Source organism: Spermophilus citellus, assembly GCF_964194105.1.
Source record: "Spermophilus citellus genome assembly, chromosome: 16".
Classification (NCBI taxonomy): domain Eukaryota; kingdom Metazoa; phylum Chordata; class Mammalia; order Rodentia; family Sciuridae; genus Spermophilus; species Spermophilus citellus.
Window position 1 is genome coordinate 78,609,503 of NC_138196.1, and position 281,423 is coordinate 78,890,925.

The following is a 281,423-nucleotide window of genomic DNA, read 5'->3' on the forward strand; positions in this document are numbered from 1 at the left end:
TATTTAATAGTAACCATCAGAAGAGTAGAAAGTGTATATCAGTATCAATTTAATAGGGAATCCAAGTAAAATTTAAATATTAAATCTTTAATTACATGTATTAGAAAAAAAAGAGACATCTCAGATTGGACATAAGGATATAACTCTAACAGTCAGACATGATAATAAAGAAATACAAAGGCTGGACACAGAACTAAAAAAAAAAAAATGCAACACAAATAAGCAGCTTGTGTAGCTATACTTTTCTCAGGCAAAAAGAAAAAAACGGTCTTCAAAGTAACATAGAACAAAGGTATAAAAACTGTTACTAGATAGAGAAAAGTGTGTGTATGAGAAAGGAGGACACATTTTTAAAAATGAGTGATGCAAGCCACCTGGGTGACACAGGCCTGTCTTCCCAGAAGTTCAGGAGGCTGAGGCAGGAGGATAACAGGTTCATAGCCACCACGGCAACTTAGTGAGTCCCCAAGCAACTCAGTGAGACCCTGTCTTTAGATATAATTTTTTAAACATTTGATACCAGGAATTGAACCCAGAGGTACTTAACCGCTGGGCCACATCCCCAGCCTACACAAACCACAGTAGAGCTCAATCTCTTAGCCAGAGTTGGCTATTATACTACTTTCCTGAGAAAGAAGGAAACAAAATGTTGGTCTCAGGTTGCTGCATCTACAAGGGAATGGACAGGAGTAATAGTTACCTGGCCCTTTGGGCCTTGCCTATGGACACAGGCAGGTCGGCCTGTGTCCTGCTTTACAGAAGAGTGCCTTCACATTCACTCTGGAGTTCAATGTCACCTGGTTTTCTTCTGAGCACCTACGGTGAGCACGGCCTATGAGAAACACCAACATGACAACTCAGATTCACGGGGGATAACAGGAGGCTTGCCATGACACAGGAATTGAGGCCCAGTGAGTGATTCCCCCACAGGCCCTTCCCCGCTGTTCTGTAACCGCTCCAGCCACACATTCTTTACACACGTTTATACTGCACATAACACCTTCAAGAAAATGAACAGTTTCTTCAGATTAGTGAAGCAAATTGGTTCTTAATTTTAATTCCTTCCCCGCCCCCCAGATACATTCAGTTCATGAAGGACAATGGTAACAGCCGTGGCTGAAGTTTTCTAGAGAGATGATAGCTATAGACAGTCAGATCCAGCATGGAGTCCCATTCTGTCAGGATAGTTTACTGCATGCTGTGGCTGAATTGTGACACCTCCCCTCCAAAAAAATCCATCTGTTGAAGACCTGACCCCTAGCCCCTCATGATGTGACCCTACTTGGAGAGAGAGGTTGTTAAATTAAAATGAGTTCATTAAAGTGGGTTCGAGTCCAACATAACTGGTGCCCCTGAGAGAAGAGGGAATGTGCACACTGACCTGAGTGCAGGCACAAGACTCCATGTGCAGAGCAAGCACAGAGGCCTGGATGGGTCTTTCCCTCGCGGCCTTCAAAAGGAAACCACCCTCCCCACACTCTGATTGCAGGCTTCAGTTGTTTAAAACAAAACATAAAATGCCCAATTTAATAACTGATGGAGATCAAATGATTAGCAACACAAAATAATAATGAACTGTACAGTAGTGTCACCTCTTATACCAGAGTTGATTCTAGATCATGTAAATGCATAGATGAGAGTAAAATAATAAGAATTTGGACGAAAATATAGGATATACATTTTAGGACCTTCTAATATAAGGGAACAATTGAACAATGAAAAAAGGCAGACATTCTTAAGTAAAAGATTGAGGAATACCTAGATTTAAATAAAAATAATAATGACCATAAACAAAGTGAAAAATATTCCAAACTCATATTTTTCAGTCCACTTACTGCACATAAGAGTTTCCAGAACAGATCAAGAACTTTTACAAATCAATAAGAAAAAAAAACCCAACAAAATGGAAATATGTATAAAGCTATGAATGGCAAGAAAGTGTTAAACCTGACGGGGTAGCAAACATCAAATGTAATCAAAAAATTGAGAAATTTTATTTGGCAGAGAATTGCCAAATGGAGTAAGACACTATTTTACATCCATCACTGGCCAAAATTAAATCTAAGAAAACAAAATGTGATTAGAAGATATAAATAAAAAGGTAGTCTTATTTTCTGCTTTTGAATATGTAAATTGGCACAACAAATTTGAAGGTTGTTTTTTAAATTATGAGTGAAGTTGTAAAAACATTTTTTTAAACAAAAGAAGTTCATTCATAAGTAACATATATCTGGCAATTATACACATATTGCAGTATTGCTTAAAATAAATAGAACTACATATCCAATAAGAAGATAGATGAATAAACTGTGGTATATTCAGAAAATGAAGTTTTATGCCATAGAGAAATAAATGACAAAAGTTCAGGTTCTAAGGGTGATGGTGAGGGCAGGCAATATTTGCTATAGTGCTTATTACGTCTGAGGCAGTGTTTCATGCAACAGATAAAATATATAACTTGTAGGATAAAATTCAAGTAAAGGTAAAATTTTTGCAAAACCAACCACTATTTAGACAAACATCCATAACTAATACAGTTATGAAAATAGGCATGAGAATAATAAACATGAAATTTGGGAGGCTGGTTATCTGGGGTGTAAAAAAGAAAATATAATCTACTGAGTAGGCTTATCCTTATTTTCAAAGACTTGCATTTTTTTATTTTTCAGTGTTATCATTAATGACATGATATTTTATATACTTTTCTTTGAATCTTATATGCCTAAAATACATGACTGAAAATAATAAGAGTGGCTTATAAAGAAGTTAAAATTCCCTTTAAAAGATATATAAAGTTGAAATATTGGAAGCTTCCCTCTAGAGATCAAGAAGGAAGGAAGCCCATTGTCACTTTTTCTATTTATCATTGTCTTGGAAGCACTAACCATTGCAAGAAGGGAAGAAAACAATAAAAATAGGCATAATTGGAGGGGAAAAGAATGCCATCATATTTGCAGACAAAATGGTGATATATGAAATAAAATCTAAATCTAGAAAAAAATTGGAAATAATACATGACTTAGTAAATTTTTTGGAGACATGATTGAAATTGAAATACAGAAACAAGTAGTATTTCTATTCCAGCAATCAAAAAAATATAAAACATAATTCTTAATAAGATTTAATTTATACCACATAAAAATCTAAATGCAAATCTTACATAGGTCAGCAAAACCTCATTGAAGACAATAAAACAAGAGAAAATAAAGACTTTAATAACTGGAGATGTATTACATGCTTGTTCATTGAAAGGTTCAATAATGAAGATGTCTGCAAATTGGCAGAGAATTAATTGTCCCTTCATTGGATACCATTTCTTAATCCTCTTATTTATAAAATAGATTCAGTTAGCATTCAAACAATGAACAAATTTTATAAAATTTCTTACTATTATATATTACATGTTATTAATTAATTCTTGGCTCTACTATATATAAATTTTCTATTAAATAATTTAGGCATATCCTATCCATTTTAAAGATGGTTTTACAGTGGCCTCAATATTAAGCTAACACAATTATAGGACTAAACAAAATCTACTCTCAGGGCTGGGGGTGTGGCTTAGTGATAGAGCACTTGCCTAGCATGTGTGAGGCACTGGATTTGATCATAAAAAGCACCACAAAAAAAAAAAATAAGTAAAATAAAGGCATTGTGTCCATCTACAACTAAAAAAAATTTAAATATATATATTCTATAAAATCCACTGTTTTGTTATGAGTCTGTTATTGGATAAATTGAAAATTCATGAATAAGAAATTATACCAATCATATTCTATTATCCAAGCTAAAATTTTATCAAACCAAATTCTAGATTTTAATTTTGATTGCATTAATGTGTTTTTGATTGTCATTAATGTAAAAATGTTAGTTTTTCTTTCTAACCTCTTTTCCCTCATTTTCTTTGCTTTTCAAATGTACTCTCCTACCAGGTGGCCTACAACATTACAATTGAGGGGAAAACATATACTATGAACCTAACGCAAAAGTAGGTGATGGTGTTACCAACTGTCTTTGTTCTATTTATAATTATTGTTTGTAAATACCCAGAATGCCATTATTTTGCATTTGGAAATGTTACTGAGTGTTCCTTTTTCTCTTATGTTGTTCTTTTAAAAAATACCTTAAGTCTCTGTATCAAATACCTGGGTTGGAATCCACAGTGCTGTTCCTATCTTCCCCGTAGTGATGCTTCCTGGTAGCATCCAATTTGGTTTGGGCTACCCATGGGGTTTCATGGAGGACAAATTTTGATTATTTCCTGAAAACATAAATATGGTTTGTTTTCTAGTTCCTTTATACAACTTAAAGTTGAAGGATCATAGCAGATTCTTGGATGTTGTGAATCATGACAATTTTTTTTAATTAGCATATATACCCTATCACACTGTATTAAGCACTTACAATTGTAATTACCCAAACTCAATCTCATGTCAGTTAATACATTTGGGAAAAATGAAGCATAACATGCTGAGCAAAAAAGAAAAATCAAAATTGATATGATCCTTGTTTCAATAAGAATGAGTTTACCAAAAATAATGAAAGGAAGAAAAAGAACTAGTTTGAAGGAAGACACAAAAAGCTGACTCAAAATTACTTCTTCCTAAGGAAAAAAACTGAGTGTTTTTGCAATAAATGTGCAGGGAAACCCCAGACAGAATCTCCCCAACAGTGATGGGCCTGCAAATGAGCCAGTGGTGAGAGCTAAACCATCCTGTGGATAACTTTCCACATCACAGTACAATACATACAAGTGTTCAATAGAGACGGAAGTAGGTGAAGTACAGTGGGTTAGAAATGTAAGAAGATCTAAATTAAAATGCAGTCTTTGTTGGGCTGGGGATGTGGCTCAAGCGGTAGTGCGCTCGCCTGGCATGCGTGCGGCCTGGGTTCGATCCTCAGCACCACATACAAACAAAGGTGTTGTGTCCGCCAAAAACTAAAAAATAAATATTAAAAAATTCTCTCTCCCTCTCTCTCTTTCCCTCTCTCTTTAAAAAAAATGCAGTCTTTAAGCCAATAATGGTGGTGCATACCTATAATCCCAAGGCTTGGGAGGCAGAAAGATTGGGAGTTCAAAGCCAGCCTCAGCAAAAGTGAGGCACTAAGCAACTCATTGAGACCCTGTCTCTAAATAAAACACAAAATAAGGCTGGAGATGTGGTTCAGTGGTTGAATGCACTTGAGTTCAGTCCCTGGTATACCCGCCCCCTGCAAAAATGCAGTCTTTGCAGATTTATGTTTTGGATTGGAAAAAGGATATAGAATATACGATACAATTAATGGTGATATCATGATGAATTTGTAAATGACCCTTTACTATTCAACTTGCAAAAAATGTATTTCTTTTCTTGTACACAAGCAATCAAAAGGCATTTAATAACCACCTTGTCAATGAGTAAAATTAGAATATAGTTACAAATACTTAATGCTTAATCAAAGAAGCACCAGCTATTTGCAAATTTGGTAGTAATTGTCAAAATAACTCTTGGATTAAAAAAATTATTCAAAGCATTATGGCAAAAATGTCAATAATATGACAACAGATAGAATGTTATAAATCAAACAGTCTAAATGTGAATTACCAGATCTATAATCAAAATACAGTGCAGAGCTTTTGCTGTTTTTTCATTTTACATGCAGCAGATGAGACTCAAGTGTGCAGGACTGGAGAAGGGATTGCGGGGGGGGGGGGGGCAATGAGTATAGTTGGGTCACCCCAGGTGGAGTGATGAGGTCTTCAGTGGCCATTGGCCTTGGTCTGAGACCAGTCCTGCCAGCCCTGACCAGGATACCTTGGTAGTTAATCCTTTTGAGGGTTGGCCAACAGCTTCTGTGTAAACAGGTGGATGTAAAAGTTGCTCACCACATACTGACACCTGAGCTATGTGCAGAACTGGCACCGCCCTGCACCTGTCACAGCTACGCCCCGATCTTTGAGGGCTTTAAAGCAGGTAATAATCAATCACCTTGCTCAAGGCAATCCTGACAAACGTGGGGAGTGCATGGTTACAGCATCTTAAAAGATATCCGAGGTATTCATTAGCATTATTATTAACTCTAGTCACAATGCTGTATAAGTGGTGTTCCGAACCTATTTATCCTCACTGAAACTCACCCCTGGCCCCTAGCAGCCACCATTTTCCTGCCTGCTTTTATGAGTTTGACTCTTTTACATCCCACATATATGTGAGATCATGCAATATCTTTCTTTCCGTGCCTGGCTTATTTCACTTAACATAATATATTTCAGGTTGATCCATGTCTTCCAAAGAACAAGATTTCTTTCTTTCTTTTTAAAGGCTTAATTGTTTTCCAGTGTGTGCTTGATTATTGCTGCAATCAACATGCAGGTGTCTTTTCAACTTACGATTTCACCTCACTTGGATATACACCCAGCAGCGGGATTTCCAGAATAGATGACAGTTCTACTCTTAATTTTTGAGGAACCCCTGTACTCTTTTCCATATCCACGATCCTAACTTGCTTCCCACCTACCTTGTACAAGGGTTCTTCCTTCATCTCATCCCACCAACATTCATCATCTCTTTTCTCCTTGATAACAGCCATTCTAACAGGTGTAAGGTGTTGCATCCTGATGGTTCCATTTGCATTTCTTTGAGGGCTAATGATAGCAAGCATTTTCTTAAATACATGTTGACCATTTGTACATATTGTTTTGAGAAATATTTATTTCTGCCCTCTCCCATTTTTAAAATTGAGTTATTTGTTTTATTGCTGTTCTTCATGTATTTTAAATATTAAGTATTAACCCCTTACCAGTTGTAGGGTTTGCAAGTGTCTGCGTCCATTCTGCAGGTTGTCTCCTCCCTCTGCTGACTGACTGTCCTGCTGGGCAGAAGCCTTCTAGCCTGGTGCTGTCCCCTAGTTTTAGTTTTCGCTTTTGTTGCCTAGGCTTTTTTGGTCATATCCAAAAAGACTTTGCCCAGACCAACGTCACAAAGCTTTCCCATGTTTTCTTCTAGTAACTTCTGGTTTCAGGTCTTACATTGTTGTCTTCAGTTCACTTCTAGTGTTGTGAGACGAGGATCCACTTCCATTCTTCTGTAGGTGGACGTTATTTTCCATATGTGATTTTTTTGGAAGAGACTGTTCTCTTCCCACTGTGGGTTCCTGGTGATGTTGCCAAAAATCAATTAACTGTAAATAAGTGGATTGATTTCTCTGGTATCTCTTCTGTTCCACTGGTCTCCATGCTGTTTGGATTATTACAGCTTTGCAGTATATTTTGAAATCAGGTCATCTGACGCCTCCAAGTACCTCCTTTTTGCTCTGGCTATTTGGGAAAACTTAACAAGGAGGTGGAAAATCCACACGCTGAAAACTCTTTTTCGGCCAACCTCTCTACTTACAATAAATATAGTAAGTATCTTTTTAAAAATGAAAGTTTAGGAAACAAAATTTCCACTAAGTACCCTTTTATCTTTATTTTTACAGAGTATTTTTACCTCATAATTTTAAAGTTTATGGTTATGATGGTACAGGAATCATGAAGCCTCTTGATAAAGATTTTCAGGTACGATTTTCATTATCTGTTGTACCTTTGCGATACGAATTTCTCTGATCATGTTATTTAGGGTCCACATAGAGTACAAAGGGTGGAGGTCATGTTTTGTTTTGATGGGAACCCATTCATTTCATTCTGACAGTGTGTCCTCAGCTCTATTAAACAGAAGGTTACTAAGTCAAATATCATTGTCATGTTTCTAAATCATTTGTTTCATGTGTGTGCTCATGTGTTTGTGGCAATAGGGGTTGAATATATTGTGAAATGCCTGGAGTGAAGACCAGAGTTTGAATCAGGGGAAGCTAAATCTGGAACAAAAGGAGAATCTAAAGTGTCCTCTGAAGAATGTTCAGGGACTAAATATTTTCTAAAATACATGTGGACCATTTGTACATATTGTTTTGAGAAATATTTATTTCTGTCCTCCCCCATTTTGAAAATTGAGTATTTGTTTTCTTGCTGTTCTTCATATATTTTAAATATTAAATATTAACCCCTCACCAGCTGTAGCCTTTGCAAATGTCTCCGTCCATTCTGCAGCAACAAAGACAGGGAAGCTGCCCGGATCCCAGCAGGCAGGATTGGGACACCTACTTAAATAAGAAATAAGCAAACAATGTAAAAAGGGAAAACGAACTTAACGCATTCGGATTAATGGGATAAGCAGCTGTCTCAGTTCTCCTTGGGCCTTACAGAAGTGGTGACAGTGTGTGGAAAAAAGCCAAGTGACACACACATGCAGATTTAGCCAGAGAACCTGTCACCTTCAGCTTCCTTGGTATCCACCCCCCAGGGCAAAGTTTGATCAGTGGTTATTCTCAGCGTGACAAAGTCCTCTGTTTTTAAGGACACATAAAATTTCATGCATATTTGGAACTAGATAGAATTTTCATGTATTTGGAATACTCAGGGCTTCATTTAATGATGTCTATAATTTTTTTGGTGAAAGTAATTGAAAAATAATGGGTAGAATTTGTAGGGTTTGTTCATGCGTAAAGGAGCCTGAAATGCTCTTTTTGTTTTGCTTTTGGTCTGCTCTACCTATTGTTGTCCTCATCTTTGTGGTTGTTTTCCATTTTCATTCGAGATTTCTACACAGTGAGTCCATCATTTAGAGAGGCTAAGATTTTAACAGAAGAAATTATAGACTTAGCCCTTGCTTTGAATTTCATTTTTAAATTTGCCATCAGAGAAGGCAAATACAAGTGAGTCAATGTAAATAAAGAAATAATATGTACTGTTATATGCAAACAAATACTTATATGTGCAGGGGTGTGTATGTGTTTGTGTGTATGTGTGCAAGAGTGCGTGTGTGAGTGTGTGTGTGTGTGTGTAAGAGAAAAATCATCAAAGAGCTACACAGGGCCACAATATCCCACATTTGAATTTTATAGTATTCTGCCAAACCCAATTCCACTGCATACCTTAAGAGGTATGAAAGAAAGATATGCATGCAGTTTAAAAAAGACTAAAAAAGAATGCCTTAATAATAACCAAAATGTGGTAAGTTCTTGAATGTTGGTCTCGAATGTCATGAATATATGTTGTTGTATTGATATGTTATGCTATAAGCCTATTTCTACACTAAAGAAAACCAAGTAAAGTTCATTAAATTAGATTTAAAACAGATGATTTTATTGAATTTTTTCATAAATTTTGCAAGTGGCATTCATCCCTAAAAGCACATCGTTTTGAAAAATAAAGACATATACAGAAGAGCCAATTGGTCAGTTATTGGCATCAGACATTGGTCAGGCATCAGACATTCCAAAGGGACTCTCTTCTGATACCTACATGTAGGGGTCAGGATTTTAACAGATTAATTTTGGGCAGGCACACACACTCAGTGTGTAGCACACTGGGAGTTTCTGTTATCTGCTTTTTTTTTTTTTTCAATTATAGGTCATACTTTCCTGTTTCCTTGCAAGGCTTATGATTTTTCGTTGGAAATGGGACATTTTAGATGATTTATCGTAGGCAATCTGAATACTGCTCTGTCCCCTGGGGCCTATAATTGTTTCTTGCTTGATTATCTGTTTGGCAACTGGCTGTATAATTTTAGGGGGATCCAGCTTAGGGTACACCCAACTGTCAGGGTGGGATGAAGTGGAATGGCAAAGCTCTCTTCGGCCCTCGCCCTGGCCACATTAGCATATTAAATTCTCCTAACTGTTGGCGGGTTGCTCTGTTGTCCAGTTAAACTTGGACTGTCCAGAAGGGACGGACAGTTCTGTAGATCAGTGACCCCTCCCAGCCATTTGCTGCCCATCCATCTCTCTCAGACCAGCCAGTCCTGTGGAGGCTGTCGAGGTAACTAACCCACATCAACTTTGGAACATTCCCTTGGGCTTCTCTGTGCTCTGTTGTGAGTGAACTCAGCGCATCTGGGAAGAAGTTAGGTTCTGTTTTATAACCTGCTTCTCCTACCAGGAAAGCCCTGTGGCCTGAGCTGGGGAGCTGAGTGCTTTACATTCCATTCTCCTGGAGCCAGGCCTGCCTGTTGCAGGAGTGTGCTGACGGATGTGGGGGTCTCCCTTCCAGTCCCTCTCTCATCCTGGTCTTTGCTTCCAGAGGCATTTCCTTAGTTCACTGCTTCGTCTTGGCTCAAGGCTGCTGTGCTGAAGGCCTTCCTGCAGCAGGAGTTGGGACAGTTCCTTGGGCTGATTTGACCCACATGTGATGGGGTGGTTTGGCCGAGCCCTCTTTGGACTTCCTTGTAGGTGCGGAGGGAGGGTCCGTGGGTTCTTCCTTTGCTGATGGCATCTGGACACTGCAACTGGAACTTTCCCCTCCAGCCCTGGAATAGACAGCCTTGACCTTCACAGGTCTCCTTCAGGTCCTCTGGCAGCTCCAGCCTGCTGGCTCTTTTGGTCCCTCCTGTCCATCATTTCCCCCACTGGCACCTCCTCTGCAGCCATACCCTCTGTGACATTCTTAAAGCTTCCTTTCTCTCACATTTCTTCAGATTTGGGATTTGGCAACTTTTATAGTTCTAATTTTTATTTTTATTTTTTTTTTTACACTTTTTGAAACCTTCTCAGTGTATTTCATTTAAACTATGTTTTGTTCGAGTTGTATTTTTGGGGGGAGGGGTGTGTACTAGAGAGTGAACTCAGGGACACTCAACCACTGAGCCACATCTCCAGCCCTATTTTGTGTGTTATTTAGAAACAAGGTCTGGCTGAGTTGCTTAGCACCTCATTTGGTGAGGCTGGCTTTGAACTCCCAATCCTCCTGTCTCAGCTTCCCAAGCCACTGGGATACAGGCATGTGCCACCATGCTTGGCCATCAAGTTAGATTTTTATACTCTCTCTCTATTTCTCTGAATTTCCTGATCCCCCTTTGTGTCCAATTTTTCTTTAATGTTCTCCATCACATTTTTAATATCTGTTTTAAAGTCTTTTTTTTTTTAATTCCTATTCTTGGGTTATTTTAGTGTCAATTGTCTTTCTGATTTTCCTCTTGACTCTGTACTACATTTTCCCTTTTATCTGAATATCTAGCACCTTTTAAAATCATATACTGGCCACATTCAATGGCACACTTAACCCTTGTGCCTTTTTTTCTAAAGGGTTTCCAAGTTTGTTCTAGTAGGCGAATATCCTGGCGGGAACCAGATCCTGACTATTCCACTGCACTTGCAGATAGACAAACCCTTTTCTCTGTTCTTCGGCTTTCCTGGTCTTGGCTCCTTCTAGACTCTCTGGAGCCTCTTTCCCGAATCCTCGGTCTGGATGTAAGTAGAGATTGCACCCGAGGAGGTAACGGTGCGCACTGGGGTCCTGGCTCTGCGCCTCCTCCCTCCTCTCTTGGACACAGCCCCTGGGTTCCGCACTCTGAGACTATGGCTTCAGCCTGAGGCTAAAGGTCTGGGTTTGCTGTTGAGGTGTCAGGCTTTCTGCAGCTCTGCCTGGGGGTGGGGGTGCTTTCTGGAGGAAACCCACCAAATGAGAATTCAGCAAACGCAGTTGCCTTCTTTCTGGTATCAATTGTACTCTCTTTTTCTATCTGCTTTTGTAGCTGAAGTTTTAAAAATATATACATACATTTTTTTCAGTATTTATAATTGATATCTGTGAGAGGGTCACACCTCTATGAGCTATTCTGCCATTGCACTCTAAATAGTTGTTTAAAAATAGGGCTTGGGGATATGGCTCGGTTGGTAGAGTGCTTGTCTGGCATGCACAAGGCCCTGGGTTCAATGCCACACACACACACACACACACACACACACACACACACACACCTTGAATAAGAAACCATCAAAATAGTTGTGTAAAAAGACTTTCTTTTTTGGATTCATATTGTTTTTTTTCTACCAGGCAGAATTATGCCAGAATAATTTGGGGGTGGTGGGTAGTTAGGTTTTGATTATTTTCACTTTGTCCTAGTGATCAAGAAAATCGAATTTAGTTTTCAGAATATGAAAGAGTGTGAAAATTAACACATTCTTTATGAACCCGTGGGAAAAAGTTTTGGGAAATTCTTACATTCATCTAATAATCTTATAAATCCCTTGTGCAAATATTGAGTATTTGATATACACACACAATATCTGAAAACTCTATCTCCTAATAAATCTGTATGTATTTTATCTTTCAGAATTTCTGCTACTACCAAGGATTTGTTGAAGGTTATCCAAATTCTATGGTGATGGTTAGCGCATGTACTGGATTAAGGTTGTAATATATAATTGTATGAATCGCAAAATGGATTCCTTACTTGAAAATTATTTTTAACAATGGCTCCTACCCTTATAATGAATTAAGATTATTCTCATACTTAGAGATCGTGAAATATAGTTAGGCAAATACCAATCACATTACTGTTCTGTAACTCTTAGTAAGTTTGCAAATACTCAGTAACTTCCTACTGTACCCACTAAGGATGATAATAATATGCATACCACAAAAAGAACTATGTAGCTCTTAGCTAACTTTTTTAAAGTGCAGCATTTTATTTATATACTTTTCTTGGAATTTATAGGGGCTTACTGCAGTTTGAAAATGCTACTTATGGAATTGAACCCCTGGAATCTTCAGTGGGCTTCGAACATGTAATTTACCAAGTGAAATATAAGAATGAAACTGTTTCTTTATATACTGAGAAGGATATTGAAATAAAAAATCTGCCCTATAAAATACAAAGCATAGAGGTAGGTGATCAATTGAGTAAACTGTATAGTTGTTACTCTACAGCAATATGAACACTTCAGTTTTTCAGAGAAACTACTCATTTGTACACACCCACACAGACACACATATGGATTCATGTACCAGAAACTGTATAGCTTATAAGCCTAAAAACTAGTTTTATAACTTAACTGATAGCTCTTTAAATTTCTGCAATATTAGCTATGATGATCCCCTCATTCATTTCTGAAATATTTCCAATATTTTTGTGTTCAGAGAAGCCAAGTATATTTCAATTAAAGCATGCATGGCTTGTTCAAACAATTTGTTGTTTTAAAATTTTAAATCACATCCAATTTTTCTTTAAAACACATCATTTGTTGCATTTGCTTTTAATGCAAATACATATGTCTTGGATTAAATCTACTAGTTTTTTTTGTCTTATATCTTTCTTCTTCCTTTACATCATTGTTATTAATCAAGTGTTTTTAATGGTTTTAGTTTTTTCCTCTAAGGAGTATTTAATTGGTGCATTGTTCAATGTATTTTGTATGATGTATTACCTAATTATAAGTACAAAACATATTTACAGTAAAATGATGTTAATGGTCACTCTGCTCAGGAGCTGACAAACTCCAATCCTCAGGCCAAATCTGGCCCACAGTCTGTCTATGTAAATGACGGTTTATGGGAACACATCCGTTGTATACATAACTTTTATGTACATTGCTGTGTCAGCCCACTGCCCACCTGCCCAACAGACACCTTTCCTGGCATTCTGCATCCCTTTATTACCTGTCTCCTGGATGAAGTGGACTTCTTATTTTTCTTCAAATGAGATTATTTTTCAGGAAATTAATGAATGAGTTATGAAACTACCACCAGTTCCAGTCTCAGAAATGAAAATGAGCAGGATGACTTTTGGGATGTGAGCCAGCTAACACTTGTGTTGGTCAGAACCAATCCATAGTTTTGAATCCCAGTCCATTAATCCAGCATTTCAGGAATTGAAAGCCAGTAGCCTACTCTTGTTTAGGGACTTTAATGACTTGTAGTCTTCCAAGCAAAGGATTTCAACTTTCTCAGTAAGGCCGTGAAATATTTTGGTGCTTAATATTGCATGGAAACAATAGGAAATCAGACTACAAGGGAATCTTGTTCACCTTTTAAATTTAAAACCCTTGATTTGGACCAGAAGAGAGAATTTTAAATGATAAAATGAGTAACCAATATGCCCTGAATTTGTCTTACTGACTTTACTCAACTTTTTCCTCCTTGAAGTTACTATAACCATTGTTTTTCTGATCTCTACTCAAATCCCAGGTTTGCTATTTATGCTCTCTTCAATGCTCTCTTCATATGTTTAGGAACACATTTTAACTAAAATGAGATTGCCTTGAATGTTCAAGGGATTAAATGCCAATGTGAAATAAATATAATAAAAATTTCTTCAGCTTCTGAGTTTGGATTTTCTACTCTACATGTAAATACTTGTCTCCTGCCTGTGGGTGGTGTTACTGTAGTGACTGAATATTATGAATTCACTACCCTGTTGGGTCGGAATGTTTGCGAAGCCTGTCTGTCTGTCTGTCCCCAGTGCATTTCTTATAGGTTGTCGTCATGTAATAATTAGAGTGAAAAAAGACAACATTTCTATGAATCATCATGACAACCATTACTTCTTTTCCATTTTCAGCACAGCCTGACATTGACAAGCCACAGTTCAAAGCCCCACACACATCTCTAATTTAACCATGATCATCTGTCTGGCATCCCACCCCAACCACTTTATCTTGAGATACCTGTGGTCTAGCTTAAGAAAACCCATGATTTGACTCTCTGTTTCTCATCTTTTTCTGAGGCAGCTTATATGGAATTAATTGTATCCTTTACATGAAATGCAAACCCCTACACATAAAGATCTCTTATTACTCTTTTAGGATCAAGTGCAAAATCATACCACAGAGTAATGCAGTAACATAAAGCTGATAGAACTGCTTGTAGGGCCAATAAGAACATGAAGGAAGAAAGGTGGACAAAAGTTATTTTCTGAGTTCATTAAAAGGTTGATTAAGTGCAGAGAAGTGACAGCAGAATTAAATGAAAAATATTCTGTGACATTTAGTTTTGCTTGCTATCTGGTTCTATTTCTCTATGTAAAATCATATTTTCAGCATTGTGTTCATTAATAGAGTTCATTAGTGATAGACACTGTAAATATTTAAGTAATTCTTCAATTTTGATGGAAGGTTTGTGGATTTTTATTTTTCAGCCACAAGAGATGGCTCAGTATTTAGAAATGCATATTATAGTTGAAAAAGATTTGGTAAGTATATTTTTGATTGATTTGTCTCATGTCACTTTATGTTAGCAATGAAGTGTTATAAAAATAATTTGGAAAAATATATAATTTGGAAAGATTTATGACAGAGGAGAATTAGTGACAATTCTGCATTAGCCAAATTCTAAACCATTTATATCAGTAGGAAATTGGGAGTCAAATTTCTATAAAAAGTTTAATCTTGGGGTGGGGATGTGGCTCAAGCGGTAGCGCGCTCGCCTGGCATGCGTGCGGCCCGGGTTCGATCCTCAGCACCACATACAAACAAAGATGTTGTGTCCGCCGAAAACTAAAAAATAAATATTAAAATTCTCTCTCTCTCTCTCTCTAAAAAAAGTTTAATCTTAATTTTAAAAATAATAATGAAAATAAAGTAAATGGTAACTTCATGTAATTTAAAGAATTTAGAATCATAGAAATGTATTGCATGTACTCTTAACACTTTCTTAAACTTTGAAAATAATGGTTTATATTATAGATAGGAGATGGTATTATCATTCCTGAAGGTTATTTCTTGTAGAATTTCCTTAATGAAATGGAATTACAATGATTTGAAATTTGAGAATACTTAAATAATTTCATTATCTTATTTTTCCATCTATTTTCTCTATTTTGTGGAAAAGTTCCAAACTTTATCATAAAAAAAATGACAAATTTATTTTAATGTACTTTAGGATTTCCCCAAGGAAATGCCACGTGCCTTTGTTGATAATCAGCTAGCCATCAATAGGAAGCTTTATTTCTGAACTCTGACTTTGTTGCTATGTCCTGCTATGAATTTCTATCTGACCATTATTCTAGCTGAATACCACAAGTTTTGTTATTTTGATAATATAGTATTTTCTAAGTCCCCTGTGATTTCTTCTTTGGCCATTGGCTACTTATAATTGGTTTTGCATATTTCAAACTTCTTGGATTTCTCTTTATTTTTAAAAATTTCATCCTATTCTATTCAGACAACATATTTTGCATTTTTAAAAATTGTTTTAATTGGATTAAATCCTAACAGCTTACATATGCTGTATTTCTGGATCATGTTCCAAGGGCACATGTGCTGTCTTGCAGTGAAATGTTCTTACAGATACTTATTAACTTATAATTTAGTTTTAATCTTTAATGTCTCTGTTGACTTTTTTGCCTAGTTATTCTGGTTTGTGAAGATGATTATATATTCATATGCAGTTGGAAGACTACATAGAAGTTCTGTCCATTCTTTAAACAATACCCTCTACAGCATGTTACAGTTAGGATATTGTAACCAATTCAGTATAGATAATTCCATCACAGCCAGGATCTGCTGCATTCTTTTTATAGTCTCGCCCACCTCCCCTGCCCCCTGGAATCCATGACTGTAATCTCCATGTCTATGTAGTTTTTTTTTTAATTTCCGAAAGGTTATATGGATGAAATCATTCAATAGATAACCTTTTGGGAGTTTTTTGCATACCTACTCTAAAGGTTTTCCCAGCTTTAACTACTTCTTACACAAAATGAACTAGGTCGATGCATCTGCTCTTAGGCCGAGCTCTCTTGTTTGCAGAGATCCCAGCACAACCCCTCTGCACATTCTAGGGATTCAGGGGAACGCTATTGCTCTATTGGTTTTTGGTTCACATTTTTTATGTACCTGTGATCATTTTCTACTCATCTCGTTTTCAGTCTTCAATTCTTGTCATTGCTTTTTAGTTTTTTCTTCTCTATACATTTTTGTTCTTGTGAGTCTTTTATCTATTGTATTTTTATCATTGCTTTATTGAAATGTCAGGCAAACATGGTTTTGAATGGGTATAGTCGATCTACAATCTTTCAGATTTAGATGTTTACTGCAAAATAGGTAATATTTTCAGTCAGAAGTGCTAACATTCATTTGATAAAGGAATTATCTCTTGTGTTAATCTCCTTTTCATTTTTTAGATTTTTCATTTTTACACTAAATATCATATGGTTTGTATAATAGTAAAATAAGTTGCCTAGCATAGTGGTCCATGCCTGTAATCTCAGGTACTGGGGAGAATGAGGTAGGATAGAGGGTTGGTACCAACCTGGACAACTTATCAGGCTCATATCTCAAAATTAATTAATTAATTAAGAGAGGACTGGGAACGTGGCTCAGTGGCACAGCACTTGCCTAGCATGCACAAGACATTGGGTTTAGTCCCCAGCACTTCAAAAAAATGTTTTTAAAGAAAAACTTAAATGTTTTTAATACAAACTGATATGTGTTTAAAGGTCTAACAATGTACATGTGGATCTAAAAGATAATTGTATTTTACAGTACGATCATATGGGTTCAGATACTACTGTTGTCACGCAAAAAATTTTCCAGTTGATTGGACTGACGAATGCTGTAAGTGTTGGCTTTTCTAATACTTCTGCACTTGTTTGTTAACTAAAACAATTCCTATATCTTCTTTTATGAGTATACATGTTATGTGATGATAGAGAAAATCATTTCATTTTAAGTTTCTGTTTTCCCACCTATAAAATAGGAATAATGATAATTGTATACTCCTTTTTAAAATTTTTTTTATTTTATGCCATTACACATTTACTGTATACTCCTAATTAGGTTATTGTTAAGAATTAAGCTAAATAAAACACTCATATTCAGTATCATTACTAATAGCATTTATTATCTACTAACACACTTTAAAGGGTACATTTCAGAATTAGAGTTCAGCTGTTCAGCATGTTTCATAAGTTCATTTTCATAGACAGATCACAAAATCCATTTCAACCGTGCCGTATGAATCCGTCTTCTGTATGTGTTCTGTTGTAGATTTTCACCTCCTTTAACCTTACCATAATTCTGTCTTCACTGGAGCTTTGGGTAGACGAAAACAAAATGTCAACTGCTGGAGATGCTAATGAGTTATTACATAGATTTCTACGATGGAAAAGATCTTACCTTGTTTTGCGTCCGCACGATGTGGCGTTTTTACTTGTGTGAGCATATTTTGGAATTACTAAAGCTTAGACAAAGAAAACATACTAGTTTGGCCCTGTTTCTGATCATTGACAGGCCTCTAGGGGGAAAAAAAAGCCTCCCATTAACTTTTTCTGTCATATAGTAAAGTCAAAGTTATTTTTTTTCTACACCACACCTATGACGGAATTGTTTGTACCCATAACTCTAACCAACTGGATTGTAGTTAAAGCTCACCCCTTGGATCTTGGGACCCCACAACTTCTTACCTTAGAGTGAGCACCACATCATTAAATGTCCCTGACTATACTCCAAATTTTTTTGAAGGGATTGAACTCAGGGGCACTAGACCACTGAGCCACATCCCCAGCCCTATTTTGTATTTTGTATTTTTTTTCCTAGAGACAGGGTCTCACTGAGTTGTTCAGCATTTCACCTTTGCTGAGGCTGGATTTGAACTCACAATCCTCCTGTCTCAGCCTCCTGAGCTGCTGGGATTATAGGCATGTACCACCACGCCTAGCTTCCAAATAATAATAATATTTCTTCTAAGAGACATGTCTGAATTTGAGTATTAGAATTTAGCCTTCTTTACTTCATTGTCATTAAAGGAAAAAAAAAAGAAATGGAAATACTACTTTGTATTCCAATATAACACAGACATAATGTAGTCACATTGTGCTATTAATTTTTTAGTATATAAGTCTCTCCTGTTTAATAAGCTCTTTGTTTTTAGGAATATATATCCATACAGTAAAATTATATACACAGTTTTTTAAATGTTAGCACTTCTCATCTTTTGTCCCATGCCTCTGGCAGGCTAGCTGTGGCTGATTAAGAGGAGACTTCAATTTAATCCCTGAGGTGACTGGCTACCCATTGGCCAGCCGTTTTACCTTTGCTTTCCCATCTTAGTGAATTTCGTTTATTCTTGTATTTATTTGGGGGCACGTATTCATTTCCATCTAAAAAGACACTACATAAAGTGGGTCCTGCTTATGTCTCAGAAAACCTAAGGAAAGCCCTCTTTCTAATACCTGTTTCCTAAGTCTGTTTTGTTGTTTTCAAAGGGCACAGAAACGCTGAGTCACATTCAAAGTGGTGATACTCTGTTAAGTGGAAATATTTATTAATTTTAGTATCAATGTGCAAAACTAAAATTTGTCTTAGGAAAATTGAGAATGAATTGTGCTTACTTTTACAAAACCAGAGGATTGTGATCTGATTTTAAATTTAAGTTTTTGAATTTAAGTTACAGAGAAAGAACAGATTTTGTTGGTGCCACCTTTCAAGGGAAGATGTGTGAGAGGGACTACGGAGGAGGAGTGGCCATGGTATGGTATGGCTTAATTTGCTTGGCTAAAATGTGTCAGCAGAATGCTGTAGAGAAGAGTATAGAATTAAAGGTCCCCTCACTTTATGATTTCCATGTGTATTGAAACTTGCATTCACCTAGTGGTCTTTGTCCCTACTGCTGGTAGCAATGCTCAAATTACAGGAAGTCTTCTCAGAACTCACTACATTCAAAAATTTGCAGTGCTCATTTCCTGATTCCACATATCCTTTTTAGAAAGTTGTTCAGGTCGTGATCTCTTTGAGTCTTACCATACGATATCATTAATAATCAATATCATAAATCTTAATATTTAATCATGCATCTATTTTCATTTAAAGCTTAGATTCGTACTTTGCTTAATAATTAATTATCTAGCTAACACAATTATGAACCAGATTAAAATAAAACATTTGAAACCATCCATTACCTTAAAATGCTTCGTAAGTCACAGGTGAAGAACGAGAGGACCAAAAGCCCTAATTGACATTATGTATCTCGGTAGAAAATCTGAGAGTATCTGAAACTGGCTTGTTTTTGCCAGTCTTTCCTGCAGCTGTGGTTGTGGGACTTGCCACTCTTGGCTTTCCTGTCTGTGTGTCGGCATGATGCCTGCTGGAGCTTCTGAGAGGCAACGCGTGACCTCTGGTTCCCGTCCATAGTGAAGGTGAAGCTGAGAAAAGAGATCAAGAGATGCATCAACCAAAGGGAGACAGGATTCCTCTTCAAAATCCACAAATCCTAGTTTGGAAAAATGCAAGTTTTATTTATGGGCAAGTGATTGACCTAGTCTCAAAAGCTAGAACCTGGCCAACTTCCTCAAACAATCCCATATGACACTTTAAAAAAAAAAATCAAGGACTTATGTAAATGAGAAGCAAACGCTGACCTGGTTAACAAACAGAAGCAGAGCTGTCCTGCCTGACATCCAGTGTGCTGCAGGGAGGGCCGTGCCGCACACATGGCTGGTGGACAGAGGACAATGGTCCCTACATTGAAAGGAGCAATTTCAGGAAAGCTTTTTTAATATTCTTTCTCATTCCCCACTTTTCTTTGGAATAATTATGGCCTGATCTTTTGCTGGAAAAATCAGAAAGTAGCCAAGGTCCACAGAAGTGAGATGTTGAAGAAAATAATTAAAGCTTTGCCTGCCAGATATTCACCACCTTTCTCCCTCCCTAATCCCCCAGGGCTATGGTGTGCAATAAAGGGATTATATCTTTCATGGGCTGCTGCTTCTTCAAAATTATACATGAAACCACAACCCAAGTAGTTCTTGGTTGAGTAATAGCAAGTGAAAATAATCAGCATTTTTTTTCCAGTGTTAGGGATGGAAGCCAGGGCTTTGTGCATGCTAGGCACAAATTCTGCCTCTGAGACACATTCCCAGCCCAGTGTATGACTTTATAAAAATTTAAAATATTTAATTCATAAATAAAACGTGTGCATAGTCAAGGCATATGACTTAATGATTATCCATAATATATTTATAGTGTGTAATGGTTACCACAATGAAATTAATCACTAATCACCAAACATAATGACTGTAGTTATTACAGTGCACATTAGATTTCTAGAATTTATCTTGTAACTGAAGAGTGTGCCATTAGACTAACCTGTCCCCTTTCCCCAGCCTCTGGCCACCCTAGTTCTGCGCTATACATGTATGAGTTTGATTGTTTCAGATTTCACAAATAAGTGCCACCATGTGACATTTGTCCTTCTCTGTCTGGTGTATTTAATTTACTCAGCAGATAATTTTTGATGTCTGTGACTCTTTACCCTGAGGCTTATCCACTCAAGGATTCATAATCTTAGAAGCCTCAAGTTAAAGAAACTCAAGGCTGTTATGTTTCACATAGTATTGAACAGAGTGTCTGTTGACCTTAGTAATAAAAACATTCATGAACCAAACTATTTAGACCCTGGGTATTTCTATGCCTAGCTCCAAGTGCTTGTTCAATTAGTTTTAACATCTTACTGGTTCCCTCATAATTCTGGGTTGAATAAACTTTGAGCCATGTTGATTGAAGGAAAAAAATTGCATATATGGAATCTTGATTTCTAAAACTATAGACTGGAAGTTTTTTCAAAGCTTACATGAAGACACATTTATAGATTGTAATCATGCATTAGGCAAGCAAAGAATTCTCAATAAATACCTAGTCATTTACCATTTCCTGACCTGGTGATTTGAACATAAGAAGCCTTAATAAATACTATCTTCTGTTATTCTTATATGAAAATATTGTCCTAGGCAGGTGTTATTTACCAAAAAGAACTCATCTGGTTTGTTGTAATATTTTTGCCCTAAAATATTTTTTAAAATTCAATACTGAATATAGTTTTGCATTTTTAAATTTTTTTTTCAAAACTGAAGTAAGAATTGGCAATGCCCTGTAGAAAAGTCTCACTCTCCAGTTCCCATCTTTTTTCAAGTTTTTCCTACTAGTCTGTTGTGGATTGAATCATGTTCCTCACAATTCATGTGTTAAAACTCCACCCGCTTTTTTGAAGAAATGATCTATACAGAGGTAGTTAAAGTTAAATGAGGGGACTGGTGTCCATCTAAGAAGAAGAGACACCTGGGACAGCCCTCTCCACGTGCACACAGAGGAAAGGTCATTAGAGGACCCAGCAAGAAGGCTGGTTCCTCCAAGCCAAGAAGAAAGCCCCAAACCAGAAATCAACCCTCCTGGAACCTGGATCTTGGACTTCTAGAACTGAGAGATTCTCCAGAACTGTGAGAAAATACATTTCTATCGTGTAAACCATTCAGTGTTTGATATTTTGTTATGGGAGGCCAATCCAACTAATAGAAATCCCAAGTGAGATTTTCACAAAGAGAATTATAAAGAAATGTTACTTCAAGGAAAGATGGAAATACACACATCAGTAAGAAGACAGGAGCAAAGGAGCAAAGGAGCGATTGTTCATGAACGGAAAAACACCTGCTTCTCTACAGATGCCTAAAGAGAAATTTTTACTGGTTACTTTCATTTTACTGAGCTATAAGAAGAAAGAAAGAGAGAGAGAGAGAGAGAGAGAGAGAGAGAGAGAGAGAGAGAGAGAGAGGAAGGAAGGAAGGAAGGAAGGAAGGAAGGAAGGGAGGGAGGGAGGGAAAGAAGGAAAGAAAGAAAGTGAAAGAAGGAAAGAGAGAGAGAAAGAAAGAAAGAAAGAAAGAAAGAAAGAAAGGACTTTCCTACAATACCTTGAAAATAAGATCATTTATAACTAAATCAGTATTAATATGTTCTATTTAAACTCTTGAAATGCAGTAGAATTCTTCATTTTCTTCCCCATGAATTATGCAATCTCTCTCCTTCCTCTTCTTCAATTTCTTCTCCTTCTACCTGTTCCTCCTCCTCCTCCCCTCCCCTCCTCCTCCTCCCCTCCCCTCCTCCTCCTCCTCCTCCTCCTCCTCCTCCTCCTTCTTCTTCTTCTCTCTCTCTCTCTCTCTCTCTCTCTCTCTCTCTCTCTCTCTCTCTCTCTCCCTCTCCCTCTCCAATCAAATGGTACATTCAAATGTGGAAATTTGATAAATGGGACATTTATCAATGTGTACGCAACGTCCCTCTGTCCTGGTGATAAGTGAGTCACCAGGCTGAGAGGGGAGCAGCATCATTTGATCAGGACCATGTGGAAAGCAGACCCCCAGTGCAAGGTTCTGGGACTCACAGCCACCTAGCATGGATGGTGGTAAACACCTCAGTCTCACCCTCCTTCTCATTAGACGGCATGGAAGTAAAACTAGAGGACAAAGGGCCCTCTGATAGGACCCATTTGTTCCATCCTCTTGGTCTAGAAAGCAGGGTGGAAAACAATGGGAAGAAAAAACTAAAACATATGCCTAGAAACCTACCTGAAGTCTGCTCATCAAAATGTTCATTAGGTATATTTGAAGGCATGCCAAGACTTGTGGGTCTCCTTCAAAATTTATGTCTTAATAGTATTAGAATATGCTATCATCTTATTATCTTTATAGAACAATATAAGTATTTTAGTTTTGAACATAAAGAGTAAATAACTGAAAACAACATTTTTATTTTCAGTCATTATTACCATAATATCAATTATTATTTCAACAAGTGATTTTATAAGTTTAAAAAACACCTATGGAACAGTCACACAAGATATCTTCAACTTTGAAGAATTAAATAGTAAATAAACACAATTGATCCATAATTTGAGATACACTTGTCTTATGTGTTTGTCTTGAAAGATTTCGTTTGTGAGTACGACACTATTGTTATATATAGTTAACAAGCTACTGGGTCACTTAATTCCTTGGCCTGATGCCACCAAATGAGTCTTTCATTTACATTTTAGTACAATTTCAGATTTGATTTTTCATATTTTCCTAATATTTATGATAATACCTGCAATATATAAAGTTAAGTCAACAATGATGGCACTTCTGTGGATAACAATATTAGATGCCTCTACTCCTTTTTTATTATATGACTATTTTGAATAATGACATTGTTCTGCAAGTCAATAAAATGCCTATAACAATATGTACATGTAAATTTGTGGGTTTTTGTTTTTTTTCCCAGCACCCCAATGCCATAGGTCTGGAATCACTTGCCATTATTTTAGCTCAGTTAGTGAGCTTGAATATGGGGATATCATACGATGACGTCAAGAAATGCCATTGCCCAGGAACTATCTGTATAATGAACCCAGAAGCAATGTAAGAGACTTAACCTTTATACTTCATACATATATGTACATATATATATATATATATATATATACATATATATAATTTATATTAAGATATTTTTGTGTATGTAATTTAAGAAAATTTAAGCTGTTAGAATAAATATTAATGATTGAATATCAATTGTGACCCAAGACTGCAGACATATTCCAGAGCCCATACTGCATATCTGTCTCAATCTTTTATATAAATCAAATGCCACATATGCTTTCTCATAGGTGAGCAAACTCTACATCTATTACTCTTTACTTGTGTGATTTTTATAACTTAGGTTTGCAATGACAACACAAGAAGTTTTTGTTAGTGTGACCGTCTGCAGGTGGCTCCTTTATCTGCTCTGGCTCCACCTGAAGTCTTAGCTTCTACTGACTCCAGAGATGCTGCATCCAGCTGTGTCATAGAGAACACCTTGTGCAGTCACCTTGTGGTGCTTCAAGACCTAGGGAATGTGTTTGCTTTTATCATCATTCTTCTTAGAGTTAGTTCATAAGGAAATTTATAGAAGTAGGACCAGAGAGCGATGGGATTAAAGGGGAGCCTCCTTGAGGCCAGCCTATGCAACTTAGTGAGACTGTCTCAAAAAAATAAATTACTTAATTGAAAGGGTTAGGGGTATAGCTAAGTGGGTTCAATATCCAGTACTGGGGAGTGGGGGCAGGGACAATGAAACTAAAGCTGTTCCTTGTACATTCAGTATCATGGAGTCTCTGTCAAGTATCAGCCATTTGCAAGGCAGATCTATAATTGTGTTACAGCTCCTGGTGGGCTACCAGGTTTTTATAGAGTGAAGCATGCACCCAGGAGATGACAGGTGACTATGCCACTGAAGTTAAACATTTTCACCATCAATTGGTATTCTCAGATACAAGATTATAAGACCAAGGGCACGTGGTATATCTGGAAGCAAGGTAGAGACGGTCCAAATGGCACAAAGAAATAACATGAATGAGGGCCCCAGGTCCTCATGTCACCTACATTTATTGCACCAATATTTGTTCGTCACTTTATACCGATAGACTCAGAGGAGCTCTCTAAAATTGGTTGATGAAGAGCGAAACACCTCTGTCTTCTTTCAGTATACCAGTTGTGGAATTTTAAAATTCATTTTTACATATTATAGTCCAGTTAGGGTTAGGCCTAAAGACAGTGGGAGACGGTAAAGGGCCCAGGGAGCACATTTGCAAACAATGTATTTGCTTTCCACCTTGTGGAAGAGAAGCAATGGAGACTGGGATTGGGAGAGATTCCTCTGCCGTGGTCAATGACTTGGATGTTTGGTCAAGGATCCGTATACTCTAAAACTGTACAAGTGGGGAAAGGAGCATGAACTGTATTCAGAGTGGGCACAAAGTACACATGGCCCTCTGTGTGCCACACTCAACCAACCACGGATCAAAGACATTTGAAAAAATATCTGAGCATGTGCAGACGACTTTTTTCTTGTCGCTATTCCCTAAACAATGCAATGTAACAATTTACCTAGCATTGACATTGCCTGAGGTATTATAAGTCATCTAGAGATGAATTAAGGAATATGGGAGCATGAGATAGGTGATATGTAAATATCAGGACATGCTGCACAAGAACCTTGAGCATTTGAGGATTTGGGTATCTGTCAGGGATTCTGGCACGAACACCCCCTCTGGAGACCAAGGGGCTGCTGTACGCAGATGTTTAGATCTAATTTTCAATTCCCAAGTATTTATTTTAGAAGTAGCTCTCCATCAATGAACGTCAACCAGCTTTTACCCCCATCACCTATAAAACAAGTCCTAAAATGAAAGGCATGTACTCCCTCCTCGGGGCTACCTCCAGTGGCTTCAGGGGACACTGACGTGCCAGGTCAATAACACACCCTGGCATGGAATCTTCTGTCTTTCTTCATCCTTGATCCACTATTTCTTCTTGCTAGGATCAACTCTCAAATACATTGTTGTTGCTGTTTTTCTAGTTAATCTAAACAGACAACATCTTACATCATTTGTGTGCATAATGTCAAGCAATACTCATTTCATTTTTATCTGCCATTGTCCAAATTGTCATTTCATGCAATGGCAGTGGTGATGCATAGCTTGTGATGCTGTTGCAATGATCCTAATAGTTAGGGTGGTGAAGAAATGATAGAAAGGATCAGGAGATCTTAAATGCAGGTACTCCTTTGGATCCCCCACACCCTCCTGAATATCGTCAAGGTGTCTTTTTTATTGTTGTTCTTTTTAGTTCTACAGGACAATAGAATGTATTTTGAAATATTACACATACATGGAGTATAACTTCCCATTCTTGAGGTTGTACATGAGGTAGAGTGACACTGGTCGTGTATTCCTATATGAACATAGGAAAGTGATGTCGGATTCATTCTACTGTCTTTCTCATTCTCATCTCTCCTTCCCTTCCTCCCCATCCAATCTGGTGAACCTCCACTCCTCCCCACAACCCCCACCTATTGTGATTCAGCATCTGCATATCAGAAAGATCATTCAGCCTTTGGTTTTGGGGGATTGGTTTATTTCACTTAGTATGCTGCCAGTTCCATTCATTTACCAGCAAATGCTATGATTTCATTCTTCTTTATAGATGACTAATATTCCATTGTGTATATATACCACATTTTCTTTAGGTTGGTTAGATAGTTTTAGCTACTGTGAATTTAGCTGCTATGAACATTGATATGGCCACATCACTATAGTATGCTGATTTTAAGTTCTTTGGGTATATGCCAAGGAGTGGGATAAATGGGTCAAATGGTGATTCCATTCCTAGTTTTTTGAGGAATCTCCATACTGCTTTCCTGAGTGGTTGCACCAATTTGCAGTCCCACCAGCAATGCATGAGTGTACCTTTTCCCCCATTCCTCACCAATATTTATTGTTACTTGTATTCTTGATAACTGCAATTCTGACTAGAGTGAGATGAAATCTCAGTATAGTATTAATTTGCATTTCTCTCATTGCTAGAGATGTTGAACATTTTTTCATATATTTTTTGACCAGTTGTCTGTTTAGTTCCTTAGCCCATTTATTGATTGGGCAATTTGGTTTTGGGGGGTTAGGCTTTTTGAGTTCTTTTTATATCCTGGAGATTAATGCTTTATCTGGGTGCAGATGGCAAAGATTTTTCTCCTGTTCTGTAAGCTGTTTCTTTATGCTCTTGATTGTTTGCTTTTCTGTGAGGAAGTTTGGGGTTTGATACCATCCCATTTGTTGATTTTTCAATTTAGTCCTGTGCTATAGGAGTCTGGTTGATCACAATCTTTTTAAATAATATTAACATTCTGAAAATTAAAAAAATCATAAAGTACTCAGGATCTATTATTTACAACAGATAGTTCCAATCTTGCACACATTTGTTTTTTAAAAAATAATTGTGGAGTTTTACTCTGTGCTAGTAAATGAAACAATTAGAGCTCCTGAAGCTGAAACCCGGTCTGAGAAGTCAATCAAGGTCCTTAGAAATATCTCTGTGTAAATTTTGAAAAGATATCTGAAATAGATGAGGAGGAACCATGCATACATATTGAGAAAGTTTCCAAGGCAGAAGAAATCGTTAAATATTTGGCAGAGGGGACAGTCAAGAAGGTCACTTAGCTGAGCAAAGGAGATGAGGGATGAGAAGCATGACCTTGGAGAAGGGGTTGGTGATTAGGTCACATAGGTCGTGCTCTGAATGACTGAGGTGGGTTTAAACAGAGAAGAGATGTGACATTATCAGTGTTTTAGGGAGAATGCTTGATTCGGATTTTGAGAGAAAAATACAAAGGACAAAGCCTGAAGTGCTTGTTCAGCAAGGGGGCTATTTATTGCATGAACTCGTACTGAGATGGTGGAGGCTGGGCAGAGGTGGCCAGACATAGTTAGTGGATAGATTTGACAATATTGGGTTGGTGAGAAATAGAAGGACCTCGAGATTTTGTCCTGGGGATTTTTTCTTTTTTTGAGTTTGGAAATATTAACAGTAGAACCAATGGGCAGACACGGTCTTAGTACTTTACAGGTACTGGAATCTCACAAGTCTATGACACAAATGAACCTTGATCTCCATATTGCAAAGAGGAAACTGGAAAAAAATATGCATATAATTTAAAGACCTTTCCCAAGGACATACAACCTGTAAGTGGCAGAACCAAGATTTTAATCCACACGGTTGGATTGGGCACAGTTTACATGTTCCAAAGCACCATGCCGTCCTTTGTAAGCAGTATGTTTTTTACGCAAGAAGCATTTAGAATTTAGGTCATTTAAACTTAAGGTGCCTGTGAGCTAGACTCAAGAAGAAACGCCAAGTAAAGAGTCAGATATTGGCCTCTGGGATTTAGGTGGTAAGTTTGTGTCAGAGGAACAAGATCTGAGCTGTCAGATGTAGGTTTTATTTGACACTGTGGAGCTGAACAAAATATTGGAAGACAAAGTATAGATGAAAAGAACACGTTTGTTACTGTTGTTAGTACAGGGCTATTTCAACACTTAAACGTCACGAGAGGGACGGGAACAAGCAAAAGGGAGCTGGGGCCGTTTGTAAGGTAGAAGATAAAAGGATGTAACAGATAAGTATAATAGAAGAATCCATCACTTTTTACTGATCCCTTATTCCTACTAGAAGATCTCTAAGTTCTTGCACAGTTGACTTCCCAAAGTCTTTGCTTTCTTTGAGCATTGAGTCTGTCGTGGAATGCTAATTAAGTGCCTTTATTCTGAGGGTAGGCAGTTTATGAAAACTGCTCGCACCAACATTTGAAGTTCCATGTGTTCTCAGTCATTCCAGTGGTGTGAAGATCTTCAGTAACTGCAGTCTGGAAGATTTCGCACATTTTATTTCAAACCAAAAGTCCGAGTGTCTTCAGAATCATCCACGCTTAGAGCCGTCTTACAAGCAGGCGGCGGTGTGTGGGAATAAGGTTGTGGAGCAAGGAGAAGCCTGTGACTGTGGAACTGAACAGGTCAGGACTAACGTGGAGAGCTACATTCCAGAATTGCCTCAGAAACTGTGAATTAATTTTTATAATGCTGTACTGTCATTTCCTTCCATGGACCACCCTCCTCCTCCTCCATGAGTGAAACTACATATTGCTTTATAGGTCCATTGATTTGTAGACTATCCATAAAGTGATCTAACTTTTTAAATTCTAGCTCTATTGAGGCATAGTTGATAATGAAGCAATTGTAAATATTTGGTGTACACAAATCCTGATGATTTGATGTGTGTACACATTTTGTGATATTTACCTCTATCAAATTATATTAGTAATTATATTATATGCTGTATTATTAATATATTAATATATTTTATATCTACATATATTAATTTCTCTGTCTCTGTATCTCTAGAGGTCTGTCTCTGTCTCTCTGTCTGTCTCTCTCTCTCTCTCTCCATCTTAGATAAAACTGCCAGAGTTAGAGGGAAGTTGGAAGGGTAGAGATAAAGTCAGGATACAGTGAAGTAAATGAGATGAAAACTTGAAGTGAAACTCAAGAGTGAGCTTTGGCAACACTCCCAGTAGGTGGTAATGAACAAGGGGGAATCAGGAAGCTGTGAATTTTTTCTGTTTGCCAACATATTAAGCATCTATTATTAAAATGTCCACCCAATCAATAAAAATCGGAAGATGCCCGAGAGCATGTGATCTGCCTTTCAGGAGTGTGGGGCAAACAAGCCTGTATGCTGCGAACACAGCACATGTGCTCTCACCGCTGGTTCAGAATGTGCCTCGGGACCCTGCTGTAGTGAGTGTAAAGTAAGAATTTTTTTTAAAAGTTTTCTATGTGACTTAGATAATGACAATCATTATTCTGTATCATGCTTGTATATTCACATTCTGATCTATTCAATATAACTTACTTCACCCCCTCAGTTTTCCAAAAAAGGACACGTCTGCCGGTCTGCCGCCAATGAATGTGATCTCACTGAATACTGCAATGGCTCATCTCAAGTATGTCAAGAAAATGTCTTTATCATAGATGGGCATCCCTGTAGCGAAAATAAGTGGATCTGCATCGGGGGAGTGTGTAGAAGTGGGGATAAACAATGTGAAGATCTATTTGGCCAAGGTATTTATAATAATTTTCTTTTCCATATATGTGTTTTTCTGGACACTAAAAAACAAAGTAGCTGTCTGTGGTGGTGTACACCTATAGTCCTCGTGACTCAGGAGCCTGAGGCAGGAGGATTGCAAGTTTGAGGGCAGCCTCAGCAACTTAATGAAGCCCTCAGCAACTCAGAGAGAGACCCTGTCACAAAATTTTTAAAAATAAAGACTGGGGGATGTAGCTCAATGGTAAAGTAACCCTGGGTTCGATTCCCAGTACTGCATCCCCCTCCAAAAAAGGAAAGAAAAAGAAGTAGATGTTAAGCTTTACTTGTAATCAAAATTGAATAGATTGAATAAGAATAAAAATTAAATGCACTAATTGCAACCTAGCAAATATCACACTATTTTCATTAACAAAACAGGTATGTATTGAGTAATGCAACATTGAGAGAAACACTTATGAAATGTATATGCTGTGGAAATACCATCTAAGTGAATATTTTTTAAAAAATACACATGTGAGAAAATTGTGCCAAAGTTTAAGAATTTGGGTTGCCTTCCACAGTAGAGACCATGGATATAAGCAAATGGGAAAAGGGGAAGAAAATTTTAAAGTGGATCTTCAGAAGATTAGTCTGCCAAAAACTGAAAAATTGTGATTAAATATCTATGAACTGTAGAGAACTATGGCAGTATCTTAGTAAGACTATTTTTTAAACAGACATCATCAAAACAAAAGAAAAGGTAGCAGACCTCTGTCTCTACAATGGTTGATAAGTTTGAGTTAGACAAAGCATCCTGAAGTAAGAACAACTATCAAAATGGAAAAAGAAACTTAAAATTTTATTTGGAAGAGTTGCCTAGCTACCAAGGCCAGGAGACGGGTGCCCGGAGAGGTGAGGTCAGCCCTTGAAGCATTGCTACTGTGAAACTGATGGCTGAGAGAAGAAGTAGGTGAGGAAACCCTCAGCCCTTGGAAGCTGGGCAGCTGGCAACCTGGACAGAGCTTCCCGCAGTCTCAGGGAGCCGGGAGGAGCAACGTTCCAGTTTAGCCTGTGGCAAGGGACACGAGCTCTTGTGGATGCCCTGTGTTTTCCATGGGGACCCACTGAGGACTTGACCTTGGCAAAATGTGGCTGGGAAGTGGTCAGCCGCAGGAAGACGGAAGCCCACCTTTGTGCTAACACCCTTCTCATTGGATCCACTTGTATCCTGAATACTGGCTGGAAGCAAAGCGCAGACCCTAGCTGGAGATACGTCACCCTTGATGTCCCCAAATCACTGCATGTCAAAATAGGAACTACAGAAGAGGGTGACACGACAGACAACAGAAGGGGCGCGAGGGTGTGAGAATGGGGAGACCTGTGCAAGAAAATACAGGCAAAAAAAAGAATGAAAAGTTGGGTGTGATCCAGAGAGGTGTGATTGCTGCGAAGCGTAGCATATGGGAATTTTTTGAAAAAACGAAAATATGATGAAGTACAAATATCTAGAACTGAAATTAAGAGCTCAGCTAGATCTGATGGCTCCACAATGTCTATCTATGTCCAAAGATCTTGTCGTACACAGAAAACACATGCAATTTTATCTGCCAGTGTGGAAAATTAAGTAAATATTCAAAAATAAAAGTAGGAACATGATGAGTTCTCTTGCAGATTAATCGTACTGGAGTGGCATAACTGAAGAGTAAATTATAAGTCTGAAGAAAATCTGCACATCGTGGCTCACAGAAAACAAGGAAGGGCAAACCCAGAAAAGTTCCTGAAAGGCCCGGAGGTGCGAGGGCCTGGTGGAGCACTTGTGCAGCATGTGTCAGACTCTGGGAGGGACTCACAGCAGAGCCAGAAAACAGGTTGTGAAAACCTGATGACAAAGAGACGAGCACACGTGTTATGGAGACCCAGATGGAGAAAGGTAAGAGAATGGGCCATCCCTACAACCCATTCAAGAAAAGCTCGAGACGGAAAAGGAAAAAGAATGACTTGAAAAGTGCCTGAATCAAATGACGTTTAACCTTACAAATAGGAAAAAAAATAAAAATAAAGACTGGCTTTAGGATAGAAATGATCAGTGGCCAAAGTGTTGGGTAGAGTTGGATTGACATGAGTAAATACCCATGTCACAACCTGAACCTAGCATAAGGCAGGAGACTAAGCACCACAAAAACATCTGATGCACCCAAAAGAGGGCTAGAACTAGATTAGGAAAAAACAAAGACGGAGGAGGTTCATTTACATTTAAATATTTCACAATCATATTAATTCTAAAACTTGTGTTAAGACTTAGTCTTAGGGAAAAGATGTGGCATATAGGGAGAGATGCAACCAGGAGAAGATAACTAGGTAGAAAATGCAGGCGCCATTGAACTGGTGGGAGTCGTAAAGGTATTGGCACCCCAGGGAGCCCGTGACAACCAATGGATCCGATTTCCACCGAAGAGTAACCTCACGAGTAAGAGGTCACAATAGCCAACCATTTATCTTCCTAGGAACATTGGAAGATTCTGGAAATTGAAGATTGGGCCAAACTAAGACAGAGATCCTCTAATGGGGGCGAGGGTGGGGGCGGATAGAAGAGTTTTAGCAGCAGGAATTGCAGGGGGACTCTAAAGACCATGGATTATGTTTTCCACAGAGCACGGGTGGAGTTCTGAAGCAGCTCAGAAACTGAAACATTAAAAAGGCGTTTAAAATTTCCCTACAGTCTCCAGAGGATGGACAAAGGCTAAAAGGGAGAGAAATCTTGCCTCTCATAAATCCTAGTCTTTCTCTAAAATCTTGTGTTGTATTTAGAAGGGTCTCTGTCAGTAGGCTAGGAAGCTATTCATTATTTTTTCTTTTTTATTTATAAGACATTACAGTTATATATATAGTGGTGGGGGTTCATTGTGACATAATCATACATGCATGGAACATAACTCGCTCCATTTCGGTCCCCAGCACTTCCTCTTGTCCTCACCCGTTCCTTCCCCCTATTTCCCTTCTTGTACTCTACTGGTCTTCTTGTATTTATTTATTTTTTTAATTGGTGTTTCATAGATAGGCATAAAGATGGAATTCACTGTGGGACACTTATACGTGCACAGCATAATTTTGTCAACTTCATTCCACCATCCTCCCTTTTCTGCCCCTCCTCCCTCCCCTTCAATCCCCTTCCTCTACTCCGCCGATCTCCCCTCTCTTTTTATTTGAACTGCCTACCCCCCCTTATGTTGCTCTAGCTTCTGCCTATGAGAGAAACCATTTAACCCTCAACTTTCCGAGCCTGACTTATTCCAGTTAGCATTCTAGTCTCCATCTCCATTTACCAGAAATGCCCTAATTTCATTCTTCTTTATGGCTGAGTAAAACTCCATTGCATGTGAATGCCACACTCATTTGTTGACAGGCACCGGGGCTGGTTCCGTAACTTTGGCTTTGGTGAATGGGGCTCCTGTAACCATTGATGTACCTGTATCACTTTAGTGTGCTGAGTTTAGTTTTTGCATACACACTAAGAAGTGGGATAGCTGGGTTATAGGGTGGTTCTATTCTTAGTGATTTGATGAATCTTCATACAGCTGTCCAGATGGGTTGCACTAATTTGCAGTCTCACCAATAATGTATGAGTTTATGTTATCTCCTACATCCTCACCAGCATTTATCATCATTTGCTTTCTTGCTAATTGTCATTCTAACTGGAGTGAGATGAAAGCTCAATGTAGTTTTGATTTACGTTTCCCTAATTGCTAGAGATGTTGAGCATCTTTTCATCTATTTGTTGGCAATTTGCATTTCTTAATGTGTATTTATTTATTTATTATTTTTTTATTTTTAAGAAATGACCCATTTGCCCTTTTGTTGATAGGGTTATTTGCTTTTTGGTACTCGTTTTTGGAGTTCTTTACATATTCTGGATATTAATGCCCTGTTGGAGGAGTAGCTGGCAAAGATCTGCTCCTATTCTGTTTGCTGTCTATTTATGTTCTTCTTACCTCTGCTGTGCAGAAGCTTTTTAATTCGATGCCATTCCATTGAATTCTTGGTGTTGTTTCCTGAACTTTAGGAGTTCTATCGAGGGAGTCATTGCCTGCACTTGTATTTGGAGTGTTGACCCTATGTTTTCCTCTAGCAATTGCAAAGTTTCTGATTGAATTCCTAGGCCTCTGAACCACTTGGAGTTGACGTTTGTGCAGGGTGAGAGAAAGGGATCTGGTTTCGTTCTTCTATATTTGGATTTTCAATTGTTCAGCACCATTTGTTTAAACGGCTTTTGACACCTTTGTCAAGATGTCTGTGTGGGCTTGTCTCTGTGCCTTCTGTTCTGCTCTGTTCCATTGGTCCGCATGTCTGTCTTTATGTCAGTACCTTGCAGTGTTTGTTACTACCACCTCTGTAGTATAATTTGAACTAGGTATTGTGGGGCTTCCGGCATTGTTGTTTTTACTCAGAATTGCTTTGACTGTTCTGGATCTCTTATTCTTCCATTAAATTTTAGGAATGTTTTTCTAGTTCTTTGAAGAATGTCATTGGTATTTCCATGGAAATTGCATTAAATCTGTAGATTGCTTTTGGTAATAGGATCATTTTAGTGATATTCATTCTACCTATCCAAGGACCTGGGAGATCTTTCTGTCTTCTAACATCTTCCTCAATTTCTGTCTTCAGTGTTCTATAATTTTCATTGTAGAGGTCTTTAGCCTCCTTGATTAGATTTATTTCTATATTTATTGTTGTGGCGGGGTTAGGGGTAGATGAGTGTGTGTCTTTTGAGGCTATTGTGCATGAAATTATTTTACTGATTTCATTTTCAGGGCGTTTGTTGTGTGTAGAAGAAAAATATTCATTTTTATATATTGCTTTTGTATCCTGTTGCTTTGTGAATATTTTTTTATCAGCTCTGGATCTCTCTTCCAGTGGAGCTTTTAGTATATTTTAAATATAGGGCTAAATCATCTGCAATCGGTGATAATTCTTCTTTGTATCCCTTTTATATCCTCGTTTTAATATAAGGTGTCCCCCCAAATCTCCTGTGTTACTGAAGGAATATTCAGAGGTAAAATGGTTGAATTATGAGAGCTGTAAGCTAATTGGCCTGTCCTTATTTGAATGAATTGGTGGTCATTGAAGGCAGGTGAAGCATGACTGGAGGAGGTGCATCACTGGAGCCATATCCTAAAAGGGTTCACCTTCCTTGTGGCCTGGCCCCACCCTGACCCCACCTTTGTCTCTCTCTCTCTCTCTCTCTCTCTCTCTCTCTCTCTCTCTCTCTCTCTCCTTTCTGAGCCCACCAGGAGCTGAGCAGCTCTCCTCTGCGGGGTGCTTTTCCCCATGATGCCTGCCTCACCTTGGGCCCAGAGTAATGATTGGACTGAAACCTCAGAAACTGTGAGCCCCAAATAAACTTTTCCTCTTGAGTTGTTCTTGTCAGGTATTTTGATCATGGCAATGCTAAAAATGCAACTTAAACAATTATCTTGCCTAATAGCTCAAACTAAAATTTCAGGTACTATTCTGAATAGGAGTGGTGAGAGTAGACATCTTGACTCATTCCCAGTTTTAGAGGAAATGCTCTCAATTTTCCACCATTTGCTAGAATGTTGGCTTTGGGTTTATCATAAATAGCCTCAATGATGGGGAGATAAATTTCGTGGTTTCTTCTGTGTTTTTATTGTGAATGGATGCTGAATTTTGTCAAAAAACCTTTTTTTTTTTCCTTCTGTTGAGATGATCTTGTGATTTTTGTCCTTAATTCTATTTGTATGTTGAATGACATTTATTGATTTATGTATACGGACTCATCTTTGCATCCCTGGAATGAAACAAACTTAAGCATGACGTATGGTCTTCTTCATATGTTTTTTAATACAATTTGCTAATATTTTATTAAGGATTTTTTTCATCTATGTTCAATAGAGATATTGGTCCGTGGTTTTCTTTACTTGACATATCCTTATCTGGTTTTGGTATCAAGTTGATACTGACTTTGAGGAATGAATTTAGAAGTGTTCTACCCTTTTATATTTCATGGAGTGATTTGGGGATCATTGGTTATTAGTCTTTAAAGATCTGGTAGAATTCAGCTGAAAATCCATCTGGTCTTGGTGTTTCCTTTGTTGGAAGGATTGTATTACTGCTTCAATCTCGTGGCTTGTTGTTGGTCTGTTCAGGTTTTCTATATCCTCTTGGTTCAATGTTGGTATGTCTTATGTGTTTAGAAATGGAACCATTTCTTCTGGATTTTCCAATTTATTGGAATATATGTTTTCAAAATAGTCCCTAATGATCTTTCTGCATTTTTTTTTTTTTTTGGTTAGCTTAGCTAATGGTTTACCAATATTTTTTATCTTTTCAAAGAACCAACTCTTTGTAACATTGATTCTTTGTTTTGTTTTTTTTATTCTCTGTTTTGTTAATTTCAGCTTTTATCTTAATAACGTCCTTCTTTGTACTTATTTTGTTTTGTTTTTGTTTTTCTAGAACCTTGAGATGCATAATTAGGTTGTTTGGGGTCTTTCTGATTTTTTTTTAATGTAGGCACTCATAACTATAAAATTTCCTCTTAGAGCCCTCTTCATAATGACACCAAGATTCTGATATGTTCTATTTCTTGTTTTAGTCAGCTTTTTCATTGCTTTTACCTGATAAGAACAATTTTAGAGAAGGGAAATTTTATTTAGAGCTCAGTTTCTGAGATCTCTCCATAGATGACCAACTCCATTTGTCTGTGCCCGGTGGAAGGGTGTGGCAGAGGAAAAGAGCTCAAAATATGACAAAATAGAGAAAGAGACTAAGTTTGACTCACGAGGAACAAAATATAAACCCCAAAGACATGCCTCTAGCCATGTCCTATCTGTCTAAAAGTACCAACCAACCAATCCATTCAAATTGATTAGATTAAGGCTCTCGTAACCCAATCATTTCACCTCTAAAATTTCTTGCATTACTTTTAAATTTTTAAATTCTGTGATTTCTTCTATAATCCATTCATCATTTAAAGTATATTGTTCGATCTCCATGTGTTTACATAGCTTCAGTATGTTTTCTTTTTCTTTTTTTTAAGAGAGAGAGAGAGAGAGGGAGGGAGAGAGAGAATTTTTTAAATATTTATTTTTTAGTTCTCGGCAGACACAACATCTTTGTAGGTGGTGCTGAGGATCGAACGAGGGCCACACGCATGCCAGGCGAGCACACTACTGCTTGAGCCACATCCCCAGCCCCAGTATGTTTTCTTGCTGTTTCTAATTTCATTACGATATGATAAGATGCAAGAAATCATTTTGATTTTTTTTATTTGCTAAGACTTGCTTATGACATAAAATGTGTTCTCTTTTGGAGAATGTTCCATGAACATCTGAGGGATAAAAATGAATTCAACTATTGTTGAGTGAAATAGCCTAGAGATGTCTGCTATGCCCATTTCATTTATAATAAACTTTAGATCTGAAGTGTCTTTACTGATTTTATATCTGATTGGCCTACTTATTGTTGATCAAGGTATATTGAAATCAGTTGGTATTGTTGTATTGGCATCTAGCATTTGTTTTATATAATCAGGTGCACCCATGGTGGGGCAGAAATATTTATTACTATTATATATATATATATATATATATATATATATATATATATATATATTATATTCTGGTTGGATTGTTCCTTTTACCATATGAAGTGATCGTCTTTGTCTCTTGTAATTAATTTTGGCTTGGAGTCTGCTTTGTTGAACATAAGTATGGCTACTCTTGGTTTTCTTTTAGGCTCCATTTGCATGGAATATTTTTTCCACCCTTCACTTTCAGCCTCTGGATGTCTTTGCTAAGAGGTAAGTCTCTTGCAGACAACATATAGTTGGGTCTTTTTAAAAATCCACTCTGCCAGTCCATGTCTTTTAGTTGGAGAATTTAGACCATTTACACTCATTATTATAGGGAGATGTTTACATTATTTCCTGCCTTTTTTTTTTAAGAAATCAGATGTTATTCTGATTTTTTTACTTTCCTCTAAATGTTACATTTCCCCCTGAGGCTTTTAAAATTCCATCCTTATCCCATATATTTGGCATTTTAATTATAATGTCACACAGAGGTTCTTTTTTGCATACTGTATGTAGATGTCCATATCATCCCTTATATTTATTTCACTGAAATGGCTCTCAGTGTCATTAGCCTGTATCTCAGTTACGGCCTCAATTCCAATAATTCTTATGTTGGGTCTCTTAATGTTGTCCAAGAGACTTTTAACTGAATTTTTAATCTGATTTACTGTGTCTTTCATGCTGGGGTTTCTATTTGTTTCATTTTCAGAACCCATCTCTCTCTATTGACATTCTCTTTCAAATCCTGTGTTTTCTCTCTTAGTTCATTGATCACCTTAGCAATAAGCTTGTTTTAATTCCTTGGGATTTCATCTACTTTATTATTTGTGGATTCAGCCAGTGGGGGGTTATAAACTTTTGAAGGCATCTTCTTGGCGTGTTTTCTAATGTTTTCTGAGGTCCTATATTTGTGCATGTGTTGAGGTGGATCTCTCTTCCTCTTTAATGTTAAAGTCCTTCAGTGAATAGTTATCTCTTCATGAGAAGCACTTGACTTTGGGTGTGTCTTAGCTTCTACACATTTGATCAGCATAATCAAGTGATAAGTCCAACCACCACTAGCAATTTGAGAAGACAGTAACTTCAAGTAACAGTGGTAATTTAAAAACAAGCCATATGTCAACATATGCAATAAGAATTATTACCAAAAATCTCTGCAACTCCATTAACCAAAGAGAAAAGTGGGTTAGAAATAATATAGACTATGTGAAGAGATCAAGCATTTGTTACAGTATGCCAAGTTGAATTAGAAGAAAGATTAAAAGGGATACAGAAGTAAAATGAGAGAAAAATGGATAAAGGAGTGGAAGAGGACGGACATGGACGAAAAAGGAGAAGAGGTATCAAAAAGGATTCAAATAATGACAAAATACATCAAATTAGAACTCTGGTAAAATGCAAATTGTGGGAAGACATTGGGGAGCAGTTTACATGAAGCAGTTAATGTAATAACTGTCTTACAGATACTCAATTTTCTTCTTGCTGGGGTTTCTGAACTGGAGATCTTTCTTGGATTTCGATTTGAGAATCTCCCAACTATGAAGAAGTCTGTCTGACACAAATATATTGCTGTTTGTTTACAGCTCTTACCCAGACTGGCCAAATTTGCTAGGGAGTCTAGATGTTCAGCTCCATCCCCTCCTTATCTGGCAGCCCCTGTTGGTAGAGCATTGTTTGATTCCGTGCAGACTTCACAATTGAAATGGCTTTGCTATTGTGAAGGTGAGAAGTGTTATGGTCTGGAAAATGTTCCTATGATTCCAGGATGTTAAAATTTGTTAAGGTTTATTTTATGTCTCAAATATGGTCTACCTTAATGTTTTATATATTTTTGAACAAGATGTGTATTCTGTGATTGTAACTTTTAGTGTTTAATAAAATGAAGGTCTATTAGGTCAAGTTAGGTGATATTAGTTTTCAAGCATTTTATACCTCTGCCTTCTTGTTTATACAAATTACTGAAAGAGAAACATTGAAGTCTTCAGTTATAACTGTGGACTTTTCTCTTTTCAAATTATCACTTTTTGCTTCAAGTATTCGAAGATCTGCTATTGATATGTAAGTGCATATACACTCGGGAATATTATGCTACTTAAAAATTAATTATGTAACGTCACTTTGTAATGTCCCTGAAATATCCCTTGCTAGTTATACTTTGTTTATATTATATATTGTTTAATATAAATGTAGGAAGTCCAGCTTTTTAACACAATATTAGAGTTAAAAAACATACTTAGAATAAATTCACTCTTTTTCAGGATCAATATTTGCTTCTGAAGACTGTTACAACGAACTTAACTCTAAGACTGACATTTCTGGGAACTGTGGTATAACTGATAATGGATACAAAGCATGTGAAGCTAAGTACGCTTTAGGAAACCCTGACAGAGAACCTCTATAGCCTTGTATTTGAAAATGTCACCAATTAAGTTTATATATAAACAAAGTATCATCTACCCATGAAGTAAGACCATGTTTCATGAAATGATACATGTCATAGATGCAGAAATACACAACATTTCTCTTTCTCATCCAAATCATCCCTGTTGTTTTTATCATCAAGGTTTTTGTTTATACAAAGGTACATTAATTGCTCATCAGTAATTATTTTTTTTTGTTTCGCATGCCATCTCCTTAATTTTACAAGGGATGATGATCCTGATAGGGTTGAAATGAAAATACATGAATTTTTTACTATCTAGAAAGCATAGTGCTGAAGAACAGACGTACGTACATTCTATCACCAGACTTCTTGACTTTACATCCTAATTTCATTGTTGACCTCTTTGGGTGACCTCAGGCACCAACAGCACAAAAAAATCCCATATTCCCCTTTGATGAGATTTATCAGTAGTTAACATTTTACGAATTTGTTTTATCTTCCTGTTTTTATAAGTCTTCTCTGTCCATAATTTGTATGTCCCACTTGAGTGGAAGTTGGAGATTGTGCTTCATGACCCCTAAATCAATCAGCCTGTCTTTCCTGTGAATAAATTCTATTGTAGTTATAAAAGATAAATCATATTAAAATTTCATTCGTTTTTTAAACCTTTTCCTTAGAACTATTTTCCTTTGCTCAGGAATTAATGCAAAGTCAGGTATTTGCATCTATTCAGAATGTACTTTCAGGCTTCATTAATCCAGAACATTTCTTCTCCTTTCATTTGTTTCTTCTCCTTAGGTGTTTGCTTTTCTTAAACACTACAGGCCATTTCTTTTGTAGAATTTTTCTCCTAATTTGAATTTGTTTGATATTTTCTGTTAGTTTTCAAAATTAGATTTGTTTGCATTTTGATCTTTTTGCAACACAAGTAATGCTGTACTCTCGAATGTACATAAATTTTTTTTACAAGTGCATACAATTTTCTTTCAAAATTGGAAATTGCATGTTAAATTGTTTGGTTGAGTTTTTTTTTAAGTCTCCCAATTGTGATGTTCTAATTTTTCCCATTGTAGTTAACATATAATTTGAGAGTGAGTCATGTTGAGACTGTGGGCATATTCTTTGATCCACCTGTTTTCAAATTCTTTGATGAATTTTTAACTCAATTTTTTTATTTTGCTTTGTACAGGTACAAATGTACTGCAGGAAAAATCAGTCCACTTCTCTGTTTAAATTTGTGCCTTTCCTTATCTATGTACTCATTAATATCCATTCTGAATCGGTAATTATTATTTATTCAATGGAATACATTACCATTCAAAAATGTTTTCAATATTTTTGTACCAATAGTAATGTATTTTGAAATTATTTTCTTGAATCATCTCAGTTTGACTCATGAGAACCTCTTTCAGTTGATCACTGTACCAAAAGTCTACATGATTCTTTTAGAACTTCCAAATTTTTCTAGCACACACAAGAACAGATGCTGGGGCTTCTGTTCCTCCTCTCTTCCCAGGCTCTGCATACAGCTGTTTGTCCAAGGAACCCAAGTTCCTTTTAATAGAGGACAGCACCTGTGCACATCTTCTAATTCTGTCCCCTGATATTCAAGTTAAGAAAATTGAATGTGCTTGCATGAATTTTTTAAAAAGTCTTATCTACAAAATACCATGTTACACAGTTCCTGTCTTAAGGCTCAAATTTCATGCAATCCTTTCCTTTCTAGTCATGTGCCAGTGTGCTCAAAGTGTGTGTGTCGGAGCATGTGTGAACATGCACATGCTGTATGTTGCAAACAATTCCACCTTATTGCAATGCCTTCCAGCCAAAGGCCACCAGGAGCACAGCTGGAGTTAAATTGCATCCATCACACACTGTAGCACAGACACACATGATGGGAAACTGTGAGCACCTTGGCTTCAGAGTTTTATAGACTCACACTGTCAGATTGGTGCTTATGTCGGGTGGTTTATAGGAGGGTGTCAGGAAGTGGATCTTTGCTCTAAAATGGATGTTTCCAAGAAGTGGAGGTAATTCCATGATCGTATGCCTCTTGTTTGCGTCTCCTCTCTGTGTGTTCAGACATGACCTGTGGAGGATGCTTGTCTTTCTTGATTTTCCATGGTCACAGGGTGACTTTGCTTAACATTGGTGTTCTCTGGGACCACCTGTGTTCAGCAGGGGACACCAGGAGTGCAGGACAGCTTTTGTGTGCTCTAAGGTCCTGCTGATAACATCTGGCCTTTGCCTGAAAACTAGGGGCTGCTTTGATCATTGTCCCTTCCCTCCATGGGCCAAAGACAAAAAAAATCAGGTCACAGCAAATTGCTCTGAGATATCCGGGTTTCCAGGATGGCTGAACTGCTGCTGATTAGGAGGTCATCTTATCTATATTTCTTTACTTATTCATTCATTTATTTTTGTGGTGCTGGGGATTGAGCCCAGGGACTCATGTAACCTAGTCAAGCACTCCACCACTGAGCTACTTCCCCAGCCCAGATTAGGGGATCATTAAGACAACTTGGGGACTGGGGCTGCGGCTCAGTGGTAGAGCGCTTGCCTGGCATGTCTGAGGCTCTGGGTTTGATTCTCAGCACCACATTAAGTAAGTAAATAACTAAAATAAAGATATTGTGTCCAACTGTAACTAAAAATGTGTTTAAAAAAAAAAAGACAACCTGGGTGGCTTGATGCCAAACAGAATACATGGGCCAAACCAAAATGAAATGGCATAGCATGTACTCCAAGCAGGTGCTCACATTAATCCCTAGAACATAATACCCTAACTGATACATATCATTTATATATACATATATAGACATCCCTAGTATGTCAAAAGATATTTTAATTCCTTAATGTAACTTTAATCCTCAAAATTTTCATTTTCTTTTCTTTTTTTTTATTGTTGGTCGTTCAAAACATTACATAGTTCTTAATATATCATATTTCACAGTTTGATTCAAGTGGGTTATGAACTCCCATTTTTACCCCGTATACAGATTGCTGTATCACATCAGTTACATTTCCATTGATTTACATATTGCCATTCTAGTGTCTGATGTATTCTGCTGTCTATCCTATTCTCTACTATCCCGCTTCCCCTCCCCTCCCCTCCCCTCCCCTTTTCTCTCTCTACCCCCTCTACTGTAAATCATTTCTTCCACTTGTATTATTTTTCTCTTACCCCTCCTTTCCTCTTATATGTAATTTTGTATAACCCTGAGGATCACCTTCCATTTCCATACGATTTCCCTTCTCACTCCCTTTCCCTCCCACCTCGCATCCCTGTTTAATGTTAATCTTCTTCTCAAGCTCTTCGTCCCTACCCTGCCCTTGGTTACTCCCCTTATATCAAAGCAGTCATTTGGCATTTGTTTTTTAAGGATTGGCTAGCTTCACTTAGCATAATCTGCTCTAATGCCATCCATTTCCCTCCAAATTCTATGATTTTGTCATTTTTTAAAGCAGAGTAATACTCCATTGTGTATAAATGCCACATTTTTTTATCCATTCATCTATTGAAGGGCATCTAGATTGGTTCCACAATCTTGCTATCGTGAATTGTGCTGCTATGAACATCGATGTAGCAGTGTCCCTGTAGCATGCTCTCATTAGGTCTTTAGGGAATAGACCGAGAAGGGGAATAGCTGGGTCAAATGGTGGTTCCATTCCCAACTTTCCAAGAAATCTCCATACTGCTTTCCAAATTGGCTGCACCAATTTGCAGTCCCACCAACAATGAAAAAGTGTACCCTTTTCCCGGCATCCTCTCCAGCACTTGTTGTTGTTGGACTTCATAACGGCTGCCAATCTTACTGGAGTGAGATGGTATCTTAGGGTGGTTTTGATTTGCATTTCTCTGACTGCTAGCGATGGTGAGCATTTTTTCATGTACTTATTGATTGATTGTATGTCCTCCTCTGAGAAGTGTCTGTTCAGGTCCTTGGCCCATTTGTTGATTGGGTTATTTGTTATCTTATTGTCTAATTTTTTGAGTTCTTTGTATACTCTGGATATTAGGGCTCTATCTGAAGTGTGTGGAGTAAAGATTTGTTCCCAGAATGTAGGCTCCCTGCTTATCTCTCTTATTGTTTCTTTTGCTGAGAAAAAACTTTTTAGTTTGAGTAAGTCCCATTTGTTGATTCTAGTTGTTAACTCTTGCGCTATGGATGTCCTATTGAGGAATTTGGAGCCCGACCCCACAGTATGTAGATCATAGCCAACTTTTTTCTTCTATCAGACGCCATGTCTCTGATTTAATATCAAGCTCCTTGATCCATTTTGAGTTAAGTTTTGTGCATGGTGAGAGAAAGGGATTCAGTTTCATTTTGATGCAAATGGATTTCCAGTTTTCCCAACACCATTTGTTGAAGATGCTATCCTTCCTCCATTGCATGCTTTTAGCCCCTTTATCAAATATAAGATAGTTGTAGTTTTGTGGATTGGTTACTGTGTCCTCTATTCTGTACCATTGGTCCACCCGCCTGTTTTGGTACCAGTACCATGCTGTTTTTGTTACTATTGCTCTGTAGTATAGTTTGAAGTCTGGTATCGCTATACCGCCTGATTCACACTTCCTGCTTAGCATTGTTTTTGCTATTCTGGGTCTTTTATTATTCCATATGAATTTCATGATTGTTTTATCTATTTCTACAAGAAATGCTGTTGGGATTTTGATTGGCATAGCATTGAACTTATAGAGAACTTTTGGTAATATCGCCATTTTGATGATGTTAGTTCTGCCTATCCATGAACAGGGTATATTTTTCCATCCTCTGAGGTCTTCTTCTATATCTCTCTTTAGGGTTCTGTAGTTTTCATTGTATAGGTCTTTCACCCCTTTTGTTAGGTTGATTCCCAAGTATTTTATTTTTTGGGGGGATATTGTGAATGGAGTAGTTGTCCTCATTTCCGTTTCAGAGGATTTGTCGCTGATATACAGGAATGCATTTGATTTATGCGTGTTGATTTTATATCCTGCCACTTTGCTGAATTCATTTATTAGCTCTAATAGTTTCTTTGTAGACCCTTTTGGGTCTGTTAGGTATAGAATCATATCATCTGCAAATAGTGATAATTTAAGTTCTTCTTTTCCTATTTTTATGCCTTTAATTTCTTTCGTCTGTCTAATGGCTCTGGCCAGTGTTTCGAGGACTATGTTGAACAGAAGTGGTGAGAGAGGGCATCCCTGTCTTGTACCAGATCTTAGAGGGAATGCCTTCAATTTTTCTCCATTCAGAATGATGCTGGCCTGTGGCTTATCATAGATTGCTTTTACAATGTTGAGGTATGATCCTGTTATCCCTAATTTTTCTAGTGTTTTGAACATAAAGGGATGCTGTACTTTGTCGAATGCTTTTTCTGCATCTATCGAGATGATCATATGGTTCTTATTTTTAAGTCTATTGATGTGGTGAATAACATTTATTGATTTCCGTATATTGAACCAGCCTTGCATCCCAGGGATGAATCCTACTTGATCATGGTGTATAATTTTTTTGATATGTTTTTGAATCTGATTCGCCAGAATTTTATTGAGGATTTTTGCATCTAGGTTCATTAGAGATATTGGTCTGTAGTTTTCTTTCTTTGAAGTGTCTCTGTCTGGTTTAGGCATCAGGGTGATGTTGGCCTCGTAGAATGTATTTGGAAGTTCTCCCTCTTTTTCTATTTCCTGAAATAGCTTGAAAAGTATTGGTGTTAGTTCCTCTTTAAAGGTTTTGTAAAACTCTGCTGTATACCCATCCGGTCCTGGGCTTTTCTTTGTTGGTAGTCTTTTGATGGTTTCTTCTATTTCCTCTATTGTTATTGGTCTGTTTATGTTGTCTATATCTTCCTGACTCAATCTGGGCAGATCATATGACTTAAGAAATTTATCTATGCCTTCACTATCTTCTATTTTATTGGAGTATAAGGATTCAAAATAATTTCTGATTATCTTCTGTATTTCTGAAGTGTCTGTTGTGATATTGCCTTTTTCATCCCGTATGCTAGTAATTTGGTTTCTCTCTCCTCTTCTCTTCGTTAGCATGGCTAAGGGTCTGTCGATTTTATTTATTTTTTCAAAGAACCAACTTTTAGTTTTGTCAATTTTTTCAATAGTTTCTTTTGTTTCGATTTCATTAATTTCAGCTCTGATTTTAATTATTTCTTGCCTTCTACTTCTTTTGCTGTTGTTTTGCTCTTCTTTTTCTAGGATTTTGAGATGAAGTATGAGATCATTTATTTGTTGTTTTTTTCTTTTTTTAAGGAATGAGCTCCAAGCAATGAATTTTCCTCTTAGAACTGCTTTCAATGTGTCCCATAGATTCCGATATGTTGTGTCAGTGTTTTCATTTAACTCTAAGAAGTTTTTAATTTCCTCCTTGATGTCTTCTATAACCCATTGATCATTCAGTAACCTATTGTTCATTCTCCAAGTGATGCATGATTTTTCCTTCCTTCTTTTATTGTTGATTTTCAGTTTCATTCCATTATGATCAGATAAGATGCATGGTATTATCTCTACTCCTTTATATTGTCTAAGAGTTGCCCTGTGACATAATATATGATCTATTTTTGAGAAGGATCCATGTGCTGCTGAGAAAAAAGTGTAACTACTTGATGTTGGGTGGTATATTCTATATATGTCAATTAAGTCTAGGTTGTTAATTGTGTTATTGAGTTTTATAGTTTCCTTATTTGACTTTTGTTTGGAAGATCTGTCCAGTGGTGAGAGAGGTGTGTTGAAGTCTCCCATGATTATTGTATGGTGGTCTATTAGACTCTTGAACTTGAGAAGAGTTTGCTTGATGAACATAGCTGCACCGTTGTTTGGGGCATATATATTTATGATTGTTATGTCTTGTTGGTGTATGGTTCCCTTGAGCAGTATGCAGTGTCCCTCTTTATCCCTTTTGATTAACTTTGGCTTGAAATCTATTTTATTTGATATGAGTATGGACACTCCTGCTTGTTTCCGCAGTCCATATGAGTGGAATGATTTTTCCCAACCTTTCACCTTCAGTCTATGTATATCTTTTCCTATCAAATGCATCTCCTGTAGGCAGCATATTGTTGGGTCTTGTTTTGTGATCTATTCAACTAGCCTGTGTCTCTTAATTGGTGAGTTTAAGCCATTAACATTTAGGGTTATTATTGAGATATGGTTTGTTCCTCCAGCCATATTTGTTTATTAATGTTACTAAACCTGATTTGTTTTCCTCTTTGATTACTTTCCCCCCTTTACTGTCCTACCTCCCACTGTTGGTTTTCAATGTTATTTTCCATTTCCTCTTCCTGTAATGTTTTGCCAAGGATTTTTTGAAGAGATGGTTTTCTAGCTGCGAATTCTTTTAACTTTTGTTTATCATGGAAGGTTTTAATTTCATCTTCCATCCTGAAGCTTAATTTTGCCGGATACACGATTCTTGGTTGGAACCCATTTTCTTTCAGTGTTTGAAATATGTTATTCCAGGATCTTCTAGCTTTCAGAGTCTGTGTTGAGAGATCAGCTGTTATCCTGATTGGTTTACCCCTAAATGTAATCTGCTTCTTTTCTCTTGTAGCTTTTAAAATTCTCTCCTTATTCTGTATGTTGGGCATCTTCATTATAATGTGTCTAGGTGTGGCTCTCTTATGATTTTGCACATTCGGCGTCCTGTAGGCTTCTAGGATTTGGGATTCTGTTTCATTCTTCAGGTCTGGGAAGTTTTCTCGTATTATTTCATTGAATAGATTGTTTATTCCTTTGGTTTGGAGCTCTGTGCCTTCCTGTATCCCAATGACTCTTAAGTTTGGTCTTTTAATGTTATCCCATGTTTCTTGGATGTTCTGCTCATGGTTTCTTAGCAGACTTGCTGAGCTGTCTGTGTTCTTTTCAAGTTGAAATACTTTGTCTTCATTGTCTGATGTTCTATCTTCTAAGTGATCTACTCTGCTGGTAGTATTCTCAATTGAGTTTTTAAGTTGGTTTATTGCTTCCTGCATTTCTAGGATTTCTATTTGTTTGTTTTTTATTACCTCTACCTCCCTGTGAAATTGATCTTTTGCTTCCTGGATTTGTTTATGTAGTTCCTTGTCAAAGTGATCTTTCATTGTCTGATTTTGCTGTCTAATGTCTTCCTTGAGACTCCAGATCATCTGAAGTATATCCTGAATTCTTTATCTGACATTCCATCTGATGCAGCTATTACCTCTTCTAAAGTTGAGTTAACCTGCATTGCTTGTGGTCCTTTCTTTCCTTGTCTTTTCATACTGCTCGCGTTTCTTTCTGCTTGGTGAAACTGTTGTGTTTTTGAAATTTTCCACCTATTTATTTATATTGCTCTTGTATATTTGGGAGATCTCCCTTGCAGGGTGGGTAGTGGCTGTGCTCCTCCTCTAATTAGGGTGATCTGTCTACCACGCTGGTCGGTCGCAGGTCTGCCCACCCTGCGGGCGCGGGTGGCGGCTCTGCTCTGCCCCCACTCCAATTGTGGTGACGTAACTACCACGCCCTCGGGTCGTTGGTCCTGATCTGGATGTGGGCGGCAGCTCTGCTCCGCCCCTACTCCAATTGGTGTGATGTGTCTACCACGCTGGTCGGCCTCTAAGCCTGTTCCACCGGTGGGTCGCAGTTCTGCCTACCTTGCAGGCTCGGGCGGCAGTTCTGCTCAGCCCCCACTCCCAGTGGGGGTACCTGACTGCCTCTCCAACGGGTCGCTGGGCCTTTTCCGGACACGGGCGGTGGCTCTGCTCCACCCCCACTCCAACCAGTGTGACGTGACTGCCTCGGTGTTACTTGTCCACCACACTGGCAGGCTGCCGGGCCTGTCCTGCCAGTGGGTCGCAGGTCTGCCTACCTTGCAGGCTCAGACGGCGGCTCTGCACAGCCCCCACTCCAAATGGGGTGATTTGGCTACCGCGCCGTTGGGTTGCTGGTCCTGTTCCAGGCGAAGGCGGCTACTCTCCTCGGCCCCAGCTGCAGTTGGGGTGTCGTGATACCACACCGGCGGGTCACTTGGCCTGCTCTGGGCACAGGCGGCAGCTCCACTCTGCCCCCGAGGCCCCCACAGCCCCCAGCAGGACCCGGACCGAGAAGCAGTCCCCGCAGGTTCCCCAGCCTTGGGCCAAAGCAGCTTCGGGAGCCAGAACCTGGCCTCTCCGATCCCGGCCACGCTCTGCTAGGAGCAGGCTCCACAGAGCGACCCCCGCGGGTTCCCCAGCCCCAAGCCAAAGCAGCCCTGGGAGCCCGAGCCCGGCCGCTCCAAACTCTCCCAGCTCGGTGCACGCTCCGCTAGGAGCAGGCCCAAAGACGCAGTCCCCACGGGCTCCCCAGCCCCGGGCCAAAACTGTTCCGGGAGTCAGAGCCCAGCCACCCCTCAGCGCACGTTCCACTTGGAGCTGGCCTCAGCACGCAGTCCCCGCAGGTTCCCCCGTCCTGGGCCAAAGCAGCCCAGGGAACCAGAATCCGGACGCTCAAAGCCCGGCGCACGCCTTGCCAGGAGTGAGCCCCGAGGAGTATTCTCCTCAGGTTCTCCAGCCCCGAGCCTGAGCGATCTGTCTGCGAGACACAGGCAAATACCAGCCTGAAATCACCTGTTCCGTAGCTGAATGAGCTGAGATCAGTAGAAAACAGGGATGATTCCATCAGCTCTCCAAGATGGCGGCTGCTGTCCTCCTCCGTGGTCCGACCGGTGTCAAGAACTGAACTGGACCCCTCCTCTCCTCTGTCTCAAAGCCGGAACTCAGCACTAAGCACGGCCATTGCACCGCTGGCAGGAGCCCCCAGAATCCGCATCGCTGTACTCCCGCCCCGGTACCTTGCCACTACCCAGCGCGCGCCGCAGACTCCATCCGCAGGGCGGTCCGCCGACCAGGCTCTGCTACCCTCCGTGCGGAGAAATCGCCCGCGACCGAGCCCCCGCAGCCAAACCCCGCGCGATGTAAATCCGTCCTCTAGATTCTGGAGCACCTCAATTTCACTGGAAATTCCCAACAAGGTAGTCTTCAGCCGTTTCACCTCGTCTTTCTCCCGCACGGTGACACAGCGCACTGGGGTGATGCACTCCCATCGCCGCCATCTTCCCTTCTTCCCAAAATTTTCATTTTAAAATAACTCTTTTGAAACATATGCTATTCGCAATGCTTAGCAAATTTTTGGCAGCTGAAATAAATTCAACTGATGTATTTAAAGAGAGCCATTGCTTCCCATTTTTAATTGTGTAAAGTCTAGCTAAAAATGTACACACGTCTAGATTCCATCCTGCAACATATTATCTATGTGCCTCACAAAAGAAAACTTTGAACCCTACCTTTTTTGTCCCTAACTGCACTGGGACTGATAATATTGTTCCTTCCCTTCTTTACATGACTCTTTAAAGAATCTGATTTTCCTGTTGAGCACATGCACACCACTAAGTGTTTTATCCTCATGAAGTTGGTATCACAGGTTTGGACTTCATGCCATTACTTTGCATCTTTCTGTCCTTAAGTAACTGTAGGTTCACAGTTGTGGAAATCACGGCAGGGGTGATGGAGAGGATCCCTGTAACTTTCAGCTCGCTTCCACAAGGCAACATCTGCCGTGACGTAAAAATCTGCAGTACAAGATCAAAATCAGGAAATTGAACATTGGCAAATTCATGCCCTTTATTCAGGTTTCATCTGTTTTACAGAAATTCATAGTGAGGGATGAGGAAAGGTCCATGAGTCATCATCTTAGGACTGTTGAATTTTCCCAGTAATGAATTTAGAATGTCTCTTAATTTATTTTAGTCTTTGATTTTTTTTTCTTTCTGCTAGTTTACTAGAATCTGTGTGCAAGGGGCCTCTTCCTTTTGCTAAATACATCCCTAAATACTGTGTTTTCAAGGCTATCATGAACACAATAGTTTTCTAAATTTAATTTTCACATTGTTGCTGATCTGTAATTATCAAAACAAAATTATAAATGAGGGTTTTTATTACTTTTTAACTTTTTTATTTGTTCTTTTTAGATATACACTAGAGTATATTTTGACATCTTATACATACATGGAGTATAACTTATTCTAATTAGGATCCCATTCTTGCAATTGTACGTGATGTGGAGTTGCACTCGTCGTGTATTCATATATGAACATAGGAAAGTGATGTCCCATTTATTCTACTGTCTTTCCCATTTCCCTCCCCCATACCTCCCCTCCATTCCCCTTTGTCTAATCCAATGAAGAACTTCTGTACTTCCCCTCCCTTGTTATGGTTTAGCATCCACATATCAGAGAGAATATTCAGTCTTTGGTTTTGGGGGGACTGGTTTATTTCACTTAGCATGACAGTCTCCAGTTCCATCCATTTACCAACAAATGCCATAATTTTATTCTTCTTTATGGCTAATATTATATTGTGTATATATTCCCCATTTTCTTTATCCATTCATCTGTTGAAGGGCACCTAGATTGGTTCCATAGTTTAGCTATTGTGAATTAAGCTGCTATGAACATTGAAGTGGCCACGTCACTGTAGTAGGCTGATTTTAAGTCCTTTGGGTATACACCAAGGAGTGAGATAACTGGGTCAATGATGGCTCCATTCCTAGTCTTCTGAGGAACCTCCACACTGCTTTCCAGAGTGGTTGCACCAATTTTCAGTCCCACCAGCAATGTATAAGTGTGTCTTTTCCCCCACATCCTTGCCAACATTTATTGTTACTTGTATTCTTGATAATTGCCATTCTGAGTGGAGTGAAATGGAATCTCAGTATAGTTATAATTTGCCTTTCTCTCATTGCTAGAGATGTTCAACATCTTTTCCTATATTTGTTGACCATTTGTATTTCTTCTTCTGTGAGTACCCATTCTGTCCCTTTACCCAACAAATGATGTTTTATATTGATCTTTTTTATTAGAGCTTTATGATTATATATAGTATTGGAGTTCATCACCACAAACTCACCCAGGCATGGAAATTGATTTCAGTTCAAGATCCCCCCTTTTCCCTCCTCCTTTTCCCCTCCCCCTGCTCCCACCTTTTCCCTCCGGTTTCCCCCTCCCTTCCTCCATCTCCTTTCCCCTTTTCCTTCCACTCTACTAGACTTTCTTTGGCTCCTTTATATTAATCTTGATCTTTGGCATTGTGTGACCTTCCTGAACTTTTTTCTTCTGTGTGTGAGTTTCTTAGTCTTTATGTCTAGTATCATGTCATATGCAAGTCAGTTTCTAAGTACATGTTATTTTCCAATAGGTATGCCTTCAGTTTCTTTCTAACTTGATTGCACTTCTGGATCTCCATTAAAATGTTCACTTTTAAGTGGATAAAGAGAATATGCTTACTCCTTCCTGATTTTATGCAGAAATATTCAGCCTTTCACTCTTAAGTTTATCGTTAGCTACAGAGATTTTACAGATACTCTTCCTTCATTCCTTATTCGGTTGAGGAAGTTTCCTTCTGGTCCTGGCTTATTGAGAGCTTTCAGTTTTGCATGGAGGTTTTGTTTTTTCAAATGCTTCTTATTCCGTATTATTAAAATGAATTCATGTTTTTAGTGGGTTTTTTTTGGGGTGGGCTTTTGAAATTAATTGTTGCCTGCATCCTTTTGCAGATCTTGAATTTTTATTTACATCTATTCACTTTGGAAATGACATTCAAATATTTCTCTATTAAAATTAATGTTTTTCATTTGTGGATAAATTCTAGGGATCGGAAATGTGGAAAATTAATATGTAAATATGGAGGTAGTCATATCCTTCAATTGAAAGATGCCACTGCCATTTATGCCAACATAACTGGAGACATCTGTGTTTCTTTGGAATATAACAAGGGTCATGCAGAAATAAAGAACATGTGGGTAAAAGATGGAACTGTTTGTGCTGCAAACAAGGTTGGTGTTCTTTTCTTCCTAACTTCCTAATATTTTTTATTACATGATAAACTTAGTATTTTTCCTCAGAATTTAAGTGTGCAATCAAAATAGAAATTTAGAAAATAAGAAAAAAATACTGCAATCAGTCACCATGCATAGATGATATTACTATAATATTTCACCAATGATTTTATACTTTTCTTACCGATGCTGCACATATGCACTGAATTAAGAATCACACTGTTCATTCACTGTATTAAATTATCTCATGTTTTTAAAAATTTTTAGTTGTAGATGGACACAATACTTTTATTTAGTTTTTTTTTTTTTTTAATGTGGTGCTAAGGATCGAACCCAGTACCTCACACAAGCGAGGCAAGTGCTCTACCACTGAGCCACAACCCCAGCCCCAAATTATCTCATATTATACAGAGTACTTCAAATGTCACAAACTATCTTGTGATATCATTGATTTTAAATAGTTGTTTAAATAATATATGTCCATTAAGATAATGAAAATAAAGAATTCATAAAGCAAACAAGTTACATATCTGAAATACAATCATGCTTTGCATTTTCATGAGCCTTCCTCCATTTCCACATACATATATAGAGCTATAGACTATTTCTCTAGTATATCTTTATATTTTCATAAAATATTCCATTGTTTTATCTGCTTTTGATATTTTGTCACTCAACATTATCAGACACATGAGCTCTGTGTCAACATTTCTTGTCTTCCAAGATTTTCCCATTTTGTGAAATATTGAATACCTGTATGCATACACATAGGTACAGAAGATGGTTCAAGTTCAAATTAGTCTCATGTGCAAACTTGAAATCATAAAGCCAGAATATAGTAAACCACTTGTTGAAGAAAAGAGGGAAAGCCAAAATATACTTGGGAGCTGAAAGATATTTTTTGTGAGTAAACAGTAAGAAAAAGAAAACGACTTTCCACATTTTGGTTGTCAGCAAGTATAAGTGAAATCTAAGAATTTTGTCACATATTAATTGTCATTATGAATGTATACATATTTAAAATAGATCTTTTTTCATTTAGTTAAGGAAATATATTCCATACAAATAGTTCTATTACAACCTAACTTTGCTAAATATTTGCTCAGAAAATTGGAAAGGAGAAAAAGTATACAAAAGAAAAAATTGTAACACCAAGTGCTTGCACAAAAACTAGATCATCTTTAAGACTTTGTACTACCTTTGCTTTCATGGAATTTACTTTGCAAAAACACTTACCAAATTAAAACCCAAGACTATCTTTAGTTGTAAATTATTTCTAGGCTACATGAGTGAGGAAGAGCAAAAATGTCATGTATCTGCTATTCGTTAGTGGATGATGATCAAGCCAGCTACTCTTTGAGTACTTTGACAATTTTTATGTGTTCATTGTTTTTGGAATAGCTCATATGTGAATGTTCATTTGGATTTGAATGAATACATTATCATGAGAAATTTTTAAATTCCTCTTGTCAGCAAAGAAAGGGTAAGAGATTTGGGTACTAGTGAATAAGTGTAAAAATTTTGAACATTACCTCTTCCTTTATAGCTATCCCTGAAAGGAATGTAACCAAGAGATGTGTAGTTAAAGGATCTGAAACTTCACAAACAAAGTATCAGCCCAAACAGCGATAGGAAAACAGGGGAAAGAAGAAGGGAAGGGCCAGAGATCTTAAGGACACAGGGAAGATCTGTAGAGAAGGAGTAGAGAGAGAGAGAAGGAAGGACGGGAAAGAGGGAGGATATGAGGAATCCATTTTTAAAAATTATGCTTTGTGCATATGTCGCTATACCACGGGGAATTTCACCTTTATATGCACGTGGAAAGCACCAATCAAAAATCAACAAATAGACGGGTGAAAGAAGGACCAGCGGAGGAAGGAGAATGGGAGGAGGGAGGAGGGCAGGGAAAAAAGGGGCAATGCGAACTGGGACGTGAAATCAGATGCCACGCGTGTTCGACTTTGTCAGGATCCACCCGACGACTCTGCTTATCTATAAGGCTCTAATAAACATATTTCTTGAGGCAGACCAGGGTGGGAAATATCCATACATGAATCAAAGAGGGCAAATGAAGAAGTCAGAGAGGAATAGAATGGAAACAAGAAAGCCCCCACACTTGCTGTCTTATGACATGGCACCCCACTCTGGCTGACTGACCCCACCAGGGACCCCATGAGGAACATGGCATTGCCTCTGACAAGTTAATGACAAGGAAGACCACCTCAACACTCTGGGATTTTTTTTTTACCCACCCTCAACTTAGAAATTTAACAGCTGAAGAATGTGAAAATATCTTTAAAATTGGGGGCAACATGATTTTTTATTTGCCTCTAAAAATTATCATCAAGGTGGGGAAACATGGGGATGTAGCTGAGTTCAGTGGCAGAGCACTTGCCTAGATGCGCACGGGCCTGGGTTCAGTCCTCAGCCCCAGAAAGAGTGACTGGTTTCAAATTCCTAAAGGGAAAGCATTTGTGCACTCATATAAAAGAACAAAGCCAGAAGACGTAGGCAAGTGGCATGTCACACTGCTGCCAGGAGCTGAGCAGGTGGAAGTGCACTGGCTGCACCTGCAACACCACACCCACCCTGTCATAGTGAGCCCCAGCTGGAATCCATGTTAAAGGTCAAAAGTGTAGGGTGTTTATCACTGTGTCCCCAGAGACTATCCCATTAGTTGTATTTTGCAAATCATAGATCTCTAATTGAAAATGTATTCTGTGACATTTATGTGTTTTGTAAAAAAAAAAAGTCTCTTATTGTGAAAAATAAATTTCATATTATTATGAATACTATTTTATATTATGATGAAATAGTTTTATATATATATTTCATATGTCATGAAATAATGGCTATCTTGGCTGATTCATTCTGTGTTTTATGCATAGTTAATCCCTTTTTAAATTTCTAACTTTTATTGAAAAATTTTGTCATAGATATTTAAGGTGTACAACATGACAGGTGATATACATGTACATAGTGAAATGATTACTAGAAATAAACTGATTAACCTGTCCACCACTTTCTCAGCTACCTGTATGTGCGAGTCTGTGTGTTAGTTATGAGCACCTGAAGTCTGGTCTTTTAGCAAGTTTTAGTGTATAATATTAGAACAACAATCCTTGTACTGTCCATGAGAGCTCTAGACTTATCCTATATAACTGTGAGTTTGTACCTCCATCTCCTCCTCCTCACCCCTGGTAACCTCCCTCTTGCCCTCCATTTCCAGGTATTTGAGTTTTTCTTTTTTATTCCCACACATAAGTGACATCTTGCAGTATCTGTCTTTCCGTGTCTGCCTTATTTCACTCAGCATAATGCTCTGTACGTTCATTCAGCAGTTCCTTTTCAAGGCTGAAAAATATCCCATTTTGTAGATAGATGGAAGGTAGATAAATACCACAATTTTGTTTTCCAAAAGAAACACATCAAGTGCTGTCCATCAAAGCAGTGTGTTATGAACCTTAAATAAAGATTTAAAAAGTTAAAATGATTAACTATGAATGAAACACAAGATGAATAAATGAATCCAGACAGATTTGATACATTTAAAATCTGTTGATAGGCTCTCAGGTTGCTTGGCTGTTGTGACTCATGGGTAATGAACACGGAAGTGCTGATTTCGTTCCCTTGGGTATGTGCTCTGGAGTGGGTTTGCTGATTCATACAGTAGTTCCAGTTTTGGTGTTTTGAAGGATTTCCATATAGTTTTCCATAGTGTCTGTTGTTAACTCACACTCGCACCAACAGGGAATAAGGTCCCCCTTTGTCCTCATCCTTGCCAACGTATTTCTCTCAATGTTGAGCATCCTAATAAGTGAGTTGATATGCTATGGTGGCTTTGTTTTGCATCTCCCTGATGATTAGACCAAGAACTATATACCTGTTGGCCACTTTTATATCTTCTTTGAGAAATGTTTATTTGTCCCTTTGCCCATTTCAATCAGATTACTATAAATATGTATTTTTGCCACTGTGTTGTATGAATTCCTTACATATTTTAGATATTAACCTTTTATAAGATATACAGCTTGCAAATTTTTTCTCTCAAGCCTCAGGTTGCCTTTCCATTTCGTTAATTGTATCTTTTGCTTTGCAGAAACTCTTTAGTTTCTCTTGTTGATTTTTGCTATTGTTGCTGTATTGTGAATGTAATATTCAAAAGCTAATTACCAGGCCAATACCAAGGAACTTTCCCTATGTTTTCTTCTGGAAGTTTTATGGTTTCATTTTGAGCTTGCTTTTGTGTATGGTGTAAGAAAGGGGTCCAGTCGGATTCTTCTGCATGTGGATATAGTTTTCCTAGCACCACTTACTGAAGACACCATTCTTTCCTCATTGTGTCTTCTTCATGGCTTTGTCCAAAATCCATTGAGCATGCATGCTTAGGTTTATTTCTGGGCTCTCTATTCTGCTAACCCCTTTATTGTATGTATTCTGTAAGTGTTCTGCTTCACCTCCTACCCTCTCAGTCATGGAAACACTGTGTCCAGAATGCACTATCTTCATCTGCTGAGTAATTGAATAGGTTACACTTAGAGACATTCTTGGCTGATGGGGGTGGTAATATGTATTATTCTCATACCTTGAGTTTAGCGATTTCACCACTTCATCTACAAAGCTGAACATGGCCTGCCAACTATTTCTGTGGTAAAATATGGATAGCATAAACTTTGTCACTGCAATCCTGTTTGAGTTTAGAGTTCAGGAACATCAGTGCATGCTCCATTGCTAGAGACTTCTCATCATCCTATGCAATTCATTAAACCCCAGTAACCTCTCTTCAGAGACGCTGCTCACCACTATTACACTTTCTTACTCTCTGAATTTAAATATTCTAGGTACCTCCTGCAAGTAGAACCATACAAGATACGTATGGTCTGGCTTATTTCACCTGCATAACACTTTCCAGGTTCACGTGTGTTTGTAGCATGTATCAGAATTTCATTGCTTTTTTTTTTAACAAAAGGCAAATTTAATCTAATAAATAGTAAATTAAATTATCATGGGTGAGATCCTTTACCTTTTCTTTTTTAAATTTTATTATTATTTTTTAAATACACGACAACAGTGAAATGCATTACAATTCTTATTACACATATAGAGCACAATTTTTTCATATCTCTGTATATAAAGTATGTTCACACTAATTTATGCCATTATACATGTACTTTTTTACATTACAATTCTTAATGCACATATATACCACAATTTTTCATATCTCTGTAAATAGGGTATGTTGACACCCAAACACCCAATTCAAGTCTTCATACATGTACTTTGTAAGGGTGAACAGCATTCCATTTTCTTTTTTTTTTAATACCACATTTTCTTTATTGATTCGTTAAGTTTTCCTGATAAACTGACCTTTGTCCATATAGATTGTCCTTCTCTATCTCTTGTAATAGTACTTGATTTAAGTACTTCTTTTTATTTTAAAGAGAGAGTGAGAGAGGGAATTTTTAACATTTATTTTTTAGTTTTCAGGGGTCACAACATGTTTGTATGTGGTGCTGAGGATGGAACCCTGGCCGCATGCATGCCAGGCAAGCACGCTACCACTTGAGCCACATCCCCAGCCCTTAAGTACTTCTTTGATATTCTGCCCATGCCTGTTCTCTTTCGATTACTATTTGCCTGGAATATCTTTTTCATTTCCCACCTGTTCGTGTCTTAGAGATCCAGTTAGTCTCTTGCAGATGGCCCTCAGCATGGCCATGATTTATGCGTTCTGCCAATCCATGCCATTAGATTGGAGAATTTAATCCATTAACATTAATGTAGTCACTGTCAGAGAATGTGTTTGTGCCACTTTCGTTGATGTTTTCTGTTTTCTGTTACTTTTTGTCTCTCATTTCTTCTAGTAGTGCCTTCTTTTGTGTTAATTGATGTTTTGTAACAGGACATTTTGATTTCCTTCTTTTTTCCTTTGATACGGTTTCCATATTTTCTTTGTGATTTAAAAGATATAAAACAATATCTCCCAAATTATAACAATCTATTTTGGATTGTCAACAAAGTAACATCTGTCACATACAAAATCTCCACTCCTTTACATTTTCACCCTCTGCTCATTTTTCATGTCAAAATATCCCATCCTACTGTGTGTACCTGTTAACAGATTTATAATTATTTTTATACATTTGTTTTTCCTACCTCATAGAAAATAAAAAGTGGAGTTGCAAATAACAATTACAATAATGCTTGTTTTTTATACTTGCTTGTTTTTTAAATATGTATATGCTTATGTAATGATCAAATCAGAGTAATTAACACATTTATCACATTAAACTTTTATCATTAAAGAATATTCAAAATCTTCTAACTATTTGAAGTATAGAATGAGCTGTTGTTAGCAGTAAGTGCTAGAACTTTTTCCTCCTTTCTAACCATAACGTTGCACCTGTTGACCAATCTCTCTCCATCTCACCTTCCCCCATATTATCTCCAGCCGCTGGTATTCTATTCTTAACTTTTATTTAACCTTTTCAGATTCATGTGTGATTGCGGTCTTTCTCCTTCTGAAGCTGCCTTACTTCACCTAATCTAATCTTTTCCAGGCTTATCCATGTGCTCACCAAAATAAGGTTTTGGTTTCATATTTCTATGTTCATCTGTTGAGGGGCATTTAAGTTGACTCCCTTGGCTGTTGTGAGTAGTGCTACAGTAGGCAGGAAAGCACAGCTGTCTCTTCAATGTATTGATATCATTTCCTTTGGACAAGTACCCAGGAGTAGAATTGTTGGATACTACGGTAGTTCTAATTTGTTTGTTTGTTTGTTTGTTTTTCTTCTCTTCCTCCTCCTCCTTCTCCTCCATATTGCTTTTCATAATGGCCACACTACTTTACATCACCAGTAATGTGTAGGAGTTCCCTTTTCTTCACATTCTTGCCAGTATTTGTTACTTTTTATCTTTTCAAACTGGGTGGGGTGATATTTTGTGGAAGTCTCTAATCTCAGTATAGTGGAGTGCTTTAGATTAAATGGTAAATCCAGGTGGCATATCACCTGTTTGACTTTCCACTTTAGGTGTGCAAGGAGAAGGAATGTGTAGACAATTCATACCTGAATTATGACTGCACACCACAAACGTGCAACAATCAAGGTGTAAGTACCAGTACCAATGCTATGAGGTAAGACTAGAAATCATTTATACTATCCCAAGAAAGCAAATGCTCCTCCACACACACATACACACACACACACACACACACACACACACACACACACACTCAGATACCCATAAGCCAACAGGAAAATCAGCCTGAGATGACCTTTTATGAACCTAGTTGAACACATATAAAAATCTAGCTGCTTTTCTTATTAGGTAATATTTTCCTGCTTTCAGGTATGCAATAACAAAAGAAACTGTCACTGTAATGCCGATTTTGTACCTCCTCAATGCCAAGAAGAAAGGGAAGGCTCAGGAGGGGGGAGCATTGACAGTGGCAATCATGAAAATACTGCTGCTGCCACTGGTGAGTATGAATGAGAAATTGCAAACATAATTCAAGTGTCGTTTTAATTCATGAAGTTTAATTAAGTGAACAGCCATCTTTGGTACACCAGTTTATATCTAGGTTGTGAGTGGACATCAAACAATAAAACACATATGTCTTTTATATTTTACTTCTGAGGGTGTCAGAGGAGTCACTGTGGTTTTTCCAGTGGAGGGACTTTAACTTGAGGCCTAAGGTAACACAATGGCAAAGATGAAGAGCTGACCCAGAGAAGGGTGGAGCCACCCAGGTGTCAACACCACCAGAGAGCCACGCCCACTCCTTGGGGCAGGAAGGACAGTCAATGGGAATGAAATTGCCAGAAGCAGCCTCGAAGCTGCAGCAGGCCTGTGCTGTCAGGGCTGGATGGGAGGACGGGGCCTTCAGAGGTTACAGGAGACACAGGGAGGAAGGAGGAGAAATACCATGGTTGCCTCATTCTCTTTTGATCCTGTAAATCATCCAGTGATCCCCACTGGACAGTCCTAACTAGAAGACAGCAGGTCAGGGGGCTTGGGAAATGCAGTCCTCTGCAGTGTTGATCAAAGCAGAGGCACTACCAGGATGGATTTTAGAGAAGGCCAGCAGAGACCAACATATCCAATAGCACCAAGGGTCAGGAGACTTGATTTACTTTATATAAACACTTAAATTTCCAGATAATTAGACCTGATTCTTCCTGACTTTTCTACATTTCATTCCGCATAGGAATAGGCTGACAAATTGGAAACATGAAGCTTTTTCCATCTTAGTAACAATTAGTTGCAATTACTGGCTTCTGCTTATGAGCACACAAGCCATTTACCCAATATGCAGTGAAGATTACTTTCCTAGAATCCAGGGTGGTGTTCGTGGCATTACTCATCAATCCAGTCCGCAGAACAGACATTCTGGGTCTCCCATGGTCTTCCTGCAGATTCTGAATTTTTAAAAATATTCAGTCTTGGAACTCTCATTCCTGACACACTTATTCTTTTGAAAATCATCTGCACTGTATGAACTTTAACGGCACTGAGACACAAAAATACAACCACTCAACTAAGCACCCCCTAAATTAATAACCCACAAAATTGTGAGAAAAATTAAATGGCTGCTATAAGTAATCAAGCTTCGAGGTAGTTTCTTATACAGCAATATCTAGCAGAAAGAATTAATACCCGGTGTAGTATATTTCTGTCACAAGAACCCAACACACATGGCCTTAGTTAGAAGTTGGAAGAAGTGACACATGATTATAAAGTGATGAATTATGTGTCATTACTGCTGCTTGTGCTGATGGAGAAAATAGAATTCAGCCTTCCTATTGATGAGAAGTGAAATGCAGGGCAAATATTAAGAATCTGGATTTTTTAAGGGAATGGGATTAAAAATAAAATTAATTTTCATTCCAGTTCTTTTCAATCAAAAACTTTTTAAAGAAATAAATGGCTAGGACTGGGGCTGTAGCTCATTGGTACAGCGCCTGCCTTGCACGTGTGAGGCACTGGGTTTGATCCTCAGCACCACATAAAAATAAATAAAGATATTATGTCCAACTACAACTAAAAAATATATTTAAAAAAAGAAATGGCTAAAGGCCAAATTTGAGATTTTTGCAAAATGAAATTTTATCTCAGATTAAAAAAAAATGTCAAGCATTTGACTATACTCCTCTCTGTTAAAACTTCAGAAAAACTTATGTTGACATCTGGTACAAGTCCCTTTACCTAAACAAAAGGCCTTCTAAGTGTTTTCTGGGAATGACTCACATTTATCATTCACCATATCAAAACAATAAAAAAATACAATTGTCTAGTTTGGTGCAAAAAAAAATCATTGACAAGATTGAATCTTTTGGGGCTGGGGTTGTGGCTCAGTGGTAGAACACTTGCCTAGCATGTGTGAGGCACTGGGTTTGATCCTTGGCACCACATAAAAAATAAAAACAAATAAATAACAGTATTGTGTCCATATATAACTAAAAATATATTTTTAAAAAAATATTGAATCTTTTAAAAAGCATCAAATTAGCTCTATCTCCAGTGCACAAAAAAAAGTATCCCCTCAAAAGAGAGCAAACCAACAGAAGACAACCTCTTCAATCTGATAAAAGAACATCAACAACAAAAAAACTTGCATTCTGCAGTTTTCCCATAAAATTGGGAGCAAAGCAGTAAAGTTAGCATTTACTATGTCTACTCAATATTTTACCTTAGGTCCTAGCCTATAAGCAAGAAGGAACAGAAAGATTAGGAAAGATGAATTCATTTATGTGCAGATTTATGTGTAGATGATTCTAGAAGGAGGTATGAGAATTCCTTCAAAATCAAAATAAATGATAATTTCCTATATAAGACATGAAAATATATATCAGTGTAATAAAAGACAATTTAACTTAATCCAAATGTTATATGTGCAGTATTTTTTGTTAGAAATAAAATCCCAAGAAAAAATTCAACTCTTCTAGGGACCACACTTTAATTCTTTTATCTATGGTATTAGAGACTACCAGGAATCGAAGGTTCTCAATTAAAAAAGCAAGAAACAGGACTATTATGTGAGCATCAAAAGAGCTTCTACTTATATTGTTAGGTTACTTACTCCATATAAAAAATGCTAATTGTAATTATTAAATAGTTTAAATTTTTATTCTAGTAGTCATAGTAAAATACAGAAGTACTCTTACTCTATTTCTGGCGATTGCCTTCTAACTGTGCTCTTCTCTCCTAGAAAGGCGCTTCATTGAGCGTACTTATTACGAGTCTAAAACTTCAAGATGGCCATTTTTCTTAGTTATTCCTTTTTTCGTGATTCTCTGTGTACTGATTGGTATGCTGGTAAAAGTTCATTTCCAAAGGAAAAAATGGAAATCTGAAGACTATACAAGTGATGAGTATGTTATTTCATATTTGCTTTGTAACTTAGATTATTCATTAGCATAATATCTTATTAATCACATCATGATAGATGGATTAGTAATAATTAAGGTTTAACTTGTCTTTACATGGAAGGATAGTACTTAATCTATTCATGATTAATGTAATAAAGAATCAACAATGATTTTAAAAAGGCCGGCAATTTTAATCTTACAAAAGCTTGAACTCTTTTAGGGGCAAAATTAAAAGGAAATGATTTCTAATTAGTTTATCTACCTCCTTTTATCATTTTGATCTTAATTATTAAATATATAGTAAACAGCAATACTTTACTTTTTAGTATTTGTATATTTCAAAGAATTTTTATATTTTATTTTGATAAATGGTAATAAGGAAGACCAGGACAGTCCCTGTTTGCACTTTTAGCTTTTTTTGTACATAAATTGAGATGTAGTTAAATTTATCCGAATTGAATTTCATAAACAATTTAATTAAATTAATACAATGAAATAAATAGAATATACTTCATGGAAATATGTTGACATTGCAGAAAGAACATGTAGCTAGTTATAATGCAGTTATCTAAATATATCAAAGATATTTTTACTTGGGGTAACTATTGTGAAAATATTAATGTCAAATAACTGAAGAAATTATAAGCTAATAAATTTGATAGAAATAAATAGGGCTAAGGATGCATGGTGAAAAAAATAAAGCTTACTAATATTTAGCTAATAATAATATGAATATTAAAAATCTTGAGTTTATTTATCAAATAACCTTATATCACTGATCCTTTTCTTTTATGTGGGTGGGGAGAGAGTTTCATTGCTAGTTTCATTGATTACCAGGTGAGGAGTGTTGGAAACCCAGCCAGCAGGTAGGAATTCAAAACTGTTTCAAGATAGAGTTTTGAAGAAAATAAAATAAAATAAAATTTTAAGGGATTTTTGTTTTCCTTTTTAAATACATAGGCAGCTTGAAAGCGAGACTGAATCCAAAGAGTAGTGTGGACAACAAGGATATCATGATATCACAGTAAGTTTCAGATACTTCAAGGGAGAGAGAGAGAGAAATGTATTAGATAAATATGTTTAATAAAATATATATTAAATAGCAATAGTTGTATAACCACATGCAATATAACTAAACTGAAGAATAGTTTTTGATACTTTAAATTACATCATTGATATGATAATGTTATAAATGATATTTGAAAGTTATTTAAAATTTCTTGCAGAATTATATTTTTAATTACTTTTTAAATTAGGTTATTCCTTTAGCTTCTGTGGATTGCAAATGTTGATTAAAGGGTATGTTTGAAGTCTACTTCCTGATAAGAGTACTCTTCTGCTCTTAGCTACATCCGGCATCATTAATTTCCTTGGCCAAACAAGTGACTTTTTATTCTTTACTCTTCTTTCAGAGCAATTATCTTCATTGAACAAGGGGAGGGAAATGAAAAAGAAAAAAACAGGCATCACCTGATTTCTTCAAACTCAAAACCTGCATATTATGATTTTCATCTGAACAGAAGCGTTTTCACATTGACTGTAAATATGTACAATTCCACAGACAATTCATTTGCAAGAAATGAATGATTATGGATTTTATATTATTTTCCTAATTATAAGTTATCTCACATTACTTTCTGTTAGCCAAAAGGTATGTTATAGGAAAGGTTATAACATAATAAATGTGATGCCATTATTAAAGACCACTTCTATGTTATAAATCGCACTGAGTGTGTTGTTATATTATACTCTGCCAATTTATAACCAATACAAAAAGGCAATGATCCTAAGATTTGGAAAAAAATTCTCATCTTTATACTGCCTACAAAAGACACATTTTCAGATACATAAAGGTTCAAAGTAAAGGATGGTAGAATTTATACCATAGGAACTTTATACAAAAGAAAGTTGATAGACTTTGATAGCATTCACAGTGATATAAGGAGAATGTATCCTAATGCAAAAGGTCAATCTGAGAGGAAGGCGTAATAATAAAAATTATGATAATTTAATACTTTTTAAAAAGCAGTGCCAGGTTTGAGACCAGGGCCTAATTCCACCCTGAACTACATCCCCAGCCTCTATGACTTTCATATAACTTCAACATATGTGAAATGAGGATTGACAAGACCAAAAGAAAAAGAAAATAAATTATCCAATTTAGTGAGGGATTTAAACATAATTAAACAGAAATGGTCTGCTTGATACATAGAAGACCGGGCTTGGCCACAACTGCAAAATATATACAATACACATATGAATCATTTATTGGTGTGCTGGGAAATAAAACAAGTCTTAATTTCTCAGGACTGAAATATTTCAGATTATGTTCTCTAAATGTAAGATAAACATATTATAAAATGCAATAATCTTCAAGTATTTGAAATAAGCAATATATTTCTAAATAATCCATAGGTCAACAAGTACATTCAATGGAACTTTAAACATACTTTGAACCGTATTCTATAAAAATGTTATAGAAAAAAGAAATTCGCTGTTTAGCTAGCTAGCTAGCTAGGCCTTGCTTAGAGGAAATCTAAGCCACTTGAAGATGTTAATGGAAAAGCATATTAGATTTTAAAAAGTGATTGAAATTAGAAAATAATTGAGAAACAAAAATTAGTAGATATCTACAATATTGAGAATAAAGAAGTTCAATCTTATTTATTTGGGAAAACCAATCAAATTCAAAAACCTCTTTAGAACATGTTCAAGGTGGAGAAAAATTTTGAAGACAGATAGTAGCAGTATCTGGAATGAAATGACACACAGAGTCACTACAAATAAGAATGTTAAATTTTTAGATGAAATAGAAATGTTTTTGTAGAAAGACCCTTTTTCAAAACTGACTTAAGAAGAACTTACTATCTGACTTAATATCTACATAGAATTGCAGCTTCTTAAAAAGAAATCATAATCATAATTAAAAGTAACTTTGTTTTTTTTAAAAAAAAAAAAAAGAGTTCCAGGTCTTGGATAGCTTCCTCAATAAAATCTAGCAAACGCTGAAGAAGATGTAACATCAATCCTACATATTGCATGAGGCCAGCAAACACATGGCAAAACATGCATGGTAAGGAAAGAAATCCTTCCAGATGCTGCAGCCCGGGCAACCTGAAGACGCTGATGAAATAGGTAGGATACAAGAGGACAAATACTGTGTCCGAGGTGTCTGCAGTCTGGATCACACCATCTGATTAAATTCAACACAGGTGACTGATTTACAAAACATACGTACAGAAAACACAAATAGAATAGGAATCGATTTGTAATTTCTTAAACTAATGAAAAGAAAACATGTCCAACATTCACCATAATTAATAGAATTACTATGGTCTGCCCTCTGATATTGTGAACAAGCTAAAGATACTTGATGTTTTAGTCAGCTGGGAGCCACTGTGACCAAAAAACCCTGACTAGAGGAGGATGGTGAGGTGTTCCTGCCCCTGATGTCTGACCAGGTCACCGTGGGGGGTGTTGTGGCAGGGCTGACACATCTGGAAACCAAAACCAAGGGGTGCCATGGCTGCCCTGATCCTGGGAATATTAATGTGGTTAACAGGAAGCATGTCAATCCAAACTAAAAACAGAGGTTGTTACAATGTACGGGAACTTTCCCAGAATGAGACCAAGAACATGACAAAAAAAAATGTCCTGAGATTCGTTTTAAGACTAACATTACCAAGAATACAAGTAAACACAAATACATAGTTCCAGACCAGGATTTGTGGGAAAGGCTTAGATTACAGAACTCTTTGCTCCACAGTTGACATTTTCTGCTAGGTCTCCTCATCCAAAAGCGCAACCTGTATGTAAGCCTAATCACAGGGAAAGAATTGTTGTGCCCACAGTGCGAGGCCCGCCATTTATAGCTTATTTAATTAAAGGAAGACTGTGGTCCCCTCCTAGGGGCAGGGAAGCTAATAAGAATGCGTTCTCCTGACCGACAGACCCTCCCTCGCCATTTACGGGGATCTATGAAGAAAATGGAAGACTTGTAGTTAATGTAAATGGAGAACGGACTGAGCACAGAATCGGCCCTTTATTCAGAGGTTACAAAGGTTCAAGAATTGGTGTACCTTGACCAAGGAACAAAGAATCAGCTCAAAGTTAATCACAGCTTAGTAAAAGATCAAAAGGAAAAGCAAAAGTAGAAGCGTGGTCTATGTTCCATGTAAAAGTAGAAGGCATGCTAAAAGGTTGTGTAACTCCCAAGGAAAATATGTAAGTCGGGAAAATCAGGCCCTAAGGCCACTTGTGACCATCTGAAAAAGTGTATTTAAGAATAAAAGGCTCTGCAGGGAGCAGCAGATCTTTCTGAAGACTGCCTGAAGTTGCAACCACCACGGGGTTTCGTCTTGCTGCTTTTGCCGACACCACTCTTCCTTCAGGATTCCCTGGATGTTGCTGGGGCAGGACCCTGGCAGGAGGAAAAGTTAATTTGGGCTCTTGGCTTTCAAGGTTCTGTCCTTGGCCAACTCCACTGCTCCGGGCCTGAGATGAGGCGGAACAGCATGGCGTAAAGGCGTGGTGGAGGAAAGCAGCTCAGAACAGGGCAAACAGGAAGAGAGAGAGCTCTGCTCAACAGAAGCAAAATATAAACCCCAAAGGCACCCCCCCACCCCCCACCCCACCCCCTTACCTACTTCCTCCAGCCACACCCTACATACTACAGTTACCACCCTGTTAACCCATATCAATGGATTAATCCACAACTCTCATAATCATTTCTTGCATTGTCTCACACATGGTTTAGACAGGGTACACCTTATATCTAAAGCATGATACTTGCTATTAACATTTTTAAATGTTTTTGTGTTAAATATGGTAATGGAAATACAGAAAATAAACTTTAGGAAAGATCTTTATCTAAAGATAACTTTATTGTATGCAGTAGGCCTCCATCTCTTATCTGCAAAAGAATATTTTCAAGACATCTTTTAAATTCTGTCATTTGTCACTAAACACAATGATCTTCATTTCCATCCATGCTGTCACAATGACAGGATAACATTCTTTTAAAGACTGCTTAGTATTCCATTGTGCATAATTACCACATTTTCTTTATCCACTCATTCACCGATGGACATGTAGATTGATTCCCATGTTGGCTTGGCAGGTATCTCCTTCACATTGATTTCATTTCTTTTGGATATATATACCTGGTAGGGACATTGCTGGATCATTGAGGTGCCTTCATACTGCATTCTGTAATGGTTATACTGATTTACATTCCTAACAACAGTGTTTTATTGTTCCTTTTTCTCAACATGTTTTTTAACTTATTACTTTCGGATAATAACCATTCTATTTGGAATGGGGTAGTATCACATTTACCACTTGGATTGCATTTCCCCAATGACTAGTAATGTTGAGCATTTACTGTATGGCTTCTTTTGAGAAATGTCTGTTGAGGTGATTGGACCATTTTAAATTTGGGTTATTTGTTTCCTTGCTATTGAGTTGATTGTCTTATTATTTTGGATATTAACCTCTTACCAGATATAAAGTTTTAAAACATACTCTCCCATTCGGTAGGTTTCTTCCCTTTTTTGATTATTTCCTTTGCATTTTAGTTTGACCTAACCCCATTTGTCCATTTTTGCTTTTGTTGCTTGCACTTTTGAGGTCTTATCCAAAATAAGTTTTCTAATAATAGTAGTTTCAAAGTTTCAGGTCTGATATCTAGATTTTAATATATTTTAGTTTATTTTAGTATATGGTAGAAGATAAATGTCTAATTCATACTTCTGCATGTTGTTATTCAGTATTCCCATGAGCCTTTATCAAAGAGTGGATCCTTTCTCTATTTAGTGTTCTTGGCATCTTTCTAGAAAACAAGGTGACGGTAAATGTGTAGATATATTTTGGGGATTTCTATTCTCTTCCATTGATCTATGTATCCATTTTTATGCCAGTACCATGCTGTTCAGTTGTTGTAGCTTTTTAATATATTTTGAAGTCAGGTCATATAATGCCTACAAAGAATAACTTTGTTCTCTTTGCTCAGAATTGCTTTTGCTATTCAGGGTTTTTGTGGATTTTGAAAATTTTAGAACTTTTATGTTTCTGTAAAGAATGTATTTTGGCCTTTTGTGGGGCAAGAGCGGGTACCAGGGATTGAACTCAGGGGGCACTCTACCATTGAGCCACATCCCTAGCCTTTTTGTGGTATTTTCATTTATTTTGTCTTTTTCAAGTTATTAACATCTTGCAGTTCTCAGCATACAGATATTTTATCTCCTTAGTTAAACATTTATATTTTGTATCTACTGTAAATGGAATTGTTTTCTTGACTTCTTTTTCAGATATTTCAAAATTGGTGTACAGAAATGACACAGGATTTTGTGTACTAATTTTGTATCCTGCTATTTGCTTGACTAATTATGTCTAACAGTTTTCCGGGGAAGTCTTTAGGATTTTCTAAATGTAAGATCATGACATCTTCAAACAGGGATAATTTTAGTTTTTCCTTTCCAACTCAGAATTTTTTCTCTGGCTTAGTTTATTTATCTAGGACATCTAGAACAAACACACTTCAAAAATATTACGGGTTTGATTCCAAACCACAGCAATAAAATAAACATCACAATGAGTCACATGAGTCTTTTGGTTTCCTAGTACATATAAAAATGATGTTTGCATGCTATTATGGTACAATAATAACATGATGCCTAAAACAATGTGCATACCTTATTTTAAAATATTCTACCATGTATGTATAATATGTTAAAATATATTATACTATCTTGTATATCTAAAATGAACAAAAAATAAAAATATTCTATTCTGAAAGAATTGCTAATTAGCATCTCTGCTGTTGAGAAAATGGTGTCAATAGACTTGCTTAAGGCAAGATTGTCACAAAGCTTTAATTTGTAAAGGATGTACTATCTGTGATGTGCAATAAAACAGAGAATACCAGTATAATGTTGAGTAGAAGTGTTGGGAGTGGACATCCTTGCCTTGTTCCAGATCTTAGGGGTAAGCTTTTCACTTCCTCTTTTCCATATGATGTTAAAAGTTTATCAAAAATGACCTTTGTTATTTGGAGATACATTCCTTCTATCCATGATTTGTTGAGAGTTTTTTATCATGAAGGGATGTTGAATTTTGTAGAATACTTTTTCTACATCTATAGAAGTGCTCTAAGGGTTTTGTCCTTCGTTCTGTTAACGTGATGCATCATATTTATTGATTTGTATTGATTGGTCATGGTGGGTTGATGTCTTTTTGCCATGGTATTGAATTTGGTTTGACAGTATTTTCAGGATTTTTGAATCTATGTTCATCAGGGATTTGGGTCTGTAGATTTTTTTTCCCCCTGCATCTTTTGTCTGGTTTTCATAGCAGGGTAATGGTCAGTCTCACTTTCTGGGATAAATTGAGAAGAAGTGGTATTAATTCCTTAAATGTTTGGTAGAGTTCGGCAGTGAAGCCATCAAATCTTTGGTGGGGCACTTTTTATTACTGATTAGATGTTTTTGTTTTTTATTGACTTATTTGGATTTTCTAGTTCTTTACAAGGCAGTCGTGGTTGATTGCATTTTTCTAGAAACTTATCCATTTCTTCTAGGTTATCCGGTTTGTTTGTGTATAATTCTTGGGTAATTATGGTCTCATGATCCTTTCTGTGTCTGTGGTATCAGTTGTCATGTCTCCTTTTTTAATCTCTGATTTTACTTATTTGATTCTTCTTTCTTAGTTATTCTACCTAAAGATTGGTGAATTTTATCTTTTTTCAAAAAAAAAAATCAACCCTCCTTTTCATTTATCTTTTGAATGTTTTTTCCCCTCTAATTCTTTCCACACTGATCTTTCTTACTTTCTTACTTTACCAATTTTGACTTGTTAGTTTTGTTATTCTATTCCCTCAAGGGGAAGTGGTGTTAGGTTATTTATTTGCGATATTTCTTCTTTTTTCAATATAGGAATTTATTTCTATAAAGTTCCCTCTTGGGATAGCTATGATTTGGGTATGTCCCATAGACTTTATGGTATAATGTGTTTTCATTTTCATTTGTCTTGAGTAATTTTTTTAGTTGTAAATGCACATATGTCTTTATTTTTATTTTATTTATTTTTATGTGGTGCTGAGGATCAAATCCAGGGCCTCATGTGTGCGAGGTAAGCGCTCTGCCACTGAGCTACAACCCCAGCCCTGTCTTGAATAATTTTTTAACTTCCCTCTTAATTTTTTCATTGACTCATTTGTTATTTAGAAGCCCGTCATTTAACCTTCATGTCTTCATAAAATTACCAAATTTTCCTCCTCTTGTTAATTTCTTCTTTTATACCACTTGGTTAGAAAAGGTATGATTTCAGTCTTTCTGAATGTGTTAAGATTTGCTTTGTGGTTTCACATCTGATCTGTGCCAGAGAATGTTCCACAAGCAGTTGAAAAGAATGTGCATGTAACAGCTGTTCATTGAAATGTTTTGCAATGTATGTCTATTGTAGGGACAAAGGAGGCAGGGCACCGAAGATAGCCGGAAACAGTTTTATTTGGCTGCAGCCAGGTTCAGAGGGCACAGCTTTTGCTGTAATCCATCAATCCCCTGAATCCCGAGTTCAGGGAGTTTCAGAGTTTTATACCCAGCATGTAAGGGGAGGGGCTCAGAAGTTCACAGTCTGCAGAAGTTCACATAAAAGCAGCTTTTTCTTTCACTGTTCTGGGCAAGTTAACCCTTCAAGGACAGCACCTGAGAAGGGGAGAGCTTCTTCTCTTCTTTCTATCCTCCCCCTGCCAGCTGTTACCATGGAGCCCAATTGTAACTTATCTTAAAAATGTAGACATCTCTGTGAAGCCCAGCTCAAGGCCAGAGGCCTTGTTTGCACATTTCTTCAAAGTACTATACTGGATATGTTTGTGAAAACTAGTAAGGGGGTGTCCAGCACCTGGAGTGCTGGTATCTTCTCGGCCAGTGGCCAAGTAAACAGGGTGACACGAAAATAGGAAGTTTATCTACATTGAACTCTTTTGCAGAGACTCTTTTGGTGACAGTCCTAAAATCAGCCATGGTGAAGATGGCTTTTCTGTGGAGAAAGGGTGTGCCACTTCATGTCAAGTCTATTTGGTCTAGAATGCATTTTAATGCCACTGTATCTTTGCTGGTTTTATGTCTCGATGACCTATCTGTTGCTGTCAGCAGGGTTTTGAAATTCTCTACTATCATCATGTTGGAGCCTATCTCTCCCTTTAGATCATTTGCTTTAATACTTAGGTATTCCAGTGTTGGGTGTATATATCTTTATAATGTTATATCTTCTTGCTGACTCCTTTGATTATATCATGACCTTCATTGTATCTTTTTACCGTTTTTTTACTGAAGTCTATTTTATCCAATGTGAGTCTAGCTCCTCCGGATCTCCTCAGTTTCCATTGTGTGGAATCTCTTTCTTCATCCCTTAACGTGCTCTAACAGGTGAAGTGGGCTATCGTAGGCTCTGTGTTAATGAGTCTTTACCCCCCTTGATCCATTCAGCCTTCTATGTCTTTTAATTGGCAAATATAATCCATTTACATTCAAGGTGATTATTGAAGTCAAAACTTCCTACTGCCCCAGTAGGAAGCTGGGCGATAGCTGGGTCAAATGATGGTTCCATTCCCAGCTTTCCAAGGAATCTCCATACTGCTTTCCAAATTGGCTGCCCCAGTTTGCAGTCTTTTTTCTCTTTGCTGCTCTGTTAATTATTTTTCTTTTCTTTTCCTTTCTTTCTCTACTGCTATCTGCTATTGTGATGAAGTGATTTTCTCTAATAGTATGCTTGGATGACTTTTATTTTACTTTGGGTTTATCTATTATAGGTTTTTGCTTTATGATTACCATGAGTCTTAGAGAAAACATCTTCTAGTAAAAACGGATAATTTTCAGGGTGATGCCAACCCAACTTTAATTTACAGAAAATAACAAGAAGACCCACTACACTTGAACCCCACATTGTACACACAATTTGAATTTTTGATGTTGCACTTACTTTTCTGTGTTGATTATTCTTTTAAAAGTATCATTTATCCCTTTTAAATTTCATAGATCCTAACTCTGACCCCAATGTTTGTCATTTACCCTTCACACTGAAGATACAATGCAATTTACAAAGCATGGTTAGAGGATTCGAAGTTTGATTAATTGCTTTACTGGATCAACAGGATACTTAATGGGTAGTTTCTTTCTTCAGCACTTTGAATATATCATCCCATTCTTTCCTAGCCTGAAATATTTCTACTAAAAAATCTACTTCTAGTTACACTGAGGCTTTTGAATTGAGGTCTCTTGTCTCTTGCTGCTTTTAGTGATCTTTCTTTATCTTTTATCTTTAGTGATTTGATCATAATGTGTCTTGGGAAATACCTCTTTGGTTTGAATTTGATTGGTAACCTCTGAGCTTCCTAACTCTGACCTCAGTGTTTTCGTAGATTTGGGGAATTTCAGCCACGTGTTTTCTAGACTTTCTTTCTCATCTCTTTCAGATACTTCTAATGTGCATAGGTAGCTTGCTTGATGGTGTCCCATAATTACTGTAGACCTTCTTTATTCTTTTTTCTTTTCTTTTTTTTATGGTGATCATCTATAATCACACTTTTAACCATAATTGGTTACTTTCTTTTTTTTTAAATTTGTTTTACTTAGTTACACATGACAGTACAATGTCCTTGACATATCATATACATTTGAATCAGATGGGATATAATTTCTCATTTTTCTGAGTATTCAGATTGCAGAGTCACACTGGTCATACAGTCACGTGTATACCCACAGTAATAATGATGTCTGTTTCATTCTACTATCTTTCCTATGTCCCCAACCCCTCCCTCCACTTCTCTCTACCTAATCTAGGGTAACGCTATTCTTTTTTTTTTCCTCACATCTTCATACAAGTGTTTTGTATAACAGTGAGGGTCTCCTTCCACTATCCATGCAATTCCTTTTCTCCCTCCCTTTCCCTCCCACCCCTCTTCCCTATGTAGAGGTAACCTTCTTCCCATGCTCTTCCTCTCTTCCCCATTTTGAGTCACCCCCCTTATATCAGAGAAGACAGTTGGGATTTGTTTTTTAGGGATTGGCTAACTTCACTTAGCATAATCTGCTCTAATGCCATCCATTTCCCTGCAAATGCCATGATCTTGTTATTTTTTAGTGAGTAATAATATTCCATTGTGTATATATGCCACATTCTTTTTTATCCTTTCATCCACTGAAGGGCATCTAGGTTGGCTCCACAGTCTAGCTATTGTGAATTGTGCTGCTATAAACATTGATGTGGCTGTGTCTCTGTAGTATGCCGTTTTTAGGTCTTTTGGGTATAGTCCGAGAAGGGCGATAGCTGGGTCAAATGATGGTTCTATTCCCAGCTTTCCAAGGAATCTCCATACTACTTTCCAAATTGGCTGCCCCAGTTTGCAGTCTTTTTTCTCTTTGCTGCTCTGTTTGGATCATTTCTTTCCTGTGTCCTGTCTTCAAGCTCACTGACTGTTTTGTCTGTTGATCAAATATGTTGTTGAAGTTAGTTCTGAGTTTTTCTATTGGGTTATTATGATTTTTATTTATGGGATTTCCATTCATTTTTTTTCTTCTAGTTCTTTGTCAGAATTCTCATTTTATTCATGGATTGTTTTCCAATTTTATTTAAATGTTCCTACATATTTTCCTATAATACCAGGAACTTCTCTTAAAGTATTATTCTGAATTCTTCATTAGTCATTTCATAGATCTTGTTTCTTCTCGGTCCACAACTGGAGCTTTGTTGGCTTCCTTTGTTATAATATTTTCTTAATTCTTGTATCTTTACATTGATGCCTGAACATTTAAAGGCATTGACTGTCTCCTGAGTTGACAAGTTTTCTTTATTGAAGCGATTCTCAAGCTTTGTGGTCCCAGGTATTCTTGACACTCTTAAAAATTTATTGAGGTCCTCAGAAAACTCAAGTTAATATGTTGTATGTCTGTCGATGTTTACTAGAGACTGAAATTTTTAAATATACTTATTAATTCATTTAAAAGCAATAATAATGTGCCCATGTTAACATAAATAACATACTTTTTTAAAAATATGCTTTCCTTTTTAAAAAAAAATTAGAAGAGTGTCTTTATTTTACATTTTGCAAGCCCCTTTCACACCTATCTAATAATAAAGATGCTGGGTTCTGAAACTTGCTTCTGTGTTCAAGCTATTGTGCTATCCTGGGTTATGTAGACTTTGGAAAACTCTCCTGTACCTGTATGAGAGCATGAGAGTAGAAAACATAAATGCAAAAAATGGATGTGTTCTAGATCCCCTGAAAGTGTCCCAGGGCTTCCTAAGGGTTCCCCAACCACATTTAGAATATTTATCAACAATATTTAACTCATTTACAAATGTTTTAAATTATGGTAAAATGTACATAACATAAAATTTATCATCGTCTTAGTTAGTTTGATGTAACTATTAAAGTATTCCTGAAACTGCATACTTTATAACAAAAAGAGGTTTGTTTAGCTTTCACCTCCAGAGGCTCGTCAGGTCTTCAATCTGTTGCTAGGTTTGTGCCACACCATGACATGGTTGATGAGGGAGAGAGAAGGGGCGAGGTGTCACAGTGTTACAGGGGCTTCCTGGGAAACTGAGACAGCATGGAGACTACCCCCCTGCAAACCCCAATTCTTGCAATCAGGTCAGAAAGATTCCGGACAGGTCACTCAAAGTAACAGGCATGAGTTAGAAGGGATAGGGAAAGGGAAAGGGACTCTCTCAGGGGACAGAGCGGGTCTTCTCAGAGAGGAGAAGGGTGGTGTGCCCCTCCTGCCTTCAGTCTCATTGCGGTCCCAGGGATGTTTCCGGAGAGTTCTGCCCAGGTCCACCCCTGACTGCTGACTAACAGCTAACAGTTGGCTGAGGAATGTAATCTATCCTTTCCACTTAAGCCAGGCAGGGATGCAAGTAAATTGCTTTTTTAAAATGAAAGCATGTGGGGGTCGACACAGTTGGCCCATTTTATAGAATTACCCCCTCAACCTCCTATTCCACCACTGTCGGTCCCCTATGCACAGGGTGGAAGGGCAGCAAAGACTGGAGGAGCCGGGCTCTTTTCCCAGCCTCCTGCCCTCACGGGATCTAATCCATCCTGTGGGAGGCCAGGGTTGATCCACTCACAAGGGCAGACACCCAGCCCCTTGGGGAGGGGTGTGGAGAGGCTGGGGCCCTGCTGGGTCAAATTGGTAGGAAAAAAAGGTTTTCTTCAAAGCCAGCTTGGAAGGAAGAGAGAAACTTTTTGTTTTAAAAATTCCATCTTCAGAGGCTCTGAGGACAAGAAAAGCTTTAAAAGGGAAGAGGCAGGTGGCAGATTGAGATTAAAGACTGGAAATAGACACTTGCCCACAGCTGGTTTGGGCCAGGGGTGGGCGGGGGGGGGGATCTCCTTTTTCAGTGTCCTTGGGGGGAGAGGGGCAAGACTCAGCCTTTTCTATCAGCTTGAGGAAGCTGCTCGGGATTTTACAAGGGCCCCCAACTTCAGTCAGCTTCACAATCACTTCCCACCAGTCCCCCACCTCTGAAAGTTCCCCCACGGCTCAAAATGGTGCTTCAAGAACACGCATCTTTGAGGGACAAAACATACCCAAACCACAGCACCATATTAACCATTTTTAAGTGAGCAGTTCTGTAGCTCTGAGTGCCTTATTGTGTGCATCCATCACCTGGCTGTAGAATGCGTTCATCTTCCCAAAGTGCACCCATGAAACACTACCTTCCTGTCCTTCCTGCCCCTGCTTCTCATAACCACCAGTCCACATTCTGTCTTTATGATTTTGGCTGTTCTAGGTACCTCACATAAACTGAATCATAGAGGGTCACAGAATGTCTCCAAGGTCATCTGGAACGTGGAACGTGACAACTGAGCAATGCTCCTTTCTTTGTGTAGAGCAGATTTTGTTTTCCTTCCATCCACTGACGGACACTTGGGTTGCACCTTTCTATTTGGGGAGTGGGGGGTGCTTTATGCCAATAGTTCTCATCTTCACAACACCCCTCTAGGATTTTCTCTTCAGCTAAACTCTAAGAAAAGGCTCTCAGTGGTATGTGACCAAGACCAAACCACATGATCGAGGCAGGACGTCAATGTGGGCTTCTTTGACTCCAAAGCCCACATGCCTCCCTCCAAGCCATGATGTGAGGGAACATGGACTTTATTCTGGGCATTGTGGGGACGACAGCAGGATAAGCTCAAAGTCCACTTGAAAAAGTGACCTTGGGGAGAGATGCTTATTCATTACAGCCCTAGGAAGGACCAAGGGTCTGTTTCAAAGGTCATTATAGTCTTGGTAGAAAGGTCAGTTCCTCTAGTGTTCTACTGCAGCAGCTGGGTTATATCTGCAGCAAGAGTTTGGGGGACAGTTTTGTTCCTAGCACAAAGCCCCTTGGCAGGGAAATGTTAGATGTTCAAATTAGTGACCTGGCCACAGAAAGGCACCCAGATTGCTATTCATCCAGGAGCTGGGGCCATTTATGCTAGGCACAGAGCTGGGCTGAGGGCATCATGACAGGGCGTGCTGCCCATGTGACTGACACCTACTCCCTGAAGAACCAACTGGTAAAGTCGCTGTTGTTTGTATGGGGCAGGGGATACAGGGGACCGAACCCAGGACCTCACACATGCCAGGCAAGCTACACCCTCAGCCCTTTTTATTTTACTTGGAGACATGGTCTCACTAAATTGCCCACACTACCCTTGAACTTGTGATCCTCTTGCTTCAGCCTCCCCAACACAGGCATGTGCCACCACACCTAGATCACTTCTTATCTCTGGCCCTCCATTTCCTCTTCTGCAAAAAGATCACTCTCCTTGGATTGGTTTTCAAATAGGTGATAGCTGCAATCGCAAGCAATCAGGTCACTAAGGAAAACTGGTAATATGTAGAGCAGCTCTGATTCAGGGGTGCATGCTGAGAGCCCCTCCTTTCTGTCTCCCTCCTCCCAGCCAGGTCCCCCTGGACAAGAGCTGTCTGTGGGTACCTCCTGCTTTTCCTAGGAGACCTGAGGCTGTTCCAAACTCATCCTCCAAAGGAAGGCTCCCTCTGCCTGGGGTGCACCCACCACCACTCCTACCTCGCACTGGTATCTGCTAGGCACTAACAGAGCGAGGCTGAGGTAAAATCCAGGTTGAAAACCAGTCGCAGATCTCTGTGAACCCTTAGCCAATGTGTTTATTTCTGAAATATGTGAAATCATGCTGCTTTTCCATGGAATACATTTTGGACAGATCCTCCTATCAGGATACCTAGATTTAGCTTTTTCTTTTTAATGGCTTCCCAGTTTTTCATAATAAAGATGGACCACAATTTATTCAGCCCACATTCTGTTGAACCCTTTTGGTTGTGTTTCACAGCTGAAGAACACATTTAAAAAGAAAGTGCCACTGTGTGTCGCCTCCCTCCCCCTCACTAGACCTATCATCATTTTTCCCCCTTCGTGTAAGAAACCCTTTTCCTAAATTGGCAGTGTTGTGTTGTAGTGAAAAGAACCCAAAGCTGCAGGGTTTGGAATCTGGCAGTCTCACGTCCAGCCTCGCCATTTATAACCCACCTGACCTTGAACTTGAAAGCCTTCATCTGTTAGATGGCCTGCCCACTTCAGTGCAGCCCTGAAGAGCAAGACCTAGCACCCTCAGAAGGTAGTAGGTGGCACCAGAGTGCTCTGGGTCCTTTCAGAGCCTTTCTGAAAGTCTGAGAGTCTTGACTCTCTGGCTCTCTCTTGTCTGAGTGGCAGAAAAATAGAGTCAAGAATACAGTTTGATTTTTTTATCCAGATTTTAGATGCCTCTGTCCACTGGCATCTTTGACCTCAGAAGAAACCAGCCCCAATTGTGTCTTCTGGCCTGTTTCAGAGAACTCTACCCTGGAATTGCAGAGGAATTTGCATAATTGTCCAGGTGGAGAGAGAACAGGAGGCAGGGTTGCTGGCCCCACTGTACCAGTGAGCAGAAACCTCCCATCTTCCTCCAGATTCATTGTGAAGTGGGGACTAGGCCGGACAGACTCAAGCTTTGTGGGAGGGTAAGGCTGGATTTAACAGCTGTCTCCATTGTCTTAACAAAAGACAATACATGCAATTAAGTGCCTCCAGTCAGGCAGGCTTGTGCCACATCTTGGAAAGAGAAAGAGGAGACATAAAACGTCCAACGGTGCTGGGATGGAGAAGAGAGAGGACATCCCTGTGAGGATCCAGATGGGGGCCAGTCCTGCACTGTGGGGCTCTAAGGGAAAGAGTGTCCCATACCTCTCCCAGCCCACAATCCTGGGCGTTCCTGGGTGTGAAGCCGCCTCACTCCTGTCTCTGAGTCTGTCCTCTCTGTCTGCCTGCATCAAATCTCCTCTTTTCTCTGAAAAGAACATTGATCACTGTATTTAGGGTCCACCCTAAGTCAAGGATGATCTCATATCAAGACCCTTAATTACATCTGCAAGATCTTATTTCCAAATAGGACACATTCCCAGAAACCGGAGGTGAGGACTCGGACATATCTCTTGGGAGGGCACATATTCATTCAAAACACTACAATGGGGTGTGATGAAGTTAAAAACCACATTTCATTAAAACTCGTATTTACCCTGATTGTTTCTTAAAGTCAGTTTTAATCCTCACATTGATTGTGACAAGGAACTACATGGATGTGTTTATCTGACGGTTGGGGTGAAGCTAGAGATCCTGGTCCGGAAGCCACTGAAACCAAAGGATGTAAGAACTAGAAGTTGTTTTTTTGTTTGTTTGTTTGTTTTCAAGTTTAAAGAAGGGGCAAGTGGGCATGATGGTGCACACCTGTAATCCCAGTGACTTGGGAGGCCATGATTGGAAGACCAAGTTTGAGGCCAGCCTGGGAAACTGGGAGTTCTGTCTCGAAATAAATAAATACATATATATATAAAGGGGGGGTGGGATGTAGCTCCATGGTACAGTGCCCAGGTTCCAGGAAGGAGAAGAGGTGGTCGGGAGGCCACCCAGCACCCTAGCTCTCAGGGGGTCTTCTTCAAGCCATCCCCAGTGTGGCTCCTCAGAGGTCCTTGTCATGAGCATCTCAGAGAGCACAAGGCTCCAGCGGTCCTGGAATCCCAGGGGCTTGGTCCGAGCAGCTTATTGGAGAACCTAGAGCTATCTTCTAACGGCCACCCCAGCTCTCGCAGGCCTGTTCACTTGGCCCTGTGCTGGGGGGCTGCTCGGCTTCCAGAGGTGGCACACCCTATGAATACGAGCACTCAGTGACGGGCAGAGAGGTAAGAGCCCAGGCCATGTGGCCATTCGGAAGGCATAGCCTTGTCTCCCCTTCCTTCCTCTTTCTTTCCTTCCCATCCACCTTTGTCAGGTCCCTAGTCTTGCCTTGCTTTGGCAGTCGGGATAAAAATATGAATGTGGTGCAGCGTGAGTCCATGAGAACGTGTGAGGAGGGTGAGGGGACCAGACCATCACGGTACAATCCGAGATAAGGATGATCATGATAATTACCACATACTGGCCTGTCTCCTGTGTGTAAGAAACCACACTATCTCATTTAATTCTTACAAGACCCCCGTCTTTGGGGCTGTAGCTCAGTGGTAGGGCACTTGCCTAGCATGCATGAGGCCCTGGGTTCAATTTTCAGCACCATCAAAAATAAACAAGTAGAATAAAAACATTCTGTCTATCTACAACCACACACACAAAAAAAATTAAAGACTCCCATCTTACAGATGAGGAAACCGAGGCTCTGGGGAGGAGCTTCCCAGCTCATCAGTGCCAGTTCTGGGGCTTGAAACTATGTGTGTTGGAGTCTAAAGTCCATCCCTTAACTCCAGTCTCAGGAGCACAGGAGGAGGAGCCCCTGTCCAATTGGGCAGACAAGACAATTGTCATTGGTCTGTGGGACTTAAACATCAGCCTTGGCTTTTGTAAATGAGTGTCAGTATCAGCTGGGCACACAGCCAGAGAACAAACGCTCTTATCTGCTCCTCTTTCTGGCCTTCACCTCTACCCCACTCTCCCTGTCGGCCTGGTGGACTTTGATGAGCACAGGTTATTTGCCTCTGAGCTCTTTGATTCCTTCCTGGCCCTTTGGAGCTACCCAGGCCCCTGTGAGGACAAAGCCCTGCCCATGCCCTGTGGGTCCCTCCAAGCCCTGAGATGCGTCCCCCAGCTCAGGAAGAGCAGCTGCTCTGGGCTGGGGACTGCCCTCCATAAATAAGAGTCGTGGCCGAGGGTGACACAGGCTGGCCAGGGCTGCATGGATCACCTCGAACCAGTCCTGGTCAGCTGCCCCTCTCCCTGGCATTCAGCACGCTGCAGAAGGCCGCGATTGATCTCCACCGTAATTGAATCTCACAAATGGGCGGCGGCGTAATTAAGGGGCCCACGGGGCTTCATCAGAAATCTCCAAGGGCAGAGCAGCGCTGCCGCTTGATGAATGGCCACCCTCCTGCCCTGCTCCCAAGGCACAGATCTGGAGTTCTCGAGGGCAGCCAGTACAGAACAAAACAAGGTGACCCCTCAGAGTGTGCGAGGAGAAGGGTCAGTGGAGCACTTTGTAGGCATTTACCATACTTTGTACTTAAATGTCCCCCCAGGTCCCACGCATTAAGGGCTTGGTGGTCAGCACTGTTGGGGGTGGAATTTAAGGGTGGGGCCCAGTGGGAGTTGCTCTGGTCGTTGGAGGTGTGCCCCCCAAAGGGAGAGTGGGGCCCCAGCCCCTTCCTTTGCCTCTCTTCAGTTTCCTGGCTTGAAGTGACTGGTTCATTTCCCCAAGATGTGCTGCCTCTCCCTAGTCCCCAAAGCGATGGGACCAATTGGTCAGGCACTGAAACCTCCAAAACTGTGAGCCCAAACAAACCCCTCCCCTTTCTAGTTTTGATTACCTCCGATATATGTCACAATGACAGGAGGCAGAGCAAGACGACTTTGGCGTCCTCCTCTCTGGGAACATGGGTCCAGGCCCTGCTCTACCCCAGGACCTCGGTTGATGATTATTTTTCTCACCCACCATCAGCATTGGACAAAACCCTGTAGGACAGGTTAAGAAGAGAAAAGAATAACAGACTTAGGGAGTTTTATGTGACACAGAAGCCCTTTGGAAATGGAGAAGGGTTCTAGCTTCTGTGACTGGCTTGGGGAAAGGAATTCTGGTTTCCACAGTTGGGAAAGAAAGGGCTGGACACAAGAGGACAGGAGAAGGACAAGGAGAGATCTTGCTTCTGATCCTTCCAACAACCCTGAATTCAAAGTCTCAGCCCACCAAGGTGCCGTATTTTGGTGTATTGTGTTCCGAGCCCCCACAGTTACAAACCCACCTTCTAATCAAACACTCAACAAAGTTCCTAGGTGAGGACCTAACTTCTTGTTCTGAAGGAGTCCATCTCCCACCACTTTTCACCATGTTAATGCCTAAGTGGAAAGACAGACACATCCACACTGCAGAGACTGGGACTATCGGAGCTTGTGTCCGAATTTCAAGGACAGAAACGATTCTTCATTTGCAACCTGAAGAAAGAACTTTTGAGGAAAAAGCCCAAATATTATTGTTGAACACTTTGGGGGTGTGGATGTCTGTTCATCATCTCCACCAACTGTCCTGGAGGTGGGCAGAAGCCAACTCTGAATGGCACGGGATGAGGTCGTAGAGAGCTGGGCCTAGGCAGCCAGGGCAAGGTGGCAAGGGAGGGGTCAGGGGCACAGCCAGACCAAAGGAGCATGAAGAGGGTCTTCCAATGAGGTTAACTTCCCAACTGACAAAAGTGCTCGTGAACACAAGCAGGGGACCCGATCAAACACTTGCCCAAAAAACTTGCCCCTAAGCAGAGATTAAATAGAAAAACTAAAACAGATGCATGGACACAGGGGTGCCAATGAATAATGGTGAGAGCTCATGAAAAGAGGAAGAGACAAGGAGAGGAGGAAATTCCAAGGACCATAAAAAGAAGAGGCCAAAACTCCTCCACCGGACTCCCAGCTCCTTCAGAGGAGTCTGTCTCTGTCACTCTTGCCAACAGCCTGCTGCTTGCGATCTCTGCACCCTGTTCAATTCTTCGCTGAGTGGAGACAAGGAACCCAACACCCCCAGATGGTAACCACAGGGCACTTCATCCTGCTTGTCATGAATGCTGAATGACCCGAAGCCCTTCATCGTATTTTAAAGAGAATGAGCTGACAGCAGGAGATGAGGAAGTGATAGCTACATATGAGAAATCGTTAAATGGTCTACAAAATGTTCACAGCAAGATCACGGAGTCCCAAAAGAAACGTGCTGAGTTATGGGGCACAAGTGGCGTGTCAAGTCATCATTCTCATTGACTAACAAGTCTGGTGGAGAAAAGAAATTTTTTAAATGTGCTCTTTGGCGACCACGGAAATGGCAACATCAATTTCCTTGTCAATGACTGGAATAATTAAGACTCAGCAAAATTGAACAGGCTGAGTCCTTCAGACCAGAAGAAATAAACAAATCCTCGACCTCAATCATGGGTGATGACAACGCAGATTGAATTAACGGATACCCACCATTTTTGCTGATTTTCATTTCTTCTCATATGATTTTTTTTTCCAATAAAGGCAATTTATATAATGGATGTGCTTGGCCCAGGGTGAGGTGGAAGCCTTCCATTCTAGAACAATAGTCAGAAATCCTCTTGGCTCTGGCAACCTCAGCAGGAGGTCAGGGGGCCTGTGTCCCTGCCCAGGCTATGGAACCGCCCAGGCCCGGCCCAGGCCCGAGGTTCCCAAAGTTCTGTCATGTGTTAGTCACAGCCTCTGGGCCCCTTCCAGGGTTTAGGACAGTGAAGGTGAAGGGACAGTGGCCAGTCTGTTAGGTGCTTTCCCCACTCCCCAGCCCCAGAGCCCCACTCCCTGTCCCCAAGACCTGCCTTCCCAACAGGGAGTCTGGTGTCCTCTGGGGCTCTCTCCCCTCCAGCCATGGAGTTGGGAGTCCCGGACTGGCAGACACGGTGCTGTAGCCTGCGAGGGCTACCATAGCAAAGTCCTGCAGGGCGGGTGACTTGAAGGTGCACACCCCCCCTCCATCCTGGAGCCTGAAGGTTTGAGGTCCGGTGTTGGCAGGGCTGGCTCCTCCTGAGCCTCTCTCCTGGGCTTTCAGGTGGCAGCCTTCCCTAGGTGTGTCTGCATCCCAATCTCTCCTTAGGAGGACACCAGTTCTACCAGGTCAGGATCATCCTAATGAATTTTCTTACCTTATCACCTCTTGAAAGGTGCTATGTCCAAATACAGTTGCATCCTGAGGTCTCAGGGGGTTGGGCTTCCAAACACATGAATTTTGGTTCCCGCTCTTCCCCCACCCACGTTGCCTCCACAGCTCCTCACCTGTCTCTGGGCCCTCCTCTGTGACCAAACTGCTCTGAAAGCTCATGAACAACACTTCTCCCCGTAGGTCACCCGTGGGAGCACGCAGCTCCACTCCCACCTCACTGCACAGTTCATACAGGCTTTGTTTGCACACGCACATGCACACATGCATGCAACTCAAGGGAAACACTGGCTTGGGGACACAGGTGTGCCTCTGACAGCCCCGGGATCTTGTTCTGTCTCCTTAATAGCTGTGGATGACCAGCGTCCAGGTTTACTCATCCCCCAGGTCTGAGGAATGAACTCACACACCACTGCCTAAGCCCATGGGCCCTCCTCCAGGCCAGGGCACCAAGGCAGCCCCCCATAAAGTCCCCACAAGCCCCCCACATCACAGCCTCCCTGATCTGTGGTGTAAAGGACCCAGTTTTTGTTTGGGATTTGTTTGCTTATTTTTCAGTGCTGGGTCAAACCCAGGGCAGCTAGGTAAGTGTTCTGAGCTACACCCCCAACCCAGTGACCCAGTTTTGAGACTGGGTCCAGAATCCCTAGTGTTAGTGTTGGGGTCGGAGCTTGGCCTGCTTCCAGAGCCTCTACCTAAACCCTGCCCTGCCTCCTTTCTGCCTGAGAGGGGCTCCCAGGAGGGGGCAGGGCCCAGCTGCTGTTTGTACTGGTGACCTAACTCCTGCTGGGGGTGGAGCCCGTCCCACACACTCCCTGCCTTCACCAAAGCCCCTTGGTGTGCAGCAGTAGGGACCCAGCCTGAGCTGCCCCAGCACCGAGGCTGCTGCACCTCCTGCCCAGGGCTTTGTTCTTGAAGAAGGTCGGAGACAGCTGAGGCCTCTGACCACCGCAGCCATGGTAGGTGCTCATGGTGTGGACAGTCAGTCCATCTGTGCTGTGTCCAGACTAGAACTATGACCCAAGTGTGGGAGGGCAAAATTATGCCACATTTGGGGCCAGGGGAGGCCCTATGGACCCTCCTGACATAAACTTGAGGCTCTGGGGAGGCGTTGGGGTGCAGGGAGAGGTGCAGGGGAGGAAGGCTGAGCTGGACTCAGCACCTTCACTAGGTTGCTGGGAAAGTCACCTCACCTCCAGGGCCTCAATTTTGGCTGCTGAAAACAGGAGTAAGATCACCTAGTCCATGTCACTAATAAGTCAGGAGCTGTGGTGCACACCTGTAATCCCAGCAGCTCAGGAGGCTGGGGCAGAAGGATTGAGAGTTGAAAGCCAGCCTCGGCATCAGTGTGGCTCTACGCAACTCAGTGGGGCCCTGTCTCTAAATACAATACAAAAAATAGGGCTGGGGATGTGACTCAGTGGTCAAGTGTCCCTGAGTTCAATCCACAGTACCCCCCCACAAAAAAAAGATCTAAATAAGATATAAGGACCCCAGCACACTGCCCTATAACAGCGGTGTCCAACAAAGAGAGTCTTATCTCCAGGACTTGGTGCTGTGGGTTAGAGGCCAGAAAGACTCTGCCATTGAGCCTCCCGGATGTGTCCCTTCCCTGCTGGAGAAGCCTGGTGGGGAAGCTGAGAGCCAGGAGCGGCCATTCCTCCTGGCCACCAGGGCTCCTGCAGTCCCCTCTCTGGGCCTTGCTCAACTGCAGCACTGCTGGATCCCTCAGAAAAGTGCCCAGAGCAGGGGCCACCTTGGGTCCTGCCTTCTCGGGCTCTGCCCTTGAACTCATTTAGCCCCCTAAACCTAAGAATGGGCAGAATTTTCCATGCAGCTGTCCATCAGATCAGAAGATATCAAGGAGACAATATCAGGGGGCCCTGCATGGAGACCCACAATTTTAGAGTTTCCAGTGCATGTTTGATCTTCCCAGTGCATGTTTGATCTTCAGGTCAGGCCCTGACCTGAGAGCTGATTAGGGCAGAGAGGAGCCTGGGCCCACCACTGTGACTCGGCTTCTCACTCCACAATGGTGAGGAGTAAGGGAGACACAATCAGGCTCGAATTTCAAAAGCTGGCTTGCTTGGTGAGATACAACATTTTTCCTGGTACAGGTTCATGGGCATAAAGGGGTCCGGTTCCAAAACTGGGCAAGGACCTATGGCTGTTGCCCAGAGATGTACTATCAGCCCACATCTGTGGAAGAGGTTAGAGAGGTGAGTATCCACCTCTGCTCTGCTGCCCTGGCAATGGAGAGGAGGATAGATATGGGACTCGCTAAGATCCCACCCCAGCCCCAACCCAGAACTGCTGGCCAGTGGCCCCTGCCCACCTCTAATCTGCATAGCCATGTCCCAAGGACCTCAGATCTGCACTCGCTGCTCAGTCCTCTTCTGTGATTTGCACACGTGCACACACACAGGTGCACAGACATGTATGCACATTGTCTCATCCACACTCACACTTGCATGGATTTCTGAGAAGAATCAGTGGATAGTAGGGAAGAGCACTGAGTGTAGGAAGGGAAGAGCATCTGGAGAGTCCTGGGTGGTGGCTGCAGGTGGGGACAGGGATGCTGGCAAGGCAGAGTGGCTTTGGACTGATCAGAGGGGCAAAAGACTCCATTTGAGGGAGAGAGAGGGAGCTGGGGATGTGTGGTGGTTCCTAAGCAGACCCCTGCCCTGTGAACCACTAAAAGCAGGAGGTATCCCTGCCAGAAAATGGTGTTACACAGTTAAACAGGTGTCTTTATTGTAGAGCACAGAGGCCTTCAACATGCCGAGCAGCAGGGGGGAGGGGGAGGAGCTGGCGAAGACCAGCCCCTGCACAGCATAGCCTGTGCTTCCTGATCTCATAAGACTGTGAGCACTTTGTGGAATAAATCATAAGGCCAGTGTTCTGTAGCACAGATAGGAGGCTGTTGGAGCAGGGAGAAGACAGTGAACAGATTCATTTAAATGACATCATTCATCCATTTATTTCTTCACTCAACAATGTTTAGATGCCACCTATTTTTGCCAGGCCTGGAGTAGGCTCTGCAGGTTCAAAGTCAAATTCAGTCACTGATATTGTCCCTGAGGAGCCCTAGTTGGAGCATGGAGGCAGACCATAGGTCCTTGTAGTCAAGCTAAGGAGCTTGTGTCTTATCCTTAGGACCCTGGGGCGCCCTTGGAAGGTTTTGTGTTGGTAAGGATATGATGGGGTTTGCCTCTAGAGAGCCCTGAGCTGCAGCAGAGAGAATGTCAGAGTGGCAGATTGGGAAGGTCCCTTGGATGTCTATCCAGGACCACTTCCAAGCCCATACTCTCTTTCATGTGTGACCTGCACAGCAGTCTGGAGTCAGGCAAAGTCCCTCAGGCCTGGTGCACCTCCTGGCTGCCTGCGCCCCCTGCAGGTTAGGCCAGGAAGGTTCTCCCGCTGCCTCTCTGACTTGTATTGTCTCTGCAGGTACTGGCCCTGGCCAGGCAGCAGAACAAGAAGGTGAAAGTGGTGGGTGGTGGCCACTCACCCTCGGACATTGCCTGCACCGATGGCTTCATGATCCACATGGGCAAAATGAACCGGGTTCTCCAGGTATGGGAGCCCTGGGCTCCCCCTCTGCTGGCCCCAAGCTTGACAGCCTTCACCCCAGACCCCAGGGCACATGTTCCTCAGACACCTTGCCACCCCTGAGTCCCCAGAGTAACACCCTGATCCCTGGCCTTTTCTCACAGACTCCTCACTTGAACCCTCCCTGGATTTGAGGAGGCCTCAGGTCAGGTCGTCCTAGTCCCTTTGGCCATGGAGAAGTTGTCTACTCCCCTCCCCTGCCAGAGCCTCCTCTCCACTTTGCTAGAACTAGAGCAGGGAATCAGATTCCCAAAAGGCAGACTTGCAACGACAAATTCAGAGAGACCTGAAGTGGCACTTACCTAGCTTTCGAAGTGGAGAAATTAAAGATCAGAGAGGGTCAGTGACTTGCCAGCCAAACAGCAGCAAAGCTAGGCACAGACCCAAGACTGACACGAGCTCTGAGCTGGGATGCTGTCCATGCAATTCAGAGCCTACACTTGGCACCTGCCAGCAACTCAGGGTCCTGTCCCTTGTTAGAACTTCTTTTCTCACCTGCTTCGGTCAGCACCTCTAACCTTAATTTTTGGCAAATAATCCCCTCCCCAAGCCCCCTAGCAAGGATCTGAGTTTCTCTTACTGTTTCCTCATTTGCTCAGGCTGACAGTGTCTACCTCTTAGAAAACATCTGGGCTAAGATATCAGCCATGGCAGTAATTAACTCTGATTGCTAATTAGTGAGGACTGAGCTCTAGCAATTGATTTTTACTGATCTCTGTGCTCCGGGTCAATGGAAAGACCATGAGCTTTGGAGTCCAACAGATGTGGACTCTCATCTCGGTTCTGCCACCAGGGTTTGTGTGACCTTGGGCAAGTGACTTCAAGTTCCTGAATCTCAGTCTCACACCTGTAAAATGCAGAGACTGTTCTTACTGCTCAGGACCACTGTGGGGATCTCATGACAGCACCCTTTTTGCTTGGTTGGGCATCAAACAGATGCTACATCTCTGCCCTTCCAGTTCTCAGCCTTTGCCTAGGTCTTCCCAGGGTGAGATAAATGGAGAATCTGAACTCCATTTAGGAAAGTCATGACCCTAGGGGAGCAGGACCTCTTTAGTTTTTGTTTGCACAGGAACACAAAGAATTCCCACTGTCTCAGTCTGTGCAGGTGAGCAGGATCCTCGTTCTGGCTCTGCTATGTGAGCCTGGGCAAAATACTCGCCACCCTGGGTGTGCCTCTCCTCCTCCACCCAAGCTCCAGCACCCTCAGGCCCCATGCCCCTTTAGGCTGCTTGCAGCAGGAGCTGGCTCAGGCTGATCACCAGCTGAGACAGACATTCATGTTCCCAAGGAGCCTGGCTGCTGAGGTGAGGCTGGGTAGGGGCCTGGTGCCTCCCAGCTCTGCTGGTCTCTTGCAGGTGAACAAGGAGAAGAAGCAGGTAACCGTGGAGGCTGGCATCCTCCTGACAGACCTGCACCCACAGCTGGCCAGGCATGGCCTGGCTCTATCCAAGTAAGAGCCCCTCCTCTTCCCAGGTGGGCCAGGGCTGCCTGCCACCCGCTGCACCGGCCTGGGCCAGACACTGAAGAGTGTTTCTCAGGGTGCTCTTCTTTCTCTGGATACCCGTTCTTCCCCCTCAGGATGTCTGTCTCTTCATCCCCTATGGGTCCAGGGGCTCTTCTGTGGGAACAGAAAGCAGCAGGAGTTGAGTTGAACCTTACATAAGAGTCTTGAACAAGGGTGTCACAGTGGAGCATTAAGAGTGCCCGAAAATTTTCAGTAAGAACTCTAGGGATCAAAACACAAGGATATGCAAAATAAGCACTCAGAGGAACAGAGGAGCATGGGGACCAAGCCACAGGGCTTCCTGGCATGCCCACCCATGGCCTTGCTTGTCCCTCCATCCAAATGTGATGTTTCCATCGAAAAAAGTCAAATGCAGTCAGAGGAGTAAATCTCTCTGCATTTCAATCATTAGGAGACAGCTGTTTGGTACATTGATGTAGCAATCTTGTTGCAGCTGGAACTCCACCACAGAAGCCTGAACTTGGCCTTGGTGCCTCAGTCTTATCATAGGGCCTGGGCATTGCAACTCCTTTGCACTCTGGAAACCATCTGCTCCTGCCCCTCTCAGGGTCACAGCAGTGCCAACTGTCCTGGAGTGTCTGCCCTGTGTGGACCTCATTCAGGCCCTGGATATGCAAAACTGAGCAAAGCCCAGGCCCCACACATAAGGACTCCCAGCCAGGGGCAGACAGGTGCAGAAACTGTCCAGCCCAGTGCCACATGGCAGCCTCCATGTCACCCAAGTGGCCAGCGCACTGTAGACCTCCAGTTGGCCCCAAGGTCAGCCTTGACAGGAGGGGAATGTGCGAGAGGGTGGGAATCAGAGCAGGGTCCCTGCAGGAGGATTCAAAGATAACTAGATATTAATCAGGAAAAAAGAAAGGAGGAAGGGATCCCAGGCCAAGGGAAGGCAAGCCTGTTATCTCCACCCTCTCCGGGCCAAAGTTGAGACTTTCTTCCCCTGGGTCCCTCTGTGAGGGCCTCCATTTACCCACCTTGGCGTATTCAGAAGGAGCCATCTCACCAACTAACCCAGCCATGGTGGACACGGGTAGACAGGACAGTGAGGGCGTGGCAGTGAGGGTAGGGAAGGCTAGATAGTGCTTACGTTTCTCTCATCCTCTTCCTGTTCTTCCAGGGCAGCCCCCAGGGCTCATCTCCTCTCCCCCCCCCCAAGATATGAAGGGAGGTTTTCCAGTCATTGTTAAGTGGCCTTGAAAGTAGGATAAGTAGGCCTTTGTCCTCTTGCACCTGGGACAGGGCCAGGCCAAATGCCCCCCGCCCCCATTTTCTACTGGTGAGACCCAGGCCCAGCCTATTTCTGTATGGGACCATAGGCTACCTGGGTTGCTGGGTAGCCACAGTGTAGCCCCATAGCCCTGGCTATCCTTGGACCATCAGCAAATATTTGTTTCCTTCTCCCTTAAGCTCGTGCTGAATCTCAAAAAATTCCCAAGTTAGGTTTTTTTTTTTTTTTTTTTTTTTTTGGACTCCTGTTCCACTCCTCTTCCTTGACCCTGAGATCCAGGCAAGAGTTTCTAATTCCCACCCCCATAGCACACGCCTTCCCGAAGGGTGCTGCTCCCCTGTGGGTCTGTCCCCTGTGCCCACAGGGCTCCTCTTACCCATTCTGGGGCCCAGAGCCCCAGGCCGAGGGATACAAGCTTTATCCTGGAGACCCAAGGAACCCCACAGGTTTCCCAGCAGAGAGTGGTGGGGCCCCCTCATCCTCTCTCCTCACCAGCTCCCACCCTCCTGGGATATGTGTGTGCTTGGGACCACAAGGACTTCCCAGGCTGGCTGCAGAGGAGTCTGTGAAAGCCTGTGCCATCGCCCAGTGGAAAGATGTGGGTGGATGGAGGAAAGTGGCCTTGTGGACTGGAGACACCCCAGACCCCAAGCAGGCAGCCTCCCCTCAGACTACACCAGGCCCCCTGGCTCTTCCAACAGTCCACTGAGATGAGGCAACCGAGGCACAGAGAGAAGCAGGGCCGGCCGTGCTGCCCGGGGCAAGGGTAGATGTGGGTGAGGCCTCCACTCAGTCCAGGGGGCCTGTGGTCCTGAGAAGCCTAACTGGTCGCTGGTGTCCCTCTTCCTCCCTCCTGCTGAGTCCAGCCTGGGAGCTGTGTCAGATGTCACAGCAGGTGGCGTCATTGGGTCCGGAACCCACAACACAGGGATCAAGCACGGCATCCTGGCCACTCAGGTGGGTATCCTGCTGCCACAGGCAGGGCAGGCACAGCGTCTGTGCACCTCGAGCTCAGCCCATCTCCTCTTTGATGGAGGGAGACTCGACAGGGGCCTTCCAGGGATGGGACTGTTCAGTTTAGCAAGTGGGGTCAGGGATCAGGACAGCAGCCAGATGACCCATGGTAGAGCCCATCCAGGTAGCCAGGGATGTCTGGCCTTTCCATAAATACACTTCATGAACTTCATGAGGGTCCAGCTTGGGGAAAGTCTGGGGCTCAAACCTGCAGTCAAAGCCTTACTCCACCACTCCCTGGGCAGTGCACGTAGGTAGATTGCTCAACTTTTCTAGACATTGCTGTGAAAATCGTCAGCTAAAATGAAGAATGAGAGATGACCCTTAGGTAGCCCACAAGAAATGAACAGCCACCAAATGACAGTTCAGAGGATGCTGTGTCCAGAGCCAACCTTCCCGAGTAAATAGCTTTAACTTAACAATCTGCCTTAAGAGGGGATGATCTGCAGGTGGGTGGAGGCCTCCATGGACTCTGCCTTTTCCTGCTCAAAGCTGGTTTACTGCCCAGGAGAGCCCAGTGGTATCAGGGGCTGAGGACAGCATGAGAGCCACCCCCACACACACACACATTTGGTGATAGTCCCAGCCCATTGTCCAGGACTGATATCAAGCCAGTTTCTACAAAATGATCAGCAGAGAACAAAAGCAATCCTGAGAGAGCATACATCCTGAGAGAGCATGCAGGATTCCCTGGCCACCTCTCTTCGGAAGCCATGGAAGCCATGTCTGGGAACTATGGGGAGTTGCTTACTGTCGGATTTTGCATCTCAGGCCCAAGGCAGGGAGCATTGAGACAGAGCTGACAACTTTAGTGTCCACTCTACACTAGGCAGATATCCACAGGCATGGCACATTCTCTCATTGAGTCCTCGCCCCGCTTTCTGAGATGGTTGTTGCTATTATACCCATTTCACAGGTAAGGAAACAGAGATGAAAGAACATGAAAGTCCGTCTGTAAACACAGTGTCCACACTTCATGGTGTCTAAGTCCCATCGAAGCATTGCACAGGCCGGCTCTCATCTGTTGCTCTGGATCTTAGACAGAATCTGGTTTTTGTAAAGATTAACATGATGTCCTCACTCCCACAGATGCCATCATGCCCCATTTCTGCCAGTTTCTCCTCTCTGGTCCTTGGTCACTGTTAATCAGAATTAGTTCGGCTGTGTCTTTTCTCTCATGCTGAGCCACCGAGCCGCCAACTACATGTCAGAAGCAATTTCCATCCAAATTAGCAGGTAGCAGAGCGTGGAGAAGGCCTTCAACAGTGGTGAAAGAGTGTCCCTCTGGAAATGGGGGCCAAGGGCAGACACGCTCTCACCCATTTCTAACCAAAGTTCGAAGTACTAGCAGAAACCCCAAGTGTCTGGTTGGTGAGGCCAAGAAGGAGGGTGGAGTTCCTCTGGAAAAGGGGTCCCTGAGGCAGGGGAAGGCCCAGCATGGCCAACATGTAGACCAGGAGTAGCTGGGACCTGGCTGAGTTGGGACAGCAGGGCTGGCCTGACCCAGGGGCACACGTGCTCTTACTTTGCCTTCTGTGTTAGCCAGCTTTTTGTCACTGTGACCAAAATACCTGCCAAGAGTAACTAGAGAAGGAAAGACCTAGTTTGACTGGGTTTCAGAGGATTCCGTGCGTGTGGGCCAGCTCCCTGGCCGACACAGAACAGCAGGTGGGTGGGTGTGGCGGGGAAGCTGCTCAGCTCCTGGCAGCAGAAAGCAGAGAGAAGGGGCCAAGGACAAGATCAACCCCCAGGGACCTCCTTCCTCCCACTAGGTCCCGCCTCCCCGACGTGAATTCAGCTACCAAGCTGAATGGATTAAATAGATCAACCCACACACGACCCAATCCCTTCCCCAAAGCCCCCCTCTGGACGGTGCTGCTCTGGCTGAACACTGGACCTTAGGAGGACATTCAAGATCCAAACCGTAACCAAGCAGCTTCCCCGGGAGCTCTGGGCTCTGGCAGCCCGGTCCACCCCCAGAGCACCTCTGGGCAGGGAGGCTCCCTGCCTCCTGGCTGCGAGGCACAGAGGGTGAGGCAGCCATTCCCAGAACACAGGGGATGAGAGCAGCTGAGGGCTGTGCCCACCCGGACCCAGCCTGCCTTTCCCTGCTCCCCTTCTCCTGAGACTGAGAGGCCTTGGTCTGACAGGAGACAGGGCGCGGAAGTCCCATGTGGTCCTTTGGGTGACTCCTGGCCTCCCTCCTGAGGCAAGCAGGGAGGTGGGGTCAGTGGCCTAGCAGGGTTCTGAAGTGTGACTCTTCTCCCACTGCCAGGTGGTGGCACTGACTCTGATGACAGCTGATGGGGCGATTCTGGAATGTTCCGAGTCCAGCAACACAGAGGTGTTCCAGGCCGCACGGGTGCACCTGGGCTGCCTGGGAGTCATCCTCACCATCACCCTGCAGTGCGTGCCCCAGTTCCACCTGCAGGAGACGACCTTCCCCTCAACCTTGAAGGAGGTACTGGTCCCTTGCTCACCACTGCTCAGCCTCAGGAGAGAAATGGAGGACTTCAGCAAGTCAGCCACATCCCACTGACAGTCGCCATGGTCCCCATGAATTACGAGGTCTGACCTCATCACCCCTTTCTTTAGCCCTGGGGAAACTGTGGCCTGAGTCCTGTGGGCAGTAAACCCCAGAGGAACTGCAGCGGGTGGCAGACAGGGGGGCAAGAAGGGGCCTGCCCCAGGGGACAAGGGCCAGATGAGAGCCAAAGAGGACACGTTCAGGATTCCCTGTCAGTGGAAGTCTCCACCATCATGGAACCAGGCACCCAAGAATAGCCTGTTTAGACTGTCCCCAAATACAGTCCCATTCTGAGGAACTGGAGGTTAGGACTTCAACACAAGAATTTGGGGTCGAAATGGAGCACTACTCAACCCGTAGCAGAGGTCAGGAGTCCCCTGGGCAATTGACAGTGAGAGTGTGGACCACCCCAAGAGAGCGGGTGTGGGTGAGAAGGGGAAGGTCCTTGGGCACAGGAGCACTCAGGGAATGAGAGGGTGAAGAGGGATTGTGAAGGAAACTAAGCCCAATCAGACAGGAAGGAAGACAGGAAGGAGAGGGCCGGGTTCCCAAGGCCACGGGTGCTGGCCTCCATGTTGGAGGGGCCACACAGCCAGTGCTGCAGGGGCTCAAGGATCAATGCCCAGATCTGGGTGAACCTCAGGAGGCCACTGCTGACCTCCATGAGAGCAGCTTTAATAGAGCGCAGGCAGGTTAAGGGGTGAATGAAAATCGCATGTGTGGAAGATATGGGCAGTAGTGACCTCTCCCGGTCAGAAAGGGGCTCAGCCCCACCTGGCTATTGAATTTGATTTTCTGCCTCTGGCTTGGGTCGTAACTCAATCAGTTTGAAGCTGAATATTTTGACCCAGAGATAAAGGGATTGCTTCTTTTTGCCTGAGCACCCCATGTTCCTTTTCAGATACCAGAGCTGCTGAGTCCTTTGACACCAGGCCACCCTCTATGCTCCCCTTTGGCCTTACTGAGATGGGTTGAGATTCCTGCCAATCCCTTTTCCATTAGAGCCTCATCTTGGGCTGCCTTCCCCACCCCAACATGCACACCAGCACACACGTGCACATGCACACACGTGCACATGCACACACGTCAGCTGACAGCTGTCCATGAGCCTGCAGCTCACCTCAACATGGAGGCTTGTAACTTAGGACATTCTTGAAAACTCAAAGTGAAACTTTTAAGCAATGTTTCAAAGTTCCCAATTTGAAACAAAGTTTCAATTGTTTCCAAGTTCCCAGTGGCTTTGATTTTAAAAGACTATGATGACTTCTAAGAAAAAACAACTGCAATCTCCTCTGCTAAAACAGAACCAACAAGTGCACACACATATAATTACACAAAAAAAACTCTCAAGGGGAAGGAAATGGGCTCTGGGGAGAGGCGGGGCTCCTGAGCCTGGCTGGGCTGCTTTCTCTGGGTGACCTTGATCCTGTGCCTAAACATCTGGGGCCTCAGTTTCATAGTGTTTTACACGTGAGGTAGGACTTGATGTTCCCGAGGTCTTTCAGGTCTGACATCCTGTGAGCCAGTGAAGCGCTTGGATGCAAAACTGTCCCCTGTTGTCCCCCACCGCTGGGACAGAGGGCTGTGTACTGCATTACTATGACCCTCCTTTGGAGCATCTGCTGAGAGCACTTGGGCCTTGTCCCGAGGAGCCCACCCAGCTCATCCTCCCAGGGTGTGGGGAGCGGGATTTCTCTCCTCCCACTCATGGGTCAGCCAGTGTCCTTGGTGGCTTCTCCTTCCTCACTGCCCTTGCACCTCGCAGAAACAGTCCCCAACTCCTCCTGTCCCCAACACCTACCCTGCTGACAGGTGCATGCCGAGTCCAGGGTCTGAGCCAATCCTGGACTCTCCAGGCTGGATATCCTGGTCACACCTGATTGGCTCACAAATGTTATCCCCTCCTCTTGACATTTATCCCCTTCTTCCTGCTGCTGGGTGATCCGTTCTGCAGCGCAGAGATCTCCTCTGAGGCATCCGTTGCTCCCCCAGGATCCATGAAGTACCTGGAAGTGCTCAAGTAACTCAGTGGGGGGTGGTCAGCTGATCAAGACCATTGATCATCCTTTTCCAAGATTTTCTCCATCTCCTCCCACCCTGGCTAGATGGGGCTCATCTCTGATCTAGTTCAGTGCTCCTCTATACTGGTTCTCCTAAAGACACCTCAATAAGGTTGTTGGATGCTGATCACAGTTCTATGAAAGAAAGCAGTCATTCCCAAGCCCAGAAAGTGTCAGAATCAGCTTTTTCATGATACAGGACAGTAGGGTGAGGTCAGATGTTGGTCCAATTCTGTGAACGTGCTGCTGAGAACGAGCTGTCCTTGTGCCTTTTTACAATAAATTCTCAGCATTGTCCACTCATTGTAGCCTGGTTCACATGAAATCATAGTAACTCATTCCCAAAAATCAATCCCATAGCATTATTACTCTAAATTTGAGGGACAGAACCCACTAGAAACCTTCAGGCCAACAGCTAGCAAAACAGCACATCCTCTGAGACTAAAATCCTTTGATGGTGCTCCTAGGAAATCCATGATCCCGGGGACCCTCGTTCTCCAGACAGGACAGTTTGCAAGTCCTGGTGGAAGAGTTGGGATGGTGCCACCAGTCAACAACCACTTAGTGCTAGATGAGCACCACAGAGTCACTGTGCCTAGTTTAGTGCTAAGTCGCCCTTCCATCATGGAATCATCCCAGGTGGGAAGCTGGACAGGCGTGTTTCAGGAACCAGAGCTGAGAAAAGGGGACCATTACATTCCCTGCTGGGATTTGGGACTTGAATCCAGAACTTGTTCCAAGACTAGAGCTCTTCCCCCAACCCCACAACTGGAGATCAACCCCCAAATCTATACTTTGTCACAACTTGACCCATACCTGCTTGATGGGTTTCAAGGAGATGATTCACCTGTGACATTATTTCAGTGTGTCAGTGATGAGCCACTTCAGAGCAGTTCATTAAAGAACTACTATGCATCAAGGGATAAGAAATAATGATAATGATGACGATGACAATATAAGAGTAACTGTTCTAGAAACTGTAGTGTATGCCTACCTAGTGCTTAACATGTGCCTAGTATCACATTAGGCACTTCCTAGCCATCAGCTCATTTAATCTTTGTGACAGTCCTGGTTCTACAGATGAAGAACTTGAAGCAGAGTGATAAGTAACTCTCCCAAACTAGTAATTGCTTAAAGTAGGACACACAAGAAGTCACTTGTGTCCTCTAAGCTATTAGGGAAGTCATTACGTAAGTGGACCATCTTAATACCCAGCATATTTGAAGACTCATTCTGTGCCATTTGGCAGTGTGTGGACAATCTTAAGTATTTCCTTTTGCCAGAGAGAGACTGAAGCACATCTGGCCCCTGATTTCCAGTGTTCCCTACCACTTCTGTGACCACCAGTCTCTTCCCTTTCCTCGTGCTGTTCTAGGTCCTGGACAACCTGGAGAGCCATCTGAAGAAGTCCGAGTACTTTCGCTTCCTCTGGTTCCCACACAGTGAGAACGTCAGCATCATCTACCAGGACCACACCAACAAGGTAGGTATGGCAGTGCCCCTGGCCCTGCCCAGCATCTTGGAGAGGGTTCTACCCAGCCCCAGAGTGACTGACACTTCATGCCTTCCTGACGGTCAGGGAGCTGGGAGTATGGTTGAGTGTAAGGAAGCAAGCATCAGGGCCAGAGGGTGGAGGGAAGGAGAAAGGGGGCCAAGTGGGACCCAGTGTATCCAGAGGGGGACCCTTAGGGTGTGTTCAGGGTCAGCCTAGATGTAGGGAGAATTAAGCAGAGAACAGGGTAGGACAGGTGAGAGTCCTAGACAGCTGGGCTGGACCTCAGAAACCTCTCTTATGTCTATCCTTCCCTCTACTGCCCCCACCTCCAATCGTAGAGTGGAAGAAACCACTAGTTTGATCTCACCCATGTCCTTGGCCAAAGGCTGCTTCTCAGCAGATGAAAACAAAGCCATCACCCAGATGAACATTGAGGGGGCCACAACCCCTCCTGATGGGGGCAGCACAGGTTCATAAAAGGTGATTGCTGGACCCCTGGCTTGTGGGCTTTCCAGAGGAAGGACATTTACTTTGTGCAAAGTAAATGAATAAACACTTGGAGAAAGAAGCATGAAACCAAAGGTTAGAGCATAGCACCTGTTTGTGCCTCCAGGAAGGAGAGCTTTCAGCAGCCCCACCCTCCACCTCTGCCACCTTCCTGCACAAGCCACATCCCAGACACCAAAAGTCAGGAGGCAGCTCAGCCCTGGCACTGAACTGATGACACATTCTCCTTCCCAGCCCCCCTCTTCTTCAGCCAGCTGGTTTTGGGACTATGCTGTTGGATTCTATTTACTGGAGTTCCTGCTCTGGACCAGGTAGGAATGCAAAGGAACCTTTTTCTGCAACTGCCATATGCTGCTAAAGATGTAGCTCATCAGAAGAATAATGCCCCTACCTTTATGCATGCAACTTGTGTCTGTCTCCTGGGTCTTGGCAGAAGTTTGCATCCCTGGATGTACATTTGAATCACCTGGGGAGCCCTAGGCTCACTTAAGGGCAATGGAAGTCATTAGAAGAGTTTGAGGGAGGAAGTATTTTAAAATGAGCCATCCAGCTGCCAGGAGGGATGGCTGGGAAAGAGAAAGAGGGAATATGAGAAGAAGCTGCAAGCCCATGTAAATGATGCCTATGATGAGGTGGTGTCTATGGAGATGGAGAGAAATGAATGAATAAATGGATGAATGGATGAATGATGGATGGATAGATGGATGGATGGATGGATGGATGATGGATGATGGATGGATGGATGGATGATGGAAGGACGGATGGTGAATGGATGATGGCTGGATGATGAAAGGATGGATGGTAGATGGATGATGGATGATGAATGATGGATGGATGATGGATGGATGGATGATGGAAGGATGAATGATGGATGGATGATAGGTGGATGATGGATGGATGATGGAAGGATGAATGATGGATGGATGATTGATGGATGATGAAAGGATGGATGATAGATGGATGATGGATGATGAATGATGGATGGATTATGGATGGATGGATGATGGATGGATGGATGGATGATGGAAGGATCAATGATGGATAGATGGATGATGGAAGGATGAATGATGGATGAATGGATGGATGGATGATGGATAGATCCAAAGTATATTAAAACAAAAACAAAAAACACATGGTGTATTTAAAAAGTTGAAATGTCTAAACCTAAGAACAAATAAATAACAGATGTGCCCAGGCATTGATGAAATCATCTCCAGGCTCCTTAATCAGGGTCTACCTGGGACTGACCCTCTGTCGGTCACTTTAACAAAGCAAGTATCCCAGTGGGACCAGGACGGCAGATTTATTTCCTAACGGTGCATGGCTAAGAGTAGGAGACATAACATTGACACATAATGGGCACCATGTGGAGATACTTCATCCTGGGTCAACCTTCCAGTGACAGGAGATAAGAAAATGGAGAATTTCATTTTGTCCCTTCTCTGATGTTGACATCTCCTCTCCTCCTGGAGGCCATTCCACTTGTTCCCAGGCCAACTGAAGAGTTTCCTCTCATCCTCCCAGAGTCTTGTGTGCATTCCCCAGGGGTGGTGTCACCCTGTGATAGGTTCCTGAGTACAGTCCATCTTTGCAATGAAGTTTCTGGCATCTGATGCATAAGACTCATTCCCTGGGTTTGACCATGAGAAAATACAGTGGGAATTAGTTCTAGAGTCCAACTTCCTGTCTTCGGATTACTGCTATTCTACCTAGCAGGACTGGGGCAAGTTGCAAAATGTTTCCATGCCTCAGTTTCCTCACCCATAAAACAGAAGGGTAATAGTATTCATGACAGAGTTGCAAGGCCCCAGTGAGATCAGGTAAAACTCTTAAGCAACCCTTGGCCCATGGAGAATGTACCAAGTGTTGGCTGTTATCCTTTGCTCTGAGAGGTGCCATTTACTTTTCCCCTACTTCTGGCTCCTACCTGCCCAACTCTCCCCTCCAGAGGACACTGCTTAGGGGCCTGTAGAACCAGATGATTAGCACATCTAGGATGAGCACAGTTGTCATCTACTGGTCCTCAGGTCATCCTAGCCCCTCTGCTGGATCTCCCTCAAATGCATCCACTCCGCTTTGGTGCTGCACCCGGGCACTGTCCTTATAGCCCCACAACGGCTCCTTCCTTCCTCCCACCTCACCCTGCACCCTCCACCCAGTAGCCAGGCTGATCATTCCAAAAGACAAATTAGATGATATCACCTCCTGCCTCAAGGCAAATGGGAGCCTCATTAAACTAAAATTCTCAAGCCATGCAGTGTAGCCTTCTAACCGGGCAGTTTAACGGTTCTTTGTGTGTTCACAGTGTTGTACAACCATGCCCTCAGTCTAATTGAACATTACTATCACTCCCCATCAGCATTCCCCAACATCTCAACCCCAACCCTGGAAAACACTAATCTGTTCCCTGTCCCTATCAATTTGCCTATTCTGCACATTTCATGTAATGAAATTAGATGGTATGTGACCTTTGTGACTGGCTTATTTTGCTTTGTGCATTGTTTCCAAGGTTCTTTGTGTGGTAGTATATGTCACTATTTCTTTCCTTCTATGGACAAATAATATTCCACTGTAGGGCTAGACCACATCTTGTTTACTGATTCTTCAGTGGATGGGCATTTGGATTGTTTCCACTTTTGGGTGCCCCTGGATAATGCTGCTGTGATTTTCATGTAAAAGTTTGTGTGTGGACTCATTTTCAGTTCTTTGGGCACATGCCCAGTAGAGGAATTGCTGCCTCAGATGGCAATTCCATGCTTAGCTTTTTAAGAAATTGCCAGGTTTCCAAAGGAACTGTACCAATTTATAAGCTCACTGGCAATTTACTAAGATTCCAATTTCCCCATATCCTAACAAAGTCATCCTGTTTAAGGTGGTATCTCATCGTGGTTTTCATTACAATCTCTCTGATGATAACGGCATTCAGCATCTTTTCATGTGTTTACTGGCCATTTGTGTACCACATTTGGAGGGAGAAATGTCTAATTCAGATTTTTTTTGCCCATTTTAAAAAATGGATTATTTGACTTGTTACTGATGAGTTTAAGAGTTTTTTTTTAAAATATATTCTGGATCCAGTCCCTTATCAGATATATGATTTGCAAATATTTTCTCTCATTCTATGATTAGTCTTTCTACTTTTTTAATAGTGTTCTGTGGAGCACAAATAATTTTAATTCTCGTTAAGTCCAATTTATTATTTTGTTGTTGTTGTTTTGTGTTATTGTCTCTTAAAAAAAGTCGTAACCCAAGATCATAAGGATTTTCTTCCAAGAGTTTCATAGTTTAGACTTTCAGCTCTTCTGTTGCTCTGATCATTCTCTATGGTTTGAGGTAGGGATTCAACTTCACTCTTTCCTTGTGGACACCTAGTTGTCCCAGCACCATTTGTTAAAAGTTTCTTCTTTTCCCATCAAATTATCTTTGTACTTTTGTTAAAAACAATTGACCAAATATGTCAAGGTGATTTTCTAGACTCTCTATTCTACTCTCTTGATCTATAGGTCAGTCCTTAGCCCATACCATCTCAATTCCTGCAGCTTTATAGTAAGTTTTTATTTGATTCAGGAAGTGGGAAGAGATCTGAGTCCATACCCTTCACCAGTTTCCCCTCTTGCCTTGTTATCCTTGGGATGAAGTCACACTTTGCTCCTGGGGTTGTTTCTTCCCCTCCTCCTCCTCCTCCTCCTTTCTTCTCCTTCTTCCTTCTTTCTTCTTCTTTTTGGTACCAGGAATTGAACCCAGGGACACTTAACCACTGAGCCACATCCCCAGCCTTTTTATTTAAAATATTTTATTTAGAGACAGGGTCTCACTGAGTTACCTAGCACCTCACTAAATTGCCAAGGCTGGCTTTGAACTTGCAATCCTCCTGGCTCAGCCTTCTGAGCCGCTGGGATTACAAGCATGCACCACAGTGCTGGGCCTGGGGTTTCTTCTTCCTCTGAGGTCTTTCTCTTGTCCACCTGGTGGGTTCCCAGTTACCCCGCCACACCCAGCTCAAACCTCCCACCTTCACTAAGCACTCCAGTGAGTTAGTCCCCCTCCATGCTTCTCACCTTTTTAGTGATCACAAAGTTGCCTACTTGAAAGTTCTTGGTCTTTCTGTCCAGCTCCTCATGACCATGCAGATGGCCTCCTTCAAGCTACTGCAGTGAATCATTAGTGGCTCCAGAAGGTGATTAGACCAGCTCAGCTCAGCAGGACCCTGAGCTGGCCTGTGCCCATAGGGTCATGGTTGGTGGCTCCCCCAGGCCCAGCACTGGCTGCCCCCACAAAGAGCCTCTGGACCTTGCCCCTTGGCCCCATGCCAGGACCTGTCCCCCTCTGGCACCCCTGCCCCAGCTGTCAGCTGCCAACCTGATGTCTGCTTCCTCCGTCTTCCTTCCTGTCTTAGCCTCTCTGCTCACAGCCCTGAACATACACAAGACTATTCAGCTTCAAGGACACAACCTAGCACTGTTCACCTCCCAGGATGGGACCGTCCCCACCTTCCCACGTCCCTGAGCCCTAAGAGCACATCATGATGTAGGAGAGCCAGGGCTTCAGGGTGTCAGGTTGACCAGGCTGGAATGCATGTCCTGGAGGTCCCACCACCAAAGGCAAACATAAATATTAGCCAGGACACAGCCCACCCGAGAGCTTCCCCTCCCTCCCCTCCACCTGGTCAGATGCACAGGCCCTGGGCGAGATGCTGCTCCAGCCTGGGGAATTTCCTTTGTGTTCTTCCCTTTCCAGTCTAGCTATGGTGAACATTCAACTCGTTTATAAAGAGAAAAAAGGACCTTGTGGGGGGGGGGCCTGCATGTGTGTGTATACACAGATTTTGGCGAGTGAGTTTCCTGGAGTGGAAGGCCAGGTGGCAGCTCCTTCCTGGCCCAGGAAGCGCAGAGCCCTCCCTTGGTAATTACCTGGGCAGCTCTAGCTCCATTTCCAGGCACAAGAACTTGGGACTGGAGACCCCATCCAAGGAACTGGTCCCCACTGGCCACTTAACTCTACAGCAATCCAGGCTTCCCAAGGTGTGGAAGGAGGGTGAATACCACAGTCCAGCAGTGACCTGCTGAAATTAAAACCCCTTCTGCCCTTTGCCCCAACCAGCTGGTGAGGCTTTGGGACAAAGACATTTATTTCAGTGTGGTCCGAGGTGGCAAGAGGCTGAGAACAATCTGAATAGCTATTAATAGGCAAACCGTGGATAAAGGGTACAGTGTTGCCACTGGAGTCCTAGACCAAGGCCTATCTCTGGGATCCAACAAGTCAGGTCCTACCATCGCCCAAAAGCCAAACTGAGAGGGCACTGGTGGAAAGCATGCAAGGAACTTTCATCACCATAGTTACCCAGGAAGACAAGGGACCCGTGTCCTCAGCCCTGTCTTCCAGGGGCTGACAGTGACTGTTTTAGAAAAGGGAATGGAAACAAAGCCGGAGGGATTGGAGGGAAGGCACAGCTGCTAGATCAGGAGATCTAGGCCAGGTGGGGCGGGGCAGGGCACCACCCCAGGACAGGTCCCTCCCAGTCACCATAAGAAAGCTCCTCGTAGCCAGGCATGGTGGGGCACACCTGTAATCACAGCTGCTCGGGAGGCTGCGGTGGATCACAAGTTCAAAGCCAGTCTCAGCAACCCTGTCTCAAAATTTAAAAAAGGGCTAGGGATTCGATTCAATCCTTGGTACCAAAGCGAGCTTCTCTTGCCTGAGACATAGTTTTGATTCTTGTCTCAAGAGCTTAAACCATCAGGCCTCTTGCTCCTGGAGTCCAAGGTGTCTGAGGAGCTTGTACCAAAAGGAAAGTCAGAAAGGTGAGTCAGAGTGAAAACAGGGCTGGGTCAGTGATGAGACCCTCCCTCATGAAGTCACAGTCCCCTCACCTGGTCGGCCATGCAACCACCGAAGAATGATTTAGAGCCACAAGCTGCAGGAGGGATTTCCAAGCTGTAAATAAGCCACAAAGGCACCCGAGTGTTGAATGAGTACCTTGCATACAGCTAGCACACAACACATGCAAGTATTACAATTATGATGCCCCCTCAGCAGAACCCAATGTGCCCTCCCGTCCCCTCCAGCACCTTCCTGCCTTGCCTCGTGGGCTGGATCAATCGCTTCTTCTTCTGGCTGCTGTTCACCCGCAAGAAGGAGAACAGCAACCTCAGCCACAAGATCTTCACCTACGAGTGCCGCTTCAAGCAGCACGTCCAGGACTGGGCCATTCCCAGGTAGGCCTGTCCCGGGGCAGCTGTACCCAGTGGGCCACCCCGGGGCAGAGCCCTGTCACCACCATGCAGAGCCTGGGGGTTCGCCCACCGCCCCTTCCTCTCTGAGGTCTGGCTTCTGTCCCCCTGGACTGAGCACAGAGAGAAGACCAAGGAGGCCCTCCTGGAGCTGAAGGCCATGCTGGAAGCCCACCCCAAGGTGGTGGCCCACTACCCCGTGGAGGTGCGCTTCACACGGGGGGATGACATCCTGCTGAGCCCCTGCTTCCAGAGGGACAGCTGCTACATGAACATCATCATGTACAGGTGATGGGCTCACGGAGAGGCTGGGCCAGGTGGGAGGAGGTCCCCCTGGATTTGAAAGTGCCCTTCCTCTGTGTTTCAGTGCTGGCTCGGACGCCACCTTCTCTAGGGGGACTCTGCTTATTCTGACAGCTGGAGACGGTCTCTCTCTCTCTGAATTCCTTATGACACTTCCTCTCTGTAGGCTCTGATGACATAGATGTGGCTCGTCTATATTATGTTAATGTAATATTCATATTGCTCATGAATTAATATCAATTAGGAATAACTCTGATGCAGATATTATGGAATGACAGCTATAGTCCACCTCATGAGCCCACTCTGGTCAGGGATCCTGACAGCCTGGAATGCCGGGTTAAGAAAGATTCCGAGGCTGGGTATCAGTTTGTCAGGAGAGAGGATCCTGCTTGACACCAGATGCCTGTGTGCATGCACGTGCCCTCTTGATGGCTCTGCAAGGCACATTCCCAGGGCTGCCTTGTCTTCATCCTTCTGGGCGGGGTATCAGGCTCCACGAAGAGGCGCCCGTCCCAGGGGAGTAGAAGTTCATACATTTTAAAACCTCTGCCTCCCCATTCCACCTCCCTCCATCACTGCCCTTATGACTGCATGAGAACACTACCCCTCACCCTCCCTGAGTGTATTTCTTCAGTGTAAGACCCAGCCTCGGGGCGGGGGGGGGGGGGGGGTCCAGGGGATGATTCAAGAGAGCGCTGCTGCTGAGGGCATCCCAAAGAGCCAGGTCAGAGAGTTTCTGGAAGACTGATTGAAGGGGCGGGGCGGTGGCTCACATCAGAGAGGAGCAAACTCCTGGTGAGCCCCGCACCCCATCCATTTATCTATCTTTTCCCTTCCTGTGAATTCCAATTCAGAGGTGAGGAGGTCAGCGGGGGAAGGCATCTCAACATGTCCATCTGCATCTTTAAAAATGAAGTCAGGCTTTTCTGTCAGTCAGTCGGTCTGACTTGGCCGTTGACCAGGCGGTGAGAACTGGGTTGTCCAATAGGTCATAAGACCACGGTCTCCAGACCTGAACCAGGGTATCCTGAGCTTCCAAGGTTCTGTTAAAAGATAGCTAAAGCACCGAGCATGTGTATGGAGACACACACGTACAGTCATGCGTCACTCAACAATGGGGACATGTTCTAAGAACTGTCAGTGGGTGCTTTTGTCATTTTGAGCATCACTGGGTGCACTGAGATAATCCTAGGTGGTACCGCCTACTGCTCCCCTAGGCTGTAGTTCAGCCGCTGTCCATGTCCTGGGGGCAGAGTCAGCCTTAATCCCCACCCCACGTGCCAAGACTGGGCAGGTACCTGATGACTGGGTTGGATGCAGGGCAAGGGCAAGGCTAATCTCCTTTTGTCGCCCCCCCGCCCCAGGCCCTATGGCAAGGATGTGCCGCGACTGGACTACTGGCTAGCCTACGAGACCATCATGAAGAAGTTCGGGGGCAGGCCCCACTGGGCCAAGGTAGGACTCCTGGGCAGAGCAGCAGGACAGAGCTGTGCGTCGTGGCTTCCACCAGGGGGCGCTTCTCCCCCTGTTCCCCCAAGCCCTCCAGGACCACCATCAGAAACACTTCGGCTGATCCTCCCTCCTCCACACTCAACTCCCCTCCCTGCGCTCTGGTTCCAACACACCGGGACTGCTGTGCTCTCCGGTCTTCAGAGAAATGCCTTTCACTTTGATTCTCATTGGAAGCTTATGAGCAGGATTAGGCACAGGCATCAGTTAAACCATGTAACAGACAGGAAAGTGAGGTCGCTCCATGGCACTGAAACCACAGCCCCTCCACTGTGGCACGCTGCCTTTGGCAATGGAATAGCAATCCAGGGCTGCCTTCTCGCCCCTTCCTGCTGTGCCTTCCAGGACCCTCTCCCTTCTGTTTGGTCTCTACGTGGTGCACCTGCGTGTGCGCCTGGGGGAGGGGTGTTTCGCACACAGGCTTGGGGACTCTGGGGTGGCTGCTTTGCGGCCCTGCGGAGCTGCAGGCACCAGGGACAAGACCCCTGCTTCTGGTTGTTTCCACAGGCCCACAACTGCACCAGGAAGGACTTTGAGAAAATGTATCCTGCCTTTCCAAAGTTCTGCGCCATCCGGGAAAAGCTGGACCCCACGGGGATGTTCCTGAATTCCTATCTGGAGAAGGTGTTCTACTGAAGCCGGAGAACCCCTCGCCTGTCCCAGCCCGCCTTGATAAGGGTGGAGGCCCAGCGTCCCCCGACAGAGGGACACACCTCCCCTCCAGACCCCACAGCCAGAGCTGAGCTCCTGAAGTCTCCCCTCCTTCCCTCCCTTATCCTCACAGTGCGCCCAGCAGGAGGTGGCCCAGCACCCCAATCCCTGTTTACATCTCTGTGACCTCCGTTTCCTGCCCCTGTAATCAACACACCTGGGGAAAAGGGGCAGCCCAACATAGTGTGTCTGTCCAGAGGTCAGAGATTCGCTCATTGGCAAGGTCCACCTGCTGGCTAGGTGGGAGTGAAGTCCCCAGGTCTGCAGCTGCAGGGGTCCCTTCCCAGCCCCCTTAGCAGGTGTGTGGGCACAGAGGTGGTGTGGACCTCTGCTTTCTCTCCCACATAAGGCTCTTTCAAATGCTCAGCTGATTACCTGCCTACAACTGCTCTCTGCCAGAAGTCTCAGACAGCCTGGGTCTGACCTTCAGTCTGTCTCTTTCAGGGGTGGGACCCTCCTCATTCTCTTCTTAATAAAAACTAGCAATTGATTCATTGTGTTCCCTCCTCTTAGTCCCCAGGGTAACTCTGGGAGCAAGGCTTGCTCCACCGGCCCCCCTTCTGGGGCCTGCCTGGGAAAGGTTTCATATTCCCTCTGGAGTGAATTTGCCTTTCCCTACCTCTGGGCAGCTCCTGGAGCATGCCTGGATGTTCTTGGGGACCTACTATGCACCAAGTGCTTTGGAGGAATTAAAAGAAACTTAAGATAGCTTTCTGCCCTCAAGAAACATACACTAACCATCTATCTCAAGGGGTTAACATCTAGAATACACAGAGAACTCCTTTGCTTTGCCAACAGAAAGGCAATCCCATCAACAAATAGGCAAAGGACTTCAACCTCAGACATTTCTCTAAAGAAGATACACCAATGGCCAATGAGCATGTGAAAGATGCTTAGCATCACTTACTTAGGGCAGTGCAAAGAAAGCCACAATGAGATACCACTTCACCCCCAAGAGGATCAATATTAACAACTATAAGATTTTAAAGAGCAGAAAATAACAAGTGTTGGTGAGAACCTGGAAAGGTTGGGATCCTGTGCTCTGCTCGTGGGATGCAGAACAGCACAGCTGCTGTGGGAAGAGGTGTATTCCTGAGGAACGGAAGCAGGATGTTACAGGGACACGTGTGCACCCCTGTTCACAGAGCCAAAACGTGGAAGCAGCCTGAGTGTGGCTGGGTACATGAACGGATACGCAAAATGGGGTCTGTACCCACAAGGGAATGTCATTCAGCCTCAGCAAGGAAATTCTGGTACCTTCCATGACATGGATGAACCTCGAAGGCATGGCACTGAAATAAGCCAGTCACAAAAGGCAGCACAGCACGGGTGTGATTCCATTTAAATGAGGTGTCTAGTGAAGGCAAATTCATAGACAAAATAGAACAGTGGTTCCCATGGACCACGGGGACGTGGAGTTGAACGTGCACAGAGTTTGAATAGTTCGGGAAGTTGAAAACAGTGCTGGGGACGGATGGTGGTGACATCTGCATGACCATGCGAAAGTTTTTCTTTAAAAAAAAAGTGCTTAAAACGGTAGATTTTATCTTCTGTGTTTTTTACTCCAAAGATTGATATTTGAGTTGGGAAACACAATGTGCCAAGGATGTTCAACAACGGGAAGGCGGACTATGATGCCGTGTCAGGGAAGTGGCCCAGAAACCTTCCTGTGCTGCACAACAGCAGGGCTCAGCCACAGGACCCAAGTCCATGGCCTGGACACAAGCTCTGTCTGTGGCAAAACCAGCTGGGGGACTTGGGGGTTCACTGCACAAGGAAGACGCAGAGCTCCTTGTTCAACACTTGTCAAAATCTCAAGAGGATGACAGCAGAACATTAGGCAAAGCATGAGGCCCTTCTGAGCCAACTCGGGGCCTCACCTGGCAAGGGCCAGCCCTGCCTAGAAGTGCATGTGGCAAGGTGTCATGGTTATTTTTGTGCATTGACTTATAAGACTTTAGTATCAAATTATTTAACCAACTACTCATCTACCTATTGCTGTGAAGGTATTTTGCAGTGGTGGCTGATCTTTATGATCAGTTGACCTTCAGTAAAAGCCCTGACCCTTCATGCTATGGGTGGGCCTCACACAATCAGTTGAAAGGCCTTCAAGACAAAAATTGAGATTTTTGAGAGAAAAAGGAATTTGGCCTCAAGACTATGCACAAACACCAGCCTCCAGAGCTTCTCTGCTGACTTGGATCCTGTGAAAGAACATGAGCCCCTGCTTGGAAATGAATCTCTTGACACAAATATATACACTGGTTATTTTTATCTGGAGAACACTCCCTGATTCATAGGCTAAAAATTAGATTGATGAAACTTATAGAACAAAAAGAAAAGCAGGTTGAAAACTGCTTTGGAAATCATTAAGTCCAAGTCACCCCACTCACTCTACAGATGAGGAAACTGAGGTTCCAAGAGGTGGAAAAACTTGCCCAACATCACACAAGAAGCTGAGAAAGACAGTGTCTCCAGACTTTTCAGCCCCATGCCCCTGTATTTTAGAGAGCTTACACTTTAAACTCTATGAATTTCACCTTCTATCCCATAATATTGTTGTGTTTTAAAATTCTGAGTAATGGTCCATTTTCCAAATCTTGAAATGACGTTTCTGGAAGGAGTGCCATGCCTGTCCTGTGGACTTCTGGCCACCCACGCCCGTCCCAGTGGAAGAAGTGTAGCTGGCACAAAGGCTGGAGAGGCTAAAACCTTGAGGTTCAGTGAAATCTTACACAATTCAATGTTCTGGAAAAAAGTCCTTCCAATTACCAGGGAAACTGGCTGCCCTTTTAAGTTCAGCCTTTCAATAAATGTGATCTATTCTTTTGTTGATTTGGGATCTCTGGATGTCTGAAGGCCATCTTTCCATAAAATTCTCCTTCCAGAGTTCTTTAGACATTAAGCTGTGTGTGCTGAGCCCATGAGCTGGGTTCCGGAGGGCGCTGCTGATCTATCTGGATTCTCTTTCGCTCCTTTTCCTTGCTGGCTCCTGCAGCTCCCCTTCTTCTCTCCTTGCCCGGCTCCCTCCCTAACTGGCTGACAGCTCTGCCCCCTGCTGGCGAACACTCTCCTCATCTCTAAGACTGGACTGCTAACACAAGAAGCTGGAAATGCCAGCAGCATCCAAGAATTGGAAATGGAGCGATGGAGCAGAGGATGAGGAACTGCGCACCCAGCCAGCGTGTGGTGCACCCAGCCAGCAGGAGCTGCTCTCAAGGTTGAATTTGGGGTGGGAGGTCGCACCCCAAAGGGCAAAAGGAAACAGCAAATCCTGCCATTTGTGGCAGCTTCTCCTCTCCAGGTGGCCCTCTCATCCCTACACTCTCCTAACTGAGGAAAAGAGGGGTCCAGGGGATGCAGCCACCTGACCACCGCTCAGAGGTCTCCCATCTGCAAAGACATAGGATATTTAAAGACCCAGGACAGATGCCCTTCACTTCACCAGGTGACTCTGGAGAGGGAGAGCACAAAGTTAGCAGAGTTGACCAGGCCACCTGCATGGGAGGGCCTGGAGGACAGAGAAGCTAGGAAAATTCTGAGCCTTCTATAAGGTCTTATGACCTTGTGGTCAGCCAAAGCCCACCATCAGTGGGGGCCACAGCTCAGTGGAAGGAAAGAAGGAATCCCTCTCTGATCATTTAGTGGCAGACCCTGGAAGGGATTCAAAGTTGCCCCTGGTGGTGGCTATCTGTGCCCAGGAGAAAATCAAGCTGCCAGACTCTGACCTGAACTGGCTGGGCCTGCCAGACCCAGACCCAGGAAAGACACAGAGAGGGAGGAAACCTTGGGGGTGGCACTGGGGGCTTGCTGAAAAGGGAGAGTTCCCTAAGCCACCACTGGTTTTAAATTTAGAAGGGATGTCCCAGAGCCACCTGGAAGGAAGGTGTGACTCTGAGGCCTCCAGCTACTAGAATAGAAACACAGGAAGGTGCTATCCCAATACTAGGAAGAAGAAACCAGAAAAACCACTCTGAGCACCTCACCCCCAGGCCAGAGTGTCGTTAAGGGGGACCATGAACTAGAGGAGGAGATGCAGCAAGTCCCTGAGCCTTGCTCCTTCAGCTGTGACTGGGGTTTTTTCCCTGGAATATTTCAGAGGTCAAGAGAGGACCAGGCATTTCAAAAACATTCCAAAGTAGAGTCCCTAAATTTGGGGTGGTTTTGAATTTTGGCAGAGCTTCCCACTGACCCACCCAGCGCAAGCCTGCGCAGCGCCAAAGGCGATTGCAGACACAGCTTACCAGCCGATTCCCTGTGTCCCCAACGGGCAAGTGGCTGGTGGTGGGACCCAGGTTAGAACCTAAGATGAGCCTTGGCTTTGGTGTGGCTGCATGACTGTGACTTGGCACCCATGAAGTCAATGGTGAAGATGTACGTGTCCTCGGGAGCGTCAGGCTGGAGTGAGAGGTCCCCTGTCCCCATCCCCATGATGTGCCTGAGGGCTGGGTGCTAGCCCATGTGGGATTGGGCACTGGAGGCCAAGGTGAGGTTGTGGGAGTTGTCTGGTGTCAGTTGAAGGTCACAGTCTTTGTTCCGCTGGGCGATGGAGGCAGAGTGAGAGCAGGCAGCTCAGGGTGCTGTTCCTCTGCACGCCCTTTCCTGACTGAGCCCCCACCCGACCTCGAGACGGACCAGAACTGGCCTCAGACTGGGGACAGGGGCAGGACAGCTGTACAGCTCTGACACTGACCACTTGACACGGCAATGTATAATCCAGGAGGACTGTGACCGAGGGTTAGGATCAGTGATCACCAGATCAGTGTGTGGGAACAGCGGCAGAGAGCTCACTATAGTGATCGCCCATTCCATTAACAATCTCTAAAGACCTGAGCATTTTTGCATCTTGTCTAGAGCTATTTCATACGTCCTGGGTTTGCCAGGCTCCTCCTTCCAGCTAAAATACACCTGGTAATGCCAGGTCCATGCAGGACACTGGAGTGGGAATCCCTGGGCAGCTAACAGGTGCCAGTGGGACCCGTTGGCCTGCCTTCAGATCACACCTGCGTTCGGTCCCAGCTCTCGCCCTTGCTGGCAAATAGCTTGCAAACAAATGGCCCCTGCCATTTCTACAGCTTCACTCGCAATGGCCTCTGCAGGCCTCCCCTTGTTTCCACCTCATGCTTAATTCTGAATAGCAACTTCTGGAACCGGTCTGCCCTGGTGCCAACTCACTTGAGGGCACCCATAGGAAAACCTGCCCACCGTAGCCAGTGCCTTCTCACTCGATACCATCTCCAGCACATCCTTTTACTTCCTGTTAACTCCAGTTACTGGAACACTCGGTTTGCTTGAATCAATCTCACTTCCAAAGCCAAAGCCCTCCCCCTCCCCCATCAGACTGGCCCTTCTGTTGACCCCAGCCCTCCCTCCAGATCTCTGCTTTGCTCACCCCTGGGTATCTGCCAGCTCCACCCTTGCCTGCTCCCTGAGGGATGGGCAACTCTGAGGGCCCTTCACCAGCTCTTTGGGCTGTGAGGAATTGGGGTGGGAGTGTTCCCACATCCTGCCCACATGACACTTCTCTGATGAGGGCCACGCTCTTTTGTAACATGTGGAAAATAACCCCTCCTCAAGGGTAATTGCTGGGACCTAATGGGACCTCACAAAGCAGTTGACCCCGGAGCCTTCTGGCTGGCCAGTTCATAGTTGCCGGGTGCTGGGCACTGCTGAGCCCTAGTGTCATTTCGCCTTCCAGTCGTCCGAGACTGTATCTTCTTACAGCTTTCTGGCAGATGATCGTCAAGTGTCAACCCAGGCTAACAGCAGATTGCCGTTCCAGGCAGACATCAAAGCCATCTCTCTCAGATCTCCAAGCCCTGTTCCCACTTTGGCACAAGAGTTCCTGGGCCCCAAACCAAGGGCTCATTATCCACAGCCCCCTCCCCAGATCTAGCTGCATCTTATCCCCAAGCCTTGGTGGCCTCATGTTCTGCCTCAATCTTCCTAGTGCCTCAGGTTGGAACTTCTGTCGGGGATAGAGGGTCATCCAGGAATCCTTAAAACCAGGCCACTATGCAAAGGAGAAAAGAGGGGAGGCACGGGGTCCCCAGGAAGCTAAATCAGCTGCAGGGCCTGCCTTTTAGGGTTCCAGTGTGAGAGTTGAAAGTAGGTGCATGAAGAAAAATCCCAAACACTGAATATAGTAACTGCCATAATCTAGCAACCCAACAACGGAAAAGATGAAGAAATTGTTCAAACATGCTCTGTGACATTAGCATATGTAATTTATAATTATGGTCATTTCAGCAAATCCCCTCTGACCTCATAACCCTAACCGTATACCATTAAGTGAACTGCACTGATCTTCCTCTGATTTTCCTTGAGAATAACCCTAAATATTAACCTTAGATGTGAGCTGAGCCTTACCACTTTGTTGCCCATGTGGCCAAGGTACTTGACAGTGTCCTAAGGATATTCTAAGCCATGAATGTGCATGTGGACTTTGCCACAAGCCTGGCATGCAACCAGATGGTTTTTTTTTTCCATGTGCAGCATATTTGATGGATAAAGTCTGCAATTAGAGAACATTAATGAATGCACAGCTTGATATTTATGGATTGAGGTTTGTATCACGGTTAGTTAGCGCCCCCTTTTGGCAATATCATAAACTGCAGCTCAGTTAAATTTCAGGCTGAGTTGCAAATGAGTCTTCTAGACCTGAGCAGAGAAGTGCCTGTGGCCCAGAGTAAGACAGAGGGACAGTGGCAGGGGAGCCCACAGTCAAGAAGGTGCCCATGTATTCCAAGTTCACAAAATAAGAAAATCGCCTCATTTGGTCTTCACAGACTATAGTTTTCATAAAGAAAATATCAATCATGTATTGAATACCCAGCAAGCCTTATCGTTACCCCCTCTTTACCTGATCTGGTTCTTAGTATATTCCTTTGGGAGATCACCCGTGCCCCAGTTAGAATGCACTGCCAGTTTTATAACAATGGAAAAGATTCATGTTTCAGAGATTTCTTTTAGTTGGCTTGTGGCATATACCAGTTTTTCTCAAAGCAGGAACGTCTTGAACTGGCTCAACTTTGTCATCGTACATATCCCTTTTACTCTCCACTATGTGATCATCCTGAGCCATTAGCCACTACTAACTGTTCCCATCTCTTCCTTTTTCCTTACCCCCCCCCACCCTCGCAGCCCCACACCAAAATGAAGGAGTTGGGGGGGTAGAGGACGGGGAGTAGCACGAAGAGGACTTGGGGCACTCAGGTCACAAGGCAGCTTTATTGAATTAGTTGCATGCGGAAGCAGCTCTTCCCACAAGCAGCAAATACAGGCATTAGAGCATAAAATCCTGGAGAGGCCGGCGGGACTGGGGCCTAGTCACGGAGAGACATGCAGAGCTCTCTGGGGGGCTGTGGTTCGTCTCAGGGGAGCTGCACTCAGATGCCTCTGTTTATGGAAAAGCAACACTCACACTCACTCCTCTCTGAAAAATAAAAGGGGAGTACGGGAAAGGGTGGATTTTCACCAAGAAGCAGCCACCAACACCCACATTCTTATCCTCAGAGGAAAAATAAAATTCCCGGTGGTTTCCTGACTTTGTTCTTGGGCTCTGGTCACAGGCTTGGGCATTCTGCCCAGACTTTATACCCTGTCCCTTATCTCAGCCCCCAGGGACATCTAGGGCTCTGCAGAGCCAAAAGAAAGGCCTGTCCACCTACCGGCTCTTCTTGCGGTATTCCTGCAATGCTTTCTCTGCCACAGTGTCCATAAATTTAGGGTTGTCTTTGGGGACCTCTGGGATTACCACAGTGATGGGGTCTGAGTCGAAGAGCTTCACAACCACTTCAGTGACACGGGAGGGGGCTTCTGAGTCGGAAATGTGGGAGGTCACCTAGACAGAATAAGAGAAAGAGAAGAGCCGCAGGTCACGGCCACAATGCCCACATTTTATAATAAGGCCTATGATGCAGAAGCTCCATCACACCTTCAAGAACACCTGGACATCTGACAGGTTGCTTGTTACTAATACAAACATCTGTGCAACTCATCTGAACAGAAATGCCTTGATTCACACACGCCTTTGAAAGGACAAAGGCCATCTGCAAACGAACAACCAGCCCAATGGGCACCGAGAGGGTAAAAGTGTTTTCTAAGCACTTTTCTTAGTGCAGCTACTGGCCAGTCTGAGGTCACAAAAAGAATCAGAAAAACAAAAACAGGGTCTTCAACACTAGAGAGAAATTGTCACTGGCAGAGGACAATCAGCAACCATGATCCACTCCCCATGGCCCAGGACACCAAGCAGCTTTGAGAAAGAGTCCAGCCTTTGCAGCCAGGGCTAACTTGCCAGGGGAGTTGCCCATAGTCCTCCAGGCTGGGGCTAGCTCTGGGACCTGGCTTGCTCTCCTCATCTGGGGACGGTCATGATATTCTGCCTCCCTGGCTGGGTCTTTAGTGCAGCACGGTACAGATGGGTTTCCTATTTCCGGTTATGTGATGAATGCCCAATGAAAAACCTAAGTGCCCTCTGTAAATCTGTGTCCCATTTTGCCCCTGGGAGGTTCACATCACCTCCAGACCAGGTCTCAGGTCCCCCCCCATTAGCATGTGGCCAGGACACAACTCACTGTGGAGACCCGGAGATAGGCCTGGTCTTCGCTCTGGGTGAGATTGGCCAGTTGGGACAGCCAGCTGAACTGGTCGTTGAGCTGCTCCAGCAGGGAGGAGGTGTTGAACATCTTGCGCTGGTAGGAACGGAGCAGCTCGTTGTACCTCTGGGTCAGCCTCTCAGCGATCTGGAGGGAGTCGTTGAGCTCCTGCCGCAGCTGAGCCTGGGCGGGGTTGTTGGTGGAACAGTCTGTCCAGAGGGGGAAAAGCACAAGGCAGAAACGTGAAGGAAAGTTCAAAAGGGACAAAGATGCGAATGGAAACCAGCTCACACAGGCGGGCATGGCAGCGCACAGGATGTTTGTGAGGGTCCCCCCAAAATAGAGTTCTCCCCAGAACGGGAATCAAGACCCTTGCTCCTTCATGAAGAAACGCTTGCTCCAGGAAAAGCTGTCAGCTGAACTAAACAGGGTGCTTAGTGGTGTGACTGACTCATCTCCTTGGCAACTGGTAACAGTGGCGAGCACTCTTTACGAAAATGGATCTCAAGTGCTCCATGTCCTCAGACCCAGTTCCTCGCAGAAGTCATTTCAGGAGAAAGGGGATTTTACTCACTCATATGGCTCCTGCTACGTACCAGATACCACATAAGGTGCTCTTTTCTCATTGTCTATGCATTCTGACTTAAGTATTAACATCCTACTTTACCAATAATGAAATTGAGGCCCACAGGAGTAAGACCATTTGCTTAAAGCCATAGAAGAAATAATCTTCAGGGTCAGAGTCGAACTCGAGTGTTTAAATCTTCATCTTGGGCTCTTTATACTTGGTGTCTGGGGTTCTGGAACATCTCCAAGCTTCTCTTTTGGGCCTATCTGCAGAGTTATGAGCAATTCTGGTTCTCAAAAGCCCATGCAGCACAGGGCTATCCAGGACCTTAGGCCACCAAGCAGAGCAGGCTGGTGGCTGGGAATCTTTGCCTGCCCCCTGTCCACTAAGGCTGGTCACCAAGCTCAAGAGAACAGGTAAGACATAATCCATTCCTTTTGGTCAAGTGTCACTGCAGGTTTTCAGATCTAAATGCTACCCATTATCTTTTTAGTTACTGTTTTTCTCCCCCTAAATTATTTCAAAAATATCCAGAAGAGCGTACCCCAAACCTAAGTGAATCAGGGGAAAGGAGATCTCTGTCTTCGTCTGGCAGCACCTTGCAATCATTGATAATAAAAAAAAAAAAAATGTCAGGTGGGACAAGAAATAGCATTAATGTCAAGAAGGTGGTTGGAAGGGAATGTGTGATGAGTAACTTTCAGTCTCTTACCAGGAAATAATTAAAAATAAGAAAAGTTCTCCAGAGCAGAGACTCTGCCTGGAACAGTAATTCTCCACTAGGGAAGAGGCAGCCTCCCTGGGGACACTTGGCAATTCTGAAGACGCTGTTGGCTATCACAACTGGTAGGGGGAGGTTGCTACCGACATCTAGTGGGTGAAAGCCAGGGATGATGCTGAACTCCCTGCAACACACAGGACAGCCTCCAGGACAGAGAACGGTCCAGTCCAAAAGGCCAGCAGGCTGAAACTGAGAAATCCTGGGCCAGTGTCCCCAGGCAGTACAGCTTAGATACTTCAAAGTACCTTGAATAAAAAGCAGTAGGTCTTCCCCAAGCCAAAAAAGGGGGTCTATTGAGTTCAGTTGATAGGTACACGAGGTCCGATCTGAGTCTAGGCCCTAAGGTGACATCTTTCTGCCATTCAATGATATTTTTATGGGAAAAGCTCAGAAGCATGGTCACGTATGTATCTACAGCTTCTTTGCACTCTAGCCCCTGAAAGCACTATTATTTATTTTGCTTCTAAACTCACAGGAGCAAGGCTGGGAATATCTAACCAGACTGTAAAGGCCTGGCAAACCAAATCATATTAAGTAAGAGCAAAGCCACAGAAGGATAAGCTACCTACCAGGGGAAAGTCAGCTCATTCTGAGCAGGGAAACTGCTTACTAAGGACTTTCATAGCTGTTATCTCAAAGTAGGGAGAATTTCATTAATAGTCAGACCTGATTAAATGGAGAGAAACAGTTGAAGGGAAACCTTTCCTTTGCCTGGGGAAGTGATGGACAAAAGGAAATGAAAAGTGCCACCATGGAGGTGGACGAGGTCCCTAGGGCCCCCAGGGAGAAAACCCAGGGTGCTGATTGCCAGCACAGCCCAACCCCCAGCTGGCCTGTGGTGGGGGTCACATAGTCTTAGATAAGTGACTCAGCCTTCCTGTGACTGCACTTGCTCCTCTGCAAGGTGGGGACAAGAACTGTACCCAACTTATCAGGTCGTCCTGAGGACATGAGTAAACAGCGGTAGAGTTTAGAACAGTACCTGCCACGTGGGAGCGTTGGTCAAACAAAACACACGCTGCCTACAATTTCATAATGTGCCATGGAAAACGAACATGGCCAGCACACCTGGTACCTGGGGGCACAGCTGGGGAGGTCAGAGGGGAGGGCTTTCTTTCACAAACCTTGGCGGCACCCACCGCGGGCTGCCTCTTTACCACGGCCTGCCCGGTGAGGGGCACCTTACATTTGTCTCAGAACAATCTGAATCTTCAACCTTTGAGGGCACCAGGATACTCAAGGCTGAGGACCTGCCCTGGGGTCACAGCTCAGAGGCACAAAGCTGGCATCTGTAAAAAGGCCACCCCACGAGGCCACAAGGAACTAGGACACAGTGAAGACAGGGAAAGCTGGCACTCTGACCCATACTCACCCACAGACAAGATCTCCTGGCACTTGTCACACCGGTCCTTCATCTTCAGGCATCCTGTGGAGTTGTGGCGGATCTCCTTGCACACGGCCTTCTGGTCATCGTCACCTTCTGCGGACCCGTGAGGGAAGAAAGAGGCTGAGGCGCTCGGCAACACAGGGCAGGCCCCACCGATTTCTCAGCCCCCTTCTACAAAACTGTTTGGCCCTTTGAGATCCTGTGGTCACAGCACGTTGCAACTTGGTTGTCCGCCTCCACACATGGCGTCTGCTTGGGGTTCCTGCAGAGGCACCTGTGGGCCCCTGTCCAGGCAACTGCCTCCCCTCCCATCTGAAGAGACCCCTCTTGTCCCCACACTCCTCTGCAGAACGCAGCTTGCTCTGCACTCTCCCTGGCTCCTGCTTCCTGCTGGCTGGTCAGCAAGGCTCTGGAAGGAAGGGGTGCATCCTCCTCAGAGCCTCCTGACACCTCAACTTCCACCCCGGATGGAGCTGCAGGAGACGCTTATTCAGCACGAGGCCCTCCGGCACTTTCATGCTTTTCGGGCCAAACCCCAGTGCCAAACCATACAGAAGAGGGCGCAGCGTGGCCAACAGAGCCTTGATGAAGGAAATCTACTCCTGTCCACATCACACCTCACTATGCACTGCACCCTCATTCTGAACCAGGCCCCATGGTCACAGCCATGAACCCCTTCCTTAAGGGTGATGTGGCTGTGACATACTTCCCTGCCAAGAAGGTGTGGCCCCACACCAAGCCCCCTAAATTCACCAGGGAAAGAGGCTCCAATCCCATAGGAAGGGCAGGCAGTGTCATGCAGAGCAGCAGCTGGTTGGCTTTTGAAATAACACTCCAACCCCTGCGGAACTACATGGGGGGACCCCACTCTGTCGGCCCTGAAACCTCATGCATTCCTTTACCTCTGTCGCAGTCCTCTTCCTCTTTAAATGGGTTAATGCCACCCTCCCGGGGTTGCTGGGAAACATGGGGATGAACACATCTAGTGGGCTCCCATCCCTCACTGGAAGAAAGGGACCTCTTTCTGACCTCTTATGAAGTCCATGTTCGGGGACTGGGAGCCTAGGCTGTGGAACGGGGCATCCATGGCCTGTTGAGCCTGGTGTATCATTTCGAAGAAGGGCTGGAACAGGTCCTGGAAGCCCAGATGCCCGTAGGGGGAGAGAGGCAAGATGCTGCGGGCGAGGCGGGACTTGTGATAGAGGAAGTGGGGCCTCCGGTGGGGGAAGCCGAAGGGCGAGAAGTAGCGGGTGTCCTGGGGCTCGTGGGTGAAGAAACTGTCCTGGAACAGCGTGTCCATGATCCCGGAGGCCCTGGTGAAGCTGTCCTGCATGGCATCCAGGATGTGGTTCTGCTTACGGTCGCTCTCCAGCAGGGAGTCGATGCGATCGCCGTTCATCCAGAAGTAGAAGGGCGAGCTCTGATTCAGGAACTCCTCGAGCTGGGTGGCCAGACGACTCAGTGAGGAGGTGCCTGCCCGGCCAGCCCTGCCTCTCACGGCACAGGCACACAGCAGGTGACTGAAGGGCACCCACCACCCACTCCATCCCCACCAGGCCCTGAGGTGCACAAATCCCCTAGAGTTGATGAAGTCCAGTTCAGAGGGGCCCCCTGTCACTTGCGGCCTTTAAGGACACTGACCCAGCTGCTCGGCTGCTCAGCATTCAGGGAACAACAAAATTCACTTGAGTCCCAACCAAGTGAGGCCCATAGGTAAGGCCCATGGATTCAATATTAATGCACTAAAAAATGTTTGTTGTTATCCAGCTAATCCTTGCTGGGTAAAGGTCTTTGGAGGGAGGCACACACCTGACACACATTAGTGACAACTGCCATGTCCACACTCACATGAACAATCATGACTGACAATCACAGTCAATCATGGCATGGGGTCGGGATGCAACCGGCCAGTACTAACCAACAGCACCGGATGTGGAATGGAGTGTATTTTACTAGGTTCTCCTCACTCCCCACTCAAAGCCTAAACCACACCCTTTTCACCTGGTGGCCAACTAAGCCCGAGCCGCTTCTGCACACTCGTGCGTAGAACTTCATGCAGGTCTGCTTCAGGCAGGGCTTACACTCTTCCCAGAGGGCCATCATGGTCTCGTTGCACACTCCCGGGATTGCCTTCAGCTTCATTTCAGAGTCCCTGGTCTCATCCAGGGCATCCTACAGGGAGACAGGAGGCCAGGTTTGCCACAGAGGCCACACTTCACCCCTCCCCTGCACTCCCACTGGGTGCCTGGCCCTCCCCACCTGCAGGACTTCCCATGGTCTGATCACCGGATGTGCTTATTTCCTCCCCTGCACCAACCCTTGATCCCACATGTGCCCACCTGGAATGCTCTTCCCACTTGGCTTCCTATAGCCTCTCCTCCCTGGAGGCCCAGCCGACCTCTAGAACTCAAAAGTTCTGACTTACTGCTGTGGCAGTTTCTACCCCGATTTACTTCTCACTTATACCTCATTTGCTATATAATCCCATAAGAGTGTATCCCAAGGAATTTTCAAAATAAAGAAAAAAATCTTTATATAGGTATATATCATTGCATATATTTTATATATGTGAAAAATAGTCTGGTGGTCCATTTTCAGAATCTAGAATTCAGCCTTAATTGGATCCCATGGTAGTCCTCCCCTTATGCCCGCACTAATTCTAAAATCAGCCAGTCACATAGATGGTAACCCCAGACCCCTCCAATAAGAGTGCAGGGAGGCACTGTGTTAGGTTAGAGATACAAACAGACCAAATGCCCACCTGGGCACTCTTGCTAGCCAGGTTTCCCTAACACCCCCTTAGGTGGGAGTAAAGGTCTGCCTTGCCTATCCACTTTCCACAGTGCATTTTGACTTCTTGCAGCACCCTGTTGTTTCTAATGTATACACACATCAGAAACAATCCAGATGCTCAAAAGCAGAGTACAAGTTAAACAAACTATAGAACAGTAATCCACTCATCAGTTTCAGATATCCAAGGTCAACCTACTGCAGTCCAAAAATATTACAAAAGTACCACAAAGAGTTAAGATGTTTTGAGAGATTGCATTCATACTTTTGCTACCATAAGTTGTTCTAATTATTCTACATTACCATATGTTGTTATAATTGTTGTTGTTAGCCTCTTATGGCACTTAATTTATGGATTAAATTTTATCAGAGGGATGTATGCACAAGAAAAAAACAGTATCTACAGGTTTGGTGGTGTCCTTGATTTCAGACATTCACTGTGGTCTTGGAACATATCCTCTGTGGGTAAGTGGGGAGACTACTTACCATATGTACCAAAGGGTAACAAATACATCATTCATTACAAGGCTTATTTATAAGTTTTAAGTATTATAGTAAGCATTTTTATTTTAAAAATTCATAATCTTGAATACGGCCATTGTGGGGAGAAATATAGAGAAAAAAAGCAGGAAGAAATAGATCAGATGTTAACAGTGACTCCCTGCTCCCAACCCCCAACTCAGAACCTATTTGGAGCCTGCACATGGTCAGGGTTTAGAAAAATCTATTGAAATGAATCTGGGCATCAAGCCCTGAGCCAGGCATGGAACAAAACCAGATCCAAGATTTCACCCCCAAGAGTCTTTGAAAAGCAAATAAACTTTCCCCATTTCTTCACTACAGTCCCAGCATCAGGTGACACAGCCCAGGAAGGACTGTGGGTCACCATGGCAACCCAGCAAGGCACCCCACTGAGTCCCTCCCCTCCCCGCCAGCAGGGAGGGCCCAGACACAGGTGTAAGCTCATCCTTACCTCTTTCTTTCTTTCTTTTTTTTTTTTATTATTTCTTTATATATGACAGCAGAATGCATTGCAATTCATATTACACATATAGAGCACAATTTTTCATATATCTGGTTGTATACACAGTATATTCACACCAATTTCTGTCTTCATACATGTACTTTGGATAATGATGTCGATCACATTCTACCATCATTTCTAACTCCATGCCCCCTCTCTTCCCCTCCCAGCCCTCTACCCTATCTAGAGTTGTTCTATTCCTCCCATGCTCCCCTTCCCTACACCACTATGAATCAGCCTCCTTATATCAGAACATTTGTTTTTTGGGGATTGGCTAACTTCACTTAGCATTATCTTCTCCAACTCCACCCATTTACCTGCAAATGCCATGATTTTATTTTCTTTTATTGCTGAGTAAAATTCCATTGTGTATATTTGCCACATTTTTTATCCATTCATTTACTGAAGGGCAACTAGATTGGTTCCACAGTTTAGCTATTGTGAATTGTGCAGCTATAAACATTATGTGGTTGTGTCCCTGCAGTATGCTGTTTTTAAGTCCTTTGGGTATAGTCCAAGGAGAGGAATAGCTGGGTCAAATGGTGGTTCCATTCCCAGATTCCAAGGAATCTCCATACTGCTTTCCAGATTGGCTGCACCAATTTGCAGTCCCACCAGCAATGTATAAGTGTGCCTTTTTCCCCACATCCTCGCCAACACTTATTGTTGTTTGTATTCTGCCATTCTGATAGAAGTGAGATAATTTTTACTCCTCACACATCAGATAGAGCACTAATCTCTAGGGTATACAAAGAACTCAAAAACCTTAACACTAAAAAACAAATAACCCAATCAATAAATGGGCCAAGGACCTGAACAGACACTTCTCAGAAGAGGACATACCATCAATCAACAAACATATGAGAAAATGCTCATCCTCTCTGGCAATCAGAGACATGCAGACCCTTACCTCTTTCTTCTTCTTGGCCTCCTCTAAGGTGTCAAGCAGCGACTTGCGTTCCTCATTTGTTTTTTCTATTAGAGTCTTTATCTCCTTCACCCCCTTGACAGCATTTTGGATTTCCTTATTAATGTACTTACTCCCCTGGGTGGACATCTCTACAAGAGAAAAGCAGGAGGCAGGACGGGCAAGATGAGATCAGGTTGGGGTGACAATCCCAGAATCAGATAGGATGGTCAGAAAAGTCTCTTTGGCACAGGGACTGTCAAAGTTGGGACCCGGCCCTCACCCCAGGGAGGTAGCACACGGCCTTGCCTAGCAGGACATAGGTGCCCATCACAGGGGTCCTGGGTGGTTCTACCCAACTGCTCGGAGATGCAAACCTCAGGAGCAGCACGTCTCAGAGAAGCACTACGCCTTCCCACTGTCACACCACCTCGGGGAACTCACAGCCCTCAAGATAGAATATACCGTTATTTCGGCTATAAATCTTTTCTGGAATTCTGTTTATTTGTACTTCTTTATTCCAATGCAGAGTGGCAGGTGACAGGGACAGGAATATGAGTGAATGGCACTGTCACCAGGGAGACTGCTTATCCTGTGCCACATTCACTTTACCTACTACTCCCAGCACATGATCATGCCCACCAGATGGGAAAAGATGGGGACAGGGAGGTTTAGGGCCCATGGGCACACCATGTCCATCATGTAGGATGAACAACTCCTGAAGGTCCATTTACAGATGGTGCCCACAGTTAGTAACACCAGATACCATACTTGGGGTTTTCTTTAGGAAGTAGATCTGTGTGTTCTCACCACAGAAGTAAAAGGTAACTAGGGAAGGTGATGCACATGCTAATTAGCTTGTAGAATGTACATGTATTTCAAAGCATCGGTGTGTACTGTGATATATATTTTTTCTGGTCAATTATACCTCAAGCTAGGATGGGAAAGAAGCAGAGTCATGAGATCAAGATAGTAGCCCAGGATCTACAGCCAGGGAGTGGCAGGGCAGACGCACACCCAGGTCTCATCTCCAAATCTGGGGTTTTAACCACGACCCCGCAGAACTGGTCCGCTAGGAAGAGGGGGTGGGTGACAGGAGAATGGGTTTCTGGAAGGGGCTCAGGAAAGAGAAGACTGCAACGGCCAAGCACGCACGCTGAACAGCACTGTCCCTTCCCTGCCCTGTGGGTGGAGAATGTGGAGCCTGGTTTCTTTTGGACAGGTGAGGACCCATGGGCAGCAGCCCCATCACAATGCCTCAAATGGCAAGGCACAGTTTGGGGAAGAACATGGGAGCCAGTAGGGGGACGGGGAAGGGAATGGCTGAATAAAATGCCAAGGGCTTGGGAAATGCAGACCAGTGCCCAGAAGACACCTGACCACAAAGAGCCTCAGCTCCAGGGGCAGGGCATGGATGGTCAGAGAGGGTTGGACAGAGAAATGCAGACTTGGGTACAAGATGAAAATGGCCTTCAGCACTTGGGACTGCAGAGAAGGCATGTGAGCTTGTGCAGCAGCCCTGCCCAAAGCCCAGTTTACTTGCCCTGGAGCTCCTGGTTGGAGACCAGCGGTTCTCCCAGGACCTGTCCATTGCCCCAGGTCAGCAGCAGCCCCACACACAGCAGCAGAGTCTTCATGGCGCCGCCTTCTCTGAGTCTGGAATCCTAGCACGCTCTGTTTAGAGAGAAGGGGAAGCCATCATGGGAACAGCTGGGCCGCCTGTTGGCTTCCTGCCCAGCTCACTGCCTGCTGCAGCTTCCAGGAACTTGGGGACATGTGGCCCTCAGCCGTCCCCTCAGCTGGCATTACTGCAGTTTTATCCCTGAGGAACTTCGGAGGACAGACCAGACCTGCCACTGACACCTTCAAAAGAAAACAAAGGCAGGAGATACACTGAGGGTGCAGACTCATGGAATCAGAGCGGCTGGGCTCCCCGCCAAACTTCCTCCTCCCACTAAGCAGGGCACACAGGCTTCCTGCACTGGGTCTCCTTGTCCAGAAAGGGCATCTAGGTATCAAACACTGAAAACAGGTCCCTGGGATCACTCATCTGTCCCTTCCCTGTTCCTCCTCACTTACTCACAGCAGACATTACCAATCAATCACCACTCTGTTCCCCTCAGAGCCCCAGCGCCACCTGAAGGTGCTTTATAAGAGTCTGAGACATGAGCATCCACCCCCTTAGGTTGGCACAGGAAGTTAAAGCCATTGGCCATCCTTAGTGTGAGACTTCTGGCAGGCTGCCTGTGGATTCCGAGGTATCCATCATGAGCACAGCAAAGAAGGGAGGGCCATCCAAGGGAGAGCGAGGGCAGAGTGAAGGCAGGGAAGGGCCAAGTGAAGGGTTAACCATGAGCCCAAAGAGCAGGTTCCCCAGAAAAGTCCCTTCAGGAGGACGTGCTCCTTGGCTCTGCCAAGTCCTTTTCAACCAGCCCATTCCCTCCAAGCTGGCACCAGTGTGCCCTGCCAAGGCACCCCTGCCACCATTGGGCCAATTGCCCTGAGCCAGGGGACACGGGCCACAACCTGGGTCTTACACAATGGTCCCTTTCCTAGCAGCTAAAGTTGTTGCATAAGACAACTCCCCCTGCGCCCTCGATCCCCCGCTCTGTGGCTTATCTGGGCTCACCGATTTCCCATGCCACTAGGGTTCACATCTAAAACCTGCTCTCAGCAGGCCCATCTGGACACTGGGTAGATCATTAATAAGACAAGTCTCTCCTGACGCAATTAGACGCAGAGCAGGCGGCAGCGTGGGAGTGAGCGCTGGTCAGCGCCTTCCCCAACCATGGGGTGGGTGGCTGAGCTGGGCAGGACTTCAGGCCCACCAGGAAGGATCTGGTCTCATAGGCTGTGCTCAGTGAGGCCTGGAATGCCTCCGGCAGGGACAGAGCCTTTGTTACACAAGAGAGATAATGCTAGCCAGAAACCCCTCTCCCAGAAGGCAACCCCTCACACCCCCACCCCTGCCCGAGCAACAACTTCTGGAAAATTCATCCAAAATGGTCAGAAACAGGTTCTCACCCAAGGGCAGGGCGGTGGACCCTGAAGAGAGAGGGGAGAGGGCAGTCAAAGCAGAGAATAGGATGGAGGTGCTGGAGATGAGCAGCTGGCATGGGGTCTGTCCAGGAGCCATCAAGCTCAGAGCTAAGAAAGGGGTCACTCTCCAACCCAGCCTCTCCACCTTCAGGGGCTGGGCCAGAGCCCAGAGACAGGTGGGGTTCCTGGGTCCCACAGCAAGCTGGTGGCAACCCAGGGTAAGAACCCAGTCCTCCCAACTATTGATCCAGTATCTTTTCCTTGATACCAAGTCACTTCAATCTCTGAGCCTCTGGACCTAACAAGAGTTTACTGATGTAATACCTTCTATAAACCCAAGGGTCTGATATAATCATTGTATATTCTGACTGCTTTCAAACCTGACTGAGGGTCTATCTTGGGTATTGGCAACCTCTAACTGGCATTTCTGGAGAGGGGCAAAGGACTGAAGCAGGCCCACAGGCCACCTATGGTCCTCTGACTCTGGTTTAGCCTTAAGGAAATGATGGGTTACTTTTCCAGGGTCTTGTGATAATGCTTATTTTGAGTCAGCATCTGCTTTTCTTCAAAACTAGCACCTCTTGGATACTGCTGGTCCAAGGAGAGCATGAGAATGAGGGCCAAAGCCCAATGCCCTCCCTCTAAATGAACTCTCTCCTCATCCCCTTCAGGGCTGGAGTCATGCCAAAGTCAAAGACCTCCTTTCCCCAGCACTGCACCACAGACTCTTCCCTTGTGGTATTTTCCCTCCATGTTTGTTTGTTTGTTTGTTTGTTTGTTTTGGTACCAGGGATTGAACCCACTGAGCCACATCCCCACCCCTTAAGACAGGGTCTCGCTAAGTTGCTGAGGCTGACTTTGAACTGGCGATTCTCCTGCCTCAGTCTCTGAAGCTGCTGGGATTACAGGTGTGCACCACCATGCCTGGCTCCTCCCTTTTGTATGCATTTTTATACCATAAGATTCTTTGCAATCCCTGTCTTCAAGTCTTCTTTAGAGGCACACTTTTGTGGGTGCATCCTCTTGAGAATCCTTTTATAGTACTGTACTTACTCTTAAATTCCTAATCTCTCCCTTCTTAAAAAAAAAATCATTATCAGCAGCAGCCACAACTTCCCTCCTCCCCCCCCCCACCCCACTAGGTCCAGGAATTCTGGAAGGCTAAGAGGCTTCAGTTCTTATCCCAACCTGACACTTTATCACTGGAGACAGACCTCCCAAAGCCTCCCCAGACCTCAGATTACCATCTATAAAATGAGACGGTGGAATCAGACGTCTGAGGCCTGATGGAGATTTCCTCTAGTGCACCTTAGGTGCATAAGGAAACAGAAAAATTAGGATTTAGGTGACTGCAGTATATACTTATATCCACAACGTCGTACTTACAAAGCGCTCTCCGGAGAACTAGAAAATAGGAGAAAACAAGATGACTCAGCCTGCAACCGAGATGAACACCTTCACTGCGCCGCGGGAAGCGCCCACACGCAGGCAGCGCCGCCACGCCCCTGTACCTCCCACAAGGCACAGCAGCCTCCAAGCCTCAGGTTCCCCGATTTTGCAAAAGGAGGATTTTACATATGACCGATTTACCGCTACAAAATTTGTGGTTAGAGCTCATGCGCACAGGGACTCCAGAGTCTCGCCTGTGCACCGCCTACCCAATCGGCCTGCGGTTCAACTGCCTGGCGACAGGGCTCTGGCCACCTCCCGGTGGGGTCCCCTGGGAGCTCTGTCTAAAGGTCAGGGCTGTGGAGTTGTCATCTCTCTCCACCTCCACCTGGCTGCTACCCCCGCCCTCCCATCGACCCCCTACGTCCCTGCGCTGGGGTAGGAAAGATGGGGACAGCTTACGCTTACCCGTCAGCTGCGCCAGCTCCCGTGCGCTCCTCCTAGCGACGCCGGGTGTTGAGCACCGCGAGACGCCGTATTTATAGCGCTCGGGCTCGCGTACACCCCCTTTGGGGCTGGCTGCAAACCTGCATGACTCACGCCCAAAGAATGCCATGGAATGCGCGGGGAGCTTTCTGGAAGCTGGGAGGGGGGGCGGTGCAGCACTCGGCTGGGGGCACCGGAGGGCGCGTCAGCACCGCGAATGACCGAGCCAGTTCTAGGGGACACCCTGGGACTCGCTCTGCCTCAGGTGTTTCAGAGGCTCGGAGCCTGGACGCACCCCAGTAGGGAAGTGCTTGAGGGGTGCCCCAATAAACAGGGTTAGGAGGGTCTATTCTATGCTGGCCGGTACCCAGTCCAAAATACAATCTCACAGTCCCCCCGGCCCCATTGAATGTTAATCTTTCACGTTAAACACGCTCCACTTCTCCTGTTCTATTTAAATATGAAAGTGTCAGAAATAATGAGGGTAAGATGGAGAGAGGCGTTGTGCTTGGGAAGAGAATACATTAAGTGTTTGAAATCGGTTAAAGGATGAGCAGAGCATCTATTTGGGGAGACAGAAAGTCTCCCTGGACTCCTAAATCCATGGAGCTTAAGCAATTATTGTCCCCTTTCACTTGGAACTCAGCCAAGCAGGCTGGGCTCCAGTGCTGGCACGGCACTAGTGCAGCCCCAGTTTAGAGTTCTACGTTTGCAGACTTGAAATTCTCATGCTCTCTGAACAAGGGCCTGGCATGTTTGTTTTGCACTGGGACCCATGTACAGAGTCATCCTCAACTAGCTTCTGCTGAGAGCAGGTGCATCTCCTGTCCCAGGAATCTGCACCCCCACCACCCCCAGAAGGGAAGAAACTGTCCAGGAGTCCCAAAGGTGCTGATACTTCTTAGGAAAGAAGCAGAGCTGTCCACTCTGAACTCTGGGACATTGGAGTTTGAGTAGAGAGGGCAAGGGCTGGCTTTGCTCTCAGGCTGGTGGGAAGACGGATGGAGCATGTACAGGCAGCCTGGTTTGGGGTGGTTGACTTTGAAACAAAGAGCTTAAAGAGCTGTGGGTCAGGGGCTGAGTTTCCTCTTCATGTCTGTGGAGGCTCAGCCTTAAGGTTGTTTCTGGTTCCCCCAGAGGGGAAATCCTGGGCTGGAGTCACAGCCGTGCCTCCAGGGTGACTTGGACACCTTAGCCTTGCCCTTGGGCCCAGTGTCTTCCATCTGGACAAGAAATCTAGAATGTATCCTCTCTTAATCCTCCCTCTACCTGATACAATGCCAAGTGCAAGATCACCCATCCAGAAGGGAAAAAGGCAGCAAGAACTGGAGCACTATTTGCCCCCAAGAAGAGGCTTCACTTTGTTTTCCTTTACAAACAAGTTGAATTATCAGCAACAGCTACATTTTCTGTGGGAACTGCCTCCTCTTTGGCATATCAGTACCTGGGGTCACAAGAACTGTTTTTGCGCTCACTCCTTGTAACTTTTCTGTTCTGTAGTTCCCCCAGCATCCTGTACAGGAAGCATGGATCTTCGATAGTTTTATTTTTAAAAACTGGACTTTGGACGTCAGGCAGGGAGATCTGCTTAGTCAGCTGACTAAGAGAAAGGGAGGAGGGGAAGAAAGGACTTGGAAGAAGATAGCATGATTCACAGCCATGACTGGGACCCCTGGGAATGCTTACTTGATTTTTCCAGCTCCTAAACAAACAAGGTTGGGAAGATTAAATTTCAAGAAAAAAAGTGCAAATTTTGAAGGCACCATAATGCATCACCAGATTCTTAACATTCTAAGGAGACTGCAGAGTCCTAGTCCATTCATACATCCACCTGGATATCCCCACCAGATGGTCATCCTGCTTCTGTTTGAATGCCACCAATAACTGGGAACTCACTACCTGCAATGTAACCATTTCTCTAGGAAAGTTTTTAATAGGTTAGGACATCTCTTGTTGAGGCCCAGCCTCCTTCCTCCTGTGAAAGCTATCCTGAGCCCAGAAACCACACTGGGAAAATGCAACCCATCTTTCCCTCAGTGGCCTCCTGATATTTGAAGACAGTTAGTCGGCTCTCCCAGTGACCTCAGGCTGGGAGCTCCTCATCAAGAGTCATCAGACTCTTCCTTAGCCCCTGGGCTTTTTGGACCTTGCTTCTCTTGAAACACCGGAACCCAGCACTGAGCCTACCAATGCCAGAAGCGGCCTGGGCACAGAGCAGAAAAAGGCCACTCTTTCTCTTGCTCTAAACACTGCAAATAAGCTTTTATCTAGATGCTGAGTCACTTGGCTGATTCATGTAGAATGCATTATTTTGGCAGGTGCTGCTGGCTATGCACTGCTGTCCCCTGGGGAACTTATATGGCTGGTTTGGGGCTGGCAGGGGGATGATGGGTAGGGGTTTGGTAGGGACACGCTCTTATCTCTTTATCTCTTTATTCTTTGCCCACTATCTTTGGCTGCCCAGATGTCTTTGAGCCAGATCTGCTGTGCAGTGTCCTTGTTATGCACCCCACATCCCAGCTATTACCCAGCTCAGCACCATGGATATAGCTAGAACAAACTAGAAATGAACAAGAGCAGTTTCCTATGGCCTGCATTAAGAGTCACTTTCTAAGCCAGGCACAGTGGTGCCCACCTGTAATCCCAGCCACTTGGGAGGCTGAAGCAGGAGGACCACAAGTTTGAGGCCAGCCTGGAGAATTTAGCAAGATGCTATCTCAACATAAAAAATAAAAAGGGCTGGAGGTGTAGCTCAGTATGAGAAGCCCTAAGTCCCATTCCCAGTACTATTTTTTAAAAAAAAAATCACTTTCTGAGCTGCAGTTATTTAATGAGTACCTTCAGTCAATTAGAGGCCCACAATAAAATCATGGATAATAAAACATAAGCAGTAAAACCAGACCACAACAGATGCAGAGGCATCCTGAGTGCTTTTTCTGGCTCTCCCTAAAACTCAGCGGTTGGTCATCTCCATCTCCCCCTTTAGGATCTTTTTTTTTCAAATGTTTTTTAGTTGTAGGTGGACACAATACCTTTATTTTTATTTATTTATTTTTATGTGGTGCTGAGGATCGAACCCAGGGCCTCGCACATGCTAGGCAAGCGCTCTACCACTGAGCCACCACCCCAGCCCCCCCTTTAGTATCTTTTGAGGAGAAGGTTTGAGGCTGGTCAATCCTGAGTTGTTCTTCCTGTACTTGGAAATAGACAAACATTCCCCCTACTTTACTATTAGAGACTGGTTAGGTGATCTGTATTTCACTTCAAAGTTACTCAACTCCTTTAGCTCCAATTGTTAGGTTAAGGAGCCTTGAAAAAAAATGGCCCCAGATTTACTTCGAGTCAAACATACTCTTTCTACAACCACCTAGAATCCAACTAATTATTATTTCAGTTGAGTGGTTGTCTATGGAACCATATAATAGCTACACAGTGGAATCCCACCTCCAGAGGTTATGATTGATTAATCTGCAGGCAGCATCAGAGTTTTTAAACTCTCCAAGAAAAGCAGCCAAAGTTCAGGAGCACTGCTCCCAAGTTTACAAATCGCTGGTGTAGGCTTTCCCACCCCATCCTCACTGCATCTCGGTGTCACTGTTGGAGCAAGTGCTGTTAGTCCCGTTTTACAGAAGCACAGGAGGGAGGCCCAGAGGAACCCTTGACTGTTTTGCCTGCCCTGAGCTGAAGTCTGCCTCCTTACATTTTCTTTGTCCTTTATCTTATTTCTAAGGCAGCATCTGTGTTATCCTCTCCTCTGTAAGACACATCTCCCAACATTTGGAAACCAAAATTATATTTTACCTTAAGTGTGTCTTTGTGCAAATCCCAGACCCCTTCTCATAGAGTGAGGTTGCCAGATGTCTCTCTCATTTCCACCCTAAAGATACTTTGTTGGTCATTTGTTGTCTCCCTTGTGTGGTTTCAGACACCAACTCTGGCTGGCCAGGTGATCTGACTGGTTCTCTGTGTCCACACGGTACTCTCTGTTTACTTTTGTGCAATCCTGTAATATGCTGTGCTTCTCAAATTGTTTTAAGCTGACCTCTGAATCAGGTTGAGGTGCTAAGAACACCCAAAGACACAGAACACGCTGGCTCTGGGTTTCCTCCAAGATTTAGGGAGAAAGGTGGATAGGTAGTGAATGATCAATCTTCTCTTTACCTGCCCCATTTTCAATTCCTTTCTAAATCTCATGCTTCTAGAGCAATGGATGTCTGCATACTGGGAATATGTGTATGTGTATATTAACAAGCAAATATATATACATAAATAATGGATTGTTGCCTTTTTCTCTTCTACTTATAGACAGTAAGTCACACGACACACATCATTCTGCAACTTATTCTTTTCCACTTCATAAAATATCATGGACATCCCTCCACAGCAGTGCACAGAAAGACCTAACAACTCATGCCTTTCCGCAGCTGCGTCATATTACACGGGGAGGCTAAACGTATTTTATCCAGCTGTCTCCCTGGTCTAACTTCCTGCTGTTTCTCTAAGCAGCTGTCTGGAGGCATCCTCAGTCTTGTTGGTGCCTTTATTGCTCTGTTTAAGGTAAATCCAGAGCACTGCATAAAAGAGATGGCTGTTCCTGAGGTTCAGCTGTCTTCCATGGACCTTCCCCAAAGGTTGTGGTGACTTCCCGCCTCTCGGAGAATGCCCATTCCACATGATCTTCAAGCTGCCTGTTGTCCTTTGGAATCTGCAGCAATCTGGTGGGTGAATGATGATATTTTGCTACCCTAATCTTCTTGAATGCTTACTGTTTTCAACTAATTTCCTTCCCAGTGACTTGCCTAGCCATATGTGGGCTTGGTTCGTCTTTTTCCTGTGAGTTTATAACGGCTCTCTAAGTACACAGAGAGAGCAACCCTTCGTGTGGCCAGTGGTTCTCCTCACACATGAGAATTCTTATGCAAGTGAAATTTGTTTATCTTTTTCTTCGTAGTTTCTAAATCTGTGTCTTGCTTAAAAACATCTTGCTCTGGCCAGGTGCAGTGACACATGACTGTCATCCCAGCAACTTGGGAGGCTGAGGCAGGAGGATCCCAAGTTCAAGGCCAGCCTGGGTAACCAAGTGAGACCCTTTAATGACTTAATGAGACCCTGTCTCAAAATAAAAAATAAAGAGGACTGGGGTGTAGCTCAGTGTTAAAGCAAAAGTAAGGAAAAAAAATTAAATGTCTTCCTCTAACTAGAAGATAGTTATTTTTCTTCTAGCTTTCCAGTGCGTTAATTTTTTTTATTTAGATATTTAATCAAAATGAAATTTGTGTGCGTGTGAAGGTGTACATAGATGCATGTGTAAGACAGGGATAAGGCAGTGATTAACCATTTTCTTCCAGATGTCTAACCAGTCATGTCAGCATGATTATCAAATAAACCACCCTATTCACACCAAGTGGAAATGCCATTTTTTCATATATGATATTTGTCAAATAAACTTGGATCTATATTAGGACCTTCTGGTCTATTCCTCTTATTTGCTTCTTTATTCATGTGTAATATATAGTTTTAATTACATAGTTTTAAAATAGTAGTTAATATTGAGAAGTTAATCACCATTATTCTTCCTTTTTAAATTTTTTTGGTAATTCTCAGACTTTAATTCTTCAGTATGAATTTAAGATTGATTTTGCCCAATTGAAAAAAAAAATGATGCTGTAATTATAATTGCATTAAATTAACATATTGGTTTCAGGGAAACTCAGATTTTTTTTTCCTATTTTCTTTTCCTGTTAGGAGTATAGCATATATCTGCAAGTAATTTAAACTATTATTTTTATTTTTAAATAAATCATCAATTTATTTGTTTTTTAAAAGAAACAACTTTTTTGTTGATTTTTAAAATTTTTCTGTTGTTGTTTATTTCAATTTCATTAATTTCAGCTCTGGTTTTAATTATTTCCTGTCTTTTACTATTTGGGTATTGATTAAATAAATTTTATGATTTTAAAATAAATAGTACAATGAATACCAGTGCACCCCACATTCTCCCCCATTTCCCACCCTGCCACTCCTTCCATCCCCAAACTAGGAAAACTGTTGCTTTTATATTAAAAGAAATACTGTTTTGTAGTGGTGTGATATGGTATGCAACTGACATACTGTTTTTTTAAAATAAAGTAAAAACCATAGATATATTGATTGATCCAGAGCCAAAAAGACATAGAAAAGTCAAAAAGTTCAGAAGGAAACCTAAAAGTGTTTGGAATAGGATGACTGAAGAAAGAGATTCAAGATGGATCTGTCAGTGGTGTTTGTAATGGCTAATGTTATGTGTCAATTGGGCTGGACCCAGTTTCCGAGATATCTATCAAACACTATCCTAGATGTTTTTGTGAAGAAGTTTTTTAGATGATAGTAACATTTAAATCAACAGACTTTGCGTGAAGCAGATTAACCTCCAGGACATGATGGGTCTTATCCATTAGCTGAACGTCTTATGAAAAAAATGACTGTGGTCCCCTTAAGAAGAGGGAATTCTACCTCTGCATGACCTTTGGACTCCAGCAGCAACATAAGTTCCTCTCTGGGTCTCTAGCCTGAGGCCTGCCTTCCAAATTTTCTATTTTCTAGTCCCCATGATTACATGAGCTGATTCCTTAACCTTTCTATCTCTATGCTACCTCTGTAATATCTCCATATAGACCTACACCCAGATACCGAGAGACATGGCCCTGTACATCCATGAGAAGAGTCACATATACACAGCACACACACATGCCACATACACACATAGTCCCTACTTATCCATAGTCTTGTTTTCCATGGTTTCATTTACCCCCAGTTGACTGTGGTCTGTGCAAAGTTCTTGAAATGAATAATTCACACATTTTAATTGTATGCCATTCTGAGTAACATGATGAAATCTCACTGCATCTTGCTTTGTCCATCTTAGAGCACAAATTCCTCCTTGTCCAGTATATACAAGCTGTATCTGCTACCTACCTAGAAAGATACTGTGAGAGACCATATTCACATAAATTTTTTAATAGTATGTTGTTGTAGTTGTTCTATTTTATTATTCTTTTTTTGTGAATATCTTACTGTGTTTAATTTGTTTATGAAACTTCATCATAGGTGAAAAAAAAAAACCCAGTGTGCATAGGGTTTGGTAAGATCTGTAGTTTTAGGTATCCCCTGCAGGTCCTAGACCATATCCCCTGAGGATGGGGGGCACTGTATACATCCTATTGGTTCTGTTTCTCTAGTGAGCTGTTACTAGGACAGATGTTGAAAGTCAAAGGAAAGGGCCAAAGTGCAGAGGACCCCTTTGGAAGTTTTCACCCTACCTTGATGGCCCTGAACCAGGTCCATGGTCTAGCTGTTGGTAAAATGTGCCTGAAACATCAGTCAAAATTGGTCACCCAATGGCTGTAGTGCCCTTCAGGAAATCCTGTCTCTTCCCTTCTCATTCTCTGACGTCCTCTGTTCCTATCACACGCTCCTCTTTCTGCCTTCTTTGCTCAGGTTCTTTGACCCCTTGCTTCTACCAACTCCTCACGGGCTCTTTTTGGTCTCACTGCAAAGCTGGGCCCCTCTCTCTGGAGTCCCTTTGGAGCTGGAGTTCATCCTGTACCTCTTCAGGCCTGGGTCCCACTCTGCTCACCCCGGGCTCGTCTGCTGTCAGGGTCCAGCTGTCTTCATTTCTTTGATGGTGCATCTGCACGATCCCATCATGGCAACACCCCAGGATACAACAACCCCATTCTCAAGGCCCAAAGGGCAGAGGTGAGTGGTACCTTCACACCAGGGTGAGGCCCTTTCACCACAAACTCCAAGAAGCGAGGGTAAAATCAAAGGTCATGTTTTGTTCTTTCTGTCCACAATATTTTGGGAGCACATTTTGAAAAGCAGTGTGACCTTCTGTCCCTGAGCACACAGGAGCTGGATTTAGCCTGCCTGGGTTTAAATCCCCAGATCTCCACTTACTAGCAAGTGAATGCTACGCATATGATAAAGCCTCCATCCCATGTCCTCCTCTGATAGATGAAAAAAATATGTGCCTATCTCATAGGCTGTTGTGAGGGCTATATTAGTCAGGGTTCTCCTTGAGGAACAGAATCAACAGGAACTATGATTATAAAAAGGGGATTTATCAAGTTGGCTTATGCAACCAGAAGCTGGATAGTCCACCTGCAGGCTGGAGAGCTGGAAGAACCAGTAGCTGCACAGTTCTAGAGGCTGAAGCCCCAGAACAAGAGGGATCAACAGTGCCATCCTAGTCTGAGACCAAAGACTTCTGGAAACTCCCTGGAAAATCACTGGCTTTGGAAGATTGAAGAAGTGAGAATCTGACATCCTTAGTGGATCACAGCAGCAATCAAGAAACCTTCAAGAAAAATCAAGCTTGCATCTGCTGCTGTTTCCTTGTTCTCCCAACTTTTATTCCATCTAAGCCACCATCCTATTGAATGTGCTGCCCACTCTTAGGGAGGGTCTCCACTTCAGTTCGCTATCCCTCATGCCAATCACCTGGACACCTTCACTGACACACCTAGAAACCTCTTAATCATCAGCATCTCTTAATCCAATCAAATTGGCAATTCAGTTTAACCATTACAAGGGTTAAGCAAATTCATGTTGGGGTATCAGACGAAGTAGTTTCCTTTGACTGCAAACTGAAAGTTTGATCCTTGATCCATGCCACAACCCCAGGAGACTCAGATTGGGAATTCTGATACAAGGTCCCAGGAGTTCCTCATGAGTATTCCCAGGGAGGTAATGTCCTTTCTGACCCTTAATCTCCTCATTTGTAAAACAGGGAGCTGGATCCCTGGTCTCTGTCCCTTGAGGTCACTGTGAGGTTCTGCTAATATAATGGAAAGATGCTCTTTGCATACTATAAACTAGCCCCTGCAAGGTGGAACAATTGGAGACAAGTGATTTTTTTTCTGGATCTGTTGGAGTTTGTAAACAGAGGTGGCTGTCCTCAGCTCAAGGAGAAAATTCTCTCCCGCGCTTGGCCTCACTGATATACTCCAGTCTTAATGCCTTTGGTGCAGAGGCCCAGGAGTGCAGGGCAGGGCTTGACTGTAGCAATCAAGAGAACAGGCTGGGTCATGCCACTCTGTGGTCCCATTTGTCCTTGTCCTTTCCTACCACAATGTTCAGTTCACCTCTGTTTTGTTGCTTTTCTAATTGTTGACAGACCTTTGATGACATGTCCCTGCACATTCCCCGGAGCTTAGGGCACAGCCTGGGACCTGGTAGGTGCTCAATAAATGTTTGCTCAATTAATGAAAAATGACACACGAGGAGTGTTTATGACACGGGTCACAGTTCCTTGTTTGAAGTCACCTCTCAAAAGTCATTGCTTACACCAGAGGCCCCACCGCAAAAGAAGTCCCAGAATTTGGAAGCGCTCCTGGTCCAGGTCTCTCTGGAGGAAAACCGAGGCCTGGAGAAGAAGTGGATGTCCAAAGTCACTCAGGTCTGCAGTGGCAGAACTAGGGCGACCTCCACAGACGGCCTGCGGGGGGACTGAGGGGCTCCAAATGGGAACCGTGCGGGGCAAACCGGAACAGCAGGGGCTGGGGCTGGATCCCAGGAGGCCTTCCTTCTCCCGGCCGCTCGACCTCCTAGATGGGTAAGAAAAACGTGCAGCGCTGTGAAACCCAGGGTCCCCGCTTCAGCCACGAGGCGGTCCCAGTGGTGAAATCAGCTGCGACAGACAGCCCTCCCGGTGCGCCCCTGTGCAGCCGCGACGGCACAAAGAGGCCCGGCCGCGGCAGTTTTGAAAATACCAAGGAAGTTGATCTGGGCCGGGGCCCAAGAAGTGACGAGCAGGAGGAGGCGGAGGGAGGGATGCGAGCGCGGCCGGAGGAGGCGGCGGGGCGAGGGGCGGCGGCAGACCTTGCCGGCTCCGGCGGGCAGCGCGGCGGCGGGGCGCAGCGCTAGGCGCCCGGCGGGGCGTCCCCAGGCTGCGACCCCGCGGGACCCTCCCCTCGGCCCGCCGCCTCCGCCGGGGCACGTTGCGGCGTGACTCCCGCGGGCTGCGCGTAGGGGCGGCGATCGCTGCCCGGGAGGACCCGCCGCTTCCCGCTGCGTCCACCGCAGCTCGAGCGCCTGCAACGGGGCCCTCGCGAGGCCCCCGCACGCGGGACCATGAAAGGTAAGCGGAGAGACCCCGCCGACCACCCGGAGCCCAGCCCCAGGCCAGAACAAAGCGGGGCGCCTTTCCTGCAGGCAGGGCTGAGAGCAGGGTGGTCTCCTCCCTTTCTGGTTACCCCACGACAGGTAGTGCGGAGTGGGGTGGGGTAGCACCGAATCCTGAAGAGCAGGGTCAAGTTTTAAGAGGGATCACGCACGCCCCTCCTCCCTCTGAAGCTCTATCCTATTCCTCAAAAACAAATTTAAAGTCCAGAGAAGTTTCCGATCCCTTTAGCCAGTCAACGTAGAAGGCTGTCACCAGCCCAACTTCTAGCACGTAGCTTCCCATCCTGAGTACCCATCCAGAGGCTCCTGCAGCGGCCACCTACCCTTCTGCCCGCTGCCAGGCCGAGGATCCCCACCCCAAGAGGGACACAGCCTTCAGCTGGGCCCTCTTCCTGCCAGCCTTCAACACTGTCTGGCCTGACCTGCCCTCTGACCTGGTGCAAAGAAGCTAGGGAAGTCCCACGGGCCAGAACTGAGTCCAGATAGGGGCCATCCTCAGGGCAGTCCTTGTGGCCAGTGTGGGATAGAAATAAGAACCAGAGGTGTAATCAAGAGGCCTTTCTGGGCTTTTCTGAGGCCCTGGGAAGAGCGCTGATCTTCAAACTCATTTCGAGGCTGGGAAAGAAGCAGTCTTTGGAGACAGGCTGTAGGGCAGAATTTTTCAGGGGTTTAGGACCCTCTCCAGTGCCTTTCAATAGTCTCTGGTTAGGAGCCCTTGGATGCTTGGGTTCTAGCAGTGAGAACCTCGCCATCTCACCCACAAGGACACAAGAGACCACAGGGCTCTAAACTATACTTTCAGGTGTTGTGAAGGAAGATATGGAGGTGTGGAGGGGGGCCCAGACCTCACAAGTCTGTTGCAAACAGAGCAGCTATTTGTCTCTTTGATGCAAAAGTCTGAGGGTTCATTTGAAGAAAGGGGTCCACAGACAAGGCTCTGACTGATGCAGCCTCTACATTGTAGGGTTGAGGAAACTGAGGCCTCAACAGGTAGAGCTGGCTTCATGGATGTGTAACCTCCGCAGTCGCACGGGGCTGTGCACTTGGTTTGTTGCTCTGCTCATGCTGCCTTGAAATTCATCATGATTTTCTAACAAGCAACTTCTCACTTTTATTTGCTCTGGTCCTCCCAAAGTCTGTGGCTGGCCCTGTGGAGAAGAGACTTGCTTAAACCTGCCAGCTAGTCAGGGGACCAGAACCCAGGGCTCCTGGCTTCCAGTCCTGAGCACACCCCTGCTTCTCTGCTGTTCCCTTCCATCTGGCCTCTGGCACCTCTGCCTGTGCTTCCTCATGGCCACACCATGTCTTGGACTGTCTGAGATGAGCCAAGCCAGTTGTAATCAACCCCGGGGAGTTCCTTTGGCAGGCAGAGGGGAGCCTCACCCACTGAGCTCCTGGCGGCCACATCTCTGGAGCTCTCCCTTCCCCCGGGAGCAGGCCCTGGGACAGGCATTACCAGAAGGGTCCAGGAAGCTCTTAGCCACATCTTACCACATCCTATAGGTCACAGGCTGCCCTGAACCTTGGAGGGTGGTAAGATGCTACACATTCTCAGAGCGGTTTGGGCTGCACCAACATTCCAGACAAACACTGTAAGAGAAAATAGAGTGCGGGAAGGTCAGGCCAGCCCAAAGCCTGTGGAATGGAGGAGAAAAGAGCTGGTGTGGATGAATATCTAGGAAGAGGTTCCTGGGGGTGGCTGCTGATATGTGTCACCAGATGCCTGGGGCCTCCTTTCTGCTGACAGGGAGGCTGTGACTCCCAGAATGAAGCCCCAGCCCTGCCCTCTCGCCTCCTTGCCCTGCTCTGAACCAGCAGCCTCCGCAGGTGCCAACGGACTCCTGGCCACGGAGGCCTTTAAGACAGCTCTTTGGCAATCCTTGGTGATCTGTGGCATCCCAGGGCCCCACGGTACACTGCTGCTTGGGAAGGCCAGGGTTGGCGTCCAGCTTGCCTCCCTCCCTCACAGCCTCTACCTGAGATGGAAACATCAAGGCACACAGCAAATATTTGGCCTTTGGGGTCTGTGGAGTGTGAAGAACCAGGATTTTTCTCACCCAAGTGGAAAAAGCAAAGTGCCCCTCAGAGCTGGGCAGTGGCCCCTTCCAGAGAGCCTCTCCCTGAGGGAGGCTGGCTCCACAGGCTGCTCCAGAGCTCCCGCCAATCTGCCAGTTACATCTGTTGGCAAAGATATGGTCCCTTGCTCAAAACAAACATGGTGATGTGGTGTTTCAGGGGGAAAGGGGCGTGGCAGGGACTTACTCAAACAAGAAAACACGCCTGTGGAGCAGCACAGCCCACCGGTGGCTGAGCGCCAAGGCCCACTCTGCCAGCCAGGCTGTTCCCTCCAGCAGGCCCCTCTTGCCTGACATCCAGCCAGCCAGGCCTCCCAGGCAGCCACATCTTTTAATGTAAGCTGGCACCTGGCCCCTCTCACACATAACCCTGAGGGATACCCAGCTGCCACCAGCCCCTTGGCGACAAGCTCACCTCGGAGCTTCCCACTGCTTTTCTGAGCCATTAACAGCCACTTGTGGGACCATTTCACACCCGCCATGACAGGGTCTTGATGAGAAAGCTCTCCCAGACCTCCAAGAAGCAGTTGGGTTTGCCATGAAGATGCTTGATTAGAGAGTAGGCCACAGACTGTCTTCCCAAGTCCTGTCATGTTCCCCCTCTGGGCCCCTTTCTCCTCTTGGGTGGTCCCCAGGCCCAGGAGCTCTGGGCTCCAGCAGCATTTGGGGAATTAGAAGCAACTCAGTGGAGGATGATGGGAATCGGGCCTGCTGTGGGCTGGGCCTAGGAGATCTTGTGCTCAGCCACCTGCCTGCATCGCCCAGGGCAGAGCCACCCCCTGCTGCTCCAGGGCCCTCCCCGCAGAAGCAGAGAGTGTACTACATAAAAGGGAGAAAGGGGGGCTGCAAAAACAGCAGCCCTAGGTCCTGGGAGATATCTGCCTCCCTGGTCCTCATTCCTGGACCTCTGGTCACCAGGAGGGACCTGGGTCAGAAGGCAAGGATCTGATGTTGCAAAGATGAAAAAAGCCACCAAGCAGCCTGATTCGGGGGGGGGGGGGGCAGAGTACTTAAATTTCAGATATTAGAGATCAGCTGCAAACTCTCAAACATTCCCCCACAAAAATGGTCACCCTGCCATTTAGTTGGGTAACTTTAATAACAGAAGACTCACATCCCAGAGCTAATTTGTGAAAGAGGAAAAAACACAGGCGTTTGGAGATAGCTTGGCAGTTTCCATGTCAGGCAGCTGTTCTGGAAAGGTGTTAGAATTGGCAGCCAGGCCAGCGTGACAGCCTGTGCCACTCATATGTGCACCACCTGTGGGGTGTGTGTGTGTTTGTGTGTGTTTATGTTGGGAGGACTGAAGCCCTGAGGTCAGCCCAGTCCTGTTACAGACCAGCTTTATCACTGCGACAAAGTCCCTGGACTTCTTGGGCCTTAGTCCCCCTTTTCCAAGGAGACTCGGTGACCTCACAGGGCAGTGTCAGTGTAGTTTCGTCAGCATGGTATCTCTGCCTTTTCCCTGGTAATTGGGGTGATGATGACATTTGTTCAGTGTAACATCTGAGCCCCCCACTGGGCTGAGGTCCTTAGCAGCAAAAATCATACATGGTGCCCTCAGGTCCTAACACGGGTTTCAATAAAGATACATGCTCTGTTTAGGGATTATAGATCAACTGCCTGACCGCAGGGTTTGCAAGTCTACAGATGTCTAACGGCCAGGAAAGGTACAAAGAGTCTAGACATTGTCCTTTCTCTGAAGGCATTTACCCTTCACTAACACACTTCATTCAAACAAGACTTTCAATGCTAAGGGTTGTAAGAGGGCTCCGAGGAGGGTGCTATCGGTTCTCTTCCTGGCTCTCTTCCTTGCTCTGCTTCTCAGTGTCCCTGGCAGCAGACAGACTCCCAGGCTCTTGCTGAGCTCCTTCCCTGCAGTCTCTCCGGTCTCATCCGTTGGACACTGGGGATAGGCTGATGGCACCACACGTACTTCTCTAGCTCACGACCCACATTTCCAGCAGTGTCCTCAACCTCTCCATCTGGAGACCTGCAGACACATTCTTCACCATTCAGATGAGATACCCCCACCCCACCTGACGCCCAGCTAAGCCCCTGGTTATTCTGGATGCCACCTCACACTTCTTAGTCAGCCAATAGGTACCAAGCAATTGCGTTTGGGGAGGAGGCAGGCCAGCTGGAAGGGAGGCAGGGATGTGGGCAGAGACAGGATGCACACATCTACTAGAGCTGAATAATCAAGGCAGATGGTGCAAAAGAACAAATGAGTGACACGGACAGTGGATTCAACAGGAGGCCCCAGAGAGCAAGTGAGCATTTCCAAAAGGCTTCAGTCCAAGGGTGAGGGAGCCTTGGACCAGGTCAGGCAGGAGAGGCAGGAAGTTGTGTTGGCCAGAGTTGGACATTAGGTCCCCAGGGAGGTGTGTCTAGTGGTGGCCAGTAGAGATATTTGCCTGGAGTTGAGGTTTGCCAAGAGAAGCTGAGAGCCATAGGTCAGAGTGGCCTCGAGTGCCAACTCAAGGCTTGTAATTGCATCCTGTGGGTCGTGGAAAGCCCTGGAAGGGTGTGTCAGGAGGAGGTCTGTTTGCTCCTCCCTAGAGACATCCTCTCAAGACTTTAGCCCATGCTGGTGAATCTGCACTGTTAGAGAGGGGGAGGAAGAAAATGTACAGAGCCAAGAGGAGTGGTCAGGGACACAGGCAGAGAAGTAGGACGGCAATGCCATGGAAAGTGAGAGGGGACGGCTCCGGAGGAGGAAACGTCCACCCGGGGAGCAGCAGAGTTAGCTGGGTTCCAGTTAGCTGCTCTGCAGAAAGGCAGCTGCCAAGGGGGAGGGGGTGGGAAGGGGACCTAGGGTCTGAGGGAAGAGGTTTCAGGAACAAAGAAGGAGTGGGCAGAATGGAAAGCAGGCCAGGCAGAAAGGGACTTTTAAGGTGGGGATGGCCTGTGCCCCTTTGAAAGCAGAGGGACAGAAGAGAAGGGGAGAGAGCTGGGGCATGGGAGGAGGGAAGAGGAGAGGTTCTCCATGGGGGGACACAAGGAAGGGAGAAATGGTACAGAAAACAAGAGGTTTGCATTCCTGACCACATGTGATCTCTGTATGGTACTTGTTACTTAAAAAAAAAAAATCAAAAAATTCAGAAAAGGGATCTTTTCATGTGCATTTACACGTGGACTCCCCCCATATACATAGGAAGGATAATGCCATCCATCTTATTCTGTCATATGAACTTTAAAAATTAGCCAGGCACAGTGGAGCATGCCTATAATCCCAGTGGCTCGGACAGAGGCTATGATTGCAAGTTCAAAGCCAACCTCAGCCACAATGAGGCACTAAGCAATTCAGTGAGACCCTGTCTCTAAATAAAATACAAAATAGGGCTGGGGATGTGGCTCAATGGTCAAGTGCCCCTGAGTTCAATCCCCAGTACCAAAAATAAATAGATAACATAAACAGAAAGGGCCAGAGGTGTAGCTTAGTGGCAAAGCCAGTGCTTAACATGTCCAACCCCCCCCCCCTTTCCTTTCCTACTATCAAAATATGTTTTTTAAAAATCAGTAAGATGTCAGGTGCAGTGGGGCACACCTGTAATTCCATCAGCTCTGGGGTTGAGGCCAGGAAGATCTCAAGTTCAAGGCCAGCCTCCTCAACTTAGTGAGACCCTGTCTCAAAATAAAACGTAGAAAGGGCAGGGATGTAGCTCAGTGGTAAAGCACTTCTGGGTTCAATTACCCAGTACCAAAAAAATAAAAAAAAGCACATAAATATCTTTTCCAGGCAATAAACATAGATTCATCTGTAGATCATTGAATAACGCTCTGTAGTGCAGCTCTAACTGCCTGCAGAGAAGCAGTAGGGCCATTCACATTCCTCGGGTTTAATCACAGCAAGTATCGATCTTCTCCACACACTTCTTGCCTTTTCCTCCTCTTCTAATTACTCTCTTAAGAAAAGCTCCTAAAGAGGGTTGCTGAGCCAGAGGGCAGCTATTTGAGCTACCGAGACCCAAACCAGAGAGGTGTCTTTCCCTCCCTATGCTGGGTGTGGGAGGTAGGCATCTGGAGGCAGCTGAGGAAAGGTAAAGGGTTGGGACCTAATGGTCTTCATCTTTTTGGAACTGAAGGAGGTGAGCTCATCTTTGGAGAATGATGTGGACAGAGAGGAGAAGGAACTGAGGAGTTGGAAGGCAGGCTCTTGGTGGCAGGACTTGGTTGGAGCCAAGTCCATGCCACTCTCTGCCATGCTTCCACTGGGCTGGGTGGGGAAAAGCCACCACCGTGCAGAGGAAATAGGCTGAGCACTGACTCATGCCCTGGTCAGGAGAGAGGGCTGCAGGATCCAGGGCTAAGGCTGGCCCTGTGGCAAGGCTGCTCTCGGGGTTCAAGGTGGGTGAAGGTAAGGGGGTAAGGGTTCAGTGCAGGTGGGACGAGGAAAAACAGTTGAGGGGTGCAGAACAGGAGCCCAAGACCACACAGGGGAACAGCAATAAGCTTTGTGCCCCAGAATGGGTAGGCTGAGCTGCGGCCAGCATAGGGGTTCCAGGTCACGGAGGCTCGAGTTCCAACATAAATGTTGCCTCCAAGCAAGTTGATGGCAGGAAACAGGATGAAGAAATCATCCAGTCCAGTGATGCCATTTTCTAGAATGGTGTTCTCCAAAGGAGGCATATCTCCGAATAACAGTCCCATAGAATTAACAGGTATATATGTGTGTGTGCATATTCTATACATACATACATATATGTGCACATATATAATATGTATGAATATTGTATATAATATGCACATATATATAATGTGCATGTATATTATATATAATATGTATAATATACAACATATAACATTATATATATATAATATACACACACATATATAAATATATATTTTTAAGATAGGCAGGAAGTGCTGTGGTTAAATAAGTCTGAGAAATATTGGACTGAAATACAGATTTAAATAGGCTTTTTTTTGGCAGAACTTTTCAAAACATTTGCTATGCTCATGTGACTCTCTGATGGTGATACAGTGCACAGCATTTTTCCAACTTCCTTGGCCAAAGAACCCCTTTATCACAAAGAATATTTTGGAATTACTCTTCCATAGGATATGTTTTGAAAAATGCATTTCTTTGAAGCTGGAATTTGTCCTGAGTGATGGGGATTGGCATATGACCATAGATGACAGTTCAGTAGGATAGAAAAACAACCCTAATAAAAGCCACACAATCCTTTTTTTTTTTTTTTTTTTGGTCTGAGGAATTGAAGCCAGGGGTGCTTAACATTGAGCCACATCCCTGGCCCTTTTTTATTTTGAGACAGGGTCTTGATAAGTTGCTTAGGGTCTCCCTAGGTTGCTGAGGCTGACTTTGAACTTGCAATCCTCCTGCCTCAGCCTCCCCAAACTGCTGGGATTAGAGGTGTGCACCACTGTGCCCTGTATAATCCTTGATCAAGCATTCACTGTGTGCCAGCTGCTCTTCATTCAGCATCTTACTGAATTTTCACAGCTGCTCAGGAAACTGGAGGGTACTCCCACGCCTTAGACCCAAGGAACAGGAAGCTCAGAAAGGGGACACTGAGTGCCACAGGACACACAGTGTGGACCTCAAATGGTGAAAAATAGCATGTGGGATTTTAAGTACCAAAGGGGATGACAGGGATCAGGCGAATTGGGGACTTCCAGCCTCTCATCTCACTGAATTTGTGGTTCTAGGAAGTGGAGAAGGGGCTGTCCCCACCCTGGGGACCAGTGTGGATGTCATGGAGTGACTCCTGAATGAGTGAAAAGCCCAGTTCTCTTACTTAGAAATGGGGGTGGTCATTTGGGGTTGTCATGGAGACCAGGATATGAAATGCCTGCAGAGGAGATAAATTCCATCTGATGAAAAATTGTGCAACCCAAATTGCAGCAGCGTCCCAGTGAGAAAAACCAAGGGCAAGAGAGGGAGGGCAGTCATCGTGGATGAGGAGGGTGTCGGATAAAGGGGGGACTTACCCCCAAGCTCTGTGATGGCCAAAAACCACAGTAGAAGGCAGCAGAGGAAGCATTCAGACGCAGGTGACAGGGACTGGAAGAGGAGCCACCTGCCCCAGGGTAGCAGATGTGAGTTCAGGAACAGAGGAGCTTAAGGGTGGGGACCAACAGGGAGGTGAGCGGGAGGAAAGAGATGGCAGAACCACGGAGGCCGAGGAGGACCAGGGGCTGAGCACTGGAATCTGAAGGAGAGGCCCAGCTTGTTTGAAGCTGAGAGGGGCCGAGGATTCCCACGGGAACACAGATTACCCGCAAAGGAAACCTGGAAGGAGGCGGTGGCGCAGGGTACTAATGAAAACCACTCTGCAGCCTTAATTGCAGCCTTCTCCAACCTTAAACTATAGCTGTGCTGCAACTTTAAAGATAGCATGGGCTCTCCAGAAGACTCTGAAAGCCTTATTTTTCCTGACCCAGTTGGCTGTTTTGAAAACCCACTCTGAACTCTGCTGAAGATAATCATCAAAATATGGCCGTGGAAGTGCCCAAAGAAAGGCCTTTTATTCAATTCCTCGAACCACCACCCACCCTCGCCGGCTCGGATGGAAGAATGCAGTCGCAGAAAGGCGGAAGAGTGGATCAACTGCGCATTTTTTTGGCCAGCCAGAAGAAAGCAGCTTGAGCAGCCACAGTTAGCCATTGGTGAGCAGGTCCGGGGTTTCCATCCCAGAGGTGGTGAGGCAAGATCAGCCCCCAGAGATGTGCCAAGACGGGCACCTCCAAGCCAACCTTCTACGTGGCTCTGTGGGAAGAAAGGCTCAAACACAAGGCCTTCCTCCTCTGGGGCCATCCTTCCAAGGTTTGGGTAGAAGATTACCACAAATGCACCACCGGGACAGAGGCCCCTCCAGAGCTCCCGTGGTCCCCCACTGCATCGGTCTGCTCTTGCATCCCTGGCCTTCAAGGGCAGTCTGATTTTCCCCCAAGCCTGCTGCCTGTGATTTGGGCACAATGGCCACGGGAAGCATGGAGGCTGGCTGTGCCTTCACTAGATAATCCATGAGGTTGGCTTCTTTATGACAGGGACTGGGACCTTCCTTTGTCACAGCTTGGGTCCTTGAGGCCTCGGACAAGGGAGGCAGCTACTGAGTCAATGAGCAAGGTTATATCAAAGCTATGCTCTGGGAGGGCGTTTAGGTGTTTGCTTTTTTATGATTCCCAGAGCAGCCCTGATGGGTCCCCCAGGAGCCTTTACTAAGGTTTCCACATCAAGAAACAGCTTTTCCGGGGGCTGGGGTTGTAGCTCAGTGGAGAGCATTTGCCTCGCACGCATGAGGCCCTGGGTTCAATCCTCAGCACCACCTAATAAATAAATAAACAATTAAAAAAAGAAAAAGAAAGAAACAGATTTTCTTCTCCAGTGTCCTCTCCTAAGTCCATCTCCTCTTGTTTTTGATCTTGAAGTCAACAGAATAAGAGGAAGGAAAAGAGAAAAACTGTGCACCTGTAACAGAAGCCATTTCTGCCTTCTAGAAACCTAGAGGACTTCCCCTGCCATTCCCAGCAACCTGGAGGCACTCCTCAGCTTCCAGCTGGTGGCAGGTTTAATTTCAAGGGTGTTTCTGCAAGACACAAATGAGGACCACAGCCTTATTGCAGCGGGCCATGGAAATGCAGGCAGCATATGAAGACAGTTAGCTGCAGCAGGGAGAATAACCCCTCCCACCTACACAACCCAGAGCCCTTTTAATTTTAAGGGAACATCATCATAGCCCTTATTCTCAGGCTGTGAAGTGAGGGGGGAAGCAGGGCCATATCTTACTGTCCCTGCTCTCCCCCACCAGTTCCTTCTGGGCAGCTCAAGCCTCAGGCTTCTGTGTGCTAATTTTGACTCCACTGCCTGAAGCCTTTACAAACTCGGGGCATAAACTCCCTAGCCACAGAGAGATCTAATAATAAGCCAGATTTAAACCATATTTGAAGTTATTAATCTTCTTCTTTTTCATAAAAATAAGCTCATGATTAAAGCAGCAGAGGGTAAGAATTAACTCAGGACACAGGCCCTTGAAGGGTCATCAATCAGGCCCTCTGCTGAATGCCCGCTGCGGTATCAGGAGAGGAGGGAGGTTTCCTGAATGAAAGAGGTGACAAGTTGCTGGGACCGAGTGGCCTCCAAGCTGGGACCTCCCGAGTAGGTCTCTGCAGACACTTTACACATATCTGGATCTTGCTCCAGATCCTGGACATCTGGGAACCACTGACTGGCTGGCGGGTCACTTAACCTTAGCCTTTGTAACACAGTAGAAGTGACTCTGTGACATGAGTTCCCTTCCCACTCCCCTGCCTGTGGTTTGCTAATTCCGAAGACACTTCTGAAAGCTGGTGCCCCCAGCCCTACGATGGCCCAGGAGGATGCAGGGAAGAGCATGGGAATAGGAGGAGGGTCTTCTCCCACCTCTGTCCACCCTGCTTGGTCCGCCCTGGCTGATCATCCTCTAATCAATCACACCTCGGTGTTCTGCCAGGCTCTTCTTGTTCTTCGTGTTTGTGTGTGCATCTGTTCTCGGGACAGAACAATCTCCGCATAATGTGACTTCCATGAGCCTGTGCTGGCGAAGGCTGGGCCCGTGACTGTCTCACGCATGCTTTGGATTATGTTCTCATTAAAGTAAACGAGGCCAGAGTGGCGGTTGCTGCCATGTTCCGGACATGGGTGTCTCAGGAGTCCCTGAGTCTGAGGCTCCGTCCTGGAGAAAGGAAATCCAGGGATTAGGAAGAGGGGACGCCATCCTTAGGGACTAGGGAGAGCTGTGAGTTATGGAGCTAGATGTCAGCGCGGGGAAGATGGCCAAACACTCCTGAGCTCCCCGTCTAGTGAGTTCTGGGCTGGTAGCCGTCACTTCCCTTCCCAGGGGCCACTCCTCACTGTACCGGGAAGCGGTCATTACTGATTCCCACTTGCTAGGGACAGCCAATAGGAGGGGCTCTCACTGAAAAAGCAAGGTTAAGACCAAGCTCGGGGAGAAAGTGTCTGCTGAAGGCTGGTGTCAGCCTCGCTTGATTTAAGTCATCCCAGATTCCGGCAAAGGCAGTAAACAGCAAAGTGATGAAATTGGCCTTGGAGCCAGAACAGGGAGGAGGCCCAGTCACGAGGGAGGGCAAAGGAGCACCACCAAGGGGTGGGGAGGAATGAGGAGCAGGGGCTGGACATCCTCTCTGATCCCAGGAATGGCAGGAATCCCTCCCTGAGGGGACCCAGGCAGGGCTTCTGCAAGCTCAGAGAGGCCCCTGTGATCTGGGAGAGGTTCAGGTCAGAGGAGCACAGAAGACACTCGGGAATTCCAGCCCTCTGGTGTGCAGGAAAGACATCAGAACCTCGTGACCGTCCAGGGAGCTGTCCCTACAAACTGTTGGCAGATTGATGATGAAATGGCACCTTGAGTCACAGAGCAGGGCTGTAAGGTTGATTTTGCAGGATAATTATGAGATTGGTCGTATCCCACCCATCACTCTTCTTATCCCTCTTATCCCTTCCTCCTCCCACTTTACAACCCTCTCCGAAGCACTCACCTACACACCCAGATTCACACACGTACACCATTGTGCCATTGGCAAGAAGCACCTGGAATCCAATATTGTAGAGAGGAGAGCCAGGAACCAGAAAGTTTTGCCACTAGTTGCTCAGTGATGTAAGCCGGCCAGTAAAGACCTGATCTCTCTCCATCTGTATCTCTGTCCCCCTCTCAACTCAGTTTCCTAACCTGTCAAGCTGGGAGACTAAATTCTCACTCCATCTTTCTCACAGGCCAGTCGAAGGGATCCATGGGGGCAATGGAGTTCCCAAGTCCTAAGCCCTGGTCTCAAGTCTTACTCAACTCAGAATATCTGGGGATGGGTTCCTGATCTGTTCTCTTGAGCAATGCCCAAATGAGTCAAGGTACAGCATAGAACCCCTAGCAGAAAGCAAAATACAAAACCATTCATAGCTTTATTTGAAATTGTGTTTGTGAGCCCTTTGGTGTGCCAGTCACTGTGTCGGGGGCTTTGGATAAAGCAGGGAAGATGGAATCAATCCCTGTTCTAGGAACTTAAGTCCTGGGCGAGAAAGCCTCTATCAAAGGAAAACACAGAGCATGAGAAGCACATGCAACACGGATTTACTCAACTCTGGAAGCTCAAGGAAGGCTTTGCTGCAGAACTTAAGTCTCTCAACTTCCCTGCTCATCTGTTCAGGGCTGCCTTTGCTCAACAAGTCTTCTTGGGGACTCTGCATCTTAGCTTCTGGTTGGTCACAGTGGTCACCATGCAGTCCTTGGGAAATGAGGTCACAGGTTCCAAAGGTTTTTAGGATGAAACTCAAGACGGCTCTGTGTGCTGCGACTTGTGCCTGTCACTCCTCCTTTCTGACCTCAGTTGCAGAAGCAAGACTTCTTAGCATTTTGCAGAGCCTTTGTGCCTTACCTCGGTGGTTCAAGTTTGGTGGGAAGATGCTCAAGTCTTGGCTTTGCCACTTGTGTTCTGTGTGCTGTTGAGCAGTTTCCTTCACTTCTTTGAACCTCAAGGTTTTTTTGTCCGTAAAAGTGATACTTTGGACTGTAAAATTTATGGGGTTGTAGTGAAGACTGCCCTGGGGCAGGAACCAGCACTCCATCCCATTTAAAAAATGAAAACAGAGAAAAGCAAGCTTGGAGCTTCTGCTTCTATCACCATCAACCCAGACATAATTCTCAGGCTATACAGTTTAGGTACTAGAAAACTAACAGACACGCTACTCGATGCAGAGCTAAAGTTGAGAGAAAATAGCACGGAGCTGCGAGGATCAGGAGGAAGAAAAAGAGGGAAAAAATTAAATTAGGGGCTGAAACAGGACGGGAAAATAAGCACAGAGGCTGGGCATCAGGACAGAGAGAGCACAGCCTTGGGTGCATGAGAAGACAGGGAAGAGAGGAGAGGTGACCGTGAGAGGCAGGAGGCCCAGGCAGCTGGACTGAAGTCTGGTATCATAATCCTGGACCCTGGAAGGTCCTCCTCCCAGGCTGTCCCACTCTCACCCTGGATCAGTCCCCATCCCTTCTGATTGATCACAACATATACTGACTCATCAATGCCAGGCCTTACCTGTTGGTGAAGATTTTTACTCACCCCAACTCATCTGTTCTCTGAAAAACTCGGGGAGGAGAGAAACAAGAGGCTAGGGGGAAACATCCATCTTCCAGATGGCCATCGGGAAACTGGCGTCTCCAGAGTCTCCAGGCAGAGTCCAAAGTCTCGCTAATAATTGTGTGGTATGTGTGTGTGTGTGCGTGTGTGTGTGCACAAACATGCACACATTCTGGGGACTGAACCCAGGGCCTCACACGTGTTAAGCACACACTTCTACCACTAAGCTACATACCCCCAGCCCTTTGCTAAGAATTTTGAAATGCACAAGATAAAATATGGAGATCCTTTGAATGCAACTCATACTTTTTATGATAAAGTTTATTGGGAGGGTCTAGCATATCTGTACATATTCATAAGCTGTGTGGGTAAAAATAAAATTTATATACCCCCATAGTAACTTGTTAATTAAACAGAACATCAAGATGTCCTTATGATCTAATCCAGTAAATTTACTTTTAGGAAATTGTCTTAAGAAGATCATGTGTTCATGACATTTCATGTATCAGGATTTTTCACTGTGATACACATTGCAGTCTTCTTAATGCACACACATATACATACTTAATTTTTTCTAAAGCATTTGAATATAACCTACATATATTACAGTCATTTATCTCTAAGAATAGGAATATAATCAGAGAAGAGTTAAGAATTTCATGAATTTATACTCCATCTGATCTGCTATTCATATTCCAGTTTAGTCAGTTTGCTGATATCCTCTATAGATGTCCTTCGTCCCCCACACAGGATCCAGTCTGTTCTGTGACCAAGTATTGCATTTTGCTATCGTGACTCTTTCACCTTTAACTGTCTTCAAGGACTGATTGTTCAGATTGGCTGACTTTTGTTTTTAATAGGATGATCCTCATTTTGTGTTTTTCTCCTGTTTCCTTTTGCATCTTGGTGGGTAAAATACATAGGTGATGGAGGCTCTCACAATGCCTACCTGTCCCTCCTAGGTGATACTACTGACGATCACCTAGTCAACGTGCTTCCTGATTTCTCCAGTATTTAAGTACTGAGTTCTCCACTTCCTTGCAACAAATAAGGTCCCAGTGTGGAGACACTTTAAGGCCTCACACATAACCTGCTCCTCGGCAAAATGGTCCCTCGGGAGCACTCACCGCTGGTTCTTGCCTGATCCAGTGTCTACCATGATTGCAAATGCTAATTTCCCAACTCCAGCACCACTGTCGGAAGGAGCCTTCCCTTCTCCCTTGCTGTTTATATATCCATCATTGTGAGTTCACAAATCCCTACTTTTTTAATGACATGTAATCTTATCATTATACCTAATTATTTTAGTACACAAATTGTCCCAGTTTGGGTCAGTGGGAACATCTTTAAGCTGATTTTTGTATTTCTTGTGACCTTCCATCTTTTCTTTTCCTTCCATTTGTAAGCACTTTTTAGAATAACACAATGGTCCGTGTTCATCTTACCCAGACCCCTACCCTGGACCAGCCATTTCTCCAAGGAGCCCTGGCTCTTTTTGGTGGGAAGTGGTCCTGGAGATCAAGACCTGGCTCACAAAGGATGCCCATTGCTGTCGTAGCACCTGCTTCCTAGACCTTTCCACAGGCAAAGCTGTACCTATACACATGCCTTCAAATGTAGATACATATGAGCACATAATTATGAAGATTTTAGAAATTTGAAGTTCATATTGATAGCTTCCATTCAGTCTGTTCTTGAGGGGCTCTTTCTTGCCTCTCCCACTCCATATTCAAGTGTCCCTTTACCCAAGCAAGAGCCCTGGGTCCAAGCTACACCAGCACATTGGCTCACTCACTCAACCCCATTCTAATTTAAAATAATTTCAGAATTGCTCCAGCCATGCTACAACAAGAAGCAAACCTGCATAAGAAGGTCAAGGTTCATTTGCATTTTCCCACTCATACCAACCCCATCCCAAGGTGACCCATGTGGACTATGTCACAAGTTACTTAAGGATGGTTCTTTCCTTCTTTCTTTGTCCTCCTGCAAATACAATGAGGCTCATTTTTTTCCATTTTCCAGTTTTAATATATATATATATATATTCCTTCATACCTTCCCTTTTTCACTTAGTATCTCCTGGAAATTATTCCACACCAGTTAGTAGCGATTTCCCTATTTGTTTCTATAGCCACACAGAGCTTGCTTCTGTGAATACACACCACAGCTCATTAACCAGTCTCCTTCCGTTGTACGTAGACAGTTCCTGTGTTAGGAATTACAAATAACCGTGCAATGAATAACAGTCACGTGCATTCCACAATGTCAGAGGTATATATTCTGGATAAATTCATAGATGTGTGATTGCTGAGCTGGAGAGTAAAAGCATATGTCAGATCCCCTCTGTAAATTGTGGACCATTTTGTGTCCCCACCTCAATTTCCCATCGCCCGGCCAGCAGAGTGTATTGTCAGGCCTCTGTATTTTTGCCAGTCTGATGGGTGAGATACATCATCACAGTGTGGTTTTAAATCACATTCATCTAATTAGTAAAGTGGAACATCTTTTCATTTGTTCAAGGCTCATCTTATGCATTTTTCATAAATCGTGCCGGTCTGTGACCCATTTTTCTATAGGATGTTTGGTCCTTTATTTCCTTAATTGTTTATGCTCTTTGTGAATCTGGCATATCCTCTCTTGTCTGTGATACATGTTGGGAACTTGACTTTTGATCCTGCCCATGGTGTTTCGTTTTGTTTTTGTTTTGTTTTGTTTGCCATGCAAAGGTGGCTTGGTTTTATTGTCATGTTTGCCTCTGGATTTGGAGGCAGTTTTAAAATCCCTTTTCTGGACTTTTCTGAAACAATCTAGATTTCATCCCCAGCTTTCCTCCCTGCTTTCCAGAACAAAATCCCCAGTCAGCTTGAAGGAAGCCCTTGCTCATTTTGCAACATCCCCTCAGGGATTTGGCTTATTCTGCCTTATTTTAGGCATCTTCATTCCTGTTGCTCATTAAAACAAACAAACAAACAAACAGATCTTACTTAGTGGGTATGAGGGGTCTGGGAAACAAGCACAGCCTTCTGAATGAGGGAACACATCATTTGGGTCTTATTTAAGGACTGCACACTCCAAGGGAGGAAGCACCGAATTGGCCTCCAGACAGGGGGTCTTCTTCCCCTGATCCCTTGGCACCCCCTGGTCCTGGGAGGCATGTGAGGCAGGGGGTGGTGCTTGTCCTGTATCCTCCCACCTCCTGCCTCCTCCTCTCCTTGGCTTGCCTGGGATGAATGCCTTCGCGGTGGAGACCACATTCAGCCTTGTCCCTGGAGAAGAGGAATTCTGTTTCCCTCACCACGTGTCAGGGCACGAGAGGACACTGAGCCCTATCAATTAACCAGCTCTTATTTCTTATTCCTCCACTCCCAGGGGTCTGAGCAAGATGCAGATAGAATAAGTCATGGAGCTGGCCCAGGGGTCTTTCCCAGCCCACAGGAGATAGGGAGAACCCTCATCCAGAGGGGTGGGACACCAGCTCCCCAGCTGCCTAAGTCTTAACTCTGTGCCCCTTTTCTTGGCTTAACTCAGGACACCTGGAGTTCAGGTGGAGTGGGCTGGCTTGGACCCAGGCGTACAGTGGGCAAGGGCTGCAGGGACAGGTGCTGAACGGGCTGTTGGAGAGGGATGAGCGTGGCTTAGGGTGCAGCCTGGGTCTGATGGCACTGGTTCCACCGCAGTGAGGTCGGCTGGTGGTGACGGGGATGCGTTGTGTGTTACCGAAGAGGAACTGGCTGGTGAAGACGAGGACATGCCGTCCTTCCCGTGCACCCAAGAGGGTAAGAGCTCTGAGGGCTGCCCCTCCTCCTCTCTGGGCTGAGAGTCCCTGCGCATCTCCAGGATGGTGAGTGGCTTGTCTCACTAGATGGCTTCAAAATCCTGGCTCTCGTTCTCCTACTGCTTACTGGAGAGTGGAGGGCAGAGCCGCGTGGCCCTGGACTGAGCAATATGGACGAAGCCAGCATTTGACACAAGTGTCATCTGTCTCCTATGCTCCTGAGCCCTGTCACGGACCTCACACTCTATCCAGATCAGGGGACTCTGTGCCCCAATTGTCCCCTCCATTGTCTCCCATGCTATTTGCATTGATGTTTGGAGTAGGGCCCTTGGTGGCTTTCGGTGTAGATTAGAGCTCTCGTTCTCCACCTTGGCTGTGTTCTGTGATCAGCCAGCAATGCCTGACACTGCTTCTCATAAACGCAGGTTTCTTTTAGTCTGGAGTGTGCACCAGGTGGCACCAGTATTTTCAGTCATTTCTGGTACTCATCCTGCGCAGACGAAGTGGAGTTCACCTTGGGAGTTCCAGTCAGGGCCATTCCCACCTCCAGTTGGGCACTGGGCACCTGCCAGAGTTTCCAGGAAGATCTGGCTCCCTCCTCCCTCCACACCAGCCACCTAACTGGTAGACTGTCCGTATTTGTTTGGTTTCCAGAGGAACTGCTGGTTCCCTGCCCAGTTTGGGGACTGATGACCAATGTTCTTATTTGCCAGGGGCTCAGGGGTTTCCCAGGGGGAGGGGCTTTTAGTTCTAAAATGGAAACAGACTCTGCAAGGAGATACCATGACAGGAGAGTTTGGGTGCTAAAACCTAGAAGGTCCAGGGCAGAAGGGGACAAGCTGGTCACCCAGGAGTATAACAAGACTGCCGATACTGTGGACTACCGCCAGAGCCACTGAAGAGGGTAGAGGCGTTTCCCCATCCCAGAGCTGAATGAAGACACCATAGAGAGAGAGAATGTCCATGGTGATGGAGGGTATCCTTTGAAGACCCTGACCCTGTCTCCTCTATTCCAGAAAGTTCTAGGACCTGGAGAAATATGGTGAAGCCCGTAGAGAATGAGAGTGGGGACTCCCCTGTGGGCCTCGTTTGACAGGTGATGAGACAGGCCAGAGCAGGAATGTGGAACTGACCCTCCCATTCCAGCCTCGGCCCCTGGCCTAAGCCACTGTCCTCCTTCTGTCCCCCTCAGGTCGGCCAGGACCCCGCTGCAGCCGCTGCCAGAAGAACCTGTCTTTGCACACGTCGGTGCGGATTCTGTACCTCTTCCTGGCTCTGCTCCTGGTGGCCGTGGCTGTGCTGGCCTCTCTGGGTGAGTCCAGGTCCTCCCATCTCAGGCTACAGGGGAATGTCTGGGCAGGAATCCAGCACCAAACTCTCTCCCATGAAGACAAGCCCCTAACACCTGTAGCCCAGGCCCCAGAATCAGCATCTTTCTGACTAGGAAATCTTAATGTCTGCTCCACCTGGAGACTGGCCCCTAATTTCTGGTCTGAATGGCCTGGAGCAAGGCCCTCCCCTGCTCAGGGCCCCTCCTTCCCCATGGTAAATGAGGTGGGAGGATGCGATCAGTGGTCTCCATGTCAGCTCCTTGTTAGAATGACCTGGGAGCTTTAAAAATTACTGATGCCTAGGCCCCGTCCTGGGAAACGTAACCAACCCAGTACCATTCAACTCTCCAGATGGCTCTATTGTATATATGGGGTTGAGATCACTGGATCAGGGATTTTTAAGTCCCTTTCCTGGTCTATGTGAGTGTTTCTCAAAGGGGGTTGGACACCAGCCTCCTGCATCAAGATCACCCCCAGCATTCACTAAATGCAAATGCCTGGGTCTTACATCAGGCCTACTAAACCAGAGCCCTGCAGGTGAGGCCTAGGGAGCTGAAGTTTGGTGCTTCTCATGTGTACTATAGTCCATGACTCGGTGGCTGGCCCAGGGGACAGTGTGTGGCCAGGTTCAGGTAACCACTGCCTTCTGGATGCTCATCACAATTTAAGGTAAATTGATTGAGAGAAATTTGGTGGTATCTCAACAAAGCCTTTCCCCTCTTCACTTCAGACTTTGAAAAAAACAGGCTCCGGTAGGTTTGCTTCAGTCTTCTAGACAACAGGGACAAGGCTAGGAGTGGGGAGGGGGAAGGCAGGCAGCAAGGGTCTCCTCACTCTGGGTGCCAACGCTGAGAGTGAGGACCTCCCTGGGAGGGGCACCAGGTCCTATCCCTGACTGGGGACATTCGGTAACCAAGATTCTTGACTTGAAGACAATAAATCAAAAAGTAAGGAAAACAGTGAACACGTTGATATATAAATGACAAAGTGTGAATTGTGCAAAGAGGGGGATAAATTACATGGAGTGAGCCCTTGGCTGCTGGCTTGGCAATAGACTTCATGAAGCACCAGAATAGGAATCGAAGTCATTCAATCTCTATACCATCCATCCTCCAGCTATACAGGGGTTCTCAATTGAGGGGAGGCTCAAATGGAATAATAACTGCTGAAAACTGAAAAATACTAGCCTATATAACAGAAATGATTATTCCTAGGCTCTCTCACATGCCACTGTCACTGAGTAAATGTCTTGACCTCTCTGAGATATGCAATGTTAAGTCTAGTCCAGGGATACCAAATAATTAGAAATCACAGAATTTGGAAGCTGATGAGAGTCTTAGAAGTCAACTAGCTCTACATGTTTTATTTTCTAGATGATTAAATTGAGCTCTGGAGAGGTTGTCCAAAATCACCCAACAAATTTTATACCGAACTGGGTCTAGCAGCTGTTTTATCTGGCTCTTTAGGCAGTGCTAATGTCATTCCCCCACACTTGATTTCGGAGCATCTGTGGGAAGCATCCTGTCTATCTCCAGTCCAACCTGCACCCCACATCACTGCCAGGCCCCTCCAAGCTGCTGCTAGAGAATGACTGGCATCCTAATGCTGCTGAGGTACCCTGACCCGGCCAGCTTCATGCCTTCAGTAGGGTTCCAGGTTGCCCTGGGGTGTAGAGTGGTAGAAGTTTTTCTGGAGGACAACTTGGCAACTTCTACCAAGGACTTAAAAATGTTAATGTCCTTTGACCCTGTGATTCTATTTCTATCACTTTATGCTAAGAGAAATCATATGCACACAGCCATCGTATATGAGGATGCTTCTAGGATCAAGCTTTACTCATATTCACAGATCCAATTGAATTTATAAGCTCAGAAGACAAGGTACCTTAAGTGTACCCAGCAACAGGAGATATTTGTCATTGCTATTCCGTTTACATAGAGGACCATGAAGACTCTAAAAGGAATGATTCTGAAGTGACTTACACCTTGATGGAAAAATGCTCATGACATGTTACCAATAAGGGGCGAGTAAGAGAAAATAGATGGAATATTCAGAACATCCCAATTTTGCTTGTTTTCTAAAACAGTATTTATCTTTGTAGATGTATGATGCATGTTGATGTAAACACAGCTACAAGAAATACACAGAGATATTGCTGCAGCAATTTCTGAGTGCAGTATTAAGAATAACTTTTATTTTTTCTGAAATTTCCCTATTCTATCATATGAACAAGTCCTATTTCTAAAACCTGGGGTGGGGGCATGAAATATTTTTTTAAAGGAATGTGTTTCAAACTTTAATCTTAAGCACCTTCCCTTACTGGGAAGCCTCCTAGGAGAAGGGTGGATGGGGTTGCTTGCAGAGGGCTGATAAAAATACCTTCTCAACCAATGAGCACTGTTTCTCTGATCCAAGACTCTGCCCCATTTCTCATATTTCCCTATAGTTTTTAGGAAAGTGGATTCTCTCTCAGAAGACATCTCCCTGGTCCAGTCCATTTATGACAAGAAGCTTGTGTCAATGCAGGAAAACCTTCGAGGACTGGGTGAGCATGTAGTGCACAGCTCTGCTGATCACGTTGGACCAGGTTCATGGGGTGACAGGTCCCTCCCTCTGTGCCATGGGCTTGGTTCAGGGCAGGCTTTGCCAAACTTCTGGGCACAAGACCATGACAGCCACGGCTCCTCTCCCCTCTGAAGAAGGCTGCTTCCTGGCTTCGCCTAGGACTATAGAGGGGTGTTCTGCATGGGCAGATCTAGCCAGAGTCTAAGGTACAGAAGGAAGCCAAGTGTAGTCCACTCCCAAAATATCCTCACTCGGGGCCATGATTTGTGTGTGTGTGTGGTGCTGGGAATTGAACCCAGGGTCTCACATATACCAGCAAGTACTGTGCCACTGATAGACATCCTCAGCTCCCCAAAATGATTTTTAAGGCCTTCCAAAGCCCCCTTACCTGTCAGCCCCTCCTCATCCCTGACTTAAGCCATAGCACAATTCCTGATGCTCTTTATCCCTAGCTTTAGCCAGGAACGTCCTGAGAGAAGGAAAGCAAAGGAGCCATGATGGAATGTTTTAAAGGTGGTATGCAGCCATGTGTGGTGGTGCACAGGTGTAATCCCAGCAACTTGGGAGGCTGAGGCAAAGGGATCACAAGTTCAAGGCTAGCTTTGGCAACTTAGCAAGACCCTGTCTCAAAATAAAAAATAAAAAGGGCTGGCATTGTAGCTCAGTCGTAGAACACCCCTGGGTCCAACCCTAGTACTGCCAACATATTAAATAAAAATACAAGTGGCATGCTCTGATGCAGATGGAAAGTCCTGGTCTGCCACTAACTGGCTGAGTGCTATCTGGCAAGCCACCTTTCTGTGCCCCATTCCTCATGAGTCACAAGGCGAAAATCCCTGCTCTATCTTCCCACAAACATATTGTGAGAAGGTCGAATAATGGATTAAAAAAACTGAAGAAATTTTAAAATAAAGTAAAAAAAGGAGGTTCCTGGCCACCTCAGAGAAAGCACTAAGATCTATTCTTGAGAATGTGGTGGTGGGGTGGAGAAAACATCCTGAATCTTTCATTTCAGATCCTATGATTAAGGGTATTTGGTAAAAAATGAAATTCCATTGAGATGGCAAGGCTTTCTAGAAGGATTTCATAGCAAACTTAGGAAAGGAAGCCCCTTTCCGAGTCATTATTCTCTGAAATGTTTAGTTTAAAGAAGCACCATTGTCCCACGGTTCTTCAGCAACTCAAAATGTTGTCCCTTTCTCCTGAAGACCCGAAAGCTTTGAACAACTGCTCTTTCTGCCATGAGACTGGGCAGCTGGGGCAAGAGATCAGGAGACTTCAGGAAGAGCTGGAGGGCCTTCAGAAGATGCTTCTGGCCCAGGAAGTCCAACTGGACCAGACCTCGCAGGCCCATGAACTGCTCTCCACCACCAGCAACCAAATCTCCCAGGAGATGGGCGGTTGCTCCTTCTCTGTCCACCAAGTCAACCAGTCTCTGGGGCTCTTCCTGTCACAGGTGAGGGGCTGGCAGGCCACCACCACTGGCCTCGACCTCTCTCTGAAGGACCTCACCCAGGAGTGCTATGATGTCAAGGCTGCTGTGCACCAGATGAACTTCACCGTGGGGCAGAACTCTGAGTGGATCCACGGGATCCAGCGCAAGACGGACGAGGAGACCCTCACCCTCCAGAAGATTGTCACTGACTGGCAAAACTACACCCGGCTCTTCGGCGGCCTGCGCACCACCTCTGCCAAGACTGGAGAAGTGGTCAAGAACATTCAGGCCACCCTGGGGGCCTCCTCGCAGCGCATCAGCCAGAATTCCGAGAGCATGCATGACCTGGTGCTGCAGGTCATGGGCTTGCGGCTGCAGCTGGACAACATCTCATCCTTCCTGGACGACCATGAGGAGAACATGCATGACCTCCAGTACCACACTCGCTACGCCCAGAACCGCACGGTGGAGAGGTTTGAGTCGCTGGAGGGTCGCATGACATCCCACGAGATTGAAATCGGCACCATCTTCACCAACATCAATGCCACCGACAACCACGTGCACAGCATGCTCAAGTACCTCGACGACGTGCGGCTCTCCTGCACGCTGGGCTTCCACACGCACGCCGAGGAGCTCTACTACCTGAACAAGTCTGTCTCCCTCATGCTAGGCACCACGGACCTGCTCCGGGAGCGCTTCAGCCTGCTCAGCGCCCGGTTGGACTTCAACGTCCGCAACCTCTCCATGATCGTGGAGGAGATGAAGGCTGTGGACACGCAGCACGGAGCAATCCTTCGCAATGTCACCATCCTGCGAGGTAAGAGGCAGGTCAGGCAGGGCTGCTGCCAAGCTCTCAAGGGCCTTTCTGATCCTGCACCTGGTTTTAGGCTAAAATCCTGGCAGGCTGGCACAATCCTGTAGCACGTGCCTAAGGCAGCGGGCAGCTTAGGAACTATCCTTGCAAAACTCTTTTGTAAAGTTTTGGTGGCTTCTAACTTTGCTTATCATACACACGTGGGTTTTTACGTATGTATTTGTTTAATTGGGCCCATTAGAGAAATAGGCAGGCCTTGGCTTTCAGAAACTGTCTGCTTCCGTCTTTTTCCTTTCTCACTCTCTCATTAATGCCCTCATCTGCCCATCCAGTTACTGCCCCTCAGAGGCTCCTCACTCTGAGGTGCCCTTCTCGTCCTATACCCCACATACACTAGTGTGTTTCTCTGAGTTCTCCAGAAAAACAGAACCAATAGCATGTAGATTATAAATATGATGGATGGATGGATAGATAGATAGACAGATATTATAAGCAATTGGTTTATGTGATTTTGGAGGCTGACAAGGGCATAATCTGCAGAGCTGATGCCCCAGTTGGAAAGCTGTAAGGCAGAAAATTCTCTTACTGAAGGGAGAGTCAGTTTTTACTACTCAGGCTTTCAACTGCTTGGATGAGGCTCACCCATATTAGGGAAAGCGATCTGTCTCGCTCAGTCTTTCAATTTACATGTCAATCTTATCCAAAATTACTCACACAGAAATACCCAAATTGATGTTTGACCAAATATCCAGGCTTCCCACATTTCAGTAAGTTTGACACTTAAAATTAACCATGACAAGTCCATCCCTTGAGCCAAATGCCATGGAACATGCTTGTAATCCTAGCTACTTGGGAGGCTGAGGCAGGAGGATCCCAAGTTCAAGGCAGCCTGGGCAATTTAGCAAGACCCTGTCTCAAAATTTAAAAAAAAAATAAAAATAAAAAGGACCAGGGATATAGGTCAGTGGTAAAATACACCTGGGTTCAATCACCAGCACCAAAAAAATTTTTAAAAAGGTTATTGCTTGTCAATTTGGCAGCCATACACGTTTCCTGAGATCAGCACACTTAATAGCCAAAAAAAGACAATAGCAAGGTCATACTTCTATGTACCGTGAAACAACTATCCTGTGTACAACCCAAAACACCCTAACCCTTTCCCCAGAAGAAGAGTGATTTTTACTTTTCTCTTCACATCCCATAACTCAAATACTATGATGTGAAGTTAACAACATTTAAATGCTACGATATAAAGTCAATGAAACAACATCTGCAGTTGAAGTCCCCACCTGGTTAAGCCTATAAAAATCCACTGTTCTTCTCCAAGATCCAGCTGTCCTCTGCACAGGGAAATGAGAGTGAGTGGGGCCACAGTGGGCATCAGCGCCCCTTCGCCTTTCCAGTCCTTCCTGTGGCCTCCGTAGTGTAGCGTTGCCTTTGGTGTACCCCTTTCCTTGGTGGAGACAGCTGTAAAGGCCTTCACTTGGTTTTTCCCACCACAAGAGCCCTCGCTCCCTGGTCAGGGAGCCAACCTGGGGGTTCTGCCAACTCTGGGTGTATCTATGCCAACTGCACACGCTGAAACTGGATGTGGTGGGAAATCACAGGATGGGTCTAGGGTCCACTGACCCCACTGTGAGTTAGACACAAGACAACAGGAGACCCCCCCTTCATTCCACCAATCTAGATTGAAGACCACCCAACCTCCAACAGCCTTTACTCTGACTTTGGCGCCACAGTGATGTTTTGGGTTGCCTGGAATCAGCATCAGCTCAGAGCTAGGGTCCCGAAGTCCTGCCCAGTGTGTGTAAGTCTAAAATAACAAAGCCACTTGGACAGTCCAGTCTCCCAGCCTTTGTATCCTTCCTCCACAGTATCCAGGGCAGGTCTGGCACTTCTAACCCATTTACTAGGGGTCACCTTTTGGTCCATGCTTCAGACAGGTCCAGCTTACCAGCAAACCTGTTAGAGTCCTTTCTAACTCCCTGGGTGTCTCCAGGCAAGGAGTGGACCCAGGACTCAAATCCAAGGCTGTCCAAGATCCTTGAGTGGCCTTCCACTCAAAGTCACACACTCCAAAAACAGGCAAGGGAACAAGACGCGCTTCCCAGTACAGATGGCCTCATGTGGTTCCTTCAATGACTGTGGTCCTCTTTCCACCAAACCCCAGCAGACTGACTCCTTCTCCCAGGCACTGAACCCTCAGACTGCCCTTAGATTCATATTGAAAAGACTCCTAAACTGAGTTCCCCTACACCAGGAACCCGGATGACTCCTTGATTCCATCCCCAGAAAGGGTTTGTCTCTGTGGGAAATTTCAGCAGATCTTGGTTCTAGAGAACAGGATAAGTAGGCGCTGTGACCTGGTGGTTTTAAATGTCTTGGCCCCGTCATCCAGGGAGCTCCAAGAGGGAGGCGGAGGACCTCAGGATCCCAGACAAACTCTCCTCTCCACAAAACTCAGGCTTAGCACCAACCTTTCTGACCCGCTGGTTCTCTTTGGCCATTTAGTTCCAAATCTGTGTTGACTTCCTTTTATACCATTGAGCATTTCTTCTGCCACTAGGGCTGTTTTTCTTTGATTTAGACTAGTGAGGTATATATATAGAGAGAGATCCTGTTTTTGCCCATTGTTATTTTTATTTTTGCAACTAAGCCAGATACTGAGTATTTTTGATGGAAACTGAAACCTTCGCGCAGTACTTTGCCTAAAGGGTGTATCTCTGTGGCCTCTAAGGAGCCACGTTCCAGTGAAGGCGTCAGTCGACAGTTCTTATGGACGACAAAGACCTTTTGCACACTTTGTTACATGTCAGCCTCACAATGACCCAATACAGTGCTCTCCCAGCAACTGTGGTTTCAGTTGTTCACAGTCAATAGCAGTTCGAGAGAGAGAGAGAGAGAGAGAGAGAGAGAGAGAAATTTCTTATTTTAAGAGAGAGAGACCACAGTGATATAGCTTTTATTATAGTATTTTGGTTATAGTTGTCTTATTTTATTAGTTATTGTTGTTACTCTCTTCCTGAGCCTGGTTTATAATCTAAACTTCACCGTGGGTATAGTTGTATGGGAAGAAACAGTGTATATAGATTTCCGTATCATCCCTGGTTTCAGGCTTGTAGAACACACCCTATGCAGAAAAGAGGGGACTACTGTGCAGTAGAAAGACAGATGTTGGTGTCTCTGTTTCATAGGAAGGCAGGTGAGAGCGGGAGGAGGTGGTTGAGGAATGAGCCAAGGTCACTATGACCCCTCACTGTAGTTCTTAGATGCACTCATCTGTTGCTTATCCAGAAAGGGAGATGCTGAGAGCTTAAGGCTGCACACACCCAGAGACATTTCTGCTCAGGTCCTGCTCAGGTGGAGAATGGAGAAGGAGACAGTACTAAGAGGACTGACAGGAGAATGACCTTGCAGATTTACAGTGGCTTCTGTCCTGACCATGGCAGAGTTCTCTTCAGAGGGCCTCGTCTTATCCTGAGAGCAAAGTGGGACATCTAAGCTCCATGGGACCCTCACTTCAGCCTCTGAGCAATTATTCAAGTGGTGTCTATCACCCAACATACCTCCTGGTCATCAATGCCACCATATGTAAAATTTCCCACATATGAAAAAAAATTCAGGGTCACAATGCACATCCCATCCCACAGGGACCTGGTCACTTATTCATTCACCCACTGGGCACCCCCTGCCAGAGCTGCACTGCTGACTAGAATGAAGGGAGAGGATGACAGTGGCCTCAGGCAACAAGGGAGGTGCCGAGTACTGATGAAGGGGAGGAGCCGGGCTTCTAATTTGCTCTGGGTCTCTAGGCAGAATCACTCCACCTGTCTGGACCTCTGCTTTTTGTCATCTGTAAATGAAGGGGTAGGACCAGTCGATCTCTGAGACCGATTCCAGCTTTAATCCCAAGCCTCCTCTGACTCACCAGAAAGCCCCTGGTGCTCCCAGGGTGTCTGTCCTCTAGAGCCTTTATCTCTTCTACTCTCCAGGGTCACTTCTGTGTCTGTGCTACACAGTATCTAAGCTAGGTCTATCCTTTGGGAATTGAAGAGGAAACCCATCACCTCTCCTTAACTGAGCCACAGCTTTGGCTATTTTCAACACCTTTTCTTCCACCACAAATAGGAATATTAATTCCTGCCATGCCTATTCTCCCTGGGGTGTTTGCAAGGATCACTGGTAACAATGAGCTTGAACAAGGTCCTATAAACTAAGAAAGGGTGTCCTAGTGCAAGGGGTTGATATGAAGCACAATTGTTTGATGGCACAGGCTCTTCGTTCTACTCAGAGACACTCAGCTGAGTGCATGGCCTCCGGAAGGTACTCAAGAAAAGTTTGCTTGATAAATCAATCGATTAAAATATGAACAAAGGATAGAAGCCAGAGTGGTCAGGAGGGGCGAGGTGCGGAGGGATTACATTTGCAAACATTTTCCGTAGCCTCCACCTCCACCCCACTGCCACACCCCAGGGGCCCAGGAGTTTGCATGTTGAGACAGGAAAAGCAGAGTGGCCCCCTCTTTCTGTTGTTGGAGGCAGGAGCTGTGGCCAGATGTCAGGGAAGAGAGGCTGGGAAGCCACTGGGAGCTCTACTCAGCACCTCAACCTGACAGCTGAACCCTTTTGTTGGACGTCTCGGCCTCTCTGCCCAGACCAGTCACTAGCCCCAGAAGCCTTGGAAGAAAGCAGCCGCGGGGATGTCAGGGTGGCTTCAGCGAGCCCCTTCTCCTGTATCTCAGCCTTTGGTGTCCCCAGGGCCCTCAGAAAGCTGCTTCTGCTTTTCCCTCACCCTTCTGGCTGCTGTTGGTGGGAGGTTTAGTCTGTCACAAACTCGTCCATCTAGGCAGGGGTGCCAGTCCACAACAGCTCTTCGGATCTCCTTAGGTGACCATAGCCAGGACCAAGAATCCCTGGCCCAGGCCAATATTCTCACGAAACAGGAGCCTGAGCCCAGCCACCAGTGTGCTACCTCCAGAGCTGGCACTCCAGCCTGGCCCCCCACGTCCAGGCCAGGACGCCTTCCACTGGGCCAGTCCTCACTTTTCTAGTTCCTTCTACCCTGGGAAGCTGACTGTGAGAGGCACTAGGGGGTCCTCCTGCCCATGCTCCAACCCACCCATGGGTGAGCAGTGTCAGTATCTTGAGAAACTGGATCCTCTGGCTGCCCCCACGGCCCCTTCCCACCCGGAGTGCAGACCACAGACTGACCACCCTACTCATCTCAGACATGCAGTCACTTGTGGCTGGACCCTAATGGGCCTGACAGCCTAATTACAGCCTGTGGCTTCCTGCGTAATTATGGGCCTCCCCAGGACTCCAGAGGGCTCTGGTCCCCTCTCCCCGCTCAGCCACCATTGCCAGAGTTTCCTCCTTGGCCTGAAAAGTCTCCCCTCTGCTAAGAGTGGCAGCTAACCCTCCCCACCTCACCCTCACCCCATTTCTTACCACTGTCCTAAAGATGGCCTTGGTCAGCCTGCAGCCGCTTTCCTGCCTCCTATGCTAACTTCAGGTTGTTGACTTTGTCCCCAGACAGACCAGGTCCCACGCTTTACAATTCTCATAACTCATGACTGTCCAGAGGGGCAGCAGGGGACCTGCCTTCTGAGTGCCCATCCCACTCCATAGGGACCACTCAACACTCTTCAGAGCAAGACTTTGGGGCCCTCTCCCTCCTCCAGGAAGCTCCCAGACTGGTCGTCCTGGTCCTGGGAGGCTGGGAGAGGCCCAGGAGTCACTGCCACAGTGGTGAGGGGCAGCGGGGAGACAGCGGGGGCATAGGGGAAGGACCCTGGCCTCAGAGCCTCCCAGGCCCGGGTGGCATCCTGGCTCCACAACATCTGGTTAGGGGTCTTGGGCAGGTTCCCACCTTGTGCACAGTGGTTTATCACCTCTAAAGTGACAACCACAGCCTAATGCCAGCCACACCACACACTGAGTTGACAAATTCTGACAAATATTAGCTTGTTTCACAACCCTTTCCTTCCCGTGTCTGAACCACGGGCACCTATCAGGAGCCCATGCAGATGCCCAGCCCTGACCACCTCCCTCCACTTGATCTCCTTGATATCCAGTTTCTCAAGACCCACCCCCATCGGGTTCTCAGAGATGGGGTCAGCAGTGGCAGCCATAGCTGGGCAATCCATACTTGGGGCAATGAAGTGAGTACTGTGACTGAGACTTCTGCCAGAGATCCAGCAGGAGTGCGTGGGCATTTGGTTCTCCTCAAAGACAATATGGAACTGCCCTAGAAAGAGGAGCCTAAGAGGGGCTGGTTGGGGGAGGAGGGGTGAGTCTCTGCCTTTTCTCCTCTGCTGCTAGTGTGGAGACCTTTAAAAGCCCTCATTCCCAGCCACTATGTCCCTTGGACCAGGAAGGAGAGGTCGCCCACCAAAGATGGTGGCATCAGCAGGAATGGGTCCTGGGGAGAACATGAGGGATGTCAGCTGGTCCTGGGGAGAGGAGAGGCATCCTCGTCAAGATGAGACTGCTCAGGCTGGAGGTGGGGGTTGTGGCCGCTTCCACCCAGAGGTCAAGGGCAGAGAGCATGGAGAACCAGGGAGCTGGGGCAGGTCCTAGAGGAACCCCAGTTCCCAGGGCAGGCCGAGGACAAGCCCAAAGAAGCCACTGTGGAGGAGGAGGGGCAGAGGCAGGGGAGAGTGCCCAGTCAGAGAGGGAAGGGTGGAGGTGGGGAGAGAGAGCTACAGCGACACAAGTAGACTGCTAAGGGTGACCCTCAGTTGCACTGACTCATATGTTAAGGTGTATGAAGTGCAACACAGTTGTGCTAATTATATTACGTGTAACTTAATTGTGTGTATTAAGTGCGACTCATGGGGAGTCTCGATTGCATTAAGTGCAATTCTCAACTGCACTCTGTTTTGGAATGGGGAGGGACTTCACTGGCTCCCACCTTCGCATAGCCTCACAGGCCTCACTGCCTCTGAATGGCTCTCTGCTTTTCCAAACCTCAGCTGGTCCAGGTGCCAGGAGGAGAGTTAAGATGAAGACAGCAGCCGTGGCTTTGCCAGTTGCCAGCAAGGTCTGCCAGCTGAGGGAGGCAGCCCCTTGAGGGCATCTGCCTGTGCCCATTGCTCTAGCTGCCAGGGGCTCGCTGGGCACCAGAGGGCAGGTCCTGCCTCCTGTCCTCTCCAAGGTGAGATGGGGCCATCTAGCGCCAGTTGCCCCCAACCCTCAGCCAACCAACAACTGAATCTAAGCCTCTGCTGCTAGCGTACCACAAGAGCCCGCCATGCAGGCCCACATCCTCATGGTAGGCGGTGGCAGAGAACAGACGCGAAGGTTTGTGCTGGCTCTGGTGGGGCTGGCTCTGTCTGAGCTCTGATTTCCAGGGTCGCTCATAATAGACAGTATTCACTGATGCTGTTCCACACAGAAGGGTGTGTGGGAAGGATGCAGAAGAGGAAACCAAAGAGGCGGAAGAGAGGGTGAGGACGCAGAGTGACAGCCCAGAGAGAGGCTGCTCCTCCAGGAAGCCTGCCCTGAAGCTCCAGCCTCTTTTCTGAGCTCTTGAGGCCACTACATCTGAATCTTGGGCTGACACATAGAGAGAAGCCACAGTGCAGTGATTGCCAAAGCGAGGTTCCTCTCTGGTGGCCGTTGCTAGATTCTGGAGCCCCAGAAAGACAGTGTGGGCCATGACTCGCGCCCCTACCCTAGGCACAGAGCCTCGCATGCAATCCAGAAAACTCAGTAATATGCTCGAAGAGGGTGGTCCCCCAGGCAGCTGTGGACCCCTGCTACACGACTGGCCCTGGCCTTGGGCCTGGGGAAGAAGGACTCACAGCCTTCCTTATGGAGCCACACATAAGGAGCACCCATGCCATGGGTGAGATGACCTCATGTTCTTCCAGCTGAAGGTTAGCACCTCTCAGAGCTGTGCCAACCTGAGGACACACCGCAGAAAGGGACTGCCACTCTGCCCAGGCACGTTAGAATGCCCCAGGAGCACAGAGAGAATTGTCTAGCTGCATGAGGATGGCCTTTGTGCAGAACAGCTTCAGCCATCACTAGACCAGGGCCCGGGGCAGAGCTGCTTCTCCTGTGGTCTGTGCAAGGGTCAGTGGGTAGGGTTTATGGGGGCTGTGGATTTCAAGGCTCCATGATCACTCTGTTCCTGTAGAATCCTATAAGTTGAAAAAGTTGTGTTTTTTTTTAGTTACACATGACAGTAAAATGTATTTATGTTAGCATGGGATATAAATTCTCTAGCTAAATGGAATCTAGTCCAAATCTTTCATTCAAGAGAGGAGTCAACTAAAGCCCAGGGAGTGAAGTGATATCCCCTATGGCTTCCTGAGTGGAAAGTGGATCTCAGGTGGCCTCTTAGGGGAAGGGATGATGAACGCTGCAAGCTGGGAGCTCTCCAAGTTGCCAAAATCCAGTTCTGTGGCAACGGGGGCCTCTTCATCCTGGTGGATGTCACCTTCTGCCTGCCACTTCCACCTCTCGCTCTCCCCAGCCTCTTTGGTTTCCTCTTCTGCATCCTTCCCACACACTCTGCGTCCTCACCCTCTCTGGGACTCTCCTGCTCCTCATGCCTTACTTTCTTGGTTTCTCCTCCCTGTGACCAGACTCCAACCCTTTTCCCAGTTGCATGAGAGGCCATGGGGTTGGGTCAGGGGATGGGGACAGCAGGCAAAAACCACAGGAGGTGTCGAAGGCCAGACCAATCTCCAGAGCAGGACAGTCAACCCCAGACAACCTTGGCCTTTTCCCAGCACAATCTGGTTCCTGTGGTCCCCAAGTGGAGTCTGGCTCTTGTGGTCCCTGTGCGGAGCCGCAGGAGGGCCTGGAAGTCACAATAAGGAGACTGGCCGTGCACCAGGCCTCGCTGGCCACCCTCACAGGTCATACACGGAAGCTGCTGTTCTTATGCCCCCCCCCACACACAGTGGAGCGATGGCCTGAACGCCCAGCGGTGACAGCCCGGGCTGGGCTTCTTGTGACCCGCTCTGTCACTGTGCTCCACCCTGTTTGAGGGAACTGTGAAGACAGCTTCTCATGACTGACATGTCCCCTCTTCTCTCCCATCCTAGGTGTCCCCGGCCCTCCAGGACCAAGAGGACTCAAAGGAGATGTAGGCATGAAAGGACCTCTTGGCGGCAGAGGACCAAAAGGAGACCCTGGCAGCTTGGGCCCCCCTGGACCCCAGGGCCCTCAGGGACAACCTGGGGAGCCTGGACCTACAGGAGAAAGGGGGCCAGGTGGTCCGCGAGGCTTCCCTGGCCTCAAAGGCTCAAAGGGCAGCTTTGGCAGTGGAGGGCCAAGGGGACAGCTGGGCCCCAAAGGTGACGTGGGACCCCCAGGACCAGAGGGGCCTCCAGGGTCTCCAGGGCCTTCCGGGCCTCAGGGAAAACCAGGGATTGCAGGGAAGACAGGGTCACCAGGCCAGCGGGGGGCTACGGGGCCGAAGGGTGAACCAGGGATCCAGGGTCCTCCCGGCCTACCTGGTCCCCCAGGCCCACCAGGAAGTCAGAGCCGCTACTGAGAAGGGTCCCTGGCCCAGACATGGCCACAGCAGAAGGGGAAGAGAGCTCAGGGCAGCTCAAAAGCCACAGAAGATTGTGGTCCTTTGATTCTGATGTAGGGGTGTTCCCAGAGTTGATACTGCAGCTTTGGGCTCCCCAAAGTGACTGTACCATAGGAAAGCAACATCTGCACACACACACACACACACACACACACACACACACACACACACACACATTTCCCTGCTGGCCAGGGTGGCCGACGGGGTTTCCCTGGCTAGGCAGGAGGAGAGGGCAGACAACCCCCTCTCCTGTGACTGGGCCTGCCAGGGATGTGGCTACCTCAGGAAGAAGGTCTTGAATCTGTCTCTGAATGGTGACCAGCTCCCGTCTTTCCAGTGTCTTCACATTCACGCAACCCAGTTCCCTGAGGCTCCCCCTGGTTGAAAAGACTCAGCAAATCTTTTGTGGGATTATAATTAAAACTCCAGAGACAAGGTGGGTTTGATGATAGCAAGCCCCTCCCCATAGTCACAGGGACAGAGTCATCAGGATGCTGCCCTGCCTTGCACAGGGCCGTGGGACTCTGCCCTCCTTGGCATCTTAAGGCCCTGCACACAGGGCCCCTGAAAAGATCAACTTTTTGTACGTGTCTAGACAACTCCCTACTTCAATCTTGCCTCTGCTTCTCAGGAGCAGCCCAGAGGGAATCCAAACAGTAGGTGCATCTGTAGGGAGGGAGACCAGCAGGCCTTGGAGTATTCTGCATCAATGCCACCCACTCCCTAGGAAGGCCTCAGAGCTAGAGAGGGAAGGCAGAGGCAGGCTTGAGTGTTCTCTCGGCAAAGCCACCCCCTGATCCACCCATGATTGGTGTGCCCTGTTCTCTATGGGGCACAGCTGTGGTGGCCAGGGACCAGGCTGCAAGAGGGCCCATCCCAATAACAGGGTGACTCTCGCCTCTCACATCCGACTTCTGCCTCCTGCCCCCAGCTGCACACCGACTTAGAAGCACTAGGCACTGTGACTCAGAAGGGCTGAGTCTCCTTTGAATAAGCAGCAAGGGAACTGGGTGTAGGAAGAGCCTGGACAGCTACAGGCAGCATCTTTGATGTCACCCCACGTCCTCCATCAACCTCCTGCACACACTGGCAGAAGGCGACACTGGGAGTTGGTCAAATTCACTGTAAAACTCCCCTCCTCCTCATGTCAAGCAGATTCAGACACCCCTGGGTGGAGCATGGAGCTGTCTCCTCCCCAACATTGCCTCAGAGACCTGCCGTCTTCCTGTCCCAAGCCTACATGGCAGCTTCCTTGTTAATACAGATGTGCAACTGGTTTGTACCACCCGCCCCCCCCCCCACTGCCATGTAACTCTTTGTCTACATGATACTGCCACGCAACATGATATTACTGACCCAGTAAAGAGCTGTTTCCACAAGGGAGGTGTCTTCTAGTTCTTTCTGCCCAACGGGGGACATGATGTTTCAGGGCTTTTCTTCACATTGATCTTTGAAGGGTCCCACTGTGAACCTGCATCTAAACCCCTGGCCTCTCATTCTAGAGGTGCTGGGCTTTTTTTTTGGGGGGGGGGGAGAAGTTCCCAGTGGTTTTCAGGGGAGCCACCCCCAGAGGGCAGGAACCAAGCAGGGGTCAGTGAGCCCTGTGAGTCTTACAGCACGGCCCTGTAGCTCTTCGGCTAAGATGAAACTGGAAAGTAGGACAGCCCTGGACACCTGAGGGATTCCTCATCTTTTCCTCTTTTGTCTCTAAGACAAGGAGAGAGAAGAGAAAAGGAGGAAGAGACCAGGCCAGACCTGCCCCAAGAGGCCTGGGTCCACAGGTTCTGTTGGAACAGAGATCAGCTGGGCCCCTGGAAGTCAGCCAGGGCGTACTCCAGGAAGATTTGTAAGGCATAGTAACCTCACTCACTAGCAGAACATAGTCTAGTGCCAACCAGGGCACTGGGTCACTTTTTTTTTTTTGGTGGTGGTGGTAGGGTGCTTAGTATAGGAAGTGACAAAAAGGTAGAAGAACAGGAATGAGGCTGAATGGGGCCGCCATACACAGGTCTCCCACCCCCTCGGCCATCTGTGTGGCATGAAGGCCCCTCCCACCAGATCCTGAGATGTGTGGCACTGAGGGTCACTGTGTGCTTTGGGGGTCCTGGATGAGTGAGGCCTGGAGCCCACCCACCTAGGGGAGAGGAGCACACAGTGAACCTGGCTCTCTATCTAGAGCAGGATGGAGAACAGGCCAGGGCTGGGTGGAAGGAGTCCTGGGGCAAGTCTGGCAGTGAGACTGGGAGGTCTGGGAAGGTTACATCAGGTGGTGGCACAAGAACAAGCAGAACGTGCTGGTGGATTCAGCTCACAGCCCCAAGCGAACCTCCAGGGAACTCCAGGTTGTGGGTAGATGGAGAACTCTCCCAGGAGGAGCAGGAAAAGCTCGAGGGTGAGGCCAGCCAACGTCCTAGAGTCAAACTGCTCCCAAAAGCTAGATCAAATCCAAGGGCCAAGTTTGGGGCCAGGAAGGAGACACAAGACCCCAAAGATCAAAACAGTAGATCTAAGAACATAAGAGCAAAGACATAAGAAAGACCCATGAGACCTGGGCAGTTGCCACTAACTTGTCCCTGGCTGTGTGGCTTGATCTAAGGACACAGAGCAGAGGAAGACATTAAACATACCTATGCAGTCACAGGGGGCTCTTCAAGGTCCATCAAGGAAATAAAGATGGGGAATTCCTTTGGTGACCACAGCAGGTGAACTCAGGACTACCGAAACGGAAGTCCTCTGAGTCCGTGGTTAGCAGGAGGAAAGCTGTCAGCACTGACCGCTGTTCTCTTCACCCCAGAGGACTTGCTGGTCTCTCGTCTGTCTGTCAGTGACCACTGATCTCTGTGCACCTGTCTCTTTCCTGTGCCCAGCAGCTTCTGTTTGCACAAGGCCCAGTAAAACAGGGCGACTGTTTGCCACCAGTGGACCTAGCCCTTCAATTACCAATTCCCAGCTCCATTACTAACCCCGTGTCAGTGTCTACCCTGATGCCATGAGCTGCAGTCACAGAGGGGAAGAAGGAGGGAGGAGGGGATCCCGTTTATGGTAACTCATTCTCCTTGGTTTGCAGATGGCCACCTTCTCACATGGCACCAGGCGAACTTCCTCTGTCACAAGGCCACCCTCCTATCAGATTATGACTTCACTTAACCTTCATTACCTCCTAGAGACCATATTTCCAGATAACCGGGGGGTTAGGGCTTCATCCTCTGAATCTTTCAGGACAGAATTCAACCTATAGCACCTGGAAATGGTCGACACTCCACAGACACCCACCATTGTCCAGAGGACGCTCGTTCATGAATGTGAAGCTTCTCGAATCTCAGTAGGCACCACCACTCTCCTCTGCCGATGAGGGCCAGAATGCGAGCCCCTGCACACCCTTATTCCCAAATGACCCCCGTACTGTGGGAGAGACCTGGTGAGTCGTCAGGCCTCACACCTTGGCTCCAAGTGAGAAGCCAAAGCCTGGGAAGGTTGAGGTGTGTATGCACATCCAGGACTTGATCTTCGTGTCTCTGGCTCTGCTGCCACTCCAGCTCTCAGCCACCTCCCTGTGGGTTTGAACCATTAAACTGCTCCTGCTGCACATTCCTCGGGAAGGGCCCCCCACCCCCAGCCCTCTCTCTGTCCCACGTCATCACAGAGTGTGGCCCTTTATGGATACCACTGAAACTCCAAAGAGCTGACCATGGGGCTTAGGGCGTGGGCAGTCAGATCCATACAGCCTGAAACAAACTCTAGGAATCAATACGTTCATCAATCTTTTGAGATGGATCTGATTTGCCTCAGAGTAGAAAACTAGTGCCCGATGGAGGTCCCTCAGTGGACATGGAAGCAGGATAGGTCTTGATTCTGCCCCACTGGGCCCTTCATCCTGGGACCACAGGTCCTCTCGGATATTCAGTTTCTTCATCCGAGAACAGAAGAGTGGGCCAGTCTGACTCCACTGGGCCAGGCATGCTGCATTCTCAGTCCCATAATTCTAACAATTGTAACTGAGCGTTTTTCCTCCTGCTCAGCTTGGTTGCTTTCCTGGAACTTGCCAGGGCCGGGGCAATAAAGTCTGAACTCAAACTGAAAGGTGATAGCTAGTGGAATTTCAGTCACTGGATTAGAAGCACAGACTGTCCTTGAGGCAGGTTTAATCCCCACCAGATTTGCAAAGCCCTGAAGTCACGCCTGGGCCTCCTCAGGGATACAAGGAGCTTCCTGGAAGTCAGAAGCCTCTGCACACCCATTCACCTCACCCCAGCTACCTCGCCATCTCTCCCTGCCCGTAGTGCAGGATGGGGCTGGACAAACCTCCTGACCTCCCTCCAGCTCCTCTCCCCAGGGCCAGGGCTGAACTGGCAACTTCTGCTGCGCCAGCCCTGGATACACCTGTCAAAATAGAGCCACAGGAGGGGAGAACTGGGAGCTGAAAAACATGATCTGACCACACTGAACTTTCCAGCAGGGCTGGGCTGGGCTAAGCTGGGAAAGGCCTGGCGTTCCGGAAAGCCTCATTTTAACCGTGGTTGAGCACTTTCCTGGAGATATTGCTTGACCTGCAGAAACCCAGGTCATTTGTTTTTCTTGCCTTGAGCTGTTCAGTCCTTTTGTTGTTTTTGAACACTTGCAAGCACAAAGTTCTGTGCTTGTTGTAGTCAGGGTACAAAAGCTGGTGCAGAAGTGGCCACCTGATAGGTATGACCACCCAAAACCTGTAAAAACATAGAGTGTGCATTTCCACCTGAGCCCACCAATTCAGTACAGTGATGGGGTGGGGTGGGGGGGATATGCACTTTACCCAAGTTCTCCGGCAAACTCAGATGCCCCATAAATTTGAGAACCACAGATATAGGAGACAAAGAAAGGAACATACAGGATTTTGATCTATGTGTATTATCTCTTTTTATCATCACAAGCAAAGTGCACTTGAATGTTTTAGGCCAGAAAACCAAAGCTCAGAAAGGCTAAGTCCTTTGCTCAAGACTATGTAGATGTCAAGTGGATTTGAACCCAGAATTTAGGGAAGTTGAATATGCTGAGCTACCTCTTACAAAATGCAGTGATTGAGATGGATCTGATTTGAGATGGAAACACACTGAATCCTGTGTTTGCATCTGACAAAGTTGAAATCCACAAAAGAGGACTTGTCCAAAGTTCCAGAGCAGGCCAATGACAAAGCTGTGACAAGTTCCAAGTAAAGGACTGCCAGTTGCTAAACACCAGGAGAAGAGCAGAGTGGGAGAGAGAAACAGGAGTGTGCCTCACCACGAGAGCTGGAGGCTTCTCAAAGGAAGCCAGGTGTCCTTCCGGTGACGTCCACTCCTTCTTCTTCCAGACATAGAAATGTTTTGTTTTGTTTTTTACATAGAAATGTTTAAAACCTCACCAGGCATGGTGGCACATGCCTGTAATTCCAGCGGCTTAGGAGGCTGAGACAGGAGGATCAAGGGTTCAAAGCCAGCCTCAGTAACAGTGAGGTGCTAAGCAACTCAGTGAGACCCTGTCTCTAAATAAAATACAGAAAAGGGCTAGGGATGTGGCTCAGTGGTTGAGTGCCCCTGAGTTCAATCCCTAGTACCCTCCCTCCAAAAAAAAAAAAAAAAAAAAAAAAAAACACCTTAATAGACAGTGTGAGAATCCCAGTGAATTTGTTCATTCATTGACAAGCAGTTAGTGAGCTGCCACTGGCTGCCACGTACTGCACAGGCACAGGAGAGCAGAGCTCCAGATCCTCCTCAGCTTCCTACCCAGAGCTTCTTTCCAAACTGCCACACAGAGAAATAAATTCCATTCAGGAAGCAGTGGTCTCAAGGGTGTAGGAAATAGAAATCAGGAGTTCCAAGGCATCTGGAATTGGGTTCTGAGCAGGTACTGGGCAGGAGGAGCTATGCAAACAATGAGCTCAGAAATCCACAAAGACTTCCCCTTGAGTGGTGGATTCCACGTGCAGGGCAAAAAGGGACAGCCCCAAAGGCTCGTGTCTATTTCTTACACACGTAAGACCACCGCTTCCTACACGGGGTGCACTTCTCTGTATGGCACTTTGGAAGGAAGCCCACCCACACCTATGAGCACTTACTCTATGCTCAAGATTGTGCTAAGCACTTGACATGTGCATGGCATTATCTAATTTCATGCACTGCCACTATTTGTCCTTTGTTCCCTGCCAGGCCCTGTTCAGAAAGCTCCCCCACCACCTGGTAACCTCTGAGCCACCCCTTCAAGATCCAGATCACAAGCTGCCTTCCCCATGGAGACCACCCTGGCACAGACCTGGGAACTGCCCCTCCTCTGTGCTCTCAGAGCCCTCTGTCCTCTGGTCACTGGGCAGCTGTGATGCACCAGCCTGCAGCAGACTCAGGAGTGTCTCAGGAAAACTTCTCTGCCTCACCAGATGCTTAGGCCAGGCTTGAAGGGGCAGGTGCCTCAGGAATGTTTGCCTAATTCATTTGGATTGGAAAAAATGTTCTCCAAAGTATTCAAGTGAAGCCCATCCCCAGGAAAAAGACAAACAAGAAGGAAAAGCAACATGACCAACAGTTTGATCTTTGAGAAAACAAATAAAGATTATCAGCCCCAGATAAACTGATTCGGGGGGAAAAAAAGAATCAATAGAATAAATAGTAACGAAAGAGAGGACATTGCTATGGATCCTATAGAAAATAAGGGAAATTAAAAGATATTGGGAACAGGGTTAATGCAACCACCTAGATGAGATGGACAAATTCATGAAAGACAAAAAAAAACTGCAGAAACTCATACAATAAACAACACAAAAATTCCCATAGCCCTATGAATATTTTAAAAATTGAATTTGCAGTTTAAAATTTTACCTAAAGAAAATTCTAGGCCCATATTATTTCATTAGTGATTTATTTCAAACATTTAAAGAATAAATAATGTTGATCTTATCCAAACTGTTTCAAATGAGAAATGGAAAAGTATAAGAAGATAAACTCATATATCAACAATTCTCACAAATATAAAGCAAAAATTCTTAACAGATTGAATTATCAGACTTAGCAAATCAGATTTGGCCATTCATAAAGAAGGCAATGCATTATAATTCAGTGGGGTTCACCATAGAAATGCCAAATTAGTTGAACATCTCAAAAATTAATCAATGTAGTTCATCATGTATACACAATTAAGGAGAAAACCCATTTAATTATATCTATAGCTGTAGAAAAAGTGGTTCAGATTCAGCAATATTTTGCAATTAAAACTCGGAGCAGACTGGGAATCAAAGGCAACTTCAAACTAAGAAAATCCTCCCTCCTGATCCCCGGGAGACTCCCACAGATGCCTAGAACAGCAGATAGAGCCAAACCCTATAGATGCGATGTTCTTTCCTATCTGCACACACCCAAAGTTAATGTTTTTCCATCTTACTTAAACACTTACACACTGTGGCCATAACTTTTACGGTCTGGGATATGAAAGCAAAACTCGTGGATTTCTTTTTCCTTTTTTCACAATTTAATGGGTAGAAGATTAATCCATACTTACTTAGATTTTAGTTACTTCTGCATACAATTTTACTTCTTTTCCATTTCACTTAACAAAAGCATCTTAGGGTTTCTCTCTGGCATATCCAAATTGCCAGCATCACTACTCTCATGTTTTAGGATCATTATTAAGTAGAATAACATAAGAACTGCAATACCATGACGGTTCCTGTGATAACTGAGATGTACTAAATAACTAATGGGAGAGTAGAGTACACAGCATGGATATGAACCAAAGGATGATTCATGTCCCAGCAGGACATAGAATGGTGGCATGAAATTTCATCACACTTCTCAGAATGGTGAGCAGTTTAAAATTAGTGCAATGTTTATTTCTGGTATTTTCTGTTGAATATATTCAAACTTCAGTTGGCAGAGGATAACTGAAACCTCACCCCCCCCAAAAAAAAAAAACATGAATAAAGAGGAACTATTGTTCTTAAAGGTGAAAGACCAAATGCTTTATATCCAAAATTAGAAACAAGGCAAGACTTGACCCTTTCCACTTTCATTCAACATTGCTTTTAGGCAGTGAAATGAGGTAAGCAAAGAAAATATAAACATTGGGAAAAAAGAAGAAAAATAGTATCTTTTTACAAACAACACAGTTATATATGTAGAAATTTCTAATGAATCTCAAAAAAAATTCTACTTCTGCTAAAGTATAAATTTTGATCAAGGTCATAGGGTACAAGTTGAATATATAAAAATAAATTTTATCTCTATATACTAGCTGCAACAAATTAAGAAATAAAATTCAAGAAATGTCATCTACCATAGCCCCAAAGAAGATAAAATACTTGGGAATAAATTTAAGAATATTTGTGTAAAATGTATACCTGTAAAATTATAAAACATAGCTCAGAGGATTTTTTAAAGACCATAATAGAGATATACTATGCTCCTGAATTGAAGACTCAATATTTTAAGATGTACATTTTCACCCAAATTGATTGTTATGGTTTAGATATAAGGCTTCTTCCAAAAGCTCACATGTGAGGCAATACAAGAATGTTTAGAGATGAAATGATTCAAATATAAGAGCTATCCCCTAATCAGTGGGTATGGGTTAACTGTATGGTAACTGTAGGCAGGCAGGGTGTGGCTGGAGGCAATGGGTCGCTGGGACATGACTTTGAGGTTTGTTTTGCCCCTGGTGAGCAGAGCTCTCTCTCTTCTTCCTGGCTGCCATGTTTCCCGCACCATGTTCTTCCACCATAGTGTTCTACCTCACCTTGGGCCCAGAGTTATAGAGTCAGCAGACTACAGAATGAACCTCTGAAAACATGAGCCAAAATAAACATTTTCTCCTCTAGATTGTTCTCATTAGATCTTTTGTTCACAGTTTTTTAAAAAATAATAATAATAAAAGCTAACTAAAACATTGATCTATAGTCAATGAATTCCCAACCAAATTTACAGCACTTTTTAAAAGAAATTAAGGAGATGATGCCAATGCAAAGGAGATAGAATATCAAAAAGAAAAAAAATGCCTTGAAGAAAGAATTAATTTGGAGGATTACATTGCCTGATTTAAAGATACTGTAATCAAGACAGTTTGGTATTTTAACAGGACTTAGAGGCTGCTTTTGCAAACAAACAGTTGCTCTGCACCTGTGCCTGCAAATACAAAAATTTGTTGTATCTCTGCCTCAATTTTGTATCTGTCTCCTTTGCTCTGAGTCACCTTGGATTCCAGTAACAACAGGTATGATAGATGAACGTGTTATGGTGAGTCAAAACTACCCCGCCCCCGGGCAGCAGCAACTTCCTTATCATCTTCAACAAGACCCCACCAGACCCATCCAGAGACAATGATCCACCAAACCACAGCTGAACCCAGGCTGCTTGACTGTGCTTATTTCTGGTCCGTCTGGTCTATATAATCTGGAAGCTCATATCAGTGCCCCTGAAGACAGGGCTGGAAATGCTGGTCTCCTCTGTCTTCCCAGGGTGGCCACACTGATTAAGTGCCTTTCTTGCTTTTCAACATTACTTGTTCCACTTGCATTTCCACCTACTTTGTTGGAATTCCAGAGTCAGGCCTCTGACTAGGACTCCTATAACAGCATTGGCATGAAAGGAGATTGATAGGCAGATAAAACAGAATAGAGTCCAAACTGATCTTAATATGAAATTATCAACTGAATGTATACAAAGGCACCAAAATAAATCAATGGAGAAAAGAAAGATTCTTCAAAAATCTGTTTAAAATAATTAAATATATATGGGAAAATATATCTTGACCCCTATCTCATACAATACAAAAAAATATTTTGAGATGGAATAAGACTTACATATAAAAGCTAAGACTAGAAATCTTCTATAATAAAATATAAGAAAGTGCTATCATGAGCTTGAGGAGGCAAAGCATTTTCAGCTCAAACAAGAAAAGTATTAACGATAAAATTGAAAACTGATTAACTGGATTTCAGCAAAATTAAAATCTGCTAGGGCTAGTGGATCTGCTCAGGGCAGAGCCCTTGCCTAGCAGGTATAAAACCCTGGGTTCCAACCCCAGAACCGCAAATAAATAAATAATAAATAATTTGATTAAATTGCTCATTAAGAGATCCATTTAAGTAAACCATAAGATATATTACACATTGGGAGAAAATATTTGACAAATAACTTATAAATAAAATATATAAATATTTCTTGTAACTGAGTAATAAACAAAAAATCGGGAAATGAGGAGCTGGGGTTATGACTCAGTGGTAGAGTGTCTGCCTAGCACATGTGAGGCACTGGATTCAATCCTCATCATCATATAAAAATAAATAAATAAATAAATATAATGTGTTCATCTGCATCTAAAAAATAAATGAGTGAAACAAGTTAAACAGACATTTCATAAAATAATATATTAGCCTGTAAAGAATGACCTGCATCATTAGTGATCAGGAAAATGCAAATTCAAACCCTGACACCTGTAGTCGAACAGTTAAAATGAAGAAGACTTCCCATAGCAACAGTTGGCAAGGATGTGCCTGGAGCAACTGAAACCCTCACACCCAGCTGGCGGGATTGTGAAAATCATGTGACGACTCTGGAAGGCAGTTTGGTTATTTCTTTAAAATTAAATATATACCTCCCATATGGTCCAGCCATTCTATTCCTAGGAATGTATCCAAAAGAAATAAAACCATATATCCAGAAAGTACCTGTACAAATATATTCATAGATGATTCATTCATAATAGCCCCAAATCGAGACACATGTCCATCATTGGGTGAAAGGATAAGCGAGCGGTGATGCAGCCATACAGTGGAATAGCTCTTGGAGATAAAGAGAAACAAATAATGCTGAATACAAAAATATGGAAGAACCTTGAAAATATCAATGCTGACCAAAAGAAACCATCCAAGAAAGAACACACTGCATGCGGCTCCACTTGTGTCGAGTTCTAGAACAGGCAAAAGTAATCTAGAGTGGTAGAAATCAGGTTAGCGGCTCCTCGGGGCTGAAGTGGGTGTGATAGACTTCAAAGGGGCACAAGGGATAGACGAATTCTCTATCCTGATTTCTCAAGGTTCACCAAATGATACACTTAAAATGTGTGCATGTTATGGTACGCAGATTACACACCATAAAACTGACTCTTAGGATGGCCAGGGGTGATGGCACATGCCTGCAATCCCAGTGACTTGGGAGGCTGAAGCAAGAGGATCACAAGTTCGACGCTAGCCTTAGCAACTCAGAAAGACCCTCAACAACTTAGTGAAACCCTGTCTCGAGATTAAAAAAAAAAATTTTTAAAGACATCTAGGATTCTATATTTTACTCACTAGAATAATTAAAATTAAAAAGACCTAAAAGGTCAAATGTTAGTAAGGATTTTCTTGGTATGAGTGTAAATTGGAAAAACCTATTTAGAAAACTGGTTTCATGTAAAGATAAATACAGCTACCACATGACTGAGCTTTTCACTCCTAGGTATTTGCCTGAGAGATATAAGAACATATTCCTGTATGAAAAGGCCTCTATAAACATTCACAGCAACTTTAATCATAATTGCCAAAACCTGGAAACAGCCCATGTTTCCAGCCCGTGGACAGGAGAAGGTGTAAATAAACTGAGATACTTAAATGCAGTAGAACAGTGTGAGGGAGAAAGAGAAGGAGGAAGGAGAGGAAGAAGGAGGGAGGAAGGAGAGAAAGGAGAAAGCAAAAAACAAAAAAGGAAGCAAAAGAGGAAGTTTTAAAGAGCTTTAATGAAGAGACGAAACTAAACAAAAAAAGAATACATGTGGGGCTGGGGATGTGGCTCAAGCGGTAACACACTCGCCTGGCATGCGCGGGGCGCTGGGTTCGATCCTCAGCACCACCTAAAAATAAAATAAAGATGTTGTGTCCACCAAAAACTGAAAAATAGATGTCAAATAAGTCCTCTCTCTCTCTCTCTTCTCTCTCAATAAAAAAAAGAATACATGTAATATGATTTCAATTATACTGAATTTTAGAAAAGGCAAAACTACTCAATGATGCTAAAATCAGAATAGTCCTCGCCTCAGGCTGAGCAGGGGAAGAACAAGGTTGATGGGAAAAGCCAGGCAAGCTCCCGCTGTCATGGAGATGGCCTCTGTGTTGATAGTGGTGAGTCACACGGGTGTAGGCCTTTGGTGGAATCAAGGAGGCAGGATGATCTGTGCACCTCACTGGATGGGAATTAACTCTCATCTGCTTAAAAAGCCATCAAAAAGAAACTCACTTCCCAAAACTCACGAATCAAAAAAAAGTGGAGCACGCCTGTAATGTCAGTGGGAGCCTGAGGCAGGAAGATCATGAGTTCAAAACCAACCTCAGCGATTTAGCAAGGCACTAAGCAACTCAGTGAGACCCTGTCTCTAAATAAAATACAAAAAGGGCTTGGGGTGTGGCTCTGTAGTTCAGTGCCCCTGGGTTCAATCCCCAGGACCAAATAAATAAATAAATAAATAAAAGTAATTATAATAGAAGAAGCATGATAGATTTTTAGAAGAAATCATAATAGGCTTATTAAATATAGGAAATATCTTCTAATCCTTTTGTAATGAAAAGACCACATATCAGAAGTTTAGGAGTGTGGCTGAGGCAAGACTTGGAAAGAAAATTAATAGCCTTAAATCAGTGTTAGACAAATAGAAAGGCAAAAATGAACAAGCTGCGCGCCCAGCGAAGTGCACAGAACCCACAGGAAGAAAACAGAAAGAAGGGTATAAACAGAAGGTGGAGATTAAGAAAATGGGAAGAAGAAAGTTTGGAACAGGAGGATCCACAAAGTCAAAAGCTGGCTCTTTTGAAAGACTGAGAAAACGATTAACCTCAGGCAGAGTTGATCAGGAAAAGTGCAAGAAGGCCTAAACAGGGACTGTCAGGATGGAAAAGGTAACAGTGAGAGGAAATATTTTGAAAACTTGATGCCAATAACTTTGAAAACTTAGATGGAACAAACAAATTCATAGGAAAATATAACTCACCAAATTAACTCAAGAAATAAAAAACCTGAAGAGTCTGAAACTATGAAAAGGAATTGAATCAGTGGTTTAAAATACTCCCCCAAGAAAAACAGCAGGCCCACACTGAAAGGACTTACAGGAAAGTTCTACCAAAACACTCAAAGGCCAAGGTCCAGTCCAGCAGAAACTCTTCTGGAGGACAAAAAAGTAAGGAGCACCCGCAGCTCATTCTCTGATGAGAAAGACAGACAGACAGAAAGAAAGAAGGAAAGAAAGAAAGGAAGGAAGGAAGGAAGAGTTAACAAAACCAGGAAATAGATAAATAGATGCAAACAGGGAATTCAGCAAATTAAGCATCCATCACAGTTTTTAAATTTTTTTATCAAACCAGGAATAAAAGGGAACTTTTAGACATAATATGCAATATCTACCCTCAAAAGCCTACAAAAAAACCTCTCTCCTAAAGGTGAAGATTGAAAGTATTCACTTTAAGAGTACCAGACACTGTGTACCTCCCAAGAGGACCCAAGAGAAAATAAACCCCATGAGAGATCGTCCTCAGGAAAGATAAAGAAAAGAAAATTGACCCAAAATTTAATCAAGTGTCTGGATCTATCTAGATCTACCATCCAGTTTACAGGCAGCAGAGAGTACCGTTAAAAAACATCTTCATGAAACTGAGATGTTGGCCAGTGGAATCCAGAATGACCTGGTTTTTTCAGCAAATAAAAGGAATGGGGGGAATAAAGTAGAAAGAATGTTGGATTTGCTTTAAAATACTCCATGTTGGAAGAAAAGAAAGATAAGATTGACAAATTGCTAAACTGGGTGATGGCTACCTGGAGATTCATTGTCTAGTCCATTTATTTTTTAGTATGTTTCGAGCCTTCCATAATAAAACCTCTGAAGACAATAATAATAATAATAATAATAATAATAATAATAATAATAATAACAACCACAGTAAATGTTGTTTTGAAGAGAAACGAAGAGGAGGAGGCATGGGGCTGCCGCAGTCTGGCTGCAGCAAACTAACGGGGTGGGGGGGGGGGTGACGAGAAACTTGTGTAGATTGATACAGCAGGAGTGGAAGCCGTTTATTACAGGGACAGAGAGGTATATATACATAACTGAATACACAGCTTAACTTAATTAACATAAACTAGGTACAGCAGTCAACCAAAAAGGAATCATCATCTTAATGATTACACACAGCTTAACCCAATTGACATCATCTAGACACAGCAGTCAGTCATTAAGGAATCTCTATCATCTTAATGGCTTGCTGGAGTTTACTTCACAAACCACTCCTCTTGGCAAAGTGCCAGGTGCCATCTTGACTTGTTTAAGGACCCTAACATGGGGCTTCTCTCTCTGCTTGCCGTCACGGGGGCTCCCAGGAGGACCAGGCTGCTGGTCACACCATCTCTGGCCCACAGCTTGTGCTTGTCCTGTTCTTCCTCCCAAACACTACCCGTCACAGACAGCGGGGGGACTGGTTTACCAAGCGTCCACTCCCTCTTGTTCAGGTGACTACAGCCCCATTTTCCTTTGTATAAACACCTTTAATCACATCATGTGGTTCAAATGGGGCTGGCCTCACCACCCACATCTCCCCAGAAGTGGGCAAGTGACTCAGGTCTGGCCAGTGACGGCAGGGATGGGCACGCTGCCTGGGGCAGACCCATTAGCCAAAGAACATCAGCTCCTCGACTTGCTGCAAGTATTAGAGAAGAGGCACTTTTTCCTCTGAGCTAGTTGATAATTCAGAAGTCTATAGGCCTGGAGTTCTTGTGCTCTTGTGCTTAAATGTGAGAGAAGATACGGCCCAAGGAAGAAACCACCATGGGAAAGCAAAGACACAAATCCTGGTGACAGTATTACCCTGACTGTAGCCACATGCCCCTCCACCAGCCTCCCTCCTCCATCTTCCAGTGTATTAGTTAATAAAAGAACCTTGATTTAGGCAGCTTTTCATGACTGTGGCCAAAGTACCTGAGGAGAATGACTTAGAGATGGAAAGGTTTATTTGGAGGTCCTGGTTTCAGAGGTTCAGTCCATGGTTGTCTGACTCCATAGCTCTGACCTGAAGTGAGGCACAAGGTCATGGTGAAGAAGAAAGCTGCTCACTCCTGGAAGCCAAGAAGCAGAGAGGGAGCAGAGCCAGGGACAAGATACAGTCCCTAAGAGCACTCCTCAAGTGACCTCCTTCCTCCAGCCACACGCCACTACCTATAGTGACACCTGGTACCACGTTCAAATGACTGATCCATCAAATGGACTAAGTCACCCATGAGGTCACAGCTTTCATAACCCAGTCTTTTCCCTCTGAACATTGGCACATGGATCAACACGTGAGCTCCTGGGAGACATTTTCAAACCCAAATTATACCATCCGTTGCTTGAGAGAAGACGGAGGCATAGGAGAAAAGGCAGAGTAAGAGAGAGAGAAGGAGAGAGAATGGAAAAGAGAATGAGAAAGAGCAAGGTAGAGAGAGAGAGAAAGAAATCATGGTGATGATGATGATGATGATAGAGTGAGAAAGAAACAGACAGTAGAGAGAGTCAGACAGAAAGAGGGAAGAAGGCTGAGATGCATTCTCCTTAGAACAGGACAACAGGGGCCTGCCATGACTGCTGCATTCGCACTGAACTGGAACAAAAAACAAAGAGTAGAAGGCACAGAGGGGCCACCTGATGGGTGCTTTATTGTCCATCTCTTATTTCTATAACGATGTGTTAATTCAGTCAACATCCTTTGTCACTTGCTTTTTAAAGAAAAATTGGTACATGATAAGTAAACATAATAGTGGGAATCATTGGGTCATATTTGTACATGCACATACAATTTGATCACTCTCATCCCCTTATCTTCACTTTCCCTCCCCTCCTCCTGCTCCTGGTATTATTTTATTTATTTATTTATTTATTTATTTCAATTAGGTATACATGACAGCAGAATGTATTTTGATTCACAATTGCAGCACAACTTTTCATTTCTCTGGTTGTACCTGACATAGTGTCACACCATTTCTCTGGTGGTACATGACACAGTGTTACACCACAGGTGTAGTCATACATGTACCTAGGGTAATGATGTCCACCTCATTCCACCATCTTTCCTGCCCCCATGCCTCCTCCCCACCTGTCCCTCCCCTTTGCCCAGAGTTACTCCATTTTCCCCATGCCCTTCCCCATTATGGATCAGCACCCACTTATCTGAGAACATTCAGTCTTTGGTTTTTTGGGATTGGCTTACTTCACTTAGCATGATATTTTCCAACTTTGTCCATTTACCTGCAAATGCCATAATTTTATTCTCTTTTAATGCTGAATAATATTCCAAGGTGTATATATACCACAGTTTTTTTATCCATTCATCTATGGAAGGACATCTAGGTTGCTTCCACAGTTTAGCTATTATGAATTAAGCTGCTATATAAACATTGATTTGGCTGCATCACTATAGTATGTTGATTTTAAGTCCTTTGGGTATATAGACCAAGGAGTGAGATAGCTGGGTCAAATGGTGGTTCCATTCCAAGTTTTCTAAGGAATCTCCATACTGCTTTCCAGATTGGTTACACGAATTCGCAGTCCCACCAGCCATGTATGAATGTGCCTTTTCCCCGACATCTTCACCAATACTTATTGTTGTTTGTATTCTTGATAACTGCCATTCTGAGGGCATGAAATGAAACCTTAGCTTTGATTTGCATTTCTCTAATTACTAGAGATATTGAACATTTTTTCATATATTTGTTGATCGAATGTATATCTTCTTCTGAGAAGTGTCTATTCAGCTCCTTAGCCCATTTATTGATTGGGTTATTTGGTTTTTTAGTGTTAAGTTTTTTAAGTTCTTTATATTTCCTGGAGATTAGTGCTCTATCTGATGTGTGTGTGGCAAAAATTTGCTCCCAAGATGTAGGCTCTCTCTTCACCTCATTGATAGTTTCTTTGGCTGAGAAGAAACTTTTTGGTTGGAGTCCATCCCACTTATTCTTGATTTTATTTCTTGCACTTTAGGAGTCTTTTAAATTAGTGCATTATAATTATATATAAGAGCTTTTCCATGGTGGTATATTTGTGCATGGACATAGTATTTGTCAAATTCCATTTCCCAGGACTTCCCCATGCCCTCCTCTTCTCCCTGTCTATCCCCTTCTCTATTTTATTAGTCTCCCTTCTATTTTCATAAGATCCCATTTTTAAATTTTTTTTCTCTCTCTGACAGAAAACATTTGACCCTTGACCTTCTGCCTTTCACTGGGAACTGAACCCACTTGGCCTCCATGTTTCTATGAACCTACTCGCAAGGGATTCTTCTCCCTGCTCTCTCAACCCACCTGCCTCCACCGTAACTCAGAGGAGCGTTCCTCTGCCCCCTTCTCTGCTGGAACCTAGAAGCAGAGCAAGGCAGAGCTGGAAAGGGCACAGAGAAGGCACATCCATGGCTGGCGTCTAGATCTGAATCTCAGCCCTGACCGGCTGGACAGCTTTCGAAGTCTGGCTTTCCTCGTCTGTAACATGAGGTGATGATAGTTCCCCCACAGGGCTGGGAGAGACTGAGTTCAAATGATGTGTGAGCACACTTCTGGTCTTTCTGGTGCCTCTTGCTCCTGTTCTCCATCCAGCAGCCAGAATCTTTTGTTTGTTTGTAGCATAAATCACATCCCTGCTTTTCTGTGCTAAAACCCTTCTGATCGTTTCCGTCACACTTACACAGAAACCAAACTGTTTTACAAGGCTCATGGACCCAGCTGCCTTCTCTGCCCTTTGGCCTTTCACTTGCTCCCTCAGAAATGTCACCTTCCTGGGCTGGAGAATCTAGCTCAGTTGAGTGCTTGCCTCATGTGTACCAGGCCCTGAGTTCAATCCCCAGTACCACCAAAAAGAAAAAAAAAAGAAGTGTGGCCTTCCGGATCTCCCTCAAGCAGGCATGGCAGGTTCTGATTTTTCACAGCCTTCCACGGACTTCCCAACCTTCAGATATATGAGCCATGGGCTGGGGAGGCCACTGTTTCACACTTACCGAGGGCAGCACAGTCGTCTGCATACGCGTAGGCTCTGCCACCAGGCTGAAGTCCCTGAGGGCAGGCACTGGCCTATATATGTTGATCTCTGCCTTTCAGATGGTGCTGAGCCCATGTGGCCCTGGATGAGTGGTCGCAGGGGAGCCCATCCAGGGTCACCCTTCTGAGCATCTGTGCAGTCATCAAGTTGCTGTCTCTCAGCCCCGTATTTTGTCCTCTGCTCCAGGCCGGGACTCCTCTCACCCCCAGGAGACTGCATTCCCAGAGGAGAAAGCTCCCCCCATCTGCTTGCTGTGGGCTTGGGCTCCTGGGAGCATTCCAGCTGCCCCTCATTGCAGCAGCAATTCCTTCCTGTGGTAGCAACTGAATCCCACTTAAAGTTTCTCAATACAGGGTCAGCGTTCTTGCACCCCTCCCATGTTGGAGACTTCAGTACTGACTGGGGCTGGGGGCCCCTTCTCTAAGATCACACACCAGCAGCTGCTGCGCCTCCTCCTCGGGCATCTGAGCTTCAGCTCCATGGCCCACCCTCCGAGTCTCTGAGTTTGAGTATATGGGTCTCTTGCCTTGTACCTACGGCTCTGGGGATGGTGGCTGCTTCCTGCAGTTACTACCTCCGTGACATCAGGTTTGCTTCTCTCCTTGCCTCTTCCCCAGCGGGACAATCTTGTGCCTGCCAACAGTCCTTTGTATTAAATTCTCTCATTTGCATAGCTGGTGTGATTTCTGCTCCTGACTGGACCCTAAATGGGACAGCAACCCAGAGGCAAAGGATGAGCTGTCAGACCACCCTGTCCAGACAGGCCAGGCAGGCCAGAGGATGCTCACCTTAGACAGCAAGGAGAAGCATAGGAAAACTAGGAATCTGATCGGCTTCTCTAGGGTCCAGGAGGATGGGGTGGGATGATAGGTGTGAGTCCAAGAAGCTTTCATTTATTCAAAAGTACACATTAAATGCCTCCTATGTTTCAGGTATTCTAACAAAAATGATAGAGCTGGATTTCATAAGGGTCTTAGTAGCTGTAAACACAGCCTGTGTGACATTTGTGCTCTATTCTTACATCATCCACAGGAGGGAATGTGTGGTCGTCATGACTGACGGTCAGCTTTCAAAAAAAATCATCTCTCCCTCATCTGTGGGTGTGTGTGTGTGTGTGTGTGTGCTCACGCACATGTTGTTAACTCATCCTTCTTCCTGACTCATTGTGTGTTAGGGACAGAGGCCAGAAGTCCAGGGAGAGCAAAGTTCCATAATAACTTCAGAGACCTGGAGAGAAGATAGGAATCTATATGGTTAGATGCAGTGGAGACAGCTAGAGGGGAATTCAGGTAAGAATATGCTTAACTCAGAGTTTTTCAGACTTCCCTAGGAAGGGAAATCTTACCTACAAATTCAACATACAACATAGATGAGGAGGCTAAACAAGGCTGCTAGGGACCTGCCATCTTCTACTTCTTGACCTGGGTAAAAGTCACACAGGCAGTGGCTGCTTGATGATGATGACGTCGACGACAATTATTATTTGAAGTCCTGGGGATTGAACCCAAGGGTGCTCTACCACTGAGCTACACCCCCAGCCCTTGTTTTTTTATTTTGAGACGGGGTCTCACTAAATTGCTGAGGCTTGCTTTGAACTTGCAATCCTCCTGCCTCAGCCTCCTGAGTCTCTGGAATTACAGGCATGTGACACCAGGCCCAGTTTATAATTATTTTTTAAGTGTACAAATTTTAAAAATTTCTCCAACTATATACTTCCCAGGTTTTTCTTTAAAAAGAAGGGGTGAGGACCTCTTTGTTTAAAGAGGTTTTCTGTAGCAGACCCAAGCCACCCCCTTAGATGATAGAATTCCATGGAAAATAATCAGGAAAAAAAAAAAAAACGTGACCAGAAGCCTATAACTCAGAAGCAATCTTAAAGGTGCATGTCCAGACAGGTCCAAAAGTGTCCTGGGAGAAGAGACTGGGTATCAGTTCTGAAAGTGTCCAGGGGAAATGGAGCCACCCCGTGGGTTGGGGGTCTGTAGTCCACGAGTTCTAGTCAAAGAGTGGATTTGGAGGGGGCACCGTGGCAACCGCTCTAGTTCTCAGAACCTGGCATGCTAAGAGGAAGAGGGCGCTGTGCCCGGCTGGGGGTGGAAGCCCCAGAGGAACAAGGAAGTGAAACAGGAGCTGCTGATCAAAAGCCTGATTATTCTGTGACCCTTCCACGCTAAGCCAGTGACTCAGCATAATGCTGATGTGATGCACTGAGTTCTGGCACATTTGTCCCTCATAATCTTCCCACACTACGGACAGGATCCATGTGAGAGAACTGGATTCCCAAGGCCCTGTCTTTGGAAACAAAGGTCCTGTGTTTGGACAGGAGATGGTAGGTGCTGAGAGGACGCCTCATCACAAGTGAATCTGGGGAGTCCTGTGTTTGCGGGTTGGTCAGTCTGATCATCTTGGGGTTCCAGGGCCTCACAGAAGCTGGTGAGATGGGAGCTGGCAGACTCAGCAGAGAATCCTGGGCCCATGTCCAAGGCCAATTTGGATCAGAAACCTGGCTTTGATATTTATCACAAGCAGCGTATACTTCTAGAAACCAAATATCTGTACTTTTATCCAGAAAGACATTGAATTTCCTAGCATTAGAGTATCTGAGAGACTCATCCAAATGGCAATTTCTTCTAGAACTTTCTAGGATTGACCTCTGTATATCACAGCATTATAGGAAGAGCTGAGACGAACAGCAAATGCTGTCTCTTCCCATCAGCCACAGGTCACAGGCCAGCTCCAGTCTACACATGAGCAGCCTGAAGCAATTAAAGATGAGAGAGAAATGGTCTTCACATTTAAAAATGCTCATGCCTTTCAACCCTGTAGCTCCATGCTGGTTATCTCATTCTCTTTCTGTCTCTATCACACACAGGAAATTATGTATGTTTAAGGTTGTTTATTGCAATAGCAACTAATAGAAAAAGATTGTAAATTAACTTGAATACCCTTTGGTAGGAGACTAGCCCAAATTATGACACACCTATACAATGGAAAATTATGTGGTTGTTGGAAAGTAATAAGGCAGCTCTCTCTGTTACTGGTAAGGAATCATTTCTATGAAAGTAAATAAACATATTTAATTTTTAAAAGAAAGCAGGGTACAAAAGGGCCTTACAAGGCTATCATTTGTGTGAAAAGTATGACTTATACATAGAAGCTTCTGAATGCTTAAACTCCCTGTGGAAGGCTCCTTGGAACCTGGGAACAGAAGCAGTAGCTTCTGGAAACGGGGCCAGGGGAGCAGATGTAGGAGGGAGGACGACTTTTCCCTGTATGCTCTTTTGCCCCTTTGGATGATGTCAATGTGTGAAGTAATGGTTTTTATTTTAAGATTAAAAAAAAAAAAAGTCAGGAAGGCAGGCTGCTTTTCCAAAACAGGAAGCAGTATTTGCATTTAATCCAGGTGGGGAGAGTTAGGGATCATCCCTCCAGACTCTCTGCCTCCTTCCCTTCTTACGCTTCATGACATCATGCTCCATTTCAGTGCCCTGTCACAGCCTGCTGACCTTCCCACCTGACCCCTTCTTTCATGCTGGTTCTGGCTCACGAGGGCAGCCCCCCTCTGAGACCTGGGAGGCTGGTTCTCTGACTGCATTGCCCTCTCCACAAGTGACCTGCTTCTGGGAAGGAGCTTGGGTCTGCTGCACTAACCCTGCCCCCAGGGCATTCCTGTAAATTACAGGGCACAATGACCCTTTCATAACCTGAGGTTTCTGTTCTTCCTCTGACCTCATCCTCAGTCCCTGACCGTGGACCCACTTCCTTGTGAGTCCTATGATTCCCTTTCTGTACTTTCAATTATTTAAATCTCTGACTCTTCCCCCCACTGAGCTCCCCATCCTTATCATTCTCCCGTGTCTGATCACAAATCCCCCCAGATCACTCTTTGAGAGGATCAAAGAGTACTCTTTCAGGTAAGAGGCTACAATAAAGGACCCCTAAGATCCTCCCAGTTCCAATAAGGCCATGCTGGACCATAACTTCCTCTTCTGCCCTTGGTTCCAACTTCATGGGTCTGGGAACTACATACCCTTTGATCACCTGCTGGAAAGAGTCCACATTAGGGGCACAGAGACATTGGTTTGAGTCCTTGCTCCTTTGGTTACCAGCAGTATGGTCCTGGGCAAGTTCCCTTCACCTCATTGAGCTTCAGCACTCTTTCTGAAAGATGAGTGTAAGAATGCTTACTTCATAGGGTAGCAATGAGGATGAATTGAGATTTGTTATGTAAAGGGTATATCCAAGCCTTTCTCAGAGGTTGTGCTGAGTAAATGGTGTTATCTCTCCCTGCACATTCTCCAACCTCACTCTGCCAACTTCATTCCATGAAGAGTAGGCCTCATACTCTCAACTGGCACATGCAAGAACACCTGCAGTGAGCTATTATATATGAATTGGCTACACAGAGATGCACAGAAACACATCCATGAGACCCAATGTTCCCAGGTAGAGTTTCATCGGTTTTTCTGGAAAGAAAGATTTCAGTTAAGAGACGTGGATAGAAAATGCAGGAAAGGTTGATTTCATGAAACGAAAGTGTGGCAGAAGAGACCCAGCAACAGAGCCCGAGCCAGGAAGCTGTGGAAGTCCCTGCACCAGATTCTTGTGTTCTTGCTTAGAGGATTCCAGGCAAGACATGAAATTTAGTAAAAGAATAGCAAAGTTTACTCAAAGGGATAAGAAAAGGGGACACTCTCAAGGGACAGAGTGAGACCTCTCAGAAAGCAGGACAATGGCCTTTACCAAGTCAGAGGTTTTAAAGAATTTCTGGGTCCCATAGTTCTTGCTCCAATTTCTTATACCCCCTTAATCTGCTTATTACCTTTTGTATAGCCCTCGGCAAATTTTTGTCAGGTTCTGGCATGTCCTGGTCACACAGAGTGATTTATGCTTCTACTGTCCACATCTCTGAATGAAATCTTTCTTTCCAGAAGAACTGAGGAAACGCCACCTGGGAGCATTGGGACACAAGAATGTGATTCTGTGCCTCTCTGTGCAGCAAATTTATAAATAGATAGCTGACAGAAGGTGTTCCTGCATATGCTAGTAAAAGTATGTGGCCTAGTCTCCACATGGCATGATTTTAGTGATAAGGGAGGGTCCAGGCCACCTGGTAGGGTGTGACATGATCTTGAAGCAATCTTTTTTCTTAATGGAATATAATTAATTATGGCTGGGGGAGGTTTTGATGTACCAGAGCCCCACCCTCCAGGTGCTTGCCTGTCCAAAAAAGCCCTCTGGTCTTCATTCACCCTTCAGTGTCCTTTCCCTGCTCACACCTTCACTGCTGACTAGAGAAAGTACATGTTTTCATTAGCTTTGCATTTCTGTGACCAAATTGTCCTACAAGAACAACTTAGAGGAGGGGAAGTGTATTGGGGGCTGACGGTTTCAGAGATCTCATTCCACAGACAGCCAACTCCATTGCTCTGGCCCAAGGTGAGACAGAACGTCATGGCAGAGGGGCCTGGCAGAGGAAAGGCTCAGTTTATGACAACAAGGAAGTTGGAGGCACAGGAACGATGCACCCTTCCAGGACACACCTGCAGCGACCACCTGCTCCAGCCATGCCCCAACTGCCAATAGTCACAACCCAGTGACTCAAACCAGGATGGACTGATATGGTTACAGCTGTCATAGCCTAATGGTTATGGTAACCTAACTATGTTACCTCTGACTATATCTGCATTAATACAGGAGATTTGGGGGGACATCTCATATCCAAACCATAGCAGTACGCTCCTTGGAGAACATGGATTGGACTGTCCTAAGGGAAGAAGTGGCATTGTGTGTTCTGTGTTTCACATTTTTATGGCCTGCTTGGGATCCTCCCATTCTGTGAATTATTTATTTGTGGTGGTCACCATGGTTTCCTGCCATGGCTTAGTGCCTCAGTGCGCAGGCATATGTTTCAAAGTTAGAAAGTCCTTAGGCTGGTTACCCCCCACACACTTTTTTTAGTTTGAAGAAGATAGCATCTGACCTTGAAGAAGACAGTTTATGGGTGGGGTTTTACATCACCCGAAGTGGAGTCATCTTTTGTCATTGAAAGTGGAGCAAGGCCTATTCTCTCTCCCTCATCCCTCTGCTGAGTCTGTCAACCAACTCTAACACCAAGAAATAAGAATTTTTTTTTTTTTACAAAAGGAAAAGAAATTAAAAAGAGGAAAAGCAAGTACAGAAAAAGAGAGGAATGAGTAGGTAGTTGAGGAAATAGATAGCTGAGAAGTCAAAGTAGAAGGCAGGGGAGTTTACGGGCACGGTAAGCAATCAGAACTCTGATTGACAAGAAACTCACTCCATGACAGTTTGGTAAGTACAAGTTATTTACAACCCAATTTGTGAACTTGTCCCATCCAGGATAACAGAAGATGTGGAGGATGAATAGGAATAGACCATAAAGAGAGAGGTTTGTGGCCCTGTATGGCCTACTGGGAGCTAACCCTGAGCTGAAGGAGTTAAGCACATCCATGTCACCTCAGATTCTAGAAGGACAAATCACCAGAGATAGGAATATATTTGGCAAAAAGAAAAAATGGGGAGAATGTACAGGTAAACAATGGAGTATAGTACAGTAAGGAAACCCATTCACATCTCAGAATAGCTTAAGGCCTCCTAAATTGTCTCCCTAATGTTTTACCATATGACAGACTGAAGTGATTTTTGAAATCCAAAATCATTACTTGAAATCCAATAGGTGACTCTCACTTCAAGTACTAACCTCCTTAGTAGGACCAACTCAGCCTTCTTATCATAAGAAATCATAGAACTGATCAAAACGTATGACCCAACTCTTTTCAGAAAATGGGCAACAGGCAGGGCAAGAGTAAAGTCCCAGAGAAAGAATTTTCATAGGTGCACCCTCAGGATCACTCTAGAGACAATTCTAGAATTGTTGGGCAGAAGGTTAAAGTCCACTCAAAATCAAGCAGTTTTTTTTTGTTGTTGTTGTTTGTTTGTTTGTTTTGTTTGTTTTTAGCTGAGGAATCAGATTTTTGAGTTTGGGGCAGCTGAAGTTACTGAAATCTGAAGGGGCTTTGGAGAAGAGAAAGATATGTATGGTAGGGACCCAAGAGTTGTGTTTGGGTCATCCTTATGCTTTAGACAGGAGCTGAGCTGCACATACACAGGGAAAGACGAGAGAGAGAGAGAGAGAGAGAGAGAGAGAGAGAGAGAGAGAGAGAGAGAGAGAGAGAGAGAGGTTGATAAGGGTTGAGAAATGAGCAGCATATATCAAGATGTCCTGGGGATATTTGAAATCCAAACCAAGCAGAATGGAGAAAATGTCATTAACACCTTGTTAGGATTGTAGGCATCAGGCTGAAATATCAGGGAAACCAAAAACTGCACCCTAGAGTAAGGACTATCATCTACCCCAAACAAACAAACCAAGCTCTGAAAAAAAAAAAAAAGAAAGAAAGAAAGAAAGAAAAATCTAAGAGTTAGAATTAAAGTTTGTAGGTTGAGTGCCATGAAGTTAGAGGACATGGAAAATCCCCTGACCTTTTCACAGACTTTCCATGGCATAAAATAAAGCCAAGATAAATTCTAGAGGATCAGTTAGTTATTGAACACCACTCTAGAACAAAAATTAACATTCTTCAGGGAAAAAGAAAAGATCTCATCGTTTCTAAAATATATTATTGGTTATGTCCAATAGAGAATCAAAGATTACTAAACATGAAAAAAACTCAGAAAAATGTGATCTATTGTCAAGAAGTTAAAAAAAAAAAAGCATTAAAAACAAATCCAGATGTGATCCAACTGTTAGCAGACTAAAACTATGATAATAAATACTTTCAAAGAACTAAAGGAAAAATTTGTTGATAATGCGTGACAAATAGGGAATCTCAATAGAGAAACAAGTTATAAAAACTCTATATAAGAATTCTAAAACTCGGGGTGGGGTTGTGGCTCACCTAGCACATGAGAGGCCCTGGGTTCGAACCTCAGCACCACGTAAAAAATAAATAAATAAAATAAAGGCATTATGTCCAACCACAACTAAAAAATTATGTATAAAAAAAAAGAATTCTAAAACTCAAATTTACAATAATTGGTTATTCACTGTTTTCACTGGATGAATTTAACAGCACACTGGAAATGGAAAAAGAAAAATTTAGTAAGATTAAAAACAGATTAATAGAAATTAGCCAAATCAAAGAATTAAAAAAATAGAGCATCAAGATAAGCAGAATTTCAGAGACATATGGGAGAATATCAAATGCCCTTATATATGTGAAATTGAACACTCAGGAAAAATAAAAACTTGAGGATAAACAGAAAGAAAAATCAGACCTATTCACTTACTACTTAAGCTGCTCAAAACTAGGGATAAAAAGAAAATATTTTAAATAACCAGAAAATAAAAGACATATAACATACAGAAGAACAATGATATTAAAAACCACTGGCTTTTATCAGAACCAGTGGAGACCAGAAACAATGGAATGGGATATGTGAAACTTTAGAAGAAAAATGCTGTCAACATAGAATTTTTTTAAAAAATTATATATGTATTTTAGTTCTTGATGGACCTTTATTTTACTTATTTATTTTTATGTGGTGCTGAGAATTGCACCCAGTGACTCCCACATACTAGGTGAGCACTCTACACTGAGCCACAACCACAGCCCTCAACATAAAATTTTATATCCAGTGAAAACCTCCCTCAAAAATGAGGGGGAAACAAAGACATTTCCAGAAAAATGAAAACTCATAAAATTTCTAGCCAGCACTCTGCACTATAAAAATTGTAAAGGTTATTCTTCATGTTTACAAAAAACGTCAAAAACTTAGATGTACAGGAATGGAGAGCATCAGAAGTGATAAGTAAATATTAAAATACATAGACTTTAGGACTGGGAATGTAGTTAAGAGGTAGATAGAGTGCATACATGAGGCTCTAGGTTCAACCCCCACCAAATAAATAAATAAAATGTATGGGTTCTTTTTTTTTTTTTTTTTGGCATTTTCTTAAAAGACAGCTGACTACTTAAGGCAAGATAATAAGATTGTAGTGGGAGATATAATGTATACAAACGATAAGACAACAAGACTACCATGTGCAAGGGAAAGTCTATAACTGAAATTATGCTGTTCTAAAGTTATTCCACCATCGAGTGGGATATGTGAAGTGGGAAGGAGAAAGTGAGAAGTTGGGGTTCAAAGCTTATTCTAAATAGACTTTTTTTGTGTGTGTGTGGTGCTAGGGATTGAACCCACGGCCTTGTGCTTTCAAGACAAACACTCTACCAACTGAGCTATATCCCCAGCCCCTAAATAGACTTCTATAAGGTACAAATACAGACCCTAAAGCAAGCCCTAAAATACAATAATAACTTGTATAGCTAAGAGATCAATAGAAAAAAAGCAAATGGAAATATTTTAAACTACACAAATATTTAAAACTACACAATTAACCCATGAAAAGGCAGAAAAGGAACAATAGAAGAAAATAGAAAAGAGAAGGAACAATGGAAAATAAATACAAGATGGTAGACTTAAGCCCTACTATATCAATAGTTGTATTAAATGGTGAAGGACTAAACTCTCTAAAATCCATAGATTATCAGACTATATATATATATATATATATATATATATATATATATATATATATATATATTTAAATGCCCAACTCTATACTCTGTATAGTAAGTGCACTTCAAATATAAAGATACCATGCAAATAGTACACCTAAGAAAGCTGGCATGACTATATTAGTAACAGATAAAATAGATTTCAAGTCAAGAAGCTTTTAAAGAGATAAAGGGGGTGGGGGGTGTCAGAACTATGAAAAAAGGCAAATCACCAAAAGACATAACGTTACCCAAGAATAAACTTAGTAACAGAGCTTTATAATTCATGAAGCAAAAATGATGAAACCAAATAAATAGATAACCCCAAAGTCATAGTTGGGTATTTTTACCTGTCTCTCGGTAGTTGACAGAACACATAAATGAATAAGACCAGTAAGTACATAGAAGATCTGGACGAACTTGAACTAGTTGATACAAAAATTATATTGAACTAATAATATACTAATTAATTGATTATGATAATTAATTATAATTATAGAACAATACACCAAAAACAGCCTAACAAATATTTGTTGCAAATATTGATATTCATCAAGATAGAACACATCTTGGTTCATTAAATTGTCGCTAAAGTCAATAGTTTGGAATCTTATAAGTTTTGTAATTACAATGGAATTAACTTATAATTCCATAAAAGTATATAGAAAAACATATATAGAAAATCTCCAGGGCTGGGGATGTGGCTCAAGTGGTAGCGCGCTCGCCTGGCATGCGTGCAGCCCGAGTTCGATCCTCAGCACCACATACAAACAAAGATGTTGTGTCCACCGGAAACTAAAAAAAAATAATAAATATTAAAAAAAATTTTTTAAAAATTATAAAAAGGACTGGGGTTGTGGTTCAATGTCCCTGGGTTCAATCTCCCGGTATATATTAAAAAAAAGAAAAAAAGAAAAGAAAATCTCCAAAATGAAGAATTGAACCCAGTGCCTCACACATACTAGGTGAGCACTGTTAATTTGGTATCATACTACTATCACAACATCTGGGTCAAAGAAGTTATATAGGTTTAACATTCAAAAACCAATCAATGTAATTCACCACACTAATAGAATAATGGAGGAAATTTCTATAAGCATTTCAATAGAAAATCACTTGACAGAATTCAATAGCCTTTCATCTCTTTAAAAAATAACTCTCAAAAAAAGTAACCCTCAACAAATTATAAACATAAGGAGGCTTTTACAACTTAGCAAAGTGCAACAATCTACAGCTAATCACATATTTAAAGGTGAAAGATTAAATGTTTTTCCTCCAAAATAAAAAATGAAGAAATGCTGTCATCGCTCACCACCATATTCAATATTTTACTGGAAGTTCTTCCCAGTAAAATAAAAAAATAAATAAATATTGGACAAGAAGATATAAAGCTATTGTGTGTGTGTGTGTGTGTGTGTGTGTGTGTGTGTGTGGTGCTGGGGATTGAAACCAGGGCCTTGTGCATGCAAGTTAAGCACTCTACCAACTGAACTATATCCCCAGCCCATAAAGCTATCTTTATTCACAGATAACATAGATATTTATATAGAAAATCAAAAAGAGTCTCCCAGAAAATCATTATCAATAAGTGAATTTACTGACATCACAATATAGGATAATATACAAAAATTCTTTGCTTTCTACATAATAAAAGAACAAATTGAAAATTTAAATTTAAATGACCATCTAGAAAACATAAAACATTCAGAAATTAATTTTATGAAGGATATGTATGATTTTTATATTACAAACTAAATAAACATTGTTAAGAGAAATTTTTAAAATCTTAATAAATGGATATATATATATATATATATATCATGTTCATACATAAGAAGACAATATTTTTGACACATCTATTCTCCCTATATGCATCTATGGAGTTTACACATTCACAATTGAAATACCAGCAGGCAATTTTTTTTCATAGAAATGGACAAACCTGATTCTGAAAACTGAAGGACCTCAGAAAACCAACAGAATTTTGAAGAAAAGTTCAGTTAAAGAAAGATAGTAATATAAAGACAGACAAATACATCAATTGAACCAAACAGAGAACCCAGAAATTGATCTACACATATAAACTGTCAGTTGATTTTCCTCCAAGGTACCAAGAATTTCAATAAGGAAAGAAAAATCTTTTCAACCAGTGATTATTTTTCTATGTGAAAAAATAAACCTTGATATTACTACATGCCATATGTAAGATTTTATCTGATATGGATCACAGACCTAAATATAAGAACTGAATCTATAAAAGTTCTAAAAGGAAACATAAAAAATCATTTTTATGATTTCATAGTAGGTAACGATTTCTTGTTATATGAAAGTCACAAACCATAAAATAAAAATCTCAATAAATTGGGGTTTACCAAAATTAAAACCCTCTTTTTTTCAAAATATTCCTTTAAGAAAATTTTTTTAAAAATCACAGACTGGCCTTTATGTTCAAAACTCTAGAAAAACTAGGGATAGCAGGAACATACCTCAACATTGTAAAAGCAATCTATGCTAAGCCTCAGGCTAGCATCATTCTGAATGGAGAAAAATTGAAGGCATTCCCTCTAAAATCTGGAACAAGACAGGGATGCCCTCTCTCACCACTTCTGTTCAACATAGTTCTCGAAACACTGGCCAGAGCAATTAGACAGAAGAAAGAAATTAAAGGCATAAAAATAGGAAAAGAAGAACTTAAATTATCACTATTTGCAGATGACATAATTCTATACCTAGCAGACCCAAAAGGGTCTACAAAGAAACTATTAGAGCTAATAAATGAATTTAGCAAAGTGGCAGAATATAAAATCAACACGCATAAATCAAAGGCATTCCTGTATATCAGCGACAAATCCTCTGAAATGGAAATGAGGAAAAACACTCCATTCACAATATCCTCAAAAAAATAAAATAAAATACTTGGGAATCAACCTAACAAAAGAGGTGAAAGACTTATACAATGAAAACTACAGAACCCTAAAGAGAGAAATAGAAGAAGATCTTAGAAGATGGAAAAATATACCCTGTTCATGTATAGGCAGAACTAACATCATCAAAATGGCGATATTACCAAAAGTTCTCTATAGGTTTAATGCAATGCCAATCAAAATCCCAACGGCATTTCTGGTAGAAATAGATAAAGCAATCATGAAATTCATATGGAAAAACAAAAGACCCAGAATAGCAAAAACAATGCTAAGCAGGAAGTGTGAATCAGGCGGTATAGCAATACCAGACTTCAAACTATACTACAGAGCAATAGTAACAAAAACAGCATGGTACTGGTACCAAAACAGGCAGGTGGACCAATGGTACAGAATAGAGGACACAGAAACCAATCCACAAAACTACAACTATCTTATATTTGCTAAAGGGGCTAAAAGCATGCAATGGAGGAAGGATAGCATCTTCAACAAATGGTGCTGGGAAAACTGGAAATCCATATGCAACAAAATGAAACTGAATCCCTTTCTCTCGCCATGCACAAAAGTTAACTCAAAATGGATCAAGGAGCTTGATATCAAATCAGAGACACAGTGTCTGATAGAAGAAAAAGTTGGCTACCATCTACATACTGTGGGGTCGGGCTCCAAATTCCTCAATAGGACACCCATAGCACAAGAGTTAATAACTAGAATCAACAAATGGGACTTACTCAAACTAAAAAGTTTTTTCTCAGCAAAAGAAACAATAAGAGAGGTAAATAGGGAGCCTGCGTCCTGGGAACAAATCTTTACTCCTCACACTTCAGATAGAGCCCTAATATCCAGAGTATACAAAGAACTCAAAAAATTAGACAATAAGATAACAAATAACCCAATCAACAGATGGGCCAAGGACCTGAACAGACACTTCTCAGAGGAGGACATACTAGCAATCAACAAGCACATGAAAAAATGCTCAGCATCGCTAGCAGTCAGAGAAATGCAAATCAAAACCACCCTAAGATACCATCTCACTCCAGTAAGATTGGCAGCCATTAGGAAGTCAAACAACAACAAGTGCTGGTGAGGATGTGGGGAAAAGGGTACACTTGCTCATTGTTGGTGGGACTGCAAATTGGTGCAGCCAATTTGGAAAGCAGTATGGAGATTTCTTGGAAAGCTGGGAATGGAACCACCATTTGACCCAGCTATTCCCCTTCTCGGTCTATTCCCTAAAGACCTAAAAAGAGCATGCTCAGGGACACTGCTACATCGATGTTCATAGCAGCACAATTCACAATAGCAAGACTGTGGAATCAACCTAGATGCCCTTCAATAGATGAATGGATAAAAAAAAATGTGGCATCTATACACAATGGAGTATTACTCTGCATTAAAAAATGACAAAATCATAGAATTTGGAGGGAAATGGATGGCATTAGAGCAGATTATGCTAAGTGAAGCCAGCCAATCCCTAAAAAACAAATGCCAAATGTCTTCTTTGATATAAGGAGAGTAACTAAGAACAGAGTAGGGACGAAGAGCATGAGAAGAAGATCAACATTAGGGCTGGGGATGTGGCTCAAGTGGTAGCGCGCTCGCCTCGCATGCATGTGGCCCAGGTTCGATCCTCAGCACCACATACAAAGATGTTGTGTCTGCCGAAAACTAAAAAATAAATAAATAAATAAATATTAAAATTCTCTCTCTCTCCTCCCTGTCTCACTCTCTTAAAAAAAAAAAAAAAAGAAAAAGATCAACATTAAACAGGGATGAGAGGTGGGAGGGAAAGCGAGAGGGAAGGGAAATTGCATGGAAATGGAAGGAGACCCTCATGGTTATACAAAATTACATACAAGAGGAAGTGAAGGGAAAGGGAAAAATAATACACGGGGGAGAAATGAATTACAGTAGAGGGGGTAGAGAGAGAAGAGGGGAGAGGAGGGGAGGGGAGGGGGGATAGTAGAGGATAGGAAAGGCAGCAGAATACAACAGACACTAGTATGGCAATATGTAAATCAATGGAAGTGTAACTGATGTGATTCTGCAATCTGTATACGGGGTAAAAATGGGAGTTCATAACCCACTTAAATCAAAATGTGAAATATGATATGTCAAGAACTATGTAATGTTTTGAACAACCAACAATAAAAAAAAGAATTTAAAAAAAATCACAGACTGGGATAAAAACAATTTATATAACTCAGACTTGCATTTAGGATCTATAAAGGAATGTTAACTAAATAAAAAAAGACATGTAGTTCAATTCAATTTAGAAATCAGTAAAAGATCTGAAGAGATATTTTGCAGCAAAAGAAAGTATATGAATGATATGTAAACTCATGAAAAACTGTTCAACTTCATTAATCATCAAAGAAATGAAAATTAAAGTACCCTAAGCTATTTCTAGAGTGGCTAAAATATTTTAAACTGACAATATCAAATGTTGGTGAGGATGTGGAGAAACTGGAACTCTCACGCATTGAGGGTGAGACTGTAAGATGGTACAACCAATTTGGAAAATTTAGGCAATTTCCTATAAATTTGAATATATTCTTAACTTCTGATCCAGCAAATCTGCATATAGGTATTGACTTAAGAGAAATGAAAATATACCTACTCCAAGATTTATATTTAATATTCATAACAATATTATTCATAAGAACAAAAATCTGGAAACAAAATCAATGGTAAATGGGTAAACAAATTGTGGAAAATCCATATTCTCAGGGTTTTTTTAAAGGAAGAAATTATTGACACACCTGGGTGAGCCAAACCTCAAAAACATGTTGATCAAAGGAAGTCAGACTCAAGAGTACAGACTGTATGAGTCCATAAGATGAAGTTCTCAAAAAGGTAAAATGAATCTATAGTTTTAGAAACCAGATAAGTGGTTACCTGGGTTGGGAAAGTTAGGATGGGACAGACTATTAAAAAAGAACTAGGGAAGTTTCTGTAGTGATGAAGATATCTTGAATAGTGTATCAGTTGCATGGGTGTATGTATATGTCAAAATTTATCAAACTGTACATTGAAAGATGAACATTGCATTGTATAGAAATTATGCCTCAATACAGTTGTTATGGTTTGTATATGAAGTGTCCCCAAAAGTTCATGATTAGAAGAGCTGTAACCTGATCAGTGGATTAATCCATTTGATGGATGTATAATTTGAAAGAACTACTGTGCTGGGTGGTAATTTTGGTTTGATAGGGCATGGCTGGAAGAGGTGGGCGACTAGGGGCATGCCCTTGAGGATTATATCTTGTTCCCTTGGCTCCTCCCTCTCTCTATGTCATGGCCACCACTGTGTCCTTCCACCATGATGCCCTGCCTCATCTTGGGCCCAGAGCAGTGGAGTTGGCCTATCATAAACTGAAACTCTGAAACCATGAGCCAACTTTTCCTCCTCTAAGTAGTTCTTGTCAGGTATTTTGGTCACAGTGATGAAAGCTGGCTAACACAACTGATTTTTTAAAGTCCACGCCCACCCATAAGCCCTCCAACAATTGACAATTGTTGTCACTAAGGTGATAATTTTTAGGCTCACCTTCCAAGAGCTGCATCTTATCTCTCCTTAGGTCTTGCCTGTCCATCCTCTGATACATGGCATCACATATCTGTGGTTTCTAGATCAGAAGCTGCTTGGCTCTGGGGTAAGGTGATCAGCTGTCCAAGTTGGCCCAGAGTTGGGTAGTTTCCAGGGCTTCCTGACACATGGGATGTTCAGTGCTAAATCTTGGAGAGCCCAGGGACAACGGGGACCTTGTGCTACTTATCTCCCAGGCTTAGCACTCTATCAGGCATGAGGTGTGGGCTCAGTAAATGTTTGCTGAAAGCCTGGAATAAACATCACATTTCTTCTGTTTGGTGGCCCCATGCAAACTGGGGCCAAAGAGAGAGAGCCAAAGGCAGTGGCTGCCCAGAGCTCAGGCTCACTCAAGGCCCGCCCAGGGCTCCATTCTCACCACTGCTTGGTGCTCTGGAGGGCAGATCAGCTGCTGACATCAAGCCCTATTTAAGATTTGGGGAGCAGCCAGTCTTCCAGAGCCCCATCCCCAGGCGGCCCCCCTCCCACTGCCTGGCCTGCCACTTCCTGCTCTGGTGAAGTCATAGGACCCAAGTGACCCACAGCTTCCTTTCTCTCCACACCTCCCAAGCCAGCTGCCCAGGGCCAGCAACACCGGGGATGGGAGCTGACTTTTCAGGGGCAGTTTGCTCGGAAAGTGCCTTTAAGTAAACAAAAACAGCCTCAGCTCTGCCAGGTCCAGCTTGTTTTCTCCCTCCCTCCCTCAGGTCCCGGGTAGAAAAATAACCCGTGGGAGGGAGGAGAGAGGCACAGAGGAGTGACCGTGCCTCCCTCAACCTTGGGCCTTTGTCCTCTCAGACCTGTCCCTCAGGGCCTCCTTTGTCAGAACTCAGTTTTCAGTGGGGAGAGGGGACAGGACGGGAAAGCGGTGGCTCCAAACAATGCCACTGTGTCTGGCCAAAGAGCTGCTGGCTTGACCTGATTAGGCTCAGTGAGGGGGCAGGGAGCCAGGCGGGCTGAGAAGCTGTGTCCTCTGTCGTGCCCGCCCAGCTGGCTGCTCCTCCTGGTATCTCTGCCAGCGCCTCCTCTTGGGTGAAAGGCTGTTTGGTCTCATTTCCACAGGGGCACGATGGCCTCTCCTCTCCGCCTGCGGGAGCACTGGGGCTGCCGTCTTCCTCTCCCTCTTGTCTTTTCTTCCCACCAACCGGCTCCCAAACAGAGTGTTTTTCACACTTGCAGCTCTCCCTCCTCAGGCCCTGCCAGGCACCGAGCTGGCCCGGGAGTCCAGCTGGCATCCATATGAAAGCCCTTCCTGCAGAGAGCCGCCACCCTGAGAGCCTCAAGGTTGCGCACACCCACAGCCTGGCCCAGGGTCCCTCAACCCTGGGCCATGAAACCCAACCAGGAGGCTCCGAGAGAAAAACAGCCCTGAGCCACGTGGGAGGGGAGCCTCCCATTTCTGCCCCCCGCCCATGTCAGGCCCAGGGAGGGTGGAACTCTTGTGCCTGGCAGAGGACAAGGGGATGTGGGGAAAGTGCTGGGGGCAGCACTTTGGGTTTGTTGGTGCAGGTGGAGGGAGAGCATGCATTGCATTTTCCAAGGCTTTGGCAGAAACTGTGAAAGCTGAGAAGCCAGGCATGAGGCCCATGGGGACAGGAGGGGTGGCTGGGTGGGCCCAGAATCCAGATCTAATTCTCAAAATGGTGATGAAAGGCAACAGGCAGGGGCTTCCGGAAGAGAAAAATCTGGTCTCTCAGACTGAAATGGGCATGGTCACCAAGTGGCCCAGGCAGTCCTGGGAAACTGAGACCAGAAGGAGGGATTCACCAAGGTCACAGGGCTGAATCCGAGTCCTGACTTCCAAAGATGCCCCTAGATCTTGAAGACTCTTAGAAATCTGGGCCACTATATACCAAATGTCAATGATATGATGATGAGTAACTTAAATTCTAAATTTTGTGTTTTGGTTTTTGCTTAACTGTGATTTCTAATTTTTTTTTTTTTTTTTACAATGAGCAAAGATGACTTGTGTAAAAATAAAGGTAAAAGAAAACAAGAGTTTTGATGAAACGGCACACTACGGTGTTCAGCAGAGTGAGGGGCTGGACCTAGGTCCTGGACAAATAAAGGCTCGGCATTATTAGCTCAAGGTGAGAAGTAGGAAGAGGAAGCAGAAGAAAGGAAAAGGGAGAAAGGGAATATCCAAAATGAGGAAGAAATCAAAGCAAAAGGAAAAGAAAGGAAAGAGGGAGGGAGGAAGAACAGGGATGTGAAGTGTGAATCATGATTCCTGGGGCTCAGTGCTGCCTCTCAACAACAGAACAATGCGACTCAGCACTCCTCTCAGCACTGGTAGCTCTCCCTGGGGCCACTATTAAAGACCTGGGCTGGGGTGGACTACAGGGGAGCTCCCCAACCAGTTGTGGTTCCAGCACCGCTGCTGGGTGGGTCCGTAGGTATGGCGTCCAGGTCTCTCCTCCCTCTGTCTCTCTCGCTCTCTCATCTCTGACTTTCTTCCTCTCTGACACACACACACACACACACAGCCAGAAGACTACTGGGCTACTGTGTTCAGAAGGATGTTCACTCCTATTCAGAAGTGTATGCTTCCATTCACAGTAGCCCAACTACTGTCCATCAATGGATGAATGGATAAAGAAAATGTGGTATAGGGCTGGGGCTGGGGCTCAGCAGTAGAGCGCTCGCCTGGCACATGGCCTAGCACATGGGAGGCCCTGGGTTTGATCCTCAGCATCACATAACAGTAAATAAATAAAATAAAGGTACTGTGTCCAACTACAACTAAAAAATAAATATTAAAAAAAAGAAAATGTGGGATATACACACGTGGGATTTTATTCATCCATAAAGAAAAATTAAATAGTATCATTTGCAGGAAAATAATGGATAAAACTTGAGCCATTATGTTAAGTGAAATAAGCCAAACTCAGAAGGTCAAGGGTCCTACCTTTTCTTTCAGATGTGGAGAGAAAAAGGAAAAGAAAGATGGGGGGGGGGGTTTCTCATGAAAATCAAAAGGAGATCAGTAGTAGAGGAAAGGGAACAAGAGGTGGGAGGCAGGAGGGAAAGGGGAAATACTGGGGCAGGATACTGGCCCAAATGTATGGTTAGATTGTGTGCCTGCACAAATAGGTAACAAGGAAATCTCGCCCATGTACAGCTCTAAGGCACCAATGAAAAAATATGGAAAAAAAAAGTGAATGCTCTTCTTGTCCCTTTCCTGAGGGAGGGGATCTTGCTGCCAGTGCCCCACAGATTCATCAGACCACCCTCAGGGACGTCATGTTTTCTGAGGGGATGTTCACTTCCAAAGCTGCAAAATGATCTAAACTTCCAGCTCTGACTTCTCCCCAGAGGGCAGTATCCTATGAATTTGGCCAGAACGGAACTCACTCCCCTGCTCATTAAGGGAGCAGCTAGTTAGGGTACCAATTACTGAGGGCTTCCTCACACTTTCCACCCCGCAGCCCCCATCAAACTCCTCACCATCTGGGTGCCAGGGGCAGAGAAGATGAGAGCTCTGAGGAGGGAGGGGGGAGGAGGAGGAGGAGGAGGAGGAGGAGGAGGAGGAGGAGGAGGAGGAGGAGGAGGAGCAGTCTAAGCAGCCTGACCCCCTCCAGCCTCCCTCTGGGCTGGTATCTTTTGTCACAGGGCATATGGCTGCAAGGGGTGGGGAGGTCAGGGAGGGAGTGGTCCTCTGCAAGACCTTGGCCGACCCAGGTGGGACCAGCTGGATAATTTAAACCTCTCTGGTGAGGGGCCAAGGTCAACCTCTCTGACTCAGAGGTCAGGGACTAGGAGAGTAAATGCAGCTTTAAAGATGAAGTGCCCATCACCAAAGAGACCTGCTGACATGGGAGCCAGAGGAACCTTGGTTCAGATCACAGCTAGGTGACCTTGGATTATATGCTTGGCCTCTTCAAACCTCAAATTTTGCATGTGAACATGGGAATGTGTTCATGTATTCATATATACAATTGTTTAATAAACATTTATTGAGTGCTTACCCTGTGTCAGGCACTGTGCTAGGCACTGGGGATACAGGAGTGATCAAACTATTGTCCCTGAAGGATAGGGAAAATAAGTCCAAGGACATTTTCCCTAAGCTTTTGTCATTTAAAATCCCTCATCCAGAGGAAGGAACACAAAAGGAACTGGTAACCGATGCCCCCTACTATGGGTCACCTGACCCAATACAATAAGCCCCAGGAAATTTCCTATTCACTTTCCTGTCCTACCCTAATGAATCGGTGGGACCCCAATACCATGAACTCCAGAAATTGCCTTCCAGTCCTACCCTAAATGAAGCCTACGTAACCCAGACCTTTGCTGCAGCCCACCACCATTTTCTGCCCCCAAAATAAGCCACACAAGGGTTCCACCAATTAGCTCCGCTGCTAAATACTGAATAAAGAAAAGCTTGCTGATCCGGGGTTTGCTTCCCATCTCTCACCTTCCTCGTGTGTCTGTCATTTGTCTTAACAGTTGCTGCTGTGAAAGAGCTGGTAGCTCAGGACAAGTTGAAAGGCGATTCTAAAAGAGAATAAGAAGGGCCACCCTTAGAGTGCTCCCTGGGCAGCACAGGAGCACCAGCTACTCTTGGGGCCAGGAAAATATTTGCAGAAGAAGTGAAATCTACGTGGAGATTTGCAGCACAGCCATCAGAAGTTCCTGAGAGGGCAAAGGAAAGGCAATACTGCATAGGGCTGGTGGTCAGCGAGAGCAAGGCTTGAGGAGGAGTTCATTAGTTGGAGAAGGACCATGTGCTGTGGGGAGGAGAAGAAGGAAGTGGAGTCCTGAGCATGGAGGGCTCGTGAGCAGGCAGGAGCTTAGGGTCTCCTCTTGAATGGAGTTTTCCTGCAGCAGAATGAGACAGTGAGATTGTGTGGCTGTCGGGAGCACAACTGGTTGAGTAGAGAAGTACACAGAGGGTGAGACACTGTAGGTAGAAGTTGCTGAAGTGAAGGAATTAAGAAGAGATGGAGCTGCAGAGGGGAAGTGAAGGCAGAGAAGCAGCTAGTGGACAAAATGTGAGAGGAGTTGCGAGGCAACAATGGAACTTGGGGACAGCTGCAGGGGAGGAAGAGGAGGCTTAGAGACAGGAGTGGTAGCTTAGCACTGAGCAAGAGATGTGCTAGTTGAGTGATACCTTTAGGGAAAGGGCCAGTCTACCCCCATAGAGCTCTGAGAGGCTTGAATGGGAAACACCAGGCCAAGGGGCAGGGGACGGTGAGATACTGGGAGAAACGAGGACCAGGATGGAAACCTGTCTGCCTTCAGAGTGCTGGCAGAGTGCCTGCTCTCAGGCAGGAGGCAAAGTTTGTTTTTAGGACTTAGGGCTTCAAGAAACAGTGAGAGTGAGATTCTGGGCTGGAAAGAAGTCATCCACTGAAAGTCTAGTCCTGGAGCAATCTGGCTTCCACCCCTTCCTCCTGACTATCCACTGACGGCCTTTCCCCCAGGTAGGCAAACAGGATTCATTAGAGAAACTGAAGAGTCTCTAAGTAATAAAACCTCCAGATACAATCGCACTTTTCTTCATGATGAGAATACATACTGAGAAATGCATCATTACTGAGAATCGGAGAAATGATTTCATTATTGTGCAAATAACATATACTTACACAAACCTAGATGATACACCCTACTATGCAACTAGGCGATACTGTGTGTGAGTGTGTGTGTGTGAGTGTGTGTGTGTGTGTGTGTGTGTGTGTGTGTGTTTGTGCTACAGCCTATTGCTCCTAGGGCCATGATGAAAAGAATAACACAAGATTAAATCCCGCACAAGAGAAAGCGATGACATTGAGCAATGCCATAAGGGATGGGGTAGAGCTTAGTGGTTGAGCACATTCTTAGCATGCATGAGGTCCTGAGTTCTATTTCCAGAATCAAACAAAAATTTTTTAAAGATATACATGAGCTGTATGAGGCTATTGCCAATGTAACATGCCAGTTTTATGGTCAACTTTTTAAAAAAAAATAATTACATGGAGTATACTCTTTTTTTTTTACCATACGATTTATTTATTTTTTTTAGTCATACATGACAGCAGAATGTATTTTGATGTATAATACATACATGGAATGTACATACATCAATCATATTGTCTATTCTATTCTGCTGCCCTTCCTATCCCCCCTACTCCTCCCCTCCTCTCCCCTCCTTTCTCTCTATCCAATCTAATGTGACACACTTTTTTTTCTTTTTCTCATCACAACATCATATATGAATTCTGTATAACAATGAGGTTCTCCTTCCATCTTCCATGCAACTCCCCTTCTCCCTCTTTTTCCCTCCCACCTCTCTTCCCTATTTAGTGGTAGTCTTCTTCTCATGCTCTTCCTCTCTATCCCATTTTGAGTCACCCCCCTTATATCTGAGAAGACATTTGGCATTTATTTTTTAGGGATTGGCTAACTTCACTTAGCATAATCTGCTCTAATGCTATCCATTTGCCTGCAAATGCCATGATCTTGTTATTTTTTAGTGCTGAGTAATATTCCATTGTGTATAGATGCCACATTTTTTAAATCCATTCATCTATTGAAGGGCATCTAGGTTGGTTCCACATTCTAGCTATTGTGAATTGTGCTGCTAGAGTATACTCTTAAATAATGATAAAAGTATTATAAATAAATAAAATAAAGCCATTTATTATCATTATCAAGTATTATGTGTACACATTGTATGTGCTGTATTTTTTAAGCCCACAGCACAGTAGGTTTGTTTACACATATTTGTCACAAACACATGAGTAGTAACATATCACACTATGACATTACAACAGTTGCAGGACCTCTAGGCAATGAACAGTTTTCAGTTCATTGTAACTTTGTGAGACCACCAGTCCATCACTGGCTGAAACATTATTATGAGGCACATGACTGTCCTAATAAATCTTCCAAAGAAATGGCAGAGTCTCTCCTAGGTACCCCAAAGTGATAAGCAACACAGAACTTCCAACCAACTTTTGTAGTTTCCTATTTTTAAATATAAACAGACAACGAATCTCATGGGATCAGAGAAATACCACAGGCCATAAAATAAGAAGAAGCTGCTATGAGAAAGGAACAATCTTTTCACAAGAGGCATCCTTAGAAATTGATAAACTAGGGGCTGGAGTTGTGGCTCAGAGGTAGAGTACTTGCCTAGCATGTGTGAGGCCCTGGATTCAATCCTCAGCACCACATAAAAATAAATAAATAAAACAAAGATATTGGGTCCATCTACGACTAAAAAATAAATTAAAAAAAAGATATTTATAAACTAAAATATTCAATGGAAAATTAAAAGGCATTATCAAGGATATCTTCCAGAAAGTAGAAAATAAACGAAAAATGAAAGAAAAAAGATAATAAAGTTAGGGGATCAACTCAAGCGGTTCAATAATTTATTAGCAGAAAATCCAGAAAGGAGAGAAAATGGAAAAGAAGAAATTACCAAACAAATAATGTGAGAAAAATTTTCCAGGAGCTGGGCTTAAAGCTCAGTGGTAGAGTAATCACCTAGCACGTGCAAGCTGCTGGGTTCGAGCCTCAGCACCACATAAAAATAAATAAATAAATAAATAAATAAATAAATAAATAAATAAATAAATAAATAAATAAATAAATAAATGTATTGGATTCAACTACAACTAAAAAAAATTAAAAATAAAGATATTGTGTCCATCTATAGCTAAAAATTTTTTTTCTTAAATTTCTTTTCCAGAACTAAAGAATATGTATCACTGGACTAAAAGAATCAGCCAAGATCCTGGCATGAGACATTTTAAAAGGTTTATATGTAGGAGTTTGATCTTGAAATTCCAGAACACCAAGAATTTGACAGCTGCCAAAGACAAAAAAAAATCTACACAAAGGAATAAGAATGGCATTGGATAGGTCCAGAGAAAATGCATCTTAAGTTTGTGAGAGTAAATTATTTTCAAACTACATTTCTCTATCCAGTTAATTACCAGTTGTTAGGTCCTGTAAACAAGTCAAGATGGCGCCTGGCATTTTGCCAGAGGGAGTGGTTTGTGAAGTAACACCAGCGAGCCATTAAGTGTGGAGATTCCTTATTGGTTGACTGCTGTATCTAGTTTATGTTAACTAAGATAAGCTGTGTGGAATGTATGTATACCCCTCCTGTCCTACAATAAATGGCTCCCACTCCTGCTGTATCAATCTACACAAGTTGCTCGTCACCCCCCAGTTATTTTGCTGCAGCCGGACTGTGGCAACCAGTAAAGTGTGAGAGCAGTTTGACTGACATTCAAAGGTTCAGAGAATGCACTTCCCATATGCACTCTCCTAGGAAACTACGGGAGAATAGGTGCCAGCAAAATACAAGAGTAAACTCAGGTTGAAAAAGTCATGTATCCCCAGAAATGGGTTGCACAATGCAGAGGCATGGTAAAGAGGAGGATGCTCCACAGTAGACCTAGGGAATAACCAGTCCAGACTAGAGAATAATGGAGGGCTCTGAAAGGCAGATCTAAAGAGAAAACATAGTGTGATAGCATAAATGGTACAGTAGAATATGTGATGAAACTTCTAAAAAGAAGTATAGAAAATTACACAGGTTAAAAAAACAACAACAACCAATAACTCAAGGAAAATAAAAAAGCTACACGGGAAAGGAAATGGAGTCATAGCATACTACTTGACTGTGCCCAAACAATATTGACAAAGCCTTACCGACAAAACCTTTTACTAATTTAAAGCAAAAAAATAGTGAGTCAACTATATGGAGAGGCTGGAGAGATGACAGGTGGGAGAAGTGATAAGAAATCTAAACTTATATACTATTATATCAAAAAACCATGTCTAAAACTTGACATATCAAGAAAAAAGGCAGGAAAAAAAGTGTTTGTTTTTTGTATTATATAGAGAACTACCAAAAGAAATGAGTGAAAATGGTTGTCTTGGTGGTGGGTAGGAGGCAGTTTTGGAACACGAGAAGACAGATGCTTAGTGTTTTTTATTAAAAACAACATATAAATGTGATTTATACAAGTTTTTATTTTAAATGTAAATAAAACAGCAATTTTTTTTTTTTTAAAATGAGTTCCCATTCCCATTTTAGTGTGAGGAGGCCCTCAGCAGAGTAACCCTTTATTTCAGAGTCAGGAAAGGGGAAAGAGAGAAGTCATTGGCGTATGTCTATTACTATCTGCTGGGAAGAGAGATGAAGTTGGCAAATGCCCAGCACAGATTACATCCTCAAAACGTTGACTGTGCCACCCTTGGCACTTCTCATAATTGTTTACTTAACTAAATGAACACTGTCTTCAGAGAAAGACACCAGACCAGACAGCAACAGGCTCCAAAAACCTAAGTTGGAAGGAACTTAGTGACCCTCAGGTTGAGTTCACAGTTTCTGAAGTGTGATCATTTATCACCTGAGGGCCTTTTATAAGATCTGTAGACTACAAGCAAGACCTGAGGTCACGTGGGCCCAGAAAGAGGGGTAATAAGCAGGCCAGGAAGTAGAAGTCAGGGCCCTGCCTCTTGCCCACAGTGTCCTGACCTCCATGCACTCACCTGGGCTCCCATACCACTCTAGTTTTCTCTTCCACTGAGCCCATTGAGTCCTGGAGCTCCAACCAGGCTCCTCCTTGGATAACAGTATTGAAATTCAACACTGGGGCAGGGGGAGAGCTCAAGTCCCAGGAAAGCCAGCTTGGATTCACGACCCACCCTCAAATTTCCCCAAACCCACAGGAGTAGTATTGCACCCTGGCCAGGTAGTCAGCTGCTTGGCTCCCCAAGATGCCCTTCCATGACGAAACACCTCGGATGCTGGCCATGAGCTGGAGCCAGGAAATCCAGCTGCATCATGTGCCAGGCCCAGCCCACTGCCCGTGCAGGCTTCCAGCCAACTCTGATTCATATACACTTCATCACTTGGCCAAGTCCCACCCTCTCTCCCTTGTTCCATCCCTTCCTCCACAGTGCCCTCCCTGCAGGTGGCTGATGACTGGCTGTTCTGCCCTAGGAACCAGGTGTCAGCATCCCAGGTCAGCAGATTGGATAGTATTTGATTACAAAAAAACAAAGAGAGAGGTTTTTTGTTTTTTTTTTAAATGTTTGAACAAATCCCCCATGTTCCCTTTCCCTATATTCTTCCAGCTTGGAGCCAAGAAAAATCCTCTTCAGGAGAAGGAATTGAAAATAAAAACAATATCGTTTTTATTTATATATCATTTTGTATCTACAGACTTTGCTGCTTATATTATTTCAGATCTGTGACCCATACAACCACTCCTTAAATTTGTTATTGAAGACTCTAAGTCCCAGACCCTGCACTGCCACCTCATCAGTTCTTCTCTTGCTTCTTCTCCCTTATTGGTGGGGAATGAGGAAGGTTGTCTGCAAAGGACTTAAACTTTTGTTGCCGAAAGCTCAGGCCTTGTCCGATGCCAATCTAATAACAAGGACACAGTTTTGAGAAAAAGGAAAAAGAAATTTTATTGCTTTGCTAGCAAAGGAGAAACACAGGGGACTCCTGTGCCAAAGGCTGATTGGGTCCATCAGCAGGGAGGAGGTGATTCAAAAGCTACATTCTATGTGTTCTCTGTTGCAGTTGTAATTCACTTGTTAATTTGGGAGATGCTCATTTCTGAGATCTTCTGGTACCATCCCCAAAATCTGGATTACTTCCTTCCTATGGTGGGTGTGTACTCAGGGATAGATTAATCTGCCTAGTGGGGGGAAGAAAAGTAATCCTGTTTCTCATGAGATTAGGGAAGGGGAGAAATTGGGGAGGAGCAGGGAGAGAGGAAGAGAAAGAAACGTGTCCAACTTAAAAATAAGGGTTATATTCAAAGCAGAAAGTGGGCCACTGTTACATTAGCACATCAAAGAGGAGCTCTAGCTCCTCAGAGATGATGGGAGCTAGGCTAGGGAAGGCACCAGGCCTGGAGCAAGGAGGCAGAAATCAAGAGGCCACAGTGGTATCAGTGACATTTAAAAAGAACAAAAGTAAAGAGCAATGAGCCACTAAGTTCTGATTACTTGGATAAAAGAAAATTATCAGCTCCTGGCCACACTTCTTTCAGCTACACTATCACCTTCTCCTCTTCCCATCACCACAGATGGATGGTTTTGAAGATCCACAATAGCATCAAACAGGCCGTGCTAAAATTTTTCCCAAATCTACCTATCACATTGAGTGTTCTCTGAAGTCTCTTTGAATATAGAGGTTGCTGCTTCCTCTTTTTCTCTGGAATCATTATATGTTGAAGAAACCAGGTCACTTTTCCTTTCTTTTCCTCTTTTTTCCTGATCAGTCTTGCCATGTTGCCCAGGCTGGTCTGGAATTCCTGTGCTCAGGTGGTACTCCTGCCTCAGCCCCCTGAGCAGCCAGGGCAACAGCTGCACCACACAGCATCTGGATTCATTTTCCTACAGCGTTCCACCTTCTGAATTTTTAAAACATGTTCCACTGTTCCAGAATTTTCTATAAACTGATAGAGCTATAGATCAAACAAAGGAGTAATTTTTTTTTTCTTGAGATGCTAGAGATTGAATCCAGGGCCTCAATCAAGCTCCACAGACCTACAGCCCCAGTTGTGATGTGATTTTGAGCAAAAATATTTCATCAGGTATATAACAGGTCTATAGGTCTCTCTTTTCATGATGTCGGTGGACATTGATGATCACTGTCTAAGTCCATTAGCCCACAGGGGCTTTGCAAAATGGTGGCTGCAATGGTGCATCTTCATTCTCCAGGTGGGATTCCTCTACAGAAGCCTTTCTGTTCAGATAATTATTACCTTCAGGTTCAGCTCCTATAGGAAAGGCAAATTGAATTATTGATCCTCTTCCTTTTTTTTTTTTCAGTTTTCACAATACTTTGGTTCCTTACTATATGATACAAAGATAATCTGTCAACTATTTTTTATTGTTTTAAAAATAAATGCATGGGTTTTAACAATTTTGATGCATTTCAGTATGTTGCACTTGTTACTCGTGTCAAACAGTTCCATCTTGGGCTTTCTTCAGTTAGCTCCTGAAATCTTCTAAGCCAAACTCAGTTGTCTTTGACATTTCCCTTACTTTTAAAAATGATTTAAGAAAAAAAATCTTGGATTATCTTGTATTTTTTCATATCCTGGGTCTGGACTCTGACAGTTTGTAAAGAACCCTGAGTGCTTTTGGTGGAGAATGGTGTTTAGGAACCAAGGTCTGAATACTGGCTGGGCTTCTGGTTCTGAAGATTCTGTGTTCTCATGATCTCTCAGTGGACATAGCTAGGAGAATACACACACATACACATACCTATCTTTATATTTATTTCTATTTATTTATCTGTATATGGGAAACTATGAGTTCAATTCCAGTCCATACTACAAGGCCCATGCTATATGTACAATAGCCTTTTCCAATGGTTAGAAATATGACTCCACTTATCCTGAATACATTTGCTAATTTGTTCAGTCCTCCCTAAATCTCTCAAAGCAGATGCCACTTCCTGTCCTTTGTGGATTTTAATGTCAACTCTACCGGGGCTCTGACCTCTCATACAGGTGAAGCCCGAATTAGACAGGTAGTGTAGAAAGGTAAATCCAGTCAGGTCTGATCAAGGAGGCCAATTTTGAGTCTGGAAAGTTGGAGACTGTCCCTGAGGGATTAAAATGTTAATTCCTCCAAGAGCCTTTCCTCCATCCTTATCAAGAACCTGCCCCCTGCTCCAACTGGCTTCCAAGGTAAACTGTCCCAGGAATTTCCCCTCCCTACAGGGAGCTATAAGGTTGTTAAAGTGTTCTTGGCTGCTCCATCCTGTCCTTCCCTTCAGCCCACCTGTTTCCCACGTTTTGGCCCTTCCACCGAGCATTCCTGGGCCTAGTCACCTAAGCAGGAAGGAGAAGGTTAAGGGGGAAAAGGCAGGAGAACAAAGGAAGCCTAGGACATATAAAAAGGGCAGAACACCCACTCTTGGGATACCAGGATACCAGCTATGGCCCCCTTCTCCCTTGTGGGAGAAGTCTGTTTTCCCTGTTTAAACAAACCTGCTTCATATGCTTACCTCGGCGTGCTTCTCTAATGTTTAAACTTCAACATGTGGGGAGCAGGATTCATCATGGATAACTGGTGGTATCACTGGGTTGTCACCACTGACACCTGTGGTGATTCCCTGTGGACACCCTCCTTGTCCCACCCTCACTCCCATACTTAGTGTTGGGCTGCTTCTTGCCCACGCAGGCTCTGAACCGTGTGTTGGGCAGCCCAGCCCTCACAGGGACACCTTCTGAACTCCAAGAGCCCCGTGTCCCTGACCCTCAGCATGGGTAGCTCCTTACTCAGCTTCAACCACTGGCTTTAGGACTGAAGGAAAAGGAAAAAAGATGAGGAGGATGAAGAAAAGCTACATTTTCTTTCTAACAAAGAGAAAATACTTCTTGAGTATTTAAAATACTTCTAATTCAAAGTTAGAAATACATGATTTTGCAAATTTTGTAGCAGGTACTGGGGGGGAGTTACTGGGATTTGAACTCAGGGGCTCTCCACCACTGAGTTACATTTTCAGCCCATTTTACTTTTTATTTTGAGACAGGGTCTCTCTAAGTTGCTGAGGGTGGTCTTGAATTTGTGATCCTCCTGCCTCATCCTTCCAAGTTGCTGGAATTACAGGCACATGTCACCAAAACTGGCTGTTTATCTTTGATTTGTGTTTTATCTTTTCTCTTAACCTAAAAATCTTGACTGCTAACTATAAGGTCCTTGCTTAGCATCTGGAGGGCCACCTTAAGTTTCAGCTGCCATTTTAAGGAAAAAGTTTTGCTTCTCGCCCAAGGGCTTTTTGAGAAAGGCTCAATACTCCCTCATACCAACCCAACCCTTAACCACCACATTAGGACCCTCCTGGATCCGATTTCCTGAACCTCCCCCATAAAAGTCCCAGAACTCAAGCCTGTTTTGCCTCTCTCTCCTATAGAGAGATGGCCTTTATTTGTCACCACTAACAAATAAACTCTTGTGTGTATCTCTGCCTGGTCTCTGTCTTTCATTTCTCACTTATCCATCTCTCATTCCTTACTTTCCCTTCACTACAACATGAAGATTATTACTTATTTGCTTTATCTCACTGTAATATTAGTAGTTTCAGAAAAGCAAAATGAATACTATTACAAACAATATAATTCATGAAAACAGTTCAAAATCTTTTTTAATTGTTTTTATCCTTAAAGTATAACCCACTAAAGATGTACAAGTTATTATATTTTTAGGTCATTTAAAGTAATCACTCTCAGAATGATTAAGCCACCAATTCAAATTGTATTATGTTTGATAGCTTCATTTTGATTTTGAATGTTAGGATGATTGTCAAAAGGAAGAGGAGATGAGTATAGTATAGTGGAAACAGTATTCCAGAGGCTAGTTCAGGGTGCATGGTATGAAAGTTCCTGAAGGATAGAGGGGGGACTCCAGGAAGTTAGGAGAGGGCCATCCAAGAGGACTCAAACCGTAAAACCCACAGAGCCCCTTTAGAAACAAACTTGGTCACACCTAGCAGTGCACATATGGACTTATCCTTTGGCCCAGCAAGCCAGCTTCTAGGAATCTATTCCAAAACCCAGTATAAATATGAAAAGATAGCTGTTCAAGGCAGTTTGATGTAGTACTATCTGTAATAGCAAAAGATTAGGGAAAATCCAAGTCCATCATGATGCAGGGAGAATCAAGAGGATCAAGGGGTCAGTATAAACCAAAGCTTGAGGAAGCAGAAACTAGGGGAACACACACACACACAGAAACGTGGGGGGGGGGAGAGAGAGAGAGAGAGAGAGAGAGAGAGAGAGAGAGAGAGAGAGAGATCAATCCAATGAAGTCACAAGGCTAGATAGGAGGCCAGGCAGGAACCTTTGTCCATTTTAGTCACTAAAGTATCACAAACACCCAAAGTGAAGCTTTCACAAAGTAGGTTCTTGATAAGACTTATCTACAAATAAATAAATTGACTAGGTGAGAAAGAAAAGATGACGCTGATAGACACAGCAACCAAGCATCAACAACAGAAACCCCATGTCACTGAAAGGGAACAAAGAAAAGACCAGGCCTTTCCTTCCTAAGATGCTTAGTTGCAAGACCCCTGAGATCTACAGATTTAAGCCAGGTAGACTTTTGTAAACTCTCCCTTGTCTTCCTGCCTCCTGGAATTATCAAAATCAGAGTAAGTGGCCCAACTTCTAGCTTTTCTCTGTCCGATAGGTGAGAAATGATGTGTTGGTGTAGGTTAAATTTGCATATCCTTATCATGAGCAAAGTCGGTCATCTTTTTATACATTTAATGGTATAGAAGTTCATCGTTGCCAGGCACTGTAAGGTAAATGGTAAATCAGTTTCCCCCAGAGTCCCATCCAGGGTTCTGTTCCACCCTCTTCTGCCCTCAAGTTTAGCTCAAACCTTGGGAAACAATGGGAGAACCTTTAGAAAGGAACTTGGTCACACCTACCAGTGCACATATGGACTTATCCTTTGGCCCAGCAAGCCAATTTCTAGGAATCTATTCCAAAACCCAGTCTGGCCTAAAGTCTCAGTTATTCTCACCTCCTCCCTCCCCTACTCCCCAACTTGTCACCAAACAGGTGACAATTATACCCTTCTTCTCTCCATTCCCAGCAACATCCTACTTGTTCTCCCTGCCTCCAGTGTGGCCTTGCTCTGGTCCATTCCCACACAGTGGGGAAGCTTTCTAACAGTTACGACTTAGAGGCCATTAAAGGAAAGAATACTCAACTATATAAAAATTTAAATTTTCTGCACAGAAAATACACTATATGCAAAGTTCAAAGACAAACAGCAAACTGGGAAATACTTGTAACTTAAATCACAAAGGAGTTAATCTCCTCACACAGAGTTCCTACAAAGCAAGAAGTCGAGAAGGGTATGAACAAAGAGATAGAAAATGAAATACAAATGGCCAATAGGGGGACGATCAACTTAACTCTTAATAAAGAGGGGTTTTCAAAAGAGGACAATTTAACAAGTTTACCAAATTTACAGTTAACACCCACCCCTTTAACCCAGCCATCCCTGTCCTAAGACTATCCTATTGATTTATCTGTACATGTACAAAATGACTCTTATACATCTCAGCTTTTCAACAGATTGGAGTCAATCCAAGTACTCATCCAGATGGGACTATTAAACTGTGGCACAACTATAAAATGTAATACTCTACAGATGTTTTGTTTTGTTTTTTAAGGAATGAGGAAGCTCTTTATGTACTTTTAAGAAAGATCTCCAGGGCACATTACTCACATTAATGAGTAATCGCAGCATTTAACAGTGTCTATGAATAGCAGACCCTGGCTAGCTATTTTTCACAATGTTTCTTGTTTTCTCCTGGAAACAGCTGAGCAACAATCCGCAGTTTCCCTTGTAAAGTTCTCAAAACTCCCTTGGGTTGAGTTTTGGCCCAGAGATGGTAAATAAATGGAATATTACTCAGCAATAAAAGAGAATAAAATCAAGGCATTTGCAAGTAAGTAGATGGTGTTGGAGAAGATACTGCTAAGTGAAGTTAGCCAATCCCTCAAAAACAAATGCTGAATGTTTTCTCTGATATAAGGAGGCTGACTCATAGTGGGTTAGGGAGGGGGAGCATGGGAGGAATAGACAAACTCTAGATAGGGCAGAGGGGTGGGAGGGGAGAGGAGAGGGCAGGAGGTTAGCAAGGATGGTGGAATGTGATGAACATCATTATCCAAAGTACATGTATGAAGACACAAATTGGTGTGAACATACTGTATATACAACCAGAGATATGAAAAATTGTGCTGTATATGTGTAATGCGTTCCACTATCATTTATTTTTATAAAATTAACTTAAAAAATTTTTTTAAAAGTGGTTGAATGGCACTGGTCAGAGATGGCCAGTAATGGTAAGTGATACAAAACTGGCAACAGAGGGCTGGGGTTGTGGCTCGATAATCAGAGATGCCCGTTAATGGTAAGTAGTACAAAAATGGCACCAGAGGGCCGGGGTTGTGGCTTAGTGGTAGAGCACTTGCCTAGCATGGGTGAGGCACTGGGTTCGTTCCCTGGCACCACATTTAAATAAAAAAAATAAAATAAAGGTATTGTGTCCATCTACCAAAAAAAAAAAAAAAAAAAATGGCACCAGAGCAAGTGACAGAAAAAGTGACTGGTTATGTGCCTAAGATGGAGTAAGTAAATGCACTGAAGATAACAGCAATAGGTTTCTTGCTGACAGAGAAGACAGATGTAAATGAAAAGAGAAAGAAAAAGTGAACCCTGTAGTATGGATTGGAATTGGAAGTAACTGAAAGACCTTATGTTTTAAGAGACAGACAGCAGAAGATAGAAGAATAAATAGAGACGCAAAGATGATACCTAGGTGCATTCTCCACTGAGAAGGTCTGAGGGCAGCAACGCTCCAGTGGAAATCAGCATACCTGATCCTGATGGGCAGTAGGTAAATATCACTCTCTACTAAAAGGAACCAAGAGTCCATGGAGAAATAATTGATACCAGGGCTGGAGCAGAGGACGTACAAATAAGCCTGAAACTTTTTTTTTTTTTTTTTTACCAGAAAGCAAAGAAATGTTCAAAGAATAATGGGGATATGTCAAATGGACATAGAAGCTAGATTGAAAGGACTCCTACTGGTCAAATATGTAACAATTTGAACATCAAAAAAGGACATTAGTAGACTTTATAATCCATTGATTAAAATAAGAAGTCCCCATTGATAACATAAAGATAGCTACATCTGAAGAAAATGCCCAACTAATAAATATAGAAGGAATGATAAAATTAGAAAAATCAATTTATAGCCATGATAATAAAAATAAATTCAATGGATGCTAAAACTAGTGGATGAAAGTAAGAAATAGAATAATTACATAATTTCAAAGTATCATCATGTCAAATACATTTTCAAAACAAAGTGAGAATCAAGTAAACATACAATGAGGAACCTGAGGACACCGTCTTAGTTAAGTGATTAAAACTAACACCACCAGAAATGTAACAAATCCATATCAGGTGCAAGAGCCATCACTGCTGTGACATTTCTGCCAAAGAAATGCACAATCAGGGTCTAATAACAAGGAGATAGTACAGGCCCTTCTACAAAGACTGGCCTGTATATCCTAACAACAACAAAATATCAAAGGCCTGAAATTCAAGGAAATGCTGAGGACCTGTTTTAGATTATAAAAGCTGGATATGACATTAACATGGAATCCTGGACAGGATTGGGTCCTTTGCTAGACTCTCATTAGGGCAACTGATGAAATGTAAATAGGGTCTTTGTGGAAGTTCTTTGTAGGGTTGAAATTGCTCCAAAATAAAACTGCATATATAGCCAGAGATGTGGATATAGATGCAGGTCTAGATGGAGATGTGGATAAAGATACAAATAAGTGCAAGAATGATTTCAGAGGAAAAACCTAAACAAACCCTCTAGTTTCACTTGATATTAATTGACTTACAAAATCACTAAGTTTGGAGGTCACACAGCCAAGTATTATATTACTAGTCCCCCATTAGCATGGCTATACATCACACCTCTGCTGTGCAGGTTATGATAATGATTACTATGTTACTTTTCAGGGATGTGAAGGCTGCTTTTGCTGAAAACTCTAGCTCTTCATTTGGGCCTGCTAATGTCTGATGGGTGACAAGAATAAGATGAAAAACTTGACACTTCGGCCTTCAGGTTGTCTCTCTCTCCTTCGAAACCTTGGGGCTTAACCCAGCTGCCATGATGGGAAATACCAGACCGTAAAAGGAATGAAAAGAGGTGGTACCCAGGTTTCTGGAAGATCACTATCATTCCCAGAAAGGACATGAATATTTCTCCCCTTTATTAGCCTCTCTCTCTCTCTCTCTCTCATTATTCCTATCCTTTTTCTGCACCCCTCAGTTCCAGAGTTGAGAAGCTGTTTTAAACAAAGTTCCTGCTTTTCCATCCTTTGGCCCATGTGGCAGCAGAATCAGACCTTTCCTCTGTTACAATGATAGCCAAAAAATAACCTAATAGAACAGACATATGTGGGATAGAGCCAGGGCTGGGAACCAGACGTCTCGATGTACACCTTTTAACATAATTTTTATTTTGAACTGTATAATTGTATTAACTATTCAAGAAAACAGTTGTGACATGTAAAACACAACTCTGGCCACATCCCTCCTCTGCCTCCTGTGGCATTCAGTCCTGTTTCAAACCTTCCTTGCTGTTCTCACCCTCACATGCATATGCCCTTGTACCTAGGTCCCACACTTTCAGGTGCAGTCCTTCTACAAACACTCAGGGGTACTGACTACACACTTGAGGGTGTGCTAAGCATCCACCACGTGCAGCATTATCTCATCTCATATTCTGCCTCCCTGTGGCCTCAGTCCCCTGCCAGACCCTGTTCAAAAAGTTATTCCATCACCTGGTAAGCTCTGAGCCACCCCTTCAAGATCCAGATCACAAGCTGCCTTCCCCATGGAAACCTCCCTGAAACAGACCTGGGAATTACCTCTCCTCTGTGTTTCCAGGGCCCTCTGTCATCTAGTCACTGGGCAGCTGTGATGCATCATCCTGTAGCAGCCTCAGGAGTGTCTCAGGAAAAGTTCTCTGCCTCACCTGATGCTTAGGCCAGGCCCAATAGGCAGGTGCCTCAGGAATGTTTGCCTAATTCATTTGGATTGAGAAAATGCTCCCAAAACATTAGACCTCCAGTGAAGCCCAGTTCCTGAGCACATGAGGGTCTGCAAATAAACTTGAGAGTCCTGCGACACAATCTTTATAGCACCCTACAGCTCAGAAGCAGTAGGGTGCTCCCTCCCAGATCCATTGCTTTCAAAACAAGCTGTCCCCAGACACAGCCCTCTGCCCTTGGGGAACAGGGAAGTGTTTCTTGGGAAAAGCATGCAGTACAGTGGAATCAAGTCAGGCCATATAAGATGTCATTCCAGGTGTGTAAAAGTAGCTCTTCACCTGCTGAAGACACAACAGATACATGATCTGCCTCTCCAGAATCAGAATACCAAAAGCCCAGATGACTGCATAAAAGCAAAAGTATATGCTTTATCATCTGTCCCCTTCTTTGAGGCCAGGGCTCTGTATTCTTGTAACTAACTTCAGAAACACAAAAAAAATATTCCTCTGTGATTCTTCTGAAAGTTAAGGACAATCTCTTCCCTCCCTCTACATCATCTAAGCTCAGGGATACTGGGCAATCTCAGGAGGGAAGGTTGGGGGGATCATCATGTTTGGAGTGTTGGATGGTACAGCAGTATCCTGTGTCCATGATTTTCCTTTTCATGGTTTCAATTACTCATGGTCAACCACAGTCCAAAAATACTAATGGAAAATCCAGAAATAAACAATTCAGAAATTTTAAATAACTTTTATCACAGGATATTTTTAAAACTATTCTATTTTATTAGTTATTGATATTAATATTTTACTGTGCCTAATTTATAAATTAAACTTCACTATAGGTATGGATTTATAGGAAACAGCACAATATATCACATACAGAGTATGAGGTTCCTGCCAGCAAAACTGAGGACTCCAGAGCTCACCCTGACTCCAGAATTCTGGTGTTGTCTTCGACTCATTCAATTGCTAAAAAGATGATTGATTTCTCGCTGTACACTAATAACCTCAGTTTGAAATGGAATGAAATATTTATGAATGCTAAATCTAAACCTACAGGTAACATGATAGCATTCCATTTGTAGATAGCTATTAAGTATGTACAAGATTGTGACTTCTATTTTAATTTGGAAGTCAGGGCTTGCTTTCAAAGGTCTCACACATCTGTTCTCTGCCCTTGAAAAGGCACATGTTGTGCAGAATGGATAAGCTCCCGGGAATGAGCTCCCATGACCAGGGCCCCTGGATATGAAGATGAATAAAGAGAAAGAGAGTTCCTGACTTATGTTCCTGGATAGCTACTCTGGGCTTCTGCATCTATCAAGGGGTCTTATTTACACCACAGAGGGGTCCTGAGCCTTCAGCAGGAACCCTAGCTCATATAAACCTCACAATCCTTGGCCCTTCATCCAGAGTGCCTTCAGCCTCTCTTCCTGAACCCCTTGCCCCATCCTTAGGATCCCTACTATTCACCCCACTTGCCAGGTGGCCTCAGCTCCATTCCTAAAAGTGGGCTTCTGGAGCTGCTATGGTAAAGCCCACCATCCCCACATTTCTCCCTATGGATTTCCATTCATCCTCATCCCTTCTCTCCTTAGCCAAATGGCCTTCCCTTGGCCATCTCCTGCTGCCCTCACATTCTATGGCCAGACAGTGCCTTCCTTTTGCAGTGTCCTGGGCCTTGTTTCCTACTGGTACCACAGACCACAGTCCACCACTAAGGGCTGGGCCATCTGCTTCTCTTACTTTTTCCAGTAGGTCTTCCTGTTTATATCTTGTGACTGGGCAGCTGGGACATGTGGCCCCACCTGCAGGGATACCTCACCTGGGTCTGCTCACTCTCCTGTTTTTCTGGGCTCCCTCTCAGGCATGCTATGCCACTTCACCAGACCATGTGGACGCCCTACTCTGCGTGTCCATTTGCTCAGCCTCATACCTGGTGTTCTCTTTCCTACCACAACCCACTCACCTTCATCAGACCCTCAATCATGTAACCTTTCCCACTTTTCGCTGTCTGCACCCCTTCCTTTCATCTGATTTCCTTCCTGTGGGGACTGCAGCCCTGCAGCCCCGTGACACTGCCTTCACCAGTGGCCTAACCTCATTTAGGTTTCCCCCTCAGCTGGTGCATCTGCAGCCCTAGACTATCCTGTCTTCTTTCTTCTCTTCTGTTTCAGGTGGGGAAAGTTATCACTCCATGCTAAATGGACCGAGTACAAAATTGTTCTAACTCCACCACCTCCTTTTGGTTAATGTCTGATTCATTTCTCCTAAGAGCATGCTTTTTACCACACCACAACTATCTCAACTTTTCCACTTCATCCTCGGATTCTTAATTGCACTATTATTGTTGATTTCTAACAAACGACTTCATCTACCATTTTCTGCAAGTCAATTATTAAGAGCTTTGTCCCAATCCCTTCCTCATTAAAAATGGCTCTTGTCCTTGCTGAGTCCTACTTTGCTGACCCACGTGGGGAACACCCCAGGTACTAAACACTTCTGAATTTAAGATCTCTCAAGTGCTTATTTATGCACTTTGAGAAATCATGGAAAGCAAGACTAGAGATTGGAAAATGTGGTTTTGCTTCTCCAAAGGCCTAAGTAAATTCTCCTAAGCCTAGGCTTCAATAGTTAACTGTCAATCTTAGGTAACATCAGGAGACCAAAGGCTTGCCACATGTTGAGTAGGGTCCATACACATTTTCTAAGCCTCATTTCCTTTCTTTGACAAGGTTGCTGGACTGGTAGATCACAAAGATGTCATAAATACATTTTATCTGGATTTCAAGTGAAGTGTATTTTGATAACCGTGTGAGCAAGTAGGAAAACTCTGCCCAGATTAAGATGAAATCAGGAGGGTTCATAACTGGTTGAGTGGCTCTCAAAAGTGTGAAATAACACGCTGAGCTCAGTCAAAAGGATGTTTGCTGAAGGCACCTATCCCATTCAATGTTTCCCAAATTTCTATGGTGACAATATAGGAGGAATGTTTATAAATATGGACATAATATTTATACCAGGGGTTATGTCAGAGGAACAGTTACAATGCCAAATAATCCAAAGGGCAGATTCTAATTGGGTTATCTTTAATAGGGAAATTCTTCAAAACAAAATATTGAGTGAAAAAGTCAAAGAAAAACCATGATAGTAAGATTCCATATAGATAAAGTTCAAAATAGGTAGACCCAAATAGCATGTTTGGGAGGCTATGAAAAAGCAAGGAAATGATTATCACAAAAGTCAGCAGAGGTGAGGGAAGAAGGTTGTGATAAGCCTCAGGTGAAAAAGGGGCTTTGAGGAGGTGGCTACTGTTCTCTTTCTTGACCTGGATAATAGAAAACAGGAATTTATATAATTATAATTCTTACATAATTATAATTTATATAGTTATAATTATTATCCTTTAAATGAACACATGTTTTCATACACTCTTTTATGTGTTGGCTACAAAAAAAAATTAAAGGAACAAATTTGAAGTCCTATAGTCCAGGAAACACCAAGATAACTTAATCAATGTGATGTGTGGAAAAGACATGAAATTTAATCAGCAATGTTAAATCAAAGAGTCAGGTGTTCTAGGCTACATTTGGAGAAAAGCATTCTTTACCCTGCTCCTGTGCTATTGCTATGGTCCTGGCTAGAGACTGGAGGCTCTGGGGGCTGCTTTCTCCCTGGAAGGGAGACAAATAGGAGGGTTTGGGGCCTCACTCCACATGACATGAGGAGCCTGCTCATCCTGTTGGGTCACAATGGATGGATCATAGTGAATGGGGTGTTCAGAAGCAGCCACAGGGAGCAACTGCTACTATCTTCACACCTTGCAAGCTGTTAACTGAGAGGCTCTAGTGGACACAACAAAGAACAGAAGCCACTATGAGGCTGATTTTAGCTCAATAAAGTAACTTCCTCATAAGCTTATGAGGAAGTTACTTTATTGACAGAGTTTCTGTCTCTGGACAGGTTCATGCCAAGTTCAAGACAGAGTTTCTGTCTCTGAACAGGTTCATGCCAAGCTAAAGCCTCATGGTTAGGGTGTTATAAAGGGTATAGGAGAGTAAGATGAGTTCTAAGGTCCCTTCCAACCTCCATCCAAGAACTATTGAGTCTACAAAACCTGTGCATTATGTATGTAAAGGAAAGACAGAAGCTAATTCCAAAACAAGATTCATTTTTAAATATGCACAGTCTTGATAGCAATTTTTAAAATTCAATACATGCTATTGGTTCAGACACCTTCCATCCCACATACCTATAATTTCAACAGCAGAGAACTTTGAGACACCACGCCCCATTCCCAAGAGCACAGCTTTTCCAATAGGTGGCAAGGTCCTGTGTCCTAGTCTTAGCCCTCAGCAGAAGCACAACTGGGATGCATGAGACCCGGGCTTACTCTCTTGTGCCACCTGCTGGCCCTTTCCTCCATCTCTAGTTTCTCCAGGACTCCAGTGGTTTCAGAAAACCTGTAACCCAGAGTTCTATTCAGTAGTTTTTACTAGGACCCAGAAAATCATAAATTCCCAGATGATGAAGGTCGACAGTGAGCTCAGAGCTCATTCTAACCAGAATGCTCAAACACTGAGATTGTGAGCAGGTACAGCCCAGACAGACCTTGTATTTGGCTCATGTAATGGAGAAGTTTTGAGCCAACATAAACAATTTGGAAATTTTACCTAAAATTCCAAATGTGTAATGTAACAAGTTATTGGACATTCACAAAGTCTCAAATCAGAGAAAGAAGTGATGAGTACATCTATATTCCAGTTGCAAGATACCCCAATGCATGTCTTGCCCAGAGATAGCAAAACCAGTCACCTGGCAGCTGTACAAGGAATTTCAACTCAAAAGAGCTACATGGCAGCAAATCCACAGGCTTGGGGGTTGGGGAGAAGAACTTCAGTTCTTCTCTTCCCAGGCCCCAAGCCAAATGAGGCTTTCAAGAGCTTGTGGGTGGCATGGGGTGTGTGAGGGGTACAAGTCAGGAGGAAAAACAGGTATCTCACCTCCTTGCTGAAAGTGTGCATGGCCAATGGCCCATTTTGGCCTGTCTTCCCATAGAGACTGAAACTGCTTCTCATCTGGGGAAGTCTAAACACAGAAAGTTGGCTACAGCTGTCCATGATTGCAGGATGAAGTGACAATGGTAGCAGTCTATCAACTGGTTTGACCTCATTTGGCAAGTGAAGTTTCCCTCGGGTCAAATGAAAGCAGAGGGAGAAAGCTGGGTTCCAGGTTCCTAATTGACACTTTGCTGAAGAGGGCAGCCCTCCAGGGCAAATGGACTTCTGGGAAAAACTGCAAAGACATGGCTAGGAAGCATATTCCTGGGTCAGGGAATATGGCACTGATGATGCTGTTAGTATATCAGAGGAACCCACAAGAATCTTGGGAAGAACCAGCATGCAGGCTGGAGTGTGGCTCAGTGCTAGAGTAATTTCTAGTGTGCTTGAGTCTCTGGGTTCCATCCCAGTGCCACAAAACAAACTAGCATTGTGGCATCAGCTGCTTTGGAGCCAGATCACAACAGAGCCTGTCACTTAAAGACTTTGCCCCTTTTCTTTAACCCTGTCTTCTACCCGTGTCCTCGAGCACCTAGCAGCCAACCCTCCTTAAATCTACTTTCTATAACTTCTGTTCCAATCCAAGGGAGCTGGTTGCTGGGGACAAGCAGAGTAAAGACTCAGACCTGAACAAGAAAGCCAGTTGAAGTCTGGATTTGAATGAGGTGAGTTTTTCAAATCTAGAAGGAAGTCACTATTTTTAAATGGAACTCTTTGGGGATCAAAAAGTGACAGAATCTGCACATGCCTGTAAACCCAACAGCTTGGGAGGCTGAGGCAGGAGGATCATGAGTTCAAACTCAGCAATAAATAGCAAGGTGCTAAGTAACTTGGTGAGACCCTCTCTAAATAAAATACAAAATAGGGCTAAGGATGTGGCTCAATGGCTGCATGCCCCTGAGGTCCATCCCCAGTGCCAAAAAAAAAAAAAAAGCTAACAGAATCTGACTAGTTCTTCCAAGATGTCATCAAAGGATGGGAAAAGAAATCAGAGCCTTGGGCTGGGGTTGTGGCTCAGTGGTAGAGCACCTGCCTAGCATGTATGAGTCACTGGGTTCAATTCTCAGCACTGCATATAAATAAATGAATAAAATAAAGGTTCGTCAACATCTAAAAAATATTTTAAAAAGAAAGAAATCAGAGCCTTGTTGAAGAATGGTTTCCCTTTTTCTGTACTATCAAGTTCAGCTTCTTCAATGTACCACTTAATCGTTGGCTTCTCTTCTGAAACTTGACTTCCCTGTGGAGATGCATGGCCCAACTGCAGCAGCTGCCTCTTTAGCAGAGCTCTGTACTGCTCTGCTCCTTTGTCACTGTCCCCACTGCTCACACAGTGAGAGCCCTCAGCCTCACCTTCCTCCTGTGTCCTTCAGCACTGGGATTCACACCCTCTCTGGTCCTCTTCCTCATATTCCAGTGGGCAAACAGAGGGGACAAGTGACTAATTCTGAGTCACACTGAAGAGTAGCAGAGCTACATCCTAAAGCCCACACCCCACACAGGGAAGTCTATAGGTGAAAATGCTGTGTGGCTCCTTTCCTTCAATCTACCTTTCACAGATTGTCACCCACACTTGCGCTTTTCTCCCATCCGTTCTCTTGGGGTAAGAAGCAGCACCAAGTCCCTGGCTAAGAGGGTAGGCTGGATGTAGGGAGAGAACTGAAGAAGTTGGGCACCAAGGTCTGGAGTTGCTTGAGCCAGTCCTGTCCCCTTCCCTCCCACTACACACACGCGCGCGCGCACACACACACACACACACACTCTCTCTCTCTCTCTCCCGCTTCCAAATTGTAAAGCACAAAATGAGTACGCAGCTTTCTCTCTGGTTCATTTTCCACTGAGCTCAGATTTCAATGGACATGGCTTACTAAGAGAAAATCCTTCCCGTAACTGGGTGTCCAAGCAGAGGTTGGTTCATGGGTAGGGATGCCAAAGGACGCCTAATCCTCTTGTTCCTGTCCCTTTATGAATTCATCATCTGCCCCTAAGGCCCAGCTACCATGTGTGCAGCCTGGGAAGGCTTAGGGCATTTTCTCCTGGATTAGATGCAAGAGGCAAGGGGACAGAGAATCCCACCAAGGCAAGACTGTTTCAGGCAAAAAGCAGGAAGAACTGTGGGATCAGCTAGTCCAGATCAAGGGGCTTCTGCCTCTAATTTAAAAAACAAAAACAAAACCCCAAAAAACTCTGAAGCACTAGTCATCCCAAGAAGGGGAACTGAGAGCACTGTTCACATTTACCCTATACCTTTAGAGTACAGATTCATGTAAATTGGATAAGTTTAACAATTCTAACTAGCCCTGAACCCCAGGAGGCCCTCTGCGGAGTTAACAGAGGGCCTGAGGGGAGCAGGCAGCTGAAATGAGGGGCAGCCGGGTTGTCTCTCCCTTCAGTCCTGACAGGGGAGCTCCAGCCTCAGCAGTTGTCTTGTTTTGATGCAAGTGAGGAAGAAAAACAGTCTGGGAAACTATGGTTTTGCAGTTTCACAAAGCACCAATCATGGGCACCACAAAACTTCTCTCATGGCAGAAAAGGGACAAGACAGGGAGCAACTCTCCTTGGGATAGGAACAGGAACATGGACCTCTTTCTCCTTCTTGTGCAAAACAGGCTATATTTTCTAGTCATAGACACCAAGAAAACTCCTTTGTGGATCAAATTTTAGTTTTGTATACTTCCCACTGTTTCAGTCAATTATATGTTGATGTAACAAAATACCAAGACTGATTCCTTTATGGAGAAAACGGTTCATTTAGCTCACAGTTCTGAAGGTCCCAGATCATGGCACCAGTTTCTGCTCAGCTCTGGTGAGGGACTTCTGGCTAAATCACAAGGCAATGGCATCATAGCAGGGTGTATGGGAGAGAAAGAGATTACAAGGTGAGACCGGAAGCAAGAAAGAGTCAGGAGCCAGACTCACTCTTACAGAACTAACCAGGACCCATGAGAACTGCAGTAATCCTTTCTGAGCCAACAATTGAACAAGCTTTCACTGGGCCACACCTCTCCACATGGCCACATTGGAGACCAAGCTTCAAGCACAAAAGGTTTTTGGGTTAAAACTCAAACCACAGCACAGTCCTTCTATCCCTTTCCAGACTGCTCTAAAAGCAATTCTATTACACAGGAGAAATAGGTTCCAGTGCCCCACAGCACAGCAGGGTGACCACAGTTTACAATCACCTATGAGGAACTGGAAGAGAGGAGCTCAGAGGCTCTAAACATAAAGAAATGATAAAGAAATGGAAATGCTAATTACTCTGATTTGATCAGTACACATTTATAGCACACAGCATCCTAGAAGTATGTAATACTACTGTGTTAATTTTAAAAAATTTAAAATAAAAGTAATTTTGTTTTTGAAATAAGCTATGTAAGCCTCATCAATGTTGAGTATATTAACCATAAAATAAAATTTTCAGGGTTTTGATGGATGCCACACTGTGAAAGCTAAGGACTTCACAACTGAAGGTAGTCTGGCAAGACTGGGCTGGTGAAAGGGCACTGCACAGCGCCCCCAAGAGTACTTTATCTTTTTCAGTCTGTAGCTTCAATCCATTGACCTTGGACTGTCTTCACCATGGGTCAAGAAGGTTCTGTCTCTGCCACCTAGGAGATCCCAGTTCTCTTAACTCATAAGCAAATGTGAACCTTCTCCATGTAAAGCAAACTGCTGAGTAGAAACCAAAACACCAGCAGGAGCCTGGGCAGTGAGGCCTCTGGGCAGGATGTGAAATGTCAGGCCATTTGTCAGTTTTTAATGCAGTGTTTTACTAGTTGGGGCTGATGTGAGGGGGAAACACAATACTGCCTTTGGAGAATTTCCTTTTTTCCAGCCTTAAAGATTGACTCCCACGCACCTGGTTTGAGAACTAGAGAAATCTACATGGATTTCTAAAATAAGCATTCACTTCCCCAGTTGCCATTTCTCAGCTGTCCACAAATGCAGAAAATGCTGAGTCAGTGCCAATCAGGGCATGCCAACCCAGGGACCAGTTCTTCTTTCATGTGGTTCTAGTGCAGACCTACAGTCACCACCACTAAGGTGGAGAGCTTGGAGTTCCTGCACAGCCATGAAATCAGAGACTAAATTACATGATCAGTGTGAGACAGAGGTATGGATAGCCATAAACTGGGCTAGATGGCATTAGACAGGTATTGTATTTGTAGTAGACTGGCAAGTCCAACCAGTTTATACCCGGATCTCTAAATTGTTCTGTATGAAAAATTCTGATTTTAATCTACATTTGCCTTATATTTTACTCAAGTCCCAGAATTCTAGTAACTAAGGCAGCTAAAACAAAAAGTGTAGGAGTTGGTCCTGCCTAGAAAGAAATAACTCAAGTCCTTCATCAATTAAATTCTTATATAGAATTTAAATACAGGGCTGGGGCTGCAGCTGAGAGCTAGAGTACTTGTCTGGTCATGGGCTTAAAATATGCTTTTATTGGTGGGGGGAAAAATCTCAATACCTCCCAACAAACACCAAGTAACATTAGAGTTAAGCTTGGTAAAAAAAGAGGGGGAAATCTAATACACAGAACACTGTCCAGGGTCCTATATTCCAGGGAATCCATTCCAGTGAATCTTCATACCTGCACCCTCATCCGGCTGCTATGTTTTTAGCTATTTGTCCCCTAAAGGTTCTTCTGCTAGATGCTTGGTTTTGCTAATGAGGTGGTAGAACTTTTGTGGTAGGGCCTAATGGAAGGTAATTAGTGCCTCTCAAGGGAGTTGGTTATGAGAACAGGTAGTGGTAAGTAAGACCAACCACTTGCTTGGCCTCTCCAGCACCCCAGGTGCTTCTGTCTTTTCCCAAGCTGTGATGCAGCGAGGGGGCCCTCATCAAGACACCAGCACCATGCTGTTGAGACCACCCCAGGCACCAGAACTGTGAATCAAATAAACCCCTTTAACATATGAAGTACCCAGCCTCAAGTATTTTGCTAGAGAAACAGGAAATGGACTGATAAACCAGCCAAAATTTCAGGCAGACCCCTAAAAACTTTGTAGGGGGGAAATGGGCAAATTTAAGCTCCAAAAATATGTTTTATATGAATACCATCACCTTTTAGCTCTAGCTTCTTCCGTCTTCTTCCTGGAATTCATGGGTGATCTTCCCCTATCTCTGCTTTGGTCCTCTCCTCCTGCTGAGGAACAAGTGACTGCCTGAAAGGCATCCTTCATTACACACAGCACAAAAACCTCCTTCTCCCTACGTGCCTAAAATCAGTATGCACATCCCACTAGCAAGATAAGTACTGGAGGACAAGCGCAATGGGAAATCCCAAACACACATGGTTCTACTCAAACTATAAGCTTTTATGTTTTAGGCATCACTTATCCACGCCACACTGTCTGTGGTTGGCACCGTATCATTTTAAAAACGACAGAATGCACAGAAAACTCTCCTGCCCATGCTGGCCTCCCTTATGACTGGCAGAGCAGAGCTCTCTGTGGAGCTGGAGTAGGAACTTGCTCAGGCCACAGCCAAACTGTTCTCTTTCCTGAGTTACTGCAGACTCACTGGAGCGATGTGGATCCAGATTGACATTGAGCCTGGAATTTAAGTTTCTGACTTTATACTTTTGATTATAGTTTGATCTGTTTTTATAGACCACTTTAAAATCAAAAGTTCACCCACTCACTCTAATATGATCATTCTGAAATAGGAACTTGTTATTCACATGCTGTACTTGAACCCAAAGAAAAAGCAGGCTTCAATATGATGACTCCAGGAGAAATTGGAAAGTTGTTCCATTTCTCTGCTTTGCTACCCAGCTCAGTTTTCCATAAACTAACTGTTCCAGCTCAGAAAACAAGAACTTCCCCACTCAGACAGTTGTAAAGTGGGACAGCTTTGGTCTTAAATTGGAGGCAGGAACTGAGTTCTTTCTAATTTTGCTTACGTGTGGCTCATGCCATCCTTCCTAAATGGGTGGAACTACTGGCACTGAACAATTACAAGGCTCACTAGAATGAGTTTTTAGAAAGAGTTAAAATACAACAAAACACAAAAAGACACTGAAGAGGTTCAACTAAAGCCTATCCCCTATTCTGCCAATATCAAAATCCTTGATATTTTGATAAACTTTCCAGTATCTGTTCCAACTGTGATCAACTTGCCCAAGGACAAAGGTGGGTAAGAAACATCAAGTCTAAAGCTATCCAAATACAACAGAGCAGTTTGTGAAGTTAATTAAACCACAACACAACCTTCACCTGCATGAAGCTCAGAGTGGTGAAACTGGAGACAGAGTTGGCAAAGGGAGAACCACAGAGAACCTCTAGGTTGCATGGATTTCATCAAGGGCACAGTTCATAAAAACAGCAACAATTTGGAATTTTCCCATCAAATGTTCAAGAAATATGCCAACAGCAAGGACTGAGATGACTTCAGGGCCAACAGTCTGACAGCAAACGTGTATGTCCTCAAGGGAAAGGTCCTTAGCCAGGCAAGGAAGCGTGACCCCTTTCCTGGCTATTTCGGAAGCTGAGGCAAAAGGATTACAAGTTAGAGTTCAGACTATGCAATTTAGGGTGACCCTGTCTCAAAATAAAGGGGTTGGGGATACAGCTCAGTGCATTCAATCCCCAGGATTCCCCCATCCATCCCCCCACCCCCATCCCCCGCCCACAAAGCCAGATGCGTGGCACGTGCCTGTATTTCCAGCAACTTAAGAAGCTGAGGCAGGAGGAAAGTAAGTACAAGGTTAGCATCACCAGCTTAGTGAGGCCCTAAGAACTTGGTAAGACCCTGTCTCAAAATAAAAAGGGCTGCGGATGTGGCACAGTGGTTAAGAACCCATTGGTTCAATCACTAGAGAAAGAAAAGAATACTTGCTTTCCCCAGGACCAAGACAATGGGGAGAAAAAAGGCAGAGACAGAGGGAAAGGGGAATCAGCAGATAACAGCTAAAGAGGTAAGGACCAGAAATTCAACTCAGAATTCAGAAGAGGCCCTATAAGCCAAGAGTCCCAACTGTTGAAAAATTGGATTCCAACACCTCTATTAAAGAGAACTCCTCAGAGGCTCCACCTGCATATGTTGCAGTGTGAGGCAGAGGGGCACTGCAGAGGCATAGGGCTGAGGGGACACAGCAACGCTGGAGGCACAGTCTTATCTGAGGTGCTTGAGGCCATGTTCAGAGTGCTGTTGTGACCAGCCAGAGGCCTGAGGATGGTGGAGCATAGCCACCAGTGCACTCAAACCAGAGTGTCTGACTGAGAAAGGCCATCTCTTCTGACCCACCAGCAGCTGGGAGCCACAGACATTTACCCATGGAGGAGGATACCCTTACAGACTTGCCAGAATCAGCCTGACGAGCCAGGGCTGCAGCTTAAGTGGTAGAGTTCTTGCCTGATACACTTAATAAATGGTTTTTTGTTTTGTTTTTACAGAAAATCAACCTCAAAATCAACATGCTGATTTTATAACAAGCAAGTCCTTCCAGATTAAAAATAAAAACAATACTTTATTATAATTTTTTAATCACAGAACTCCAGTCTAAAACATTAGACACACATGCCCACACACTGACCTCTGGTATTTTCATATCCCTCAAAATTTGGCCAATGAGTTATGCCTCAGGAATTTTCCAGATCAAGCCCATACACCAACTTAGAATAAAAGAAAATGTCTTCTGGTTTTACCCACACTTCCAAAGTGCTAGGCAGCTACAAGGTTTGCTGAAAGTCACTTTTGACGAGTTAGAATAACAGCACCAGGCAGGGTTCTGGGTGTTACAATCTTCAAGCGGGGGTCCTGCAGGCTCTTTCACTGTTTTGTCTTGTCACTCCCTTCAGGGGTTGCCTTACACGTGGCAATAAAAATGTATCTTCTGGTCAGAATCACAATGGGTAGCGAGTGTTTCAGCTGAGTAGTAATGTTACCTAAGTTAGGAGCCTGTAACTGAGAGATCCAATCTCAAAGGTTAAAACTCAAAAATAATTATTATTTCAAGGTAAGGACATAAATTACTTGGCTGGCTAGGAAAATGCTTGATAATTCAATGTGTATTTTTGCTTCATCTTGAATTTCAAGACAAAAATCAGGTAACCTGTATCTCCCACTCAGTTCACAGAGCACCCTCTGGTCTCCCTCAGCATGGAGAAATGGAGCCTAGAAGTTGTCGCACCTGTAGCTTGGATTACTTGGTGCTCAGGCAAGGTGCACAAGGCAAAACCTGATTTAGACCAACTATTTCTTTCAATATGATGCTATGAAGATGAAGGCCCTCACTTCAAAAAAGGGAGGAGGACAAAGGAGCTGGGACAAGCTGAGGACCACTACACTAACAGACTGACGACATGCGGAAATGAGAATGTTGAAGCCAGCAATCTTTTGAAATATCACTATCACCTTCAAACCTCTGCTTTTCTAATCAGGAAATTGGGAGTGGGAGAATCTTGGCCTGAATTGCCCACCAACACATTCTTCTTAACAGAAGTGAAGGTATTTTAGGCTATGAAAAGCATTTCAAGACATCTGTTTTCAGGGATGAACCACAGCCACAAAAATACTTTTCAGAGTTGGTTTACTCTAAAGTCTATCTCAAGAACAAGGGCAGTCAGCTCTCGCAAGGTTCTGAGACGTGTTCTGGCAAAAATATTTTTGTTTTCCTAAAGTTATATATGCTGTCTTCAAGTTCAACTATTTTATTTATTTATATATATATATATATATATATATATATATATATATATATATATATATATATATATCTGTTCTTTTTTTGTCAGCAAAAAAAGGGATTTTTTTTTAAATCCAAAATTAATAATATCTGTGTAGAATGAAGGCAGAATTTTGGTTGTTGTTTATAATTTAGAACATAGATGAAATCACAAGGTCCGCAAAATTCTCTGCATTCACAGCTTTCAGAATCCTTTTCTCCTTTCACATGAACTCATCTGAATCATTGCCATCCTACAAGAAAAACAAAAAAGTGAAACCATAAAATCCTCAAAAATAAACAACTCAACATTTAAAATTTACAATTATAATCTTAACTGACAAGCCTCCTTCTCTAATCAATCTCAGGGTATAAAAATAAAAGGTAAAATAACTAAATTTACTCGTTACTTCTTGTGCATCTTTATCAGTTCTCTGAAACATCTACATTAGCAGGCATATTTGCTAAAGTGTCACTGCAATGACTGATTCACAGCAACAAGCTACCATGATTTCCAAAGTATGAAGGTCCATCTGACCTAGTACAGGGTGGAATGAGTGTAAAAATAATCTAAGCTAAAATCTACTCACTTAGCATGAATCTCATATTTTAGAAAATGGATAACTATGAGATGATGGATATATTAATTTGCTTCATTATAGGATTTTTAGCATCTATACATATTCCATAACATCTCACGTATATCTTAAATATACATAATAAACTTTAAAAAAAGAAATCAGGCTTAATCCTTCAACAAATATAGCAAATAAACATGCTTCAATACTGTTATGCCAACAATGCTGCCACTATGCAAAATAGTTGTGGCCTAAATTCCAGTGTTTTGAGCCTCAAGATTGTCAGATATGTGACTTTCAAAAATAGCTTTGATTTCTTCTTTTTTTTTCATAAGAAAAATCTGTAGGAAGCCAAATATAGGTTAGGTACCAAGTTAGTAGGCTTGCAAGTTATTAAGAAAAATCTTATGTGATGGCTTATACAATAAAGGGATAGATTTTCTTGTGTGGTGTAGACAAATGCTGAAGGCCGCGCACAGAGGTGGGGCTCCACTCCTTGACTGCCAGGTCTCACAGCCTGCGCCTGTACACTGGCTTGGCTGTGTGAACCACCTGGGCACTGTATTTGTTTCATCTTCTGTCTCTTTGTTGCTCGACACCAGGATTGCTTGAGACAGGGACAGGACTGAGGCTTCCACAGCCTTTTTTCTCTCTGACAGCCTTTGCTAGAGATAGTAGGGAAATATGAGACACAGGTGGAAAACAATGGTTTTGATGCACTCTGGCATTATTTTCAGTTTCATTCAGTGGTTCTTTATGTGCTTTTTTCTTCCATTAGCACAAGAAACCCAAGCCACAGTAAAAGTGCCTCAGATCACAGAAATAGCAGCAGTTTGTCTGAAAGAATCATCCTACATTTTCAGGCTTCAACTTTCCAACTCAGCCACTAAGGATGAATAGCTCAACAAGGGAATCTGGGCCAAGGACAATGAAAGTGCACTACTCCCTCTGCGAGGCCGGAGTTGGGTCGGCAGGAGGTCCCATGTGTCCAAGAGCCCATGTCTGGGATCATATCAATTTTAAACATATACCTGAGATCTAAGACTTTATTTGGATAACTTTTCCATTTTAGATTCCTTTTACCCTGAATAAATAAACACAACAAATAGGTTTCTCAGCTGGACACAGTGGCACATGCCTATAATCCCCATGACTCAGGAGGCTGAGGCAAGAGGATGGCAAGTTCCCTCAACAATGCAGTGTAGTAACTATTTACACAGAATTTACATTGCATTAGGTATGAGAAATTAAATTACTTGGGAAGATGTGTGTTCGATATGAAAATACTTGTTGTCACAGAGGGACCTAAGCAACTGTAGATTCTGGTATCTGTGGAGGCCTTAGAATCAATGTCCCACAGATTGTAAGAGACACGTGTGTGTGTGTGTGTGTGTATTTCTCAACTCCACCACAATATCCAAATTTAAAATCCATGATGATGGGAATAAAATGTCTAAGATCATAACATAATGCCAGGGTCATATTTTTGGTAGAAAGTAGCCTCTAACTAACAGAAAACTTCTAAGTAATAATACCACAGCAAAGATTAGAGTATTATATTTAACTTAGTACAAAATTAGATTTGGAAGATGTTAAAGACTGTTAAATTGTTCCAAGTTTGAAGAAATAGCTTCCAGAAGGGACTAAATATATCTCATCTTTTGATATGGACACTCTGTAGGCAAAGAACAACTGAGAACCAAATAGGTAAGAACTAATAATGACTACTTATGCAGAAATTAAGTCCAGAAAGATTTTCACACACATATCCTTGTTTAAATTTTAGAACCCCATGAGTTAATTTCTCCATTTAACTGATAAGGAAAACTCCTTTAGATAGGTTAAATAACTTTGTCAGGTTTATCCAACTAGTAAATAGCAGTCTCTCTCTTCAGTGTTCTGCTGAATTATACAATGCTATGCTGGAATTGTTCAGGAATAAACTATAAAGATACATCTCAGATTCAAAGGAGACTCATAAATTTAGTTCTTCAAAGAGGTGGGGCTAAGGATGTTGCTTTTATACATGCCTGAAAGAATATTAGACATAAACAATACCTAAAATCCTATCCATTCCAATTCATGCACTAAATCCGGGGTCTCACTAGTTTGCCTTTAAGGAAAGGACAGCTGCTGAGCAAAACTTTCTGCAACAATGGAGAAGTTCTGTCTGTGCTGACTTGGTAGCCTCTAGCATATGGGGCTGGTATGACTTAAGGACCTCAAGTTTTAATTTAATTTTAATCCATTTAAATTTAAATAACATATGACATTAGAGGCGACTGTATTGGATGACATAGATCTAAAGCATGTTTTTTTAAAAAATTATATTATAATACCCAGAATATCCAAAATACAACTAGCTGGTTTCATTTTCTGCAAAGACTGTTCAGTAACTGTTCAGATAGCATAAATTATGCTATCTCTCTGGACACTTTAACCCAAATTTTGAGGAAGACAGTCCTCAAGAACAAGGTCTGATGAAGTTCCAATAAAATAATTAGATGTGGATGTTAAGAGGATCCTTTTAGGGGCTGGGGATGTGGCTCAGGCGGTAGCGCGCTCGCCTGGCATGCGTGCGGCCCGGGTTCGATCCTCAGCACCACATACCAACAAAGACGTTGTGTCCGCCGAGAACTAAAAAATAATAAATATTTAAAAAATTCTCTCTCTCATTCTCTCTCTCTCTCCTCTCTCACTCTCTCTTAAAAAAAAAAAAAAAAGAGGATCCTTTTAGTATTATGCTCTGGGTCACCATTTTTTGTAACTTGGGCTACAATGAAAGATCGGAGGGTCAGTACTTTTATTTTTAATTAAGATGATAATTTTATTTACTCAATTACACTATAAAATCTATAATCATATTAACTGAAAACATTAATAAATAAAGGCACTTTTGCAGTCCTGCAAATAGAAAAGAGAGAAAAAACAAACAAACAAACAAAAGTCCTGCACTATAGTAGGAATGCCCCCCCAAAACCCATGTGTTATGCTGCTGAGAAGTAGTAGGATATTTAAGAGGTAGCACCTCATGAGAGGAAGCTAGGACACCGAGAGTGTGTCCCTGAAAGGGATGTTGGAATCCTAGGCCCCTTTGCTTGCTCCACCACTCACTCTACCATTAAGTACTTGTTGCCCCACCACAGGCCCAAAAGCAATGGTGCCAACCAATCATGAACTGAAACTTCCAAAAACATGTGTATCAAAATAAACCTTTTTACTGTTTAGGTTGATTATCTCAAATATTTTGTTATAGTACTAGAAAGCTAATTAATACATCCTATAATCTAGTAGACCTATACTTCACAGTAGGTAAGGTATAACAATCTCTTTTAATGAGGTAACCTATTTAAAAACAAAACATGAGAAGGTCTATAGGGAAGGAGGGGAAATGATTAATAGAATCCAACTCAAGTGAGCATACTAGTTGCCACTCACAATGAGAAATTTGCAACACTAAAAAAATACTTACAACATCTTATTAAAAACCCATAGTGAATTATTTTAAGACACATATAAGTGGAAATAATTTCAACATACCTGATTTGAAGACATGTTCTCAACCTTCATAAGTGATGAATAGCTCCTAGAAGAAAACATTAAAATAAGGTTATTGAGCTAATGAGAATTTTACGAACACTTACCACATATTCAAGCACTGCCAAAGGGCTTCAGGCGAAACAAAACAGTTATTAGATATAATTCTTGTCCTCAACGAGACTGCAACATTAAAAGATAAGTGTATGAACAATAAATAAGATGGAACAGTACTTCAGTTTACCAAGAGCTTTCTCACTTGTTTCATGTTTTCACTTCCACACTCTGAAGTAGATAGCATTACTCCTTTCCCTTAGAGGGGGAGATTCATCTATGGCCAAGATCATTTGTGATTCACTGCCAAAGTCCAGACTATAAATGCTACAAGAATACAAAGGAGAGAACACACAGTGTGGGAAGGAACTGTCAGGGTACCCTTCACAGTTGAGGCAGAAGTCTGACAAGTGGGTAGGTTGAATGAGAGGGCATTTCAGATCCAGAGACTGGGATGAGCTAAGGCAAAGAGGTGGTATTTATAATGATGTGTCGAAGCTGAAATTGACTTGAGTGGAATCTGGAAATAAAGCAGTGGCAAATCAGGCCAGACAGAGGGGCCCAATTATGTTGACCTAGTTGTGTGAGTAAACATGACGTGATCATCAAGAAGACATATATGAAATTGAGCATAGGATCGACATAAAAAGATTCAACAAGTAGGGCTGGGGATGTGGCTCAAGCGGTAGCGCGCTCGTCTGGCATGCGTGCGGCCCGGGTTTGATCCTCAGCACCACATACAAAGATGTTGTGTCCGCCGAATACTAAAAAATAAATATTAAAATTCTCTCTCTCTCTCTCACTGTCTCTCACTCTCTCTAAAAAAAAAAAAAAAAAAAGATTCAACAAGTATTTAAGGAGAAATACACTATCACAAAAAGGTCACCAGGGAAAGTGTTAATATATAATACCAGTTTTTAAAAAAGGAATCTATAGGAAACAGAGTGGCTGGAGGGGAGGTTAAGGCAAGAAGACCAATTAACAATATAAGTATCTGTCATTTACTAAATATCCTTTTTTCGTAGGAAATTAGTTAAATTTCATTAGGAAATAAAGTTAAGTGCTTCATAAATCAGCACTAAGCCCACAACCACATTATAAGGCAGCAGTATTATACGGAATCAGAGGCAGGAAAGATGAAGATGGGCTTTGAGCCCAGGTCTGCCTCCTAAACTCCCACTCTTACCATCACATCCAGCCTACTACTACCTGAAACTGAGAGCATGATCTACTGTTGTAACAGCTACAGCGGCAAGAGAGAGAAACAGGAGAGGAATGAATGATTTGAAAAAAGGGTGATTTTAAAAAAGGATGCTGCAAATGAGAGCAATGAGAAGATGTGCTTGATCTGAGACACGCCACACCTCATCTGAAGTGATGGTGTTGACACAAGTCAACACAACTTGCAGACAGTGAAAACTGAAAATCTGAAGGAAGGACGGGTTAAAAACATGGTTAAAGAGAACAAGCTGGGAGGCATCCAGAGAGATTAGTTGATGCTGTAGAATTCAATGGCTTCCATATGAATAATCAAAACAGGCAAGATCAACAAGTGCATAAACACAAAGAAAAAGATACACAACTAAAAGAAAACGTGGTTAGAGCAGAGCAGCTCAATCCTGGCTGCATTTAAATCACTGTGAAGATCAGAACATACTCAGTGAATGGAAAGCAAGGAACCAGGAGACGGGCAAGTGAGAGATGAAAGATGGAGACCAGGCAGAGATACACATAAGAGTTTGGTTTGTCAGAGCTGACAAATAAAGGCACATCTCTCCACAGATGGAGAAGAGGCCCCGAGATGTTTGGGTGTTCAACTTTTGTGAGGTAGGGGTTTGGAGTTGTTGTTGTGGCATTATGGGATAGGCTCAGGGATGGTTGCATCAGAGCTCGGTAGGTGGGAATAGCATGGGATTGGCTTAGGTCTATGGTACCATGGGCTTTCCAAAGTCAAGGGGTTAAATCAATACCCTATACCCAGGAGCTCAGGTGTGGAAATCTACAACCCAGCTGAAGAATCGCTGGTTAGATTTCACATCTATCTTAAAGTAACACACAAAGTCATTTTTCTAGGCCACACATTTACTCTGAGCTCCACTGCATTAATCCAAATGCCCCTCTGACATCTTTCTGGGTGCCTCAAAGGTATCTTCAGATTCTTAAGTCTGTATCTAACTCATGGTCTGCATACCTACCCAAACAATTTCTTGCCCATTGGTTCCTAACTCCAAGAATGGCATTATTTTCTACTCCACTTCAAACCAAAAACGTAGAAGCCATTCTTAGCCCCTTCCCTCAACCCAACCTATAATCCAATCATATCATTTTACCAATGTTCCTCTCCACTTCCATATCACCACCACAGTCCAAGATACCATCACCTGTGATTCCAACCTCTGCCAGTGGCTTGTGTCTGGCCTATCCACACCCACTCTGGTTCATTGTATAATCAGATCAGTAAAGTGACCTTACCAAAAATTACTATATTACCTGTTATGGTTTGGATGTGAGGTGTCCTCTAAAAGCTCAAGTGTGAGCAATGCAAGGTTTAGAGGAGAAGTGATTGGGTCATGAGAGTCTTGACCCACTCAGTGAATTAATCCTTTGATGGGATTAACTGGGTGGCCAGGTAGAGTGTGGCTGGAGAAGGTAAGGTGGGCATTGGGGGTATGCCTTTGGGATGTATATTTTGTCTGTGGTATGTGGAGTCTCTCTCTGCTTCTTCTTCCCCCATGATGTTCTGCCTCACTTAAATCCCTGAAGAATGGAGCTGGCTGTCTATGGACTGAGACCTCTGAAACTCTGAGCCTTCAAATAAAATTTTCCTTCTCTACAATTGTTCTGATCAGGTCTTTTAGTCACAGTACAGAAAAGCTGACTAAAATACTATGCTTGCTTGAAATCTTTCAATGATGTCACATGGCCAACAAGGCCCTTCTGTGGGATGGTCCCTTGCTCCAAACCCCCTTTTACTCCTGCTGCTCCAGAGATTTGGGACTTTGGTCCTGGGTTTTGCTTTGCTGCCTCCCATAGAGGATCTCTGCACTCAGACATGAGTTCCCTGGGTCTTGAGCACTCCTCCCAGCCCTTTTTAACTAGCTAACAGAGTTTTGATCTCAGCTTTAAGAATCACTGTTTTAGGGACACTCATCTAGGTTATTTGTTCCTTCACAACATACTGACTCACTGTATATGCAAAGTACTGTCCCACACTAGGGGATGCAGCGATGCACATCACTTCTTGGATGGAGCTTATGATTCACAGGAAGAAGCAGCACACACAGTGTTGCTCACAGAAGGCAGCAGTAGTGCACATGAGACTCACAAAACGAAGCAAAAGCAGAGCAGTAGTGTCTTCATGAGGCTGAATCACTCTTAATCAACAGCCTCAATGTTACCTCTTCTGCAAGTTGTTACTGATCTCATTTCACAAATCTATTTTTCCCCCATATCCTAGAAGCCTATAAAGGCTCCTTATCACCTACAACATATTTCTATCAAATGAAATCTTTTACTCACTCTACAATGTACTTAATTCTTCATTCTTTTACTTGACCCTGACTCTGGCTTTGCCAATCTGTTCATCCTTGCCTCAAAGGCAACATGGTATAGAATGGACTTCAGAATTACAGACTAGAGTTTGAATTCCTACTTTGTCACATATTAGCCGAGACCACTTGTTATGGTTTGGATAGAAAGTGTCCCCTGAAAAGCTCCTGTAGCAGTGTAGGAACGTTCAGAAGAGAAATGATTAAATCCTGAGAGCTGTAACCTGTTGGGTTAATCCATTTGATTGGATTAATAATCTGGAAGGATTACTGGGTGGTAACTGTAGGTAGACAGGGGGTGGCTGGAGTAAGAAACAGATCACTGGGGATGTGCCCGAGGGATATTTTGTTCTTGGCTTCTTAGGCAGACTCTTTCCCAGTTGCCATCAGCTAAGCAGCTCTTCTCCACACACTTCTACCAAGAAGTTCTGCTTCTTCTTGAGCCCAGAGCAATGGAGTTGTCTGACCTTGGACTGAACCTCCAAAACCGTGAGCCCAAAATAATCTTTTGGTCTTTTAAGTTGTCCTTATCAGGTATTTTAGTCATAGTGACAAAGGGCTAACACTCTATTCACACATTAATCTCCTTACTGAAGTAATCTGCCTGAAAACCAAGTTCTTGTCAATGTTCAAATTGATGTATTTACCAGTGATTTATCATTCACATGGTCCTGTATTTCTCTCACGTCAACCTCTAGAGGCTTGAGTTCCAAATATGATCTCCCAGACTCCCAACTGTTAAACATGCCTATCTCAGGTGGCCACAGTTCCCACCCTTTGACTGCTTCAAACTCTGATCTATTATCCACTCTCCATTAATTAAGTTTCCCTGTTATTTCTTTCTTCTGGTCATGAGATGTACATGATAGGCTTAATTTTCAGGTTAAAAAATATCTGGTACACACAAAAGAAAATGTAAGAAAATACAAGATTAAAATAAAACAAGTAATAGATGTGGGAATGTGGCTCAGGCGGTAGCGCGCTCGTCTGGCATGCGTGCGGCCCGGGTTCGATCCTCAGCACCACATACCAACAAAGATTGTGTCCGCCGAGAACTAAGAAATATTAAAAATTCTCTCTCTCTCTCCTCTCTCTTTAAAAACAAAAACAAAAACAGAAATTCAAGTGATATTAGCACTACAAATGTATTAAACCAGAAAGGCAGAGGCTTAGAGGCCGTTGCTGGAACTCCCCAAAGCTGTAGAATAAAGCCTGCAAGCTGCAGCTCTGTACATGCCCAGCAGCGGTCCCCATGTTGTCGCTTCCCATTCCTCCCGCACTGCAGCACTCCTGCTCCCCACCATGTGCGGCACGTTACTGAGGCTGTTGGTGTGGTATGTGTTTAACAGAAGTAAATACACCAATTATTTTTGGTTTTCTGAGGCCCATAAAGACTACTAAAAAATACAAGTGATTAGTGACTAAGTAAAAATGGGACTGACGAAATTTTAAGCAAGAATTTTACTCAATATGACTAAGAATCTACCTCCTCAAATTCATATACATATTTTAGATGTTGTTGATACCATGAAAGAAAGCCCAGAAGAGACAAAGACTGTTTTTAGTTGATGTATTCTTCTGTTTAAATTTCTGCAACTACTGAAACTAGTAAAATCATTAAATGCCCTAAATTTTAGGAGCATATACCTTAATTCAAAGAAGAAGAAAAAAAAAAAGGAGTGTATTTTTAGGCAAACTATAACATCTATAAATTAACTGATTTACATTGAATAAATACTACTTTAAAACTGAGTTAGATAGAGAGCACAAGAATATAAGAACGAGCCTGGTGTGGTGGTGCATGCCTGCAATACCAGTGGCTTGGGAGGCTGAGGCAGGAGGATCATGAGTTCAAAGCCAACTTCAACAAAAGCAAAGCGTTAAGCAACTCAGTGAGACCTTGTCTCTAAATACAAAATAGGGCTAGGGATGTGGCTCAGTGCTCCTGAGTTCAATCCCCAGTACCAAAAAGAAAAAAAAGACTATAACAACTTATGGGGGTTAGAAAAATCAGACTGAGACCAACTCACTATGCGACCTTGAGCAAGTTATTCAATTGCTTCATAAACTGTTTCCTCTTCTATAAAATGCAGATTAACAAAAATATCTACCTGATAAATGGCACAATGCAATGAAGCATTTTTAGGACAGCATTTGGCAGACGGTAAATTTTAAAGAATGTTTGCAATTCTTTCCATGTCTCTAAATACAATGATGGTAGACCTTAAAGGGCACAAAAAGCCATGTTCACAATTTTCCCTATTCCAAACTAAGAACAAAAAGAATTAACTACTATAAATCCTGCATCACTCAGAATTCAAATGTTCTCTGCACTGATGGTGTTGATAATTTTTCTTTTACTCACAACACAAAGAAGACTCACAATTTTAAGCCATATAATACATTTAAATTTATTCATTAGTTTGACTCATGTTAGCAAATTATAACTCAGGATAACATTTCCAGAACTCTCCATTTTAAAATTCTATTTTAAATGAACCTCACCACCCTTTCTTAGCAGAACCCCCAACAGGAACACATGCAACTAATGAGCAATGGCACATGATGGTAATACTACACTCTGATCAAATAACCTTTGTAAGATTGCATGACACTCCAACGAACTAGGTAATGACGTGGCAAGATAACTGATTTCTTATTTATACCATTCCCAAAGGCAACATATGTTCTCAATATTTTTTTATTTCTTTTTTTGGTATACCTATCACAAATAATACCTATGAAAAATCTACCAGTTCTATGACTAGATGTCACAAGATTGATTTCCCTTAACTAAGAAAAATGATAGGACTATTTAGGAATAGAAGTATATGTTTATATATATATATATATATATATATATATATATATATATATATATATATAATTTTCAGTGTGATAGGCAGGATGACGTCTCCCAGAAGGGTAGGGAGGCTGAGGCAGAGGATAGAAAGTTAGAGTCCAGCCTGAGCAATTTAGTGGGGCCTTACACAACTTAGTGAGACCCTGTCTCAAAATAACAAATATAAAGGACTGGTAATGTAACTCAGTGGTAGGGCACCCTGAGTTCAGTGCCCCTACTCCCTTCTCAATCCCTATCTTACAATGTCCACATCCTAATCTCTAAAACCTTGTATGGCAATAGACTTTGTAAGTGTGACTAACAACCTTAAAGGGAGATTATCATGGATTATATGGGTGGTCCAATCTAGTTGCATCACTCCTTCAAACCAGAGAAAGCACTGGTCAGAGAGGGAAAAGTGACATTGGCTTTGAAAATGGAAGAAGGGGCCATAAGCCATGGAATATGGGCAACCTCTAGAAGGCAGAAGAGGAAGGAAATTTTCCTCTAGAGCATCCAGAAAGGAATATAGCCCTTCACACCTTGACTTTGGCCCAGTGACAACTTCACTGGACTTCTGACCTATGAGATTATAAAGTAGTAAATGGCTCTAAGCAACTAATTATGTGGCACCTTGCTACAGAACCAACAGAAAACTGATGTAGTCAGTATTCTCATGGCCTTGGTACTTCAAGAGCCAAAGTGTATTTTAACTGTTGTTTAAAATGCAGACCATTGGAGCAGTCTCATCACATTAGTTACTTTAAACTTTAAAAACATAGAAAAAAGTTTTAAAAAACAGTTTTCAGAGTTTCTAGAGCTGGCCTTTTGAGCCAAGACAACTGTATTTGAAATGCACAGAATCAATATTAAGTACTTCTTTTAGGGCTGGGATATAGCTCAGTGGTAAGAGTACTTGCTGACATGTGTGAAGCCCTGGATTCAATCCCAGCACCAGCCCCCACCACCAAAAAAAAAAAAAAAAAAAAACCAAACTTATAGCATCTTTTCCTCTTTGAAAAACTTACAAACTAAACTCTATAAAGAAAACCTATGATTGATTACTTAGTAAAATGTTATTTTATTTCATATACTCTCATATCCTCCCTACCTCCATAAAATGACAATTCATTTGACCAACAAGTAAATACATATGCTTTCACTCATTTAAAGTTCTGAGCTATACATTTTTCATCTACCAATTTTTCTTTCTTTCTTTTTTTGGGTAATGCCAGAGATTGAACCCAGGGCCTTGTGCATGCGAGGCAAGTACTCAACCAACTGAGCTATATCCTCAGTCCTAATTTATCATTCTTAACCATTACTCCATGATCAAAATCAGCAACAAACAATCTTTGAGGTCAGCATCAATGAGACATCTCTAACATACCTAAGTTCATCCATCTCCCTCTTCTTTTTCATTTCTTCTTTTTCTCTCCTTTTCATTTCCTGAATTTGGGCTTTCTTCTCATTTCTTTCTTCCCGGTCTCTGCTTTCCTTCTCTGCAGCTAGGTCTGGAAACCGCTCCAATTTGGTCTTTTCTAATCGGTTCAGTATCTCATTCACTTTTTTCTCCACCGTCATAATTTTTACCTGAGAGAGAGAAAGGGGAAAGTACTGACTCTTTATTATTGTTCTTTTCTCCCAGAAGAGGGGTAAGGCTTTCCAGGGGTTTGGCAACCCAGTTTAACTCCCTTAGGAAACATGTATCATGCTCAGCCCTCAACAACAGTAGAGTCACACAGTACAGGTGGGTATCCACTCCGTGTCAGGATGCGCCTCCTGCAGTGGTGCCAAACACTTACATCCTTCTGCCTGTGAAAGCCTATCTGCCCCACATCCATGTCAGCTGTTTTCTTCAGGTTAGACCACGGCGTATATACCACATTTACGTTGTTCATCTTGCAGCCTGCCAAGAGAGACTATCTTCAACACGCAGGCAGGATGAGACTGAGCAAGGTACCCCCTCACCCACTGCAAACTGCCATTATCCAACCCAGGAAATGGCTTAGGATCAACAAGCCTCCCACTGTTTCAAACCACAAAATGCTTTACAAAAACCACCCATAAAAGGCAAATGGTATTAAACAAAACACAACCATAAGTATTACCATGGTATACCATATATTTTATATACATACATTATATATATAAATAAAATGAGGTAATGACTGTTTCAGTTTTTATTTCAGTCACTGAAAATCTAAGAAAATTCCACACACACACACACACACACACACACACACACACTCTCTCTCTCTCTCTCTCTCTCTCTCTCTCTCTCTCCCTTCCCAATCCCTATCCCAGGATGTCCACATGCTAATCTCTAAAATCTTGAATGGCAATAGACTTTGTTGTATGATTAACAACCTTAAAATAGGGAGATTATCATGGATTATATGGGTGGTCCAATCTAGTTACATCATTCCTTCAAATCAGAGAAAGCAGTGATCAGAGAGGGAAAAGTGATATTGGCTTGGAATATGAGCAGCCTCTAGAAGGTAGAAAAGGAAAGAGATTCCTTTTACTAAACAAGGGTCCATGGATTAGATTCAAGGACTTTGGAAAACTTCCTAAAATAGACAGTAAAATTTATCATGTGTTTTTTTTTTTTTTTTTTTGAGAGAAAAAGACCCAAGTAAGTTTCCTCAGATTCTCAAAGGAGTCCTTGAGTCAGTAAAGGTTAGGAAGCAATACAAAGACATGGCCTGGGATTCCAGAGACCTGGACTCTCTCCTGACAGTACCACAAACTAGTTGTGCCACTTTGAGAAAGTCCCCATAGCTTTCTGAACCTCCTCTGAAAATAACACCACCACCTCCACCACAGGGTGCCCTCTACCCCAGCAGCTCTGAGAATCACAGGGGATTCACTGGTCTGCTACTTTCCACCATCCTTCCACATCAGATAGCTGTGGACTTGACTTTACTGTTTAAATCCCTGGATTCATTGGAGAAAGCTAATGAAGAGCACCTTACCAAGTGGTCAAAGTCAACATCACTGAAAATGGGGCAAAATGAAATCATGTTCTGCCTCACTGAGATGTGCAAAACTCTAATTGTTCAAAATGCATACTGTGATTTTAATCAAGAGGGTACATCAGACAAACCTAAACTCTGGGAAACTATAGAACATTTCTACTCATTAAAAGTCAAAGTATTGGGCTGGGGATGTGGCTCAAGCGGTAGCGCGCTCGCCTGGCATGTGTGCGGCCCGGGTTCGATCCTCAGCACCACATACCAACAAAGATGTTGTGTCCTCCGAGAACTAAAAAATAAATATTAAAAATTCTAAAAAAAAAAAAAAAAAAAAAAAAAAAAAGTCAAAGTATTGATAGAAAAAGAGGTACCTCCAGATTCAGGAATTTTTAAAAGAGGCTAGATAAAAGAACAGTAGTAGAACCACTGACAAAACTTATATATGAACTATATATCAGAAAACAGTTGTTTGTTTGTTTTCAGTACTGGGATTGAATTCAGGGCCTTGCATATGCTAGGCAACTGTCCTACCACTTAGCTATACCCCCAGCCCTTTTTTATTTTGAAGGGTCTCATTAAGTTGCCCAATCAGCCTTGAACTTGCAACCCTCCTGCCTCAGCCTTCTGAGTAACTGGGATTACAGGCGTGCAACACACCACACCCTGCCAGATAACAGTATGCTATCCATGTTAAATTCCCTGAATATGATCACTGTAATGCAGTTACTTAAGATGATGTCCTTGGCCTGGCTTTCTTTCTCTCTTTCCCTCTCTCTCTCTCTCTCCCTCTTTCTTTTTGGTACCAGGATCGAACCTGGGTGTTTAACCACTGAGCCACATCTCTAGCCCTTTTAAATATTTTATTAGAGACAGGGTCTCATTGAGTTGCTTAGGGCCTTGCTATTTGCTGAGGCTGGCTTTTGAATCCATGACCCTACAGCCTCAGCCTCCTGAGTTGTTGGGATTATAGGAGTGCGCCACCACAGGTGGTAATATCCTTGGTCTTAAGAGTTACATGTTGAAGGGTCATAATGTCTGTAAATTTCCTTCAGATGGCCCAGCTATAAAGTTAATGATGAGCTGAGTGCAATTGCATACACATGTAATCCCAGCAACTTGAGAGGCTGAGACAAAAGAATCACAAGTTTGAGGCCAGCCTCAGCAACTTAGCAAGACTCCATCTTAAAATAAAATTAAAAGAGTTGGGAATATAGGTCAGTAATAGCATGCCCCTGGCTTCAACCCACAGTACCACCAAAATTAAAAAAAAAAAAAAATAGTTGATGACAAGAATGATATACATAAAAAGCAAATAAATATGCAAAATTTAAAACCTGGTGAATCTAGGTGAAGAGCATATAGGCTAGATATGTTTTCTGGTTGTATTTTTCTTGCAACTTTTCTGTAGTTTTGAAGATTTCTTTCAAAATAAAAAGTTAAAAAAAAAAAAAGAATCTCCATGTGCAAGGCACGTGATACAAACATGGGTCAGACAATGGACCTGCCTTCTGAGACCCTAAAAAGGGGGAGATAAGTACATAAATAACTCCGAGGCTACCCAGAGCTGAAGAGGGGATAGGCATCACCACAAAGGTACCCAGAGCTCCAGGCTGACAAAAGACTCAAGTCGGTCAGCCTCATTACAGTGCAGAGCTCTGAGACCTTTGACAAATTTCTTATTACTCTGTAAGGTCAGTTCTCTCACCTGCAACATAAAAATGACATCATCAAGCTCAATAAGGTTGATAAATAATTTGTCAAGTTTCAGCACAGGGTCAGTCCTGTAACTAATACTCCATCAATGATTATATTATTTACTACACCTGCAGTGGGGGTCTTAAACCTTAGCTGGGATCTGCTGGTGTGACACTGAGGAAGACAGATGTCTAAGGAGTGCAGAGGAAACAACAAAAGCAAAGGCAGGAGGGTGGAAAACAGCAACTAGGCTGGATGCCATCTTGAGCCTGGACTGAATTGTACAGGCAAGGGGAGTCGCAAAAACTTTCTAACTTTTGGGAAGTTTTATCTGGTAAGATTTGCCAGGTGATACAGAATGAGCTGACCTATGGTTCTAGACCTAGAACTCAGAACAGGTTAATTCTATAGTAACAAACAAGTTTAATCCCCACTCCCGTGGCAATTATCCAGGGAGGAAATATTGTAACTACACAGTATCACAAGTGGAGTGTCCTCAGCAGATCTTATAGCAAAGACCATTTCTTCATTCCCTAGCAGAACTGAATTATGAAAGTGAGGTCCTGGGGCTTAGGCTCTTTCTCTGCTAGATGAACTATCACCATGGAAGACTGAGGAGGAGACAGAAGAGTAATTCAGTGTCATGACCCTACCTTCCTTTGTTTTCTCTACAACTAGTAAACTATAAAGATTCTAAGAAAAAAGAGGATGAACCAAGAATACGGAGTCCACAGAACGTTTTTGAACAAAGGTGCATTTGCTAGCCAGGGGCATGGGAAGGGACAAGAATTTGTGAAGAAGGTTGGAATAGAGGGAAAAAGGTGATGACTGTTTCAATTTTTATTTCAGTCACTGAAAATCTAAGAAAATTCCATTCTCATAAAAAATAGAATGTCCTCAAACTCATTATAATTTGTTGATTTATGGAGTTGAAATCAGTGGCTCCACAAGGAAGAAATTCTACCCTCTTTGGCCAAGTAGCTAATTTGTTATTAAGGTTGTCCAAGTTAAGATTCAAGAAACATAGACTCATTGATGGGGAAGGGAGATGGTTGCACAGCTCTTGTCCTATAATCGCCATCCCCTGGTCCCTTTACCAGCTCTACAACTGCCCCATGTTTATCTTTTACCCAAACTGTATTCCTGTCCACATCACTCAATTTCATATCAAACCAAAGTTACCTCTACCCTATTCCCTATCTAGGTATATGTCCCACACCTAAAATCTTATCAACTAGCTTAAACATTCTCAGTAAACCACCCTCTCCCAGCTCCCCCTCTTAACTACAACCCTTACCCCAATAATCTTTTTTTTTGGGGGGGGGGCGGCAAGAGGTCTTTACTATTACATTAAATTTTATATAGTAGAAATAAAACAAGTACCAAGCACAGTACTCCAGGCCATTCCTAAAACATTTAGGATAACTGTCCCCAACAGATGCTACAAAAAGCTTTGTAAAAATAGTGATATTCAGGGATCATTCCAGAATAACTAAGATTCTCTGGAGAGAAGAGATAATAAGATCAACTGACTTGGAGAAAGGAAAAAAATATGTAAGAGGAGGAGGAAAAAAAGAAAAAGTAGGAAAATATTCATTTAGAGATTCTAGTTTCAGAATCTAATGACAAATGATTAAAACAAATATCCACCTTAAAAATAAAGCCAAAAGACACATCTCTGTTGCTTAGCTATCAACATTACCAAATTTCCAATCTTTTTACAAATAATCTTAGGGGTAGGCAGATCCAGATGTCCTACTTTCTATTTAAGGTAAGGAAAAGAGCTGACTTGAAACAGTGAAAATTTGAAGGGCAGGGAGATAAACTTTTAGTTCTTTGACAGAGAGCAAAACTGCCACCCACTATAAAGATATAACCTACTAGTCCTTTGATGCAAACCAAAGTCAACTGCATGTTCTCTAAGATGTAATCTATTTCAGACACAGAAAGTCAATGCCAATTCAAAAAATACCTTAGGAAAACTGACCTTGAATGCTATTGGCCTTCACAAGGTGGGCACAGTCCATCAGCACTTCCTTTGGAATGTCTTCTATTTTCTCTCCCTGAAACATAAAAGTAATCAAATGGTCCATTCCCTTGCTTCTGACAGATACTACAGCACTTAAACAGTATTTCTGCCTTGCTTGCTAGGCTTGAGTTTATTACAAGTAGGGGCTCTTCAATTACATTACAGAACACTGAAAAGCAAAGTAAATTTTCTATGTCCATAATGGGAATATTTATTTAAATTAAGAGAAGACAGTAATATGGAAAAAATAAATCATAGTTATATCAAAACATTAACTGTAATTATGTCTGAGTAATATCTGCTCTCTTCTTATTCTTCTGGAAACCGTGTGGAAAAAGGTGCCTATTTTTTAAAATTATTATTATTATTTTTATTGGTTCTACTTAGTTGTACATGACAGCTGAATGCATTTCAATTCATTGTACACAAATGGAGCACAACATTTCAATTCTCTTTTTGTACATGGTATAGAGGTGCACCATTCGTGCAATCATACATGTACCTAGGGGTAATGATGTCCACCTCATTCCACCATCTTTCCTATCCCCATAACTCCTCCCCACCCTCACCTTTGCCCAATCCAAAGTTCCTCCGTTCTTCCCATGCCCCACCCCCATCACAAATCAGCATCTACTAACCAGAGAAAATATTTGGCCTTTAGTTTTTTGGGATTGGCTTCTTCACTTAGAATAATATTCTCCAACTCCATCCATTTACCTGCAAATGCCAAATTTTACTCTCCTTTAATGCTGAGTAATAATCCATTGTATATATATACTACAGTTTGCTATAAACATTGGTGTGGCTATGTCGCTATAGTATGCTGATTTTAAGCCCTTAGGTATAGACCAAGGAGAGGGATAGCTGGGTAAAATGGTGGTTCCCATTCCAAGTTTTCTGAGGAATCTCCACACTGCTTTCCAAAAGGGTTGCACCAATTTGCAGTCCCATCAGCAATGTATGAGTGTACCTTTCCCCCCAAATCCTCTCCAACACTTATTATTGCTTGTATTCTTGATTAACTGCCATTCTGACTGGGGTGAGATGAAATCTCTTCACCTCAATGATTGTTTCCTTTGCTGAGGAGAGGCTTTTTAGTTTGAATCCATCCCATTTATTGATCCTTAATTTTATTTCTTGCACTTTTGGAGTCTTTTTAAGGAAGTTAGGACCTAATTTCATTTGCATTTCTCTAATTACTAATGATGTTGAATACTTTTTAATATATTTGTTGATCACTTGTATATCTTCTTCAGAGAAGTGTCTGTTCAGTTCCTTAGCCTATTTATTGATTGGATTATCTTTTTTTTTTGGTATTAAGTCTTTTGAGTTCTTTATATCCTGGAGATTAGTGCTCTACTGATGTGCATGTGGTAAAAATTTGCTCCCAAAATGTAGGCTCTCTCTTCACCTCAATGATTGTTTCCTTTGCTGAGAGGTTTTTTTTAGTTTGAATCCATCCCATTTATTGATTCTTGATTTTATTTCTTGCACTTTTGGAATCTTTTTAAGGAAGTTAGGACCTAATCTGACATGATGGAGATTTGGGCCTACTTTTTCTTCTACTAGGCGCAGGGTCTCTGGCTAATTCCTATGTCCTTAATCCACTTTGAGTTTTGTGCATGGTGAGAAATAGAGGTTTAATTTCATTTTGCTACATATGGATTTCCAGTTTTCCTAGCACCATTTGTTGAAGGGGCTATCCTTTCTCCAATGTATGTTTTTAGCATCTTTGTCTAGTATGAGATAACTGTATTTATATGGGTTTGTCTCTGTGTACCATTCTGTACACAGAGAAGACATTCTAAAGGAAGTTTGTACCATTTAAGGGCTGTAGTATCTGTTAGCAGCAAGGAATTGACCATTTGATTACTTTTGTGTTTCAGGGAGAGAAAATAGAAGACATTCCAAAGGAAGTCTGTACCATTCTATTCTGTATCATTGGTCTACATGTCTATTTTGGTACCAATACCGTGTTGTTTTTGTTACTATTGCTCTGTAGTACAGTTTAAGGTCTGGTATTGTGATGCCTTCTGCTTCACTTTTTTTTTTTTTTTTTGGCTAAGGATTGCTTTGGCTATTCTGGGTCTCTTATTTTTCCCAATAAATTTCATGATTTTTTTTTCTAGTTCTATGAAGAATGTCATTGGATTTTTTTTTTTTTTAACATTTATTCTTTAGTTGTAGGTGCACACAATACCTTTATTTAATTACCCAGTGCCTCATGCATGCCAGGAGAGTGCTTTTCCTCTGAGCCATAACCCCAGCCCCATCATTGGGATTTTAATAGGAATTGCAGTAAATCTGTATAACAGTTTTAGTAGTGTGGCCATTTTGACAATATAAATTCTGCCTATCCAAGAGCATGGGAGATCTTTCCATCTTCTAAGGTCTTCCTCAATTTCCTTCTTTAGTGTTCTGTAGTTTTAATTGTAGAGGTCCTCCACCTCTTTTGTTAGATTGATTCCCAAGCATTTTATATTTTTTGAGGCTATTTTCAATGAGGTAGTTTTCCTAATTTCTCTTTCAGTAGATTCTTCACTTATGTATAGAAATGCATTTGATTTATGGGTATTGATATCATATCCTGCTACTTTGCTGAATTCATTTATTAATTCTAGAAGTTTACTGGTGAAATTTCTTGGATATTCTAAATATAGAATCATGTCATCGGCAAATAGTGATAGTTTCAGTTTTTCTTTTTTTATGCGTATCCCTTTAATTTCTGTTGTCTGATTGCTCTGGCGATGGTGCCTATTTTTGACTACCCAAACTCTTGCTGGTTGAATGAAGTCCCTATAACTCCTCTGAAAAAGATAACTGAAGAGTTCTTGTGGGTTTTCTAACCCCAAACATAATTAGGAGCAAAACGTCTGTGCTAGAACTTAGCCACTCATTGTGAAAGAGAAGTAACACAGATAAGATCAATCCTTTTTCTCTACAAAACCTATATTAAATTAAAGAGCAATTCAAGATAGCAAAAATATGTCCAAGGTAAGAGTAAATGGATATCAGTTTAGTACTGGCTCCTATTTGGTATGAGATTACAGAAACACCTGTTTGAGAATGAATGTTCCACCTAACTAAATATCGAGATAAATTAAACTCCTTCCATTGTGTTACTCAAACTTTCATTTTATTTTATTTTATTTTTTTGGCCCTAGGGATAGAACCAGGGGTGCTTTACCATGAAGTTACACCCCCAGTCCTTTTTACTTTTTAAGATAGGGTCTCACTAAGTTGTCCAGGCTGGCCTAGAACTTGCAATCTTCCTGAATTGCTAGGATTACACGTGTGAGCCATCAAACTTGGCAAATTTTTTTCATTTTAATTGTTTTAAATGGTTACTTCTTAAACATATAAATTTTGGCCCAGAGTAAGTAATCTAATTTTGTCACTACTTTCAAGCACATCTCATTCCATTACAAGACCATTTAAATACAGGATTTCGCAATAATATCTTAGTAACTCAGTATCTTCATCATTAATATTGACCATTATACTGGGTTATAATAACATTAATTAAATACACAGACATTTACTCCATGATTTTTTTTTAAAAAGCTGCCATTTCGAGTGCCCACTATGTTCCAGGTACAGTAAATAGTCCTGTGAAATATCCTCACCCTGCCAATGAAGAGAATGAATCTTAGTGAAGTTAAGTAGCAAGGCCAAGGCCCATTATGTCTGGTAGGTGATGGAGCTGAGAGATGATACTGTTTTAAAGCTACACTCTAAAACCAAACCCCAGGCTTGGGTTGCTTATAGAGTTCTAGCAGCACCATACAGTTCCTTGGTCCTTGATGTCAAGCTATGACCCAATATGTTTCCTTACTATCTGTGGCTGTCGCTATTCCTAAAAAGTCATCTCCTATCCTTATTTTGCTACTTCCAATATTATATGAACAAAAAAGGGCTGAGGTTGTGGCTCAGTGGTAGAGCGTTCGCCTAGCATGTGCAAGGCCCTGGGTTCGATCCTTAGCACCTCATAAAAAATAAATAAGTAAAATAAAGGTACTAACTACAACTAAAAAATAAATATTAAATAATAATAATATGAACAAAAAGAAAAAATCATCCAATTTAGCACTCTGCATAAAGTCAGAGGAAGTGAGCTCAAAGTGTCCAAGTACTTTCAATATGTGAAGGCCAGAATTTTGATGGTAGGTTTTGTGCCATCAGTTAATGGAGAAACCTCTAGGTAGGTGAGCTTTATCTGTGTGTGACTATAAAAGAGCATTGCTGAATATCCATGATTCAAGGTATGGGTTGAATTCAATTAAATTTAACAACAACAACAACAACAAAAAGAAAAAACAATGAATGCATATAGTGCTTCGCATATGACATGAGACATTCTAAGTGCTTTAAGACAGATTAGGCCATTTAGTCCCCATAATGATTCAACAAGTTGGCCCCTCCCACAATGGAGGAAATAGGCAGTCAAGTAATATGCTCAAAGTCACAAGGTTAGTAAGCTGTAGAGCCAGTATTCAAATCCAGCACTTCGGCTCTGGCTGGGTTGCAACCACTTAGCCTTGTACATCTCCAATACATATTTGGTATCTACCAAGTACCAGGGACTAATCAGTCCTCAAAAAATCAACAATGCTAGGCGCAGTGGTGCATACCCATAATCCCAGTGATTCAGGGGGCTGAGATAGAGGATCGCGGCCAGCCTCAGCAATTCAGCAAGACCCTAAGCAACTTAGAGAAAACCTGCCTTGAAATAAAAGAGGCTGGAACGTGGCTCAGTGGTTAAGCACCCCTGGATTCAATCTCTGGTACCAAAAAAAAAAAAAAAAAAAAAATCAACAGTACAAGTAAAAATTGGGCACAAGTTTAACCCTGCTGTAAATTCAGAAGTTAGTATTTTAGCCATCGTGTACTTATTAAAATAGGGTTTATATATACATATTTTGTTGTTGTTGTTATAAAACCTAAAAAGTTTTTGGAAAAAAACTGGATAGCAAACAGCATTTTAAACTAGCACAATACTCTGAAGGCCATTTAGCAAAAAGGAGTTTACTGAAATATATATATCTTTTGAGCCAATATTTCCATTTCTAAAAATTAATCTAAGAAACTAATTCAGAAGAAGAACAGAAAGCAATTCATACAAAGGTAGTTCTTATTAGGAATTCATAATGCTGACAAATTGTAAATAACTATGTTCTGATAAAGATTTCTTATTAATTGTGGCATATGATCAATGCCATGTAGCCAGTCAGAATAATAAATATGAAAAATAATACAGAAACATGAAAAGGTCCATAAGCTGTCACTTAAAAAGTAATACAATCAGCCAGGAAAAGCCAGGATAGATTCAGATTGAGGAAAAAAAGAGAAGGACATCACATTACTGGAAGGGTAGCAGAAAAAAAGCAATTTATATGTAACTTAGGAAAGCAATGTTTTGATGAAAACCACTGGACAAAAAGACAAAACTATCTGCACACCAAATACTCTAGCAGATAGTGTTGTTTCTCAAGTGGATGGATATAGGTTAGCAATTCTGAAACCAGCTATGCATATACTGGAGTCAAATGAATAAGTGGAAGGGAGGCTTCTCACTGCTGCAGATAAGTGCGTGGGGAAGGCTAGAATGAGCCCAGATTAGTCACAGGAAGCAATATGTGTTCAGGTTTACCTTAACATGGACATGATGAAGAGATAGAAAAATGATGATAGCAGATACGAGTACATACATGGATTCATGGACAGACACTTCCTAGTTCTGTCAGTTGGGAGGAGCTAGAGCAACAACACTCTAGAAGCAACAGTCACACCCAGAGCCCAGATCTTCATTTTGAAATATCATTCACAAAGAAAAGGAACCAAGGTTCCTTTTCGAAATGGCTGATTGTACATCTGGGGCAGGAATAATACAAGATGTGCCTGCAGCATCTCATAGGGACAAAAGGTAAGGAAGTGCTCAAAATGGGGAGCTAAGCAGGCACATCATGGGCAACAGTAACACAGCACCAAAACATAACCCACTGTATAAAAGAAACAAGAGTCCACAATGATGCAAATAAATGGGGGAAAAGACAAATCTTCCTTCCAGAACTCCAAATAAAATATGGAGATGCTCTGTATTCTAGAAAGTGAAACTTAATTCTTTCCCTTGCCCCACAGAGTAGGAGTTGGGTTTAGTGCATTACTAGAAATGGGGAGAAAAGCAGCTTCACAGTGGAGCAATCTGGCACACACTACCCTGGCAGGTAACTGAGACTCACAGGATCAGTGATGAATCATGTCAGTGAGTGCACCCCCTGATGTAATTAATGAGCAGAGCAACTCCCTCTGTGGTTCTCTTACCCCAAACCCATAACCTCAGTCTAGTCATGAGAAAAACATCAGAAAAACTCAGATCAAGTGAGATTCTACAGAATCCCTGATCAAACTGTCAAGGTCATGAAAAATAGGTAAAGAGTGAGAAAATATCACAAACCAGGAGACAGAGCAGATGTGACTACTAAATGCAATGTAGTATCCTAGACTGGATCCTGGAACATGAAAACAACATTAACAGAAAAACTGATGAAGTTCAAATAGAGTCCAGAGTTGAGCTAATAGTAATATATCAAGGTTGGCTTCTTAGTTTTGACAAATGTACCTTGGTAATACAAGATGGAAATGATAAGGAAAACTATATGGGAACTCGCTATACTATGTTCACAACTGTTCTATAAATCTAAAATTACTCCAAAGTGAAAAGTTGGGAAATATACATATATACATATGTGGACGTATATGCCCTGTGATTCAACTATTTGAAATATGTGAATAATTGGAATATTCATATATCCATTTCCATGAATGAGTGGAAAAATAGTGTACTATATTACTAGGGAACATTAAATCTCTTTTCCTTTATATTATAAGGCAAAAGAATCACATGAGCCTGAGAAAAAGGAACCACTGGAGCAGACAGAAAGTCTGGTGGTATCCAACTAACAGAAAGAGCTTGCAAAGTGGACACTCAACACACCTGAACCATCAGGACAAGGCAATGCTTCTACGTGGGAAATATGTAGTATGGCCCCTTCACAGTCTCAGAAATCACTTAGAATTTTCCAGTAATTTTCTAAGTCATGGGGAAGGCCTAGATTTTGAAACATTTATTATTTCAACTAACTTAACAGCAGAAAAAGAATAAAGAATAAGATATGATGCTTAACACTAAAGAAAAAGTAATGAATCCATGTTTAAATTCAGTTACCTTATGTAATCGAAGGTATACGTGAGCTGAAGAGAGTTTGTCCACATGAAACCTACAAAGAATGAAAATCACTTTTAGCAAGAGATATGAGATAACCATCTCCTTGGTCACTTGCATTTAAAGCATTCCATTCCCAAACTGTATTCACTCAGGGCCTACCACAGGCCATGGGAGTTATGCCACCGTGTGTGGTTAAGTGCCAAGATGAGTAAGATAATAAATATTAAATGCCCTGAGAAAAGTGATTCAAGTGATAAAAAGAGCTTTCTGTGATCAAAGTGTTCATGGAAGAAATAAGATTTGGCTGGCCCCTGACTGAAGCACACACAGGACTAAAAGGAAAAACAGAAAAAGAAATTACAGATGAGAAGATAAGGGAATGACAGAAGTTGCTGAGACTCCAATGTTGCCAGCCTGGGAGATCTACAGGACCACAGACTGGAGTAGCCTGGAGCATTCTGAGTTTCAAACAATGACAAAACAGCCACAAGTGAATGTCAAGTACAGATTTGGGAAAATTAGGTAAGGTCTAAAGTCAGTAAGTTCAGATTAACAAATGCATCCAGCCCTATACTCCGACAATGACACGAACGTGTCCTCACGATGAACACTGTCTTTATGGCATTGTCTAACAAACATTCAGGATATCTCTAATCCCAGTGTCATAAATCAATCTTTCATTAAGGCTCCAAAATCTATCAATTTAATTAAATTCTTTAAAACTGATGTGACATTTCGGAATACTGTATTTTTCAAGTTTACAAGTCAACAAAGTCAACTCTCTCTTTACAACACCCAGAGAAGCCTCCAAAGTCCTAATATCAAACAATAAACAAGGTAATGCATGATTACATTTTGTGATTCTGTTAACTTTTGTCCTTACTTTTCCAGAGTAAGTGTTCAATAAAACCTATCATTAAATCCCATTTTATATTTTGCTAGACATTTTCTTAGCATCAATTTTTTTTGGGGGGGAGGAAAGGTACCAGGGATTGAACTCAGGGACATTCGACCAACTAAGCCACATCTCCAGCCCTATTTTGTATATTATTTAGGGACAGGGTCTCAATGAATTGCTTAGCGCTTCGTCATTGCTGAGGCTGGCTTTGAACTCGCGATCCTCTTGCCTCAACCTCCTGAGCTACTGGGATTACAGGTGTGGGCCACCACACCTGGTTACCTCCTCATCTTTTTTCAGAATCCTAGAAAAATCTGCACTACTAACCAAGTCCAACTGAGAAACACCTTCTCCCATTCTAACAGTCAACAGCTTTTAAGCCAGTTCTCTATTTACAATTCCTTCCTATATACTCAAAATAGCTAGGTTGTTTTCTGATTTTTCTTCTTCTTCTTCTTCTTCTTCTTCTTCTTCTTCTTCTTCTTCTTCTTCTTCTTCTTCTTCTTCTTCTTCTTCTTTTTTTTTTTTTTTTTTTTTTGTGGTGCTGGGGATTGAACCCAGGCCTTGTGCATTCAAGGGAAGCACTATACCAACTGAGCTATAACCCCAGCCCTTGTTTTCTGATTTTTCTTTAAGGTCTCTGATGTGAAATTTTGCCAAAAGAAATACCCAAACAATTCAATATATAGTTATTAAGTTCACACATAATAGTCAAAGTACCAAAAAACACAGAGGAGTATCACAGCCAATATATACCAATTTCAGGTTTGTACATAGCAAGTGCACTGCTACAAAGGGTGGGGGAGTAGACAGAACTTTGGGGCTTTGATGAAATGTTGGGGGGGGGGATTATTTTAAGCAAGTTTTCTTTAAAATTCCTTCCCAAATGCTCACTTAAAGTTTAAATTATGCCCACTAGTTCCTCTTCATATCTTCCTGTTCCTGATTAATTCCTGCTGCCCTTTACCAAATACAGACTAGAAATTTCACTGAGAGTACCAATAACTCAAGGGAACACAGATGCAAAGCCCCACAAGTGAGGACACTAAATTCCTTAGTGAGGTCTGTGAAAACCCTACTCATTAGGCATTCTGGAGGCAGTAAATGCACACTGTTTCTATTTTTCTCATTTAAAATATAATCTAGTTCCATTCTCACTTAATCCTAGGAAAATTCTTTGCTTAAAGGAATCTCAGGAGGTTTTCTGGAATAAATTCAGATATTAACAGCCACAGAGGTAAAGTCACAAATATTACATCAAAGTGAACCAGTGTTAAAATCTACCCAGGAAGGTAGAGCAACACAGAATCACTCTTGGCACTCCCTAGAAGACTGCCAGGCTGACATGAACTGGAATGGGTCTTGAGTTTGAGGCCTATTTCAACTCACATCAGTTCTCAAATAACTTACGAAAATAAAAGTCAATCATGTCTAACCATAGTCACTAACCTCTAGACTATTAAAGAGGGTCAAAACAGGACTCTAGGAATCTACAGACACCAATTTGACACACACAAACCTTGATGAAATTAAAAATTCAAGTCATAATTTATTGAGTGTCAGCTGTACATTAGAAATTTCTCTTCCACTTGAAATGACTTTTATGCTGCAACTGAACCTATAACATTTTTATGCTGATATTTATGTCTCAAAGTTGATATGCTAAAAATGTACAGCAGGTAAGCTATCTAACAGGATAGTCATTCTACTTTCCTTGAGAGAGTCTGGAGATCTTTGAGCTTTAAGGACAACAGAAACTATTCCAGCTGGGGGGGACAGGGCAGAGGTGCTCAGAGCAGAGATAAGAAGAAACTGGTTATTGGGCAGAAACATCTGGGGGGAATCACTTCTAGAAGGGCAGAGACCTAGTCAATTAGGAAGTCAACAAATATCTATTAAACATCTACTACATGTTAGAACCTATGCTCTGTACCGGGGACACAGCAGTTAACAAAGCAGGTAGATTGCTGTCTTCATGGAGCTCAGTCTAGGGTCCTTGGAAGGTAGGCAATACTCAACCTAAAAGTTCTCAGCAGAGTAAACCACCCACCTGAGGTAAGGGGGCACTAAGCAGAGTCTAACCTGAAGACACATCTGAGTTCAGATAACAGGACATTGTGCTGGGATAGATTTTCCTTTTAAGTCTTTAAAATGGATAAAAAAAAATGTGGCATCTATACACAATGGAGTACTATGCAGCAATAAAAAATGACAAAATCATAGAATTTGCAGGGAAATGGATGACACTAGAGCAGATTATGCTTAGTGAAGCTAGCCAATCCCTAAAAAACAAATACCAAATGTCTTCTTTGATATAATGAGAGCAACTATGAACAGAGCAGGGAGGAAGAGTAGGAAGAAAAGATTAACATTAAACAGAGACATGAGATGGGAGGGAAAGGGAGAGAAAAGGGAAATTGCATGGAAATGAAGGGAGACCCTCATTGCTATACAAAATTAAATAGAGAGGTTGTGAGGGGAATGGGAAAATAAACAAGGAGAGAAATGAATTACAGTAGATGGGGTAGAGAGAGAAGTTGGGAGGGGAGGGGAGGGGGGATAGTAGGGGATAGGAAAGGTAGCAGAATACAACAATTACTAATAGGGCATTATGTAAAATTGTGGATGTGTAACCGACGTGATTCTGCAATCTGCATTTGGGGTAAAATTGGGGGTTCATAACCCACTTCAATCTAATGTATGAAATATGATATGTCAAGAGCTTTGTAATGTTGTGAACAACCAATAAAAAAAAATTAAAAAAAATACTGCAAAACTAAAAAAAAAAAAAAAAATAAAAAATAAAAAAATAAAATTTCTCATGTTCCTTGGACTTCTTGGATCCTTGGTATGGATTTTATAGAAAGTAGATAGAAGGACATGTCCACTGGGGATATGAACTGGCCTCTTCATGAAGCCAGAAAGAAAAGCCTCCAGGGAGTCCCTACACACAGGCAGGGGTGTGAGCATAGCCACATCTGGGGGTGGCTTTAGTTTTTAGACTCTATGCAATACTTCTGTTGTTAAATACTCAATGCTATATACCTTATTAAAAATTCAGCCAGGCATGGTGGTGCTGCAATCCCAGAGGTTTGGGAGGCTGAGACAGGAGGATTATAGCCTCAGCAATTTAGCAAGGGCCTAAGTAACTTAGCAAGACCATCTCAAAATAAAACATAAAAAGGGCTAGGAATGTGGCTCAGTAGTTAAGTGTCCCTAAATTTAACTCCAGGTACCAAATAAATAAATAAATAAACTCTTCTAAAACATTGGAACTTAAATGCTATCACTCTAAGGAATTAAATGAAGAGTCTAAGCTCACATTTATAAAAAAGAGGTCTAGAGAGAGCTGTAGGAATGGCCTAGGGGAAGAAAAAAATAACCAGAAGCCAAAAGAGTGGCACCGTGAGGGGAAAAAAGACCTGTTCAGTTCATCTTAACTTTGATTTCCTCATCTGAAAAATGAGTATAATAGCAATACTTATCTCACAGTATCACTGAGAAATAAAGTATTAACAGAAGTAAACACGTCACAGTATTTAGCATATAGATAAGTGCTTGAAAAATATCTATTATTACTATCATACCAAAGTAAACAGGATATGAGAAACAGATCTTTAGGACCAACATTTGGTACCAGATGTTACAAGCTGGGGATACCCCACTAAACAGGCATAAACAGGCTCTGAGAGAGAGAGATTATGAGGGTCAAAGTGAGTAGTGGAAGCTGGAGATGGAAAAGGAAAGCAACTGAGTGAGAGAACGGTAGAAGACAGAGAGAGAGAGAGAGAGAGAGAGAGAGAGAGAGCACGCATGCGCACTGAAAGCCTGTGTACTTTTCAAAAGGATTAGGTCTGTGTGGAAGAAAAGTACTCATAGGATTCTGACAGAGAAAGAGAAAATTCAGCTAAAATGAAGGAGTCCTTTTGTTCATTTTTTTGGTCATTGTTTTCTTTTAGGACTGGGTATAATGAGCAGCAAAATGAATGATCTTGGAGAGAAGCTAAGAAAGTATATATTATTTAAACAGTTTCCACAAATAATATTGGAAAGAAGGGACAGGGGTAGATCAAAACAGGGCTAAGAGGGGCTGGGGATGTGGCTCAAGCGGTAGCGCGCTCGCCTGGCATGCGTGCGGCCCGGGTTCGATCCTCAGCACCACATACCAACAAAGATGTTGTGTCCGCCGAGAACTAAAATAAATATTAAAAATTCTCTCTCTCTCTCTCTCTCTCTCTCTCTCTCTCTCTCTCCCCCCTCTCTCACTCTCTCTTTAAAAAAAAAAAAAAAGGGCTAAGATCATCAGGGAGGACAAAAGGAGCCCATCTGTTTCCTTTAATGCTGGACCAGGTCAGACGCAGCTTGCAGTCCACTGACATAGATGCCTCTGTTTCTTTCACTGCGTTTTGGGAAAGTCTTATCCCTCTACTCAATGGGTCCGAACAAGTGTGGTGTCTTAGTAACTTGCCACAAGGCAGTAAAAGGAAGCCTATGTCCTGAAGGCCTTTGCTCTCAGGCCTGAGATCAAACCCCAAGGCATTATAGCCAGTTCACATGGTCATTATAAACGAAGGGAACCAGCCTTGTCACAGAACACACATAAACAAAAATACAAAGCACAAATTCTAGTGACAGAAGCAGGGGGGCAGGCCACACCTAAGAGAATAAACAATCCATAAAGCAGAATCAAAAGTGTTACTTACCAACCGATGTGATTCTGCAATCTTTGTAATGTTTTGAATAACCAATTAAAAATAATAATAATAATAATAATAATAATAATAAAAAAGTGTTACTTACCAAATATCTTCAGGCCAGCCATACTTTATCAGATCTTCATCTATAGTAAGATAAAAGAGAACACAGAAAAGTTAAAATAGAAAATTTTTACAATTGGACAATATAAACTGCATAATTTTTAATACTTCTTTTCTGTATTAGGTATTAAACTCATGGGCACTTGACCACTGGGCCACATCCCCAACCATGTTTTGTATTTTATTTAAAGACAGGGTCTCACTCAGTTGCTATTGCTAAAACTGACTTTGAACTTGCAATCCTCCTGCCTCAGCCTCCCAAGCTGCTGGGATTACAACCGTGTGCCACTGTGCCCAGCTAATTTTAATACTTTTAATCTGATACCCAAAGATATTTCTATTAGAAGATAACAAAAGTAACACTGGTAAATCAAAGCAGCTGAGAATTTAGATGACACTCTGGAAAACTGATTCACTGTAAAAATACAGCTTCGCTTCAAAGAACTGATTGCATTTTAATTATTTAATTATTTAAGAAAAAAATAACTCAATCATATAAATATAGAAAAATCAGTAATAAAACATCAGAAGTATAAAAAGAAATTTAAAATCATCTAAAGTTATGTCACATGGTGGAAATAAAATACCATGGAAAAAAGGTGAAAGGGTGAAAAGTATTTGTTTTGGGTAGAGTTTGGAACATGGCTTTTGGACGTACAGGGCAGGGAGCTGATGTTTTGCTTTTTGCTGCTTGTTTGATTAGAAGCAACAATAAATAATTATTATTTTAGTTCATTTTTTTCTGCAATGCATAAAAATACAGATAAACGAAGAGAACATGACTATAAAAAGAAACTGAAACATGTAATACAAATAAAGGAATAGAAGCTGATATTTTTATCATTACACTAACATTCTATTACTATTTGACCTTTTTTTTTTTTTGGTACTGAGGACTGAACTCAGGGGCACTCAACCACTGAGCCACATCCCCAGCCCTATTTTGTATTTTATTTAGAGACAAGGTCTCACTGAGTTGCTTAGTGCCTCGCTTTTGCTGAGACTGGCTTTGGACTCCTGATCCTCCTGTCTCAGCCTTCCAAGCCGCTAGGATTACAGGCCTGTGCCACCATGCCAGGCATTATTTGACTTTTTAAATTAAATATGTGGTAGATAAAAATAAGATTCTAAGAACATTTTAGAAAACAATCACTACAGAAAGGTTGTGTTAGTATACACTTCTAATAGCTATATTAATAATTAGGAATAATTATGTTTTTATACAACGGTATTTAAATAACAATTTAAAAATTATAAGGTAAATATAACGATTCATGTGATGATTTAAAATATAATCAAGAAAGTAGAGGATACATAACTTAAGTGGGGGGCAAATCTTGGATAAAGGCACTCTAGTGACTGCTAACACCATGAGCAGACACCATAAGTCCTCCAGGGGCTTTCTATCACCTTAAGTGGAAAGTTGACCAAATAGCCAATAGGCAATAGAAAAAGCAAAGGGAAGTGTGCAACCCAGTGTTCTTCAGTATGCAGCTGCAGCATGTGGCTCCCTCATGACACCTGCTGGCTGTGAAAAGGAACAGACCTAGAACTGTTCATGGAAGTACATCTTTTCATTTACACTTTCTTTATGCCTGCTCTAGTCCTTCAGCCTGAAATCCTCAGGAATATCAGAAATTATATACCAACAGGAGGCTTTGAAAATGCTCCACCCTCTCTCACAAGGCAAACTGGGACAGGCTGACTCTCCCAAATGACTCAGATTCCTTAGGAGAAAATGTTCTATACGAACACAATAATGATGGCAAAATGCCATTCTAAAGGGCTCTAGATATCCAGATTTACATGTGTTGACACAAATTCTACATCTACCTGTATTTCTACTGCAGCCACTACAAGGATTCTGCAATCGCAACTCCTCCTCCACAAAGCTCTCTCGGCTACCAGGGCCTCTAACCACACTTAACATCTCTCATCTCTCTACTTGTACAGCACTTGCTATTCATAGTACTTCATTTTGTCCACACTTCTTTGGGGTGATTATTATGAATATTTACTGAGCAGCTACCATGCTTTAAATTCTATTTATTCTTGTTTTTTTTTTTTTTTTAAAGGTACGAGAATGGTATCTGGGGAATTCTCTCACTGAGCCATACCAGCCCTTCTTATTTATCTTTATGTATTTATTTATTTTGTCCAAACTTTAAAAAATTGATTTTATTTTTTAGATAAGTTTTAGGTTAACAACAAAATTGACATATACATTTCACACAGGGTAGAATGTGGCCCCACAAAGAGAAGCCCCCAGTGAACAGTAAACTAACACAGAAGGAAGAGACAGGGTAGGGACGTCCCCAGCACAGCTGCCTGAGGTCAGCTCACCTGTGTGAACCAGAAACAGGGCAGCACTTCACTATAAGAAATGTGCAAAGCCACACTCAGCACAGTTGCACAGTGCAAAACTTGCACAATCTATGTAGCTGCTTGGCTATAGGTGTTTCTTAGTAACCCAATTCTCAGGTTCTCTGATATGATAGAAATAAAAGCAAATTTGGTCAGTAGATCTGCATTCTTATCTATTATATCAACCATGACTCTTGACACTGTGTTAACTCTTGTTATGTGTTAATGTAACACAGGAAGGTAACATCCTCCTCCATACATTAGGAAGATGCTAGAAGAACAAGTCAAAGTTACCTATGACAAATTTATGAGTTACTAGGTTATACTGTGAACTACTTCACCATTACCTCATGCCCAAAGTCAATATCCTAAATTCATTACAAGTGAAAATTGTTTCAAAACACGTTATTTTAGGGGCTGGGGATGTGGCTCAAGCGGTAGCGCGCTCGCCTGGCATGCGTGCGGCCCGGGTTCGATCCTCAGCACCACATACCAACAAAAGATGTTGTGTCCGCCGAGAACTAAAAAATAAATATTAAAAAAAAAATTCTCTCTCTCTCTCTCTCTCCTCTCTCACTCTCTCTTTAAAAAAAAAAAAAAAAAAAAAAACACGTGGGCTGGGGATGTGGCTCAAGCGGTAGCGCACTCGCCTGGCGTGCATGCGACCCGGGTTGGATCCTCAGCACCACATACCAACAAAGATGTTGTGTCCGCTGAGAACTAAAAAATAAATATTAAAAAATTCTCTCTCTCTCTCTCTCTCTCTCTCCCCCCTCTCTCACTCTCTCTTTAAAAAAAAAAAAAACACGTTATTTTATTTTGCTGGGTTTGATTTTCTCTTCTTCAAGATGTGATAGTCTTGCTTGCATTGATTCTGCCTTAAGGTAACCATTTTTGGTCTTGTTTATTTTACTACTGTCAAATGCCTCATACAGAAGAATGGACATGAGCCTCTCTAGAGCTGGGGATATAGCTCAGTTGGTAGAGTGCTTGCCTCGCATGCACAAGGCCCTGGGTTCAATCCCCAATACCACACGCACACACACACAAACACACACACAAAGAAGTTTAATCAAGCTACACCTAGAACAGACACTGGTATAGATTACAAAGGGAAAGGGAAAGGAAAATAAAATAAGCAAGCAGCACATGAAGATTAAAGGCAGGAACTTTAGTCAAGCTAACTCTTGACTACTGAAGCAGTCAACCAGCCCAGGAGGGCAGTGTCTGCAGTAGGCTGAAGGAGGATCTACAGAAGCTCCAGCGGTACCAGCTGCCAATTCCTGAGTGCCCCGTGTGGCCATAACTCAGGACTTCACATGGTCCTCACACAGTGGCCAGTCTTTGCAACTATGCAAGTTAGTTATCAAACCACGAGCCTCTTCTGACATCTAAGAAATCTGAGGTTCAAGGAGGTTAAGTAATGATAAAGCTAGTTTGTTAAAGGGCTGAGATTTTACCCTAGATTGGCCTGACTTCAAAGCTGTCTCTTCCAAAACATCCCAGCACCCCAGAAGGAAAGCAGCTGTGCTTTCCAAGCTTAAGGCACATTGATGCTGTTTCCTCCATTTCTTTGCTGTGGTCTTACCTCCTTCACCTTGATGTTCCACACACTGAGGATCAGTGCTGTAAATCACTGCTCTCCTAATCAAGAAAGCTCAACTCAGCCAAGCACAGTGATGCACACCTGTAATCCCAGGAGCTCAGATGGCTAAGGCAGGAGGATTGCAAGTTCAAAGCCAGCCTCAGCAACTTAGCAAGTCCCTAAGCAACTCAGCAAGACCTTGTCTCTAAATTAAAAAAAAAAAAAAAAAAAACATCTGGGGATATGGCTAAGTGGTTCAATCTAAAGATAGAAAGATAGAAAGAAAGAAAGAAAGAAAGAAAGAAAGAAAGCAAGCTCGCTCAACTTAGTGCTGGGGGCTTACCTCAGTGGTAGCATGTGCTTGTGTGCTGGGTTTCATGCCCAGCACAACCAAAACAACAACAACAACAACAACAACAAAACCCAAAGAAAAACACCAAAACCAAACTCAGCCTCTCTTTGTTTTCTTCCTTTACTTGTGAAGCCAAAAAGGCTAACTCCTAAAGCAATGTTTTTCTTTTTAAACTTTAGTTCTGATTCATTAGTGGGCCACAAAATGTTGAGACTATTTTTTTTTTATAAACGAAACAAAACAGAAATAGAGGGCTAGACTTGGTTTGCAGATCAATGGCAGAACACCTACCTAGCACATGCAAGGACCTGGGTTCCATCCCCATTACCAAAAAAAAAAAAAAAAAGAAAGAAAGAACGTAGAGGGCATAGCAAATAGTAAATAGTACAGGTATTTTCTGTAAATTTTTGTTCTAGTTAAAGGAATATGTACAGCAAGATATAATTTTTTATGTACTTCATACTGAGGAAAGTAGTCAACAAGTTTAAAAAAATTGTTAACATTTCATGACTTAGAAAGAACATCTTCAACCAACAGATAAGTTTCCATGAATCGTTAAGTTGTTAAAAAAAAAAAAAAACCACAGAAAATGCTTTCTTCAAAGTCCGAATCACAAGCCAGGTGCGATGGCAGTGGCTCAGGAGTCTGAGGAAGGAGGATCACAAGTTCAAAGCCAGCTCAGCAATAGCAAGGCGCTAAGCAACTCAGTGAGACCCTGTCTCTAAATAAAATACAAAATAAGGCTGGGGATGTGACTCAGTGCCCCTGAATTCAATACCTGGTTCTCCCCGAAAAAAGTCCAAATCACTATTTTTTATTTGATCTAAATTAGTACATGCTAACATGATTCATGTTACTCTAAGCCAAATGACACAAGACTCTTCAGTTTCTAATCAGCTATACAGTCAAATTAATTCTAATATTATCTGATATGATTAAATTCTAGGAGGAGTTCCTTAAAATGGGTGTGATAAATTCTCAAAAGCTGACTTATCAAAGTAGTTGAAAACTCATATCCTGTGCAATCTAAAGAAAACTGATCTCATAGAAGGAAGCTATAGGTTACCAGAGACTGGGGAAGATAGGAGAGATTGGTCAACAGATGCAATGGATAAGCTATGTAACCCCTATTTGATCATTATACAATGTATATATGTATTAAAATATAACACTGTGCCCATAAATATGCACAATTATTATCTGTCAATTAAAAATTTAAAAATTAATTAAAATTAAAAAAGAAAACTCATCCAATAAATGGGGGTCCAGGGACAACAACACTTACCTGCTGGAAATTTCAAAATCAAATGCTTTTGAAAACTTACTTTCATATTTATCCTTTCCCATGTAAATAGTGTAAGTAGATGAATTAACTATGACAAAACAAACATAAAAAAAATTAGATACTTTTATCATCAAAAACCTGTTTCATGGGGAAAAGAAGTGATAAATGCTCAGATTAGGGGTTGGCAAATCATGGCCCATGGGTCAAATCTGGCCCACCACCCATTTTTGGATAGCCCTCTAGCTAAGAAAGACATACATTTTTAAAGGGCTGACAAAAAGGAAAACAAAGATTAAGCTCTAGAGACTGTGTATGGCTCAAAGAACCTAAAATATTTACTATCTAGCCCCAAAATGAAAAGATTGTCAATCCTTATTAAACAATCACTTTCCCACTTTCTAAGGAACATAGTTCAATGGCAATTTCCCATACCTTTCTTTGCCTTCCTTAAAAGTTAAAATAAATAAATAAATAAAACAAACTACACCACAAACATTTAAAGACAGTTTCCTATAGTTGGCCAACTTTTATTTAGCATAATAATATGCCCCAGCTATGCCTCAGACAAACAAATTCCCACTACCAGGGCATAGTGGTGAGCATCTGTGTTTTTTCAAAGACTTCCAAGTACATCCTAATACGAAGTCAGGGTTAAAAAACATTATCCTAAATCAAACAGAATATTCTGGGTATGTTTAAGAATGACATTTTTCTTACTGAGGTAATGTGTTTTAATACAGGCATCCTTGATCAGGAATAAAACAAGTTTTCTGTTGAAACTGCAACCGATACTGGGTTTCTAAACTTGTTTGATCCTACTGGATCTAAACTTATAAAGTAATATTCAGTCTACAAAGCCTGAGAGGATTTGTGGGTGCAGGGTTGGTTGGGCTGGAGAATTTAGAGAACAGAAAACAGACATATATGTAAGCTTGAAAGGCCAGGAAGCAATACTCTTTCATATAAATCCTTATATCAGAGATTGCTTCTTCTTCTTAAATTATCAATACTAGTTGCTTTTCTTGGGGAGGGAAAACTCCCAATTCCACCGGTTAGCATTTGTAATGACTATAGTCCATAGTAGTTGAAAGACAACTTAAAAGAGGGAACGTTTGCATCGACTAGTTGACAGGAACACCTACTTGTCTGATGGAGCATTATATTAGTGCAATAAGGCCTCAGCATGTCACGTAACAAATGAAGACTAGGAATAAAACTAAACTGTTTCTCAGGTTCCCTCTACACAGCCTGGCAATATTTAATGTGTATACTCTTGTATTTCCATAATGTTACTGCTAGGAGTACATTCTACTGAAATACTCCACCAGGCAATGATGTTCATGTTATAACCTAAGAATAGCAGAAACTGGTTAAATATACTATAGAATGTCCTTAAAATACCACGGGCCCATTAAAGAAGAAATTAAGTGGCAGAATAGTATTTCTGTGAATCTAGATGTAAGATTCAATTTGTAAAAAATAAATGAATATATAATGGTGTCCACATACAGATGTTTACAAATATGTTTATATACACATTTTGTTTATGTGTATGAATATACATAAGTTAATAATAGTTATCTTAGGTAGCTTGCTTATAAAGTATACACAGGGCCTTTGTAACTGGAACAAAAATAATTTTTAAAATAACTGAAATAAAAGTTACAACTTAGGCCAAGCTAAGTTAGAAACAAAAAAATGAGAGGAATGTCCTGATGGTTCATCTATTAAAGAGGTGATTAGGAATATGACTGCATCAAATTCATACTACAAAGCATTCTGCAAAATAATTCTTCAATTCAAAATTCAAGACTATCTGATTTATGGGCCCACAGACTACCTATACTTGCTAGAAATACAGTAAGACAAATATTTCATTGTTCCATTATAAAAGAGTATATAAAGAATAAAAATCACGCAGACTCTAGCCAAAGATACTACTGTTGGAAAGGGAAAAACAACAACAACAAAAAAACCTTCTACAGATTTCCCATTTTTATGCAGTTAATCTTTAGCTGGTTGAAATAACCTTTAGCTTATGCATACCAACTAACTTCTGACTATTCTGTATGTTCAACTTTTTTCCTATATTGGAAATATGTAAAGTTTTACCATAATTTTCCTGGAAAAGTTATTTTCACATTAACTTGACAATTTTCAATGATCTGCTGCCAACTTTAATTTTATTAGAATTAGCCCAAATATTTTTCCAACAGGAAGCAGTTCTGACCTTAAAATGGAAGTCACTGACATAACAGGATCCACAAATCTGCCAAAGTATGCTGTTCTACTGAGGGCTCTTGTGCATACACAATTAGCACTTAAAAGGAGTTTAGAATATTTTAAAGGAAATAAAGCAGCTAGTGTGAAACATATTTAGCAACCTTTATTCCCTGGCTGCATTGTTTATTCTGCTGCGGGTCTAGAATGGATGTCTATTGTGTTGGGGAGTCTCATGAGTAAAGAAGCCATAAAGAGTATGAACTTATACTCAAGAAGGATGAAAATGCTCAGCAGCTTACAATACTAGTATTGTAAGTTTTTATTTATTTACAGGTTTAAATAATAATAAGACTCAAAAGATCAAATCTACAGAGGCAGAGAAATAGCTTATGGCAGGCACGGAAGTCTAAACTGTGAGAAAAGTAACGATGTGACAATATGATGGAATGGGACAAGCAGAAGGCTGGAAGTTATAACTTCCCTGGGATTCAATTTTCCTCATCTCTAAAAGCAAAGTACACCCTATCAAAACCCACGCAAACAATATAGTGCTAACTTAAAGCTCACTTTTTAATTCACATAGGAGAGAAGCCTTTATATGTAAGCAATATATGTATGTTCCACTTACTATCAAAGGCATGCATGAATTCACACCTGAGAATATGTAAGTAATGAGGGAAAGTCTTCACTCAATTCAGTCCTTTCACATGCTCAAAAGAATTCACACTGGAGAGGAACCCTGAATAAAGAATGTGGGATGCTTCACTATGGCAAGACTTTTTCAGTACTCCTGAGAATGCCAAGGGGAGAGAACTTATATTAACACAAAGCATGTGGGAATGACTATAGTCAGATCTATTCAATTCAAAGATGTAAAGGAAGGCACTACCTTCGACAGAAGAGATATGCAAAAGTCTTCAGTGATTACTTGTGAAAATGCACACTACATTGAAAATCTGAGAATGTGAAAAATACAAGACCGCTGTCAGTTGTAACAAGTAGTTTCAATATCTCCTGAAACTTCCTAATGTAAGGAAGTCATATTGAATCTAAGTGGTAGGAAGAGCCTGATACAAAGTAATTTGTAGGGGCTAGGGTTTGGCTCAGCGGTAGAGCACTTGCCTAGCATGTGTGAGGCACTGGGTTCAATTCTCTGCACCCCATATAAATAAATGAAATAAAGGCCAATTGACAACAAAGTAATTCGTATCGAAAGAAATGACAGAAGTTTTATATATGTATGTATACGTATACACACACACACACACACACACATATACTATGTGTGTGTTTAGCAGTGGTTCATTCTTGAAGTACATCTCTGGAGAATACATTTCCTCATTTTTCCTTGTGAAAAGAAACATGACAGTGCATCATGTTTTGTTTAAACAAGAGTGGATGACTTTTATAGGTCATGTTTATTTTACTCAAAGCAGGTAATAAAATTGGGATTAACCCAGAAAATAAAATAGAAGCTCCCCTTTTACAAGTAAGCATGGGGTAGCAACAGAGTGCTATGAGTAAGACATAAAATGCCATTATTTGACTCAACATCTATTGAGAACAATTATGATGAGTGAGGCACTATGCGAAGTCAAGCCCCTGTCCTCCAGGGGCTTACAGTCTACCTCAAACTGATAGCATTTAACGCCATGAGACAAATGCGGTGCAAAAGGAATACGTGGGATGTTAAGGGGGGTCCCAGAAGAGATAAACAATTCCTGGACGCTAGGTTAGGAAAGGCATCTTGGGAAAGATATTCAGAGCTATCTTAATAGAATAAGAATTAACTTATTCTAGACAAAAGGAACAACATGTGCACAGAAACTAAATGGAGCTATACCATTTTGGCAAGCACCCTTTCTTTGCCTGCCAAAACCAAATCAGGAGCATGGTGTCACTTTTCAAAAACCGGAATATCGACTCTTGCCCAGTGAGTGGCTGCTATCGACATTCCAGTCTACTGCTCCGCGCTGGAGAGTAAGGTGCATTTCCTGTAATAGTCGCTCACCGACGTCTCCTTCTCAATGGGAAGCACTGCCAGACTGCAGCCAGGATGAAGGCCACAGGAGCAGGGGAGAGGCTCGGCGTGCGGGGACCTGAGGATGCCCACGAACTCTGCCCAACTCCAAGGAGCACCGGACTGAGGGACGAGGACGATTCCCGGCCGCAAAGACCGCAAGGGCACAGCCCCTCCGCGCCCTCCCAGCCCTGACCTGGGGACACCCGGGGACGCCAGGGTAGCCGAAGGGACCAGTGCGCAGGGGGACCGAAGGGGAGCCGTCGCCGAGGAGGCGCCACAGGACCGCGTCCAAGGAAGCGGCAGCCTCCACAGCCAGCTGCCGGCAGGGACCCGCGAAGGCGCGGCGCCCACTCACCGCTGCTGCTAGTGAAGTAGAACACCATGATCCCGACGGCCGTGCGACTACCCCAGAACCCAGCAGCAGGAGTCAAATCGCGAAGCTCAGGACACCAGAAGCGCGGCGCCCGCCGGCTCCCCGGAACTCCCGCGCGCACTTCCGGCGGACATAAGGTCGCGTCATAACGCCGTCCCGTGGGCGCCATCTTTAATCCTGGCGCGGCGGCGTGGTATTAGCCGGGCGCCAGTCACCTGAGGGTTGAGGAAGGGAGGAGGGAGGCAGAACAACTTGTGGTTAGAAAACTCGACGTCTTCTTTAAAGTCTAAAAGGAAAAACGCTATTGGCAGATCTTTCCAGAGCCTACGTCCAGTGCGCATTCGTATCTAGAGGGATATTTATAGATTTTAAACGCCTCCCCTCAACCTTTCCTGGGCTTCAGGAAAGCAAAAACTGCTTTTTCACAGCAAGGGGTATGCTGATCACACAGTGTGGTGCCTAATAGGAGTTCACTACACTCCATTTTAAGTGAACTCAAATTCCTTCGCCAAACTTTAAATTTCTGATTTTTCTACTAGGCCCATCTTGCACTCCCTTGTAAAATCCAGTTTTAGCAAAGACCTCTGTTGCGTCAGTTTATCTGGAACCTCCTGGCACCTACCCTCCGTCACCTCCCGGGTAGTCTCTGATCACCTAGGACTGTCTAGAGCAAGAATCCTGTAGGGCAGTTTAGCCGCAACCCTCCCTACCCCTGATCCTGATGTGTCGCGTTGGTGATTTTCTACCCACTGACCTCCAGCCTGTCGTCTAGCTTGCCCACCCCATATTTGGAGTTGAGCTCCATCTCTCTGCCACAGTGCATAACTTCTAAATTCTCACATACTTTAACAAGTATAACAACCTTATTGAACATAATCTCGTTCTAGCTCTGTTAGGACAAATCATGCACACGTGGCAAAGGTGGGAGACTGGAAGCAAACCTGGGATCAGCAGTTTCTAGTGGCGGGGTCTATTGGTGGCAAAAGGCCTGGCTTGGCTCATTTTAGGGGCAGAAAATGGCTCAGGCTGAATAAAGGGTCTGAGCTTCCTTTAGGGTGGAACAGGAAGGTGGATAGGAAATCCCCTGGGGCTTATTGAATTGAGTCAGGTGACAGTCTGGTAAGAGTTCCTTTTGTGTCCCTTTGCTCTGGCTAGGGCCTGGGATTTTAAATGACAAAAGCTTAGGGAAAATGTCCTTGAATTTATTATCTGTATCCTTCAAGCTCCATTGCTTGTAAGGTAAATGTTGGGCATATTAGACTCTGTGCTTCACTTTCTTTGAATCTCCCCAATACAAGTGATAATAGAGAAATTAATTCCAGTTATTTTGCTAGGGTTAAGTCAGTTAATAGGCATCAAGGGTTTAGAATGTAGGGATCACTCAAATTGTTATTGATATTCATATTGCTTCTTGGGGTTTGGACTATTCTGACTTTAAATCTAAGGTCTGTCATCTATTACCTATGAGATCAAGCAAATGCCAAACCTCTGAACCTCAGACGTCCTCTTCCTGTAAGTGGGAATAATCATTTCATGTGAATCTCTCACAGCACTTAGGTGTTTTTTTTTTTTTTTTTGAGGGGGGGGGCACTCTGCTACTGAGCCACATTCCAAGCCCTATTTTGTATTTTATTAGAGACAAGGTCTCACTGAGTTGCTTAGCATCTCGCTAAACTGCTGAGGCTGGCTTTGAACTTGCCATCCTCCTGCCCCTGCTTCCTGAGCCATTGGGATTACAGGCATGCACCACCAAGGCAGCCCAGTACTTAGTTTTGATTTAATTAATTTTCTTCTCATAAACAAAAATTCTGAAAGGTCATTGTTTTGGACTCTGCTTCTTCATTAAGCCCCAACAGACCAGACCAAACCAAAATGAAGTTACGGGTGCTAAATGCCACAGACACTGAAGCTTTAAGGAAGCAGATAGATCCCCAAACACAGCAGTCTTTCCTGAAAACAGGAGACCCTAGTCTACGGGATCCTGCCTAAGAACTCTTCCTTCCACTTTAACCCTTACAACAAGACCTTGAGGTAACCTTGTGTTCACCAGTATTTTCCTCTTGCTCTACATTCTTGTTTCTACCTTTCAAAACCCAATATTCTGCTACTTCCCAGTGAGAGTTTTCATTCTGTTTTGTAAGCTGGAGGCTGCCCAATTCATGAATCACGAATAAAAGTCAATAAAATCCATAATTAAATTTCTGTTAATTTTGGTGTTTGACAATTCTTCTCATCACTTATCTAAGTTTATTTAGAACTGAAAATGTGCCACAGAATACCATGAAGTAGTGACACAAATATAATAGAGCTTTAGGTGATAGACCCAACCTGATCGTTTCTTAAAATTGGGCATCTTGCCACAAAACCATGAAAAGATAATTTCGGCTGTCTTGTTCCTGCCCTTTTGGGAGGGAGAGGCAGCCCAGCTGGTCAAAATAATAAACTTGCTTTAATTTGATTTTAATTGGAGTCAGTGGTCTTTTCTTTCCTCGTCTAACATTATGAACCTTCCTGTTTCCCAAAGCAAGAACCTACCATGTTCCATAAATAGTAATTCTTTTCAGGTTTTATTCTTTGTAAAATGGGAATGATAATACATACCTCATAGACTGCCGTGAGGAGTAAGCGAAACAAAACATAAAACAACCGAGAATGCTTGCGAAATAGATATTTGTACCCAGATTGGACTTCATAAATTTAACTTGAAGAATAGAAAAGTGAAATAGGAACCTAAAATTTTATTGACTTTAAAAAAGGTGA

The 281,423-nt window shown here is 43.1% G+C and overlaps 5 protein-coding genes across 12 annotated transcripts; 3 read left to right on the forward strand and 2 right to left on the reverse strand.

Annotated features, from left to right (window-relative positions):
• Positions 1 to 3,905: 3,905 nt before the first annotated feature.
• Positions 3,906 to 64,757, forward strand: ADAM2 (ADAM metallopeptidase domain 2; the record flags this gene model as incomplete). Its single annotated transcript, XM_081269505.1, has 19 exons — positions 3,906 to 3,988; positions 7,459 to 7,537; positions 12,132 to 12,208; positions 12,516 to 12,684; positions 14,934 to 14,987; positions 17,278 to 17,349; positions 17,782 to 17,948; positions 19,181 to 19,262; positions 23,818 to 23,954; positions 28,737 to 28,920; positions 29,617 to 29,715; positions 29,833 to 30,028; positions 39,843 to 39,948; positions 52,604 to 52,787; positions 59,822 to 59,899; positions 60,141 to 60,270; positions 63,001 to 63,163; positions 64,121 to 64,184; positions 64,573 to 64,757. Coding segments are annotated over 18 exons (2,094 nt in total), but the record flags the coding sequence as incomplete, so codon positions are not given.
• Positions 64,758 to 77,672: 12,915 nt separating this feature from the next.
• On the forward strand, positions 77,673 to 107,055 carry LOC308635333 (L-gulonolactone oxidase; the record flags this gene model as incomplete). The annotated part of the gene is made up of 12 exons (XM_081269676.1): positions 77,673 to 77,726; positions 86,471 to 86,572; positions 87,804 to 87,929; positions 89,324 to 89,418; positions 91,588 to 91,678; positions 94,011 to 94,196; positions 97,698 to 97,805; positions 98,559 to 98,635; positions 104,390 to 104,539; positions 104,678 to 104,842; positions 106,222 to 106,312; positions 106,874 to 107,055. 12 exons carry the CDS (start codon positions 77,673 to 77,675, stop codon positions 107,000 to 107,002), a joined length of 1,374 nt encoding a protein of 457 aa, XP_081125802.1. The 3' UTR covers positions 107,003 to 107,055.
• A 7,233-nt stretch (positions 107,056 to 114,288) lies between these two features.
• Positions 114,289 to 128,167, reverse strand: CLU (clusterin). Of its 2 annotated transcripts, XM_081268884.1 has the most exons (10): positions 128,031 to 128,059; positions 127,560 to 127,577; positions 124,678 to 124,808; positions 123,138 to 123,286; positions 120,415 to 120,585; positions 119,443 to 119,854; positions 118,399 to 118,506; positions 115,657 to 115,886; positions 114,748 to 114,920; positions 114,289 to 114,512 (listed from the first exon to the last, which is right to left on the reverse strand). In XM_081268884.1, the coding sequence occupies exons 3-10, from the start codon at positions 124,769 to 124,771 to the stop codon at positions 114,503 to 114,505; spliced, it is 1,347 nt and encodes a 448-aa protein (XP_081125010.1). In that variant the 5' UTR covers positions 124,772 to 124,808; positions 127,560 to 127,577; positions 128,031 to 128,059; the 3' UTR covers positions 114,289 to 114,502. The 2 variants fall into 2 exon arrangements, with proteins under 2 accessions (XP_081125010.1, XP_081125009.1); XM_081268883.1 differs by lacking the exon at positions 127,560 to 127,577 and having other exon boundaries at positions 128,031 to 128,167.
• Positions 128,168 to 137,864: 9,697 nt separating this feature from the next.
• On the forward strand, positions 137,865 to 172,229 carry SCARA3 (scavenger receptor class A member 3). Of its 2 annotated transcripts, XM_081269042.1 has the most exons (6): positions 137,865 to 138,168; positions 155,056 to 155,154; positions 156,346 to 156,465; positions 158,931 to 159,029; positions 160,258 to 161,301; positions 170,357 to 172,229. In XM_081269042.1, exons 1-6 carry the CDS (start codon positions 138,162 to 138,164, stop codon positions 170,806 to 170,808), a joined length of 1,821 nt encoding a protein of 606 aa, XP_081125168.1. In that variant the 5' UTR covers positions 137,865 to 138,161; the 3' UTR covers positions 170,809 to 172,229. The 2 variants fall into 2 exon arrangements, with proteins under 2 accessions (XP_081125168.1, XP_081125169.1); XM_081269043.1 differs by lacking the exon at positions 155,056 to 155,154.
• Positions 172,230 to 237,040: 64,811 nt separating this feature from the next.
• CCDC25 (coiled-coil domain containing 25) lies at positions 237,041 to 278,801 on the reverse strand. Of its 6 annotated transcripts, none has more exons than XM_081269276.1 (9): positions 278,646 to 278,798; positions 274,085 to 274,132; positions 268,442 to 268,481; positions 262,744 to 262,795; positions 255,477 to 255,552; positions 250,622 to 250,725; positions 250,207 to 250,409; positions 242,376 to 242,421; positions 237,041 to 238,511 (listed from the first exon to the last, which is right to left on the reverse strand). In XM_081269276.1, the coding sequence occupies exons 1-9, from the start codon at positions 278,671 to 278,673 to the stop codon at positions 238,482 to 238,484; spliced, it is 627 nt and encodes a 208-aa protein (XP_081125402.1). In that variant the 5' UTR covers positions 278,674 to 278,798; the 3' UTR covers positions 237,041 to 238,481. The 6 variants fall into 6 exon arrangements, with proteins under 6 accessions (XP_081125402.1, XP_081125404.1, XP_081125403.1 ...); XM_081269278.1 differs by having other exon boundaries at positions 274,045 to 274,132; positions 278,646 to 278,702; XM_081269277.1 differs by lacking the exon at positions 274,085 to 274,132 and having other exon boundaries at positions 278,646 to 278,800.
• Positions 278,802 to 281,423: the final 2,622 nt, after the last annotated feature.

Bases quoted from the DNA above. Each gene is read 5' to 3' on its own strand.
- CLU (XM_081268883.1), bottom strand. From the start codon at position 124,771: ATGAAGACTCTGCTGCTGTGTGTGGGGCTGCTGCTGACCTGGGGCAAT. The intron at 115,887-118,398 runs GTGAGTATGGGT...CCCTCTGGACAG, and splicing joins CCAGGAGATCTTGTCTGTGG to ACTGTTCCACCAACAACCCC. The intron at 114,921-115,656 runs GTGAGTTGTGTC...TATTCTGTCTAG, and splicing joins CCTATCTCCGGGTCTCCACA to GTGACCTCCCACATTTCCGA.
- SCARA3 (XM_081269042.1), top strand. The intron at 156,466-158,930 runs GTGAGTCCAGGT...ATTTCCCTATAG, and splicing joins GGCTGTGCTGGCCTCTCTGG to TTTTTAGGAAAGTGGATTCT. The intron at 159,030-160,257 runs GTGAGCATGTAG...TTTCTCCTGAAG, and splicing joins GGAAAACCTTCGAGGACTGG to ACCCGAAAGCTTTGAACAAC.
- CCDC25 (XM_081269276.1), bottom strand. From the start codon at position 278,673: ATGGTGTTCTACTTCACTAGCAGCAGCG. The intron at 255,553-262,743 runs GTAACTGAATTT...TTTATGTTTCAG, and splicing joins TATACCTTCGATTACATAAG to GGAGAGAAAATAGAAGACAT. The intron at 238,512-242,375 runs GTATGTTGAAAT...TTTTTCTTGTAG, and splicing joins AGAACATGTCTTCAAATCAG to GATGGCAATGATTCAGATGA.